The following is a 243912-nucleotide window of genomic DNA, read 5'->3' as shown; positions in this document are numbered from 1 at the left end:
GGGAAGAAGTGCTGTTGCTATTAGGAACGATTATTCATGTATGAAGGATTTACCTGCCCCTTCTTATAGATCCTGCTGCACCGACCACCCATCTTGGGCGTGTGTGCATCTTCGGGGGGGGGAGGAGGAGAGACAAATGACTCACATATGGAAGCAAAGCAACCCCATCCTCTGCGTGTTTACTCAGAAGCCACTCCCACTCTCTTCAATGGCACTTACTCCAAAGGAAAGGTGCATAGGATTGCAGCCACAATAGGGGAAGGCTGGTTTTATTTCCTCAGAAGCCCTGTTGGCTGCCCTCCCTAGTTAAAAGTGACCGCGCGGAGGATTGTAAAATACTGGCTTGGCGTCATGAAGAGCGGGCAGTATAAAAGCAGATAGTGGTCGGATTTTAGAATAAGGTAGTCTCTCAACGTTGGTCTAGGCTTATCAGAATATTTCCCTTCCCATACCTTATGCTATAGACTTCAGCCTTGAGCTGCAAATTTGGAAGAGCAATCGTAAACAGGTCCACTGAGAATCCTACTCAGGTTTATTCCCAGAAGTATTCGGATTAATTGTAAACGGCCTAGAAATGCATCCCTAGCTAGAGTACAGGGCTCACATTGACGTGGGCCAGAGTGAGCAGATACAAAGTAAGGCCAGACTCCTGTACTTTTAATAAGGAAGAGGGAATGCTGGCAGATGCAGTTTGTCATACCGGGGTGAGAATTTTTTCACTTCCTGAAATGCCCTCTTTGTTCTTAGAAAGTATTCAAGAATCCTGAGTCCCTCTGTTTTCTGGTATTTTAGTGTGAACATGGTTATTACTAATTTGGCTGTCATGTAGCCATGGCACTTTTGTTTAGATTGTGTCTATGGGTCCAAATCCTATATTCCCCATGTCAAAGGGCAGCTGGGACCTGTAACCTTCTTTCTTACAAAGTCATGGAACATAGGTTAGTGGCTCTGAAACGATAAGAAAACTGAACCTTTATGCACAGAAGAAATGTATCGCATAAATATCAGTTGTTGGGGACAAACAGGGAAAGGCCATCACTTTCATGCTCTGCTTGTAAGTATCCATAGGTAATTCTTTAGCTCCTACTGGAAACATGATGAACTGTGTACAGCTCTTGGTATCACTGAATGAAGGTATACATTTAAGAAATCTACCTGTGTCCCCACCTGATTAAAATATATTAGTCCTGAGTGCTTGTGGTAACTGCTTCAACTTTCAGAGTGGCACTCTCCCTCTCCCTGTGTGCAGTTGCCAATGTGCACTGTGTTAAGCTCTCTGTGTGCCCCCCAAAGGGGGCAGGATTGTCTGAGTAGTATACATAGAACTGCACATAACCTTCTGATCACTGACAAGGAGCTGGCATGTACACACATTTTAAATGGCTATTATGTGTCCTTGGCAGTTATGTGCCTTTACCGCCAACCTATTGCAATCGGATTTTTAGAAAGAGAGCTGGTACACTTAGGGATCAAACCTGCCTGGAAGCCTACTCTTCCAAACCAGAAGCTACTCTGTTACTCATCTAATAGGGAGTTTCATTCTGCATTCACATGTGCCAGGTCATGACACTGAAAACAGGTTTTAGAGCTGAGCCTTGGCTCAGATTACTAGCTAGGTGCAGCCCTTTGTGTTTCTGACCTTTGGGTTTTAAAAGAACATCATCATCACTATTGGTGGTGTCTGCAGAATGAGAATCTGAAAAAGAAAACCATTGCTTAGCCTGGGACAATACAGTAAATTGCTTTTCTGTTCTACAGATTCAAATGCAAACTAAAAACAGAATAAGTATAATGGTGCTCATTTTACAATTTCCCCTGGATACTTTGCCTAGAGGCAAGAGCCCAGTAATTTGAATTAAATAGTTTTAGAACAGAGTTGTTAATGTTGTCCCCATTAAGTTTTTTTAAATAATTCTGATGCAGCCAGGTTTCCCATACTACTAATACAGCTGTTTCTAGAAGTGAACAATTCCCAGTATTGGAATGCAGTTTAAAGTACTGTGCTTATGAGAGGATTAAACAGACACTGTGGCAATTAAATAAGGTTGAGAAATAGAATATTCTCATTGAATTTTGGCAGTTATTGTATTTTGTTTATATTCTGAGTCTCCAACACTAGAGAGGGAAAAGATGATAAAATTAAAACTCGTTTAAATAGGTTGAAGTCCCTATAAATTGTGTCTCTGTTTTGTCCAACTTCTGTTAAAAATGCAAGTTTTAATGTTAGACATGGCTGTGTCAGGTTGGATGTCTATGAAAAGACAAAAAGGAAATAGAAATGCTGTGATCCTATCTAATTGGTACAGCTGTATTTGTAAACACAGGCCCTATCATACAAATGAGTCAGGCTTAAGTCATAATTAAATCAATGGGGTTCAAAATTAGCTAGATCTAATTTGTCCAAGCATGGGGAGCCCTGTGGCTTAGAGTGGCAAACTGCAGCAATGTTCCCTCTTGTGTGCAAAAATTCTACTTTGTGAGCTACTGGCATTAAAGTTGTGAGCTACTGCATCAATTAGTATGCTCTGGGGTCCTTCCTGAGCGAAGACAGAAATGTGTGAGCTGGAGGCTAAAAATCTGTGAGCTAGCTCATACTAACTCAGTTTAGGGGGACACTGGGCTGCAGTATTGCAGTGCAAGCTGTGCTCACAACCTGAGTTTTATCCCGGGGGAAGCTGGGTTCAGGTAGTCGGCTCAAGGTTGACTCAGACTTCCATCCTTCTGAGGTTGGTAAAATGGGTACCCAGCTTGCTTGGGGGAAAGTGTAGATGACTGGGGAAGGCAATGGCAAACCACCCTGTAAAAAGCTTGCCATGAAAACGTTGTGATGCAACATCACTCCAGAGTCAGAAATGACTGGTGCTTGCACAAAGGACTGCCTTTACCTTTTAAATTTGTCCAAGAGCTCTGTGGAGCAGAGTGGTAAGCTATGGTACTGCAGTCCAAGCTCTTGTCACGAACTGAGTGTGATCCTGGCAGAAGCTTGGTTCAGGTAGCCAGCATAAGGTTGCCTTAGCCTTCCATCCTTCCAAAGTTGGTAAAATGAGTACCCAGCTTGCTGGAGATAAAGTGTAGCTGGCTGGGGAAGGCAATGGCAAACTACCCCATTGAAAGTCTGCCATGAAAACATCATGATGCGACGTCACCCCAGGGAAATGACTGATGCTTGCACAGGAAGGAAAGGAAAGGTCCCCTGTGCAAGCAGCAGTCGTTTCCGACTCTGGGGTGAGGGAACTACCTTTAATTTGTCCAACAGATTTTAACAGAACTTAAGTACAAGTTACATTCAGCTAGATTGCAGTCACTGGACAAGAAAAATGTAGCGTCACTATTTGATAGAGTTGCCCAACATTAGATAGGGCTCATAGATCTAGGATTATAGCTGATCTTTAGACTACATAGACCAGTTCCCCTGCAGTAAGGCGTTACTTGGAAGATGGACACTATGGCATTATACCTTGCTAAGGTTCCTCCCCTTGGATCCAATTCCAAATATCCAGGAATTTTTCAACCTGGAGTTGGCAACCCTACAATTTCACAAACTTTTTAATACTTTGTTAAACATCTAGCTTTCTCATTCCCAAGTAACTAGACTAAGGCTGCGATCACACAGACTAAATAATGCACTTTCAATCCACTTTCAATGCACTTTCCAACTGGATTTTACAGTGTGAACTGGCAAAATCCAGTTGGAAAGTGCACTAAAAGTGGATTGAAAGTGCATTATTTAGAATGTGTGATCAGAGCCAGTTTGGTGTAGTGGTTAAGTGTGCAGACTCTTATCTGGGAGAACCGGGTTTGATTCCCCACTCCTCCACTTACACCTGCTGGAATGGCCTTGGGTCAGCCATAGCTCTGGCAGAGGTTGTCCTTGAAAGGGCAGCTGCTGTGAGAGCCCTCTCCAGCCCCACCCACCTCACAGGGTGTCTGTTGTGGGGGAGGAAGGTAAAGGAGATTGTGAGCCGCTCTGAGACTCTTTGGAGTGGAGGGCGGGATATAAATCCAATATCTTCTTCTTCTTCTTCAAACTGATATAAAGTATTTGACGTTTTAGTGACTATTATGGCTCTCTGCTATTATGTCAAGTATATGTGGGGCTGCCAAGCTCCTGCTGGGAGCAGGAGTTTGGAGCTGGCCAATGGGGGGATCCCCACACCCAAAGAGCTCCATTGGCATGTGATGTGCCCAATGTGATGACATCACCCGGAAGTGATGTCATTGCATTGGGCATGTCGCACTGGGGACACTCTAGCATTTGGGTAAAACCTCCATGGTACCAGCAGCTGCAACTCAAGGTAGGACTTGGCAACCCTAAGTATATAAGTTGTTGCTTGCTTGCTTGCAACAATTCTTTTATTTGCTGAGAAATTCCAGTGCTCCAGGGCATAGTTTCCTTTGTCTCGGAGTAGATACTTGTTTTACTTTACAAATATGCAAGCAGAAAACAGTGGAGGCAAATAGATTCTTTCAACAGACAGCTATCACTAATCTTCATGAGGTCTCCCAAAGACAGCAGCTGCAACTCAAGGCTGCCTTGCATAAGACACAGCTCTCTCATTGTCTATTAATACAAGTTGGCACCAAATGGTTTTGCTTTCCCTTTGTGCTAGGTGATGGGATTTGTCTATTCAAAGTCTGAAAGATACTACATTCCAAAAACTGAAGAGAGATTCTTAACTATCAGAACAACATCTATAAAATGTCAGTTGATCTCCCTGGATTAGTAGCAGGTCATCAGCTTCATAGCATCTTTAGCAGTAGAACAAAGTTTGAGTCCAATGGCACCTTTAAGATCAACAAAGTTTTATTCAAGGTATGCACTTTTGTATGCATGCACACTTCCTCAGATACAATGAAATGGAATGTACCAGTCCATACGTATAAGGCAGAGGCTGAACGTCAAATTAGCATACAACACAATGAAGATGTTTTAACATGCAAATAGGAATAAAAAGCTAAATTTATAAGGGCACCATTGTTTGGATTTAATTCCAGGGGAAAACTGTGAAGCAAATAAATATGTCAAAATTGGAGATAGATGTGTAAATATATCTTCAGTTGTGGAGTGCTAAAATTAACTGAGACCTTGTTGATACACTCTGTTTGCCTCTTCTCAAGCATGGAGGTAACTAATAGCATCTTTTTCTTTTAAGGTGGGGTGATTTGTAGTGCAGTGTTATGTTTCCTCTGTTACCAGACCAAAGAAATGCATTCCAGTATACTAGTATAATATTATTGCATTGCATTACATCACTATTCTAATCTATTCCAAATAAGAAATACACTGAAATAAAGAGGATGTATAGGCTTTCTTGGTTAGAATACAGATGTGAAAACTGAATGAATTTAGCGTAGTGAGATAAGAAACCAGTATCCCTGTTAAGTCCTTGGGAGAAGTTGTTCCAAGTGTTGTGATGAGTTTTAATTCAGCAATTTCCCTTTCCTGTCTGTTCCTGAATTTCCTTTGCAATAAAATGGCTATTTGAGGTCACCCATTGAATGTCCTGGAAGGCTGAAGTGTTCTCCTACAGATTTCTCAGTCTTGTGATTCTTGATGTCAGATTTGTATCCATTTATCCTTTGGCATAGAGTTTGACCTATTTGCCTTGTAGAGAACGATTTATCCTTTGGCGTAGGGTTTGACCTGTTTGCCTTGTAGAGATGAGCATGTGAATAAGTCTGAGATAGTGAAGTGATTGTATTGTCTGGGTGTTCATGGCAGCAATGGTGACTCAGTTTATTACAAGCTCTGGTACCAGTGTCCATGTTCAAAGCGTAGGTGTTGTTTGAGATTGGGAAGCTGTCTGTGTGCAAAAAAAGGTTTGCCTTCCAGTACTGAGTAGAGGTTGTAAGTTGCTGATGATGTATTAAACTGTTTTGAGTTGAGAGTTGTATGTGACCACTAGTGGTGTTCTTTTATTCTCTCTTGTGGGTCTGTCTTGTAACGGGTTTTCTCTGGACACCATTCTGACTTTGTTAATCTGTTTCCTGACTTCATCAAAGGTTTGTTGTAGATCCCTCAGGTGGGGATCTTCAGCTGTAGGACTGGAACAGCTGCAGCAAAGAGGCTGGCTGTATACAATGGACTGTTTGGTATTTTAAGGATGGTAGCTGGAGGCATGTAGGCATGTTTGTCAGTCAGTAGGTTTCCGGTATAAGGTGGTCTCTTATGCATTGAGTATGTTTTTTACATTAGTGTCTAGAAAATGCATTTCTTGCATAGATTGGTTCATTGTCAGGTTGATGTTGGGGTGAAAGTGGAATGCCTGGTGGAATATGTCCAGAGCTTCTTTACCAGGTGTCCATAGAATAAAAATATCATCAAAATAATGCAGGTCTAGGAGTGGTGAGAGTGGGTAGGAATTTAGGAAACATTCTCCATGTTGGCCATAAAGATGTTAACATACTGTAAGGCCATGTGGATGCCCATGGCTACCTTTGATCTGGAGGAAAAAGTTGTTACCATATCTGGAGTAGTTATGGGCAAGAACAAAATGGCACAGTTTGGTGGCAAAATCAGCTGTGTTGTTGTCAGAAACCATATTCCTTATGGTTTGTAATCCATCTTTGTGTGAGATGTTGGTACACAGAGATTCCACATCCATGGTGGTTAAAATAATATTATATGGAAGGTTGTTCCAAGATTGTATTTTCCTCAGAAAATCTGTGATGTTGGAAACATAATTAGGAGTGTTGATGGCAGAGGGTCCACCAGACACTTTCACAGTTATAATGCCTATGCCTGAGACAATGAGGTGTCCTGAGTTCCTGTATTTTAGGTAGGTAATAAAAGGCACCTGGTCGAGATTCCTGTGGTGTATCTGAAAGGATTTGTTCCTGAACGTGCAGGGGTGTACTTTATAATCTTGTTTAGTTCTTTTTTTGTATCCCTGTATGGGGACTTAACACTACACTACAAATCACCCCACCCACCTCAAAGAAAAAGATGCTGTTACCTCCATGCTTGAGAGGTATCAGTTAATTACTTTTAGCACTTTAAAATGAAGGATACATTTACACATCTATCTCTAGTTTTAATATACTTATTTGCTTCACTCGAATTAAATCAAAACAATGGTGGCCTTATAAATTTAGCTTTTTATTCCTGTTTGCAGGATTCCAGTTTGCATGATTATGCTGTATGCTAATTTGATGTTCAACCTCTGCCTTATACGGATGAACTGGTAAATTCCATTTCATTGTATCTGCAGAAGTATGCATGCACATCAAAGCACATACCTTGAATAAAACTTAGTTGGTCTTAAAGGTGCCACTGGACTCCCAAACTTTGTTCTATTGCTTCAGACCAACACAGCTACCCACCTGGATCTAGCAACTTTAGCAGTGATACTCATTCAGTGGTTTGGGAGCCACCTGAGCACCATTCCTTAATGTAGCACTTGCACCATGTTTCTGGAAAGTGGACAAGTCAACTTCTTAGTGTGGCTTGTAACTGCTATGTGGTTCCTATTTTGAAACAGCCACTGCTGGAAGATGGGTGGGCTGCAGGCCCCAAACTAGAGATGGCCTGGAAAATCATTTATATTCACCCTTGGTTTTATATTTAATAGTTATACTTCATATTATTGTATCTTATGTATTTTTTGGGGGGGGTATACAGAACATGTAGTAGTTATGTGACTTTTAGTTTATGGTAATCGCAAATGTGGCTCTCTGGAAGTCATGGAGAATGGATCACTGATCTATAGCATGATATGAACTGAAACACCTCCTAACCATCCCCAAAACAGCTACATTCAACTCAGTGGGCATTTGTGAATTTCCCACATTGTGCTGGAGGTTGGACTAGATTACCCTGGATGTACCCTCCAATTCTGTGATTCAGCAGAGTTTTTTGGTGGAAAAAGCCCAGCAGGAACTGATTTGCATATTAGGACACACCCCAACATCACAATTGTTTCACAGAGCGCTTTTTTTGTAGAAAAAGCCCAGCAGGAACTCATTTGCATAATAGGTCCAAATCAGCCAGAACAGTGTGTTCAAAAAAAGCCCTGTGATTCAGTATTTCTCTATGAAGTCCTGGACAAATAGCCATGCAGGGGTGGCCAATGGTAGCTCTCCAGATGTTTTTTGCCTACAACTCCTATCAGCCCCAGCCATTGGCTATACTGGCTGGGGCTGATGGGAGTTGTAGGCAAAAAACATCTGGAGAGCTACTGTTGGCCACCCCTGGATAGTTGAGTGCCAGTAAACTGATGGTAAGCCCAGAGAAGATGGTGGAGCTGCTGGTCAATAACAAACCCACTTGAGGTTTGAGGAGCCAGCCTATGTTAGAGGGGCTTGCACTCTTGAAGGAACAATTTCATAGTTTGCAGGGTGCTGCTGTATCTGGGCTTGAGGTGGGAGGCTTAGTTCTCCTCCATGGCACATTGGTGCTTTTCATCATATTTGGTTGATAGCCCACATGCAGGCATTTTTTGAAAAGCACTATCTGGCTCCAAGGATCCATGCTCTGATTAATATCCAAGTTGATTTCTGTAATGTGTCTTACTTGGGCTTTTAGAAATGTTTCTATCCTGAAACTTCAGTTGCTCCAAAATGTGTTGTGGCGACTATTGTTGGGACTGGATACCGGGTACACTGTACCACTCCTGTGCTGAAAGATGTGCACTGGCTGCCTGTTTAATTCCAGGCACAATTCCAATTACAAGGGCCTCTTTGAGGAATTTTATGAAATTTTTGGGCCCATTGCCTGCTTCATTAGCCATCATTTTTTTAAAAAATCCGCAATGGTTTTAAGCTCGAGGTTAAAAAAAAAAGGTTTTATACTTACTTTAAAATGAGCTTTCCTTGTTTTCTTGGTGAAAAATTTCTAATAACATCAAAATTAAGTGTTTTGGCAATGTTTGATTCAATATTCAGCCTGGCCAAATCCACAAGATGTTCTTGAGATGTTGTAGCCCTTAAAAATTCTTAATCATCTTAAGTTTGCTAAATTATATCTCTCTGCAGAAGCTACTGTTGCTGGAATTGTTAAAGCAATTGATAAACTGACACAAAATTTGGAAACAGATCACCAAATCTATATTCTGTTCAACAGATCCAATGGATTTAACTGTGCATTTCCAAAATTTGCCTTATGTACTGACAGTAAATGATATATTTAAAAAAAAAAACCCTCACAAAAATCGTGAGAATACATTTTTGATGGATGACATTTCTTTATACCTAAAAAGGGCAAATTTAATCCTGATCAGCTTTGATCATTGCCATGTTGTTTTAAAAAATCCTGAGCCCAAATGTACAAAGAATGAACAAATGAGTGAAAAATGTAACTTAATGTCACCAAAGTAATTAAGGAATATACCTTCAACTTATCTGTCCAGAGTTGCTCTTTAAAGATGTATTTAGATTATACTAATACACCAACCCTTCCACGACATTGTCTGCTTGGCTGGAGAGTGGGGAGTTGCGTAATCTTCTAAGCTAATTGGTACATGCTGCCCCTAGAGGATGATCTTGAGAATACATAAAACTATCCTATGTAGGCCAACAACATAAGATATAAATAGTAGTCTTCATATGTAAACTTTTTATGGGACTCCAGGAAACCCTTGGGTCCCTTCTCTACTTTTTTCTGGTGACCTGAATGGCACATAGTATTCCAATTCAGGCTGCACTACAGATCTACACAGAGGCATTATAGTATCAGCTGTTTTATTTTGAATGCCTTTCCTAATAGTCCTTACAAAAAAATTTGCCTTTTTCACTGCTACAGCACACTGGTTTGACACTTTCATTGAGCGATATATTATGAGCTCAAGACCTTTTCCTTTGTCACTTTTAGCAAGTTTAAACTTCATTAGCCTATACTTGAAGTTGGGATTTTTTGTCCCAGTATGCATCATCTTACACTGACCAACACTGAATTTAACTTGCCAAATTGTCACCCACTGACCAAATTTGTGGATATCTTCCAGGATCTCTTCACAGTTATCCTTGGTTTTCACCATCCTAAATTTTGTGTTATCCACAGACCGGGTCATTATACTGCTAGTTTTAGATCATTTATGAATAGTACTCGCCCCAATAATGATTCTTGTAGGACCCCACTGCTTACTTCTCTCCATTGTGAGAACTGTCCATTTACTCCTACCCTTTGCTTCTTGTCATTTAACAAATTTCTAATCCATAAGAGAATCTGTCCTTTTATATGATGATTGCTAAGCTTATTCAGGAGTCTTTGGTGAGTTAACTATAGATGAAATTTAAAAAAACCATATTAATAGCAATGTTCTCAGCATGAGTGTGGCATAAAGGACCTGGAATGGGCAGAACCAATGAATTTCACTGGGTATAATGTGGGTGTGTATTTTGTATCCCAACTTATGTCACAGGGTTACTAGGATAAAAGTGCCATATACGCCGTCCTGAGCTCTTTGGAGGAGTGGGGTAAAATGCAATAACTAAACTATTACATGTGTTGTGGGCAATGTTCCCTCTAAGCTGCAGTCTTGTGAGCAAAAATTCTACTTTGTGAATTACTGGCATTAAAGTTGTAAGCTACTGCATAAATTAGTGTGCTCTGGGGTCATCCTTCCTGAGCTAGGACAAAAATGTGTGAGCTGGAGGCTAAAAATCTGTGAGCTACTTCATGCTAACTCACCTTAGAAGGAACACTGGTTGTGTCTATGGCAGAAAGACAAAATGTAAATATTCTAAATAAGCATGTTGTTATTAAAAATATACAGTTTAGTGAAGGAAAGGCACATGGGTTGAAGGAAATTTCAGGTGTTTAGGAATTTTACAGAATACTTATTCCTGTTGCAGTTTGTCTAGTAAATCATGTTGCTTTCATGTTTCTAATTCGCTTCCTTCAGTCCTTAGAATTTAAATCCATTCATATATGCATGGATTTGCAAGAGACAACACCTGAACGTACAGAACAGATTAATCTACTTGTATTAGATTGTATAGCTCAATGCCAATGAATTACTAGTTAAATTAACTACTACTAATTTTAAATTGATTGCTAGAGCAGCTCCAAGCATAGTTACACCAGCCAGCAATAAGATTAAAGCTAACTGCCTCCTTGCATTTCTGAGGATACATGCAGAATCAAACCTTTGTACCATGCCCGAATTTGCTTTCCACCCTTATCTTTTTAAGTTTTGTAATTAGGGTTGCCAATCCCCAGGTGGGGGCAGGGGATCCCCCGGTTTGGAGGCCCTCCCCCCGCTTCAGGATCATCAGAAAGTGGGGGGAGGGGAGGGAAATGTCTGCTGAGAACTCATGATTCCCTAAGGAGACTTATTCCAATAAAAATAATAGAGAATTGATCTGCGGGTATCTGGGGCTCTGCGGGCCCTGTTTTTTGAGGTAGAGGCACCAGATTTTCAGTATAGCATCCAGTGGCTCTCTCCAATATATGCCATAAGCTTCAAAAAGATTGGACCAGGGGGTCCAATTCTATGAGTCCCCAAAGAAGGTGCCCCTATCCTCCATTATTTCCTATGGAAGGAAGGCATTTAAAAGGTGTGCTGTCCCTTTAAATGTGATGGCCAGAACTCCCTTTGGAGTTCAATTATGCTTGTCACACCCTTGCTCCTGGCTCCACCCCCAAAGTCCCCAGATATTTCATGAATTGGACTTGGCAACCCTATTTGTAATATCCAGACTTCTGGGGGAGCCCGAATGCCGGCAAAATGTTTAATGTCAATTTGGTTCGTCTTAATAACAGGTATGTCTAAGCTTATTTCTAAGGTAAACGAGCTTACAATGGAGTAATTTCTGTTTATGATTCACTGCTAGCACCATCAGGTATTGGAGAATAGCATTTCGGTTTGGGCATTTGGATGTTTGAATATTAATATTTTGCCTGCAACCCTAAATACACAAATTCGGGAATAAGGCTCATTTCGCCCATTGGGATTTACCTCGAAGTAAATACGCTCAGGATTGGAGTGTTTAGAAAAGAATACAGAAAATGCATATAAAGTAGGGAAAAAATGCAACTGTAGTCTTAGTCTTATTTTATGCACACTTCTTTCGCTATAATTGTCGGCTCTTCAAATGTTCGCTTGGATACTTGGTTAGAGCGGCAAACAGAGCGGGAAAGGGCTACACCCTGCTGGTTGCGCATGCTCCACACATCAACTTGAAGTAAAAACAGGGAGGGTAGATCCTCGATACTCCGTCTCTTAGATCTCGTCGCATCACAATCCCCAGTTCTTCAAATGAAAAGCGGTGTTCTAATGCAGGAAGGAGGGACGAAGCTATGGGGTTGGTTGCAGCTTCAAAGGCAACTTCCGAGCTGTTACCGGTAGTAGCCGTTGTAAAAGCCCTCTTCGAAAGTACTGGGAGTGGCTTGGCTTTCCTGTTCATTCTGGGTCCTAGCGCCCGCATTGTACTTGCTGGGCTTTCTGGGTTATTCCTGGCAGTGATTTCATACGACCTTACTGCTGTCCCTTTGAACTGTAGGCGTGACGGGAAGGTATGAAGAAGGGATCCTCGCGTGTGAGAAGTGACAGGTTTGCTTTAGGAATGATACTGGTAGATGGAGGTGGCTCGGGGTCGGTTTCTTTTGAAGAGTGTAGGTGTTAGAAAGTTCAGCTTTCTGTGATATGGAAGATTAAGTTCAGCAAGGAAGGTTGTCCGGCGATGTGTCCACCCATTTGGAGTTAAAACCTGTGACGTTTTCAACCTCGTCCTGTAACGCTTCTGCTATATAAGTAGGACCAACAAGAGAGAGGGAGAAGCCTGATAATTGATTACTGTTACCTGTTTCTGACAGGGTTTCTTCAGATTTGAAAAAAGGAGCAGAAGTTCTTAAGGTAGTCTCTTTCCTAGCTCATATTCAGAGTGGAAAGCTTTGTCTGTTTAACAGCAGCTTGCTGTGTAACTTTACAGATAAAGGGGGCATGCTATAAGAAACTTAGCTAAGTGGGACAAAGAGCTAAATGTGACCTGGGGTAGTATCGTCATGCCTTACCTTCCAAGTGTTTTGGAATGTTTTGCTTCAGGGCGCATGTTTCATTATCGTTTAGATAATCTCTCTCCTGCAAAATTGCATGATTGTGTTGAGTGGATCTTAGATGCTTATTTCCGATCTCTGTTCATCCAGCCTGTAGAGAATATGCCAGCAAGGATTTCATGTAGTCATTCGTATAGTTTGATCTTCAGCTGCTTTAGTTTCTTTCAGATAGTTGAATAGCCCACCTGACCTAGCAACTAGTCTGAACACAGAAGCAAAGGTAGTACTTGTTTGTTGTGATTGCAAACAGTAAGTGAGATGGTCCTTTAATCACAGTGCCTGGTTGGGTACTGGATGCATAGTATACCCCCCATGGCGTTTATTCTTTATGAAGGTTATATGTTTGTGTTTAGTGCTGCTGAATTATGATGTTGTTTTATTGTTTATTTAATTTAAATTTAATTTGCGATCTATACCCTGCCCTATCCTGCAAGCGGGCTCAGAGCAGCTTACAACATTAAAACATTACAATAACAATAAATGAGGCATATAAAATTAAGCATATCAAAATTAAGCTATCTCATAAATATAATACGTATAAATTAAACCAAAAAGACCATAATTCAGACGATTGGCATAGCCTGAGATCACAATTCAAACAATTGGTACAGCTTCAGAAAATTGGCACAGCTTTGGCACAGCTTCAGATAATTGGCACAGTTTAGGACCATAATCCAGACAATTGGCACAACTTAAACACCTAGATAGTAAGGTGCTGGGGGAAGCAAACATTTCAAAGGATGCTCATTAGATCAGTTAAAAGCCTGGTGGAAGAGCTCCATTTTACAGGTCCTGCGAAATTAGATAAGTCTGGCAGGACCCGGATCTCCAGCGGGAGCTCATTCCACCAGGTAGGGGCCCAGACTGAAAAGGCCCTGGCCCTCATTGTGGCCAGTTGGGCATCCATAGGACCAGGGATCATGAGAAAATGTCGTGTGGATGATCTCAGAGCCCGGGGGGGGGGGGCTAGTATGAGGAGAGGTGGTCCCGAAGATATGCAGGCCCTAGGCCATAGAGGGCCTTAAAGGTAAGGACCAACACCTTGAAACGGATCTGGTACTTGATGGGTAGCTAGTTCAGTTCATACAGAACTGGATGTATCTGTGCCCGTATAGGCCTCGATGCTACTAACCGCGCTGCTGTGTTCTGCACCTGCTGGAGTTTCTAGAGCAGAGTCAAGGGCAGCCCCACATAGAGAGAGTTACAATAGTCTAATCTGGAAGTGACCGTTGCATGAATCACTGTGGCTAAATCATGGGGGCCAAGGCCAACTCTTAGGCCTATCTGAGATGGAAAAAGGCGGCCCTTTCAGTGGCGGCAACCTGGGCTTCCATAGATAGAGAGGCATTTAGGAATACCCCCAAGCTCTTCACCTCTGTTGATGGCATGTGGTATTCTTGGTCTACTGATCTTTGTGATGAGCATTTGATTATTTTTGTGTAGTGCCAAGAAAACCTTTTTTGCTTGTGAGGTGGGGTATAAATACCTTCAGGAGTTTAAAATAATAAGATCTGTTCAGTGATGAACACTGTTTGAACTATTTGTGATGTTAAATAGATGTATGGGGGAGTATGATTTGTTTAGAAGAGGAACACAGTAAAAAAAAGAAAATTAGTTAATTGTCATGTCACATTATTTTATAGCTATGCAGAAACATTTGATTTAAAATGCCGTTAATAGAGCATCCTGTTTAAGTGATGAACAAAATAATTTAGTCATCTGTCAAATAGAAGTTAAATGCATTCAACATTTGATGCCTAACAACTTAAGAACAAAGTCTGAATCCATCTTTTAAGACCAACAAAATTTTATTCTAGGTATATGCTTGCGTGTCTGAATCTGTCTTTATAACTCAATGGTTTTCTAATGTATTACCTTTTTGTTACCTTAAATGTTAACAGCTCCTTCGGTAAACATGCTAGTGGCACTGAGAGCATGTGCCATGAAGCCCACTGGGCCTGTTATTCTGTCTCATCCTAACCTGCTTTTCCAACATTCTTTCGTTTTCTGTTTTATTCTTACAACAACCTTGTGAGGTAGGTTAGTTTGAGAATGTGTGACTGTCCCAAGGTCACGTAGCTAGCTTCCATGGCAGAGTGGGGATGAAATGGGTTTCCCAGTTCCTGGTCCAGTACTCTAACCATTATAGCACAATGGCTACTACACCTTTGCCATTGAGGATCTAATTGAGCAGCACATAATAAATAAGTTCCAGGGAGCTCCAGGGTTCCTACAGTAGAGCTTGAAAACCCAGATTTTGGTAAAGTTTTATTGACTTAAAATAGAATTTTAAAAATCTGAATTAGTCTGCAGGGTTGAAGTGTGTAGTTAATAGCTGAGTGAAAGTTTAGGGTTATAGTTGCTCTACTACTTCATATATGTCTCATGGGTGGCATTAGCATGTCAAACAGCAAACCATTTCTAATTAAAAAACAAAAAAGGAGGAAATGTAGCTATGGAAATGTATGCAGCATTGCAGCTATACCAATAATCTGATCTGACACAAGTTTAATCAGCAGAATGTTCAACTGAGTTCATTTGGGAAATTAATTCTGAATAAATTTGAATAGGATCAGGCTGAAAGTGCAAATGTTATGTTAGTTGTAAAAGGTGATCGCAACATAGTGTTTTCAGCTTCCTCAAGAAATAAACGTATTGTTGGAATGCACATGGTTATAAAAGAATCATTGCAATGTTACAGGTAAAGCAATGTCTGCAATACCAGCATCAGCCTGTGCTCTGTTCTGGCTTAGAATGGTCATGCTTGTTACTTGTGCCATGTACTGTGTCAAACTATCCTGTTCTGATATTACAATCAAGTACATAGGCATAAATGTTCAGGATCGAAATGCTGGGCAGTTTACACCAAATAGCGAAAGTGTTGTTTTTTTCTTGGAGAGAAGTATCTGGTGAAATCATACTTATCTCCGAGGAATAATAATAAAGGGACATGGGATTTTATGTGTGAAAACTGCTCAATATTATGGTACTAAAAAGCATGCCATAAAATGTATTTCCTCCACTGCCCCGTGATCTGGCTTTGTGCATGTCAAGGTGGCAAGCTTGTGATGGAAACATTTAGATTGCCTTCACACTAAGTCTATGTTTTACAGCCTACTTAAGAGCCTATTTAATGCTTTAAAGTACTACTTTTTTCTCAGTCTTATCACCTCTTTGAAAAGCAAATAGTCATTCTTATTGCCGTAAATGTCTTGGATATTTGCTTCACTGGTGTAACTTTGTCTCTGCACCATTTTCCAGCTTTTGCTTCCAGATTTTAAAGTTCCCCGCCGCCAGTTTATTGAATCTTTTTAAAATTTAATTATTTTTGTACCTTGTTCTTCTCCACAGTGAGGGCCCAAAGCAGCTTACATTGTTCTCTTCTCCTTTGTTTTACCCTCACAACGACCCTTTGAGGTTGGTTAGGCTGAGAGAGTGTGACTGTCCCAGGGCCACCCAGTGAACTTCCATTGCATGCAAGTAGGGGTTCAAACTCTATTTATTTAGAATGAATCTGCCTTATTCCAAAGGCTCGGTTTAGATGACTCTGTATATAAAGCAGCCTTCTTCGTTAAAGACTTTATATTTTCCAGTTTAAGCTGATTGAGAGTAATAGATTTTATCTGGAGTAACTCTGCATAAGATTGTCCTGTGAATTTCTAAGGAAGATGGCCCAGGTTAAAGGACAATCTGAGCAAGTATATCAGATACCCTACAAGCAAATAGAGACTATGAAGAATCCCATTCCTTCCCTTCGTTTTTCCTTGCCCTATTCACTTATTCTTCTACCCTTGCTTGCTCCCTGATGTTTTTCTCATACTTCCTCATACTAATCAACCTTAGTTTCTTATACAGAAAGACCACACAGGCTTCAGGTTGCCAACTTCCAGGTGGTGCCTGAAATCTTTGGGAACTGCAACTGATAGCTAGATGACAGAGATTTGGTTGAGTAGAGGAAATGACAGTTTTGAAAGGTGGACCCTAGGGCATCAGATCCCTGCTGAGTATCCTCCCCTCCCTGGGCACCACCCCAAATCTCCAGGGATTTCTGTACATGGAGTTGGCAACCTTGCAATAGGTCATAATCCAGATAGCATTTCTAGGAATGCCAAGGGGAGTTCTTACTTCTTCCCATGTTGAAACATTCTACACTTGTTTTGAACATTTCCATTTTGTAAGGATGGACTGCCTGGAAGAGATTCAGAAGGGCCCTGCAATTGTGTAGAGTTAGTTCTCTGAATTGTGGCTATAGATTTCTGTAAGTCTTTGCCCAGTAGTATTTGGTTCTGTTCTGTGAAGGCAGATTTGGCACTGTTTCAGTGGCTCATTATACATGAGTAAATATGAATGATGATTTTTATTAAGATAATGTGATTACAATAGTCACATAAATGTATGTGTTGTTGATTTTAGTGTGTCCTCAAGATTTATGGAAGCAAGGAAAGTTTGTCTTTTTAGCTGTAAAAGGATATAAATTATGAGGATAATGTTCATTGTCCAGAGAATGTAGACAAAAGGAAAGAGAGCGATTGTCTTGACTTTTCTAATCAATCTTATGACTTCTGAAATTAAATTGAAAGTTTATCTTTGATAATTAAAATAAAATGCAACATTGGCTCAGTTCAGATGTCACATTAAATCGTTCTTTAATCAAACTAACTATGGCTAGCGGATCATCTGAACTTGGACTTTTCACAAACCACCTGCTAGGAAGATCTTCTTCCTCTAGCTCTTATTTCTTGCAGCCAGTGGGAGGGGGAAAATAGTTGTTGTGAGAGTGTTATGTTACTTTGGATAGGGCTGGAAGTGGTGTCATACTATTCTAGGAATTGCTGGAAGTTCTTAAATGGTGTCAAACGTGGCACCCGGGACCAGAACCAGCCGGCCCAGGGCTCTTATCCAGCTCGTGAGCAACTGGTGCAATGGAGGAAAGGCTTGGGAGAGGAGCAGGTGGGCACACATGGTGAAGTGTGTGTTGTTGAAGCTGTCAAGAAATAGAAAGGAAAGGACGAGGGTGGGTTTAAAAACCCCCCCATAAAGGTAGTCCCCCATGCAAGCACCAGTCATTTCCGACTCTGGGGTGACGTCACATCATGACATTTTCATGGCAGACTTTTTACGGGGTGGATCCAAGTAGTCAGCCATGTTGGTCTGAAGTAGTAGAACAAAATAGGAGTCAAGTTGCTCCTTTAAGACCAACTTAATTTTATTCAGAATGTAAGCTTTTGTGTACTCTCTAAGCACACTTCATCAGACGAGGAATCCGGTACTAGTACCGGATTCCTTGTCTGATGAAGTGTGCTTAGAGAGTACACGAAAGCTTACGTTCTGAATAAAACTAAGTTGGTCTTAAAGGTGCAACTTGACTCCTATTTTGTTCTTCTTACGGGGTGGTTTGCCATTGGCTTCCCCAGTCATCTACACTCCCACCACCTCCCGCAAGCTGGGTACTCATTTTACCGACCTCGAAAGGATGGAAGGCTGAGTCAACCTTGAGCTGGCTACCTGAACCCAGTTTCCGCCGGGATCAAACTCAGGTTGTGAGCAGAGCTTGGACTGCAGTACTGCAGCTTACCACTCTGCACCATGGGGCTCTAGGGGTGGGTTAAGGCTGGGTTAAAATAGTGTTGGAGGAATGGCAGCAAAGTTGGTGAAAAAGTAGTTTTATCTCTTCTGCCTCCTCCATCAGCAAGGATCAGCAAAGCCACTACATGGGGAGGGGGAGCTAAGAGGCCAGCACTGCCATACCTACCAGCTTCATGTTTTTTCCAGTGGTGAACCATGAAGGGGGCTGGTGAGAGTGGACACATGGAGTAGCAATTTGCTGATGGGGAGGGAGGAAGAGGAGGACCGGTGTGTAGATTGAGAGACAGGGCAGTCTCTGAGGGGAAAGACATCCTAGCTTCAGAAGTGAGTGGAGGAATGAAGGGGGAAAGGGTCATTGCTGTCATCACTGCACATATGAACAGCTGCAGAACCAGGAGGCAGAGTGAGTTTCGGGGCGTGTGGGTGGTGGTGTCCTCTTCCTCCCAACTCAGACTGTGAGGGGAAAGGGGTTGTGGGAGGACAAAAGGCACCCCCTGGAGATTTTGGAAATGGCATCTCCATCAAACCTTCTCCTCAGCCTTGCCACCCCACTGCATCTATGGGAAATGCGGGAGGAATGAGAACTGGGAGTGGGGGGATCTGGGAGAGCAAGGTTCCGACCCCTCCCTTTCTGATCCAGGACCCTGTCATATGGGTCACCCAGGGCTGGTTGCTTAGCTTGGCTTACCTCACATGGTTGTTGTTAGTGGTGGAGATGTGGAGGGGGTCTCCAGTGTGCCTCAAGATCCTCAGGGGTAGGATAGGAGAAGAGAGGAAACAAAGAATGAGAGGAAGAGGAGACTGGATTTATACTCGGGAGTCTCAGAGCAGCTTACAATCTCCTTTCCCGTCCCCTCCCCACAACAGACACCCTGTGAAGTAGGTGAGGCTGAGTGAGTTCTCCGAGAACTGCCAAGCAACATCCTGGTAGAACTGGCTAGTAGGATGAAAAGACAGCTTTCCCAGTGGCCCTTGCCTCATCTGTCCTGGGGCTGGAGGGTGGGGTTGTTCTACATTGAGCGATACACATCTTAGCCAATGGGAAAGTAGGAGGGTCATCAGCTAGATGGATTGCCTTTCTCACAGACACATGGCTTTTTTGTAGAAAAAGCCCAGCAGGAACTCATTTGCATATTAGATCACATCCCTGTCTTTACCATTGTTTTGCACAGGGTTTTTTCTACCAAATCCCAGCAGGAACTCATTTGCACATTAGGCCACACCCCCTGACACCAAGCCAGCCAGAACTGCGTTCCTGTGCATTGCTCAAAAAAAGACATGATATGATGCTACAATCTTTAAGATAATTTTTCATATTTCATTTTCTCTCTGTTGAATCTTTCTTTTAAAATATATTTTAAAATAGTATTTAAAACAGCACATCTATTCTTCTGAGTCCCCTCTTTATTTATCCTTCTTTTCTTCTTCATTCCTTTGGGTGTGGCTGCCATAGTAACATCAGTACAATTGTACCAGATCCATATGTAGTTCTGTTCTATTTTTTTTTTAAATCTCCTACTTCTATTTGAGATGCCAGCTGAAGAAGTAGTTAGGAGGTAAAATTTAGTTGGCTTCTAATAAGTTTTCACTGTCAAAAAAAGATAGGGTAATTGTGTACGTTCATCTTACAATAACACTAATATTACAGTAATTAAACCACAAGCTGTGTGTTCATCTGATATACACTTGGTTTTTTCCCTTGGCTCTATTCAAATCAATCAGCTTCTCTTTCTGCTTCCCATTAGAAATATGGCCTGATGCATACAATACCAGCTGTGACTGTTCCCAGGTTGCTCCTAGTAATGTTTGATAAAAGCCAATCACGTGGGTGGGACCATATGCATGATTTCTTCCTGCAGCATCACCCTTCACACTATTGTTGATGATATAGGAACTGTCCCTATGGAAACAGACAACTACTTGCTGAATGGTGACTTTAATGTCCTTTTGAGTTGGCTCTCAGCTCTTTTCATTAGGTAACCATGTCCTCCCTCATGATTTTTGTCACTCTAGTCCTAATTTATAAGGTTGTCAGGATGCAGTAGAGTGGGTCACTTCGCACTGGCCTGAGTTCTTCAAAAATAGGAATAAACCCTAATAAATTCCAGAATACTGTTATGAATATCCAACTACAAAGATATGGTCATGAATGTTGATACTTACTTAAATAGATTGTCAGCATTCTGTTTTCCATTGTCCAATTTGTTTATGGCTAGCTCACAAAATTGGTCTGTCAATGATGCTTGTTCAGTTTTTGGATATTAACTGAAACCCAAATCTTGAGGCTCAGTTTTGTAAGTAGTGAAATATTTATTTTCCCACACAGTTGAGAAGTTGGAATGGTTTTTATTTTTCTGTTTAAGGATACAAAAAAATTATTTTGCATCACTGCTAAAAGAGAAGTATTTAGTGTGGCAGAAGCCTTGTACAATAATATAGGGCACAGAGATTTTATGGATAATCATTGCAATTTAAAATAAATATGACAGACTGTTAAGAGGTATCGTGGTGTTCTTAGTTTAATTAGTTGCTGCATCTTTGGAGCGCTGTGTGAAGATTTACCAGTAGTTATTAAAGCTGAACTCCTGAACTTTAGAGCTGATATAACACTGTTAAAATGCTTGTATTTTGAAGCAGGCATGGTAGAAAGACATCTCTGCCCAATAGCAGAGAACCAGACATGGATACTGAGGAAGAGCTGAGAAGGAAACTCCATCGAGCCATGGAAGAAAAACTGGATTTAACTACAAGTCATAATGAAGAAGTAAGTGCTGCATCTTTATGTAAAACTTTTTCATATAATGTGATGTGTATTACTATATGACTTGACCTTTATTTAAAATGTTAATTAGCTACCTTTTTTCCATATGGAGCTTTTTGTTGTTGTTCATTTGATTTTAATACGGTCAACGACCAGCACAAATCAGAAAAAAATTACAGAAGCTAAAAAAGCAAAGCTAAAATACTTACAAAAAATTCAAATATTGCATAAGATAACAGCAGGAAATAGGGTATATAAAATAGCAATTAAAATTTGGCTCCAGAACATAATATGCAAATTTTAGATGCAATTGAAAAGAGCCCTGCACAAGGATCTATAATCTGTGGATTCACTCCCATTAGACACTTCCTAGAGATCTCAAAATTAGAAAGACTGGAATGGCCCACATGGAGCTTAAGGCATCTTACAATATGGATAAATAAAATAAACTAAACAAAATATGTATTTATTTATTTATTGCTCGTATTTATATCCCGTCCTAACAACAATCAAACCCAAACAATAAAACAGTAAGCAAACAACTAAAATTAACAATCATTACCAATTAACAATTTTAAATAATTTAAAACAGTTTTAAATAGTTTAAAACAATTTTTGGTGCTAGTGTTGGTACCATTACATTCAGCGGTGTTGGGCATCTACTTATACTGTAGTTTAACTAAAGGCAAGTCGAAATAGAGCTGTTTTACAGGCCTTGTGGAACTGGGCAAGGTCCCTCAAGGCCCTTACATCTTCTGGGAATTGGTTCCACCAGTGGGGGGCAGCAATTGAGAAGACTCTTTCTCTGGTAGCCTCCAGTCTCGCCTCCTCAGCCCAGGGATTGACAGTAAATACTGTGATCCAGATCTAAGTACCCTCTGGGGAACATGTGGGGAGAGATGGTTCCTAAGGTAGACAGGTCCTCGGCCATATAGGGCTTTAAAGGTAATAACCAGTGCCTTGTAGTGAATCCAGAATACTTTTGGCAGCCAGTGCAGTTCCTGCAGCCTTGGCTGTATGTGCTCCTGTATAGAGAGACTCAATAACAGCCTGGTTGTTGCGTTCTGCACCAACTGCAGTTTCCAGATCTGAGACAAGGGTAGCCCCATGTAGAGGGCATTACAGTAGTCTAGTCTCGAGGTGACTGTTGCATGGATCACGGTTGCTAGGTCGCTGTGCTCCAGGAAGGGGACCAACAGTTGTGCCCTCCTAAGGTGGTAAAAGGCAGATTTCTCAGTGGCTGCTATCTGGGCCTCGATTACCAATGTGGGCTCCAGTAGCACCCCCAAACTTCTGACTTTGGGCGCCGGTACCAGTGGTGCCCCATCGAAAGCTGGTAGAGGGATTTCCCTTCCCAGACCACCACAACTCAAGCAAAGGACCTCTGTCTTCATCAGATTCAGCTTTAGACGACTCAACCTGAGCCACCCTGCCATGGCTTGCAGCGCCAAAAGTTAGAATCAGAATTTAGGACTGCATTTATTCATCTTATTTATTTATGTTATTTATTGTCCTCCTTTCTCACAGGGTCATGGCAGATTACACATAGTGAGCCAGTAGTCCAGTTACAAAAATGCATTTGGTAACTGATGCATTCAGATTTTAAAAGTCTGGAACCACCTGAAAGACCTGAAGCACAGCTTAAGTATTAACATGATGACTTAAGCAAGGGGTGTCGAACTTATTAATTAGAAGGGCTGGATCTGACATAAATGGGACTTTGTGGGACCGGGCCATGCGTGTCATAAAATGTAATGCCAAATAGCAGAGATATAAACTTTATAAATGATACAAGCACAATTAAAGATTTTTTTTTACTTAAAATACAAATATGCTTAAATCTCTTGCAATATTTTGTTTAAAATTGAAAGGGGGAGGAATAGTGGGCTTTGGCAATTCAATTTTAAAAAGAAAACATCAAGAAAAAGCACAAGGATTACAGCAGAAATTAAAAATATAAACTAAAAATATAATGCTCTGAGCCCTGGAAAAAAATGGCTGGACACTGCAAGCTTCTCCCCCTGCCCCCAGGTTTACTCAGATTGGCAATGGCTCTCCAGTGTAATATTTTCTTTGGCTGTGGGTTCCCAGGTAAGAGTACTCATAAGGCACTGGTTCTCAGGTCCATTCAGCAGAGACAAGACGGCTCAAAGCATCAACCTTTTATTTGCAGGGAGACCACACCAGCAAGCAACAACTTCGATTGGCCATACAAACACTGGAAAGTGAAACTACTTGAGCTCCACTCCATTGAAATACATTGCAGCACAGACAAAGCTGCAAATAAAACACAGAATGGATTTTCCATTAAGGTCTCTGGGACCACATAGACTACTTTGGTCCCAGAGACCTTAATGGAAAATCCATTCTGTAATTTCTTTTTAAGCCCAGAAGAGCTTCCTGCTGAACCAGGCAAAGACAAAGCAGAAGGAGCTGGGAACTTTGGCAGCCTCGGAACTTCAAAGGATGTCACTGGAGGGGAAGGAGAAGGAACAGAAGAGCCACGGGCCTGATAAAAGCCTTGAGTGGTCCAGTTGTGTCCTGAAGGACCATAAATTTGACACCTCCACATTAATTGGTACAGAAATTACCTAAATAAGGTAGACAAAGCAATATAGACCACAGTCCTTAATCATTTATAAAGCCATTTTATGTAGAAAAGCCCTCTTGAATAGTTCATTTTCGCATGGCTTGTGGAAAGGCCATTCCACAAGGCAGGAGCCACAACAGAGGAAGCATGTCCCTTGTGGCCTTAACAGGATTGATGCATCCTTTCATGTTCTGCTGAAAAGCAGATATTTTTTTTTGCGATTATGAGAAATTACTATATTAAACCTTTATTTAACCAACCGTACCCCCCATATCCCAGAAACCCTGGCTCTTCTGCTCAGTGATAAGGATCCTAAGATCACTCTAGCAATTTGCAAAATTTATCTCAGTCCTTTTAGCCCTTGCATAAAAAAAAATAAGGAAGAAGGGTCTTCTGCTGCTCAAGATTTGTGAATCAATGAACTTTTGAGGGTGCAAAGGAAAGAGAAAGCATGTGTATAGGCAGTTGTTGATTTTGCACATTTGCAGGTTCACACCTGCGAAGCCACTGATGACTTGAGCCAAGTTGTCATGGCAGATCATAGTGGGGCAGTTCCACAAATAAGAAGAGCCGAGGCCATGGTGAAAGGTTTGTATGTGATAGCCAGTACCTTAAACTAAGCCTGACAAACTACACTTCTGTAGACCTGCATATCTATTGCGTATGTGCACACCAAAGAATGAGGATTGATAACAACTCAAGTATTGGATTCCTTAATGAAGATATAGCTATATTTGCACTGTATAAGCCTTATGCAATCAAAGATTACCTGAACGTGAAGTTTCTCATAACATGAAGTTTTACATAACTGGTTTTCTCATTAATTAGGCTTCTGCAGTATGGAAGTCGAAGCTCTTATACACACCCCTATAGTTTTTTTAAAAAATGTCCAGCCTGATGAAGTTCTAGAGAACTCACATATTGTATTGTGTTTTCTGTTTGATCTTAATAATAATACATGACGTTTGTTTTTGGTTTTGCTATACACCGGCGTTGCTGCCCTATGAAAGAAGACCCCCAGGGTTCAGCAAACCCTCAGAAACAGTATTTGCAATGTGTATGTATGTGGGGAGGATTGCCTTTAATACCTACAAGAAAAGCTCTCTCTCCTAAGCTGTATGTACAAATTCCTTTCACAGCTATCAAAATGCCTAAGTCAGATTGCCAGGTTGCGAGCTGCAGTTGAGAAAGGTGAGGATGTTAGACAAAGGCTTGAATATGAGCTTGCTGTTGCAAGGAAAGAAGCTGGTCTGGAACGGTATTCAGCAGAAGGCAAGTTATGTGAAGCAAGCAAACAAAATGAACAACTTCAAGGTAAGAGTTAAAGCCCATACTACAACTCTAATAGAACAGAGCCTTGGAGTCATGAGTTGATACAGCATTTTGATCTCATCTTTCTTTTGTTCCTTTTATTTGCCCTTTCTCTCCCACTTATGAGTTCACACCCAACATAACTTGCTATTGCTACCCCAAGTTAATAAAACAACAAAGTCTACAATTGCAAGGCTTTAACTGGTCAGTGTAATCTAAAGAGGATACAACTGTTGCATTTCAGGCCCTCCCCAGTCCCTTCACTCATTTTCACCCTTTCCTATCTGCTGTTCCACAAAACTACCATTTCATTTGATAAAACTTCTGATCAAAAGTGCATTTCATTCTCCAGAAAGTTTCTTCATAGCTTGCCTTCTATCTCACTGCTTATAGTCTTACTTGCTTTTCTCAATTTTATTACCTTAGAAAAAAATTCAATGTGATTTCAAGGAGGAAAAAACAAAGCCTGAAAGCAATGTTATTATTATTCTTCATCTTCAAAATCTCTGTTCTTGTTTTTGGAAACAAGATATCACTGGCAAACTCTTTAGAACCACATTTTTTATCTGCCTTTCTGATATGCAACAGCAAAACATCACAAATATTGTAAGGGGTAGAGCATTTATTTGTTTGCAGTATTCAAAGGTAGTTTTGGGCTTCCTGATTTTTAGCATCATCTGTTAGGTTGCTTTTTGTGTTTTTACTGTTCTGTTTTTTATTATGTATTTTATGTATTTATTTCATATTGCACACTTCCCTGAGTCCTGTTTTTACAGGGGAGGGTGGTTCAAAATCCAATTTAGTAAATAATAAATAATAATAACTAATGTCTAGAGTGATGATCAACCTGAAATATAGCTATAAAACATTCTTTTGTTACTTAGGAGCTGTAGATGTTGGATCTGCTCTCAGTGCTGAATCCTGAGTTTGTTGCTTCTCTGGTTTCGTCTAGGTTGTGGCTTAATTAATGCTTTTGCTCTCTAGTTGCTTAGAGACTTCTCCTTTTCTTTCTTTGATTGCCTGGGATTGGTGCTTTAATGTCTGCTTTGTGGTATAGTGAGACCTACTGGCTGAAAGGATCCCCTGTGGACTTTTGTGGCCTTCATCTGTCTTTATATTCTTTAGGAATATGTTTGGACTAAGTTGCTAGATGTATCTTCCCCCCTGTTTATTCTTTGTTTTAATCTCTCTTTGTATTACATATTTTAAAACACTTTGAGCAAAATGCAAGTGTCTGGATCTGGAAAAAGGTTCATTTGTCTCAGTAAGCACCTGGTAGGAATAGCAGAATGTAGTGAAATGAAATGGAATGCTGTATCTGAGAATATCCTAACAGATCTACTTATTTTAAAGATGTATACCCCTCCTCTTGAGCAGCGGATCTTCAGAATGGCTTACAATTAGAAAGAGTCCACAATTCTTTTTGGTCAGGGGTGGCCAAACTGCAGCTCAGGAGCCACATGTGGCTCTTTCAAATATATTGTGTGGCTATCAAAGCTCCCACTGCCCCATCAGTTTCTTTACACCTCTCCCTCCCTCCCTCCATATATTTGTCTTCCTTCCTTCCTTCCTTCCTTCCTTCCTTCCTTCCTTCCTTGCAATCCAAAAAATGTGGCATGTAGCTCCAAGCCTTTCTTCATTTCTTAGAGAAATGTATCCCTCCGTTCTGTTGTTTCTCTGCATTCCTTATGGAGTTATAGTAAGATCAGAAGGAAATCGCCCCTTGAGAAAGCATGCTTCCAAGCTGCGTGCATTGATGTAATCATAGTAACAGATTTAAATATATCTCATTAACATTATGGCAGAAATGCTAAAGGAAATTTCTATCCTTATCCTTCCCATTGTTAGATTAAGATTGTAATATTGGAGGCTGAGGTTTGTTGGGGGCAGGTTGCTTATAAAATTGTGTAAAGCACCATGTTATTGGTAGTGATCTTTATAAATACTGCGTGCATAATCCCAGCTCTCCATTTCTCATATTGCTGTCTTGGATAAAATGTTCACCGTATGTCACTTTTTGATCATTTTACATTGAGAGTTTTCTTTTCCCCCACCTGATTTCTCAAAGTCTGAGCCAACCAGAATCTGCCGACCTTTGTCTGGTGCAGACTAACTATTCTGTGTTCTTGGTTAAAAAAAAATTACTGCATGAGGGAAGAGAGGCTCTGCAGGAGGAATATTTTTGCCTTTGGCTCTCCTCATCACATGGAGATATGCTAATTGCCCACAGAGGTCTCACAACATTTATAGGAGGCAAACATAATAACATAAGAGAAGCCATGTTGGATCAGGCCAATGGCCCATCCAGTCCAACACCCTGTGTCACACAGTGGCCAAAAAAACCAGGTGCCATCAGGAGGTCCATCAGTGGGGCCAGGGCACAAGAAGACCTTCCACTGTGCCCCCCCCCCAAGCACCAAGAATATAGAGCGTCACTGCCCCTGTGATTAAATAAACAAAAACCAAACTCACTCTGCACATTGCAAAATCTTGACACTATGCAATATGGTTGGTGTTTCTGGGTTACTGTAGTGAAGCAGTACAGTAGGGTTAAGGAGACCTTTCTGGACACCTGTTGGGGACTCTTGATAAACTTGGTCCTTTCAGGCCATAAATGACTGATCTAGGCAAGTTGGCTATTGGAAATGTTTATGGGTTTATAATTAGTTCAGGATTGGTTTAGAAGACTGACAGCAGGTTTGGTGCCATATATCTTGTACCACTGTATCAAAACATATCAAATATCCCCCCTCATGTTGCATATTTACTCTATTTTATATAAATGATTCCGCCTTTTACTTTAGCTCATTGTGCTTCCCGCTTGTAAAACAGGAACTTTGTGTGGATTCTTGTGTGTTTTTTAATGGTAATAAATCTATAGTACAAATACAGATTGAAAGAAATCTTCAGTTCCAAGATATCATTGTTCCTTTGCTGTTTTTCTGTTGTATTGTTAGATGGAAGGGAACAGAAATAGCTTCTGCTGGTTTTAATAATGTGTTCACTTTAAGTTCAGTGAGTACATCACCTTGTTTCTCTTCTCAATAGTGACAATTACAGCTTTTCAGCAGAAGCTGAAGGAGACTGAGAGAGCCTTTCATATTTCTCAGCAACACTGGGATGACAAACAGCAAAGACTCGTAAATGATATAGCTGAAAAAGACCTTATTATCAAGTCCTGCAATAGTGAATATGAATTGCTGTTGAAAGAGAGGACAAAACTAGAAAATATGTTGAAGGTATGTCTTTATTCAACTTGTGTAAGTATTAGGCAGAGGGATATTTCTTATATGAAATCATATATTTCATATGGAATTAGTCTCTGTCTTGCTGTAAAACAATTTTGGAACAGGTGTAAAACAGTTAAATAATCAAAACAAGTATCATCTCATCAATATTGTGAATAGTCTTTATTATTCTGAGTAATGTTTGTTACTTCAGTTCTGAAGTCTCCTATGTTACTTCAGTTCTGAAATCTCCCATCCACTTCCCTTCCTCAGAGGCAAGATTTTCCCTCCTTTCTTTTCTTTTCTGACAGAGCAATCCTAGTGGTCTGTTTTCTTCCTTCCTTCCTTAAGACTTTTGACTGATCCACCCTTTGTCTATGATATTTTACTGTTAGCTCAGCTCAGGAACCTGAGGGAAGTATTGGGATTACCCTGTAGTTTAAGTTAAACTACTGAAAACTGCACTTGAGACTTTTTAAAATTCAAAATTAACTTTTTATATAACATAGAGGGGAAGGGTCAGGTGAAATCAGGGATTGAAATTTCTGGAGTAATACAGTATAGGTAACTCTGAGATAAATTCAGTATATGCACAGACATGTGTTCTTATGTTTCAGACTAATTAGAGTTTCTTAAGCTGTTCACAGTTACTTAAATCTTTGAGAGGCTTTTGTCCAGTATTTTCCAAACACCATAGTACACTTTTTTTTTTAGTATTCACTGACTCTTCTCATTTCCAGAAGGCTGGTATACTCTTTCCAATACCCAAACTCCTCTTGAAACACCAGTACTCTTTTTGATTTTTTAACTGACTCTTAAGCTCTCCAAAGGCAGTTTCTAACCACACCAGACCAGGAATCTCTTCACTCTTCAGAGCTATCACCCTGTTTAGACTAGGTAGCTAAATTTCTTCTCTCTGTAGAATACCTATCCCCTTTCATGGCTCAAGTGTAAAAGTCTCCATCTAACTACCCACTTGTCCTTGCTATCTTTTCCCAGTTCTCCTGTCTGCGTTAAACTGGTCTCAGTCAGGACTGAATTCCTTATGAATTCTCCTCCTGCATGCATCTACTTAGCTCATGGTAACTAATCAGATTGCTTGCAGCACCTGTCAATCCAAGCTCTCTGTTTCTGTAAACAATTAACACTTCACAGTCCTTCAACTGTTTGTACAGCACTTTTGAACTTTTGAAAGTGCAGTCCATCACAGTAGTATATCTCAAACACATCAGGATAGTTCAGATGAAACATTAAACTGTGGTTTGGCATTGCAGGAACAAGCCTCAGAACTGCAGATTACTTCTTTCCCTTGCATGACCTCCTCCTTCACTGTTGTAAGGCAAACCATCATTTGTCAAAGCTTCTGAACTCTGTGGCTCTGCAATTCTAACTGGGATAACAAAGTGCAAGTAATAGTTCACCAGTTAGGGTGTAACAGCCAACTGTGATGTGCCTCAAAACAAGGGGGAAAGAGAGGGGTTCACAGCGTGCAAAGGGAAGATGAAGGGGGAATGGGAGGAGGGAGCATGTGAGTCTAAGGCACATTCATTTAATGTGCAGCCCATAATGTGACGTTGCATGTAAAATGAGTGACTGGTTTTTAAAACCTCTGTAACAGTGAAAATGCTATTGCTGTAAGGTACTGCTTCTGTAAGGACTGATTCCACAACTTGGAAGTTGTTTAAGAACAGTTCCATAAATTATGGTGCGACTGTGGTGCTGAGCGGCCCCATGGCGCAGAGTGGTAAAGCAGCAGTACTGCAGTACTGTGGTCTGAACTCTCTGCTCACGACCTGAGTTGGATTCCGGCGGAAGCTGGATTCAGGTAGCCAGCCCAAGGTTGACTCAGCCTTCCATCCTTCCGAGGTCGGTAAAGTGAGTACCTAGCTTGCTGGGGGGAAAGTATAAAAGACTGGGGAAGGCAATGGCAAACCACCCCGTAAAAAGTCTGCAGTGAAAACGTGAAAGCAATGTAACCCCAGAGTCGGAAATGACTGGTGGTTGCACAGGGGACTTTTCCTTTTCCTTTCCTGTGGTGCTATCAATATACATGGTCCTTTATCAGAACAGCTTAATGTGTCTTATAAAACACTCCTCCATTTAAAATATAAGTTGAAGCATTAAAATATTAAGAAGAAAGACTTGGAATAATTTGGTTGATTCCACTGCAAGATTCTTGTTTAGACTTACCCTGAACTGACACACTTTCTGTGCTGCTTCTGCTTCAACACCAGCTTATTGGGGCAAACTATCAAACTTGGACACCATGTAGTGTCTTGATGCACAATGGAAGGCAGTTCTGTGCAGTCAAACTGATCTATCTATAGCCTGCTTCTAGTAAGAGGTACCATGTTGTTTCTTAGCTCTTTTAAATGCATTGGCTTACTTTTGGATCTTTTAGAATGTCTGGATTTAATACTTATTCATCCATATGGTCAATTGGGCAAACTGGCTGATATTTGTGAAGTAAACTAGACCTTGTGAAACAGCCTTGCTGTCCATAAGAAAAACAGGCTATTACTGTCTTCTGCTCAGTAGGTTTAATTTCAGATTTAGACCTGTATCATTTAACTATTTTATTAATAAAAGTTAAAATGTATCCATGTCAAGGACACCTTGGAGCATCAAGAAGAGCAGAAGAAGATAGAGTCAGAGATAAGGGAGGTGGCAGGAGAAGAGTTTAGGTGTCAGGCAGAACGGTGGAAAGCAGAAAGAAGTGAACTTCATTTTTTGTTGCAGGTATTCTTTTCTCTTCTGAGTTAAGCAGTGAAAAATGTAGCCATTGTGTTTATGCTTTATCATTCTAAATAAATGCAGTAATTATTGGATTGGATCCAGTGGTTTATCAGCAGAAGGTACTGCATATTACGATCTTTCTCATGTTCCCCTTATCCCAGTAGCTCTTGTGCCAAGAGACTGGAGGATCCAACCCACTATGTCCATAACTGATTCCAATGTAGCTCTCAAGGATTAAGCAGCACATGTTAATTGAAATCTGACACTTTTTCAGATTTCAGCTGGGTTGTTGATGATGGCTACTATCATTTTCTTGCAAGATCAGGCATCTTTTTTTGCATAATTTTTTTCTACACCTTTTCCAGTTCCCCGTTGTGCACCATATATATAATCCCCCTGCCCCCCCACCCCCACCTTGGATACTATCCAGATTCAGGGACTAATACGACCAACTATTGATTACATTGTCCTGGTTTTTTCAGCTATGTCTTGGCAACTTCTATGGTGAGAATATGAATGCTGATTTTTAAAAAATATTGGTAGTCATTCTTAAGGATGTACTAAAATAGGACAGATGATCATTGGCAGATGCCAGAGTCTCTTGAATAACATGCTGAAAATGCTTCCCTTCTGTTGTGCTCTAGCAATAATAAAATCACATGCTTCAGACTGAAGGCTCGGTTTGGTCCTTTAAATTACTATAGTATGAAAACCTGAGTTATGAGATCTTTGGAGTTCAGTCTTAGAATTTTTGTCCTTAACAGGTCATCAAAAATGAACGCATCTGTAAGCCATTTGAACAGAACAATCCACCTTGGTTTTCCTAGCAGATGCTGCAGTGTAGTCTTCCCCCAGGGTGCCTGTCTGCCTGATGCTTTCTGACTAAAGGAGGAACTGAAGCTTTATAGCAATACAACAGCATCATCTTGTGGCTAGCAGAATACAGTTGTGCTGTCATTTTTAAATTTAATCTGTGAAGAGCCTGGTCAACAGTTTAGTTACGCCCATTTGTACTGTTTGGCTTTAACTGAAATAGTGGGAATAAATAATTTCATTCAGTGTTTTAGCCCCTTATACCTTTCCCCTTTTGAATGGCACCAGATGGTACAGTTATTGATTCTCCTCATTGTGACACCCACTGTGTTCTATTCTATTTAGACTTGATAATGTCTTTCAGTTCAGTTCCTGTTTTGTAGGCTTTTGTGGCTCTTTGAATATGTATTAAACATTTAATATCGGCCTTAAATGAAGCTTCTGTGCTGAATAAAAATATGTTAAGGATATAAAATATACATTCACTAAAACAAAAATCATGTGAGAGATCAATTTTTTTTAAATGCAGTCAACTAATATTTATATGTAACAAAAGCTTTTTGATATATATGTTGGGTTGGAACCTGGAATGGAATGAGCTGAGGGATTTACTGTACACCCCTTCTTGGATAATTTTATCATTAAGTATTTGCTGTGTACCTAATCTATGTGCTGGATCTCATCAAAACAACTTTGCATGTGCAAGAGGTGGTGTTATCTGTTGGAAGCACCTGATGCAATGACCCTGTGTCTCAGATCTCCAGAATCCAGTGACCACAGAGATAGCAGGCAGATAAGCAAACTCTAAACAGCTTCCTGTTTATTCTCTACTGTCACAGTCTCCCTTTCAAGTGCAGATGAACACTTAGGGAAAAGGCATCTGGATCAAGGTGGGTCAGCACCACTGTTACTGTTAGATCTTTCAGCAGTGTTTGACATGGTCAGTTATGATCTAATGACTCACCGCCTTGCCAACATTGGAGTTCAGGGGGTTGTCTTACAGCAGTTTTCCTCCTTTCTCTGTGGTCAAGGACAAAGGGTGGCTCTTGGTGAGCAGACCTCCATGCGTCACCAGCTTGAATGTGGTGAACCACAGGGAGCTGTTCTCTCGCCAGTGATGCTTAACATCCATATGCGCCCCCTTGCCCAGATTGCTCGAGGTTTTGGGCTGGGTTGTCACCAATATGCGGACGACACCCAGCTCTATCTGCTGATAGATAGCCAGTCAGATTCTGCCACAGATCATCTGACTAGGACTCTAGAACCTATGGCTGAATGGTTGCAACAAAGCCAGCTGAAGCTCAATCCCGCTAAGAAAGTGGTCCTGTAACTTAACTGAAGGGGATTGAAGTCAGGCCCATGTCTCCCAACCCTGGACGGTATATCTTTTGTGCTGGCTCAGAAAGTGTAGAGTCTGGTAGTGATACTGGATGCCTCACTTACCATGGAGGCCCAGGTCACAGCAGTTGCGTGATCTGCCTTCTATCATCTTCGTCAGGTCAGGCAGCTGGCACCCTATCTGTCCCCCCAGGATTTAGCTACAGTGATCCATGCAACGGTCACTTCCAGGATTGCTGTAACTCGCTCTACACAGGCTTGCTGTTGGGGGCTGATCCAGAAACTCCAGTTGGTCAAAATGCAGCAGCACGGCTGTTAACTGCATTGTCTTTATGGGCAAGCGTTTGCCTGATGCTGTGGCAATTGTACTGGCTACCAATCAAGTACCGGATCCACTTCAAGGATTTGGTACTGTCGTTTAAAGCCTTACATGGTCTGGGACCAACATACTTGAGGGACCGCCTTTCCCCATATATGCCCAGGAGGTCTTTGTGGTCTCCTACACAACATCTCCTGACCACCCCTGGCCTGAAGGATGTCCGTTTTGCCTCTACCAGGGCCTTCTCAGCTCTGGCCCCTGCCTGGTGGAATCAGCTCCCTATGGAGATCTGGGCCCTACCTGAATTACTATCATTTCATAGTTTCTTCAAGATGGAGCTATTCCACTGGGCCTTTGGTTGAGGCAGCGGGTGTCCTATTCCAGCAACTATTCCATCAGTTGGCCTCCCTTGTTGGGACATCATGCTTTGCAGACTATGGTACTATCCTATTTATTATCACCATTTCGTCTTGGGCCGGAAACTGTTGTGCCCTGTGAAATGTGCCCTTCCCGCCTGATGCACCTTATTTGCTTTTTTTATTCTATTGTTTTGATTTGCTAATTTTATTTTTTACAAAATTTAAATGGTAGGTTTTTTATTGTTATTCAGTTCATGTTGTGCTCTGCCCTGAGCCCCTTATGGGAAAGGGCGGAATATAAGGCTACTAAATAAATAAATAAGACTTCCCTCTTCTCTATCTCCCCCTTTCCTCACCTTCTCTCCTCTTCTATGCTCACAAGATGGGGGATCCAGGATGCTCCTCTCTGCATCCACTTAGCTTAGGAATTCTATACACTATCCTGCACTATCCGGCATGTATTTCTAGAACATACCTGTTAAATAAAAGAACAGAAACTATTAAAATATATATTTCTAGAATAGGTATTATTCTATTTCAAATCGAAACAGTGGCTCTGTATAACTCTGTAAGTTTGCATGCACACGGTCAGGTCTAATATAAGCACTGCTGCTTTAAAGCCTTGTACACTCTGCTAACTAAAGAAGGATCTGGACCACCAGAACCAGTACTCTTCCCAACAATTTCCCTTTTTACGCAGCAGCCTTCTACCTCCCTTCTTCAAGCTGGTCTTGGAGGTCTCAGCAGCCCCCAGGAATGGCACTTGGAGGGGCATTTTGTGCTTCTCCAGGAGAGGGGAGACTGGGAAGTCATGCACAGGATTTCTGTGCACTGAACTTTTAGAGTGGAACCAATCTGATAGGACAAGAGCCCTATGGTGCAGAATGGTAAAACTGCAGTACTGCAGTCCTAAATTCTGCTCACGACCTGAGTTCGATCCCAGCAGAAGTTGGTTCAGGTAGCCAGTTCCAGGTTGACTCAGCCTTCCATCCTTCTGAGGTCAGTAAAATGAGTACCCAGCTTGCTGGGGGGAAAGTGTAGATAACTGGGGAAGGCAATGGCAAACCACCCCATAAAAAGTCTGCCGTGAAAACGTTGTGAAAGCAATGTTGCCCCAGAGTCGGAAACGACTGTTGCTTGCACAGTGGTCTACCTTTACCTTTTAAATCTGATAGGAAAATAACACATTTTGATTAATTGCAAACAATAACATTTTATATACTGAGCATTCTTTAAAAAACGAAGAACCCAGTGTAGAGAATAGCATCACTTCTCCATGTGCCTCAACCAATATCAGCATCATGGCAGCAGATGTCCTAAGATTTCCACTCAAGAGCCAGTGTCCTTTTAAAATAGCTTTTTACCAAAGTGATTAGCCAGGTGGGCTTCTGCTGGGGATGCTGAAGATTGAACACCATGACAGAGATGGTTCAGACAGCATTTGGACAATCTTAAATCAAGACAATACACAGGTGTCTCTTTGATACATTATGAAGCAGACACCTGATGGCAGGCATTGAATATCAGCTTGCCAGCAGTTAATGTAAAATTTGCCATTCAAAAACAGTCTGCAGCAAATTGCAATACAGCCACATTGCAGAAATAAACATATGTAATGTTAAAAGCTGATTGATCATTTAAAAAATTTTATTACTTTGTGTGCAGCGGACATGAGCAACAAGCTTGACCAATATATAAAGGCTTTATTGTGTAAATCCACTTTCTGCATCTAACTTTTGAGCAATTCCCATGCTTTACCCCTGCAGCTTTGGCTGGAGTGAGATAACATCAGCCCAGCTTTACTCATTGTCTGTTTTTAGGAGCACAGTTTTGAAGACCAAATGCCTAACACTTTGATGGTATTTTTGCTAAATGCCCCTTGTGATGGTCTTGTAAGGAGTAAGCTGTTGAAAGACTTAGTATAATCTTTCTGTTTCTCTGAACAGAAGACTGTTTTAGCAAATTGAGTCTCCAGTGAACTGCCGTCTAAATCACTGGATTCGTGTCCTGTTTCTGATGCTAGCTAGCAAGGAGTGGATGGTTAAGCAATTGCTTAACCTTTAGGGTTCACTCATGCAGCTGCATTTTTAATTGTTTTGCAATGAGACCCACATAGATACAGGATGTGCAAAATGTAGAACAAGCCTTGAATATATAGCAGGGGTGGCCAAGGGTAGCTCTCCAGATGTTTTTTGCCTACAACTCCCATCAGCCCCAGCCAGCATGGCCAATGGCTGGGACTGATGGGAACTGTAGGCAAAAAACATCTGGAGAGCTACCCTTGGCCACCCCTGATATATAGAATTGCCAAATTCATGTATATCAGCAGTGGCAACATATGTTCAATTATGCATTCATTGGTAATTCTCACCATAAAGTCTTCAAAATAAAGTTATCCTATATGAAAAAACAGTTGTATAAATCCTTCCTTATCCAATGGTGTTATGGGGTGTCATGTAATCTACATCTTCTGTGGATTCTATACCATGGAGATATTCTAAAAATAATTTTAGTGTAATATAGGTCATCTACCATGTATGGTCTGTTTTTGAAAAAAGCCCCCTGTGGCTGTGGTAAACTTTGGCTTTGATCCTAAGTAGCACATGAAGAGTTGCACTTGAAGCAGCTTTTCTCTTTCCCACTGCAGTCTTCTTGGTTCACCAGTATTGCAGTCCTGTAGGTCAGTATGCCTTCAGGAACAGTGGAAGAGCCTGTGCTATGCTTCATCTTGCAATCAGCATTTGACCTCAAAATCTGAAACCCACGATTAATTTGAAAGGTCTTTAAATTAAATTTGGGATACACAAATGCTAGATATTGTTCAGATGTGGATAATTCAAGCACTAATCCCCAGCACAAACAAAATTTATTCAATCCAAACGAACAAGGACGAGCGTGTGTGTGTGCTTGCCTTGTAGGCAAGACTTGGGCCAGATTTCTGCTTCCCCAGACAATAAGCATCAGCGTCTGGAGAAGATTCATACTCAAGTCTGTTTTAAAGATGGAAGTGGGCATGGCTTGTGTCCAGTGGCTTCACAGCCTTTTTCTTGCCTTCCCCATGCTCTTGCAGCTTTTCCTACATGTTCTCCATTCCCACCTCTCTTTCCTGGTTTCAAAACTGCCATGTTCTGCGCATGATCAAGCCCATACATCCAACTGTACAGGGAGCAAAGAGAGCCAGGCACTGACCTTGGAAAGGCAGTGCCTGGTTGCACCAAGGCTGCACCAAAGACAGATAGTCCATTGCAATCTAATCTACCCAAATAGACTCCTGCACACACCATCCATTAGTAGTAGTGTCAGCATCTAAGTGTAAAATATCCATGAGTCTAATTGCTTCAACTGTACAAAGCCTGCACACAGAATCTGCCCCCTGCCACTTCCTGGCCAAAACCTGAAGTGCTGTGTTTCAAAGCAGAAAATACTGCTGCCTATATAAATCAATACCAAAGTATCAACTATAAGTTTCATAGTCACCGTAACAATTGCTGCATCTTGGGTAGTTCCAAGATAGAGCCTAGATACAGTAGGCTTCTCCCATGATATAACTGGGCCTCCAGAGAGTTGGTTGATTTGTGTAGCAACCCAATAATGTCAGTGCCTTAGCCTCACTTGAGAGGCACCAATTTCCATCAGGCTGAAGTACATATCACTGACCTCATGGGGAGAGGGCAGATATGAAATTTCTAAGTGCCATGGTGACCTGGTGCCTGGGATTTGTCAATTCCCACGTATGGAGATTTGTGATTTATTCCTTAAGCTGATGCTCTTAGATATAAACTGCTACTTATTTTTCTAACTCTCTTCAGTTAGTGTGCGTGCACGTGAAGGTCTTTATATGAAAGCCGAGTGTTTAGAAAACCATGGAGTTGATGTATCCCTTTGTTTTGAACATTTCCGAATATGGAATAAACAGGAGCTAGATATCATTGAGGAACTGGTTACTGCATTGTGATTCTTAGCACAGATAACCTTTGTAATGCAAGTGACAGCTACTTAAATGAAATGGGTATAGTTCTTAGGAGGTCCCCTTTTTAGGCACAGATGGCATGTGGGTGGTTGTGATTTATGCTTTGGCTGGTATTGAAAATGGAGGCTTCCATTATGTTTTGTAACTTGCCTTGATACAGGAGATAAATAAAGGCATATGGATGATGAATTGATGTGCTGTTTATCTGTTGCTCAAGACTTTGTCAAAACTTGAGATTATCTCCTCTTGCAGTGTCTCTTGATATGTCTCGTACCCTAGAAACAGAGATTTTTCTGCCCTTTCTCCAAGGAGTTCAGGGCAATGCCCACCATTCTTTCCTCCTGCATTTTATTCTCACAATCCTGTGAAGTGCGATAGGCTGAGAAAAAATACCCAAGTCACACAATAAGCTTCAGAGTGAAAATTTGAGCCTGGGTCTTCCAAATCATGGTCTAATAGCCTAACCACCTCAATATGCTGTCACTCTACATGAGGCTATGAAACTGGTTAATTTAAGTTATTAACTACTAGCTATGGTTAAACATCCATGATACCATGCTGCATATAAACACAGATGTCCGGGCTTCTGCTCTGGCACCACCCTCACTGCAGCAGTCTGGGATGCCAGCTGTGTCTCTTCAGGGAAGGTTAGGGAACAAAGAAAGGTTATAAAATTAGTGTTTTATTGAGTCAAATAGCCACTGGTGAGGTGAATCCTGGTTTCTTGAACAGTTTTGTATTATGTTTGAACCCAATGCATAGCTAGTAGCACGTATTCATTTTTTACAAAGTCCTATTGGCTACAGCATCCTTGTGTAATAGCTTCTCCCTTATCAAAAATCTGATGCTAAGTCTTGAGTTCTTCTTGTGACCTTAAGACATCCCTGTTTTTCCCAGGCTTTTAATTATTTCTCTCCTCCCTCCTTCACTGATTTTGTTATTTGGGAATTATTGTATGCGCTTTATTATCTCACTGTCTGATACCTTGTTATCTGATGCTGTTAATACTGGTTACTAATATGTTTTTGAAGTTGCCTATGGCTGTTTTAAACATTTTTCTTAAAGCAATTATAGGTTTCTACTCAAGTTCCTAAGTTTTTAGGTCTGTGTGGTGCACTTGCTTGACAGTACATGCTGTTGAACTTGAACTTGTGTTCTTGGGGGGGGGGGAGCTGCAATGGGTGTGATGTATGATTGTAATCCAAAGTTTCCCAATATATGAAGGCCTTGGGCTTTGCTATGGTGCTTGCAACCCTAGTAGTCCTATAATATAGGCCTTGTTTGGAATCAACAAATTCAACTTCCTTTATATATGGCCATTATGGACAAACAGTTTTTGTTCACTTCCAGAAGCACTCTGGTGAGCTGCACTGAACTTTAGCATGATGAAAGACCTACTCTGGTGTTACTTTAATATTGTTCCTTTGCTGGGGTGCGAGGGGAGATGCTATGCTTGCCTGGCAACTGTAGAATGTGCAGTTCACCACCTTAAATCCCAGAGTTGTGAGAGACATAAATAATCTAAATTTGTGGCATAGTCGTTTGGAATTGATGGGAGGGCATTAAATCCTTCTGGCATCTTACCAGAATACTCTCTCAAACTGCTCACAACATCAAATAGATGGCCATAGCATCTGCAGGGGTGGGCGAGTGTGTGACTTCCTGATGCCTCTCTGACCATGAAAAATATGGCATTTTTAAAGTGAGTCACACAATTCCTGCTGGCTTTGGTCTGTTGTAGGGACCAAGCTGTGTGAGATCAGAAAATACTGCTTTGGTATTGAAAAAGATATTTTGTTTCTTAGCGAAAGGCCAGGATGCCCACATTGCTGAATCAGACTGATATGGATGGAATCAGAAGGCCAGTTATTGTTATACAGGCAGACTACTAATGTGTTGTTTTTAATGGATTGTAAATTTTTTTGGCTGTGACCCCACAGTAACCTTTTCTTTAACTGGCGTGTCTGAGATTAAGACAGTGAAGTGGTGCTGTGAGAAATTGGTAGCTTTTTAAGTGCCTTTTTAAATACCCTGATTCTGCAGCTGAATTCTTATCAGGCAAACAAGCTAATTATATATATTTTCTCCCCTCACAGAGGAGCTATATACATCTGTGCTAAAACAAGAGCAACATGTTTGGAAATTAATGAGTGAGAAGGCATTGTATTGGATAGTTAAACTGCAGCAGTGAATACTTGCCCCAAAGAGGTTTTTCTATACTGGTGTAGTATAAAGGTGCATACTGAGCATGCATTGAGACTAATAACTAGTACATTCCATTCTCCAAACTGATTATAGTAAGTTGGTGGTGAGAAAATGAAAATATGAAATCGTTCCTAAGGAAGTCCTGAGCTTAGTTCACTTTTAACAGTAGAATGTCTTCAGATTCTATATGTATCACCCATCCTTGTTGGTGGGTTTGTTTTTTTTAAAATCCAGTTTTGTTTCCCTGGCAGTCCAGTTTTCCAAAGCCACCGTGTGACAGTACAGTGGTAATTTTGGTGATCCATTGACTTCAGTAGACTTATACCGTTTTCGCACACAGCTCACCTCGTAGTCACAATCCTGTTCCCTCCGCAGTGTCTGGTTGGATTTCCCAACATCTGCGCCGAAGTTACAGGAAGTGCTGCAGCTTTTGCGTAGCAAACGTAAACCGCTAAAACCCAGTTTAAGTTTGCTACGCAAAAGCCGCGGCACTTCCTGTAACTCCGGCGCAAATGGTGGGAAATCCGACAGACGCTGCAGAAGGAACAGGATTGTGACTGCGAGGTAAGCTGTGTGCGAAAACGGTTTTAGAAAGATATAACTGTAGGTGGCACTGTAGGAGAATGATTTGCGCACACACAGAAGGCGAAACTAAAACTGCAATTTACATTTGCCGTTGCTTTTGTTAACTGATGCTTCAATGTGATGGGTGGATCTTGTGGACCAGGAACTGTGTGGCAAATTCCAAGGATGCTGTTGATCTGGTGCTTGGAATTTTTTATGGGCTGAACAAGCTGAAACATAATTTTGACAAGTCAGAAGTTCTCTAGGTTAATATAAAGGCAGATCAAGAACTTAAGATATCCCTGTCTTGGTTGGGAGTGTTCACCCCTTGAAAAGCCAGGTTTGCTGCTTGAAAGTGCTGTTTGACACAGTGGTCACCTTAGAAAAGCAGTTGGCTGCTGTGGCTCAGAGGGCATTTGCCCAGCTCCAGTTGTTGTGTCAACAACCTCTGTTCCTGGGTCAGTCAGATCTAGCCACAGTGATCCATGCCTTGGTTACATCAAGACTGAACTATTACATGGTGCTCTACTGGGGCAACCCTTGAAGAGTGTTTGAAGCTACAGCTAATACAGAGTGCTGCAGTCTACTGCTGGTTAGGGTCAGCTATAGTGAGCATGTGATCCTGATACAGCAATTACACTGGTTTTTTAAAAAAATTGTATACATGTTTTTTTTGTATGTGTGTATGTGTGTTTGCATTTAGAAGTCATGTTGACTTCTGGTGACTGATCCCTACTTGGGGCCTGGAGGATATTCAGAGAGGTGGCTGAATAGAGCCTGCCCCATCCTTTCAACTGGGTATTTCAAAGAAATCTCCCATCCAAGTACTAACCAAAGTTGATCCTGCTTAGCTTCCAAGATCTGATGAGATCAGGCTTGCCTGGGCTATCCAGTCCGAGCAGCAATTACACTGGCTATTGATCTGCTCCTGAGCCTAATTCAGGGTGAATGAATGAATGAACTTTATTGCAGTCATAGACCAATATAAAAACTACGACACATCATATAAAACCCTCTTAAAATACCTAAGATAGTATAAAATACCCTCCTAAAAAACATAAAATACTTGAACATTCCCCACCTATACAATCCAAGATAACTAAAATATAATTTAACCGATTTTAAAATTCAAGTCAGTTCCAATTTATATAAATCCTTTAAATCAGAGTATATAAGAACATTTATAAACTAAAATTCCAAGAGGTCATACAAGACATGCAGTTTCTTGTTTCTTAGTATGGAACTTCACAAGATAATGGCAAAATTTGGCTATCTGTCTAGAGATAGTTGGACTTGCATCCACCAAAAGTTGGTTTTGTTCTTTAAAGCCCTATATGGCTTGGGATCTGCACAATGCTGTGCAGAGTATTCACCAGAAACTTCACCAGAAAGGACCATCTTCTCCTATACGTTCCTGCCTGGGAATTAAGATCACAGAGAGATGCCCTCCTTGACTTTCCCACCAATTAAAGATACTCATCTGGTGGGCACACGAGATAGGATCTTTTCTGTAGCAGCCCCAGAATGATGGAACAACCTCCCCAAGGAGGAGTGCTGATTCCGCCCCCATTGTCAGTTTTCAGGAGGCAGTTGAAAATAGTTTTATTTAGGACTGCATTTGATTTAGCTTTTATTATTGGTAATTTGAAGTTTTTACCTTACAACTTTTAAAAGTGGCCTTGATTTAGCAAGGAAGAAAGGCAGCTCATAAAATATAAAACTTAAAAGATATAAAACTTTAGAAAATATAAAACTTAAATATAATACAAATGTAATACATTTAATATAGAATTTAAAAAAATATAAAATTTAAATAAAATGACTCCTCCTCACCCTTTCTTGCACAGAGCATGATGAAGGACCATCAAACTAGCTCTGGCTACCAGTGATTTGTGGATTGAATGTTTGATATGTGAAAGGAAACTTTGGTTGTTGTATGTAATGAGTAACCAGAGGTAGTTTTCAGCTACCATTCCTTCACTGTCCTGTCTGTAGAGCGAAGTGGTAGTCAGTTGAATGCACATCACAAGTTGCATTTGTGCCTGTTTTTATGTAACCACGATTGAATTGGATGTCTGAATGCAACATTATGGTGACGTGCAGTGACATTTTCTTCAGTGACATGTATTGATATTGCTCCAGCAGCAACTTAAAGACTAACAAGATTTCTAGTCTAAAAGTTTTCAAGAGTCAAATTTCCCTTAGTTTCTGATGAAGGGAGCTTTGACTCTCAAGAGCTTACTCTCTCGAAATCTTGTTTGTCTTTAAGCCTCTGCTAGTTTTGAACCTTCTACTGCAGACCAACACCGCTACTCCCCTATGTTCTGATATTGTAGGGTCTGAACTGCTTTAAAACATCAGAAAGCATGTCCCAAAGAGTCACTTTGTTTTGGCATACATGGTAATAACAGTATCATTATTCATCAGGAAAAAAACAATGCTGTGCAGAGTGTTCACCAGAAACTTCAGGATCTGGAACTAGAAAACAGCAATTGCTCTGAAGTGATCAGGCGACAGAACAGCGAGCTTGAATTGAGTGCTGAACGAGAAGCTCGACTTAAAAAAGAACTTGACGTAAGTGCTGTCTTTCCCTGCCCTCTATGGATGCTTTGGTCTTGGTGTGTGATAGCTGCCTACAGTGGAATATGTGTTGTATACCATTTCTTTGCGAGGAAAACAGGGTGGAGAAAAGCCATAGAAATCTTAAATGAACAACCAAATGGTCACAATGGTAGTCCAAAAACTAGAGTCATTTTATGGAACTACCATGTCAGCTACACCTGCTTTTCCAAAATTTCACATATATGTACCTTTATTCAGATGTTTGTGGGTAATGAGGAGCTGAGGTCTCCACATCAGTATAGTTGATTTTTCCACGGGAAAATGTATTTCTCTGGAATGAACTATGAAATAAAGAAAACAGTGTGTAAGCAGCTGTCAGGACAGAAAAAAATGTTGAATTTTATGGCCTAATTTCTAATTACTTCTACTACTTTATATCGTGTGCAATGTAAATGAAACAAAAATGGGATGCAAGAGTAGCTGTGGCCAAAAGCAGCTCTATGAATTGATTTTAAGTTTAGCAGTTTGGTGGATAACTTAAGCAGTGCTCAGGCAAGATATTTTTCACTAAGGAAGATTTGTGCTGTTCCTGTAGTGCCCTCTAGTGGATAACGCAATGAAATTTTGCTAACTTATTTCAAGAGCGTCATGCATTACTTCTTATATTTAAGAACTGTCATCTTGCTTTTCTTGCAAGAAAATCAAAACAGCTTGTGGACCATAAAAGCATGTTTGCATGTGCAATAATAAAGAAAAGTGTGCAATAAAATGCCAGAGAACTTGATACAAAATATTGACTTGATTAAATTGGTAAAAGAGAGCTGTAATAAAAAAAAGGGAAAAGTCTGTGATGCTTTAAAAAAATACTACCAAATTTCCCTTACACTGAAGGTTTTCCCTGCTTTCCACGAAGGTATTTTCATGGATATGTCATGATATTGTTTCTCCACAGGGAAATGCCCAGGGTTCACCAATATACAAAGCAAAAGAAGCCCACTATAGACCTCAGAAAAAAGACACTTCCTTCCCCTTCTTCTGTTTTCATGAGTGCAATCTCTCTATGTGTATGTAATGTTGTTTCATGATATTATATGGGATTTTTGTTTTACCATTTGAATTCTCAAAAGCAGGAACCTCCTTGCTTATGAATGATGGATCCAGCCCCGGCGGATGTTGGCTGTTTTTTTAATTCCTACTGAAATATATGGGTTTAATTGATTTCAGCATGTCTGCCCTGGGGCTAGAGAGTTTGAGAGATTGTGCCTCAAATGCTGGAGTTACTTTAATATTAATAAATATAGGCATAGTAGCATGTAATTAATACATTTTTTTTAATTGTAGCTAAACAGTCACCTTGTGGATGCCATATGGAATCGGTGGAAGTTTACATATTCTTGGGTGCTTTAGCTGACCATTTCCCAACCTAAATATTTCTATGCACCTTGACACATTCAGAATCATTCATTTTATTTGTTTAGATAGTTTATATGCTGCCAGTTTACAGACTTGCTTGAGGCAATTTACAGCTGATAGCCATAGAACCATATCACTGGACTGTGGCATGTGTGCAGGGATACAAGTGGCCCCAGAAATGTGTTTGGCACTGTCTTTGTTTTTTGGGGGAAATGCTGTATGGAAACAGTATTTTAACAATTTATGTGGGAGGAGGAGAAATGGATTTATGTTTTGTGTAAACCAGAATTGGTAGTCTTCAAAACCAACTTCATGTTGCTTTGCAAGAAGTAGACCTTACTGAGCATGACTTTACAATTGTCGTATACTAAGGAGCATGATCCTGTGTGGATGAAAACACCAAGCTTTCTTCAAGAGCAGTCCCCAACTGAGCACATTGCAGTAATCTTTCTGAGGTAGCACTAGATACAGACCATCATGATGAACTGATTTTTAAGGAAATGTATTTTTCATCTTAGGCAGCTACAGTAAGAATAAAGAAACTGGAAGAAAACATTGAAGCAGAAAGAGCCGCGCATCTGGAATCAAAATTTAATTCTGAAATAATTCAGGTGAACCAGGGAATTGAACTGATAAATGTGTGCCAAGTGAGCCTGCAACTGAAGAATTAGGATATGCTTAATAGTTTAAGACATTATGCTGTATTTTAATACATAACAGTATTGTATTGTATCTGTATTGAAGAATATTTGACTGCTGGTTAAAAGATTTGTAAAACAAGCTTTTTTGCAAAATGGGCCTGCCATGGGTATCCAAAGGAGCAAGTTGACTTTGCACTTTTGCTGGCATCCCAGTGCTAATCTAGGCTGCTGCAGCCACCTTGAGTTGTGAATTGACCCAGAATGTCAGTATAAATGTGCTGCAGTAGTTTCTTACCTTAATGTCAATACCCAGACTTTTATGTACAGTTTAGGTATAGAGAATAGACTGCAGGGTCATACACTTCCCCTTACACCCTCCACTCTGCAAAACAAATTTGGGTCCTCTGCTTTTCCCCCCAGTGGAGACTCAAAGCTTACAATATCTTTCTCCCCTCTTTGTTATCACTACATAAACCCTATGATATAGGTTAGACTGAGAGAGAGTGCCTGGCCCCAAATCATCCAATAGGTTCTCTTGCATTGTTGGGATTTGAATATGGGTCCCCCAGATCCTAGTCCAACGCTCTAGCCACATTAGAGCTACTCGCCACACTTTTCTTCCCCTGCTAACCATGATTTGCATTTTTTTTTGCTAACCAAATTTCAAATCTTGGTTAGGTAGAAATACCATTAAAATGGTAATGATGGGTTAACCTTGGTGGAGGAAGTATATGCATAATCATGGTTGAAGGTAAGCAGAATTTCCACTAAAGAGGGTGGTTATTTAGTAGAAGGGATTATGTGATCCTGTACCTGAATTCATGCCTACATTTAACCATGGTTTAGTTAACTGTTTGAGAGAAAATTAATGATTATCAGTAACCCATGTTTGTAACTAACCTAATTATGGTAATGTGTTGGCAAAATTAAGTCTACACCACCTTTCTATGTCAGTGTCCCTTGGTATGTGTAGAATACTGTCTGCATCTCACTGTTACTGCTTTGCCTAGAAATCTAACATGTTAACAATACTCTCAGAACATTGATTGTTGATTAATTATCATTCCTTGCAGTTAAGAATTCGGGACCTGGAAACAGCTTTGCAAGTGGAGAAAGCCAGCCAAATGGAAGCACTTTCTGATTTGGACATTGTCAAAAGCAAGTTCAAAGAAGTGGAAAATGCCTATGAGAGGGAAAAACAAAATGCGCAAGAGAGCTATGAAAATCTCAATTTGTACGTTGTTAATCAGAATCCATATGTCTTTGCTCAATGGGTACTAGAAAACAAAAAAAAACTAGCTCAACTCAGATATTATGTATCATACAGAGCTATACTGATGGCTACACTCTTGCAGCTTGTAAATGTAGTATATGCTGCCTGAATCAATAGTTAACTTTTTTTCTGCCAGTTTCTAAAGCAAGTAAGTAATAATCATGTTTAGATACTTAAAATGTGATTGTGTGATACTTGGGGATTCTTCTTTTTTATTCTTGTAGCAATAGAAGATTTTTTTCCCAGCTTGGTAACAATTTGGCCATTGTAGTATGGTGGGCTAGAATGTGATACTTAAATTGATACTTAAATGTGATACTTAAATATGGAGCAAAGGTCTATCAGTTGCTATTAGCCACAGCGTGTTGTTGGAACTCTCTGTCTGGGGCAGCGATGCTCTGTATTCTTGGTGCTTGGGGGTGGGGGCAACAGTGGGAGGGCTTCTAGTGTCCTGGCCCCACCGATGGACTTCTTGATGGCACCAGGGGGTTTTTTGGCCACTGTGTGACACAGAGTGTTGGACTGGATTAGACTCGTGAGAGTGTTGGACTGGATGGGCCATTGGCCTGATCCAGCATGGCTTCTCTTATGTTCTTATAATTGGAGTAGCTTAGGTGTAAATCCCTGATTGACTGCATCACTTGCTTTCTGTCAGTCAAACTTTCCTCATAAGACTGTCTTGAGGTGACAATGTTAACTTGAGCAGGTGGCAGGACAAGGAAAAAGTATAATATTTAGTCTTATTCATGGTAAGGCATGGAGGATTTAGTAAAAATACAATAAAACAAAAAGATAAGATTTTTAGGGAACTGGCATACCAGTTTTCTCACCAGCAAAACATTGGCAAATTTGATAATTCATTAAAAAATAGTTTAAAATATTGTTAAAAATCAGTAATGTATAAGAGTTTGGTGTAGTGATTGAGAGCACAGACTCCAGTCTGGGAGAGCTGGGTTTGATTTCCCCTTCCTCCACACACACAGTTGCTGCTGTCATCTTGGGTTAGTCACAAGTTCTCTCAGAGCTGTTCTCTTGAGCAATTCTCAAAAGAGCTCTCTCAGCCCTACCTACCTCACAGAGTGTCTGTTGTGGGGAGGGGAAGGGAAAGTAGCTTGTAAACTGCTATGAGTGAAGGATAGGGTATAAATTCAATCTCTTCTTATATAGAGAAAATTGATGATCAAATCAAACATCCTGTATATCCCGGTATGTTATCTTCTAATTCAAAACTTTACTATAGAGATAGTAGAAATAGTTGAGAAATTTTCTTTCAGTGTTCCAATATACTGGTAGAGTAAGGACTGCCTTGCTTTGACATTCAAGTTTGCCACAATTTGAGTGCATATATAAATTTATAATTGGATTTTTGTTTTCTTGCAAGATATTCTGATATGGATGACTTCTGTGGGCGTTAACCCACTGTCTCTTTCAGGTAGTTCTTATGTAATTTAGAATAAAATTTCATTACCATTATACTGCCCTTCTATCCTTTGATGTAATGGCCTTTGTGGTTAATTCGCCAGCCATTTCCACTGTTTTTGTGTCTCCTGATCAGAATTTTCATTGAAAAGGTTCACGTTCCCCTTTGTGTTGAATCTTGTCATTCACTACCTGTCTTCATACTGTTTTTGTTGCAATTAACATTCTCTTGTCTATTAATGGTAACTGACCCCCCCCCCCCAAGGCATTACAGACAAAAATCTGTCATGGAGCAGTTTTTAAAATGGCAGTATTCAGTTTTTGTTATTTTTAAACAGAAGTGTTGAGTCACTGACACAGCTCAACAGATCTGCAGACTGTGGATAAAGATTGGGAAACTAGAGCAGGCTGACATAATGCTCCCCCCCCCCCGCCCCGCTTTCCATGATTTACATCTTCACTGGGGCTAATATGGCTTGAAGTGAGTTTTTCAGCCATGGTTTGGGACCAACTTTATTAGCTCCTAACAATAGCTAGTTGTGATTTGGATGTATTGTTAAATTCATGACAGAGACACTGTGATGCCCCCCTGGCCAAGGGTCCTATCCCCCAGGGATGTACCATGGTGTATTCATTTGGTCACAGATGAGTCACTAGTAAGAGGTGATAAATTTGCCCATTTTATTGATTAGCTTACTCTGCAACCTGGCTGGTGCATTCCTGACTACCTTCATCAGTTTTCACCCAGGTTCTTAGGCCAGCTTTCCCTAATGTGGTCCATCACCTGGTCTTGGTAGCTCCTAGCTCTGGCCATCCTGTCTTCTGGGTATATGCTGGCAGTAGCTAGGCTACCTAGGCCTGGCCAATGATAGTTGTGGTCTCTTGGTCAGGGGGAATCCTCTGTCTCTACCCACTGCAGAGAACTATTCCTATACCTGCCCAGTACCTGCTGTTCTGTTCCTGCTTCTGAGTTGGGCTTTCTCCCAAGGAGACCTTTGTCCTTGAGTAAGGCTTTTCTCCTTTGAGAACTGGTCCTGGTTATCCTTCCTTCTGTCTGCTCCTGCCCATGTCTTCTCCACCTCCCAGGATGCTTCCCTCTGCCCTGTTACAGTGCTGCTGGCATGCTTAAGGGAGTGTCCATGTTCCCTCTCTTCTCCTCCAAGGCTGGGATGCCCTAGGATGTGACAGAAAGGTCACATTGGAAAGAGTGAGTGGTATGAGGAAGCCAATAAGCCTCCACCACAGGTCTAATGATACTTTAGAATTTTTTACTTTCCTCGCTTAGATTCAGGTGGGTTGCCTTGTTGGTCTGAAGCAACAGAGTGAAGTTTGAATCCAGTGACAACTTCAAGACCAACATAGTTTTACTTTGTATATAAGCTTTCTTATGCATGCACACTTCTTCAGATACATTGAAACAAGACTTCCTCAATCATTACATGTAGATAGAGGGAGATAGGAGGATTAGTTGCCAGGAAGGGCTAATTAGAGTCAAGAAGATGCATAAGCAACTGAGCAATAAATATAACTAAGATTGGATTAAAACAGCTGAAAAGACCTGTGAATAGCAGCAAATTAGCATACAGATAATAAGAGTTGACAAACATATGTGAGAATGTTTGAGTTCAGTAGCACCTTAAAGACCAACAAAGTTTAATTCTGAGTATAAGCAAAAACTGAGTGACTTAACATGTGTAATGAGAGAAGAACCTGATATCTCTGTTAAACTCTGGAGGTTCCATTGTCCTGAGTGTTGTAGTAACTTGTAATTTAGCAATCTCCCATTCCAGTCTGTTTCTAAAATTCCTTTGCAATAAAACAGGTATTTTGAGGTCCCCCATTGACTGCTGTGGGATGTTAAAATGTTCTCCAACATGTTTCTCAATTTTGTAATTCTTGATGTCAGATTTGTGTTAATTTCTCTTTTGGTTTAGGGTTTGATTTACTAATCACTGGACTCAAACTTTGTTTTCTTTCTTCACTTAGGTTCAAGTATATTATATACATATATGATTCATATCAATTTGCTATTTGCAGGTGCTGTATTGTGGCAAGTGATGTATTCTGGTGATACTCAGCATGTTCAGTAACTTTAGTTTGGTTAAGCCAAGAAATTTTGGTGTTGTAGAAACTTCTGGATTAAGTGAATAGTGGTACTTCATACAATTTGTATAATTATATTATTTTATGCCAAACCTATAAGAGGTAGTATTTTTAGGACTGTTAGAGAGCTGACATGTGACTATTTCCTTAGGAATTGTTCATATTTTGTTTGAAACAGTGTGTTACGGAAACATACTATGTACAGCAGTTGTCAGCATCTAAAATGTCAAAAAGAATTTTTGCAAATTCTGTTCTCTCCTTTTAGACTGGAAAGGGATTATCTCTCCATAAGTAAGCAGCTAAAGGAAGAGATAGAGGAAAAGAAGAAAGCAATTACAGAGCTCTCACAGAGACTACAGGATAATGAAAAAAGTTGCAAAGAATTACAGGACGAGCTTCTACTGGTAAGGGAATAGCCTTGAGGCATTTTCTTTATTGGTCCAAAAGATGCTATGTGTGCTTGCCAAGAAAAATAAACTTTTTTTTTTGAATCGGACAATTATTGGTACTACCCAATTCTGCTGCTCTTTTTGCCTAGAGTGAGCATATATGGGTGGTGTGTGTGATGGGCGCAGCAGGCAACTTTCATATCAGTGTTTTGTTGTAGGCCATATTCTGGCTATGGTGACCTTTGCTTCCATCTACCAATGTAGTCAGCTTTGTGTATATGATGATATCATCATAAATGCTGGGGTAGAGCCTAGACAGTGGAAGAGTTGACAGCTTGATGAGTGTGATGGGCAACAGTCACATAGTACAGGTTGTATACTGATGGTCGTTTCTACAGTGGAATGGTTACAGCAAAGTATGTATTGTTTTTCCTGCTTGTTGTCCAACTAAAAATGGAATTAAAATTGTTTTTCTATATAAGACAAGTTTTAAACTCCCATTTTTGAGATTTATTTGAAACCTTTTGCTAATAAACCAACTGTGGTCTCTGAAGCTTCTTGTATAGCTATAGTTTGCCTTTCTGTACCTTCAACACAGGGTTGCTATGTGTGTTAAGTGCCATCAAGTCACTTCCAACTATGAATTAATTACCTCTAAACATCCTATTTTTAACAGCCTTGCTCAGGTCTTGCAACTGACAGCCATGGCTTCTTTGAGTCAATCCATCTTTTTTTTTCCTGCTGTCTTCAACTTTTCCTAGCATGTTTGTCTTTTCCAGTGAGTCCCCTAGTCTTATAATCTGATCAGAGTATGATAGCTTCACTTCAGTCATTTTAGCTTTTAGGGAGAGTTCAGGTTTGATTTGATCTAGAACTCATTTACTTGTCTTTTTGGTGGTCCGTGGTATCCATAAAAGTCTCCTCCAACACCATATTTCAAATGGATCACCTTTCTTCCTGTCAGCTCTCTTCATTGTCCAGCTTTCATCATCATACATAATAATGGGGAATACTATAATATGACTTACCTTGATTTTGGTTGCTAGCAACACATTGTTATTCTTAATAATCTTTTCTAGCTCCTTCATGACTCCCCGTTCCAGTCTTAATCTCTGAGTTTTTGGTGGTTGATGGAGGCAAGGAATAAAAAATGTTGCCAAGGAATAGAAAATGTTTAACAATTTCTTCATCGTCAATTTTAAGATTGTATAATTCCTCAGTAATCATTACTTTTGTCCTCTGGATGTTCAGTGGTAATCCTGCTTTGGCACTTTCTGCTTTAACCTTCATCAGTAGTTGTTTCAAGTCTTCACTGTTTTTTGCCAGTAACGTGGTATCATCTGCATATCATAAATTGTTACTGTTCTTTGCTTCAGTTTTCACTCCACCATCTAAATCTAATCCAGTCTATATGATATGTTCAGCATATAGGTTGAACAGACAGGGAGATAAAAGACATCCTTGTCTGTATTATGAGTCAGTCAGGGCTCAGTGAGGACTTCTCAGGAGAAGAAGAGCCATGTGTAGCTAGGTGTGAGTTAGCAGAATCCAGCAAGCAGGAGGACAAACTACAGTCTGATCAGGACTCACAGCCGACAGCTAGTTCTGAGCCACCTATGGTCTTCAGCCCTGAGTCTTTAGGTGAAACTAAGCTGATTGTTCCCAGCCTTCCAGCATCACCCACACCCTTTGAAGTGCCACAGACAGAGGCTGTGAGCAGAACTACAGGAAAGATGGCAGAGTCCTCACCTCCTAGCTCAATGACCAGCTGCTTGAGTAGTTGCAGAATTACTCCTAAGCAGCTCACTGCAAATTGGACCCTTAGGGACAGCCAAAGGAGGCTGTTAGGCATGGAAGAAACAAGTCAATCTGCCACTGACTCTGCAGCCACAGTCTTGGATCCTGCCTTGCCCATGTGACTGTTGGACTGGCTTCTGACTATGGTTTTCAGTTCTGCTTGACTTCTGCTCATGAGTAACCCTTGGGCTGCTTGACTATACCTTTTGGACAACCCTCAGCAATGGCTCTTCTGATTCTGAACGCTTGGTCTGGATTCTTGACTCAGTTTCCCTCACTTGGACTTTAACTGCCCTCCAGAAACCTACCCTTGGCTCTGCCTGACTCAAGACAGTTTGACATCTTTATCAATTGGAAACCATTCTGTTTTTCCTTAGTCTGTCCTTACAACAGCCGCATCTCCAGAGTATAAATTGTGCATCAAAACAATCACATGATGTGGCACAGTTATATATTTTTTAAAAAAACAATAATTACTTTTTAATGATCCACACAGTCAAAAGCTTCGCTGTAATCTATGAAACACAAACTGTTTTTTCCTGAAATTCTCTTTATGTTCCAATAACTACTGTAAATTTGCAATATGATCTCGAGTGCCTGCTTCCTTGTCATCGTTTACCTGGTCAGTGGTCTAGAAGAGTAGTTGGGAGGCTCAGTTGCATTATGTTGGGATGTTTCAAGTGAAGCATTATCCAAAGAAAAAGCAGCTGCTTCTGAATATGAACTCCCTGCGGATGACAAAGTGGTACTTCTTCAGCTCTTCTGAAGTATCTAGTGCACTGGCAAGGACTGGTTCTTTGCTTTGGAAAGAGGGGAGATTTTGCGTTTGTGTAGCCATAGGGATGGGTTACCAAACTTAGACATAGAAGAGTGTATCTGTGACTAAGCTGAGGGTGTTGGGATAAGTACAGTGCTTTGATAGTCAGTCAACTGCAGTTCCTGTTTTTTCCCTTCTTCTTGTTCCATTCAAAACTTTTTGAATTTTATCATCCAGCTTCAGGAAACCCCTCATAACTCCCCACCCCCATAAGGGAGATCACTGACCTATACAAGAGGGTTTTAATAATGGCAGACAAAAACCCAGTCAGACTAATTCAGAAGGTTTAAAGTCTAACAGACTTTTATGCTAGCATAGGTTTTTGTGGACTAGATCTCATTTCACCAGTTGACAAAAGTGTGTCAGTGAAAATTTCTTCTGTCAAAGAAAGAAGCATACAGAACAACACATTGCAGGTTAGACAAGCTGATGAGGAAGAAAGAGGTAAAGCTATTAGTTTGCTGAGAGCCATGTTTGAACTGGCGATTCAAGTGCCATGCAAGGAATGGACAACACATCTGTATTGTTATGGGTTAATAGGTCAGCAAGTTGCCAGTGGTTTGTTTTCTTTCTTTCTTTCTTTCTTTCTTTCTTTCTTTCTTTCTTTCTTTCTTTCTTTCTTTCTTTCTTTCTTTCTTTCTTTCTTTCTTTCTTTCTTTCTTTCTTTCTTTCTTTCTTTCTTTCGTCTTGAAGTATTGTCCCAAACTCTGCAGAAATGTTTCTTTTCTATTTCTCTTTATACTGTAGGTTTGACCTACATACTGCTGTAGTTGCTCTGGGAGTAAAAACTAGGATGGTAGGCCTAGAATATGTAGAGCAGCTAGAACCAGAACCATATCACATGCAGGAGAGATCAAGTAGAAGTCTGCTCATGCATTTGGATTCTTAGTACTAAGGAGGTTTGCAATGTGTTGTGTATGCCATACTGACACAAGAAACATCCTGAAAGGGTATATTAACTGTATGACACTACCTAGGAGCTACATGTTACCTACAGTGACATCCTCTAAGAAAATATATAAGTGCAGTAAATGTTATCACTTTATAAGCAGTATTTCTTTTATCAAAAGGCTCTGAAGCTGCACAACCGTTTTGGGATAGTCCTTTGGTTTCATAAGAGTCTTGCTGCATCAGATTCAGGACAGCAAGAAGGGTAGGGTTATGACACTGGTGGGGGATAGGGGGGTAGGTTTACCAGATCTATGTTGGGAAACTCCTGGAGATTTGGGAATGGAGCCTGAGGAGGACAGGGACCTTAGAGGGGTGCAATGACATAGAGTCCTCTCTCCAAATAACCCATTTTCTCCACGGAAACTGATCTCTGTAGTCTGGAGATGAGCTGTAATTCTGAGGGATCCCAAGAACCTCCTGGAGGCTGGCATCTCTAATAGATGGGTCTGGGAAATCCATGCAAGCAAAGCATGAAGGCCAAAACACTCACTTGCTTTTTGCCCCTCCCCCCCAGCCATTGTTTAACCTATCATACATGAATTTCTTCAGTCCCCTTTTAAAGCCATCTAAGCCACATCTGATGGCAAATTATATGCTAATTAAGCCATGTGGATATGTGACCTTCTTCTGTTTTTCTGTAATTGCATTGTGACTCCTGAAGCCTCAAAGCAGCAAAGGGCCTAGGGTTGCCCATTCTGGGTTAAGAAATTCATGGAGATTTGAGGGAGGAGGACAAGAAGTGGAAGACAGGAAGAGGAGGGATTTTAGGGTATAATGCTGCAGAGTTCCCCTTCCAAAGCAACCATTTTTTCCAGGGGGAACTGATCTCTGTAATTCTGGAAGATCCCTGAGCCCTACATGGAGGTTGACTACAACTAAAAGGACCTCAAACAGACTATGTTTTCCTCCAAGTGCTCTTTTTTTTTTACAAATAACCACAAAAATGTAAATCCAGTTCAAGAAAGACAACTGTGTTAGTTAATAGTAGCAATAAAAAAAACTGGCATAAGGTTTAAGACTAACAGATTTATTGTGGTATAAGCTTTTGTAAATTTCAGGCCCTACTTCCACTATCTGCAAATAAGAGCTGTTTACTTTATGACATGACTTAAACTGATAAAGCTTGCATGTCAACACCAGCTGTAGCACCAAGATGCTTTCTAAATCTTTCAGATCAAGCAGCTCTAGTGCCACCTATTAAAGCTGTACTGTGGCACAGTGTGGTAAGAGATCTCTTCAGCAATTAGGAGAGAGCAATTTAAAAATAAAACCTAGGACTTGGTAATAGAAATTACCTTGAGCCCACTGTAATTGATTCCATCCCCTTAAAGAAGAAAGGGAAAAAACCAGGCCTAGCTACCATTTGTTAAGATCTCTGCTGTAGAGTCGGTTAATTTCTGTTGTATTAATTGCAAGAGGGGCTTTTTGGCCTTGGTGTACTTCTGGAATTTTGGGGGAGGCTAGTGGGCACCACCAGCACCAAATATTTGCTGCAGGGGCAGGCCCAATAACAACATGTTGGGAGGTGCCAAGACAAGCATCATCCTAAAGAGGAGAAGTAGCTGCTTCTGAATGCGAACTTCCTGCAGATACAGAGGTGGGTGGGTGGGTGTGTCCAGATAAACCAAACTTACTTTTCTGGTTACTGGTGGTTGAGTATTAGCAGGGATTTGCTTGAAGAAGAGGCAGCTGAAACATGCCTTCGCCTTCACAAAAATGGCCATGTGTTAACCCTTGTTCTCCAGATGTGTAAATATCCTGAGTCTAACCTGTTTTACTTAGCTTTTTAACATTTTTGTTTTCACCTGACCAAACAACTTCCTGGAAAAGGGCTATGGGGAAAAAAAACCTTTAAAACTAAACAGTAAGGCATGAGAAGATTCATTAGAGTTAATGAACTTCTCTGCTCTGAAAACCATCTGTGTCTCGGAAGTTATGTACTCTTTCCTTTTTTTATCTGCTCAAGCTGATATTAAACCTATCTGTGGTCTCACTCACTGACCATAATTTGAATAATCTCAAAGGAATAGTTACTCTTTAGCTTCTTCTAGACTATTAAGTGTGGAAGCAATTTAAATTCACACATTTTTAAGACCAGAGGGGGACCATTACAATTATCTAGTCTGACCTCCGGTGCACACAGGCTGTGGAATTTATCCTGGTTGGATTAAAGCATATCTTTCAGAGAGATTTCTCATTTCAGTTTAAAACTCCATGTAACACCGAACTGGCTACCTTGTTTCTTAAGAAGTTAGTTGTAATTATCCTCAGTACTAGAAAGTTAGGCCTCTTCTGCTTTATTTTTAACTTTTGCCTTCAGGTACTAGAACACATTTTATACTTTGTTTGCTTCATTAAGGACTGATGTAGAAATAATGTGGCCTGTCCATTAACCGTGATTTTAAAAAATCCAAGTGGGCCATGGGCATGGGCACTTTCCTTGCCTTTCTAGCACAGAGTTCCCTTGTAGGCCTTACCTATGGTTTAGAGTTGTGTTTGTACTATTAATGTGGAGGCTGCAGCTTGGGAACTGAAGACTTCCTGGTTTTACAACAAGCCATAGTTTGTCATTGCATCAAGACCATTCTCATTGTCTTGCACAGTCCCCATTAAGGAACAGACTGTATTACATAAATCTTCACCAGCTCTAAAAATGATACTCTATTCATTTAGTTCACAGTCATCCAGATTACTGCTACATTCAAAAGACTGAGGCTCATGGTATTAAAGGCCCTGCTTAGTGTGTCAACTTGGAAGGAAGACCCAGGAACCTAAAATTAGCTTACTTTGATGCAAGTTTGCCTAGTGTTAGAATCTTTCTGACAAGTCCTATATTGCTTCAAGAATGGTGCTTGACATGTGAGCATCTTGTAGATTGTTTTAAACCATATCACTTTTTTCTTGTGATTGCTCTATGATTTCCGAATCCTCTCATGTAACTGGTTTAGCATTATATTGGAAGTGATGGAGACTCTCAAGAAAGAAGTCAAGTAGCATAGAAGTTCTGTGTAATAGTTGCTGTTTTGGATTGTATCACTTGCAGTTTACCTGAATGATCTCCAGATTGCTGTTTCAGCTAGCAGGGATCAAACTTGGTATTGGCATGATCCCCATCTATCCTCTAGGCATTCGATGTACTGATTCATGCACACTGACACTTGAAAAACCTTCCATCTGGAAGCACTCTAACCCCTCTTCTGATAAGCTTCTTTCCAAAATGTATTTTGGATACATTCCAGTTTATGAATGTATCCTGGATTCTTCCTTTTTGGGTGCATAATGTGATTATTAAAAATTTGTTTTATTTTGTGTTTTCTAAAGGACAGATTCAATCCAGAAACTTTTTAAAGATATGGCTTGTTATCACAGTACTAGCCATTGCCAGCTAAGATTTTATATTACCTTCAGTTTGTCTTGTATTTTTCTTGAAGAACAGAGGTCAAAACTGGACATTGTTGCATCATTATCTAACCACTGAGACAGTATGGATGTTTTAGCAGATGGTTGTTCAACCTCTAGTCCTGCTGAGGTTAGTGTAATGAATGCACCCATTCCACAGAAAGGTCAGTGTGTGTGTGGGGGGGGGAGACACATTGATAATTGTCCTTACTCAGCTCACATTTATTCACTGCAAAGGGTATACACCTCAAGATGTTTGATATGGTACAAGATCAGGTGTTTCAACCTTTAATTAGCACCAGAGTGATTTTTTAAATTTTTATCGAGATACAAAATAAAAGAAAATAGACTAAAGGAAAAAGAGAGAAAAAATCTTGAGATCACAATACAGAGGGTAATTACTGCAGATATTAAGAATGATCCTTGATTAAAAAGTGTAAAAAAAGAAAAAAAAAGTATGACATGGTAGCTACCACAGCAACATAGTGAATATTGATAATAGGCTTGCCAGTTGCTGGGTTCCCAGCGGGGGATCCCCCAGTTTTGCAGGCTTCTTCCTGTCGCCAGCCAGCTGTCTGACAGGGGAAAGCCCCGCCACAACAGCCACCATGTGCCTTTAACCTTGACAGGCTTAGAAGATGCTTGTAATTGTTTGTGTTTTGGAATGTTTGTGTGCCTTTAAATCTCAGCAGCAGGAAAGCAGGGGGTGGGACGAACAGCTGTAGGACCAGTCTGTGAAGCTATGAGAAGCTGTGTTTTGCATATCCTTAAGTAGTCATTTCCATAATAAAATGAAAAGGAAAGAGTTAGCTAGAACCTGGTTATGGGATGGAGGAAAACTCCACCCCCTAGGCTGCTCTCCTTTCCTTTGCCTGTCTGAAGAAGCTGGTTGAAATACAGCAGATGGTAGTTACATTCAGCCACTCCTGTGAGTAAATTGACTCTGCGAGATCACTTGGGCTTGCAAACTGTTTATTTTAGCTGCTTTGTGAGTGTGTATGTGTTCCTTAAAAAACCATGCTTATAAATACTTCTAGAGCCCGACTTGTAGGGATATGACAAATTTCACTTTCATTTAGTGGAAGTGCAGCTGCCAGGGTAGGCAAAAAAAAAAAAGGATGAGGAAATGAAGACTGTATTTAGGGAAACTACACTGCTGTATTTTCATTTATTTGTTTAGGGAATGGAAAAGTCTCCTCGCTCCAACCCCAAACTCCCCAGATATTCCCTGAGTCTGATCTGGCAACCCTAATCGAAAATTATTTTTAAGGAGATAAGAATTCTAATGTTTAAGGAGATAAGAATGATCTTTTACTACTTGGACACCCTGCAGGAACTATTTAGCTTCAATGCTTCAAGGAAATTCCTCAGCAACTTCATTGCAGGAGAGTGATGAACAAATTTTCCGTACTGTCAAGTTGCAATATTTTAACTGAAACCAACTGATAAAATGATGAGGTTTTATTAGTATGAAAACACTTTTGGAAAAAGATTTTCCCCAAAAAATCTGTCAAATCCGCCCAGCATCACAAAAATACAGTCCAATATTATATAACTAAAAAGTCTGAAAATATACTTTATTCCTTTTGACTTTGACATTCTTTGCTGAACCCTCAAAATACAAGCTACACTTAGTAGATTTTTTTTCCCTTCTTGCTGTGATCATGATGTTCTCTGCTTGACTAATTTTTTAGGAATGTGTAGAAAGAGAAAGCTGGAAAAATTATTCTTTGTTTCAGTATGAAAAATTAAAATCTCTCAGTAGAGCTTCAATGCACTATTCGTTTAAAACTCATTTGTTCATGCTGCAGTCATTAGTTTGTAGTTTTCTAGAAGTGACATAAGGAAGTAAGAGCTGAAATCATGCAGTTTGGTTGCTGGTAACTTGTCTGTTCTTGAAAGATTTTTTCCCCCTTGATTTTTTTATTTGCCTGTCATGTGCAAGTAGGTATTTTCTTCTTTCATTCTGAAGTGATACATTTCCATTGCTCATGAAAGTGATTAAAGCTACAATCTTTAATCAACATAAAGACAAGGAAACTGTGATTACAGACTGTAGATTGGGAGCTCTCTTGGGGCCCCTCAAACACTTGTTAGCTTCTGTAAGAAAAACACCCTAACAGCATGTGCCAGGCCTTCTTCCTATTTCTAGCACAGCTACGGGGAAAAAGTGTTAGTGTTGGCTGTGGATTGGTTGGAGCTTGGAATTCCATGTGTGATTTGGGGAAGGGTTACATTGTATAAAAGGTTTTTTTGTGTATGAAGGTCTGTAAGATGTGGAAGCGCTTTAAGATCTGGACTTCAGGGTGTATAGGGTTCTATTGTTGAGTATAGTGAGGTAGCTAGGGCTGGACCTAGGGATCATGATGTCATGAAGAGTGCTTCAGTACTGTGCCATGGAACAGTCGAGTCCATGAAGGACAAAAAGTTCAGTTACAACCTGGATTCAGACCAAAGTCAGAATGGACTATGTGGACCCAAGAAGCAGGCCTCCATAGAGGTGGCAGAGAAAAGTCTAAGGAGAGGTGAACTGATTACAAGTAAGGGTGTGAGATGAAGAAGCAAAGGGGACTGGAATGAGGATGTAGCAAGGCAACAGCCAGGATGACATCCAGATGGATAACAAGGATGGAGGGCAGTAGATTGGGGGCTATGGAGAACAGTAGATTGGGGGATCTGGGACACAGACAAGGCTAGAATCTGACTTTGTCCAGACAAGACCTCAGGACTGACCCAGAAGCATTTATGTACCCAGTCAGAATGAACTCACATGCGGCCAGTGGACTAGAACTATGATGGAACCTGGGAGGGTCCAGTATTGCATCTCCTTCCTCCAGTATATCATCTTGAATGGCTTGACACCTAAGGCAGAGGTGTCAAACTCATTTGTTACGAGGGATAGATCTTACATAAATGCTAATTTATGTTGGGCTGGGCCATATGTGCAATAAAATGCAACACAAGGTACCGGAGATATAAACTTCATAAAGATGATTTCAAATGCTGAATGGCAGTAGCAGATTGGATTGGATTAGATGTTATATGCAGAAGGGTAGATATATCAGCAATGATAATGAAATAATGTGATAATGAAATCACAACTTGGTCTAGGAGGATACAGTTCAGGAGACTAAATGAAAATGTCTAAAGAGTGAGCAGTGACTCACGAAAGCTCATAGCCTACCACAAATTTTGCTAGTCTTTAAGGTGCTACTGGAATCTTACTCTTTCTACTGCTATTAGAAACCTCAGCATTCAAAAGCCAGTGGGGGAACATTTTAACCTTCCAGGACATTCAGTTGCTGACCTAAGAGTAGCAATTCTCTTACAAAGGAATTTCAGAACACATCAAAAAACCTTTTCTGGCATAACAAAGAAATTTCAAAGGGAGATCAGAAAGAAAAAATGCTGAATTGCAACTAATAATGAAACTCAAGACAATGAATCATCTTTCTGTATAAAGACCTTAATAACACACACACACAAACAGTGCATCCTTCTGGACTGAATTGATACCTAAGTTTTTTTCCCTCATCACTCCACATTCTAGCTGAATCTGAAGAAGTGAGCAGTGGCTTGTGAAAGCTCATGCCATGCCACAAATATTGTTAAGGTGCTGGTGGACTCTTGCTCCCTTCCACTAATAAAGATTTCAAGCTATGTCCTCCCCCACCCCGCGCCAAATCTGTTAGAACTGGAAAGGGGCATCTCTCTCCAATCCCCCTTGCTCCCTTCCACTAATAAAGATCGCAAGCCATGTTGCTAGGTTTCTCCCCCCCCCCCTCCATTAGAACTGGAAGGGGGAATCTCTCTTTCTCTGGCACTTTCACTTCTGATCCCTCCCTCCCTCTCTGAAGAAGTGTACTTGCTTATCCCTGGAATAAAACTTCATTGGTCTTAAAGCTGCTACAGGACTCTCTCTCTCTCTCTCTCTGGCTCTTTCCTTCCTTAAGAGCACTCAACCAATCAAGGGAAAGCGGGCTTGGCTTTCTTTCTCTCCTCTGCAAAGCAGGGAGCAGAGAAGAGAGAGCTGGGCAAAAATGAGCTGTGATATAGGAAGCTGACAAGAGCCAGTTGGTCATGGAATGGATAGGAGCCTTGCAGGGACTGGTTCCATCCCACAGGTTGTATGTTTGATGCCCCTGACCAAATGCATGAGTTCATAGACCAGTAAGGTTCCTGGTTTGAACAAATTACTAAATGTTTCTGGAGAGACAGAATAAAACCATTGAATGAAATTTAATGAAGCCCATCTTCTGAGGGTTGATTCTTACTACTGCATATGTTCAATTCAATAAGCACATAACTCATAACTATGGAAAACCATGACAGTGGGACCAGCAATTCTATGAGGTGAGACTGTAGAGAGAAAACGCCACCATAATCACATTTTCGAACAACCAGAGCCATGGAGAAGACTGCTCACTCTCCTCAGGCAGGGCCTGATTCACACTGACTCTTTCCTAGACAAATATAAGTAGTGTGAAAAGGTGGTATAGCTGAGCAGTAGCGATACAAACTGAGGGGAAGCTACAAAGTCTCTGGATGAACACACAGAACTATTAACGCTTAAACTTGCTTTTAACTGCAACTCTAGGCAGATTTGTGTCTTACATCATTTGACTCACTAAATATTTCAAGTCTGTTAAACTGCAGAAGAAATTCAAGCTGCCTCTCTGTGGTGCCACCATGTGGTTTAGGAATAACATAGCTTGTACTGCCAGTCACTATTCTGACATAACACTCAGGAGGCAGTGACTTTTTATTTTCAGTGCAGTGTTTTCCTAAATAATTATGTACTTTGTCTCTGACTGCTCAGGAAGAAAATTCAAATAGGTGCTTCCTCGGGGGTGGGGAGAGTCTCTATAATTACAAACATCTTGTGTTTGAAGCATTAGCTATTTTTTATTGCTTGGTTGGCTCTCCAGAAGTTTCTTATATTGCTCAATGAGATTAAGGTGATTCCTACTATTCTGATAATGAGTTGCTAACAAGTCAATCTTCAAATAACTGTCACAGGTAGCAAATTTATAGTTCTGCATAACATACTAAAATCTGTTTTTGCAAGGTTTCTTTCTGCCTCTTTTCCGTGTATGATGGCTATAGTCATTTGCAGTTGTAACTGGTTTTCCACATATTTTATCATCAGAGGGGACAGGAGTTGGCAACATACACAAAATCTAAGGACCGCCTATGCATTGAGCAAATGGGAATGAGTTCTGGGCTTCAGGCCTACAGAGGGCACCAAACAGCCAAATTCTGTGGTCTGAGTTGCTGCTGTAGTTTCCTTTTAAAATCATTTGATCCTTGCAGCTGTGTTAATAATAATTTTCATAGCACAAGCAGTGTACATGGTGCTTCCCTTATATGCAAAGCTATAGGTCCTTCCCTTATAGATCTTACTTTATGAAGAAGAGCAATAAAGGAATAAGATATGTGAAGGAATGGAAAACAGGGAAGACTATCCATTCATTTTCAGTGAGGAAGGAGATGAAATAGATGGGGAAAGATGGAGCTTTGCTGACAGTTGCAGTTGCGAGAGGCTTAAAATTGGGAGCTTGGAATTTTGCATACTTATCCATCTGGAAGGGTGAGGTGGGTCTCTTTCTGTAGAAGATGTTAATTCAGGTATATGAATTTTTGTCTACGTGCAAGTTGTGTTAATGTGGACTAGATAATAGGTTCCCAGCCTTTTTCAGCCCACAGACATTTCTTGAATTTTGATATAGGGTGATGGGGGCAATCACAAAATGGCTATTGCAGGAGGTAGAACTGACTACAGAATGTCAAGGAAGTAAGGTTATAGATTACTCTGCTAGTAGCCTCAACATTTCAGGTAGATGCTCAATTTAATGCGGGTTGCCTTCTAAAATATTTTTATATTAAATATGCATAAAAGTAAATATGCATATTGAGCTAGCTAAGAAAACTTCATCTGGCAGTATCTGTCCTCATTCTGCAGGTATCTAATGCACACACACAAAAGGAAAAAATCTATTTCATCTATTTCATCTCCTTCCTCACAACCTGCCATGTCCTTTTAGCCAAAGCATGTGTAAATGAAAATGAATGGATAGTCTGGCTATCCCCTTTACATGAGCCTTTCTCTCATGAGCACAACCCTTTTAAACCTGCAGTATTACTTGTGACAGTGACTTGGTGCTGATGGACTGATGAGAGCTACTTGCATATATGTACAGTGAGAGAGCTTTTGGCCAGATTTCAAAAGGAACATAAGAGATTTTTGAAAGAATGAATAAAATCTGATCAGTGATGTTATTGTTAATTTACCACTGAATTATAAAATTGCATTCAAATTGGGACGATTGGGTGACTTCAATAGAAGTTCTAGTTAGGTGCATTAAACATATTAGCCTTGCAGCTCATTCATGTTTAGTCAGAAGGAAGTCGGATTGGGTTTTTTGAATATCACTCTGCTATTTGCACAGGAAAAGTTCTTCCCATAAAACCACTCTTACCATTAAACCATAAACTTAAAAATCAGAAAGTCTTACCTGACACTCCTCCCACTTTCTGAAATAACTAGGCAGGAGTCAGGAAAAATATTGGAGGGTGGCATGGTGCCCATGGGCGGCCCTGGATTGTCCAGTCACAAAGACTGGAGTTCTGTATACTCCCTTCTTTCCAACCACTTTGCTTTAGCTACCAAAATCATTCCATAGTTTAAAAAGCATGATAAGAGAATTCTTTATGTAAGCATTAAACAGGAATGATTTAGTAAACATCTCATTTTCCCATTAATCTGAGTTGTTGCTTCTGTTTACTTTTTTTCTTCTGGAAACAACCAGTTTTTGCTGTCCTCTTTTTTTATATGCCTTTGTATTGTATATGCCTTTTTATATGCCTTTGTATTGTGTTCAGTATGTGTGCCAGTTTGGTGTAGGTGTTAAATGCACTGACTCTAATCTGAGAGAATTGGGTTTGATTCCCCATTCCCCCGTGTGAAGCCAGCTGAGTGACCTTGGCAAGCCACAGTTCTGGCAGAGCTGCTCTCTCAAGAGCAGTTTTCAAGAGCTCTCTCAACCCAACCTGCTTCACAAGGGTGTATGTTGTGTGAAGAGGAATTGAAAGAAGATTGTAAATCACTCTGAGACTCCGAGTGAAGGGCAGTGTATAAATTCAATCTCCTCCTCTTCCTCTTCTTTTTCTCCTCCTCCTCAGCCCCTCTCTCCTCCTCTCCCTCAGATTATTGTTATATCAGAAGTCATCACTGCTGCTGTTTCATTTGGTGACCTTTTTAGCAAAGTGTGTCACTGTCACCTTTCTGCTGGATTGGAACAGGATGTTTCAAAAGCATAACTATCAAGGATTCCAGTTGGGAAATAAATGACTTTTTAAGTGGGTGGCAGGCAAGATGTTTAATGAGCTGCTGAATTTGAAAGTCACTTTGCAACAGAATGAGGATCACCTAGGGAAACTTTATAGTAAAATAAGGATCACTGATAGTGTTTTTATTGAAATAGGTTCCTTTGTTGTGCAGCATTTTCATATGGAGAGCCTATGAGGGCTAGTCAGAATGGGATACAATAGGAATAATGTTGCATTCTGTCTACTCACAGGACCAGATCTACATGTTTTTTGAGGGGGGCAAAATTAAAAAATGACACCCCCTTTTGGGCCATTCTATATTATGGTCCCATAGAATACAATGGACTTCATACCCAATTTGGCGCCCCCCCCCTCCGTCAGCGCATGGGGCAAGCATCCCCCTCTGCCCCCCCCTACTCAGTTTCTGCAGCAATTCGGTTATAAAAGTGGCATACATGGTTTTCAGACTAAATACTCCTATTTGGAACTTGCACCCTGATTGAGGTAAACTGTATTGTTGCAGAGGCAAGATTCTAATTCAAGAAAAGGTAGGCCACCATTAGCAATCAACCATAAAGCAAACTAGTAAAATGTGTCACAGGCACAGAACAAGAAACAGCAACATGCAAAGAGCTCATAACTAAGGATGGGCACAAACTGACCCATGAACTAAAGTTTGTCATGAATTTTGGCCAGTTCGTAGTTCACAAAGCAATGTTCATGGAAAGGCAACCGGCACAAACATTTCACAAACTTTAGTGCTGTTCATGAATGGGTACATTTCCAGAGGGACTATCTCTGCTCAATTTACAAAATTCCAAGACAACAACGGGGGCAGACTTCTCTATACGGAAACACCAATTGGAGCCTTCCAAAAGCTTAACAGGCAGTGCTGACTGCCAATAACAGTTACCATTCTGCTCTATAGGATCAGAAACCTATATATTGTCACGGCTGGGGCCAGGTCAAGCAAAGTCCAGGGGCAGTCCGAGTTCTGTAGCCAGTAAGCAGGAGGGTCCGAGGCACCAAATCCGAATCACTGTACAAGTATCGCAGGTCCGAGGTCCAGAAGCCAAGGTCAGGGAGTCCAGAAGTCACAAGCCAAAGTCAGGGAGTCCAGAAACCAAAGTCAAGCCGGAGTGGATGCTAGAACGGCAGGGAGATGACTAGTTGCTTCCACAAAGCCTCCTTCCAAAGCCTACAGCTATATAGCCCTCTGCTGGCTGTTGCCCATTTGGGCTAATTGCTGGCTCAGAGAGGCAGCCAGGATCCTGTTACAACTCAAGCATCCTTGCTCTTAGAAGGGCCAGAATCCTCTCAAAACTCAGGGCTCAGGGAGCGTCTTGCTTGTGAGCGTGCCGCCCTCCTCCGATCCCTGAGGTCCTGACGGAGGCGGTCACGCACACGCGCCACCCGAGGGTGAGGCAGTGGGGCTGGGATCTTCTCCAGCAGGAGGCAGGGGCACTGGTGCAGGTGGCAGGGGCACAGTTTCTTCTGCAGGCTCAACTTCCTCTGCAGGGTCCCCAGCACCCATGACATATATATGCTCTGACAGTTCCACACTGTTTTGTTTATCATCTGTTTGCAGAGGGGCAGGGAACTTGTTAAAAGCCAACAAACAGAGCACATTCATTTATTCCCTCCTGATTATGAACTCCTCTTCCCTGCTGGGGTGTGGATGTCAGATTCTGACCCACCCCATATCTCTGCTCATGCTGAGTAGAGGGATTTAGCTACTGAGTGTGATGGCTGAGCGAGGACCCATGTTTTATACCCTCTTGATTATGAGCTGGTCTCCCTGCTGGGGTTTGGGGTTTGCCACCCTGTCTCTTCTCACGCTGACCAGTGGAGCTTAGCTACTAGGTGCCTTGGCTGAGTGAGGACCCACGTTTTGATTGTGATTCTTTTGGGGTGTTAGGTGTACTCAGGGTTCATGTCCATGCAAGAGAGATGAGGCCAGATGACAGCCTTCTCTGACAGTATTCCAGGGAATAGGCATCAGTGGTCTCGGGAGACTTGGCGAGGTACTCCCTCACCACCACCTCTGCCAAATCCTCTGCTGCTGGTGACCTCTCAGTTCGCTATTAACAACCAGTTGTGGGGCATCTCCCTGGTTGGGGTCTTTAATGCAGAGGCTTCTCCCTGCTTCTTCTGTCTGCTGTTCCCTCTGGCCAAGTATATTGACCTGTAGCCTCTGCAGAGCTCATGCTTCCATTGCAAGAGTTCTGTATTCAGGAGAGCAATGCTGCCTTTTATCTAGGGATCATACTCTATACAGGCCAGCTTGAACTTCCCACTATTGCAGAGAGGATGCAACCTTGTGGTGATGCCCCCCAGCAACCTCTCTGCCAAGGCCCTGACTCATGGGAAAACAGCTGGTTCCAGTGCAGAGACCAGCGCCCAGTCCAGCCTTTGAATTGGGAATGACTTGCTGCAGGCTGGCCATATGGGTGCACAGCATGTTGGTGGTGTCCTGGAAGGGCTTGAAGACACACAGCACTTGGAAGAGGGTCAGCCAGTTAGTGGAGCTGATGCTGAGCTCCTCTTCTGCTTCACCAAACATGCAAAAATAAGTAGGTGGAGTTCCTCATCCCCCTCCCTCTGCCTCTCATGCAGCTGAATAAGTCTCAAGCAAAGGACCACATCTAGGAGAGCAATGTCTCAGGCAGCCTTGACAGTGCTCCCTAATCTCAAGCATTCTTTGCCACCAGCTGATGGATTAATTGATTGGTTCATTTTATAAACCACCCTCCCCTGAGTACCATTTCAATAAAAGCAATTAAAAACAATACAGGGCAACAGTCGGCTCATCCAGAGGCACCTGATGTCAGTTTATACCCTCCCCATAAAGGGGGGGGGAGGGAAAGGGCAAGAGGTAGAGGCCAGGCTTAGTGGTAAACTGTTGCTGTCTTCAACCATAAGCCTGGTGGAACATCTCTATCTTACAGACTCTGCAGATCTGTACCATGTCCTGCAGGACTCACATGTCACTAGACAGAGAGTTGCACCAGGCTGGGGCCAGGGCCAAAAAGATCCTGGCTCTTTTCTAGGACATCCAGATGTCTTTTGGGTCAGGAATCACCAGGAGATTTTGCTCCCCAGAGCATAATGCTCTTTGGGGGGATATACTGAGAGAGGCAGTCCCAAAAGTACACTGGCCCCTCATGGTCTTGAAGGTTAATACCAAAACCTTGAATTTTACCTGGTACTCAACCTGGAGCTAGTGTAGCTAGCAAAGCCACAGTTGAATATGTGCTCTCACAGGGGGTTCCCGTAAGGCTTGGGCTGCTGCATTCTGGACCAGTTGCAATTTCTGGGTCAGTCTCAAGGTAGGTCAGCATGGAGGACGCTATAGTAATCCAGCCTGGAGGTGACTGATGCATGGATTCCTGTGGTGAGGTTAGGGAGAAATGGGAAGAGCCAGTTGCCTGACTTGGTGCAACTGTAAAAATGCCACCTTGGCAACATTTGTGACACGCTTTCCATTGATAAAGAGGCATCTAAGATGACACTTGGCTCTTGACAGTTTGCACAGGTGTTAAAGGTGCAACTTCAAGAGCCAGAAGATGGCATTCCAACCCTGAATAACCACTACTCAGCCGGAGAACCTCCATTTTTAGTGGATTCAGTTTTAGTTGGCTCTATTTTTACCATCCAACCATGGTCTCCAAATCCTTTACCAAGCTGGATGGGGTGACATCTGGCTGGCGATCTATTAACAGAAATAACTGGGTGTCATCAGTGTACTGATGGCAGCCCCACCCAAAACTCCATGCTAGTTAGGCAAGAAAATGCGTATAGATGTTAAATAATATTGGAGAGAGGATTGCTTAGGCAAACAATGCCTTTGAGGTGCACAGCATCTGTGAGCATGTAGCCATGGACAGTGTTGCCACTGCATACCCACTCCTTCAGGCTGCTCTTATCACACAACAATGATGTTTTGCAACATGTGGTCTGCATCCATCCTCTGCACATGAAGCAGAACCACTTTGTAGCCTGGTGACAAAAACTATCCTCTCCTGGGTTATGAGCCCTGCCCCAACAGACATGGAGAGGCCATGGAGGGGTACACTCTACGTGAGAGCAGTAATGTTGGGATGTGGAAGAAGATGCTTCTTCCTCCTGAATTACTGTTGTCAGAGTCTTCTCCAGAGGGTGTTTGCAACTGTTGGTGGCTTTGGGTAATGTTTTATGCTCCCTGAGATTTTCATTTCTGTATTTATCTGAGCCTAGGAGAAGGGACATATTTCAGTCCAAAGGAAGGTGATAGAGGTCCCAACAGTTGGAATATTTTTTCCCTCTTTTGGAATTTATTTCAGATATGGGGACATTGCTCTGAAATCTATGTGAACTGAAGACTAAGGCTACTCAAAACTGGATATTATCAATCACTGGTTCAGCTTTCTTAAGGTGGTAAAGTCTGGAGTGGCAGGAGAAGAATATTGTTTGCTGAGCCACATTTTTGAACTAGTTTGATTTCTATCTGTAAAGAGCAACTTGCAATTGCATTGTGTTCTTGCACTGTGTTATACTACAAATTGTATTTATTTTGCTGTTTGTGAATTTCTTTGTTACAATGTGTTTTGATACTTTACATATTGTTCCTAATTACATATGTTAAATACCCTAGAGACTTGTTAGGTAAGAGTTTTGTCACTCTGGGTCATCTCTTTTATAATAAAAGTAATGGCAATTCTAAATGAGTGGGTATATGGCAGGGGTGGTCAAACTTGCTTAACGTAAGAGCCACATAGAAGAAATGTCAGATGTTTGAGAGCAGGAAGGAAGGAAAGGAAATAGATGGGGGTAGGGAAGAGGGGGGGAGAGGTGGAAAGAAAGCAACTGTAACTGTAAATGTATTCTCCAAGCCACCGGCTGACTTGACTTGGAGAAGTGATTTAAAGAGATAAATGCCTTCTTCAGGCCAGCTGACGGGGCTGTGGGTTCTTCAAGAGCCACACAATATTTGTGAAAGAGGCACATGTGGCTCCTGAGCTGCAGTTTGACCACTCCTTATATATGGTTTCTGATGTGTGAGCAACACCAGTTCTACATGCTCTTGCACAAAGACACTGCATGAAAGGCAATTATCAGTCACATTTCCACTTTCCTGCAGTTCACATTGCATATGTGATTCACACTGCATATGTGATTGAGCCCCGTGGCACAGAGTGTTAAAGCTGCAGTACTGCAGTACTGCAGTCCTAAGCTCTGTTCATGACCTGAGTTCGATCCCCGGTGGAAGCTGGGTTTTCAGGTAGCTGGCTCGAGGTTGACTCAGCCTTCTATCCTTCCAAAGTCAATAAAATGAGTACCCAGTTTACTGGGGGGGGGTGTGTGGAAGCATAGATGACTGGGGAAGACAATGACAATGGCAAACCATCCCGTAAAAAGTCTGCTGTGAAAACGTTGTGAAAGCAACATCACCCCAGAGTCAGAAACAACTGGTGCGTGCACAGGGGACCTTTCCTTTCCTTTTTCCTGACACCAAGCCAGCTAGAACTGTGTTTCTGTGTGTCCTTCTAAAAAAAGCACTGGTAGTCCTTATATTAGCATAGGTGAGGATACATCTTCCCCAGTGATATTGGTAAATCAATAAAAGTAGAATTGAATAATATTATTTAGTGGTTCCAGGGCACTGGCACTTTTCTTCTGCCAAGCAGTTTAATAATTAGGTATCACCCCACAATTTTAGGATCTCATCTCTGGGATGGCTACATTTTGTAGAGAAATAGCTAGAATATAAAAGCAGTGCTGAGAAATCTTGAAGTTGGAAAAGTCTGGTTTGAAGTCAGAAAAATAAATTGGCTAAATTAGACACAGAGGTTGCAAATGCAGCAAGCATGTGTAAATGCAGAGAAGTAGCATTATCCAAGAACAAACAAAAAATCTGAGCATGTGGCAAATGAAGAATAAATATCTGGTAGAGGGGAAAACACTCTGGGCTGTAGAGCAGCTTGTATAGGTATTTTGTGTGAAAAAAGGCTTTACTACACAGTTTGGGTATCTGTACTCCAAATGCATACACTATATTAAAATATTTATTTTAGTTATGTGAGTTTACTATATTTGCTTCCTCCCAGCATTGTACAATCAATTCAAAGTGATATGGATGCAATGATATTGGATATCATTCTTGTCTGTTTCTATCCAGTAAGAATAACAAGTATCTTAATAATTTTTGGAATATTGATGTTTTAGAAACGAAAACGCTGGCTGAGATATTCCATTGGCACTGGAAATTCTTTGTGAAATATGGTACTAACCATCACACAGGGAAACCTATGTAAATGCTACCAGGGATCAAACACTGAAATGTATATGAATAATATATTAGTAGATATACAGAACATATAATTAAAATTGAAATAGTAGAGCAAATTTATAAAATATTTAAACAGAATGGTGGAGAACACAGCAGAGATTCACATACATTGCTTGTCTTCTAGTCAGTCATGATACACAGTTGGCTCATAATAGAGCTCAATTTTATAGGGAAAAGATGTTTCTTACTCAGTAAAAACACTGTCCTTAAATCTTGGAGGCAGACTTTTTAGCCTTAGAAAGTGCTGGGTAATCAAAAGTTAAGATGGCCATCAGACCCTATACCTAAAAAGGAGAAATGGGAACAATTAACAATTCTCAGATTCCTGTCCAATTAAAACTTCCCTTTCACACTGAAGTATAAATTGAATTTTTCTTAATGTTTTCTCACCTTAGTAGTTGATAAGTGGTTCTAATTCTTTGTGTAGATTACACTGGATCCAAGCAGTGTTCTCTCTAAGCTGAGTTACTGTGAGCTAGAACACAGTTTTTTAGCCTCTGGCTGACGCATTTTTGTGTTAGCTCACGGAAAATGGCCCCAGAGCAAACTAATTTATGCAGTAGCTCACAACTTTAATGCCAGTAGCTCATGGAGTAGAATTTTTACTCAAAAGACTTCACGACTTAGAAGGGAGTATTGAGCCCAAAATTTCTTAGGCAGGGCTTTTTGTGTAGAAAAGGCCCAGCAGGAACTCATTTGCATATTAGACCCCCCCCCCCCGATGTCACTAGTGTTTTACACAAGGCTTTTTTGTAGAAAAAGCCCAACAGGGACTTATTTGCACATTAGGCCACACCCCCTGACACCAAGCAAGCCAGAACTGCATTCCTGTGTGTTCCTGCTCAAAAAAAGCCCTGTTCTTAGGAACAAACTAGGCTCTTCAGTAGAGGAGGGCTTTCATTGCATGCACAAATTGCCCTTAATGAAAGGGACTCTGTAGGAGCAGAGGAAAAGGCATACTCATAGAACCATAGCATTGGGAAGGATCTCCAGAGTCATCTAGTCCAATCCCCTGCACAATGCAAGAATTTCATAAATTCAAGAAATTCATCCCCAGTGATCTCTGCTCCATGCCCAGAAAATGGCAAAAACCTTCAGGATCCCTTGCCAGCAATACTCCCTCTAAGCTGTGGAACTTGTGAGCAAAAATTCTGCTTTGTGAGCTACTGTATAAATTAGTTTGCTCTGGGGGAATTTTTCCTGAGCTAAGACAAAAGTGTGTGAGCTGGAGGCAAAAAACAACTGTGAGCTGTCACACTAACACAGCTTAGAGGGAACAGTGCTTGCCAGTCTGTCCTGGAGAAAATTTTCTGGCTGACACCAAAGTGTCAATCAGTATTTCCCCAGTCAATCAGTATAAGAAGGGGCCACAAGAACTAAGCACTGATGCAACTGCCTGATTCACTGGATCAGATGGCCATCTTATTGCTGTCAGATGGCCATCTAGCCCCTGTTTTTAAAAACCTACAGGGAAGTAAAGCCCACCATCTTCTGAGGAAGTCTGTTCCCCTGAGGAACTGCTCTGTCAGGAAGTTCTTCCTTGTGTTTAGCCAGAACCTCATTTGATTTAATTTCAACCTGTTGGTTCTGGTCTGACTTTCCAGGGCAACAGAAAACAATTCTGCACCATCCTCTATGTGACAACCCTTCAAGTACTTGAAGATGGTGATCATATCACCTCTGAGTCATTTCAACCAATCCTTTCATTCACTTTTTCCACTTGCTTTTTACTGTTATGACTTTCCAGTCCTGTGAGCACTAGATAGGGATGCCAAGCCCAAGCTGAGGGATCCCTTCCTCCCAGGTCCTGTTGCCTGCTGCTTCTGGAAGCAGTGGCAGGTGAAGAGCTAAAAAGAAAAACAAGGCCTTTTCTACTTACAGGTGATTGCTAGGGCTACTTGGAAGTTAATTGGGTTAGCTTTAGGGATTGTTAGAAACTCTATGAATTTCCTGTAAGTAGACAAGACCTTATTTTTCTCTTTAATTTCCTCTCAGGATGTTGACTGCCCCCCTCCCCAACCCTCCAGCTAGCTGCCAGTTACTACCTACTAATCTTACACTGGAAATCAGTTCCCCCAGAGAAAATGTATGCTTTGGAGGATGGATTTCATGGCATTATACCTTGCTGAGGTTCCTCCCTTTCCCAGACACAGCCCTCCCCAAGGCTGCATTCCAGAGTTGGCAACCCTAGTGCAGGATAATCTTGAACTCTGGTGAGGTCAAAACTATTCTTTTCTACCTCTCTTTTTTCCATTGTAAAGTGACCTTTCCTGTGGACAATTAACAGAGAAGGACTTTGCTACATGAGGTTGCATATACTTGATTCTGGAGTGGAGCTTTGGGTGCTACCATAACAAGTGGAGAAACATTATGGTAATCTTTAACATGCCGTAGATAAACTGTTTTATGGAATAGAATTTGTCTCCTTTATTATAAGTGCTCTGGTTAATGCAGCAACTTTGGGGCAGGTTGCTGGTTGATTACATTTGTACCCATGATACCATACAACGGAATGAATTTTACAATGTCCTTTAATATGTCTACTTTTTGCTTTCTTCCCCACTGCTGTCAAATAAAGACCAAGAAACGCCAGGTCTTTCTAACAGAGATGTGCGAGAACAACATGAGAGAACTAGAGTTACTCTTGGACAGCTTTACTGTGTCAAGCCAGCGGACAGCAGGTTAGTTGAAGATATAAAATGACAGATGCATCTGTCAGTGTTCCAAAGTCACTACATTGTGGGAATTCTTCAGATGCCCTCTTGTATTCTCTCTTCTCAACATGCTTTGATTTGATGACATGATAAGAGCAGTTCTCACAGCAGTCAAGTGGCCTTGCTAGCTGGGAGAGGGTGACTGAAGGCGGATCTGCTGTTGTCAGCCCAGAACTTGATTTACAAGTGTTGGGTTCTGTGTGATCGGTCAGGAAAGGGCTCGCTTACTGTGCTTGAAATCCAACAGAGAAAAAAAGTCCTTACAGTATTCCTACAAGGGGAACAGATGTTTTGGGTTGAACTGAGCCAAATTCATAGGCAACCTTCAGCTACTTAAAGGTCATCTATTCAAAAAAAGGTTATGTAGGACACAGAATGCAACACATTATTGCTCTTTATTGAGTGGCTTTGAAGTCAGCTGAGTAGTAATAATTACAGTCATGCTAGCATAAAGTACTACACTGATTGGTGTGTAAAAATGATCTCCCGTATACTCTTTTATTTTCATTGTGCACATAATGATAATATGAAAATGAAGGAATATAATTTAAGAATGGGGGAGGGATACTTTGATGCTAGGCTTTTTCAAGCCTGTAGCATTACATTCTTCTACAAAACAGGTATTGTTTACTCATTGAACTCTGTAGACAGGGGTCATGTGACCATAGGAAAATGGCCAGAAGTGCAATTGGAGGTACAGGATAAAAGCATACAGAAGATCTTTTAAGAAATCAGTGATCTCCTTTGTGTTTTATTTTTCAAAGGCATGCAACACATTCAGTATGTATAAAAATTACTTCTGTTCTTGTAAGTGTTGCTTTAGGTTCTAACCAAGGCTGGACATGGGCAGCTGGTGTGATCTCACTCCATCTTCATACTTTTGGCCCTGTGTAGCTTCTAAATGTACAGAAAGAGCTTGGTTTTATTTTTAAAAATTATATATATATATATATATATATATATATATATATATATATATATAAATGCTATTATATAAATGCTATATATATATAAATGCTATTACCAATTCTCAGGTTATTTCACTGTTAGGAATTCCTTAGGTTTGATTCCCTCTCCCTTTGTTGGAACTTTAACCTGAACTAAAGTGTGTCTTCTCTCCTCCAATTTGATACTCAATAAGGCTACCCTTTCAAGGAGAACAGATGTTTTTGGTTCAGCTGAGCAAACAAGGGCATACAGAGCAACCTGAGTCATACCACTGGGTTATCAAGGTCAATGTTGTTTAGTCTGATTGGCAGTGGTTCTCCAGGGTCTCAGGGTCTCTTTCATATCACTGACTAACTGACCCTCCTTTAAACAACAACAACAAACTGAAGTTACCAGGGATTGAACTTGAGGCCTTCTACATAACAGATGTTCTGAACAGTCATGGGAAATATGCAAAGATAAACTGAATCAGTCTGTCATTCCAGCATTCATGCTGGCCACTGAAAACTCACTTTTTTTCTAGAACTTCTGCCACCAGCTCCAATGATGCTGCACACTTTAGTTTTCCCTTCCATATGAAAATTAAGATAATACTGCAGTTCTTTCACATTAATGCTAACAGAGTTAAGAATTCTCAGAAATCATCACAAGTACATGACAGAAGTCAAGGGGGAAATTCCCTACTTCACTATGCTTCTTCTTTAAATTGCACCTCCCAGGCTGTATTTGGTTAAAAATACCATGAAAATAAATGTAAAATAATTCCATTCTTGGGCCTGTTCAGTGTGATTTCTTTGTAAACTGTTTTTCTGCCATTGAGTGGGACAAATATTTGGGCTCAGTTGTTTGTGGTAGGGTATTTTTTCTCTCCCACCCCCAATCCATGATTGATTTTTGTAGACACTGCTTCTGATGAGGTGACTGTTCTGACACACAGCTTCAGAAAGTGGATTGACTGATGGCTTGCCAAACCATCATTGGAGCTGGTGGCAGAAGTTCTAGAAGACAGCTTTATTTATGAACACAGTGGGGAAAACTGGAATTTGAACTGGGGGAAAAAAGAAGGAAATGGGTCATTGTGACAATACAGCCATGAGTTTAAAATTGTTTCAGTCTAGCCATGAGTTTAAAATTGTTTCAGTCATCAATCTGGTTTCATTTTTCAATTTGGCATGCAAGATAAGAGAAATATTGGGGATTGGTATTCAACTGCTTTAAAATGCATCCAGAAAAAATAGGAAGTCTTGTGTTGCTTGGCGTAATGGAGTAAAAATGTTTTGATACAAAATGCATGGTTGAATTTGAATTAACAAAAGCCTAAATGCAACATACTTCAAAAAGTGCTTGTTCTGTGTGGAGGGTGATCTTTTAAATCTGCATGTAGACTTGTAGTCATTAGATATCTTTTAAATAAAGTCAGAAAGAGACCTCATGATGTGAATGAAAACAAACAGACATTATCATTTTTTCATGCGGTGATCTACAGCCTTGGTGTAAGAATTTTCTTCAGCTTTACTTGGTATTAAAGAATAGATACACCAGTGTGCCTTTGAGAAAACACAGTGGTTGTTCAACATTCTGTATTGTCACTGGAGCCTAACTAATTTAAATATCTCTGTTGCTGTTGGAGAAGTTTTCTGTGTCTCTTCAACTCGAAGGGCTTTGTTTTGATTCTATATTTTTCTTCAGGCACTCACAAGGACAAAGATAAACCTCTGAGCTTCACTCTTGTCCTTGAGACTTTGAGGCATACCTTGACAGATTACCAGAACAAGCTGGAAGATGCATCTAATGAGGTAACACTTGCACTGTTTGCTCCACACACATAGCCTTCGGCCCCCAATACGAGATATTCCTTGCTTGTTACAGAGGTCAAAATACTGAGAAAGTTGAATTGACAGCTTCACAAATAAGAAAAAGAAATAATCTTTTGTCACTGTTCTCCCTCTAAGCCTGCCCTGTGGCCACGGTTCACTTAAGTTTAAGTAACTATTTAGCAATTTGTGTTTTTTAAAAAAGAATATGTATATTGAACTCTTGTGGCTCTCAATTACTTTCTAAGGATATATGTAAGTTTCTGATATTTATAATCTGTTGCTAACTTAAGTCTTCAGCATAAATAAGTAATATTTTTTTTTTTACAAAAAGACCTTAAACTGTGTTCAAAATCCAGCATGGATTGATGTCAGATTCTTAAATGTGTATACACTAGGGGGCGGGGGGGGGTGGTGGTTTACAAGGTAGGAGTCTATTGGATTGAATGGTCATTGCTAAAGGCATTTTTATTCTTTGCTGAAGAAAGATACCTGTGTTTGTTCCTTTTGGAAAGTTATCAGACTTGTAAAACATTTAGTTGGGTTTTAAACTAAATTATATTTTAGTGTGGTGATTGGAACCCACTGTAGAAGAAAAAAGGGGGAAAGTACAAGGTTGAGAGTTTTATTAGATCTTCTAGATTTCTACATGTTTCGCTAATGCTTTATTGGGAATCTTAGATAAAAACTTCTTGGCTCCCACCTTGAATGACTGGATGAAATTACCTATGTAATTATTAAGTAGATACACCTGAATTTACATCCATTTAGTTTTGATTAGCTTTAATGGGAGAAAATATAGTTTAAATCAAAGAATGTCAATTTGGGCTATGAAGTATCTTGCCCATTTACAACTTAGTCAAACTGCTAGGGTGTCTTTGTTTCTAGCTCTCTTGAGGCTTAAAGGTTGCAGTGAGCAATTATTTTATATTAGAAAACAAGAGAGAACATTACTACTGAAAAAAAAATCAACATCAAAACAGAACAGCTTGGTTCAGGGTTTTTTTTTTATATAAATGCTTTATTACCCCAACATTTAAATTTTAAGAAATATTTTGTACATTATTGTAAAATAACTTTTAAAATTTTTGGAACATGCAAAAAATCACTTTAAAAAGTATTTTGTGCCCTTTGATATGATTGGAGGGGCACAAAGTCAATTATATGGGGACAACTATATATTTCTGCGCACAGATGCCACTTTGAGGTCTGTCCCATTGACAATCCATGTGTTTAGTAGCCTGCTGAGGCTGTAAGTCTGAGAGCAGTGCAGTGACTAGGCACGCAGTATCCACTGTGAATTGTTGTTTGGGAGGATGAATGTCACCTGATCTCCAGCACAACTGAAAAGTCAACTCAGCAGGCTTTGGCTGAGGAACGTGTTTTGTTGTGAAAGGATGCCAGAGACAGCAGTGAGGAGACAAAGGGGGTGGCTGTTAAGAAAGCAAAAAGTATGTTCTGTCAGCAAGAAGAATGAACTGTCAAGGAAAAGAAATCGCAAGCAGCGCAGGACCAAATGATGACCTGCCACAAGACTTCCCAGTAGGGCTGCATGTGGCTGACCCTGAAGTTGTCATATGGAGCTAGAGATCCCTGAGTGCCCTCATGATATGCAGATGGCATAGTTCTATGCCCTTCTTTCTTTTCCTTGTTGATAGCCCTGCTGTCTTCTGGTATTCTCTTCCTTTAATGTAATTAATTACTAAACTTTTTAATACTCTGAAAAAACAGAGACTCTGTGGCATATTCATTTTTAACCCCTTTTTATCAAATAGTTTGTTTGACTTGTAAAACTGTGTTTAGTTTTTAAAATCATGTAGATTATCAAAGTAGCTTCTTTCCTTTTACATACTTTGGATGTGTACAATAATGACCTCTTAACTTGTACATTTTTAAAGTGTATCAGGCAAGACTTGGAACCTAGCAGTCTTCTTGAAGCTAGTTTCTGTTACGAGGCTGAAAATATATTTTATGTAGCTAACATTGAGGCTGGCTATAGGGAACACAGTATGGAAAGAAATTATGATGAAATAAGACAGAAAGCACATTAAAGTACACCAAGCATTCTGTTCACAGATACTAATGTGCTGTATTTCACAGTATGGCCATGCTGTGAACTGTACAATTTGACTTCCACCGTAGTTATTCAGTTTCCCATTTTGGGAGGGAGTGTCATTACAGGCCTTCATGACTACACTGATATAGTTTGTGGTAATATTAGATCAATGTTCTGAGATAAAAGGAGTTGCAGAAGTCTTAAGTGGCTAGAGCAAGGATTTTTTTGTTCAGTCTTCATAACTGCCAGTCCTCTCCCACAGACTCTAGAATCCAGCTCCATATATAGCTTTACAGTTTCTCATAAATTCTGTTACCATGTACCTTTGAAAGAACAGACTACTCTTAAGTACGTTTGAATTTGGTATACTATGAATTCCATAAATCAGATCAATGCTAGTAGGGGTTTGCACTCAGCATATATTGAGCCGAATAAATACCTGAAAGATACCTTATTGGTATTTTTTAGATTTTTATTCAGACTACAGAATAGATAATCTGATTCAGCTATCGAAATAGCTGTGCTCAAATAAAAGCTGATATCTGACTTTTGTTTGGGTGCGGCTGTAAGGCATTTAAATTTTACATGCCTTCTGGACTTACCAAGTTGCATCACCATGGTGGCACAACTCGGTGAGTGAACTCAAAAGGCATTTAAAGAGGCTACAGTCTCCTTAAATGCCTTTCCCCCCTCCATTAATTTTAATGAAGAATGGGGGTACCTTCTTTGGGGGCCCATAGAGTTGGACTCCCTGATCCAATTTTTTTAAAACCTGGGGTGAGGGTTTGAAGAGAGACATCAACAGTTATACTACCTCAAAAAACATTCTCCTTAGCCCCAAATACTCCTGGATCGATTATCCATTATACCATGTAGGGACAATCTCCATAGGATATAATGGAGCTGAATAAATTTGGGTTTCCGAAATATTTACCTAAATACCAATACAATATCAGGAATATTGGGGAATACCATTTTTTGGGGGTCTAATAGACCCAAATTGGGTGGGGGGGACTAAAATTTATTTTTGCACTCCCTTAGTTGCCAGGAGGGTATTTTTTGTGCAAACCCAGAGTTATGCATGTAAAGTTATTATAAAAACCCACCTTTTCTGGTGTATTAAACAAACCAGAATTGGGAGGCGGGATTGGTTTGATCACTCTGGCAGACTGAATGTGTGTGTGTGTAATTAGAAGTAAGTCCCACCAAGTTTACCAGGACTTACCCCTAACTAAATGCACCCTGTTTTTCTAATGGCTAACTTATATTATTTCTCTTTCAGAACAGTGTATCAGAATATTTGGGGTTTTTGTTTTTTTGTATTGACATACTCAAAAGGGAGTTTCTAATGGCAAACTATAATGGATGTTATATAATCTCTTGAGAAACCATGCCCTCTATTTAAACTAACAAAACCAGAATGTTGCCTAGATTTATGGCACTTCGCACCTACAACAGCAGTCTGCTTTTTATCACCCTCAAGGTTTTTTCAGCCCTGCTTTGTTCTAACACTAACAAACACAGATCCCTATTTGCAATTCTTTTAATCTGCTAAAAACATTCCCATGATTCTACACTGCCCACTTATATTAAGATTTGCTGCTTCCATGCCCATTTTTTCTGATGAAGTCTACTTAAGAGCATACGAAAGAGCATACATTCTGAATAAAACTTAGTTGCTCTTAAAGATGCACTTGTCTATTGCTTTGTTCTATTGCTTCAGACCAACACCGCTGCCTACTGGGATCTATCTAAATGTGCCAAAGTTTGCAACATTAGTCTCTATGTCATCCTATTGGTAAACTTTCTATTTAATCTGATGTATATTGTGTTTTTGCATAGCAAAAGAAAATGATGATTTTGTCCGAGACGATAATGAAAGAGCTTGATTCTTCCAAACAGCAGCTAAGATCTCAAACACAGGAACTTCAGGTATGAACTAAAGGATTTATTGTATTACATACAGTTAAGAGCAGGGCTGTGGCTCAGTGGCAGGACATCTGCTTTGCATTTGGAAGGTCCCAGTTTCAATCCTGGCATCTCCAGTTAAGGCACTAAGTGGTGTGAAATATCAGTATCTGAGGCCCAAGGCAGCTGCTAGCAGTCAAAAATGGCAATCTTGGTAGATTGGTATTGACCTTGGTAGATCAGTGCTCTGATTCACTATAAGGTAACTTCTTGTGTTCAGTTTTGATAAAATGTTGCTTGTAATCAAGAAACCTTCATTAGGAATGGTATTGAATTCGATAAGTTTATGCCACAGTAAATGCTTTGAGGATGACAATCTATAGCTATGACATTTTATTGGAATATTGTTGTAATGATGTCCTTCAGAATTATCTCAGCAAAACTGTTACTTTAACCATATTGTATGTTCCCTCTATTTGAAATAAAATATTCCAAACATATTGTTTTGGTAGCTTTTCTCTTGTTTTCTGTGTCTGAAAGCTTGAGAGTCATGGAGTAAAAGGACAGGTCCTCTTGTGGATCAAAAACTGGCTGAGTAATAGGAAGCAGAGAGTGAGTATAAATGGGCAGTCTTCGCAGTGGAGGACGGTAAGCAGTGGGGTGCCGCAGGGCTCGGTACTGGGTCCCATGCTCTTTAACTTGTTCATAAATGATTTAGAGTTGGGAGTGAGCAGTGAAGTGGCCAAATTTGCGGATGACACTAAATTGTTCAGGGTGGTGAGAACCAGAGAGGATTGTGAGGAACTCCAAAGGGGTCTGTTGAGGCTGGGTGAGTGGGCGTCAACGTGGCAGATGCGGTTCAATGTGGCCAAGTGCAAAGTAATGCACATTGGGGCCAAGAATCCCAGCTACAAATACAAGTTGATGGGGTGTGAACTGGCAGAGACTGACCAAGAGAGAGATCTTGGGGTTGTGGTAGATAATTCACTGAAAATGTCAAGGCAGTGTGCGTTTGCAATAAAAAAGGCCAACCCCATGCTGGGAATTATTAGGAAGGGAATTGAAAACAAATCAGCCAGTATCATAATGCCCCTGTATAAATCGATGGTGCGGTCTCATTTGGAGTACTGTGTGCAGTTCTGGTCGCCGCACCTCAAAAAGGATATTATAGCATTGGAGAAAGTTCAGAAAAGGGCAACTAGAATGATTAAAGGGCTGGAACACCTTCCTTATGAAGAAAGGTTGAAACGCTTAGGGCTCTTTAGCTTGGAGAAACGTCGACTGAGGGGTGACATGATAGAGGTTTACAAGATAATGCATGGGATGGAGAAAGTAGAGAAAGAAGTACTTTTCTCCCTTTCTCACAATACGAGAACTCGTGGGCATTCGATGAAATTGCTGAGCAGACAGGTTAAAACGGATAAAAGGAAGTACTTCTTCACCCAAAGGGTGATTAACATGTGGAATTCACTGCCACAGGAGGTGGTGGCGGCCACAAGCATGGCCACCTTCAAGAGGGGGTTAGATAAAAATATGGAGCAGAGGTCCATCAGTGGCTATTAGCCACAGTGTGTATGTGTGTGTATATATATATATATATATTTATATATATATATATTTGGCCGCTGTGTGACACAGAATGTTGGACTGGATGGGCCATTGGCCTGATCTAACATGGCTTCTCTTATGTTCTTATGTTCTTATGATCTTCTAAGATATGTTGGGTTTTATGGTCAGTTACTGTTAGATGCTGGAATGAGATATCTTACAATGATATCAAGATATTATTGTAAAGCTGTCAGTCCATAACTTATATAGGTGCTCATCTGTATCCTGTTGATTCCTGATAAGGCTACCATATGCTGCCCCTCTTTGGATGTGATTTTATTCTACAGAACTGGATGGAAATGGTGCTAGCAATGTCTGGAAGACTAAATATCGAGCCCTGTATAGATAGCAGAGATAGGTTAGCAAACCTGGGGGAAACTTCTATTTTTTTAAAAAAATTGCAAAGCTAGGGAAAGTAAATGGGATGATTACCCACTCCAATATGCAGATGCGGCAGAAAGAAACGCAAGAATCTTGGGTGCCATTTGGGATTGCTTATACCAGGGGTGTCAAACTCATTTGTTATGAGGGCCGAATCTGACATAAATGAGACCTTATCAGGCCAGGCCATATTGGGCTCGGCTGGGCCATGTCAGATTGGGCCATGTGTGTACCTATTTAAGAGTAGTAGAAGAGATTTAAACTTAATAAGGACAAAAACAAACATGACTAAAGATTTTTTTAAAAACTTAAAAACATGCTTAAAACATTAACACTCATTGGTCTTAAAGGTACTTTCTTTGTAGCTCTCCCACAGGATCCCAAGGGAGGAGCCTCAGCCAATGGGGAAAATAGAGGTTTTGCTCTGTAGCTCCTGTGCGATTGATCAAGCCTGACAAAGCAAACTGTGATACAGAAGGAAGCGAGAGAGAGGGAGAAGGAAGCAGACAATAGCCAGTTGCTCGGGGGCCTGATAGGAGCCGTCCAGGGGCCTGATTTGGCCCCCGAACTGCATGTTTGACATCCCTGGCTTATACAATCTAAAAGCATGAAAGGAGCTGAAGGTAGGGTGGGGAACGGGGGAGTTACTGAGAGAAGGGTAGACTGCAATGAGGGGGGGGAGTATGAGGAATATAGGTGGAGGTAGGATGTGTGGGTAGATAGAGACACTGGAGTGAGCAGAGGCAGCGGGAAGCTGGAAGGGGAAGATGGTGATATTGGACAAACAGGACCACATTGCTCCCCATCAGCTGAAGTGATTTGGTAGGATGTCTTCCTGTAAGCTACCCCAAAGACATCACTGGCTAGCTAGCAGCAATAATTATCCAATCAGCAGCTTGTGGAACACGGGCTTTCAGGGAACTGGGTCTCACGCTCCTGTGAGTCTTGCAGGTTCCCTGCTTGTTTCATTTAATTATTTTTCTTAATTTCATTTATTTGTAAAAGATGCAGGTTTGGAGCTAGAATCTACAACTAAAGGCCCTTTTTGAAAATTTAGCATATAGGTTAGGTTCTTTGAAAGGAGCCCCGTGATGCAGAGTGGTAAGCTGTAGTATTGCATTCCAAGCTCTGCTCACAACCTGAGTTCGATCTTGGCGGAAGCTGGGTTCAGGTAGCCGGCTCAAGGTGGACTCAGCCTTCCATCTTTCCGAGGTCAGTAAAATGAGTACCCAGGTTGCTGGGGGTAAAGTGTAGATGACTGGGGAAGACAATGGCAAACCACCCCACTTTGAATGGGAGATGCATTGGTGGGTATTCCAATCTCTGCTTAATCACTTGCTTTGAAAACCCTATGGGGTCACTATAAGTCTGCTGCAGCTTGATGGATCACACACACACACACGGGTTGCATAGATGATGTGAGCCCAGTGCCTCAGGGCCAGAGATAGAATAACTTAAAGTTCTCCTATCTGTGTCATGTGGAGTAAACAGAGCCCAAACTTACAGTTTTACTTGTACTTTTAAAAAGACCTTATTAATAGACTCTTAAATTAAGGAATTCCTACCTTTCTTTTTCAGTTGGTGGCTGTGATTTTTGGCAGGCAATTGGGTCTTATCTCCTTAAATGGAGTTTTGAAAAAACTGAGTCAGTTTCGGGAACGCACATAGATAGGCGATCCCTCATCCCTCAGTATTTATTATTCTAATTTTTTGGAAAACAACATATTGCAAATTTTAAAGTAGTATTTATAGACAGATTTTAGCAATAAAACATACTAATAGTTGAAAGCTTTTGGGTTATAAGAAATTTCTCCTTTCTCATTATTTTAGTCTGTGGGCAAATATTATAATTTTTGCTTTGCCATATTTCCAAGATCTTATGTTGATCCTCAAAAGTTATTCTTTATGGTATGAATACTATATGTTGCTTTTGTATGTCATTTTTTCAGGAGGCTGAAGATAAACTTGCTGAGGCCAATAAAGAGTTAAATCATCTGCATGTTAAGTGTGTAGATAGAGATTCTCTAATAGATACTTTAAAAATGGAATTGCAGAATGTATTACACTGCTGGGAGAAGGAGAAAGTGCATGCCGCAGAATCTGAAAATGAAAACCAGAGGCTTACACAGGCTTACCAGGAGGATATGGAGGTATTACCAAAGACACGATGACTGTCAAAAAAGAATCTTTAATCTTAGCTTTTTACATTTACATATATCAGATGGTTATTCTATAGACATAGATCCCCGCCCAATACCATCATTTTAAATGAGTGCTTTTCAATACCCATGTGCAATTAACGTTAGATATTTTAGAAATATCATTCTTCTTGAATAAAAATAAAAACAACTTTAACTGCTTGAACCCATCTGGCATTTTAAATTATGATGCTCTTGAGAAGACCATAGAGGCATAAGTGTATTTAAAGAAACATGCCTAGGGATTTTTTAGCTGCTGCTTAGCTGGGTATAAACATACACATTTGGAATATATCTGCATTTGGAATAGGTTAGCTTTCTAATCCCTTGGCAGTAATTGATATTAACTGTTTCAAATGACAACAAAAAGTGTAATAGACAAGTAGAATCCAAACCATTTTACTACACCTACCAATAAAATAGAATTCATTTCCTCTTCTTGGGATAGCAGCTGATTGTGGTATGTTGGACAATAATTGCTTCATGAAGTGTTATTTTGAAAAGATGTTTTCTACCCAACTGTTTATCTTGTTTTAAAAATATATATTTTGTTTGCATTTGGGGTGGGGTGGGGGTGGCACCCACAATTTTTCTGCCCTAGGTACATCCACTATATTATTCTTTATCTAAATTATGCTGCATATTGAGTTCATTACTCTAACAAATCTGAGCAGGAATGCCAAGTGAGTAAAAAGGAAACATTCTTTCCACCCTTTTTGCAGTCTGGGATTTAAATTGTGTCCATATGAATCAGTTGGAATTGTTCTGCTCATCAGATAGTGATTAAAGTAGAGGAAACTAGAAGCCTGACTATATTGTAAAGTCAGCATGTCTACAATATTGTGGTTGGGTTCTACATGTGTGAATTGATTCTGGGTCCTTGGATTCTTTTTTCCAGGCCAAATGGATGATTACCATGCTTGGTTTATCACAGTCCAAGCAAAAAGGACACCATGGCGACAGATTAAATTAACAAGCGGGGAAGCAAAAGATTGGGGGAAAACACTTTTGTTAATACATTGTTAGTTGTTTCTCATGAGATATTTAAACACAAGAATATGGTTGGAAAAATCACAATAGTAATTCCACTCTTAATGCCTTTATAAGATCTGTTTGGAAATGCATTGCATTGGACTGTATAAAATGCATATTAAATACAGTAGAAGGCTTTTTCGTTGAGTTTTGGATTATCTGTAGCAAGTTTTGGAACAGGACTCCAGTTTTAGGTCTTGGATCTGTTTAAAAAACTGTTTTGAGAGAAACAATGCTGGATGGGCTTTTCCCCTCCTTTGTGAATATCAAAAAGAACTATTAGTCTAGGGGTCCTTAACATAGCATCCATGGGCACCTTCTCTAGCACCCACCAAGAAATTTTAAAAAGTGGGTGGGGTCAAGTGGGGCTTTTGCCTTTGGAGACCTGATTAGCTGTGTAGATTTTTTAGAAGTTGCTTCAGCAGCAGTTGTCACCACATTATAAGGATAGTCATCGTGGAACTGAAGATAAACTGTGTGTATGCTAGAAAATATTTTTACACAGTACATTCATTTTAAAAGGCAATGCTTTTGCCTGAAATGCTGGAAGAGTTACTGTTAGAATTATGCATAACCTCATTCAGTGACATTTTGTGTTTGGCGCCACCTTGTGAGTAGTCATTTTGTGGTTGACATACACTAACTTATGTCAGAATTCCAAAGGTGCCTGAAGGCTCAGCAAGGTTAGTGACCCCTGGTTTAGTCTTCCTAATGAACTCTATAGCCATTTCATTTTCTAGGAGGTACTGACACTGTATGTTATGAACTGAATAAAGTAAAAAGAATTAATGTTTGATGGTAGATAAGAATATAGGTGCAAGGGGGCAGTCCCCCCACTGCTTGTCCAACTGCCTTAGCTTAGTGAGAAGGGAGCTCATTGTCCATGGAGTGGAGGGGAACTGGGTTGGTAAGGCAGCCTTGTCCTTGTCCTCTCTATAGTGCTTGCCCTGTAAACTTAGGAGCAAGAAGCTAACACTTCTTCATTGGTATGAAAGTGGCTATGCAAAACCTACATGCTGCACTTGGACTTCTGGCCTCCCAGATAAGGACAGTGCAGAATTGGCTTCTTTGGCAGCTGCTTCCTGTCCAGATCCCTCCCTCCCCTTGTTTTTGCCTCTCAACTGTGTGCTGATGACAAGCTCTTAAAGGGCCACACCACTGCTGCCTCCTCTTGAGAGAGCAACTTTTCCCCCTTCCCACATCTTCAGGGCTGGGGGGTGGGGGGAGGCTTTGCCCTGCCCCATAATGGATTTCTCTTATACAGATGTATAGCTGGCTCTCCTATGTGATGTGTCTGTATGTATTTATACATGGCACAACATATTTGAAGCATATGCATCTCAGAGCCAAACAAGTCATTACCTTAAATGTGATGCTGCACCTGAAAAAATGGTTACTTCCTTCCCTTCTGTACTGTCTACTAGAACGTAATGTAATGTTTATCTTGGCCCTTATACAGAAATCTAATATGACCTTTTTTGATTTTGCATGAGACAACTGCAGTTACTTTCCCATTAATAGCCAAAATATTTGGCTATGATCCACATAACAATCAAAGGGCTGATCCTGCATTCCTTTTAAACAATCAGCATTCTGACCCTGAACCAAAGATTAAAAAGCAAGGTCCCTAGTTGATAGACTGTCTGCAGGATAAGTCCTTGTGTGTATGTATAATGGGCAATTATTGACTAATGATTTGAGCATAGGTCATATATTCCTTTGAAACACATGCATTATTGTTTACATGACACATTTCATTGGACTCGAGCAATGTTTGCTGTTAACTCTCTCTGTCTCTTCTCTCTCCCCACCCCACCCCTCTTTTAAAATCCCTTCTCATAGGAGAAGCTAACTTTCCTTCATACCTTATATCAGCACTTGGTAGCAGGCTGTGTGCTTCTGAAACAACCAGAAGGCATGCTGGATAAATTCTCCTGGCCAGAGCTTTGCACAGTCTTGCAGGAGAATGTTGATGTCCTGATCTTAGACCTCAACAAGGCTAATGAGAAGGTACTGTCCTCAGGCACCAGCTGCTTCTATTAAATCCAGTGACATTTGTCCACGTTGTAGTATCATTAAAAAGGACTGACATTCATCTTATTTCAAAAAGAATTTGGGTGTTAATAATTCAATACTGTTAATTACGACTTGTCTACAGCTCAGTTTGATGCCATTGCTGTGGGCATGTAAATGTGACTGAAGTCTGTATGAAGTCTCCAAGCTCCAGCTTCTGTGCAGGACTTGCTAATACTACTAGCCAGTGTTAGCCACAGGGACCTAATTAAAAGAAAATAAATTAATCTTACTGATGAAGCTATTCAAAGATCTTAGTCATTTACACTAATAAACCAACTCTTTATCTCAGCATAAAACAGAAACAAAATGCACTGACTCAAGGACAGTCATCTTTAAAACATTTGCTTGTGAATAGGAGGAATTATTTGGAGGAGGAAAAAAAAGGGCTCCAAAGAAATGGCAGTTGCTCTTTGATATTTACATTTGTAAATATAATATGGAGCATAGTTTATAAATACATCATGAATTTTAAAAAAGATAAATATTTTCTTCAAGGGAGTCCCAACAGTAACATTCCATGTCATAAGATTCAGTCTTGTCAACATTAAAGAAAGAAAACTGTGTTTATTATGGAAGAATAGCACCACAGCCCAACTCCTAATGCTTTTTGCACCCTGGTTTGTTGATAGGGTTTGCATTGTATCTTATGGTCAAGTAGCAAGATGCCAGATTTTTGGCTCCACTACCATTTGCTCTTGAAGGACAAGAAGGGAGTAACATTCATGAAAAGCTGGAGCTATTCTTCATCTCAAGTTCAGCAATGCACTGTTTGAAATGAGTTTTTAAAAGATGTAGGTATTATAAATTGGTAGAACATATTGAAACACCTCTGCTTGGAATGAGTCACCATGTATATTGCTGACAGATCACTGATGGACTAGCTCATTAACAGTGCAGTCCAAAACAGAGTACAAGCCCATTGACCCACATAAGCCCCGTGGGAACAATGTAAATGCAGCCATATCTTGGGCTTGATTGAAGCTGGAGTTACTGCCAAATGTAAACCAACTGCAGTTGATCCATAGACTGCAACTATGTTGGGTACAGCTTCCTGAATGGAACTTTACAGCACATTAAAAGTAGGCAGGATGGGAAGGCACTACTGCCATTTTTAAGATAATGGATAGAGAACTGCTTTACTCTCCCATCCACACAGTGCAAGGAATCTTATTTGCCCTTAAACACACTGATAAAAATCCCTGTTACTCCTTCATCTATTTATATGTCTAGATGCAATTATGGAATTAGAGAAGGAACAATATGATTTTCATTTAAGTAGGTGCTGCAGTGAAACTGCTCCCCTCTCTCCTTGAGAGAGCTCTGATTCCCCTCCACATATTCCTGGGCGACTCTTTGTCCATCAGGATCTTTCTGGGGGCCATTTTGGATTGCAGTGGTGGAAATGAGGCAATGGTGGAAATCACCCCCTGTACCTGCTAAAATTCTAGACAGGTTCCAAGTCAATGTATCCAAATTCCTTTTGATATAACATTTTTGTCACAAGTTGTATAATATGTAATAAAATTGTTTTAAATTTTACTTTTAACAAGTACACCATATGCCTACATAGATATATTTTCTTTATCTCATACAAATCTTTTAACTTACACTGCACTTGATTTGCTGAAGCTTCAACTTCTGATTACAGTCCTGAATCTATTGAAATATGCTATAAAATAAAGCAGGCTTGCCAGACTAAACAGTTTAAAACTTTCCTTATATTCTCAACAGATCAGAATAAAGCAAACTTGTAAAGCTCCTTCTTTGAAACAATAGCATAACTTTTTAATGTGAACACTATAACAGGATACTTTAGCCAGTAGGACAATCATGAAGTGCTTGATACTGAAGGCTTTCTGAAATTAGATGGGATGGTAAATCCCAGGTTTCATTGAGCTTTTCAGAGTGCTCACTTGTCAATTATTTCAGAAATCTGATTACTCCTATATTGTCTGCTTCACAAGCTTGGGTGGCTGACATGTGCCAGTTAGTGCTTAATTTTCCTCTATGTTGTGTAAAACAGCCACAAGGTCTTAAAACATGGTTCCAAGTGTCCTGGTTTGAATTAGGGTTCAACATTCCCTTTAAAAAGGAGTTAACCAAAGGACTTTCATGATGTGAATCATACAGGTATCTCACCTTGAATATGTTTGTAAGAACAAGTCAGATGCCATGAAAGCACTTCAGCAGACTCAAGAAGACACGTTTAACAAAGTAGCTGAGCAGATGAAAGCACAAGAAAGCTGTTGGCTGAAGCAGAAGAAAGAATTGGAACAGCAATATTCTGGGCTCCTCAGGGAAGTTCACGCAAGAGCACAGGTACACTATTTCTGCCAGGAAACCATAAACTTCTAAATATATTCTTTAAATATTTAGTATATTATTTCAGTGGATTTGTTTCCAAACCAATTTTAAATTGCTTGGGAATTTCAGTATGCTTAAATAAATGATTTTTTTAACCATTAACTTTTACTTTCTTGTGGAAGTGTATGAATCTGTGTGAAGGCATTCCAGAACGTCTATGACTTAATTGGATTTTGCAGTTGTATTTCCCATTTTAGTTGCCATGTAAAAGTTACCTACGGAGTGCAAACATTGGTTTCTTTGTATTATTACACACAGTACCAGATGCTTTTCCTTCATGATGACTACTCTTCCTATGGTTTTGTAGAATTAAAGTTATTGAAATTCAGTTTATGCTGAACCTTTGTGTCTGGCATAGGTTTCTTGGCAAGTCAGTGGCAGTAATAAAGAGCACTTGAACCAGAGAAATCTCTACACTTCTGAGTGAGACAGCAAAGATGAATTATTCTGATACACAGTGCTTATTTTAGCTAGCAGTGGTGGCAGTGTCTCCCATTATATTTCTTCTGAGATTATGAGCAATGAAAGGCCACTTTGCAGTCCTTGTCTTGAAGTACAAAGGACCAGCTAACATTATCTCTCCATATATGGCTGTGACAAAAATTCATTTATAATCTTCTATTTAACTTGTAGAGTTTATACACTTCAGAAAGTGGATCACTGAAGAAATTCTGTAGATGAGATAGTGTGACATACTTTTCTTCTTGTAGATAAAAGGTTTATAGGTACACTGTGTAGAATCAGCATGGTCTATTATCTTCCCCTTTCCAGTTGGCTGTCACTTAACTCTGCCCTTCTTCTGCCTGTTAGAATTGGCTAGACCATGGTTATTTGGGGGGGGGGGGTTGGGGAGGGAACAATCCTATTAGGAGGTCTACATGTCAGTTTTCTCCAAGCCTTAAACAATTTATCTAAAGCATAATGCAGCTCTGTCTTATCTCTACCTCTTCCATGCCCTGTGCCTTCTCCATTTCATCTTTCTGAGCTGTGATTGAGATACCGATGATGCTCTTTCTTCCTCCTAGTTGTAAGGGGGGAAAAACAAATTTCTGTGTGGGCCTCACCTTTGGATTTGGTAAGGGTCATGAAAAATTGATCTGTCTGATATAGGTTCAAAGGATTTTGAGGGAAGGCGTTGACTCTTCCTTGTTTTGTCTCATTAGAAGTGAGAAATTGCTTGGAGATTCTGAAATTCACATATTTAGACAAAATTTGTAGTCTGACCTCTCTTGTCAACAGCAGCATGCAGGGGGAAGAATTCTGTGTTTGGATGGTTCGTGTCCAAAGCTCCCTATAATGTTTGGAAGGCTTCGAAATATTCTGTTCTAGCCTTCTCCTGATATTCTGTCTTTTAATATATGTTGAATTTTTGATATAGGAAAGCATTCCCACCTTAAATTTTCTTTAAAAAGGTAAAGGTAGTTCCCTGTGCAAGTACCAGTCGTTTTTGACTCTGGGGTGATGTTGCTTTCACAAGATTTTCACAGCAGACTTTTTTATGGAGTGGTTTGCCATTGCCTTCCCCAGTCATCTACACTTTCCCCCCAGCAAGCTGGGTACTCATTTTACTGACCTCGAAAGGATGGAAGGCTGAGTCAACCTGGAGCCGGCTACCTGAACCAGCTTCTGCTGGGATCGAACTCAGGTCGTGAGCAGAGGGCTCCGACTGCAATACTGCAGCTTTACCACTCTGCACCACGGTGCTTACCTTGGTGCTAAAGTGGTTCAGTCTCTAATGTAGGCAATAGGTTAATCTTCTTAAATAAAATGGTGCAGGTTCATAAATTCAATTAAACGCTACTCATAAAGGGAACCTAAAATGTATGTATATATGTATTCTTGAATCTCTTAGAATGTCAGGGCTTTTTTTGAGCAGGAATGCACAGGAATGCAGTTCAGGCTGACTTGGTGTCAGAGGGTGTGGCCCAATATGCAAATAAGTTCCTGCTGGGCTTTTTCTACAAAAAAGCTTTGTAGAATGCTATAAGCTATCTGTATAGAAAGATGAATCTAAAATGTTCAGCTTTACTTCTTACTAAATCTTTTCTTGTTCACCTTATCAACCATTGATTCCATCCGTGTCTACATCATGTGCCCCGCTCTCTCTGAATCCTCCTGTCTTTTTTGTTATACTTTCTGTGCAATATGAGAACCTAGTTTGCATTTCCTAGTAGGCAGGTAGCATATTTGTTATACCCACAATTCCTGCTGATAAAGAACTAACTAATAAAGATGTTACTATGTGACGTGATAAGTATGAGTATAAAACTAAGAGCTACAATTTGTATTTTGTGTTCAAATTGTTACATCCTTGTCTGATGTCAGAGTTCCTTTGAACTCTAGTTTTCCTCCAGATTCCAAATGCATATTGGGAAGGTACATCAATCTTGGTGTGAAATACAAACTGTACTCTAGGGTTCATTAGTACTTCTCAAACTTCTTGAAACAGGACCCAATTCTAAACTTAGTGTTTTGGGACCCACTTGCAAGTAATTCTTTGCTACTTTCCCAGTCCCCATCATAAAGCAAAATAATCTTACATCTGTCAACTCTGAAAAAGTTTATATTTTAGTTTTTATATTTTAATACTTACATGTATTAATAGTTACTGAGGAAAGGACTAATTTCATGTCATTTTGCACATTAGGCAGAGGCAAATTCAGATTTGGTTTCTGCTTCACAGCCTGCTGGCAAGAGTTACAACCCCCTTTTGGATCAAAGTCATAGTTTGAGAACTGCTGATAAAGTGTTTGAGTACTTAAAATTCATTTCTGCTATGCACTCACTGAGACAATGCAATTCTGTCCAGAATTACACCTTTCTAAGCCCACTGACTTTGGTGGACTTAGAAGATTATAACTCTCTTTAGGATTGTACTGTAAGTGGCCTTAGCTCTGTCAATCAGGGAACGGTCTACCTTACAAGGCACATGAAGCATTAAAAGAAAAAATATTTTTAAATACTAACTGTTGCTGTATTGCACGGCTTGCACCTATAGAATCCAGTTAGTGATAATAGATTCAAAGTTCTGTCAAATAAGCAAGAACCTTACCCATGTCCAAGCTAATATGTGGTGATGATTAGATCCATTAAGAAAAGTGACCCGGTTTACAAAGTACAAAGGCAAGGGGATTCTCTAGGTCTAGGGAGTGTTTTCACCTTCCACTTTAAAGAATTGACTTGATTTACTAAGGAGCAGCACTGCTTTCATAAGAACAGGTGAATTAGAGACCATGGTGCATGCAGTGAAATAAAAGTGACCGTTGTAAGTGAGAAAAAGAAAATACCTGAAATAAAGTGGAGTCTTTTGAAGTCTAAGTGTCATTAAGTCTCCAGTTTGCAGTCTTGTCTTTTTGCCAACATAAAGGATAAAGACCCAGCATGAAACAGGATAAAATAGAGTTGTACTCTCCAGGGGAGTGACTAATTTTTTTAACAGATTCTTGAAGTCCACAGAGTGCTGTAACCTGGTAAGCCACCTCTCAAAGCTTCTCCACTCCAGGAAGTCAGGCTGCCAGTCTTTTTAAGGCGGGAACCTTGCTGTTCCTTTCAAGGAATCGTACTTTTAAGGTTCTAAGGAAATATTAGAAACAATGTAGGTATGGGTAGAAAACAATTACAAACCTGTTAAAGAGAAGAAATGCGGTCTACCTTTCTAAACCTATATCACAATAGAAGCAGAATGACCGTACTTCTAAAAACAGTGATCTTGGTGATTTTTCCATTTTAAGAGTTCAAAATTTTTTTAATAAATGCCTGTTCAGATTTAAGAGGAGGTTAGTTGCACTTCCGTATAATTATGATCACTTAATTACTAAGAAAATGAATATGTTCCCTTTTTTTGTAAAAAACACATGAAGGCTTACAAGTAAAACTGATAAAATGGCAATAAAATCCAGTAGAACTGAAGAAATATAAAAATCACCAAGACATAAAAGGAGCAGCCACTAAAATTAAGACACATAAAAGGCAGAGACGAGAAGGGCCAAGAACCATTAATAGTTTTGTTTTATAAACCCTGATTGTATGTTAGCAGGTTCTACACAGGCATTTAAATTAGTAAATAGCACTGCAGCCCTGTGTAGATAATTGAGGCTATATTTTGAAATGGCATCGTGGTACAAGGAATTTTTCAAAATGTATTTACAAAGATTATTAACCTATTTAACCATAGTATTTCTATCTAGTAGAAAATGCTAATATCCAGATGAGATGTTAGTTTTATATTTTATGCACAGTACATAGAAGCATGGAGACACAAATTTTGGTGTTTGCATATCCTTTCCCTATGATTTATATACCTTTTCACTTTATTTTTATTATTTGTTTATACAATCCTGATCATGTTTATCAGAAAATGTTTGCAAAAATTTGCTTTTTAATTATTATTTTTTGTTACACACAACACTTTTCTTCCTTATAAAATGCTTCTTTGAATAAGGCCTGTTCTGGCACAGTTACTGAGAACTACTGCCAAATTATATAGTACTCTGAAGATTGTGACAATTGTTACTTCATTTTGTGTGATTGATTTTTTCCTGGTTTTTTTTTTTTTAATAGTAGCTGTCAGTGCTGAAGAACTAAAAGCAGCTTTTAGGAAAAGGAGCTTAAATTTTAAAGCTCTGATGCAGGTAAACCACATGAATTGTAGAAGGTATAATAAATTCAGTTTCTTTTCCATGGACAACTGATTTATTTGGGATGCTTCTCATGTTACCTTGCTGCAAAAATCACAAACAAATTGGAGTTGTTTGTCATGCCTATGAACTTCGTTAACTTGTCAGGAAGTATGTGCAGTCTTTCTGTCTCCCTTCACTTTCACATGATGCACCAAGATTAGTTAATCATGGCATCCAAATGCATGCGCCCTAACAAGCTTAACTTTTCTCCCCCAGCAATCAGCATTCTGGGTTATTGGAGTAAGAAACAAACATCAGTTTGTTAAAATGCTTGTATTCAGATTCCATGATTGGTTGGAGTTTGGTTAAGATTTCTGGGTTTAGGCTTGATCCAGCACATAAAAGAGATAGGCAGAAGGTATGCACAAACCCAGTAGTTCGCCTAGTTGGTGACTATTATGAATAATCTCTAATTCTCTGGGACATCTGAATTGCAGGCAAGAAGTGCCTTTGCAGAATGTGCAATTGACTTAATCAAATACTTGAGTTGAACATTCATTTAAAATCCTGATTTTTGTTCTAGTTTCTGCTTTCTTTTCTCCTGATCTTCAACCTGAGCCACCCATAAAATTACAATCTGTATCAAAAACAAGTGTTTTCAATAGCGCAACAGTTTTAGTCACATCATCCCTAAGAGCAGGTGGTGATATAAACTACTATATGGTTTGATACTTGCAGGACTTCCTCATTATCCCCTTCTGCTAGGTGTGTAGAGCCACCCTCATAATAAACAACATAGTTCTGCTGGTGTGTTGTCAGTATCAATAAAAACTCTCCTTGGGAAAGACCCTCTGCTCTGAGGTACTACCCAGGAAGGTCTATTCCCATCATACTGTGGACAAAATATTATCAAAATATTACCTCTTGTTCCAGCAGTGTGTAGTGGTTAGGGTGTCAGACAAGGTTCAAATCTTGACACTGTCACATAAACTTGCTGAGTTACCTTGAGCGAGTCACATACTTTCAGCCTAACCCTACTGTGAAAGAGCCAGGGTCAGTGGGCAAAGGGGACCACTTTGAATCCTGTCACACCTGTCATACCTTAGGAGAACCCAAATTAAGCTTGTCAGAAATAAATGATAGCACAGATAGTGTGTTTAAGATCAAAGCAAATAATAACTTTTATTATATACAGATAGGCTGGGAAGGAAATAATATCAGAGGTTTGTAATGTTAAAAACATTGGTAGGCAGAAAATCAAACTAAGAATCCTCAAGAACACTTTCTGTTGGCAGTCTGATGTTACATATAAATATAAATGAACACTCAGTGTTTCCCTCACACTGGATAACACTCTTAAATGTAGAGCTTTTATATAGATGGTGTTAGCTTTTTAATTATCTCCACACACTGTCTCATTCCCTGAGAGAAGACTGACTGAACTTGTATAAGAACTTCCCACCACAGAGCCTTCCCACTAGCAAACTAGGTACCCTCTCGTTTGAAGAGCTATACCCGGAACTCTGACACCCTTGAGGGTCTTTCACACTGACACCTCTTCCACTTGTGCCAAATCCCCTTTAATTGCTAGGATCGCTATCTGATTTCAGGAACATTTTATCCCTCTCACAGTGTGTGTGTTTGTGATCTTTCTTACAACCAGGAGTCTGCCCTCTGGTTCTGGCAGAACACCTCAGCAGAATCTTTAACCTTGCTGTGCCTTGTGACACTCTGTGCCACAACTCTGAGAGTCTTCTCAGAAAGAGCCACTGTTAGCCCCTTCTCACAAATAAACTCTCTACAGACAAGAGCTCCATTCAACAACCAGCTCTGTCTCAGACTGTCCAGTCTGCAGTCTCACTCAGACTTCTCAGTCTGATCTCCACTGGAACTTAACTTGAACTGAGGAGATTTCTCTCCCTGCCTCCTTTAACTTGTTACATTGGTTACCATGGAGGCGGTTAGCCAATCACAGTGAGTGTCTCAGCTGTCACTCACACAAACTGCTTTCCAGTCCATTACACCTACCTTACACAGTATGGAATATTGTAAGCCACTTTGAACCTCCATTTATACTCCACTTTTCTGAAAGCCACAAGTTTTTCAGTCTCTGACTTGGTAAAAGAGTGGAACTTGAAAGGGCAGCTGCTGTGAGAGCCCTCTCAGCCCCACGCACCTCACAAGGTGTTTGTTGTGAGGAAGAAGATATAGGAGATTATAAGCTGCTCTGAGTTTCTGATTCAGAGAGAAGGGCGGGGTTTAAATCTGCAGTCTTCTTCTTCTTCTTCTTCATGCATACTATATCAAGTATCAACAACGATCCCTTTACAATGAAAATCCCTACCAGAACACAGATATCAGCCAGACGTAGAACCAATATAGCACTAGGCAATTACACTGTCAAAAACCATTGCAACAGCAAATTTTCAAATGTACTACGCAGTTTCATGATAATAACTGACTAGAATGCTTAAAAATATATATGACTTTAACTTGCAGCATTCTATTTTACAATTCAGAAAATGTGGCAGAGGGAACAAATTATCTCTAAAAAGCTGTAAGAGAACAAGAAAGATTGTAAGTGTATTTTAAAACAAGTGGATGTGCTTCAGTTGGGCCTAGGCTTCCCAATCTCCTGGTCCCAGAGGGGGATCCCTCGGTTTTACAGACTTCTCCCTACCCCCAGCCATTTGGCCAGCGGGGAGAAGCCCCGCCCCCACAGTCACCATGTACCTCTAGAGCTCCAGCAGGTTTAGAAACCTGCAAACAGGTCCATTTTTAAAATGTGTGCCTTTAAAGTTGAGCAGGAAACAGGAAGCGCTTCATGGGGAAGGGTCAGCAGCAGTTTCGTCAGAGCACAGACCCTCCATTTGTTTTGCTTTCGTTTTCAGAGCAAGTAAAGTTGTGGAGGAACCAGACCCAGTAAGTGTGTGTGTGTATGTGAGAGAGAGGCAAGGGGCAGGGGATTCTCCCAGTTTGGAGGCCCTTCCCCCACTTTAGAAAGCTGTGGGGGGGAGGAAATCTCCACTAAGCACTCTATTATTCCCTATGGAGAATGATTCCCATAGGGAATAATGGGGAATTGATCCATGGGTATCTGGGGCTCTGGGGGGAATGTTTTTTGAGATACAGGCACCACATTTGCAGCATAGCATCTGATGCCTTTCCTCAAAACACCGTCCAAGTTTCAAAAGGATTGGAACAGGGGGGGCGATTCTATGAGCCCCCAAAAAGGTGCCCCATCCTTCATTATTTCTAATGGAAGGAAAGCATTGAAAAGGTGGGCAGTCCCTTTCAATGTGATGGGCAGAACTCCCTTTGGAGTTTAATTGTACTTGTTCCAACCTTGCTCATGACACCACCCCCAATGTCTCCTGGCCCCACCTCCAAAGTCTCCATTATCCCCAAAGTCCCCAGATATTTCTTGAATTGGACTTGGCAACTCTAGTTGGGCCTGTTGTAAAATTTATATATATCCAAGATCTCTCTTGATGTACTTACAAAAAAGGGAGGCCAAATTTATGTATGTACTCAGGCCAGTGTCTTTTAACCAACTTCTACCATCATGACTTCCTAAATGGTGGGGGGGGATGTTTCCTCTGCCTAATTTATCTTTTCCTAGTCTGTTGTGGTCAGATTATGGCTGCTGAGTAAGAGGAGAAAGCACCTTGTTATAACAGCTGAGGATGTACTGTCACCAGGCCTTTTGGGGGGCAGGAACACATAGGAATTCAGTTCCACCTGGCTTGGCATCAGGGGATGTAGCCTAATATGCAAATGAGTTTCTACTGGGCTTTTTCTTTAAAAAGTCTTGTGTGAAACAATGGTGACATCAGGAGGTGTGCTCTAATTTGAAAATGAGTTGCTGTTGGGCTTTTTCTACAAAAAATAGCCCTGACTGTCACAATTCAATATTTCCCTTTATATAGAAAGGCTGAGAGGTATTTAATGACACTGGGCAATCTCAAATGCTTCCTTTCATCCTGTAGCAAGCTTTTCCAAGATTATGATGGGGATGACAATGGAGCACTTAGTGGTATGGAAAGATTAGCTCTAGACTGGTCTGAGCTTGGTGACTGTTTCTCAGAACTGTGAAAAGGTACATGATTGCACTTTATCCGAACTTTGCAATAGCTTAGGTGTCTATGCTCACATGCATTGATCTCTAGCTAGCTAGCCAAGCAGGAGCACCAACCATGTTGTAGTTTGGAAGGAAAATATCTATTTTGCTTTTAAAAAATGATTACACTCTTAGCAACTTGTTTATAGGCCATGAATCATGAGGCATCTTTGATCATTAAATTAGTTAACATACTTTGCTGCTTTTTAACTTCTTATGTATTCATTTTTTGAGTTCCAGGTTTTATGTATGTGAAAATTAAAACAATAAGTGATTGATCAAATAAAACAAAGAGTGTTCTCTTGAAAATACAATTCTGCCTGAGACATAATTAATCTGTGAATATATAAGTAGGGGGTTGATTTACAAAGTAATTAAAAGATCACCTTTAGTCCCCTCTTCCCAGCTGCTGCCTATCTATTTCTGTCTCTCCAGGTTTTCCCTGGTTTACTATTCTCTTTTGCTAAACTAACTTATCCCAACCATGTGGCTTCTGCTATGCAAACCAGCATGATTGTTCTTTCTGAATCATGGTCCTCATTTCCTATGGCTTGTAGATGAGATGATTAAGAATTACTGCACTGTTGACCTGTATTAGCCACTGTACTAACTATTCTGCAGAACTAAGCCCCCCCCCCCCCAAACAAATATTTGGTGCCTAAGTAGCAGGCTAATAATAGAACAGAGCTTTCCAGTGAATAGTTAGGGCCCAATGTATATGTCATCACAGCAAATGGCAGTATTGTCTTGATTTTGCCAGTAGAGACTTGGACAGTGTTTGGCACATGTACAGATAGGCTTCCCAAGCCCCCTGCCCTGCTGGGGGACCTCTGGATTAGCAACCTCCTCCCCCGCTCTCCAAAAATCTGGAAGCGGGGGGTGGGGAAACGGCGCCGTGTCTCTTTCCCTGCCTGCCTCCCTCCCTCGCAGGCTTTAGGCTTCTCCCTTCCTCCGGGTCACAAAGACCCGCCCACTGCCGGCCTGCTATTCGTTCCAGTCCGGCCTCCCTTCGCGAGTTGCATACTGGGACTCATAGTCCTTGCGTCCTCTCCGGCTGCCACAGGCATCTCCTCGGGGAGTCTGGCCGGCAGAGGGGAGGGAGCTCCGCCCCCAGAGGACCATGTGCGTTTCTACCTCGGGAGGCTTCAGTCGCTGATTGAAAGGCTTCCTCTTGGGATGGGGTGTCTGTGTTACTTTGAAGAAGTTGGCAGCAACTCGTGAGTAGAGAGGCCAATCCCCCTTCAGTGTTGCCAGAAATGGGGGGGGGGGAAGTCTGCTGAGTACTTCATTATTCTCTATGTGGAGATCGATTCTCATAGGGTATAATGGGGAATTGATCTGGAGATTTCGGGGGCTCTGGGGGTGCTGTTTTTTGAGGTAGAGGCACCAAATTTTCAGTATAGTTTCTAGTGACTCTTCCCAAAGTATCCTCCAAGTTTCAAAATGATTGGACCATGGGGTCCAATTCTATGAGCCCCAAAAGAAGGTGCCCCTATTCTTCATTATTTCCTATGGAAGGAAGACATTTAAAAAGGTGTGCGATCCCTTTAAATGTGATGGCCAGAACTCCCTTGGAGTTCAATTATGCTTGTCACACCCTTGTTCCTGGCTCCACCCTGATGTCTCCTGGCTCCACCCCCAAAGTCCCCAGATATTTCTTGAAATGGACTTGGCAACCCTATGTACAGAGGTAAAATAAATCCCTACATACAACCTGCTAGAGTTCTGAATTTTGCTCCTAGAGATTTTAAATTTTGGTAGGTTGAATGTTGGCATTTATTTGATCTCTGTACATGTGCCAGGGACTTTGGGTATTGTGCTGGGCCTTTATAGGAGTCAAACATCCTTCAGGAATCATTTTGAGCTCCTTCCCATTTCACAGATCAGGGAATGCTAAACTAAGCAGCAAGGAGTGTCCCAGTCTTTTGAATTGGCTGTATCTGGAGGGTTCACTGCATCAGGAGGGTTTTACTTTCAGGGCCCAAGTCAGTTGCTTTTGCAGATTTTGTACCATCACTGCTAACTAATTCCCAGCCCCTAGTCAGGCCCATATAGAGTGAGATCACACAAGATACTTGACCTGACCTAGCCGCGCCTCTCCTCTGGATTTAATGTGCTCAATCACACACATTTGCCTCCCAAGTCCCATCCATCCTTATTGAATTCTCCTCTTGCACATGTGCGGCCTGTGCCTCTCCTGGCAGCCGGGCTGGGGCTGTGTGATAGTTCTGGCATGCATAAAAGAGCATAAAAGGGATACTGCTGCACCAAATTCCCAATGTGATCCCACCCATAGTCTTTGCATCTCCAGTTTTTTACTTGCTAGCCCTTGTTTGTTTTTCCAGGTTACTTATTTTTGCATAAGTAGCTTTTACCTTCAACGTCAGCTTATATCCTCTATTTGCTTCAGCTTTTACCTCCCATTCCTGCTTTTCATATACTGCTTTCTTAGATTCGTCTGCAGAATGCAGCACAACCTGAGATGCTGCTGTGCTTTTTAAAAGCCTCCTGCCATGTGGATGAAGCCAATGGCATGGATCCTTTATCATGAAACCTTCTCTCAAGATTCTGGATGTGTGATGACTGGATGATAGGAATGCATGATGCTAGGCCTGTTGCACATTGCAGCTGTACTATGGGGTGAACCCTCAGAGAAACACCCATAACTGTACTAAGGCACCAGAATTTTTTTCAGTTATGGTTATCTTGGTTATTGGGAAACTGGGGGGAGAAAATGAAGATTTGAGGGGTATTTTTGAAGACCATTTTGCTTTTATTGTCTTTTGAATCAGCCTCCACAGCGGCTGGGTTTAGAGGGCTAATTAGAGAGTGTAGCAGTACTTTTAGTCATACCAGGACTTGATCCAGGAGGATTCACCCATAGACAAAATTGTTTTAACTTCTGTAGATGTAAACTGGAGTTGGTAGTTCTTGTATATAATTTTTTTTTTCATTGCAGAAATATCAAGAAATGGCAGAAAAAGCCAAAGAGAAATTTGCTGCTGGGGAAAAAGTACAGGAGCAATTGCTCCTTGAAAATTTGCACTTTAAAAACGTGTTGACAAAGACTGAAAAGGAGCATATTGCTTTGCTGGCAGCTTGTGCCTTGTTGTCTGGTGCCTTGTATCCTCTCTATAGTCGGTCCTGTGCCTTATCCACACAAAGGGACTTTCTTCAGGATCAATTCAACGCCTGTGAAGTTTTCAAGCATGAGATTAGGATGTTGGCCAATGCATTGGTTGATACAGAAGAGAAGAAGCACTGTGAGGACAAGGTGCAGAAGAAAAGACATTACAGAGGCCTGATACGTCTCTTCCGTAAAGGTGTCATTGCAGTGCTAGCAGCCAATAGGCTTCAGATGCTAGGCCAGTCATGCAGTTCCCTTTTCTCCTGGGTGGATGGCTTTAGAGAAGGCATTGGAATTTTGGTCTGTATAGGAGACTTGGAGGATGCGCAGAATCTGTCAAGTAAGATAATCAGCAAATGATTGATATGTTTTGTGTCAAACTGCACTTTCAGTACTTAAATAACAATTATATTATGCCAAGGCAATGGGGGGCATCAGCTTCACAATTTGAGGGGAAAATGTTTAAGCTGTTAAGCCAAATCTAGTGCAGTAATTAAAACTACTAAGCCCCAGTGGTGGTATTAAAGGCACAGGGGCACCCATTATTTGAATATTTGGTAAATTGAATCTGAATTACTCTAAGCTAGTATAGACATAACCATGCTTAGGAATTGGGGAATGTGCAGGCATTCCACCCACCTTTCCCCAGTTCACCCTGCCTTCCATAGTTTAACTGATGTAGCATTACATCTGCACTGACATGAACCATGATTAATATAAACTAGATTTCCCTGTATCCACAGTTTGTAAATAATGCCTGTTTAGTTCTATAGTCTGTACAAGTACTCCTGAATTTTTGTTAAATGGTTTAAATAGATGAAATGCAGTATGCAATTATCAAGATTTGTTATATTTTGGGTAGATAAATTGCAGGATGCACTATGATTTTTTGTGTGTAGAATCCATGGAAAAGTTATAAGAATTCTGGGAAATTCCAGCCATAACTTTCTAAAGAGAAAAAGTGGATTCCTAGATATTGAAGGAATAAATGTGAAGATCATTTCAAACCTTGGGTATGTGATGGCCAAATTTCTAACATGCTGAAATGCCTTGTAGTTATGAGCTTGCTGCTCATAGAATACAGGAAGAGCACATTAACTCATTTTGGAATTCTTCCAAATGATGATGGTGACAAACAGAAAATTATTTGCCTTTTGTTACCAGCAAAACAGTTTGTTAACACAGTTCAAAATGTCTTGGAATAATTTTAGGTTTTCTTTTGTTGTAACTGTTGACATAAGTTTCCAAATCTGCTTCATAATGTTCATAATACTGTTTTGAGAAGTATTTTAAAAACCTGCTTCTGTGACATGCTATTGCTTTTTAAAACTTTTTTGTATTATAGGGCAAGAAAAAGAACAAATCTATTCTCTTAAAGCTTTGAACTGGTTTACTAGTCCTGACCTTCTTGCATCAGTCCTGACTTCTATGGTAGAGCTGCAAGAAGTTCTTAGCAAGACAGGTAATGTTTATGAGCCATAGTTTGTGGTTTAGATGTCATTACAAACCATGGTTTTGCTGCAGGAGAAAGCTTGCATGAACTGTCCATGAAGAAAACGGGGAAGGAGTGCTAGAGACTATGGGTTTTCAAGCTTCATTTGTATAATGGCATTCTGTTGTCTGTGGCTGTGTAGGAATCATGCCAGTATTTCCAAACAATTCCTTTTGTTTACATGGTGAGTAGCAAAAATTACTGCTAACAATTAATCTGTAAATTAACCCAAAATTGATCTAGTCAGTGTGTGTGTGTCTGTGTATGTGTTTCAACCTGTGACCATGTAAAGTCTCTTCTGTATTGCTTTGACTTGCAGCTAAGAAAGGTCAGACACTCATGTAGCATCCTGTGGACCTTTCTGGCTTCTAATTATTATGGAAGACAGCAGAAAGCTCCAGTGACTAAACTGAGTATAAGAGAAAGATTTTCCTTTCCATTCCATACTTCCCAGGTACAAGGTCAAACTTCTGCAGTTTCTGAGATTAAGGGCACAAAGCTAGGTGGCCATTTCTGCAAACTGTACTGTCTTGGCTGAAAAAATTGAATTGCTGTTGGTGTTCCTGTTTTAATTCCCTTGAGGTGGAATGGTAGTTTAGAAAAGGGAGGGTGGTTACTACAAGAGAAGATACAGTTGGCTTCAGAAGTGTATAGGATTTTAGAGAAACAATCCAAGCTATCCATGCAGCACTCATTAATCCAGGTCCTGGTAACATGCTGTTGCCTGCAATATAAACTGGGGAAGAAGGCAAACAGCACACGAGGTTATAAATCAATGAAGTTCCAGGCAAACATGTTTCACCATTCAGCAAAGACAACTTGTTGCTGAGAATCTGTTGGGTTGTGCCATGATTGCATGCCCATCACTGAGTAGCATTTCTTGAAAAACACCAAGAACACATAATCTATGCTACTTTTCCACAGAGATCATTCTGACCAGCTGGTCCATTCTGTCAGCCAACTCTCCAGTGGTATCTTTGACACACATCAAGTGGGTGGACATGGTCTTGGTCATGCATTCCTAGGAATATGGCACATCCACAGTTGCCCTGGCATATCGACTGTGCTTTGAAGTTTGAACAGGATGTACTTCTAGTTTGGTTTGTGGACATGTGTGCAACTTGGCATTAGCTAGGCAGTTGATCCCACTGATGGTTATTGTTTCTAATACCTTATGCCAAGGACATTATCCAGGAGCTGGTGTGCCACAACTCCAAAACCATGTTCTGGACTCTAGTATGTTTTTTTATGACTAACAACTTTAAACGTTTTCAGTCAACCTTCGTTTGGTGGGCTGGGAGCTTAAGAACAATGCAACTAGTTCCATGCGTATCAGGCATATTTCTGACATGTTTCTTGAATGCGCAAGTGGAGAGCCAGTTTGGTGTAGTGGTTAAGTGTGCGGACTCTTATCTGGGAGAACCGGGTTTGATTCCCCACTCCTCCACTTGCACCTGCTGAAATGGCCTTGGGTCAGCCATAGCTCTGGCAGAGGTTGTCCTTGAAAGGGCAACTGCTGTGAGAGCCCTCTCCAGCCCCACCCACCTCACAGGGTGTCTGTTGTGGGGGAGGAAGATAAAGGAGATTGTGAGCCGCTCTGAGACTCTTCGGAGTGGAGGGCGGGATATAAATCCAATATCTTCATCTTCTTCTTCTTCTTCTTCTTCATCTCTGTGCCTGACCCCTGTATGTTTGAAGCAATATGAGATAGTATTAGGCTTCTCTGCAAAACAAAATTGTAGTACTTTGGAACCACAACCTTGTATTTATGTTCACATGCAGGTCATATCTTTTTAAAGGCCAAACCTCTAGCAGTATTGCTTAAATGAATTTTGAACAGACAGATTGTGATCAGTTGTTGCTTAAGCAGAGTTTCTAAAACTCAGCATGAACTCTTTAACACTTATGCATTAGTTAGGATTCAGTCCCCCCATCTTGTGCTGTTTCTCTTATTTTAAAAAAACTTGCAGCAAAACAGAGACTATCCTCATGTCGCTAGAGTAATGTTTGCCACTTTTCATTGGCTTTTGCTTCATTTGTTTAATAAAGACTCAGTTGTGCTTTGTACTGTAACTGTATTTGTGTAAGACATTTCTCACACACTCATCACAACATAAATTATTTAGTGCTTTTACTGTAATTCCTTGATAGTCTGTGGCCAGGTACTTAAAGTGTATATATTCTTTTCCCTCTGGTTATAGATACAGCCGAACACAGTACCTTGTGGAATTGCATTGTATTCTCATTTCACCTTTCAAAGCAGCGAATGATTCTAAGCCACACATTTCTTTGTTTTAGTCAAAACCATTATTCATTAAAAATTAACCAGAGGTGATGCTTTGCTTTTAGAAACTGTGTGCTTTCCCCATCCTTGGGATTTTTTTTTATTAGATCTCTCTGGTAGTTCTTTAAAAACAAGATGTACAGTGTAGGACTGAAAAGTATATCTGTGGAATGACAGTACCTTGGTATTCGAGGACAGTAACTCTTTGAATACCAGTAACACCTGATACATTGATAAAATTATCTTGGCAAAAAATTAGGTTAAAACAGAACTAAAAATCACATTTGAAACTATGGAGACTATCAAAATCCACCCAATCTGGCCTCTCCTTCATGCCCTGTGGCTTCCACACCACCTCCACTAGCCTTTCAGCAAACTAGGATGCCACTGCCACCAGGTCTGACACTGCACAAGTTCTCCCTCTTTCCCACTCGCCCAACAAACATCCCAGCCGGAAAGGAAGATGCAGCAGGCTCAAGGTAGCAGGAAGAAGGGAAATCTCAACAGAAACCAGCTGTCAGTGGAGCAGCCCTCACTGCCACCACCTACAACGGGTACAGCCAAGGTCAACATTCCCAGCCCAGCAGAGCATCAAGGAGACAATGACCCAGCAAAAGTTCCTACAGGGACAGGGCCAAGAAGGCAAGGAAGAGGGCCAGCCAGATTGGAGAAGGCAATTTAAAGAGGTGGTACTATGACCGCTAGCCCAAGTGGTGGCCCAGGTGGTGAAGGTGAAGCCAAGAGGTGAGTCTAGGGCTAATTGAAGGATTAGGAGGATGCATATAGGGAGGCTTCAAGACCAGACCTGGGAGAAAAAGGAGAGCCTGACTTCGCTGAAGAAGCAACCTCCTGGGAAAGAAGAGGACAGACTTGGGTGCTATAACCCTTGCTCCTACCCCCTTAACTCCTGTCTGGAGGCTTGGGGAGTCCCAACGAGGTGGGAAATGATATTAGAGGGAAGGGGGGGGGCAATGCTGGCAGGGAGGACCCACACAAGGACTTTGGTTCCTGCTATTCATAGAGAAAAAGTAAAAAACAGAAACAGAAAGAACATGGAGATGCCCAAGCCCCTGGATACACCTGAAGTAGCTCTTTGGATCTCTGCCAATGTAAAGTGAATCCCAGATAGATCATATTTCATATGCAAAGTGTATATATACATAAAATAAAAACTAGCAGACAGTGTTGGTCTTCTTGTTTTGCAGAAAGTATTTTGATTAGTCGCATCCTGAAATAGACATTTACTCTCTTTAGTTTAGATCATTTCTAAACGTTTAGATAATCTTTCAGTTCCAGATGGAAATAATTTTCTAGGCGTATTCCTTTTTGCCTGAAACCTTTTGGTTTTTCTTACCAAAGAGAGAAAGAAAGATGGCATTCTTTTTTTTTAAAAAAAAAAACTTCCTTGATGGCCTTTCTTCTTTAAATTTTCTGAACAAATATTTTAATTCACTCCCACAACAGGAGATCTTGTATTCTCCTGAATATAAATAAGCTCCACCATGGTTGTCATCTTACCCTGATAGTATCGTAAGACAAGTAATGACAGATTAAGACCTGACTTGAAGAGGGAAAACTAAATTACAAGACTTTTATTAAGGCATAAATAAGCCTATTAACCGTTATCAGGAATACCAATTAGTAGAAGGAGCACTGACAATTTTATTTATCAACATTAAACACAATTATTAATTACAGACCTGACGAATCTAGCTGTAAGCAGAACATGTTGGGTGTGCTGGGGCCTTAAGTCCATTATATGAGAAGGATGATTACCAAAATCCTATGGGGAAATAAGTAATTGTAGTTGTAAAATTTTAATTGCCTTGGAATAAGGTAAATTATATTCTCTTGTCTCAGAATATAAATAGTATGGCATTAAGGTACCAAGCCTCAGTAGTTTTAAGCAGCAAATGATTTAGACATCTAAACTGTCAAAAGAAAGGGAAAAGGTTATACATTTTTAACTGTGACTTACTTTCTGCTTTTGATTGTGTGACACATTTCCCAATATTTATAAGTGTTTTTAGTCTACTTACACAACAGATTTTGAGTGTCATGTATTACAACCTGTGGATTAATGAATGAAGAAAAGATGCAGCATTGGAGGACAAGGAAAACTGTGTGTGCAATTTCAGGCATCAAAGTAGAATTGTGTGTGTGTAAATGTGGATTATCTTCCAGCAAAGATAATTGTTGTCTTGAAAGTGCATATTTAACAAACTCTACATTCTGACGGACTCATCGAGTTCAATTGCATGTCTGCTCACATAATGCCTTAGTCTTGGATCCTGTATTTTTCTTCCATTTGTGCATTTTGTCATCCTCTCTGGCACTAGCTGCTCTTTGGCTCATTGAAAGACTCTGACCTTCCATGAACAAAAATGCCTGTTGCTAGAGGAGTGTCCTACACAGTGGAATACTGCCTTTGCAATGGACGACAGCACTGTGCTTAGGAAGCGACGTATAAAATTTGAGTCTTAGTTTCTCTTTTAGCATTCATAATAGGATCACAAAAAGAGTTGGTCTTTCTTAACACCCAAAACTGTTCCATGAAAATATTCTGTACTAAAGATCTAGACTACATAACCCTCCTTGAAGTTTTGTGGGCTTATTCAGCTTCTACTATAGAACAGTTCAGGGAAGATTTCTCACCCACCCACCCTGGAAACTTTTCCTGTAAAGTACCATTGCACTGTGATCTTAGGCTTTTAAAATCAGAAGTAAGGGATGCTGCAAACGTAGCTATTTCCTAGGAAGATTACCTTAGGTTATTCCATGTGGCTTCTTGGCCTGTTGTATATGAGAAAATATCTGGAGCAACCTTTTCCATGTTCTCAGCATTGAATATTATTATAGATAAGCCCAACAATTCCATGCATACTTGATTTATGGATTTTAAAAAATTTTTTCCTCTTCTATAGATCTGAATTCCTGGCTTTCCAGACATTTACTTGTAAGCGCAGCAAGGAATTCTTTTTCAAAACTCATGGACAAACTTCGCATAATGATGGAAGTTGCCATTGCAGACAGCAGCCGGAGCATCACCTATGTGGAGAAAGACTCATTAGTTCAGAGACTGGCTCGGGGGCTACATAAAATAAATGCACACGCCCTTAAAGAAGGCATAAATGACAGAGTCCCTGTTACGGTTCGTATGAATGCGATTAGCATACAGTAGGTATTGTATATACTGAATTTGCTTTCAAATTGTTATTTTTTTCTTTAAATGTAGTCTATATAGCATGCATCAAATTATTAGGCTCTCAGATAAGACAATGGAAAGAGAAGGTAATAAGGTTTAAAAAATAGCTAACTTTTGTATTACTTCTAGCAATTCTTTATCTGATTTCTTAGTTTTCAGCACTCTAGGCAAAGTGCAATCTTCCTTAAAATACCTGTATACATATGATTTTGATTTCAGAAGTACTATAATTATCTCCCAGAGTAATGATGAAAAATACATTAGATCTACTGAAAATATGGTAAATGTTGCCACCCTTTGCCTTTCTTCCTGTCCTCCTGCCCCAACATCCTCTTCTCTCTCTGCTTTTCTGTGAACACGTAGGAGTGGATTTAGAACGCTTCACTTTTGTGTAAGAAACCCAGCAAGGAAACTTCATATTAATTTGCCCAGGCATTAAATGCTATTGATTTATTGCCTAATCAGCGCATTTTATAGCTAACAACATTGTTTCCCTTTTATTGCCAGAAAAGCATAGCATTCTTGCAGAAGCAAATATTTGAATTTACACAAAGGCTGCATACAGCAGAAGTGGAACGGCGGTCATTGCGCTTAGAGCTCACAGAATTCAAACAGAATTTGAATGAGATGAAGAAAGAGGCTGACAAAGCCCAGAGTCTGCAAGAGCAATTAAATGCATTTAAGCAATCTGTAAGTATATTTGATGTAGAAAAAAAAATAGAACTCAGTCTAAAGGAAAGATTTCTTTTGAATCCATTTTGATTCAGTATTCCTTAGAAAATCAAGTAATAAAGTCAATCTGTTATGATGTTCCCCACCACTTTGAATAACTGTGCCTTGTAAATGTTTCCCAGCTATGGATCAGATACATTTTTTAAAAGGAAGACATGTTTCCTTCATTATGTTTTGTTTTTTATATTGCAGCATAATGTCCATTGAATAAATTTAAGATGTTTGATCTTCAGTGCTGATACCCCCTCAGTATTTTAAATTACGTTCTTTGCTGCTGAAACATATTGTGTGTTAACTTCCTCTGTACAGTATAATTTGTGTACACCTGTTTGCTTTCCTTTCCAGCTGCACCACTTTTGATATGTTCTTGAAAAAAGTAAGGGCTTCTTCACACACTGCAAAATTCCTACATGGAAGGCACTTCCAGGTTTGATTTAATGTGAAATTCTAATGTAGATCATCATGTATGATGGCTTTTACAGGTGGGTTTGCATTGCTGGCCAAGCTTTTGTTGTATAAGCAGTTGGAAACTTGGGCCATCCGTGAATTCCTTGCATGTTTATAAGCAGCAGGAGGCTCAGGCAAGTGTCATCTTTGGCATGTTGCAAATTCATGTGTACATGGAAGTGCCTTCTGTATTGGAACTCTATGGTGTGTGAAAAACTCTTTGGCACCTGGTGGTTTACCATTTTGTCAGTGGTCTGAAGAGTCACAATTCAATGCCATCAGAACCACAGCTATCTGCGAAAACGATTTCTCTCTCTTTGCAGCAAATAGTCTCATTTCTAAATGAAAAGTATAGGAGAATTTCTTGGAGGCAGGTGTAAGAAAGGATAAAAATACATGCAGAATATTAATTGCCTTTCCTCCAGTCTGTGTTATGTTTCCCTTTATGTATTCATTTCTGATGAGGCTGACTTTTAAAATTCATTTTTATCTGCAGTCCATACAGGCACATGTGAATGAAATCTCCTGCCAGCAGATGGAGATGGAAAATCATTGGTTTTTTAACTTTACCTTGGACCTTGGCTTTTGTTCCAACTAAACTGTTGTACTGAAATTTTACATTATCCAACCTAGTAATTAGCACTTCCAGCTTCAATTTGTCTTTAGCAACAATAGTGGGGATAGATAAGTTCAGAAGGCTTGCTTCTCATCCCCTGCCCCATTTTATTTATTTATTTTTACATATTGCACACAGTACTTAGGTGTATGGGTCTGGCTTGAACATTAAAACACTCTGATGATACCTCTGTTCAAATTAACTTCTGTTATAAAACTGATTTTCTCACTGGGAGGTACAATCTCTTTGATCACTAGTAGTTTGAATGAGAACCTTTTCCCCCCAGTCAACATATGCTTTAGGTTTTTGAGGAAGATGAGTGAATAAAAGTCATCTGGCATTAGCATTGTTTAATGGTCTTGCCTTAGAAAAGAAAGCCCCTTGGGCAGATATATTGAGTGTTTTTTAAAAACTTTTGCATTAGAATGTTGCATATTGGCAAGTGGGATCCTGAAAGTCAAGTGTATATAAACAATGCTGCAATTCCATGACAGAACACAATTTATTTCCTTTATCAGAAATTGATCACCCACGAGAGGTTTGAAAGTGCATGTGAAGAGCTGAATAATGCATTACTTCGGGAGCAGCAGGCACAGATGCTTTTGAATGAGCAGGCACAACAGCTCCAGGAGTTGCAATATAAACTGGAGTTGCATTCCAGTGAAGAAGCAGACAAAAACCAAACCCTAAGTGAAGCTGTGAAGGTAGGCCAGTATTTCTTCAAAAATAAAGATGCAAGTCTTGCACTGCTGTATAAAGTTATGCACTCTTCAGAACAATGTCTCTTATGGAAAACATTAAACATAAAGGGCAGGTGTAACTTCCTCTTGGAGACTAAGAACAATGTCTCTTATGGAAAACATTAAACATAAAGGGCAGGTGTAACTTCCTCTTAGAGACTAAGAGGATTCAGGGGTCTGCCTTTCAATTGCTTACCTCCTTTCTCCAATAGGGGGGGCAATCATCCCGAAGGCACCCTCTAACATGTTGTGCCCCAAGGGACAGTTCTCTCCCCAATGCTGTTTAACATCTATATGCGCCTCCTTGCCATCAATACGCGGATAACACCCAGCTCCATCTGATGTTGGGTGGCCGGTCCGGCTGCGCCCTGGAAAATCTAGACCTGGCATTGCAGGCCATGGTGAAGTGGCTTAGCAGAGTCGGTTGACATTGAACCCTGTGAAGATGGAGGTCCTGCATCTAAGTCGTGGTGGCCTAGGAAGAGAGATCTTCCTGCCGGCCTTTGATGGGGCACTTTTGGTGCCAGCATCTAGGGTCAAGAGTCTGGGGGTGCTCCTGGACCTTTCATTGACAATGGAGGCCCAGGTAGCAACCATTGCCCAATCAGCATTCTGCCATCTTCGGTGGATAAGGCAGTTGGTTCCATTCATCAGGTGCGGCAACTTGGCAACAGTGATCCATGTGATGGTCACCTCGAGAATAGATTACTGTAACGTCCTCTACATGGGGCTCCCCTTGATTCAAATCCAAAAGCTGCAATTGGTGCAGAACGCAGCAGCCAGGTTGTTATTGGAGCTGCCTGTACGGGTGCATGTTCAACCTGCACTGCAAACACTGCACTGGTTGCTTGTGGCATACCAGGTTCGCTTCAAGGTGCTGGTTTTAACCTTTAAAGCACTATATGGCTTGGGGCCTGCTCACCTTCGAGACTGTCTTTCCCCATATGTACCCCAGTGGGCACTACATTCTGGCTCTCAAAATCTTTTACCAATCTCTGGCCAAAAGAAGTATGGTTGGCCACCACTAGGGCCAGGGCATTTTCTGTGGTGGCCCCCACATGGTGGAATGCCCTTCCAAAAGAAATTAGAGCTCTTCGGGATCTGGTATGGTACCGCAGGGCCTGCAAGACCGAACTCTTTTGGTTTGAATTTAATACCTGAGGCAGGCAACTACTACATTAGGCAACTACAATTTAATACCTGAGGCAGGCAACTACTACTACATTACATCATAGCTCTGAGAGCCCATTTGGTACTATGATAATAACATCTGAGCGCCAACATAACAGTAGTAATAATGTCAGCAATATGTGAGCACCAAAACAATAATAGCAGCAATGGTAAATGACACTTGGATGATCAGCTTATAGTTTTGTAAATCGTTATATTTTTGTTGTATTATATTGTCTTGCTTTTAAGCTGAATTGTTGTTTTAAAACGTTGTTAGCTGCCCTGAGCTCGTAAGGGGAGGGCGGGATACGAATTTGATTAAATAAATAAATAATCAATGCTAGAAGATGATAATAGCTAGTTTGTTCCAGTAATTGGCAAACCAGAGGAACAGAGCCATACTTATCTGCCCCTCAGGGGGAAAAAAACACATGGAGTTAGTGGACAACATCTTAGCACTTGAGCACAGAAGACACACTGAGTTTTCTTTTATTTATAATTTTTATTAATTTTAACTACAAAAAGAAAAAGCAGAAGCAGAAGTACAAAAAACATCAAGAGGGAAGGGGAAATACAGAGTGGGAGATCAGAAACAAAGCTGCAAATATATCAGTTACATTTTTACCTCAAAACAAAATACCTAGTCCTTTCTACCTGCAAGTATTGAGTTTTCCCCTTATGTTCTAACGTCTTCATTTTCCATTGTACACTTTTTACTAAACTATTACTTAAAATACAAGTCTGAACTATTCTTCTTCAGCAAACAGTTATATATATATATATATATATAAATGGATAGGGAAAAAGATCAAATTTAAAATAAAATAAAAAGTGGAGAGATAAGAAAGAAAAATGGTAAACAAGGAGCATATTAGTTTATCGCAATATAAATAATTTCTCCAAACAAACATATTAAGAGCAGGTCTACCAGATTACAAAATAATTGTGTTGTCTGTCTTCTTAAAAATTAATTCAAGTTAACTATTTATTTATCTAGATTTCTTTTCAGAACTTTTCAATCCTTTAGCTCTCATGTCCATATTAATCAGAGAGGAACAAATCTATTATGTCCCAAAGATCTCACTTTGCCTTTTAAAATCACATATCTTGCTGAGAGTTCCATATTATCCAGTTACCTACAGAGAGGGAAAACAATTTAAAATCCCTTCTTCCTGAAAGTTTTCCACATTTTGATTTTTTTTGATGAAATGTGCATCCTTTCTCCTTACTGCAAGCACCCATCTCAGTAAAAATCCCACGCCATTAGATCCTCTCAAAAAAACTTCAAACAGCCTAAACTTCCGGTTCTTCTTAGCAACTGCGCCATAAGGTTCCATTTTAGTTTTCTTCTTTTCATTTCCCAGCGGATCTTTTTCCATTTCCAACTCCACAGACATCACCAAGATCTCTTTGTCACTCTGTCTTTTTTATGGAACATTTCGCTTTGTGATGCCATTTTACTCCACAGAACAACTCAGTCTAATAATCAAAGTTGAAAAGTAACTCAGAGATCCAGTTAGTCTAAACTTCCAAATCTCCACCAGCCATACATGTTGCCATTTCAGTTGCACTCAGATGACAAATACCAGTCTCTTTGGAATATATTTAATTTGTTCAGACCAAATTATAACCAAATAATATCTCTTTATCACTTATTCAATCATAATCAGGGTCGATTTAAGTATCTATATTCAGTCAAATTCAGATTGTTGCAGGCATTCAAAGTTGTTCTTTTTATCTTTTAGGAGCCAGATTCATGGGAAAGTGGGGGGTGGGTGGGAATTCACCTCTTTCCTTTCCTTTGAACTGACCATTTGTTGTTATGTAAAACGACGCATTAGCCGATGGTATGAAAAGCAAACTTACTTGCAGAGTAGAATTGCCGTGTTTGAGATAGGAAAGCAATACATCAAAGGCTTGTTAGCAGCAAGGAAAGCAAGCGGTCGGGTGTTCACCTCTTTCTGCCGTAATGGCGATCAAGGCAGCGGAGCATTTAAGTTCACAAGAAGAGCAGGAACAGCTGCCGCTATATCCCTGTCTTCCTGTAAAAGCCCTATGCCGAAAGGAAACCCGTCCAGGGTCTCCCCTAGAGGTGCCACATCTGTGGCACCTCTCCAACTGCCTGATTCAGGGGGGCTGCAAGAGACAAGCTCCATGGACCCCCGCTAAGCTCAAGGCAACGAAACCCGGAAGTCCCCAACTCGACATACTGGGTTTTCTTGTATCCCTTTTCATTGCCACAGCTTCTTATGACCCCTGAAAAAAGTTGTTGGCATGTTGGAGTTAGGAGGGACAAACTGCCCCTTCCCTCAATGGAACTGCATGTGCAAAACATAAGGAAAATTGTTTCATCTCCTTGAATCCCTGCACATCCATCTCTGCACTCCCATTAGCTCATGGCTGGTACCTCCAGGGGTCAGAAAAACCCACAGCAATGGAAAAGAATGTATAAAACTACACCTTCTAGAAGGGGTAGGATATTGCCCACATTTATCTGGATTGGAAACTATTGAACATAACAGTGTGACTTCTCCACCCCTGTACAAACCTCCCTCAATTGCCAAGGACAGCAAAGAAGCAAAGACCCCCAGGGGATGCAGTAGCTTCAAAGGGCTGGCAGATGCAGGGGTAGAGCTGGGGGATGGTCCATGATGGAGGAGCAGGGCACCTTGGTGGGAAGCAGTGAGGAAGAGTCAGCTCTGGAATCAGTGGTCCAACTGGCTTCAAGGAGCCAGAGAAAATATGCCAACCAGTCCCACCTCATGCCGAGAGTAAGGGAGGGGGTGGGAACAAGGGGTAGTGCTGCATGGTGCTGAGAGGTGGGACTAGGAGCAGCCCCTTCATTGGATATGGAAGGTGGCTATGAGGGACATGAGGGAGGCATGGAGAGGACTGGAGAGTTTGGAGCTGTCACACTGCAGGTAGAGGGACTGAAGTGGGAGGCAGCTGGTGGGCTGGAGAGGAAGAACACTGGCTCTACCCCTACACAAGCTTGGGGCTGCCTGCCAACTGGGAGGAAAGACTCGGATGATTGTCAACCTACTTTCCCTGTATAGTCTGAGGCCCAGCCAGGCCAACTTGCAAGACTCATGCCCTGGAGGGCTCTACAGGTTTGAGTTCTGACCCTGCAGCCCCATAACCCGATAATAACTTGACTGTAACTACCTTGAGTTTCTCCGGTGGCCTAATCAGTGGGTCGATCTGAACTACTGGGGTATAGGCTCCTCCTCCTCATCACAGGGTGAGGTCTTCCAATCGATCCGGGGAGGAGTGGCCTATACCTTCCATCTTCGTCAGTTCATTCCGGCCCTGCAAGAAGCAGGATGGCTCTTCTTTCGCGCACTAAAAGAAAGTGCGTTGGATCCAGACAGAGAAGCTATAGAGAGGTCGGGAGCATAGGGGTTGGTCCCCAACAACACCAGCATGAGGGCAAGATGCCGTGGGCTACTCGTGAGTAGACCCAGATGACGGAGGCGGCAGAGCCCTGCGACGCTCTGTTCCCTCGCTCATGTTACAGGAACAGAGCGGGGAAAACGGCACAGGAGCCAAGGGGTCCTGGAAACTCTGGCACGGTAAGTATCGACGCAGCAGGAAGGGACCCCTCATGGTTGGGGATGCCGGCGGGAGTCCTGGGGAGGCCTTAGGGACCAACACGGCACAGGCCTGACCGAGTGGAGCCCAGAGCTGTGTTGCCTAAGTGCATCGTAGCAGGGAGAGTCCTATTCACACCCTGGGTGCTTCATTAAGCCAGAGGGTGAACAGGCGCCACCAGAGTGCAGAAGCTTTGGTGAACAGCAGGGGGCATTGTGGAAGCAGCCTGCCTTCCATCTTGCGTCCCCTTTCCCGCTCTTTTTTCTTACTGCCTTCTACTTTCACTTTTGTTTTCAGTGAGGCACGGAGGCAACAAAATGGCGGCTAGTTCTAAAGGCAGTTCCCCCAGTGAGTTTGAACTGTCTCTCTTCTCAGGGCCTCAGTCTCTCAGCAGGCACAAGAGACACAGAATCCTGATTTCTCTGGGGACGACGCCAAAGCAAACTTGCTTCAGTGGCTTAAGAATGAGATGTTAAAAGAACTGGGGCAGGACCTCTTGCAGTAGTTGGGCTCTTCTGCTTCTTCAGCCCTGAAGATGAGACAACAGGGAAGGAAAAGGGTCAGAGACCCCAGTCCTAGTGATCTCTTTGAAAGGCAACCTAAGCGCAGAATGGAGCCTGCAGAGAGAGATATTCAGGCAGATAGTGGACAGATATGGGCCGGTATCGGTGGATTTGTTTGCCACAGTGGAGAATTGGCAGCTGGACAGGTTTTTCTCCAAAAGCAGAGATGCAGAGGGGACCGATGCACTCAGCTGACAGGGCTCCTGTATGCCTTCCCACCCACTCAGCTATTGCCCAAGGTGATTCAGAGGATGGTGGATCTAAGGGCAGAGATAGTACTTGTGGCTCCTTTCTGGCCGAGACGAGCATGGTTCCAGGAGCTCCTGAGGCTGTCAGTGCTGCCTCCTTGGCGTCTGCCGGGGAGGGGGGATCTTTTGACTCATGGCAGTGTGTCACATCCCCAGCCAGGATTGTTAAAGTTAACAGTTTGGAGGTTGAGCAGTCTCAGCTCGAAAGCCTAGGATATGCAAAGAAGGTGATGGACACCATGTTAGCGTCTCGTAGAATTTCCACTAACAGGGTGTACAACACCACTTGGAAAGTTTTTTCTTCTTGGTCTGCCCAGAGGGGGTAGGACCCATTGAAGGTGAATGTTCAAGGGGGTTCTAGGTTTTCTACAGGGGGGGGGGGGGGCGGATAAGGGACTGTCCACCAGCACTCTGAGGCGTCAAGTGGCTGCCATTTCCGCTATCCAGGGGGTGTGGAGACATAAAGCGCTATCCTTGCATTCGCATATTAAAAGTACCCCGCATATTTGCAAGGTACTTCACTTCTCAAACCACCCCAGGTGCATAGATTCCCTTCCTAGAAATTAAACATAGAATTGAATGCCTTGTATAGACACCCATTTGAGCCTATGACCTTGTGTGGGGTTAAAGAACTGACGTTGAAGTCCCTTTTTTTGGTTGGGATCACTACAGCACGCAGGATGTTGTAGTTAAGGGCCCTATCGGTGGATAAGGAGCTGTGTGTTTTTCACAATGACAAAGTTGTGTTGAGACCGGCCCGTTCCTTTATTCCGAAAGTCAACTCCGTTTTTCATAGATCGCAGGAGTTAGTGCTTCCAAATCTTTGCCCTAATCCCAGATCTCCTCGTGAGAGGGAGTTGCACTGTTTAGACGTGAAGTGGGCGCTTAGTTATTACATTGAGCGTACGAAAGACTGGAGAAAATCTGATTCAATGTTTGTGTCTTTCAGTAAAGCGTTCCGGGGGCAGAAGGTCTCCACCTTCTCTCTGAGTAGATGGTTGAGGGAATGCATTGAGTTGGCTTATAAGGCCCAAGGTCAGGTTCCTCCAGAGGGGATTACAGCACACTCCTTGAGAGGTGCTGCCACGTCTGCAGTGTATAGGTCTTTTCATTCACTGGAAGTGGTGTGTAAAACCGCGACCTTGAAATCAATACATATCTTTACCAAACACTATAAGGTAGATAAGTGGGCATCAGCAGATGCTGCTTTTGGGAGGCATGTGCTGCAGCATGCACTCTAAATAGGGAAGCTGGTCCTGCCCTGGGATTTACACTTTGATACGTACCAGTAGTTCAGACCAACTCACTGACCAGGCCACTGGAGAATGGAAGATTTGTATCACTTACCGTGAAGCTTCCTCCCTGGTGGACTGGCAGTCGGTCAATCTGACCCGTCCTTGGTGTTAGTGGTTGAGTGGCTTCCTGGGTTTTGGAGATGGATCCTGGAGCTTATTCCCGTACTTGGGGTAAATTACTGTACTGTGTTTTGTTGTTCTACGGTCAATTGTCCTTTCGTATGGTGCAGTTGAGCATAATAAAATTTGTTCTTCTCGTTTTTCATTGAGTATGATTAACGAGGAGGATTGGGGAGTTTATTCCCTGTAGGAAACGACTGACAAGGATGGATGGTATAGGCCACTCCCCCCCACCCCCGGATCAATTGGAAGACCTGACCCTGTGATGATGAGGAGAAGCCTATACCCCAGTAGTTTGGACTAACCCACTGCCAGTCCACCGAGAAGGAAGCTTCACGGTAAGTGATACAAATCTTCCATTCATTGAGAAAAGTGGACTTCAAATAACATTACATAAGCTTGGGTAGAACAAAACAGCAAAAGGGGGAGGGGGGATGGAGGAAGGAGGTACAGAATTCCACAGGTCCCAAATCATCTACACAGGGGTCAGTGAGAAAGTAAACTTCATTAATACCTTAAATTTAGACCAGCTTTGTCAAGTGGTTAAACAACTGTTTCTTCTTATTCTCTTGGCTCCCATGTGCATAGCAGATGTATTCACTTTTTTGGACTATTATCCTATTCACTTTTGGCAGACATATTAAAAAATTAATAACTGATCAGTGGGGCTACACAAGACTTTCAGAGGGCTCTACAAGATTTTTATCTTGCTTCCTCTGTTCCCTTCCTTTTCCTTCTCCTTGTTGGTCCACCTGGCAGTAGCGCCTCTCATCCCTTCCCCACACCCTCCTCTGTTTCTCCACTAGCTGCCACACCTGCCAGTCTGCTCAATAACAACATTGCTTCATTTTCATGTCTAGCTCACCCACCCTTCTGTCCCCATCACTTCTCCAAAGGAATTCACTGGATAGAGAAGGGGAGCTGCCACAGCCTTATCCTCCTCCTGTTTCTGCCATTTCCTCACCTTCTGTCCCACACAGGGGAGCTGGAAGAGGGAGAATCAGCAACAGAGATGCTGCCATATTTTTATCCCCCTGGCTGCCTCATTGCCATCTGTTCCAGGGTGTTGGAGCAGGAGGATACAGCTTGGGAAGGAAGAGAAAGTACTGCTGCTTTATTGCTTGCCCATCCATCTTCTTTCTTTTGGTTTTTCTCATGGCAGTGGTGCCTTCATTCACTTACTTCCCCCCAACCATCCCTCACTGCGTGACCACCTTCTTTCTGCCTGCCCACCACCACCACCTCCTCCCTTTCGATCCCATGAGTGACTACTATATCCACTTACCCTCTCAACCATCACTCACTGCTTGCCCGCCTTCTCTCTGCCTGACCATCACCTCCTTTCTGCCAATCCTATCTGTGACTACCATGTCTATCCACTTACCACCCCCCAACCACCACTCATTGCTCGCCCACCTTCTTTCTGCCTGTCTACCACCTCCCTGTCGATCCGGTCAGTGACTACCATATCTATCCACTTAACCTCCCAATCATCACTCACTGCTTGTTTGCCCCCTCTCTGCCTGCCCACCACCTTCTCCCTGGTCACATACTCCATCAGCAAATATCATCTCTAAAAATTAAGGTAAAGATCTGGAGATTTTGTGTCATGAGATCTCAGTTCCTTTATGTTGGCTATGTAAGTGCAGACAGCATTCCTTTGATTTGACCCTCATCCCTTTTAAAAATATTTTTTCTATCAACCTGGGGATTCCCCCAGATCTACAGAAAAATGTCCCGTCTCTGTACCTGGTCCCAATCACTAGGCTTTTTGATTTGTTTAGGGGACAGGTTCAGAATCTAATGTAATGAAATGGTGATTATTGTGTAGTATGCAGTTTCTCAGTCTTTACTAATTCTCCTTGTTTTTCATTGGAAGATGGACAAACTACTTAGTGTGTATTTAATCAGTGCAGAAATTATATAGACAGTTGCCTCAGCCTCTCATAAAACAGTTAGGTTTTCCTAACTGTTAGCTTTTCCTTGTGCATTATGATTGGTACATGGTGGCACCAACTGCTTCATTGTTAGCTATGAAGAACTCTCTTCCATATATCCGTTTTCTTTTGCCCTGTTAAAGGAGGGAGAAGGAAGCTGGAGTAAGGCCTGTTGTGCAGTCAAGATGCTGCCATTGCCTGCTCCACTTCACTAATAACTCCTTTTTTGTGCAAATGTGACCAAACCTTCAGCTGCTTCTCCATGTGGCAAAGTAATTTGAAAGAACAGTTGCAAAAGTTATCTTCTTACTCAGGTTGAAACTTGGTCCCATCCAACTTTTCTACTATTGGCAGGGCAAATCTCTGTGCATCCTGCTGTTGCAGAATGTGTTAATTAGATCATCCTTAGCTGTACCAATATATCCAAAGACAGTATGATATAGTGATTAGAGTGTCAGACTGGGATCTGGGAGACCGAGGTTCAGATCCTCACTCTGCCATGAATGCTTGCTGGGTAGCCTTGTGCCAATCACATACTCTCAGCCTAACCTACCTCACAGAGTGGTTGTAAAGATAAAAGAGGAGGATAGCAGCCCCTTTGGGTCCCAATTGGGGAGAAAAGTGGGATATAAATGAAGTCGATAAAAACAAAGTGACTTCATATAGTATTCAAGATCTGTATAGAAAATGGGGAAGGGAAAATCATGTGAAATCCTCTGAACTTGGGAAAGGTTGATCTATCTAACATATGACACCTTTTAAACATTATTCAAAGTTCATCTGCCTAAATATTTTATTAACAATACATACAAATGAGAAATTCCCTTATATTCTCTGAACATGCAAAAATCAATTATAAATGTATCTATGATCAGTGGTTTAATTTGGCGCCACTCACTAAGTATGCAACATTATCATTGAATGCCTACACAGACACACGCACACAAAACACAAATTAGGACAGATCAGGTTTTTTTAACGCAAACCATCATACACTCTATCAATATGAGAAAGCCTTGGACTGAACACTTGCATGCAGAAGACTTATTTTTTCAAAATAATTTTGAAGGTTTTGCATTGATTTTAAAGTAGGCTTTAAATTTTCCTGCACAATTAAAAAGAAATGATAATAAAAGCATCAAAGAAAATAACTGACACTTCTACATTGGAGACTTTGACTTGGAATTCATGCAACATACATTAGAAATTAGGCAATATTAGAACCTTCTGTTATTTTAAACCTCCTGTATGAAAACACTGTTGATTAATTTTGCAGCTTTATCAGTTTTGATTATAATCCCACATATTTTTATCTGCCCAGTGGCATATACCACAGAGACTTGCATGCTAGCCAATTATGTTTCAAGGTCAGTCAGAGCTAAGCACTGTTCTTATACTATTGCTTTTATTAGGTGAGACAAGATAGTAGCCCAACCATTTCCCTTAACAAAGAAAAGAGTTTGTGTTTATGGGAACAGAATCTGGACTGTATTACACAGTCAAAAACCTACATGGCAGTTTCAGATGGTAGAAATTAGTTTTTCCTGTGCACAAATACTAAAGACATATTTTGTGTGGGATGTGTGCTCATGTTGTATAAGAAAGCATGTCTAAAAAGAGAAACAGCGGACAAATTGGTAAGGAAAATCACCCAATGTTGTTGAAATAAGTTCTGTAGAAATGAACGTATAATTAAGTTGCAGAATTCACTTCCAGTGGATTTAGTGGTGGCCACAATCATGGATACTTTTATAAGAAGAAATACCCCAAATTCATGGATTGATAGATCTATTGGTGTCTTCTGTCTGTAGTGATTAAAGGGAACCTCCATGTTCAGAAGCAGCAGACTTCAGAATTTCAGTGTTAGAAGATACTATCAAGGGAAGACCTTGGCCTCTATGCCTTTTGTTGGTTTGTGTTATTGTTGGCTGTTATGTGAAACAAGTTGCTGGGCTTCCATTGGTCGGACTCAGCAGGCTCTTCTTAGGTTCTTATGAATTTGAGGGATTATGCCCAGATAATCACTGGACATTTTATTGGCCTTTATAATTTTTGAAGTTCTTTTTAGGTTGTTTTTAAAATAACATAAAAATGTCCTGAGCATATAAAACAATAAACAAATAATATTAAACAGTACATAAAATGATCTAAAATGGAGAAATGCAGTTTTCATAGGATTAACAGCAAAATAAATAAAATTACCAAGATCCTACAGACCAAAGGGGAAACCATTCCTTTCACTTAATATAGGTGCTATTGCTAAAAATCTGAATGTGATCGAGTTATCAATAATCTAACTGGAGCACTGCTTCAGCTTGTGAGGTCCATACTAGTGAAGTTGTCTTCTTTGTATTTGTTGCTGTCTAAGGCAAGCAGTATCACTTCAGCTGGATTAACAGTAATCATGTGTGATAGAATAATAAACACCTAGGGCCAACCCTAGACTGTCTGGTACCCTAGGCAAGACTAACATCTGGTGCCCCCCACCTGCACTGATAACTTCATCAAGTCATATTGGTGGGCACCCAAATTGGTTCCCCCAGAAGGCTGGTACCTTAGGCAATTGCCTTGTTTACCTAGTTGCAGGACGAACACTGTAAACCAAGTATAAGGGGTGAGAGGCAGTCATGTGAGAAGTGGAGGGAAAGAATGTGATTCCTCAATTGCCAACCTAGTGCTTGATAGTCCACAGTTCCTCTCCCTATCCCTGCTACTTGAAAACTTGCTGGTATTAAGGATATATACCATAAACCCTTGGGGTAATATCATTTGGAATTTATTATGGAAGCTTTATTTATTAGAAAAGTTATCGAATTTAAGACTGTTCTATCACGAAATATATATTAGCTACTTAACAGGTTGGGTTCTTCCGGGACCGCCTCTCCCCATATGAGCCTCAGAGAGCACTACGTTCAAGCACTCAAAACCTTCTCATGATCCTCAGTCCAAAAGAAGCTTGGCTGCCTATTACTAGAGCTAGAGCCTTCTCAGTAGCAGCCCCCGCCTTGTAGAACACCCTCCCTGAAAACATCAGGGCCCCATGGGACCTGCCACAGTTCCACAGGGCCTGCAAGACAGAACTGTTCAAACTGGCTTTCAGTGTCTAAGAGGAGACCACCATTGCACAGCATCAACAAATTTAACCAACTCCAGTATAGGTGTAAAGCACCAAACAACTTCCAGTGACATCAATGGATGTAGCACTATACAATAATTATAATATCAGTGCCATCTTGGATTTTTAGGGATTGTAAATTGTATGAAATGATTTTTATTGTATATTTTGTTTTTTAATTTCTATGTTGCTTTTAATTGTTGTTAACCACCCTGAGCCTGTTAGGGGAGGGTGGTATATAAATATGATAAAATAAATTTTAAACGTTACTCTGACATTTTAAAAATAATGATGTTTATTTATCTCTTTTAAAGAGATTTGATGAAAACCAAATATCCAAGTATAATAATTGTGTGTGTATTCACAGTAAATTCATAAAATAAATTTGGGATGTTCACTCATTGAGTCTCATAAGCTTTCCCTTTCTTTCTCCTCTAGAGAAATAGACTAGATTTAGAATGCTCACAGGGATGTTGTTGATTGCCAGTAACTCTGTTGTCACTTTGGCAAGAAGGAGCCATTCTAAACACTGTATCTATTAAATTAAAAGCTGTTCATTAAAGAACATAATGTAGCTGATTATTCATTAGCGTACAAGTTAATAGTAAACTCTGTTAATCAAATTTATCATGTTAAAGCAAGCAAGAGAGAGAAAGATCCCCTCTGAATTGTTTAGAGACTAAATTTCATAATTCATTAATTAGTTAAAGGCTTTAGTTGTTTAAAAGTTTTGTATAATGCATATTCTCAGCAACTAAATAATTTATAGGGACTGAATTTGAAACTGGAATTTCTACCTGCCTTGCTCTTATTAGAAGTCATGCATGTATCTTCATTCACAAAAAAGGCCTTTAAGTGCAACATGCAGACCCCTTTAAAGAGATATTTTTGGCTATCGCTTCTCTCTTATCCAGAAAGATAATGGGTAGGTATCCTGTTTGTGATTGCGTCTGTGCTAACTCTGATAAACTTTGCTCTGAATACTTGGCCAGCACCACAGTATTTCCAGTTTACTGCTGACTACTGCTAGAAAAGTAGTATACCTTCTGTCAGGAGCATGTCCCACAATGGCAGATAACAGCAACATTTTGACATATTGTTTTGCATCTCAGTTTGTGACTTTTGTTTCCCCATCCAAGCTGACATTAGGTTGAGACAAAACTCAAGATGAGCACCACTGAATATCAACTGAAGGTTTTTTTGGACCCGCTCTATGGCAGTGATTGTAGAAATTACCGTCATTGTGCTTGTGTGGAGGGGTCCCTTAAACTCAGATGGTTGTGCAAGCCATTGGTTGGCTGAATAATCTCCCAGATGGACGCCTACTACATTATTTATTTTATTTAAAATATATTTATGCTGCCTTGCCACCCAATCAGGGTCTACAAGGTGGCAAACATTAAAAAAATAAAACATTTGAACAATAAATATTTAAAATTAGAAATACATTAATGAATATAGATTATATCTGCTGCTGTTGCTTCTAAATGCCCGGGACCCCAAGTAAAAAGCTCTCTTCAAGAAAGGTCACACTAGGATCAGACACAATAGTTGTGGTCAACACATTTCCCTCCCCCTCCCAATCAATCTACTGCTGTATGGATGTCAGTAACAGGGAATGATGCTTCTGCATTATGTTTCACTACTCTGTTCTGAGTTTTAATATTTTCTCTGTAAAGTTTGCTTACACAATACCCCTCCTCCACTTCCCATAGCTTAAAACTAAGAACATAGCATTAAATGTAGCTAATGCCAGCTCAAAAAGTCTAGGTGCATTCTGAAGCAGAGTTTATATCCTTCTAAGTCCATTGAAGTCAGTGATCTTAGAAGGGTGTGACCTTCCTTAGGATTGCACTGGAAAGTTCATCTGGTATGAGAAAACTACACCACACATGCAAGTGTCATGGAAGCATCTAACACTTTGTCCTTTTTCACTGCTAGGGCCATCAGCATATCAACTTATGATTTGTTTTATAGGGAGACCATTCGCAGTATTGCAGTATTGCCTATTATAGGGGTGCCAACGATTTTTTTAGCCTGTGGGCACCTTTGTAATTTTGACACACAGCCACAAAATGGCTGCTACAGGAGTAGGGTTGCCAGGTCTGACTCAGAAAATATCTGGAGTCTTTGGGGGTGGATCCAGAAGCAAAGTTGTGACAAGCACAATTGAACTTTTAAGGGAGTTCTGACCATCACATTTAAAGGAATTGTGCTCCTTTTAAATCCCTTCATTGGAAATAATGGAGGATGGGGGCACCTTCGTTTTGGGTTCATAGAATTGGACCCCTGGGTGGTTGTTTTTTAGGACTGATACCAGATGCTCTGTGGAACATTTTTTTAAAAAAAATTAAATTTAATTTATGATTTATACCCCGCTCTATCCCACAAGGTGGGCTCAAGACAGCTTACAACATTAAAACATTGCAGTAACAATAAATAAAACATATCCAATTAAACACAACAAATTTAAAATATCTCATAACATAATATGTAAAATAGAGGGACCTTGCCCAGTTCTGCAAGGCCTGAAGGACCACTCTCTTCCGGTTGGTTTTCAACTGACGCTAAGCCTTGCATCGTAGGGAAATTGAAGAAATACTGTCGCCATTGAAACTATATAACATCTAAGAGTTATTCCAACTGTTTTAATTAGTGAATGTGTAATTTTATAATATGTATGAATTTTAATTGTTTGTTGTGGTTTTATATTGTGAGCTGCCCTGAACCTGCTTCGGCGGAGAGGACAGGATATAAAATAAAGTATAAGTATAACTCCAACAATAATACGGCCAGAAGCCACAATCCAGCAGTTGGTGTGACTTCAGCTGGTTAACACCACTTAGCACAGCTTCAGGTCATTGACACCACTCAGACCCTTGACCAGCTCAAGCACAAGAATAGTAAAGTGCCTCACCTCAAAAAACAGCCCTTCCAAAGCCCGGAATACCCATGAATTGATTTTCCATTATACCCTATAGGGAAAAATCTCTATAGGGTATTTATTTATTTTATTTTATTTATTATTTATTTAGGATTTATATCCCGCCCTTCCCACAAGTGGCTCAGGACGGCTTCCAAAAATTGGTCAACATAAAATTAAACACTTTTAAATATATAGGCAATTAAATATTTAAAACAGTTAAAACCTTAAAACCAATAAACATTCCAGTTACATATAAAACAGATGTCTGGCAAGCTACATTGAGTTCTCATCTTAGCTAGGCGTAGGCTAACCGGAAGAGGGTCGTCTTACAGGCCCTGCGGAACTGAACAAGGTCCCGCAGGGCCCTCACCTCCTCCGGCAGCTGGTTCCACCCTGTAGGGGCCATAACGGAGAAGGCCCTTTCTCTGGTGGATTTCAAGCGGGCTTCTTTTGGCCCAGGGATAGTGAGGAGGTTTTGTGTTCCCGACCTCAGTGCTCTCTGGGGAACATGTGGGGAGAGACGGTCCTTCAGGTAGGCAGGTCCCAGGCCATATAGGGCTTTAAAGGTAATAACCAGCACCTTGTACCGGACTCGGTATATCACTGGAAGCCAGTGCAGGGTCCGAAGACCAGGCCGAATGTGTCCCCACTTTGGGAGACCCAATAACAGCCGGGCCGCGGCATTCTGCACCAGCTGTAATTTCCGAGTTCGGGACAGGGGCAGCTCCATGTAGAGGGCATTGCAGTAGTCCAACCTCGAGGTGACCGTAGCATGGATCACTGTTGCTAGGTCGTCACGCTCCAGGAATGGGGCCAGCTGCCTTGCCCGCCTAAGATGAAAGAACGCGGACTTGGCAGCTGCTGCTATCTGAGCCTCCATCTTTAGGGAAGGCTCCAACAGCACCCCCAAGCTCCTGACCCTGTCCGCCGCTATCAGCGGCGCACCGTCAAAAACTGGCGCCCCGGGCCGCGGCGACCCAAGCAAAGGACCTCTGTCTTCGCCGAATTTAGCTTCAGCCCACTCAGTCTGAGCCACTCAGCCACGGCCTGTAGTGCCCGTTCAAGATTTTCCGGGGCGCAGACCGGCCGGCCGTCCATCAGTAGATAGAGCTGGGTGTCATCAGCACATTGGTGACACCCTAGCCCGTACCTTCGGGCAATCTGGGCAAGAGGCCGCATGTAGATGTTAAATAACATCGGGGAGAGAACCGCCCCTTGGGGCACACCACAATCAAGTGTGCAGCTCCGGGATAGTTCCCCTCCAATTGCGACCCTTTGTCCCCGACCTTCCAGGAAAGAGGAAAGCCACTCTTGTAAGGCCAACCCTTGAATCCCTGCGTCGGCGAGGCGGCACGTCAGTAGCCGATGGTCGACCCTGTCGAACGCAGCCGACAGGTCTAACAGCATCAGCACCACCGAGCCACCCCGATCCAGATGCCGTTGAAGGTATAATGAAGTGCCCAGTGGACAATCATCCCCTCCCCCTGCACACATCAGAGATCTTCTGCCCCATCTGAGGATTGGAAATCCTATGTAGGAGATGGAACAAGGTACAACATGGCTGACGTGGCTTACTTTCAGTCTCACAGTGAAGGTCCTTGTGCAGTCATGACAGATGTTGCCAAAGCAACATTTTTAAAAATCAGCCAATCAGAAGTCTTGCTGGGCATAAGCCCCTGACACTTTCTAATAAAACATTTGGTAGACAACATGCTGTGGACCTCTGGCCTATTAGATCAAATGGAAACAACATTTGGGCTTAACTTCACTGAAGCCTTTCTATAGGGAGGAAAATATCAACCTTTGTTCGTTTTCATGTTCATTTTTATAGGAAGGCTATCCCTCCACTTCCCTCCTTTTTCCCCTTCAATGGGTTTATTTTTGAAGGAACTCACAACACTGTGCAAATTTAATCTGATTCCTTCCTTTACCCAGACACTTGAGATAGCATACAACAGAAACTTACATACCTTACAATAACTTTTATTTCATGCAGAACTTCCTCTTAAATATTAAATGGTATGCAAAGTGTCTAGTGCTGGATTTCAGTGGCAAGCTTTTAAAAATTGTGCATTTTCACCAATTTGTAAAAGGTTTTAAGATACCTGTTTTAGACTATTTGCAGAGATGTTATCAGTTTATGTTACTAGTACCTGGCCAACAAACGAATATTTTTTGTTCTTATTTTATTTGTTAGAGTCATATCCCGCTCTCCCCGCAAGCGGGCTTAAAATGGGTAACAACGAAATCAGAACGATTTACTGCTTTTTACAGATGCTTCTAAGATTTATTTTCAATTAATCTCATTAGAAAGATAGGGTTGTTCTTTGATATTGGAATTCAAGTAGTTCTTGGTTGCTGTCCCATCATTGGACATGGGGCATATCTACTTCTTGGAAATACTGGTTATCTCAGTAGGAGCTATAGCTCAGTGGTAGTGCATATGCTTTGTCTATTGGTATAACTGTTGATGCCATCAATTGTTGCAATTGTTATTACTGTTATCTATTGATGTTTTATTTTTGTTTAATATTTGGGTTGAAGTTTTAGAAGCTGGACTATGTATTCATTATTAGTTGTACCCTGTCCTGAGCCTGCTTGTGGGGTAGGGCAGGTTAGAAGTCCAATGATTGATTGATAGACAGACAGACAGACAGGTTCAGTCTCCATCATCATTGCCTAAAAGCGTCCCTTCTCCAACTGCAGGAGTAGCAGGAAGAAGGACTACTCAATAGAGAGCAGCTGACAGTCAGTATATTGGGCTAGATCAGAGGTGTTGAACTTATTTGTTATGAGGTCCAGATCTGACATAAATGAGACTTTGTGGGGCAGGCCATGAGTATCATAAAATGTAACGCCAGGTAGTGGAGATATAAATAGAGAAACACAATTAAATATATTATTTTTTACTTAAAATGCAAACATGCTTAAAATCCTTGTGATGTTTTGTTTAAAATGGAAAGGTGGGGGAATAGTGGGATTTGACAATGCAATTTTAAAAATCAAATATCAAGAAAAAAGTACAAGGATCACAGCAGAAACTAAAAATATAACCCAAAAACATGAAATGACTGAGCATTGCAGCTTTCCCTCCTGTCCCCAGGTCTACTCAGATTGTCAGTGGCTCTTCAGTGTAATATCCCCTTTGGCTGTGGGTTCCCAGGTTAGAGTACTCACTAGGCACCAGTTCTAAGGTCCTTTCAGCAGAGACATGCTGGCTCAAAGCATCAACTCTTTATTTGCAAGGTCACACAACTACAGCAAGGAACGCCTTCTAACTGGTCATATAAATACTGAAAAGTGAAACTGAGGTCTACGCCATTAAAATACATTGCAATACAAACAAAGTTGCAAGGAAAACATGGAATGGATTTTTCCATGAAGGTCCATTCTGCATATTCTTTGCAGCTTTGCAAGCCCAGAATTGCTTCCTACTTCAGCCTTCAAAGACAAGGAAAGGAGCTAGGAACTTTGGTAGCATTGGAGCTTCAAAGCATGAGGATGGGGGGAGGGGGAAGAGAAAAGAGCCCTGTGGGACTGATTAAAGCCCTAGGTAGGCTGATTCTGGCCGACGGGATGGACATTTGACACCTCTAGGGCTAAATGGTCTGACTCAATACAAGGCAGCTTCAGATGTTCATGTTGCACTTGGTTTCACTTTTCACTACAAGTCTTTTGAATTATTAAATAAAATATTACATTAAAAGTAGTATTTAAAATGTTAATAATTGAAGGAGTAAAATAGGTTCTTTTGATGGCCTTGTGTAGTTTTTTGAGGGTGGAGGGAAATCACATCTTCTAATAGATTTTTAAAAATGTTCCACTGAAGGCTTTAATGGTATTATTGCTTTTTGTAATTATACTAATAAACACTTCTGTCCATGACCTTGGAATTTAAAGTGCAGTGGGAAAGATTTATTGACATGTACGTTGGAAGGAAAAAAATGGGATTATTGCACGAGTATAATGCAAAGGTGTTAAGCACATGTACTTGCATACCATTTATCCTGGTTAGTTTAAAGCTTTAATGTATCTAAGTTTTCATTCAAAAATACAAGAAGGCTTCTTGTTAAATCCACTTTCCTGAGAGATCTTTTGTTATAGCATTGAATCAACTACAAAGCAACTGTGCTACCTTGAGATGAGCAGAGGGAATCAATAGACCTATAAAGTTGCATGCATTTTTTTAATGTTCTAAACCCTATTTTTCCTGGTAGCTTGAATATCAATGCATAAGACTTTGCTCTGACTTCTGATATCCAAGTCCCTTATAGTTAGGATTTTTTATTGTTGTTGTGTTAGACCAGGGAGTTATTCTTATAAGACTTATCTTGTGAGTGTCTTTATTAACCTTAACCGACTTTTCCCATGATCTTTCTTTTTATGTGAAGTTTTTTTAAAAAAACTTACTGTAGTGAAACTTGTACTTAAACAAACACCAAAATAGCTGTTAAAACAGAAATGACATTGGTTGTCTTAGTAATATGAAGCTAGGATTAAACTCTGTGCTAATTCTGTTTGACCTTACTCAAAGAAACACATTGCCATGGTTAAAGAACTAGGTCATGGGATCATGCATTCTCTCACTTCAGCCAGTATGCACACCAAATACCACCTTTACTCTATGTGTCTTACTGGTGATGGAAAGTGCTTCTAAGTCACACAGCCACCTTATGGCAACCCCATAGGGACAAATAGAGATGGAAAATATGTGGTTTGCCACTACTTGTCTAGCAACTTTAGCCCATTCAAGTACTAACGACTGATCCTGCTTAGCTTCCAATTTGACATGAGGACTCTAGCTTGGGTAGTTAAGGTTTATGTCAGTATTGCTCTTAGTCACAGTTTTTTTAGCACTAAAAGTACTATTACTTTTTTTCTGAATGTCTTATTTGGCTGACTCTTCTAAACCTGATGTTCCTGTAGATGTTTTCACATTGTTTTTCTTTTTACAAACTGTATTTTCTTAAGTAATAATTTATAATTGCTTTTTAATTGTAATTTTTGATGTTACCTATGTTCACTAAAGACTTATGTTTACTTGCATTTGTTCATGATCAACATTTTTGTTTGCATTTGCGTTACCTCAACATAAGTAGTTTATGATTAAATTATGAAGACATATTAAATATTCTGGTTCAATATGTATGTCAGATTGTACCATTTGTTTCCATAGGTCAATTCGTGGAAGCTGTCCTATGTTTTTTAAACTTTGGAAATGCCCCTCTCTTCCAATCAGGACCACAGCACAAGGGAAGGAAGTTTAACCCTTCCCCCCCCTAACAGTTTTGCTATCTCAGCCTCTTCAACTCTTGTCCGCAGGGTTGCTACTTATACCATTGCATGAAAGCATATATGCATGTTCTCATATTGTGGCAACAGTTAATTAAAACTTTGAAATAACGTGTGTGTATGAAGGAAAGAATTATACCCATATGCTCCATACCATAGTTCCAGTCTGGGGGAAGGAACACAGCTGTGGTTTCCTGTTTTTTTAAAAATGTAGAAGATTCATTTATAGATCTCATGTCATCATATTTAATTTGACCCTTTGTAAAGATGTTCAGATCAGATAAAATACATTGTATCTTAGGTACTGCTTGTTGTCTCCTTGCCATTACAAGTAAAGATGAGCTTACTGTAATCTTCCATAGAACTACTGAATGCCATATTTCTACCTACTTAAAGAACAAGTTGTTGTGCTAGAGTTAGGGTGGTTTCACATATTAAATCTGAGAGACACTTCTGTTACTCACACAATAGCTTCCTCAGTACCTTTTAAAGGTTGGAGATGTATTTCAGATGTATTTCCACCACATGGAGGAGTGACTCTTGAATGTTCAAAAAGGAATTAATATAATGTTGTAAACATAATGTTGTGAACTGTGGCAGAAACTCTGGCCTTTTGTGAAAAATTCAAAGGCAATAAGTGTTGGGATCTTCTTTTTGAAAATTCATCTCCATCTCTTCTGGAAAATCTTTTGACTCTTTTAAAAGATACAGAAGACAGATGATAGTATTGCATTATTGTTAGTAGTTTTGCACATTGGTAGTAGTGCCGCACTTTAGTAGCTTAATTTGGAAAAAAATTGTCAGACAATGCGTGCAGTGAAAGTGTATTGCAAATGGAGCTTATGTTGGTATGCTCTGAAGTGGAGAGCCATTTCTTGGCATTGAATTGTTTTTAAAATCACCTGTTGTACTTTTTTGCCCCAGCAGAATTCATATAGAAGTCTCAACTTTGTTCTTTTGGGATATTGGTTACCTGCTTGTCAGTCATTAGAGGCCATATTTGGGGACATTTCACATATTTGGGGACATTGCACTTTCTGCAAGAGAAACAAGATCATGGAATCACATTGGGGGCTGCACAGCTAAGTTCTTTGCTCTTCTTAACAGACCAAACCTCAGAAGACAATTACGTTTTGTGTAGCAAATGCAAGGACTTCAATCAAGTTGTCCTTTGTACTATGTATTGGAATAGTCTTCTAGGGTTCCATAGTGGGAACATGGTTTAATTATGAGAATGTGATTTGACTTTAGGCGAAAAGAAATAATGGTGTTTGCAAATGACCATATGACAATTTAAACGTCTGAAGGATCAAAGATCTAAAGGTGAAAAATAATTGGGGTTAGGTTATTAAAATGTATTTTAAAGCTCTTTGCTGTTCAAAATTATGTATACTGGTAATATGTGGGTTTGTGTGGTTTCTTTTTGTTATTCTGATGCTACTCTCCTAATTCAGCTTTAGCTTTCTAACCATTCAGACTTGCCCACTGCAACATTTTAAGATAAACGTGCTATATGAGGCTCTGAAATTTTCTTATTTTTGTAAATATTAAGGCTCAGGGAGCAAAATAAAAGGGGCTATATTGTGGATTAAGTGAAATATCTCAAGGCTGCTCTTTTCTGATAACTGAACCTGAAGTGACCTTTCTCAGACACAATTACAGAGCTGTATGTTTTTCCTTTAATTTCATCAGGGGTTTAATTAGTATACAAATAAAACTTCTCTTATCTTCCTTTCTACCTAATTGGCTTGTCTTCGCTTATATATGAAGCATGTGAAAGTGGGCTGTAATTAGGGTGACCGTGTTAACCTCTTTTTTCTCAAACGTACTCCTGCCTCAAGGCCTCAAGGCCTAAAAAGAGTGCTTTTGGATTATTGCTTTGCAATCACAGTGGTTCTCCCATAGGCTTTCTCATGAGCAGAAGGGCTTTGGGTGCTGCCAGTTCCCACTGCTTAACGGGGATCTTCATTCTTCTCCCCTCTAAATGTTTATTGATTATCTCACTGTTCCACACTCAGCCTCCAACAACTTAATATCAGGTGACAGTCAGGAGAGTTCTCCAAGTAATTAGAGTTGAGCATTGGGGGAACAATTAGGACCAGAGTTATTAAACTTGATTTATCCTATTCTCTCCTGAACAGTTTCTTGGATATCAGAACATCACACTTTTACAATCTACCCTGGTTGAGAAATTAGTGGCTAACCTGCTGCTTATCATTGTTGCCTTGCTGCCTTGAGGCACACCCTCTTGGTTTCAGTCATTCAGCTGGAAATATTAGAGTCCATAAAGTTTATCAGGGGTTTTAATTAGATCAATCTGAAGAAATGGTAAAGGGGGGGGGGGAGAAAGAAACCTTAGTAGCTGAAAATATATTACTTTAAAGTATCCCAGACTGTGGTTCAAACAATTTTAAAGGTTTATCTAACCCACAAAGACCAAGGGGTTTTTTTTAGAAGTGTAGAGAACACTTCCTGTTGAAAGTGTTTGTTAACCCCAGATAATACATGAGGAAGGCCAAACGGAATGTTCAGGGGTTTTTTTGTTGCCTGCAAATTATTCTCCACCTCTTTGACTTGCAGAGATTTCTTATTGTTTTGTTTTCTAAGTTGTGGTGCTGCGCATTCTAGTCAGGTTAATATCTCTTTTAAAAAACCCTGAAAACAAAAATGTCACCTTCTGTTTTTTCATCTGATGCAAAGGCATTAGGTAATGATGTAAGTGGAGTGCATGGATAGAAAATAGCTGTTCTGTTGGCTCCTGAAGTGGACATCACAGCCATTTGGTGGGACTGCCCAGGGCCCAATATTAGTGATGTACTAATCAAGTGAAATGAAGTATGATAACTAGGGGAGAATCAAACAAAATATTTTTAAGTAGAAAGAGCAAAAAAATTGGAAAAGTGGAAGAAATTAAATAATTTAGTTGGGCTTTTTTGGTTGGCATACACTTCAAATGTTTATTGTAAGTGACATTGGGAAGGGTTCCAAACCTAGGTGTTTTGCCCTAGCCAAATAATGAAATGATGACTTACCTACATAGATTAATTCCTTGTGATTGCTTGTGAGCTACTATTGTACACACACCACACTGTAACGCTAACTGGAATTAAGTTCTCTTGATAAATGCTACAGTCAGGACATTTAAAGCACACTTAAGATGTATTGAAGGGAAAAGGCTTCAAGCATGTTCAACCTTCAGTGGATTGCAGTTGCCAGACACTGTCCAAATAAATACCTGAGTCTTTCTGCATGTACATTAGTTGTATACTCCATTAGTTGTATACTCACTGCTTAGCCAGAAGACAGCATTCTATGCATTTTAATACTAATTAAAATGTGGCAACAGGAAGCAGATGATCCAGGTCCTATTTCCACCTTGCCCAGCCTTTTCAGCATTATTTTTTCTGGGTGCACCCCAAGCTCCCTAACTAATTCTAGAAGTCCATATATAAAGATCTGTAAGAACTTTGTGTCAGTCATCCTCTATACAGCTGTTTCAGAGAAATGACATAAGAAGTTCAAAGCTAATTCTGGTATCAAAGGTATATTTTTATAATTCTTGTTTTCATGAATTTGCAAATATGGCACCCTCCCAATGCACGCCTGCCTCTTTTGAAAACAGAGTGACAAATGGCCCTCTGTTCTACAGGTGTTAATACAATCTGAGGTTGTGTGGTATAAATCTCTTGGGCTTCTATTGCACTATTGAATTTCCATTGACATTGGCTAAGTGTGGTTGCTGAGCCTTTCCCAAATTCCTCTGGCGCTTGATGTTTTCAGTTGTCAGATGGATGCTATTAGAAATGCGTTCAGAGTGTTGTGCAAAATTTCTAGCTGCATTGTGAAGGCTATAACTTCTTAATTTGCCAAATAGGAATTTTGTTCTGGAACAGCCTAGTTTAAATCCTTTTGCAATAAACATAGTGACCAAATGTAAACTCTTTTTAAGAGGCGCACTTTTAAAATTTGTTTTTTTAATGTAAGTAAGTCTAAATACATGCAAGTATAAACAAAAATGCAGAAACAGTATATTACCAAAAATCTAATATAGTGCTGGCACTGTGATAGCCCATAACAATTGTGAACTCTTTCTTCAATGGGGAAGGGCAGCTGAAGAGGAGCACTCAAACTGTGAATTAAAAATTGGTCTTAAAAAGTTGAATCCTTTGAAAATATTTCCTTCCAAGAAAAATGAAAGGCGCATATAGGCTTTTGTAGTTTCTATATGAGCCAATGATGTGTAGTGGTTAGCGTGTCAAACTAGGATTTGGAAGACCATGATTTGAGTCTCTGCTGCCATGGAAGCTTGCTACCTGATCTCGGGCCAGTCCCACACACTCAGCCTAACCTCCCCCACAGGTTGTTGAAAGGATAAAATGGAGGAGAGAAGAATGGTGGAAGCTGCTTTAGGTCCCCAATGGGGAGAAATGTGAGGATATAAATGAAGTCAATAAGTAAATGTTGATTCTTTGAGAATTGTGTATATTCTATCAGTATGTACTATTTTTTTTATTTGAAACATTTATGTTGAAGAGAAGCTGGAGCAACTCCCAAGCAACGGAAACCATATAATGTATTTTGGAAATCAGAGAGAGCCATATGATACAATGAAGTATGTTATGTTTGCATGTCAGCAATAGTTGGACACCGATACAGCATATTGAAAGAAGTATGGGGATGTTTCTCTTCTGTTTATATTCGTTTTAAGTCTTTCCTTTCTGAGCCATATTACTCAGTGTCCTTAACTACCATCAGTGGTTTCTTATACTGGGGACTTTTCTTTCAAAATATACTTTATTGAGGTTGTTTTCACTTTTAAAATGGATATTGTCGTGAAACTGTACCATAATTTTGATACACAGCAGTTTTAACAACTTTGACTATTCTTGGCTAAGGATGGGATTTTTGTTTGTTATATAATGCACTGAATGTTTGAACAGGTATGTAGGAACTATTTTTATTAGAAAATGGCCTCAATCTATTTCACAGACCGTCTGTATTCCTCTTTGTTTAATAGCCTATGGCATAAATTGAAGCTAATTATCGGAGCTGACAAGTAACTCTGTTTTCTGTCTGCTCTCAGAGTCTCTCGGAGGCAAAGATGGAGCTGAGAAGAAAAGATCAATCTCTGCGTCAGCTCAATAGACATCTTACCCAGCTGGAGCAGGACAAGCGTCGACTGGAAGAGAGCATCCGCGATGCAGAGAGTGCCCTCCGCATGGCAGCAAAGTGAGCACTGGGGCCTTGGGGAGATCACTTGAAACAGACAAAAGATCAATTCTTACTTTCATGCAAAGGGTTTTAGGCCTGGATAATGCAGCCCTGGAAAACAAAAGTACAGCTGCCTTTCTTTGAAATTTACTGCAAGATCCTCTTGAAGAAAGAAAACTTAGTTCAACATACTAATGGCCCATTTCAGCCATTTAGGGATGGGCTTGTTGTAGCACAAACATATATTTTTATTGTACAGTGATTGAGCCACTTCCCCCCATGCAACTAGTAGCAGTGCAGCGGTCCTAACAAAAGAGCAAAGAGTTTGTAAGAAAGCAGATGTTGGACCAGAGAGCGTATGACAAATCTGCAAGAGCCAGGAAGCAAAATGTAGGTAGCATTTGCACTTTTAAGTCACAACAGTGATGCATAAGCATGGTCACCCATGGAACCAGTACTCATACCAATAAAAAAGAGTCAATGCCACATATTTTTGCAGCAGCAAGAAGTTTCTGATGTTCCTTTGTTTGGTGTGTGCACAAACACACTCTCAAAACGTCCCTTTCACACCACATCCCTCTCAGTGGCAAAAAAAAAAAATCACTTCCACGCTACTACAGAATAGAGTGTATACATAGAAGACATGTTCACAGCACCTTTCACACAGTATAAAGCAAACACCTTCACCTTCTTTTGTTTAGATGAAATAGCCTATGCAGTCCTCCTCAAGGCATAGTACTCTAGATTAGACACTCTAATGTATGACATTATGACTCAGTGCACATGAGACAGCAAGGCAAAAGAGGTTTTTTAAGATGTAGTACAAAGTGGAGCGAAGCCATCACTGGCTTATGCCCATAAACAGAAGCATAACACTGAAGAATATACTAGCAAATAACAGCAGTCAGCACCAGTTGACAGAACAAGAGGATGGTGATGTTGGCAATGGAGTCATGCAGTCTGTTTGTTAATTGCATTTTCATTTGCCTCTTCTTCCAAGGATCTCATGGAGCCATACATGCAATTGTACATGCTCTTTCCCCCAATTCATCCCCTTTGATATGGGTTGGGAGCAGTGGTGATTGGCCCAAAGGTACCAAATTAGATTTATTCAAATCTGTGCTTTGAGTATCAGAGTAGGGCTGGGGAGGCCCGGCATTAAAGCTCCCACTCTTCAGTGATACTCTTGGACAACCTTGGACTGGTTGCTTTCTCTCAGCCTATCTTACACAATAGGTCTGTTGTGAAGATAATACAGACAAGTAGGAGATGGACATAACAGTGCTCTTAAGTTCCTTGGCAAAAGAGTAGGATGAAAATTGTAATGTATTTGTTCATGCAGCAATGTTACTCTTGTATTTTCTGCTTCTATCATTTCTGATTTCTGTAGGTGTCTGTTCAAGCCTCCCCTCAGCCACATGCAAAGTATTCTGAATAGCATAGCATTTCATCAATACCATAACGGCTTGATACCTATGCCACATTGTCCAGCGTGGCATCCTAGGTGGAATTGATATCCACCATCATTAATCAGCTATTTACAAGAAACACCATATGCTTGACCTTCAGTCAGCTCAAAAAGGGGGAGGGAGAATGCTGCTTATGGCAGTCTCTTTATAGTTTCTGAGGTATCCATTTTATGTTTGCAATGAAGTGATTCATAGATGACAAATCTGGACATTTGATAATGCTCATTCTAGTAATTTATGTGATGATTGTAAGCATACCTTCTACTCTCCTTTTTAACAGAGAAAAAGAATTAATGGCTGCTCATATGAGATCAGTGGAAAGCACTCTTCAGAATGTAAGTAACATGCCCAGGTCTCCCTTCTCCATCATATCTGTATTTCAAGAATTGTGTTTTAGAATATTCTTTCCCTTCAAGAATAAAGTTACAAGCAAACAAGTGTGGTTTATGGTTAGACCAGGAGACCCAGCTTCAGTTCCCCTCCTTGCCATGGAAGCTGCTGCATGACCTTGAGCCAGTTACACACTCTCAGGTTGTTGTGACAATGAAGTGATGAAGAGGACAACAATGTAAACTACTTTGGGACCCCACTGGGGAGAAAGCTGGGATATAAACAAAGTAAATAAAACAAAGTAAAGTAAATAAAACAATAAAAAGTAAAAGTATTGTCTTATCTATAATGAGTTGCATTTAAAGATGTTGTTCAACTGGTATGATACCAGTTCCACCATGGCACTTTTGGGAGGAAATGTGCTTATTTTCAGTTCCAGTGTACCTCTACAGATCCCCACTGCTCTCCCTTAAATCCCAAGGAGAGTAGAATTTCAGGGGGGTTAGTGGGCTGCAGCAAGGGGAGGAAAGGCAGGAAAGTTACGTTTTACTGGCTTTACTCTGCTGCCTGTGCTTTAGATCTAGTCTTGTATTAATATTCTATTAAAAGATTGTAATTTTTATTTCAGAAATGTTATAATTGGAAATCACCAAAATATTTGAATATGAAAATATGACAGTGCTTTAATATAACAAATTCTATTTATGTCGCCTTCATTTATGCTTTTGCTAAGGTTATTTTTAATTGATTTTTTGCTTTCCAACTTGAAGTCTAGGTCATTTGATAACAAGGTCATACGTATCAAGAGATAAAAATAGATGTGTTCTGACTCTCAGAGGACTAATTCACATACATGAAGCAGTTGCTTATTTTCTCACATCTTTTTGTTACCAGATAGACTGTCTCAAGTGAATCTCACTTTGAGAGGGTTTCAATCACGTGAGACTGAAATCTTTTGAACTGGCCTCTTCCAGACCTTGTGAAGAAACCATCCATAATATCTAAGTTCCCAAATCAGAGCTGCTGACTTCTGCTCCTTTTGTCACTGTGTCATTCTCAGAAATTCACATGGGGGTCAGATTTTGGACCATGTGGCATTAAGGGGAAAGTTACACTTTTGGATATGGTTAATGTGTGCACCTGCCTATACTGAAAACAATACAACCAGATGAGAAGCTCACTGTTTGCTTTTCTGCAGATCAGACTAATCATCTTCTCTGTCATTGCTTCTGGTTTCTTTGTGTCTGTGTATATATAAAAGTATTGTTGCTCATGCCTTTTCTTTTGTTTGGTGTATAGTATTTTAAATAACTTATCAGAGCACACAGAACTAGGATGTGGATTCTTGTATGAAATAGATAAAAATAAATATTATATTTGGTAGTTGCTTTCTTATGAGCAGTCTAGAAAATCAGGCCAGAAAGGTAACTGCTAGTCTAAAATATTAATGCAGACGATGCTTTTGACTTTTTTATAACAGTGGGAGAGCAATGCCACAGTAATGTAGAAAGACAGAGTTTACTCTTAAGACCTTCCATTGTAGGAACAAGTCTATATTGGCTGTAATAGAGTTTATACATAAGGCTAATTTAACAGCAGTAACAACATACAGACAGGGAAGAATACTGTTAAAATTGAGCTAAGTGCAGCGCTAAGCATTAAAGTAAATTGTGTATACAGCAATTTTATAACCCAGAGATGTTGCTGATATCCCCTAAAGTAAGTAGGAATTCTTTTTTCTTAAACTTGGGCAACTTGGCCTGCGATCTACAGACTCTTGCTACTGATATACTTGCCCAGTAGCCATCTATTAGCATCTACTGATGAACTATCCAACTTGACCTCTATTACCCTGTGTAGCATTGTCATCTTTATTCGTACCTCTTAGCAGTGAGGATGGAGTGAGATGCTTGCAATTAGTTCTTTGTATTTTGTGATATACTTTGAACAGGAAAATGTCTATATTTATTATGTTTATTTGATTTACATCCCGCCCTCCCCGCCGAAGCAGGTTCAGGGTGGCTTACAATGCATCATAGAACAACAATAAAAACAATTTGGTGCTAATTTCCATACAATTTAAGGATGGCATTCAGTGATCTTAAACATTCATTTAGATCTAATATCTCAGCGGTGGTCATCATTTCAGTTAAAAGCTAGCTGAAATAGTATTGTCCTGTAGGCCTAAATGTCTTGTACTCTGTTCCCTCCCCTTTCTCCTACCTTTGAATCCCATTCTTTTAATTGTCTTTAATTTCTTCTTATTCATAAAGTTCACTGTTGTTTTTAATTTCTTCTTATTACTGACTTATAACTGTCCAACCCATCAGTTAAGATCATCTCCCCAAACCCTGTGCTTTATGTCCCCTACCTGCAGACATCAGGAAGATGGTGACGAGACACATTTTTTTTTATTGGTGGTTCTTTGCCTTTGGAATGTCCTCTCCATTGAAGCTCACTTGGGACCCTCCTTTACTCTCCCTTTGGTGGCAGACCAATTTATTTCTCTTTTTAGAATTTTAACTAAGGAGTTTTAGCTGTTTTGTGGTCTGCTTCTGGTGTGAGGTTTGGTTTTTGACCTGTTTTAAAGTGCTCAGTGGTTGTTTGATGTATCTGTTTTGTTTTTAATGGTTGTGTTTTTGGTGGAGGGTTATTTCTTATTTGCTTTTAATGATTGTATTGTATTAATTTGCTTTATTAGCTGCCTCAAGCAGGCCTCTGGAGAGGTAGCCTATACATTTTTGGTTTTGGTTTTGACCTGGAAATGTAACAGAGGTTCTTGGAGGGTAGAGGTTCTCAGAACTGCAGTTATCATCTGCTTATGCTTATCACTATCTGGCTAATAGGGTTGGCTGCCTGGGGACTTGTGTTGTCCAGTTCACTACGTTCTGAACCCATTGCCTGCAGGTTACACTTTATATTAATCACATCAAAAGCAGGCTCCAGTTGCTGAGGAATTTGTTGGGAGGATTGCTTCAGCTGATAGTCTAGGAAAGTTGGAAGTGTTTGCCTCAAGCCACCCCTGTTGAGAAGGCAAGAGGCAATGAGCTTTTATCTTTAGCTATCTCACATAGGTACTCCCCCTTGCTTCTCAGCTGCTTTGGGAGATGAGCTGTCAGTTGCCTTTTGAGTTCTCCACAGACAGAGCCTGGTTCCATATTACACGGCAAGGGTAATGCGTAGCCATGCTTTCAGCAAACTTGACAGTTAGGGTAGCATGTCATCCTATCTTGGCCTTTTTTGTTGTTTCTTTTTAAGGAAAATATCTTTTTTCCCCTTTAGCTTAATACTGGTCTGTGGCTTTACAAATAGTACTTATTTAATATTTATATAAGAAAGTAGATACTTTTATTAATTTGCAATTATATCATCAACGATGAAGAATATATGGCACACAAATGCACATATAGCTGCCCTAGTAAATGCGGAAAAAGAACAGGGACATCTTCACTCCCCTTGTGCAGCATTCCAAGGGACAACTTGATCAAGACCTGACAATAACTGGAATTGGCTCCCTAAGGAGTAAAAAAATGTACATGTTTGCAATATTTTAAAAATCAAGTTGTTTTAAAATTTATTTTATTTTAATTTATTTTATTTTTTTAAATTTACTGTCCACCTTAAGAATCAAGATGGATGACGGTGTGAAGATTTTCACATTACTGTTCTAAACCAGATGTTATTTGCTATTGGCCTGATTAATTGCAGTTAATTGCAGTAAAAAAAAAATCCACAAAATAAGTTATTTTGTCTGTTTTACTCTTTCAGCTATTTCATGACCCCATGACCCCACAGTCTCATCTCCTTTAGTCCCAAATTGTTTTCTTTAACCTAACTTGGTCAGTAGGTAACTTTTAATGTTCAACTTCCTAAAGAAGCATTTTCTAGATCACGCTTTGGCAGCTACTATCTTTTCTTTCACAATATATGAGTGACAATTTTGGATTTTTCATTCTTTAGTGTTCTTTTTTGCATTGGAAGGGGGAATGAAAGAACAATGTACCATTTAAGAACAATGTACCATTGTAATTTATGAGACTTTGCTCCAACTAAGTTGTTTATAGGATGGGGACGGAGGACAGGTGGAGCAAAATTGTCAGAATTTGTTTGCTAGTGATCAGTATGCACTTGGTATTTATTGTTGAATCTTAGTGGTTCTATAGTCTGTAGTAAATGGAGGTTTCCTTTCAATTCTTGGTGCATACATTGTTTAACATATTTTACAAATATATCTCATCTTTTGTTTTGTTTAAGAATTGTATCTCATTTTGCATCTGTTGGGGATGGGAAGGAATGGGGATAAGCATGTAAAATACAACATGGTGATGTCTGTCTTGGTCTTCTGATACATATATGTTGGGAACCACCTTCCTCTAGGTTTGCCAATCCCCAGGTGGGGGCACTGAATACCCCTGTTTGGAGGCCCCGCCCCTGCTTCAGGGTCATCAGAAAATGTGTGGGAGGGAAATGTCTGCTGGGCACTCCATTATTCCCTATGGAGACAGATTCCCATAGGGTATAATAGAGAATTGATCCATGGGTATCGTTGGGGGGGCAGTTTTTTGAAGTAGAGGCACCAAATTTGCAACATAGCATCCAGTGCCTCTCCTCAAAACACTGCCCAATTTTCAAAAAGATTAGAACGGGAGTCCAATTCTGTGAACTCCAATCCTTCATTATTTCATATGGAAGGGAAGGCATTTAAAAGGTGTGCAATCTCTTTAAATGTGATGGCCAGAACTCCCTTTGGAGTTCAATTATGCTTGTCGCAACCTTGCTTCTGGCTCCAACCCCAAAGTCCCCTAGTTCCATTCCCAAAGTCTCCACATATTTCTTGAATTGGACCTGGCAACCCTAGCTTCCTCATGCATGTGTTGGAGGAGAAATAGGCATATAAGCAGCCATTCTGAAATTTCATTTAACCTGCTTTTTTCCCTCAATGAAGACACAGCAGCCTGTATCTGGAAAAAAATAATTTGAGGGCTCCTCTGGTAGACTGAGTACACTTGAGAAAAAACGCTACAAGGCTTATCTGAGTCTAGATAGAGCTAACTTAATAAAGCAGAACTCTTCAGGTACAATTGGGTACCATTACCCAGCTGTGATGGAGCTGACAATAATATAAAATTGTCATTTCTGACTTCATTAGCCACCCCTGCAGTGGTCAGTAAAGCATTCACATTCCTCCTGTTTCCATTTCGTGGCTCAATAATTATTTTTGTAGATATTTATACTTCACATTTCTTCCCAGCGAGACCCAAAGTAGTTTGTATCATTCTCCTCCCAGTTTTACCCGCTGTACCTTTGTGGTGTAGATTAGGAATAGAGAGAGAGAGAGTGATTGACCCAAGGTTATGCAGTGAGCATCAATGGCAGAGTGCAAATTTGAACCTGGGTCTCCCAGAAACTAACCCAGCACTCTAAGCAATATACCATGCTGGCTCAAACAATGAGTGTGCCACAGGCAGTTTGGACAATAACATGGATTTCCCTAGCAAATAACAGTATTTTCCTAAGATAGGGGTTCTTGAACTTTTTCAAGTGGTAGCTGCTTCTTACATTTACTTTTTAGAACCCAATTGCAAAGTAACTGCATGTTACTTAACCCCTCCCCAAACATAAAATGCAAGTATTTCAAATTAATGCTAAAGAAAAATATATTTTATTTTAAATGTTTCTATATTAATAAATATATATAAATAAAATAAAAATATAAAAATAAAATATTAAAAAATATTATTATTATTATTATTATTATTATTATTATTATTATTATTATTATTATTATTATTATATAGCATTATTGGGGAACAATCTATATTTCACAGCCTTTTTGTACATTATAGAAAGGCTACCCTTAGGTGCCTCCTCCCACCTCACCCCGTTCCATCTCCTCCCTCCCAGCCTCATGACCTTTTAAACAGTGTGTCTAGGTGTCCTGATTTCTCCCCATAACACTTTGTATGAATTCTAATGATAAACGATATATTCGGTGCTGGTTCTCTGTAGAAGTCAGTGTGTTATTTATTTGTTTGTTTGTTTGTTTGTTTGTTTGTTTGTTTGTTTATTTATTTATTTATTACGTTCGACTTATATCTCACCCTCTCCACAAGCGGACTCAGGGCAGCTCACAACATCATATCCACACGATTGAACCAATAAAACATATAAAACCATAATTTACATTTTTCAGTTTTTAAAAACATATTACAATTTTTAAAACCATTATATAGTGCTGAATCCATACATTATAGGCAGCATTAAATTTCCAAACAGTGATCACCGGCATTCTGTGTGATGTCCAGTGGCAGCCGTCTTTTCGTCAAGCATCGAAGGCCTGCTTGAACAACTCGGTCTTACAGGCCCTGCGGAACGCAGACAGATCCCGCAGGGCCCGTATGGCTTCTGGAAGAGCATTCCAGAGCTCTGGTGCTGCCACCGAAAAAGCCCTAGATCTTGTCACGCATAACCTGGCTTCTTTTGGTCCGGGGGCAGAGAGCAAGTTTTTTACCCCTGAACGCAGTGCTCTCTGGGGGATATATGGAGAAAGGCAGTCCCGCAGATGTGCAGGTCCCTGACCATAAAGGGCTTTAAAGGTCAATACCAACACCTTGAAACGAACTCGGAACACAACAGGTAGCCAGTGCAGCTCTTTCAGCACTGGCTGAATGTGCTCCCATCGTGGCAGCCTCATTAACAGCCGTGCCGCAGCATTCTGCACTAGCTGTAGTCTCCGGGTTTGCGTCAAGGGTAGCCCCATGTAGAGAGCATTACAGTGATCTATTCTTGAGGTGACTGTAGCATGGATTACCATCTCTAAATCGTTGTGCTCCAGGAAAGGAGCCAGCTGCCGCACCCGCCGAAGATGAAAAAAGGCAGATCTAACAGTGGCTGCTACCTGGGCCTCCATTGTGAGGGAGGACTCAAGGAGCACGCCTAAACTCTTGACCTTAGGGACCGGTGTTAGTGGCACCCCGTCAAGAGTCAGCAGATGGATCTCTCCCCTTGGACCACTCCGTCTTTGTCGGATTCAGTTTCAGCCGACTCAGTCTGAGCCAAGATGCCACGGCTTGTAGAGCCAGGTCTAGATTTTCCGGGGTACAGTCGGACTGGCCACCCATCAATAGATAGAGCTGGGTGTCATCCGCATATTGATGACAACCCAGTCCGTACCTCCTGACAATCTGGGCAAGGGGGCGCATATAGATATTGAATAGCATCAGGGATAGGACCGCTCCCTGTGGCACCCCACAACTAAGAGAGTGCCTCTGGGATGCTTCCTCCCCGATCACCACCCTTTGTCCCCGATCTTGGAGAAAAGAGGTCAGCCACTGTGAGGCAGATCACTGAATCCCCACATCGGCAAGGCGGCTAGTCAGTAGCTGATGGTCAACCGTATCAAAAGCGGCTGACAGGTCTAATAGCAACAGCACCGCTGAGCCGCCCTGATCCAGATGTCGCATGAGGTCCTCTATGAGGGCGACCAGAACTGTCTCCGTCCCGTGACCTGGCCGAAAGCCGGACTGGAATGGATCCAGTGCGGAAGTGTCCTCCAGGAATCCCTGTAGCTGAAGTGCCACTGCGCGCTCTATAACCTTACCCAAAAAGGGAAGGTTCGGCACCGGCCAATAGTTCGCCAATACAGCCAGGTCCGCTGATGGTTTTTTTAAGAGAGGGCGGACCACTGCCTCTTTAAGAGGCGTGGGAAAGATCCCTTCTACTAGGGACCTGTTGACAATACCTTGTAGTGGTTCACGCAGCCACGTCTGGCTCGCTTTTATAAGCCAAGACGGGCACGGGTCCAACCTACATGTCGTAGGGCGCACAGCTACAAGGATCCTGTCGACCTCCTCCAGGCTGAGTGGAGTGAAAGAATCCAGAATTGGACCAAAAGACGCGCTTGGTGCCTCAAGTTCTTCTACTGTATCAATTATAGCGGGTAAGTCGCGTCGGAGCGACGAGACCTTATCTGCGAAAAAACTCGCAAAAGCCTCACAGCCTATTTCCAATTCTCTAATATTTTGTTTGCCCTGCAGCAAATTTGTTAATGACCGAATTATACTAAACAATTGTGCTGGGCGCGAGGTCGGAGATGCAATTCTGGACGCAAAATGGGCCTTCTTTGCGGCCTGAACTGCCATCTCATAGGTCCGCATAAATGACCTATATGATGTTCTCGTAGCTTTGTCACAAGTGTGGCGCCATTGTCTCTCTAGTCGTCTTAATCGCCGTTTCATTGATCACAACTCCGGTGTATACCACGGAGCGGATCGTGATCGAGGATGAAGAGGACGTCGGGGAGCGATTTCGTCGATGGCCGTGGAGAGCTGGTCATTCCAGACCTCCACTAGCTCATCCAGCGAATCGCCAGAGGGCCAGGGATCCCGCATGGCCATTTGAAGCCGCAACGGGTCCATCTGGCTATGCAGGCGAGCTAAAACCTGCTCACCGCCTAAATGGGATAGGGGTGGCATGTTCTCACGAGCCTTCAAGGCCTGGTGGTCAGACCATGGCACTGCCTCAGCAGATATCTGATCCACTACTACTCCCGCCGCAAAGATCAGGTCTAGTCTGTGCCCAGCCTGGTGCATGGGCGCTGTTATATATTGGGAAAGTCCCAGTGCTGCCATGGAAAGCACTAGGTCCGTCGCCCGAGTGGAAGCTGCGTCCTCGGCATGGACATTGAAGTCGCCCAAGACTATAAGTCGAGGGTGCTCTAATGCCCAGCCTGCTACAGCCTCCATCAGGGATGGTAAGGCACTGGCCGGTGCGTTAGGCGGACGGTACACCAGCCAGATTGCCAAACTTTCCCCAGTGTCCCACACCAGGCCTACACACTCCACGCCCTTGATCTCTGGCAGCGGAAGTCTCATGAAGGAGCAATCCTCCCGTATGAAAAAAGCCACTCCTCCCCCCTGCCCGCTAGTCCGGGCCTGGTGAAGGACGGAAAACCCAGGTGGGGCCACTTGGGAGAGAGTGACTGTCTCCTCATCCCGCACCCAGGCCTCCGTCACGCAAGCCAGGTCCATGTCCTGCCTGATAAGAAAATCTTGCAGGACTGAGGTTTTATTATTTATGGACCTGGCATTGCACATTACCAGGGACGGAGGCGAATATTTCCACTTGGCCCTCCTACCTGCTATCCTTGGGTTGGGACACAGGCTGGAAGGGGAGCGAGCTCTCTTGTGTCTCAGACTCCTTCCATTCAAACTTTGCCTGCTCCCACCGCTGTACTTTCCCCTCCCCAGGAGCACTGGAATCCAGGAGCACTGGAATTAAAATCTTTCCATTCATGCATTCTCATGGTACAAAGTTGTGACGCTTTTTCTTTGAGTTGGAAATACAGTGGTTTTCCTCCTTTCTCCGTGGTCAGGGACAAAGGATGGCAATGGCGACCAGACCTCCCTGCGGAATCCACTTGAATGTGGTGTACCTCAGGGAGCCATTCTCTCGCCAATGATGTTTAACATCTACATGCACCCTCTTGCCCAGATTGCTTGAGGTTTTGGACTGGGTTGTCACCAGTATGCAGATGACACCCAGCTCTATCTGTTGATGGATGGCCAATCCAGACACTGCCCTAGACTATCTGACTAGGGCGCTAGAAGCTGTGGCTGGATGGTTGCAACTAAGCCGGCTGAAGCTTAATCCAACTAAGATGGAGGTCCTGTGCTTGAGTCAGGGTGGTGGTGGTTAAGATCGGACATCCAGCTTCCCACCTTCCTTTGGTGCCTGCTCAGAATGTGAAAAGTTTGGGAGTGATACTGGATGCCTCCCTTTCCATGGAGGCCCAGCTTGCAGCAGTTGCGCGATCAGCCTTTTACTATCTTCAGCACTCCAAACAACTAGTGCCCTATCTGACCCCTCAGGACTTAGCTACAGCAATCGATGTGACAGTCACTTCCAAGTTGAACTACTGTAACTCGCTCTACACAGGTTTGCCCTTGGCATTGATCTGGAAATTCCAACTGGTGCAAAATGCGGCAGCACAACTGTTAACTGGATTGCCTGTACAGGCAAGCAGTCAGCCGATGCTTTGCAAATTGTACTGGTTACCTATTGAGTACCAGTCTGGATCCCCTTCAAGGTTTCTAGTGCTGACATTTAAAGCCTTACGCGGCCTGAGACGACATACTTGCCTCTCCTGAGAGGACTGCCTCTCATATGAGCCCCGAGGACTGTTACGATCTGCATATCAACATCTTCTGGCCATCTCTGGCCCAAAGGATGTCTATGTTGCCTTGGCCAGGGCTTTTTCAGCCCCGATCCTGGCCTGGTAGAATCTGCTGTGGACCCTACCAGATTTGTTGCCATTCTGTAGGGCCTGTAAGACGGAGCTGTTCCACTGGGCCTTTGGTTGAGGCAAGCGGGCATCCTCTCCTCTCCTCTCCTCTTATTGTTCAGTCATCTACTGCCTTCCCCACAATGTTTTACCATCTGAATTATTATACTCGGGCCGATAACTGTGTTTAATCTGCAAAATGTGCCCGTTCCACCTGTATTATATTTTTATTGAGTTATGTGATGTTGTTTAGTGCAGAGTATTCATTTTATGGTTATATTTTAATTATTTTTATGCTTGTAGTCTGCCCTGAGCCCATATGGGGGAGGGCAGAATATAAATCTGTTAAAATAAATAAATAAATATAGCATGTAGGTCTGGTATGCACTAGCAGGACAGTGACAGGAATCCAAGGATGTTGTTGTGTGTGCTGTGCCTATTCTTGGCTTTTGTCTATCAATCTGGCACCTGCCATAAGTGAAATAGACCGGTAGACACATATAAAAGAAGTCAACAGGAAAAGAACAAAGATTTTTTAAAAGTTTCTTTAAAGCACTTATTTTTGTTTTTAAAGTCACACAAATCATGGCTCATGACATTTTCTATATTGATAGGTTTGTGGCATATTAAGATTTTGGAGATGTGCTTCTTCCCTTCTAAAAGGGTCCTGGTGCATGTAAAATTGAAATGAAATAAGTTTTACATTCATTATCCATTCAAAGTGATCATTCCCGTGTTTTATGCTGCTGTTTTCCAAATATGTTAAATATCATTTGTGTTTTGTCCCCCCATTAACTTGAATTTCTTGATCTATATTCCTAAAGATCAGTTGTGCAGGACATACAGGTGTTAGCACAGCTGGCTTGCTGATGACATCTCTGTCCATATAGCTGTCTAGTGTGTCATCATTCATACTGTTCGGTGTCATTCTGACCTAGCCAAGCTAAAAATGGTACTCCAGTTCAAGAGGGATTTGAAAAACCTTGACAAACTAAAGATAAGACATTGCAGAATGTCTTATCCATGTGTTTAACTGTTTTCAGCTTAGATGTATCAAAGTAACTAATGCCAGAGCCCAACTGTTTTCATTCTTTGTGAAGTTTGAAGGTTTGGGCTTTTTAAATATAAACGGAAAAAGATAAGAGAATTAAACATTAATATAGGGTCCATATCAGAAAAGTAGACAGTGGCATACCTTAAGGATAAATGAGTTGCTGTTCTATTGGAGAATTTCCTTGGATCCTACCTTCCACCAGCTTTTACAAAGTTTGCTCAGTGAAATGGTAGGATCAACCCCAATGATTATTGTTCTAGATATGGCATATGAGAATAAACACAGGGTAAGAACTAAGGCACTCAGTTAACTGACTTTGTTCCTACTATTCTTAACCAGGACACAACTATTTCCAATTTAGAATGAGCTGTGATTGAAAATTTACATGTTGTTTTCCCCCCAGTTGTTGAAGCCTAAAGGTTATGGATAGAACTAGATTCAGATACTCAATAACAGGTTTACTGGGTGACGTTAGCCATCACAATATTTCCAGCTCAGTTCCAGATCTGTGGAGTAAGGGTAACCATTTCATGCTTCCAGTATTTGTGATTAATAAGGAGCCAAGGGCTGTGGTTTAGTAGTGTGGTATGCCAAAATAATAGCAATGGTACATGTGAGTTTTTCCAGCAGTTTTTGGAAGTGTTTGCTACTTAAATTGATTTTTAAGTGGCTATTTACTGCCTGCAGGCGAATTTGGTGTAGCTGACGGATTTTAATCATAAGTGCTCTGGGACAGGCAGTCACAACAGTTGGGTCATATTTGAAGAACCAAACTGAATGCTTGGTAATCCTCTGGGTGCCATTTTGAGTTTCTATGGCATTTTTAAAACAATTCTTGTGCAATCCTGGCATTCACCTTGGTTTGAAGAATTGTCAGCTTGTAACTGGGGCTGGATCTATTGTACTGAATTTGTGGGCCATGAAGGGCCAGCCTTGGCTACTAGATATAAAGGGATATTACAGTTTCTGTGGACTGATACAAATGCCCAGGAGTAGAATCCATGGTTAACTGTCTAGAACGTTGATTTAGTGGCCTGAAATTAGCAATACACTTTACCCACTGATGTTACTGTTCTGTGTAAGACCATTCTTTGTTATGAACAAATGAATTTGGTTAGTGTTTGATGGACAACATGTCAGAGATTTGGGACCATTTCATACATCTAAAATGGAAATTATTTAGCTGTTGCTTGAATATAAAGCTGATACTTTATGATATAGATGTATAAATATTCAGAGCCTACTCTCCTGCTAAATGGTTTAAAATACTAGGTTTATATGTACAAAACTGTTAATTTCTAGAAGCTCCTGTTCTTGTTCCATCTCAACACGTCTGAGAAACAGTTCTGATAGTTCCCACAAGTAAACTGCCCCGGTAAAATATATAATAGTGCTGGTATTCTTGTCTTATTTTTCTACCTCTGGAAGGAGTAGCAACCTTTTAGAAAATTTACAAAACATAATCCTATCAGTGGGAAAAATTATGTTGGTTATATAAATTTATTCTTGGAGAGTTCGCAACCTGCTTCCTGGATTGTCACTCATAACTTTGCACAATATGACTTTGTTGATTCAGCAGATACCTAATTTGAGGACAGACATTGCTGTTTCAGAATTAATCTTTAGATGCCTGCCCACTAGTGCTTGCTCATTTGAGCATTCTCTCAGCAAGGAAGACATGGACTGACATGAAGTACAGTGAACATAAGCCTGTACTTGCATGTAATTATTCGATGATAAAATGGTTCAAGTTTTTTTCACATACTTCATCAGCTTTTTCTGGAAAGGCCAGACAATCACCTCATTGTTTAGAGTGGAAGCGTTTTTAAAAAATCAGGCCAGTGAAGCTAAAATGTAGAGTTCCAGTCTATTTCAAGATACTTAAAAGTATTTTGATCATGATCTTTGTAAAGAGAGGTCCACTTATTTTACAGAATGTATGCTATCACTACTTTTTATTTATTTATATTTATTTTATTTATTTAATAGGCTTATATTCCGCCTTTTCCCGTAAACGGGCTCAAGGCGGATCACAACATATAAAAATACATATCAAAGTTAAAACACCAATTTAAAACTAACAGTAAAAACAATAAAACGCACCACTGGCAGACAGGGCACAGCATATCAATAGCCAGTTGCACTGTAATAAGCATGATGTCACCACAAGGGAGGCCAAAAGATGGAATAATAGGACACTTGCTGCCTCAACCATAGATCCAGCAGAACAGCTCTGTCTTGCAGGCCCTACGAAATGGCAGTAATTCAGATAGTTTCCTGTGATAGAACCCCACACTGATCCTCTGAAGTTTGAACCACAAGGTTGTTTTGGACATTAGTTGGAACCCCTTTCTGTTATTAGATTGTGGTCCAGTTTTGTAAATACAGGGGTTTTCAATCTGATTCCTCTTCAGCAGCTTCCCCAAACTGAAATTTCATGCTGCACTTTATATACTTTGCTTCAAAAGTAAAATTGTTGGAGTTTAGTATAGGAAGTCCTTCCTCCCAAATGTAAAAGTAATGATTTTAATAACTATGTAAAATCCCTTTGCATATGCAAAATTTCTACAGCAATATATTGAACAAAATTTTTGTTATTGTGATTCCATCTATAATTTATCTGGAAATTACATGAGGGAAAGCTAAATGTCACCTGCATACTGGTAACAACCCAGTCAAAAGAACCAGATGATCTCACCCAGTAATTTCATATAGATGTGTGATAGCAAAGTGATACGTCTTAGTATATGTGTTTTTGTTTGCCTGGATAATCCCAGATACCCTCCATTCACACCAAATGGTCAAAAAAGGGGAGGGATGGTGACTCAGTGGTAGAGCATCTGATTGGTAAGCAGAATGTCCCAGGTTCAATCCTTGGCATCTCCAGCTAAAAAGGGTCTAGGCAAGTAGGCATGAAAAACCTCAGCTTGAGACCCTGGAGAGCCACCACCAGTCTGACTTTGATGAACACAAGACAATACTGACTTTGATGGACCAAGATTCTGATTCAGTATAAGGCAGCTTCATATGTTCTTATGTTCAGAAAAGACTTTCAATAAAATAACAGGACTTTAAGATAAGCTTAGCGCTATTTACCTAGTCATCTATCACATTTTTATTCTGCTCCTCATCCAAGAAGCTCACATTGACCCATGCGGTTCTACATTCCTTGAAGTATCTTCACAACAGCCCTGTGAGGTAGAGAACATGTGACTGGCCCAGTGGGATCTGGAATGTGGGTCTCCCAAATCCTAACTATAATATACTGGCTGTTTTTCAAGTGATTATCCTGTGGTTTTGAAGTGCATTTTAGGCATTTGTGATGTCTGCCGTGTTCAGAGATAGAGATACTGATTTCTTCCATATTCCAGAAAATCTTCTGGGAGCAGACCAGTATTTGCTCAGACTGTGCAATCTGCAAGTTTCCAGTCAAGAATAATTATCATGCCCCTGCCTTTTTGTTTGCCAGCCTACCAACATTTCACAGGTGCGTTCCCTCTTCCCCGATTTGGGGCCCAAAAGTTTGCCTAACCTACATATGCAGGGGTGGCCAACGGTAGCTCTCCAGATGTTTTTTGCCTGCAACACCCATCAGCCCCAGCCAGCATGGCCAATGGCTGGAGCTGATGGGAGTTGTAGGCAAAAAACATCTGGAGAGCTACTGTTGGCCACCCCTGCTATATAGCTTGTGCACAGCTCCAGGGACTGCTATAAACACACACTTCCCTTTCTTTCAGAGTAGTACCACAAGGGCAAATCAGCACTGTGAAAGAGCAGTGCTGCGTAGACAAAAATGTCTGAAGGCAAGGTTTCACTGTAGGTAATTCTGCTCCATACAGGGAAAAAAATATCCAGCACATGGAAAACAAATATCAGTGAGAAGGCAAGGCTAAACTTCTTCTCCGTGATCTACTAGTGTTCCATGTGCAGGTGAAATTTTGTATGGAGCAGTCATGTCAAGCCCCTCCACATGGCATCTGAAGTGGTAGGAGTCAGATGCAGCTTTACTGCTTCATTGCAAACGATGTCATAATGAAATTGCAAGGTTTGTGGTGGTGGGGGATAGTAGTCTATTAATTGTTCTTTTTTCCTTTACTCCTTATGATCTTCAGTATACATCATAGCTGGATATCAGAAAGTAGGTGAAACAAAGTATTGTTCATACAAATGAAAGTCATAATAGATCTTTGTATCTAACATAATTAAGAAGCATTTTACAAATTTACTTGGATCTCTTGGTTTCTAGAGGTTTCCAGATCAGGGAAGGATTGCATTCCTTTCTGATAATATCTGCTACCGTGTATTTAGTGCATTTTAAATATTTACACCCTACTGGATTTCTTGCTGAAACTGAACTTTAGACCATCATGGCAGAGGAACAACCAGGTGGAGATAGGGTTAAAGTACCTTTTGCTGTCTCTTCTGTGTTCAGTGTTATACTTACTTAGGATATACATTGTTTTCCTCCCACTCTCTTGCCTTCTCCGTCTCTCCCTCTGCTCCCTTCCTCCCCTCCCTCTTCAGTATTAGCAATCTGCTTTGGTACTTTGACATCAGGGATTTCCCTGGTGAATTTTGTCACAGAAAAAAGAGAATCATCAATATCGCAGTTAAACTTGACTTTCAAAGCTAATAGTATCTCATTTGGGGGCTCAAATTTAATAAATTTTCTTTGATTTTGGGTGCGTTTTTAAACATCAAACAATGAATTGGCCAGGGTGCAGTAAAATATTTAGATCTATTGACTATGGTTCAGAAGGGTAGAAGGCAAAACACTGGTGGTTTGATGTTGATAAATTCTTAGTACCTTAATCCACATTAATGTTTTCTTTTATCAGTGTATATATTGGCTGCAATGAGAGACAGAAAATGTTAGCATATCTAAACTCTCACAAATCAAGTGAAATATGTATTATTGTGGATATACTTAAGATAACTTGTTTGTATTACGGTGGGCAAGGTTAGCATCTGAACAAAATTACACATGCTGACGAAAGGCCCTGGAGACGATGTTTGTTCCACTGGATTCTCTAACCTGAACCTAGAACAGTCTGTGTAGAAATGTGTGGAGGACATATGCTTGTTATAAAAATTGCATTATAGTGCATAAGTTTGGCAGCCACAGGTATTGACAGGAATTCTTTAGGTCAGCTTGGGAAATAGAAGGCTTCCTATTCCCATACACTATAGCATTGAATTTATATGTATCTCTATCCATAGCTTTGTAATTCTGTAAGACAACACATACATTCAGACATTAAAATGTGTTTGAGTGCATGTGTATAGACACTGAAAGAATATTGAAGCAAGCAAAATAATGAGGACCTTAATCAACACAAATTAAAACTGTTCATAAAGGGAACTATAACATAGAAAGAAGACAGAAATATCAGGATTTAAGCTCTGAAATTTTATAATATTATATTTTATAAATTTTATAATATTATAATATTAGGAGAGTCAGTTTGGTGTAGTGGTTAAGTGTGTGGACTCTTATCTGGGAGAACCGGGTTTGATTCCCCCACTCCTCCACTTGCACCTGCTGAAATGGCCTTGGGTCAGCCATAGCTCTGGCAGAGGTTGTCCTTGAAAGGGCAGCTGCTGTGAGAGCCCTCTCCAGCCCCACCCACCTCACAGGGTGTCTGTTGTGGGGGAGGAAGGTAAAGGAGATTGTGAGCCACTCTGAGACTCTTCGGAGTGGAGGGCGGGATATAAATCCAATATCTTCTTCATCTTCTATTAGCGCATTCTTGTAAAATATCCAGAATATCCAGTCTTGTGTGTGTTTATAGATGTACAGAAACTTCCAGAATCGCCTTTGTGGTGTTAACTTTTGTTTGTTTTTATTCTCCCATTCTAAAACTACAGATTTATTATAAACAATTACTTGTTGATGCAAGAAATAATTTTAATTTGTCAAATGCACACCAACATCATTTGTTGAATACACAGTAATAAACACTTTGGGGCAAGAAGAGCATTAGTAAAACACATAGTACTTAATCCCATATAAAGTAAAATTTGAGAATGTGTAAGCAGAATTCAAATTTGAAGCAATATGCTGTGAATATGTGAGTGGCTTTTGCTTTTGATTAACAAAATAAGTTTGGTTTGATGTGAAACTCATTCAGGTATGAAAACTTCAAAAATTTAGAAGCATGGTCGTACTACCTATTTTTTAGAACCTGTAATGAATAAAGGGATTTCTCACCATGACAGAAGGTGGCAGTACAATACCAACTGCATATTTGTCTTCAGAAACTGTGGGTATCTCTCATTTACAGAGCCGAGTGTTTTGTTTTTGTTTCTTTAAACTATGCCTCTTTGAATATTTTAAATCCAAACTATTTGGGTTTTTGGGGAAAATACCAATTTTCTCTTCAGAGCTATCTTCTTCAGAAGACTTACTGCCAAATTAGATGATAGTTTGGAGTGCTGGAGAAAGGTCTAAGAAGCTGTTCAACCAACTTAAGTTTTTAAAAATACCCTAATAGTCAAATATACCTTAGCAGTTTTTTTAACCTTACTATTTGAAAACTGGGTTTTTAAAGAGTCTTCAAAATAATACCCTGGCCTGAAAATCAAAAGCAGCAGTATTTTAAAAATATTTTGGGTAGTATATGTAGCCATTTTAGAGTACATACATAATTCTATATTCATAAAACTGGCAATTATTGTTATATGCACTGTCATGAACAGGTTTTACATCTTGAGCCTCACATTACTATGTATTTGTAGAATTTTCTGGCACTGCTTGGGCAAGAAAGAAGCCTTTAGTGACTTTCCTTCCCATCTTGTTTCAGTCTAGGGGAAAGGATGCTTTTTCTTCTTAACATTCTCTCCCAGCACTCTGAATTAGAGATTTATTTGCAACGAAAAATCAATTAGTCCTAAATTTATTCATGGATTTCAGGTCCAGCGATCAATGCAAGTCCACTCAGTGGACTCAAGGGGACCCACTTCATCCCAGTTAATGTGTCTGAAGGGGAATTACCATTGATACTGTTTTTTTCCCTTTTAGGTCAGAGATCAGATCTCGCTGTCACGGACTGCGGCAACTAGGAATGACTTCACCCTGCAGCTACCTAAGCTGCACCTGGAGACTTTTGCAATGGAAGGCCTAAAGGGTGGGCCTGAGGTGGTAGCATTCCAGGTTAGAATCCTAAGTAACCTTTCTTTATGCCCCCTCCCCCCGAAATGTTTAAAAACTTGAAGCTATATTAGATATTACTACTGTGTATGGTGTATTGTATTTCAATAAAGAAAGTTTGTATTTTTAAAAAACCCCAAAAGATACCATTAATGGGAAGAACAAAAAGCTTCAATAATGTAGTGGTCAGCAATTAAAAATGTTTGCATTCTAATGAAATTATTTGGCTAAAATAGCCACATCCTAAATAGAAGATTAAGGAAGAGTTAACTGGGAAAAAAGATGCACATACTGTGCTTAATAACAATATTTGTTCATGTAATTTTCTTTTTCCAGTTAGGCTCTGAAAACTATTTTTTCTTAAAATTTGTTTTCAGAGAGCTATCTGGGGGAAGTACAGTCCTAAAAATCAATATGTAAACACTGGGCTGAGAACTGGGTTATGGAGGAGAGCTGGACACAGAGCGGGTGAATGAGGAATCTTTGGTTTCATTTCGTCATAACATGGGGTAAATAAAATGCTAGGGAAAGGTTGTAGGGTCATTGATCTCTTTAGGGGCTTAATAACTGACACCTTCTGGCACTGATTGATGACAGATCCCTCTGACAAGTGAAACAGAGAACAAATATAGTTGTCAAAGTATCCACTTTGGAGAAGAACCCTTGACTGAAAGCCTCAATTTATCTTACTGTTTAAAATGAATGGTACAGCAAATGTGTTTAAATTTTTTTGTAGAAGGATCAAATTTTACAAAATGAAGTATTGCCGCTTGCTTTTAAAAGTTCTTTGACATGTGCCTTCTTACTTTACTAAGATTTTGGTTGTAGTTGGGGAAACGGGTGCAAAAATATTATTTTGGATGTAAGCTTAATGAGGGTGGCTGGGGCAAGGCTATGGGGAAAGATTTCATTGGCATGTTTAGAAAATGCTAAGGAGTTCCTTATGGTTCAGATTATTTTTTTAATTTCTTACCTAGACTCTAGATACATCCCAAAGGGCTTAGCAAGAGCAAACAAACTGTCCATTTAAAAGTGAAAATAAAAAGGACCCTTACTGTTTCAATTATTACAAACCAGTTAGAACTGATAAAAAGCATTTTGTTGTTCCTTCCATATTCTGCCCCCCAAGACTCCCATGCATATACCTGCATGCATTCGTTTTAAAAATAAAGCAGACATGGAAAAGAGGAAGTTAACATCCCAATAAAGTTCTCTGTGATAAGACTGTACTAGTGTCTAAACTGTGGGATATCGCAACATTCCCAAATGTCAGCTGACAGACCTTGAGGAATGACATGGCGGGGGGAAGGGGGGTTGTTTTGTAGCAAGATGGGAAAATTGCTAGAAATTGCAAATTTAAGCTGGATCCATCCCTATTTACTTTATTGGATCATGTCAAAAACCATCTAAGGGCCATAGCTGTTGGTCATAAATTATGTAGGTACCAATTTTTGCAACTCTTGAATTGTTCAAGCAGAGCCACATGCCGCTTTCCAAGTTGTGCAGTGAGACCAAGTAGCCATCTAAATCATCCAGCATGCTGTTGTAAGGACCATATGAGGCCTACAGCCATAAGTATTGCAAAAAAAAAAATTATAGGAAAAGACATGCAATAAGAGTTCTTCAGCTTGTCTGTGGGAACTAATGTCACTGTTTAAACATTATCACATATGCATGTGACAAAGAGGATACTATCAAATGTCATATTGACCATTATTTTTGGCACTACTTGGATGTCAAAATGTGATTGCTGAAAGAAATTTTAGCCTGTCTTATCTGTGAGACCAGTTCCCATGTGTTCCACATTCTGTATTAAAGGTAAAGGTAGTTCCCTGTGGAAGCACCAGTCGTTTTCAACTGGAGTGACGTTGCATCACAGCGTTTTCACGGCAGACTTTTTACGGGGTGGTTTGCCATTGCCTTCCCCAGTCATCTTACTTTCCCCAAGTAAGCTGGGTACTCATTTTACCGACCTCGGAAGGATGGAAGGCTGAGTCAACCTGAGCCAGCTACCTGAAACCAGCTTCTGCTGGGATCGAACTCAGGTCATGAGCAGAGAGTTCAGACTACAGTACTGCAGCTTTACCACTCTGTGCCACAGGGCTCTGTATTAGCATGCATAAAATAATCCCTGTGGATCAATTGTAGCACCCTCCCTGACTCATGGCAACACTCAGAGGAGGCAAGCCAAACGACTTGTTATTGGAACCACTTTCCTGCCTCTTTTGGATGATTGGTTGCCCTTACAGGCCACCTTGATAGTATTGGTGCAATTGGTGCCAAGTTTTTCAGCCTGTTTAACCTGGCCAGCTAACCTGCCAGTTTGGCCCTCCTATGCTTGAATAACCTTGCAACATGTTTTTACCTAATTCAGCATGGGGGAGCAGAAGGAGACAACGTAAAATGAGTAGCCAGAGGAAGAAAAAGAGAGTGGGGCAAGTGAAAGGTTGGTGCTGCAGAAAGACCTGTAGGGATCAGGGATGAAAAAATGATGGAAACAGAGAGGGAAAGAAATGCAAACACAAAGAAATAAACAAAATACTAATAAAACTGGAATACAAATGCTTTTTTGCCGTTAATATAGTGATGTTGCCCCTTGAATGAATACAAATGTAGAAGAGATCAGAATGATGAGAAGAATTATGCATCTCTGATCATTATTAAGACAGTGGCCTGACTCTTTAAAGCAGAGGTGGCCAAACTTGCTTAATGTAGGAGCCACACAGAATAAACATAAACATCTCTCACACATCTCGAGAGCCTCAAGACATGAACATGAGGGGAAGAAAGTGACAGAGAGGAAGGAAGGAAGGAAGGAAGGAAGGAAGGAAGGAAGGAAGGAAGGAAGGAAGGAAGGAAGGAAGAAAATAGAAGATGATGATATTGGATTTATACCCCAATTTACACTCTGAATCTTAGAATCTCAGAGCAGCTTTCAATCTCATTTACCACCACCCCCCCCCCCCCACAACAGGCACCCTGTGAGGTAGGTGTGGCTGAGAGAGCTCTCACAGAAGCTGGCCCAAGACCATTCCAACAGCTGCAAGTGGAGAAGTGGGGAACCAAACCTAGTTCTACCAGATAACAGGGGAACCAAACCTAGTTCTACCAGATAACAGTCTGTGCACTTAACCACTACACCAAACTGGCTCTCTAGATGGTGGAAGGAGAGGTGGAAAGAAAGCAACTTAACTTTAAATGCATTCTCCAAGCTCCCCCCCCCCAGTTGTTTGGCTTGGAGAAGGGAATTAAAGAGAAAAATGCCTCCTCCAGTCTGGCCAGCAGGGTGGCAGGGGCTTCAAGAGCTGCACAATATGTGTGAAAGAGCCACATGTGGCTCTTGAGCCACAGTTTGGCCACCACTGCTCTAGAATGATATAGGAAAATAATTGATTATATTGGGGAAATGGGTGTGACTAGAAATTATGATAACCTCTGTTCAGAATGTTTTATGACAGCAATGGTCACCAGTTTGCATCTAAAATCTGAGTGATTGCTTGAGCATTATCTTTACAAATATAGTAGGAGTGAAAAGTTGTATCAGATAGAACAGGGGTGTTGAATTCATTTGCTTTGAGGGCCAGATCTGACATAAATGAGACCTTGTCAGGCTGAGCAATGTGTGTCATAAAATGTAATGCCAGGTAGCAGAGATATAAACTGTATGACACAAACAATGATTTTTTTAAAAGTTAAAACATGCTTAAAACAGCGCTTGTTGGTCTTAATGGTGCTTTCTTTGTATCTGTCCCATGTGATCCAGGGAACTAGCAAAGGAACCTCTGGTTCTTTCCTTCCTTCCCCAGGGGACCAGGAGGGGGAGGATCCTCAGCCAACAGAAGGAAGAGAGGCTTAGCTCAGTAGCTCTGCTGTGCAATTGGGCAAGCTGTGATGCAGAAGGAAGCAAGAAAGATGGAGAAGGAAGCAAATAACAACTAGTTGCTTGGGGGCCTGATAGGAGCCCTCTGGGGGCCTAATTCGGCTCCGGGGGCACATGTTTGACACCCCTGATAGAAGTATGAAGGATGCAGAAAATGTGTTATTCATATAATTTATTCCAAGTAACCATGAAGAAAATTGGTAGCTTCTGGGGGGCAGAATATTACAAATGCTGTTGACATTATGCCCCTTCTAATACACTGTGCTAGATATTAAGGGCTGAGCACCACTTCTGAAGCTTTTTGGCCTCCTTGAGTGTAACCTGTCAGTTTTTCCACTGACAAAAAGGGAGGGGGGGGACTACTTGACCATCAAAAAGGCTGCACTAAGGTTCATGGTGTCTGTGTGGACAAAAGCCAGATGGGATGGTGGCTGTAATGCGAGGGGTAACACAGAGTGGAAAAGTTAATCCAAATGACTTTTTAAAATGATCATGCTTATATGTACATGCAAAACATTGCATGTGGGACATACCATATTATGATACATATATCATCCTCATAACTTTTCAAATAGATAGTTAGTTTTGATGTGTGGTGTTTAGAACTGAGTTCATGCACCCCTTTGTGGCAGTCTCATTATAGAAGTGACTCATATTGTTTTGAGTAGGTTTGCTTTCCTTCTTGTAAGTAATATAAGTAAATAAGGCTGTTTAATAGGTACAAATAATTACAGTACTATAATTATCATGAAAAAAGACCTACAATAGAATTAAAAAGGGGAAAGTCACAAATAAAAAGGTGTTACTGTTTAAATGAACTTTAGTAGGTCAAGTAAAATTTCTACTGGAACCACAAACTGGATTGGATCCAAGGGTCCCTTTGCAAGGATGGAAGTGCTCTTGTGAAGAAACACACAATATATGCCGATTTCCTCTTGCCACTGCAACCTCTTTGCCATATTTCATTCTGTTCCTAAAGATCTCTGAAATCTCTGGAGTGGCTTGACAAAAGTAGGCTACAGCAATAACTGAGTGCACAGCTAAGTTCCATTCCTTGAGTAGTTCTGTCAAGCGCGCTTATTTCTGTAACATGATGGTTCCTTAGACAAAGAGCAGGTCACCGGCTCGTTACTGCTCCCCCCTTTTTTACAACCATTGGGCAAGTAATAAATCCATCTGGCCCAAGGATGTTTATGCTACAGCCAGGCTGGTACCACTTTCAAGTCTCCTCTCCCACAGGTTCACACAGACAACTCTTATCTTCTGCTCGAGAAGTGTGAGAATGGGAGATGTTTTTAATAGTCCAAATTCCTTAGTAATAAAAGAGATCATGTTTAGCAACCTTTGAACCCGTGACTCAAGTATGCATCTGTAATGTAACCTTTGAAGATATCCTATATAGCAACTGTGTAACTCTGTATATGTCATTACTCCCAAGGCTTGTGTCCTTGGTACAGCTTCTGAGTTTCTAATAATAAAGCAGTTTTGATTTAAAACAAAAGACTGATTATTGAGAAATATCAGCGCTTGACAAGTTCTCTGGTCCAAAACACTGATGCAAATAGGCTTAACATTTAACTGTATCAACATCTCCAACATACTTTAATTCTTCACCAATATGCAGCATATGTTGCCAAATCATCAGTACCTAGTTGCTGTTGAGGCTGTCTTATATAGTTTTCCATCTCTGCAACAGCTTCAAGAATTTTCATCAACTTGCTCTTTTCTCCTGATTTTCGATCGCCAGTATCTAACACACACAGGGTTTTTTCCTACTACTTAATACATTTACAATAAATGCTTTCTTTATTTATTTATCAGGTAATGCTCTGAGTATAAATTGTTTCTGATCTGTGCTTAGTGTGTTATCCTAAGTAACAAGAAGGACCACTTCTCTGCGTACAGTCGGGTGGAATTCTAGCAGGAGCTGCTTTGCATATTAGGCCACACACCCCTGATGTAGCCAGTTCTCCTGGAGCTTACAGTAGGCCCTGTACTAAGAGCCCTGTAAACTCTTGGAGGATTGGCTACACCTGGGGTGTGTGGCCTAATATGCAAAGGAGCTCCTGCTAGAATTCCACCCCTGCATACAGTACAACCCACCAGCTAAGATCTTCCCCTCAAGTCCAGCTTTCTATGCCCCTGCCTTCAGAGGTGAAGTGGGTGGCAACCAGAAACTTTTTAGTAGTTACCCCCTTGCCCGTAAAATGTCCTCTCTCTCAAGGTTCGCCTGACTGGCACCTATCCCTGCTCTTTTATGCATTAGATCAAATATTTCTTTTAACTCGGGCTTTCAGTTAAAGGGTTGATATTTTAATAACATTTTCATAGTCTCCTTTTTAGCCTGAGAACCATTTTGAGGCTCTCTTTAAAGATGCTTATTGTTTTATGCTATTTTTATGACCAGGATGAATTTTTAATTGTCAGCTTTGATGTGCTGTGTTTGTATTATATTTTGTTTTGTAAGCCACCTGAAGCAGGCACTATGCAAAAACAGCAGATGAGTTTTCTAAATAAATACTATAATATATCCATATTTCATAATCTTGAAACTCTAGAACAAAGACATCACATGAGTGAAAAGTCTGTGTCTCACTTTAATTTCATACTCCTAACTATGCTGGTTGATGTACATTATAGATTTAGTTATTGAAACTGATTCAGTGTTTGGAAATTCGTAGGCCTTCATTCATTTTTGGTAAATGCTAACAGTGTGTTCTCTGGATTAAAACAAGAGTGCAGAAATGAGGTTCATTGGATAGTGAAATATATAAGGAAACCTTTTTTAAAAAAGGTCCCTGCTGCTATAAGGTGATTTAGCCAATAATATAAACAATGGTGTGACCCAGTTGCTGCATTTTGAGAAGTGTTCTGTTGAATGTTTACTGTTGTCTGGTTTTGTCCTCTTAATGGCAGAGTAAACACCAAAAGTCTTAATGGCAGAGTAAACACCAGTCTATTACCCATCCCAACGGTGGCAGGTAGTGGGCCTAAGAGGAAATGCTCGTCTCCGTCACTGGTGTTATGCAACGCCAGGTCCATTAATAATAAGACCTCGACCCTTAAGGAGTTTTTGCTCCGGCAGGACGTGGACCTGGCTTGCGTGACCGAGACCTGGGTGCGGGACGGAGAGACAGTAGCTCTCTCCCAGATGACCCCCCCCGGCTACTCGGTCTTTCACCAGTCACGGAGTAACGGGCGGGGGGGAGGAGTGGCATTATTCATACGGGAGGCTTACTCCTTTCGGGCTCTCCCGGTCCCAAAGATCGATGGCATTGAGTGTGTCGGTCTGTGGTGGGATGTTGGAGGGGGGTTGGCGATCTGGCTGGTGTACCGTCCGCCTAACGCACCAGCCAGCGCCTTACCATCACTATTGGAGGCAGTGGCGGGCTGGGCATTGGAGAGCCCAGGGCTTATAGTCCTTGGTGACTTTAATGTCCATGCCGATGACACGGCCTCCACTCAGGCGATGGACCTAGTGTCTTCCATGGCGACACTAGGACTCTCTCAACTTGTCACAACACCCACGCATCAGGCCGGGCACACACTGGACTTGATCTTTGCGTCTGGGATTTTGGTGAACGATATCGCAGATGAAGCGGTCCCATGGTCGGATCACCTAGCCCTTAAGGCCCGTATGGAGATGCCGCCCCAACCCTGTATGGGCGGAGAGCCTATTTTGGCTCGCCCTCGGGGCCTGATGGACCCGGAACGGTTCCAAATGGCCCTAAGGGATCCCTGGCCCACTGGCGATTCCCTCGATGACCTGGTGGAAGTCTGGCAAGATCAGCTATCCGGGGCCATCGACGAAATCGCACCCCGGCGTCCTCTGCGCCCTCGTATGAAGCTGGCTCCATGGTACACCTTGGAGCTACGCCAGCTGAAGCAAGGGCTCAGACGACTAGAGAGGCGGTGGAGGCATACTCGGGACGAAGTGACAAGAACATCCTATAGAACGTTTATGAAGTCATATGAGATGGCAGTCAAGACTGCAAAGAAACAATACTTTGCAGCCAAGATTGCATCTGCAAATTCGCGCCCAGCACAATTATTTAGGGTAATTGGAGACCTTATAACACTGCCACAAGGCAAACCAAACGTTAGAGAATTGGAGATAGGCTGTGAGGCATTTGCGAAATATTTTGCAGATAAAATCTCGTCACTCCGCCAAGACCTACCTATCACATTAGATACAGTAAGTCAGACTGAGGCTCCGCGCCTGTCTTTGGATTTATCGCTGGACCACTTCGACCCACTCAGCCTGGAAGAAGTTGATGGAATTCTCTCCGCTGCTCGCCCAACAACATGCGATCTGGACCCTTGCCCCTCCTGGCTGATTAAATCTTGCCAGAGGGAGCTTAGATGTCCTTTACGGGACATCATAAATAGATCCCTCCTAGAGGGGCGTTTTCCAACGCCGCTGAAAGAGGCCTTGGTCCGCCCCCTCTTGAAAAAACCAACAGCAGACCCGGCCGAATTGGCGAACTACCGACCGGTGTCTAATTTACCATTCCTAGGCAAAATTATCGAGAGGGCAGTGGCGCTGCAGCTACAGAGATTTCTAGATGACGCTTCTGTCCTAGACCCGTGCCAGTCTGGCTTCCGACCGGGCCACGGGACGGAGACGGTCTTGGTCGCCTTGGCAGATGATCTCCAACGGCAACTGGATCGAGGCGGTGTAGCAGTGCTGATGTTATTAGATCTGTCGGCTGCATTTGACACGGTCGACCATCGGCTACTGATCCACCGCCTCGCCGACATTGGGGTTAAGGGGTCTGCTTTACAATGGCTCTCCTCTTTCCTCATGGGTCGGGGACAAAGGGTGGCGATCGGGGGTGAACGATCCCAGAGGCGCACACTAGACTGTGGGGTGCCTCAGGGAGCAGTCCTCTCCCCGATGTTATTTAACATCTATATGCGCCCCCTTGCCCAGATTGCCAGGAGGTTTGGGCTGGGTTGCCATCAATATGCAGATGACACCCAGCTCTATCTGCTAATGGACGGCCGGCCCGCCTCCCCCCCGGAAGACCTGGACCGGGCGTTACAGGCTATTGCAACGTGGCTTAGGCTGAGTGGGCTGAAGTTGAATCCGGCAAAGACAGAGGTTCTCTGTGTGGGTCGCGGCGCTCCAGGGGGGGAAATATCTCTCCCGACCTTCGATGGTGTGCAGCTAAAGGCGGCGCAGCAGGTAAAGAGTCTGGGTGTCTTGCTGGAGCCTTCATTATCAATGGAGGCCCAGATAACAGCAACTGCCAAGTCAGCATTCTTCCATCTGAGGCGGGCAAGGCAGTTGGCCCCTTTTCTGGAGCGTCGGGACCTAGCAACGGTGATCCATGCGACGGTCACCTCACGATTGGACTACTGTAACGCCCTCTACATGGGGCTGCCTCTGTGCCGGACCCGGAAGTTGCAGCTAGTGCAGAACGCGGCGGCCAGGCTACTGCTCGGTCTCCCAAGATGGGAGCACGTACGGCCGGGGCTACGCGAACTGCACTGGTTGCCGATTGTATACCGGGTCCAGTACAAAGTGCTGGTTATCACCTTTAAAGCCCTATATGGCCGAGGACCAGCCTACCTGAAGGACCGTCTCTCCCCGTATGAACCCCAGAGAGCACTGAGGTCAATAGGAAAGAACAGACTGACTACCCCTGGGCCAAGACAAATTAAACTACAGAATACCCGCTCTCGGGCCTTCTCGGCCGCAGCCCCACATCTCTGGAACCAACTCCCAGAGGAGGTGCGGGCCCTGCGGAACCTTGCTCAGTTCCGCAGGGCCTGCAAGACCACCCTTTTTAAATTAGCTTTTATGAATGATTGAAGTATAAATCAACAACGAAGAAAATCCGCCATCAGTACTAATCAGATAGCGTCAATGATAGTATTATACTTGTTTTAGTTAATTGATTTAATGGGTTTTAAGGTTAATTAATGCTTAATTTTAATGTTTATAACGTAACTGTTCATAATGTAACTGTTTTATTGCTTGGTGCACCATTGGTCACCGCACTGTTAGCCGCCCTGAGCCTGCTTCGGCAGGGGAGGGCGGGGTACAAATAAAAATTTATTATTATTATTATTTAAAGTCCTGTATGGTTTTATCTGGATACAGCAGTCACATCTCTCTCTGAATTTGGTTGTGATTGTGTGTGTGCTCTGTTCTCTGTGATCTATAAACAGAAGATGCTGGCTTTCTGAATATGTGCTTTGAAGGAATTGTGGTCTGAGGGAACATGAATCAATGTGGGGATAATGGATTGTTCTTGTGCTTCATTGTTCTTACCTCAGAAGTTGGAGTTGTGTGCATACAGGTGCAGATAGGCTACATACAAATTATCAGCAATTTACAGCCGCTGAAATATTCTGACATTCTTTTGTTTGCAAACTACTCTACAAACGTAAGAGGGGTGTTATTAGTTATATAGTAGTATAGTAGAGTTTTGACATCGTTTCTGAATGATAGAGTATAATCATTATAAATTTATAAAGGGCTTATGTCCTCCATTTATTTTATGTAAATTATGCATCCATGTATGATGTAGTCATGGCTTATCATATTGTATTGTATACAGCAGCAAGAGCCTGCTCTTCTAATCAATTGGGCAAAGATAAATGTAGCTTAATGTTTAGGATCCTGCTACATTTTCTGCTTCTTTCACCAGCACTAGTAGTTCTGTGAAAATAAGCATTCAGGGCCCAAGGGAAAATATCTATCCACAAATACTGAGATAATTATGTTGTTTCTTGTCTGCTCAGAATGTTAAAGCAAATACTGCATCTTACAAAAAATAGTATTGTTTAGAATGCTTTTTGAAGGCAAAAAGGCAGCAGAACTCCTCATTATTTTCCATTCATACTGTAGTTCTGCATATGTTGAGCAGAATATCCAGGTTTTTATCCTCAGCACTTTGGAACAGTATTGGAGGACAGTTAACTGGTTCGCCTGAAGTCTTTTAAATGTGATTTTTCTTATTAAATTGGTATTGTGAGTAGTCTGTGCAGAAACCAGGGTATTCATGATTTGTATATTACTTTTGCATCATGAACCAAACTACAAGAATGTAGCAGCCAAATTGTTAAACAGAGCTTGGCACTAGGGCTGTCAACTCTGGGGTGGGAAATTACTTGAGATTTGAGGTAGGACCTGGGGACAGCAGATTTAGAGTGAGCTCAACAGGGATGTGATGCCACAGAGATCACTGTCCAAAGCTGTCATTTTCTTCAGGGGAATTTAACTCTGTATTCTGGTGATACATTGTAGTTCCTGGAGAACGCCAGGCCCCACCTGGAAGCTGGAAACTCTGTGTGAGGTATAGAAATGTCTTTGCTGCTGTGTTGGTTTTCTGATAGCATGGAATTTTCATGGAAAGAAAGTCAATAGTTGGAATCTACCTTCTCTCTCCTGTCTAAACCCTGCCTGCGCATCCCTCTTGTTGCAGGTTAGACTCAAAGAGTTGGAAGGGACCTCCTGGGCTATCTAGTCCAACTGCCTGCACAATGAGTGGTGATGGACAGAGCCTTCCCAGTGTTCATGTCCAGCTATGCAGCTCCCAACTTGGTAATATATGTCTGTGCCCATGTTTCTCTTCTCTAAGTGTCTAGCACAGACAACATTGTTTGGCTGCGGAAAAAGAGAAATATGAAGTTGCTACTTTGCTTATGCATTTTTCTAAATATGTAATCTGACATTTTAGTATTTAACTACGGTATTCTTATTTAAGCTGGTTTTAAAAATCCACTTTAGATGCTCTTAGCAGGAAAGTGGGATTTAAATATTTAAAACAGTTTTTCTTCCAATGGTTGCGGTGGGGCATTGGACTGCCTCACTTCTGGAATGTTCCCCTCAACTCAAGGTGAGTGAACCAGCTTCAGGGGAGAACAGGAGTCCTATAAAGAATATATAGTTTAAAAAAGAAGGAATGGTGGCACGGACATGCCTTTTTGAACATGTGCCACAGGAGGGGTTAGCCTTCAATCTAGACCCTCTCCTGTTTCTATCCATGGCTCATCCCATGGATCGGAGATGTTCTGTAGCAACAGGCTATAACAAACCCCGAAGATCTTCGTTGGGCCACTGGGAAGCGACCGGAGGAACATCGAAGCTCCCGCCGGCATCGGGGACGGCCTCGACAAGGGCGTGGTAAGGAGGGCTCCGCAGAGTGTCCCATAGGGCCTCCTCCTTCCCCTTTGCTCTCCCGCGTTCGGCAAGAGTGGGAAGCAGCGGACACCTCAAAGCGGTTTCATGTAGCGATGCTGCTGTGCCATCTGCAGACAACTGAGGCCCAGCGTGTGGGCACACTCCTCATAGGAGACCAGGTAAGATCCGCAGCAGCTGGGTGCATGCTTTAGAAGCCCCCACCCACTCTGCTGGTTACAATTTTTCCCCCTTCTCCCTGCCTGGCTGCTCAGCATGGGAGTTGGGGACGAAGCCAGACGGTTTTTTCCTTCCCTTTTCAGGGGAGGGGTTCTATACCCTGGTCAGGCATCGAAGCGGGCGGTTAGCCATCTGTGCAACACGCGGTTCTCACCTCAGGGAGCTTTGGGAGATGGGCAGCGGGGGGAAAGAAGAGATGTGAAAACATGACAGCCATTTTAGATGGGTTGGCCCTATAGCTAGCCTCTCTTCTCTCTTTCACTCTCCTTTCCCCAGCCTCACAGCGACAACATGGCTGAAGGGCATGGGCGAGCTTCGACTGCAGAAGGGTCTGGTAGCGATTTTGAACTGCCTCATTACTCTGGGACCTCAACAGCACAAGGCTCTTCTAAGCTTAACGAGCCTGATTTGTCTGGAGAGGATGCCAAAAGTAATCTGTTACAATGGCTAAAGAGAGAATTGTTAAAAGACAGGAGTTATTCCCAGAACCTCTCTTCTGCTGCCTCAGGGCTCAAGAAAAGAAAGAGGGAAAGTGTCTCCTCTCAATCAAAAAAGAGCAAACTGGATTTAGAGGTGGAATCACCGATAGCCAGTTCCCTAGAGGATGATGTTTCCTGTTCCTCCAGTCAGACGGGGAGGAGGGAGAACTTTCTGAGGAGGAAGAAGCACCCACGGTCTGTTCTAGGGTCTTTGCCTTCAAATATTATTCAAAACTTTTACCCAAGGTTCTCAGGGAACTGGACTTTGAAGCAATCCCAAGGAAAAAAGAGTAATTGGACCCTGATCTCCCATTCGGCTCTGGGAAGATGATGCCTAAGGTTGGGGTTTCCCAGATAGGGGTTCCGCTCCCTTCTCCTTTCTTCAGTATCATCAGAGCAGAGTGGGAGCACCCAGCTTAACCAAAGACCAACCCATGAATCTTTTCAAAACTGTATGGTCTGATTCTGGAGGCAACCAAGTGTTTGAAGCTGCCAACGGTAGATGATCCAGTAAACAGCTTGCTTTCTAGCTCTGTGCTGCCTATGAATGCCGACGGTCATCCCAAGGATGCCTGTGACAGACGGATGGAGCGAGCACTCGGAGCACTCAAAGCTTCTGCCTGGTCACTGTGAGCTTCTACACCAGCATCTTTATTTGCCAAGGCAATGCATTCCTGGGCTTCCAATTTAGCCGCAGCAGACAGTGGAGCGCCCAAAGAATTAAAAAATGAACTTAAGAAAATAACCCTGGGCTCAGCTTTCATTGCTGATGTAACCCCAGATGCCTTTCAGCTCTCAGCTAGGGCGATGGCATGTAGCGTGGTGACCCGTCGGAACCTATGGCTACGCACTTGGTAGGCAGACGCAGCGGCACACACCAAGGTGGCGGCAGTTCCTTTTAAAGGGGCAAAGCTGTTTGGAGACAAATTAGAACGTTTCCTCATTGAATACCAGGACAAGAAAAAGGTGTTACCATCCAAGGAAAAGGATAACAAGCAAAAGAGACGCTTTTAATCCTTTCGAGACTCAAAAAGCCCAGTCATTCTTCTAATTCCAAATCCTTCAAAGGAAAATGGCAGCCTAGGGGCAGAGACTTTAAATCTTTCTCCGGCAAGTCAGATTCCGGGTCGAAGGGGAACTCCAGAAAAGGGGGGTCCCAATGACTGCCAAAGACTCTCAGAGTGATGGGATCAGAAGGCGGTTGCTGCATTTCACACATGTTTGGACACACTCAGTGCAAGATCAGTGGGTGTTAGAGACAGTGGCCAAAGGATACGCAATAGAGCTAGACAGACTTCCGCCACCCAGGTTCCACAGTGTTCCGAAGAAATCCGATCCCCTTGCACATCAGCAGATGTTGACAGCGATAAAACACCTACTGGGCACTGGGGCAACAGAGAAGGTGCCCTCACCCCAATGGGGGATGGGGGTATATTCCATTCTGTATCTGGTGCCAAAAAAAGAATGGGGATATTCAGGCCATCCTGGACCTCAAATGGCTGAACAGGTTTGTTCGGTCAAAAAAATTCAGGATGGAAACCTTACATTCTGTTCTTCCAACTATACAGTCATGGGAGTTTTTCACTTAGATAGATCTCTCCGAAGCTTATTTGCATGTTCCTACCAGGGACATTCACAGACGGTTCCTGAGGTTTGTGTACGACCAGAGACATTACCAGTACAGAGTTCTTCCTTTCGGGCTGAAATCCTCCCATCGAGTATTGACGAAGATCCTGGTAGCCTTAGTGGCTCACCTATGACTACAGAGGGTTCAGCTATATCCATACCTGGACGACAACCAGGTGAGAGCTCAAACATATCAACAGGCCTTCAACATGACATAATTGACTGTGGAGACCTTGCAGAAACACAGGTTGGTTTTGATTCTGGAGAAGAGCAACCTGATTCCGGTGCAATGGATTGTGCATCTGGGGGTCCAAATAGACCCCATTCGGGACAAAGTTTTTCTCTCAACAGACAGACAGGAAAGGTTTCAATGGGTTTTGCATGAGATACTGTCAACACGGGAGGTGCAAGTGATGCATCTGGCACCACTGTTGGGCATGCTGGTGTCCTGCCAGGATGTGCTACACTGGGCCAGGTTCCATGCATGGCCATTGCAACAATTCCTCTGACCTTTTCAACATCTCATAGCTCGCAAGGCTTAGAAGCTAGTGGAGTTACCGACAGGTGTCAGGGAGCAGCTGTAGCGGTGGTTAAACCTGGCTTGGTTTCAAGATGGAATAGACATCTGAGAACCACAGAGAGTCGTTGTGACAACAGATGCCAGCCTGTTTGGCTGGGGAGCTCATGTGCCGGGGCAGATGATGCAAGGTGTATGGTCAAGCAAGGAAGCTCGATGGAGCATCAATTTCTTGCAGCTCCGAGCAATTTGTCTAGGTCTGACCAGCCTCCTCACAGTGGTGTCAGGCCACTATGTGCTAGTCAAGACGTACAATGTGACTGCAAAGTTGTATGTGAATCAGCAGGGAGGCATCAGGGTGGAATCCCTGTGCATGGAAGCTGTGTTGCTACTGACATGGGCAGAGTCCCGTCTGAGTTCCATCAAGGCTGTACATGTACCAGGCAAGGACAACGTCCTGGCAGACTGGTTGAGCCAACAGATGGTGGATCAAGCAGAGTGGATGTTGGACAGGACGGTGTTCCGGCAACTCTCTGCCAGATTCAGAAAGATAGAGATGGACCTGTTTGTGACAGCACAGAACGGTCAGGTGCTGAGGTTTCTGGCAAGGAGAAGAGAGTCAAACGCGGAAGGGACAGACGCTCTAAGTTACAATTGGCCGTCAGGACTTCTGTATGCCTTTCCTCCCATCCAACTGATTCCCAGGGTTATACAGAAGGTCTTAGACCAGAGAGCAGAGTTAGTTCTGTTAGCCTCCTACTGGCCACAGAGGGGATGGTTTCAGGACCTCCTGAGGTTGTCAATGGAGGCGCCCTGGCGCCTTACAGTAATGGAGACTCTACTGCGGCAGGGATCGATGTGTCACCCCAGTTGGGGCTGTGGCAACTGCTTGGAGAGTGAGCGAGCACAATTAGCTACCCTGGGGTATTCTCAGCAAGTTATTGCCGCTATGCTAGCATCTAGAAAGGGATCGACTAACAGGTTATATAACAATACCTGGAAAGTTTATTCTAAGTGGTGCGGGGAAAGGATTTGGGACCCATTGAAGGTACCTGTTCGAAGGCTGCTCCTCTTCTTACAGGAGGGGCTGGACAAGGGTCTGTCTACTAGCACTCTGCGTAGACAAGTAGCCACGATCTCCGCAGTCCAGGGAGCTAGGAGAGGGGGACCCTGACATATCCCCATTTTAAGCATTTTCTGAAGGGTACGGCTCTGCTCAGTCCTCCAGTACTACACAGGTTACCCACGTGGAGATTAAACACAGTGTTAAAAGCGCTAATTCATTCCCCGTTTGAGCCTATGGCTACGTGTAGTTTGAAGGACTTGACGTTCAAAACCCTGTTTTTGGTGGTGATCACCATGGCAAGTTGAGTATCAGAATTAAGGGCCTTATCAGTTGATAAGGAATTGTGCATTTTCCATACAGACAGAGTGGTCTTATGACCTGATCCAGCCTTCGTCCCGAAGGTTAATTCGATTTTTCATAGGTCCCAGGAGCTGGTTCTGCCCTCTTTTTGTACCAGTCCTCAGAGGGGTAAGGAGAGGGAGTGGCATCGTTTAGATGTGAAGAGGACGCTGAGTTTCTATGCGGAGAGAACTAAGAGGTTCAGAAAATCAGATTCCCTCTTTGTTTCATTTAATCCGGCTTCTTTGGATAAACCAGTGTCTCCTTCCACTATCAGCAGGTGGTTGCGAGAATGCATTGCAGGAGTGTACAGAGCTCAGGGGCTGGTGCCTCCAGAGGGGGTTACTGCCCATTCCTTGCGGGGAGCGGCCACTTCAGCAGCGTACAGAGGTTTTCCATCCCTAGAAGCGGTCTGCAGGGCGGCCACATGGCGTTCCATCTACACATTTACAAAACATAAGGTGGACAAGTGGGCTTTAGCTGAAGCGTCCTTTGGGCGTAAGGTGTTGCAGAAGGTACTGAGTTAAGGGAAGCCAGTTTTTTTTCTCCCTCCCTAAGGGCCTACTGCTGTTGCATGTCCCTATGGTGATGGACCCTCCCACTCCTGGAACCACCGGAGAACAGAAGATTTGAAAAACTTACCATGAAGCTTCCTTCTCAATGATTCCGAAGTGGGACGGTCCAACCCGCCCAGAGGTGAGAGGCTTCCTCAATTACTTGTTGATGTTGCTATGTTGATGGGCCTGATCATTACTGTCATTCTGAATCTATGCAGTACTGTGTGATATATATTGGTCCGGATATGTTGGATTTCAATAAACCTTGAGTGTGTGTTTTCAAATATATTCAAGGTTTGTTGGTGTGAGTTATTTGTGAAGTTTTTTTTACAGAATCTCGCAGGGTGGGGGAGTCATGGCTTGGTGACCCTGGGAATAGGCTACTGCCCCCCAGTGGATTGAAGAACTACTGACCCTGTTGAAGAGGATGAGGAGCCTAATCCCTATGGTGATAGACTGTCCCACTCCAGAACCACCGAGAAGGAAGCTTCATGGTAAGCTCTTCCAATCTTCCGATTAAAGCCTCACTTTCAGAGGCAATATCCAGCTTTCATTATTCTGCTAGGCTCTCAAACAGCATTGAGTGTCATTCACCTTTTTTACTCCACTCCAGTGCATCCCCTGTTTCCCTTCTTTCTTTCCAAAATACCATCTTAATTATCTCTTCCAGGTCAACTGTTACCTTATCTTTACTTCTCCTGCTCCCATGCATGTAGTCTCCCATGCATTTTTTCATTTTCACACAAACAGCTCTATTTATCTTTGATTCTTTTTCCCCCCACCCAAAGACGAGTCTTTTATGCCAGTTGGGAACTAAACTAGGACTAAAGTCTATGGATTTTAGGAGACACATAAGACCAACTTCTGTAGACTGGATCCTAATGATGAAGAGCTTACATACAGGCCTTTCACACTTAATGTGAAAAATTGATGACTGTGAACACTTAACATGGGCTTGTGTTTTGTGCTCTTTCAAATTTTGTAAATGACCAAAGCTCCAGTGAATTTAAACTGTAATACGATTACTGGAAGTAATCTGTCATTTATCTCCAAATGTTTGTTTCTAATAGTTGTAGGGGTGGGAAAGATCATGTGTGGTGACTTTACCACTTTATTTTCACACGAGGAATACTTTTTGTAAAATAGTTCCCTTGGGAGAGAAAAGAAACCCCCCTCTTCAGAAGATACCACATTGGTAAAAATATTTGCTTCCAAGTGTTTTTCATTTGAGTTTTTTAATTGGGGAGGTGATTTAATTCAAACTGCTGCTCAGTTGGAAAAGGCTCCCCTGAAAACTTAAACCACCTTAAAGACAAATGAATGAGTTTTTCATAAAAACTTTAATCCCCAAAATATATTTTGCCCAAATCTTATTTCAGGCAGTCCATTCTGACAGAAAGAGCTGTGTCTCAGATTTGTTACCACATTTCTGAATGACTTGGATTTATGAGCTGCACTTCCTAAAATCTGGTTTTTAAGATGTCCTAATTGTGCAGTTTTATCATTAAAAACAGCTTATTCTCCCAATGGCTACCTTTCACAATGGCTTTCTTGGGTTTTTACCCTTGTAGGTAGTTTTGAAGGTCATAAAACTATGTGAAACATTACACCATATGAATGCTAGATTTTTGTAATGTAATTGTCAGCTTTTAGGGATGTAAAGGATATCATTTGATGAGTTGCTTAGGTGAAGGCCTGGAAAAGGAAGGGTTATCTACAACTTGAGTGAGTTTATTATGGCTTAGTGATTTGCTGATTGATTTCATTTGCTGTCAGTTAAGGCTCTCTTAATGTCAAGTTTTTTGCATAATGCATTGAAATAAAGACTGATGAAGTTCTTCAGAGTGATCTCGCTTACATAAACTGACCCTGATTTGCCCTGTTCTGCATGACAATTTAAGTGACAGCAGTTAAAAGAAAATACAGCAATGAATATGCAACTGTAGTATTAAGGAAAATGCCGTGTAAACGCTTCAGAATATAAAACTGTGCATAAGGAACAGGCTAGTCTGCTAATTCCACAAATCTCTTGTATTGAGGAAATAGGCCATTGTTGTGTCCCAAGTGATATACTAAATAAAAATTCAAAGGGAAAAAAAGTTGAGGGAATTAAAAGCTAACCTAAATTCCTGAGTTCTGCTAAATGTTTGCCCTGTTAGAGAGGTGTAGATTTTTGGAAGTGCATGAATTTCAAACCTTATGATGTCCTTGGAGAGTTTCCTTTTGCTTTCATGCTCTCCTAGTGCTTAAATAGGTGGCACATGTTGTTTCTGGTCTACAGAACTGATTGCTGGGGTAATGGAAATAAATTGCTGAAGATAGAAGATTGAAGTTCCAGCACTACTTATTAGCAGTTTGTTGCACAGTTTGTTACTTTTGGGGTTCAAGGAGGGGAGGGATGAACTCATTTTAAGCATGGCACTACTTATGACATTGTTGCAAAAGGCAAAGTGAAGTGAAGCTAACTAACAAAGCAGTACAAATATAGGACAGTTGGGCTCATGACCTGAAGGAACATCAAGGATTGAGCTTGAGAATGGATCCTGAGGTTTATTGTTTCTTGCCCTGTCCCTCACTTGATGAATTGGGAAATAGTTATTTGAACACAGAATCTCCCTGACCATGTGAAATATGGTTCTGTATTATAGTATAATAAATGCAAAATCCTAATTCATTCAACATCTTTGATCCATAGTAAGGGGTTAAGGAAAGGAAAACCTAAGCATAAATACCTCTTGCACTTTCTGATGGTGGGTCTCTTGTAGGTTGATTGTGGTCCATCAAACCAAGAATTGACACCATGTTTTGAAGTTGGTTTATTGACCACAGTCTTAATTAATAGTTTCACATGATGTCCTTATAGTCCTAACTTGTTCCCCAGTTTTGACTTTGCACACATTCTAGCTACAGGGACACCTGGTTGAGAGCAAAGATGAAGAAAACTAGCATTTGTCCAGGATCTGAATAATTGCTTGTAAAGTAAAACCTGGTTTTCACAAAGTAGCCACAGTTTAAAAATAATCCTTGATTTTGCTGTATGTGTGAATCTAGCCATTAACTGTGAGCAAATAAAAACAAGAGCTCAATAGGGATGGGCACAATCAAAGAATTTTGATTGTGCACAATTTTGATGCATGCTTAAAATAGCTGATTTCTGGTTCATTCCATATTGGTTCAAGTACTCGCGCTATGCACAACTCATAAAAAAGCAACTTGTTTTTTGGGTGGTTCATCTTTGTTGTTATTGATGGGGGATCCTCCTCTTGCTCTGCAGTGTGCCTGGCATAATGATGTCACCTGGAAGTGATGTTATCACGCTGGGCACATTTTAGCTCTCCCAAACCAAATAACAGAACCACCAAATCAGACAAGCCAACAAACCACAAAATGAAATGAACCACCATTTTCGCATTCCATGCCCATCCCTAGAGCTCAGTTCAGACACCATATCAAAAACTGGCTTGTGCAAACCATAGTTTAAAACCCATACTATGGTTTGAGTTTCCAAACATATATGCAGAATATGGCTTGGATTCCACAGATCACTTCCCTTGACCAAAAATGGGAGGAGTTAGAGCTCTGTAGCAGGAATAGAAAATGGCAAAAATTACCTCTGTCCCATCTATAAAAATCCTCCAGGATTTCAATATTCTATTTTACTATTATAATTCTCTAGTCCAGGGGTGTCAAACATGCGGCCTGGGGGCTCCTATCAGGCTTCAGAGGGCTCCTATCAGGCCCTCGAGCAACTGGCTGTCATTTCCTTCCTTCTCCCTCTCTCTTACTTCCTTCTGCATAACACTTTGCTTTGCAAGGCTTGCTCAATTGCACAGGAGCTACAGAGCAAAACCTCTATTTCTCCATTGACTGAGCTTCCTTCCGTGGGGAGGAAGGGGGAGGGCTGAGCTGGTTTTTCCAGGGTCTCTCAATTGCACAGCAGAGCTACTGAGCCATGTTGGATCAGGCCAATGGTCCATCTAGTCCAACACTCTGTGTCACACAGTGGCAAACCCCCCCAGAAACTCAAGTGCCATCAGGAGGTTCACAAGTGGGTCTAGAAGCCCTTCCACTCTGTCCCCCCCCCAGCACCAAGAATACAGAGCATCATTGCCCCAGACAGTTCTAGTAATATATTGTGGCTAATAGCCACTGATGGACCTCAGCTCCATATTTTTATCCAATCCCCTCTTGAAGCTGGCTATGTTTGTAGCCGCCACCACCTCCTGTGGCAGTGAATTCCACATGTTAATCACTCTTTGGGTGAAGAAGTACTTCCTTTTATCTGTGGATAAATGGATAGTAGTTTAGGGGCTTGGTAAATGACTTAAGGTTTTGTTTTGTTTCAATGGCATGTAAATATTCTCATTAGGAAGAATAGGGGAGGGGTCAACAGCTGGAAGATCCTCTGCTCTCTGTGCAACAGTAGGAGACAGTGAGATAGATTAACAATTTGTTTGCCTTACTCTGAACTTCAGTAATCCAGCACTATAATACAATTGTCCTATGTCATGACTCGGGGACAACCTTTGGTGGAGTAATCTTAAGTGACAACTGAACATCATTAATTGAAGATCTAGGGCTTGGTAAACTGGAAGAAATTCTGCTATCAAACCATTTGAGGACTTCTTACCACATACTGTTTGTGCCTTCCATCACATTTCCAGGTTTGGTCCTTCCCTGGTGAAATCCATGCCATGTTAATGGCAAAACAGTTACAAATGAGAATACACCGAATATTAAAAAAATAATAATTAAAAATCATATTTTCCCCTCTGTGTGTGCCCATTTTTTTCCTTTTCAGTCCAGTTTGGCCTAGTCAAAAGGGAAGAGGATGACTGTGTCCAAATTGACCAATTAAGTTAATTACTGTGGTCTGTCCCTAATCATTTTTCTATTTCTGTTTGTTTGTGGTCACAGTGGCTGTTTCAGTTTACCCACATAATTTCTACAGGAACATTTCATGTTTTATTTTATGAACCTCACACAATTCAATTGGCCTTTTTAATTGGCTTTGTGTGTTTTCCAATAGAGGCTGATCTAGTACAATATATTCTACTTTGTCTCCTCTGGAAACTACCGTATTTTTTGCACCATAAGACTCACTTTTTGCCCAAAAAAATGTGGAGGGAAAAGTGTGTGCGTCTTAAGGAGCGAATACTGCAAAAAATTCACACAAATGCCTCTAAATTCACACAAACAGCTCTAAAAACTAGGTGCGTCTTATGCTCAGGTGCGTCTTATGGAGCGAAAAATACGGTATATTCTTTGTCATGCTGTAAGGAAATCAGGCTGTTGGCTAACTCACTTACTGACTTTTTCCTCCTCTTGTATTCAGACCATCCCCAAATTTTATTTTTGGTTCTCCGACTCCCCCATTATTACCACAACATCCTGCAACTCAATAATAAATTCATTGTTGTTCACATTGCCTCGCTTGTGTCAGGCCTTGTTTTCTTGTCTTTGGAAGTGGCAGATCTGATATAAGAGATTGTCCCACTAGATGCTGCTTGCATCAATTGTAGTGTAAACATAGGAATTTACTTACTGCATTGAGAAGCACCCTGTTTTCAGCAGTGACCATCCAGCTACATAATAGTTATATAATAATATATGACAGATTTAAGCACTGAAATCTTTTTTTTAAGGTAGTATAAATGTTCATATAGATTACCAGGGGATCTGTTCATTAGCACTTATAAGGAACTCGGGGACAACCTTTGGTGAAGTAATCTTAAGTGACAACTGAACATCATTAATTGAAGGGGTATATGTTGAAGGAAGGTTCCCAAAAGGATAAATACTTTGATTTTTTTGTTAAAGAGACTTTTGATTCCTTTTACCCTTGTGTAAACTGCTTAATGGAAGATCTCAGTGTCCACTACGACCACTGCCTATGTGTCAGTATACATATAATTTTCAACATGGCCAAATTTGTGGATTCTTAAGGCCAGAGAGTGTAACCGTGAATAGACAAGACAAATCTTTCTACAAACCTGAGAAAAGTCCCATCTGAAATCTGGAAAAAAACACATAGGGGAGGTTACAACCCCTCAAAATTTTAGAAGCAGCACACATACCTTTAAGAAACAAATATCCTCTGCAGCAGCCATTGTGGGGTTGCTAGACAACCACAGCAATATTGCCAGCCTTCAAACCTTGGTTTCTGTCAGTAAAAGGAAGGACTCATCAACAGCCAATTGGAGGCCTACTGCTTACTACTATTCAACAGCAGCCATCACATGAAAGGCAGTATGATGAAGCAGTTAGTATTTCAGACTGGGATCTTGATAGTGTTTTCAGGTCTCCTGCTACTGCAGGAGGCTTCTTGCTGTCACCCTTCATTGCCATCTACTGCTTGAGCAGCTGCAGGAGAAATCTTTTCAAAGCTGGCATTGTGCACAGCATGCCAGCACTGATGGCGAAAACCTGGAAGTGGTGTTACATTGTGTCATGATCCTGTGCCTAGTGAGACCTGCAGGCTCCAGAGAAGCCTGCCTATGAGTTACTGGGGAAAGCCTACATTTCCCAGGATCCCCTTTGTCCCTCTGCTTGGGTGGCAAAGGTTTGGAGGAAAATTAGCCCAGAGATGGGTGGGACCTGGGAGGAGAGCATAAAAAGGGCCAAGCACAGACAGGATGTGTTCTTTCATGAAGTGGCTGCAGACAGAGAGGTTCTCTGTCTAGAGAGGTTGCAGACAGAGAAAGACTGTTCTCTGGAACAGGCAGTAGGAAGATTCCTCACCAAAGGGAACTGTGGTGAATTTGGTATTAGAATAGGGACTGTATAGCTAAACGTGGCAGGGCTTTTGTTTATTTGCAACAGCCTTTATTGTTTCATATTCACTTTAGCACTAAATCTTTATCACCCATTTATTGTTTTGGAGTGCTAACAATAAACTTATTTTTGTTGTTATACTGCCTGGCTTCTCACATCTTCTTGGTCACAGTTAATAGGTATTTATTAATAAGGGAGACAAGAATGGTTGGGTGCTCTGGGCCCTCCCATACAGACCCCTACCAGAGTGGTGACAGTAGAAGGCCCTCTGAGGCCTCTGCCATGTGTCACATTGCTCTAGGAACCCCTGGTTTTACCATAGAGTTTTTGGATATTCCTAGAGTGATATGAGAACAGCAAGGAGAAATAAGGAGGCCTTCCTGGAGGAACAATGTCAAGCAATAGAAGAAAATAATAGAATGGGGAGGACAAGAGATCTATTCAAGAAAATCGGAGAAATCAAGGAAACGTTTTGTGCGAAGATGGCCATGATAAAGGACAAAAACGGTAGGGACCTAACAGAAGCAGAAGAGATCAGGAAGAGGTGGCAAGAATACACAGAAGAATTATACAAGAAGGATCTTAATGTCCTGGACAACCATGACAGTGAAATCGCTGACCTTGAGCCAGACATCCTGGAGTGTGAAGTCAAATGGGCCTTAGAAAGCATTACTAACAACAAAGTGAGCGGAGATGACAGTATCCCAGTTGAGCTATTCAAAGTCCTAAAAGATGATGCTGTTAAAGTGATGCACACATTATGTCAACAAATTTGGAAAACGCAACAGTGGCCACAGGATTGGAAAAGATCAGTTTATATCCCAATCCCAAAGAAGGGTAATGCCAAAGAATGTTCCAACTACCGTACCATTGCACTCATTTCATATGCCAGCAAGATCATGTTAAAGATCCTACAAGCTAGGCTTCAGCAGTATGTAGATCGGGAACTACCAGAAGTTCAAGTTGGATTTCAGAGAGGTAGAGGAACTAGAGATCAAATTGCCAACATTCAATGGATTATAGAGAAAGCACGGGAGTATCAGAAAAATGTCTATTTTTTTTCATTGACTATGCTAAAGCCTTTGATTGTGTGTATCACAACAAACTGTGGCAAGTCCTTAAAGAGATGGGAGTACCAGACCACCTCACATGTCTCCTGAGAAACCTGTATAAGGGTCAAGAAGCAGCTGTCAGAACGGGATATGGAACAACTGATTGGTTTAGAATAGGAAAAGGAGTTCGACAGGGACGTATATTGTCACCCTCCTTATTTAATTTATATGCAGAGTATATCATGTGGAATGCTGACCTGGATGAAGCAGAAGCCGGAACTAAGAAGAAGAAGAAGATGATATTGGATTTATATCCCGCCCTCCACTCCGAAGAGTCTCAGAGCGGCTCACAATCTCCTTTACCTTCCTCCCCCACAACAAACACCCTGTGAGGTGGGTGGGGCTGGAGAGGGCTCTCACAGCAGCTGCCCTTTCAAGGACAACCTCTGCCAGAGCTATGGCTGACCCAAGGCCATTCCAGCAGGTGCAAGTGGAGGAGTGGGGAATCAAACCTGGTTCTCCCAGATAAGAGTCCAGACACTTAACCACTACACCAAACTGGCTCTCCTAAGATTAGGAGATTGCCGGGAAAGATTGCCGGGAAAAACATCAACAACCCCAGATATGCAGATGACACTACTCTAATGGCAGAAAGTGAGCAGGACCTAAAGAACCTCTTGTTGAGGGTGAAAGAGGAGAGCACAAAAGTAGGCTTGAAACTCAACATCAAAAAAACTAAGATCATGGCATCTGGCCCCATCACACCTTGGCAAATAAAAGGGGAAGACATGGAAGTAGTAGCTTACTTAACTTTTCTGGGATCCAAGATCACTGCAGATGGTGACTGTAGCCATGAAATTAAAAGACCTTTGTTCCTTGGGAGGGCAGCTATGGTGAACCTGGGCAGTATAATAAAAAGTAGAGACATCACCCTGCCAACAAAAGTCCGTATAGTTAAAGCAATGGTATTTCCTGTAGTAATGTATGGCTGTGAGAGCTGGACCATAAGGAAGGCCGAGCTCAGAAGAATAGATGCTTTTGAGATGTGTTGCTGGAGAAGAATCTTGAGAGTCCCTTGGACTGCAAGAAGATCAAATCAGTCAGTCCTAAGGGAAATCAACCCAGACTGTTCCCTGGAAGGTCAGATGCTGACGCTCAAATACTTTGGTCACCAAATGAGAAGGGAGCATTCACTGGAGAAGATCCTGATGCTAGGAAAGACAGAAGGCAAAAGAAGAAGAGGACAGCAAAAGATGAGATGACTGGACAGTGTTACTGACGTAACAAACACAAATTTGAGCAAACTTCGGAGGATGGTGGAAGACAGGAGGCCTGGCGTGACTTTGTCCATGGCTCAACTGTGCCATGTCAGACTCAACTGTGCGACTGAACATCAAAGAGTGATATAACATAATGACATACACAATGCTGGTACCCCCTCTGCCCCCAAAGCTTCCACCAGTTGCTGGACACAGCCTAGCAACCATAGTTATTGGAGACACAGGTTCAGTTCCTCATTGCACATGAAAGCTTACTGGGTGATCTTGAGCCAGTCACACACTCCCAGCCCTAAGTTACCTCACATGATAGTTAAGATAAAATGGAAGACAGGAGAATGATGTAAGCTACTTCGGTCCCCATTGGGGAGCAAGGTAGCATATAAATGAAGTTAATTATAGCTGAAGGTTGGTGGTGGGGTGCAGAAAAAGGTAGGTTGGCTGATGAGTGGGAAGTGGTGAAAGAAGAAGGAAAGGGAAGATATGGGCACTGCCAAGAAGAAGAAATAGGGGGAAGGGGATACAGGGGAAAATTAGATGCCTTCTGCAGGTTCTTGCAAGTCCTCAATTGTTAATTTAAAATACTGTTCTTTGGGCAGTTAATAATAAATAAATATCATCCTAAGGTGACTTTCAGTAGAAATCCTTTCATCTGCTGTCAGTTTCAACACTCCCTAGTTATCTTTTTTCCATAGGAAATCATGCCGTTTCTATTTGCTGCAAGTTGAGCATTTTATTGAGAGCTTTGGTACCTTGGGAGGAAGAAGAAGAAAACATAACTGATACTGAAACTAAGAGGGCAGAGTTGGGCCCAAAGGTCCCACAGCTGTGAAATTTTGGAGAGGAGGGAAAAATAGAACAGAGTTACCTTTCTTTGCAGTGTCTTTAAATTCCATATGCTATGTTTAAATGAAACCCAGCACAAGATCCATAGAGAGGAGATCATTAATGCAAGTAACAAACAACTGTAAAAGAAATGTTCTGCTGAATGTGTTCTCCCACATGGCCTCTTGTGATGCCTGAGAACACTTTACAGCCTCTTCTGTAGCTGCCATAAGGCATCTTGTGCAGAAGAAACCTTGGTGGGATTTTAGAAGGGTCTTAAAGTAGCTCACTCAGCACAACCCTCTCTGTCCCTATACTCCTAGATAAAATGATTTGTAGAGCTTTTTTGTGGCTGTGGCTCCCTTAATCTATTCTAATCTACACCAGCTCTGTATATCTTTCCCACTGCGTTAAGTCTGTGCGCAAATTGCAACTACTCGAAGTGTGACTACATGCATTATTTTTTTTAAGTTACAGTATGCCACTGGGATTATAAATTGAAATAGGACATTAAAAATTGGTGTGCTAACCACACTTTGTTCACTTCTGTGTTTGATGGGGAGTACCACACACAACAACCCTCCTCCAATCCAAATTAACAAGATAATTGTAATGCTGCCTATGACTAAAATTAAACAGTGGTTCTACAGAACCTCTAGTATAGATTCAGAGCACCACTCTTAATTTGCTTGATATATCCACAGCCTTTGCCTATGTCACTTTTTGGGCCAAACTTCATACTGAGAATAAAATATGTAATCCCTCCAGATTTTTACCCTAGTAGTTTGCTACACTAAAGTTAGACTCTTATTCTTTTGAAGTACATTTATTATTCCCTCTCTTGTTTCTTTTCATCTCTTTGTGTACATTGCCCTTAGGTAAATTTATTACCTACTAACATTCTTTTTAGTTCAGAAATTTCCTGAAGGCTGAAAGCCTAAAAGGCAAATATTAATTTGGAATTTTTCCTTGTTTCTTACATAAAAAGAAGCAAAACCTATGCTTTGTGAAGTAGTTTTTAAATTTTTGGATCTGGTCTTTGATTCTCTCCCCCCCCCCACCCCCGTTATCTATTTATTGGTCTTCTTACAAAATTATAGTATGTGTGTTGATTTGCTCTGAGGTTTTATACTTAACTTTTTTTAGCAGATAAAACCGTCTATAGATGGAAGATTATCCTAGTTGCAATACATTGCCAAGTAGAGACTAGATCTTTGAAATTTGTTGAGACCAGTATTTCTTGCTGTTATTTTGAAGGCCAATGTTACAACTTAGGGTGGGATTGCAAGTGAAAGTTGCTGCAGCATCCTCTCGGCTTTCAAAAAGCTGGCACTGTGCACCCCGGGCTGCCAAAAGCAGGCACTGTTTGAGGCACATCATAGCAATCAGACGGTGCACCCTGCCAGGAGAGGCATGGATCGCACATGTACCAGAGGAGTATTCACAATGCTCCTTCATGTGTGCAGCGCATGCATGGCACACCCCAGCTGTTTAGACAGCTGGAAATGCACTGGGGAGCTGTGCTAAGAAGTTTGTTACTGGGAAGTTCCCAGTGGCTATTTTGTTCCTGTCCCAGCCTGTCCTTCAACAAATAAGGATCAGCAGGCTGCAGGGGGCAGATCTGTGCATGTGAATACATACATTAAACCCAGGGGTGGCTATTGTGGGGCTAAACTCATATCTGATCACACCCATAATGGAGGATTTAGAAAAAAGCATTCTTAAGCCATTTCAACATGGGGTATTTGTCCAGAGTCCTGTACTGTTGGGGAGTGGATTTTCCCCTATGCTTCTCTATACCATTGTGTTAAATTCATACACCTCCTGTATTACCCAAATCTACTTTGCTGCAAAGTTTCACAAAGCCTGCATAGCCTTCATGGATGGGAAAGTTTGGGTTTTCCCAGTCCCACCCACACAGCAACCATTGTTCTGATCTCTTTTTGTCTTTTTAAAATTGAAAAATGAATATTGTTCTGTTGATACAATATCATAACAATCGGTGTATTATTTTCTGTGAATGGCTAGCTTTCATTTTTTAAAAAGTATTTTTTTCCTTTTATTGCAGAAAAATGCCTTTCCTCTTGCATCTCCACAACAAAAGTGGTAAGAGACTTACCATTTCCTGGGGAAAGCTGGGAGTTCACAACAAATAATACAGATTGTTGTAACATTATATTGCCATAACAATATTCATTTGCTGATTTTTTTAAAAATCAAAGCCTTGGTGCTATGATTGGCTGGTTGGCTGCTGCAGAAGGAATGTTGGAGAAATTATAAGGAATCAACAACAGCAGCAGCAATGAGGAAACTACACAACTCTGTCCCCATATGAAAAGGGACTTAGTTATTTTAAAACCAGTCTGCTTAAAAGCTGTCAAAAACATGACTTTTAATTATAGATGCAAATATGCATCTAGAAACACACCCACAAATTTTGAGTTCATAAAAACTACAGATGGGCACTTTATCCATCTGGGGTAATGGTCTTGTTTCAGCTGTTCTGGTTGATACAATTTCTTAATGGGGAAGTACTGCTAAAGTTCCTGAAATGCATAAATCTTTACTCGTTTTTGTAAAGTTGGATTATTCTGTTTTCAAGAGGTTACTTTTAAGTGATTGTTGAGAAAATCTCTGGTGTGATATAGCAAAGAATATTAGCTATAATTCCTCAGGGATGAATGAAAGTATAATCAACACATTTAGACACCTTAACAGAAAATCAGTTAGAAGAAGAAGAAGAATTGCAGATTTATACCCCGCCCTTCTCCCTGAATTAGAGACTCAGAGCAGCTTACAATCTCCCATATCTTCTCCCCCCACAACAGACACCTTGTGAGGTGGGTGGGGCTGAGAGGGCTCTCACAGCAGCTGCCCTTTTAAGGACAACCTCTGTCAGAGCTATGGCTAACCCAAGGCCATTCCAGCAGGTGCAAGTGAAGGAGTGGGGAATCAAACACAGTTCTCCCAGATAAGAGTCCACACACTTAACCACTACACCAAACTGGCTCTCAAGTTAGAAACTTGTACACTCAGATCTATAGATTTCTTAAAATGTTCCACTGAAGTTGTTTTCAACTTGATATTATTTGGAGTGACCTTTTTATTTAATTTATTTAATATGAAGGATGTTTTCTCTTCATTTCATCCTCTTAATTGTCATGCTATCGCAAAATGTCACAGTTTTCCATTCCTGGGGTGCAAATTGTGAAGTCTTTCACATGCAACGATGAGACAAATGCCTGGAAAGTGGGTTTGTTAGCCAAGAATCATATAATCATGGAACGGACCTCCAGGGTCATCTAGTCCAACTCCCCGCACAATGCAGGAAATTCACAAATACCTCCACACACATACACCCAGTGATCCCTTCTCCATGCCCAGTAGATGGCAAAAAACCTCCAGGATCCCTTGTCAAACTGGCCTGGAGAAAATTGCTTTCTGACTCCAAACTGGCAATCAGCATTTCCCTGGGCATGTAAGAAGGGGCCACGAGATCTAAGCAATGATGCAATCTTTCCCATGATTTATCTAAATTCACAGAATCAGCATTGCTGTCAGATGGCCATCTAGCCTCTGTTTAAACCTCCAAAGGAGAGCCCACCACCTCGCGAGGAAGCCTGTTCCACTGAGAAACCACCCTGACTCTCAGGAACTTCTTCCTAATGTTTAGCCAAAAACACTTTTGATTTCAACCTGTTGGTTGTGGTCCAACCTTCTGGGGCAATAGGAAACAACTCCACACTCTGTATTACAGCCCCTCAAGTACGTGAAGATGGTTATCATATCACCTCTCAGTCGTCTCTCCTGGCTAAACATGTTGAGCTCCTTTAGCCTTTTCTCATGAAACTTGGTCTCCAAACCCCTCACCATCTTTGTTGCCCAACTCTGGACATGTTCCAGCTTGTCTATATTCTTCTTAAATTGCGCTGCTCAAGAGAACAGAACTAGGTATTTTATCAGCATTACCAAATCCTGGAGACAGAAGAGATGGCTGTTCTCTGTTTATGAGTTTCCTTGAAGCTGCTTCCAGGATGATTTCTTCAGCTCCTGCTGTACTTTATAATTTGCAACCAGTTAACTGCTATTGTTCTGAAAATCAGCTTTAGTACATGAGGTGTTTTTCAAACTGGCAATTCCCTGGGAGATCAGTGTGCTGCTGCCATACTACTATCACTATAAGGCCAGAATGGCCAAACGTGTCACCAGATGTTTGAGAGCCACAAGACATAAACATCAGATGTTTGAGGGAAGGAAAGAAGGAAGGCAAATAGATGGGGGAAGGGAGGTGGAAAGAAAGCAACCTTAACTTTAAATGCATTCTTCAAGCTGCTGGCTGGCTTAGCTTGGAGAATGCTTTAAATGATTTAAAGAGATAAATGACTTCTCCAAGCTGGCCAACAAAGCAGTGGGGGCTTCAAGAGCCACACAATATGTGTGAAAGAGCCACAGTTTGGCCACTCCAGCTGTAAGGTATTTGGATAGGAATATGTAGCACATAACAGAAAGGCAGAAGGTTAAAAGAAAGGGGGGGAGGTCACTGGGACTCTTACTTCTTCCTTAAATTTGGTTACTCCTGAGTAATTTGTTGCTGTTCTAAAATTGGCAGCCTTTTGCTTGTTTTAGATTTTATTAACTTACATCCTGTATTTCAATTTAAAATGGCTTTTTAATGCTTAAAATTAAAATTCTTTGGCCTTCAGAATTGCTGTGGCTAGGTTTCCTGCCCCATTGACATTCTTACAATACTCCTCAGTCTGGAAGGGGATTTCGGTTTTAAAATAAATTTGCCATATGAGTCTGTCTGGGCTGTAAAATCTGCTTGCCATATAATGTTCAGAAATCCTTAGACCTGACTGTCTCCTAATAAAGAATAGCATAACTTGTGTGTTGATTTTTTTTCTTTGTAATGATAGGTGATTAGTTTCTAGTGCTTGATTGTTGATCCTGCAAGTTCAGTAAGAAATCACGTTGTAAGTGTATCCTATGATTCCTTTGTCTTTTTTTAAAAAAAAAATCAGCCTAATTTCCCCTGTGAAATATGTCATAGCTCAAGAAAATTGCAAGTGGTTTTCTGCTCATGCCATGAGCAGTTCACATCTTTCTGACTGCACACTCCGGTGACACACACCCCAATCAATCCTAAAAGCCTGGAGCCTATCAAATGGCTAGGGATGTAGGTCAGTGATTTGCATCTAACAGGGAAATCACACACACACACACTGAATGTGTGTAGAAGTGCCTTCCTGTCATGCCAGGACCTTGCTGGATCCCACTTAATGTAATTTTAAAACAAGATAATCCTTTATTCAAACTTTATTCAATCAACCCTGTGTTCAAAAGCTGTATGTTATGCATTAAAGATACTTCCCAAGGAAAGTGGATTTTTTTTTAAGAATAAGAAAATGTTTTTGTATGCATTTTGTTTATTTCTTTAGAATATTTTTATGGTGCCTCTCTGGGAACCTGCCCCAAAGTGGTTTACAAAATAATAATAAAAATAAAACATTACATGATATTAATTAAAATCCAGCTTTAAAAAAAAGAGCATAGCAAAATATGTCATGTTTTCAGACTGAAATAGTTTTTAAAAATCAATCACTTAATTAAAAGCCTGGGTAAATAGAAAGATTTTGACCTGGCGGCATTGAAAAAAAAGCAACATAGATGTTAGGTGAGTCTCAAAGGGGAAGTATATTCCGCAAGTAGGTGCCACTACTGAAAAGCCCTGTCTCTGATTGCTACCTGCCATCTCTGAAGGCTGGGGCACAGACAGCAGAGCTGTAAAGTGGATCTTAACTGGCAGCTTGGACTGTGTAGGAAGGGGAGATCCTTCAAGTACTCTGGCCCCAACATATTGAGGGCTTTAAAGGTAAGAACCTGCACTTTGAATTATGCCCAGATGGGCACCCAGTGCAGATCTTTGTATCCCCATTCCTCGCTCTTTAAGCCTGGCTGCTGCATTTTGGTTGAGTTGAATTTTTCAGACCATTTTGAAATGCAGCCCTATGTAAAGCATGTTACAGTAATCTAACCTGAATGTAATCAAAGCATGGATCACTGCGGCGAGATCATGCTTTCTGAGGAATGGCCATGGCATATGAGCTGAAGCTGATCTTGTTGTACTGTTGTTGTACGCCTGTGGACTATGTTTGTACGCTGTTTCAGAATTGGTACTCTCTTGCCGGCTCAAGGTTGACTCAGCCTTCCATCCTTCTGAGGTCAGTAAAATTAGTACCCAGCTTGCTGGGGGGAAAGTGTAAATGACTGGGGAAGGCAATGGCAAACCACCCTGTAAAAAGTCTGCGGTGAAAACATTGTGAAAGCAACATCACCCCAGAGTCAGAAATGACTGGTGCTTGCACAGGGAACCTTTCCTTTCCTGTCCTCTGAGCAGAAGGGAAAAGTTGGAAGGGTGGACAGTGAATGAACATGGTATGGTTTGTGAATCTCGACTGTCCCTATGTGAATATATCCAAAATACTTGAATCAATAAAGAAGTACCAATATGTTCCTAAAGTACCTTTGACATCTCCACATTTTTTAGATAAATTAAGTATTCCATTCGGTATTGCTTAGTGAACTCCTAGGTATAGAAATGTCCTGAAGTGTGACCTTATCAGTTATCTATTCTTTGGAAACATCCCAATGAGATCCTGCCTAGGAAAAGTGTTCAGAAAACATGGTGCACTGATTATTTATCAGTATATATAAGTGTTGAATGATCTTCACTGCCTTTTGGATTGTTTCCAATCAAATTTTAAGAAAAAGTGTGGACTGTATTATACATTTTTTGTGTGTTTGAAAAGGGGAGCAAATTATCATGGACAGAGCACAGCAAAGATAGCGAACCTCTTTTTATGTTACCTTTAAAGGAATGCAGTCATTCCTTCCAGTCATACGTACATATCTTAAAATTTATAAGCATGGAATGTTGAAAGGATCATACACATTTTGTTTTTGAAAATGTCATCAGTGCAATGAATTTCAGGAAGGGACTCTGCATTCATGCACCTTCTCTCTGAGATAGATATAGCTATCTTCCAGCATCTTATGTTCACATGGCCTCCTATGCCACTATGACTCCAAAAAGGGCAGTCTCCTCCTCCCCCCCTCCAAATGTATGATGGAGGACATTCCTCAGGCTCACACTCATTCAACTCAGTGGCCCCTACTTGTGGAATATACTTCCCCTTTGAGACTCACCTAACATCTATGTTGCTTTTTTTTCAATGCCGCCAGGTCAATTTTGCACTAGTAAGGTCAGTGCAACACAACCCATGTGTTGTATCTTTACAGGCAACAGTTTAAAAGCTTGGTTAACTTGTGCAGTAACATTCAGACATGGCTCTTTAACCCTGGTATCTGTGTTTGTGCTTTTCTCCCCAATGAGCAAGAGCTGGCATGCTCAAGTGACAGGGGAGACCTCTTGGGGCATGTGGGATCTAGCAACTTGTTATCCCATGGTTCTCATGACCTCAGCCAGCAGGCTGGGGTGGGCAGGAGATCATCAACTTGCCAGTGGGGCAGTCAATGTCCAGGATCCAGTTCCCCATGCTGGGCTGTCCCCATGCTTTTTAACAGCTGTAACCAATAAAGTTGTGGCCAATTTATTCCAAGCCAGTTTGTACTTGGAATTCAAACCTGGGTCATAAAGGAGATTAATAGAGCACAGGGAATGAAAGAGATTAATAGAGCACAGGGAATAAGGAGACCCCCTTTGCTGACCTCCCCACACCCTCCCCTAGGTGTTGGGGCCACAAGCAGCTACACAGAGGATTGGTGTACTATTATAGTACATTAATGTACTATTTATTTATTTTTAAATGAATTTCCAAAAGATTAAACTGTTAGACACCCAGCTTTCTTTTCCAAATAGGGCAGCTACATAGTGAGAAAGCCTTGTAGACTCCAATCTATACAAGTAAAGCGTTCTATTTTCCTCCTAATCAGAGATCTTGATTTTTCTTAATCACTCCACAGGATACTTTATGCTGAGTCAGCAATAAATCGGTTCTTGGCAGCACACTAATAAATACAGGAGACTACTGGAAATATCATCTTTCCACTGAGATTTAAATATGAGGCTCAGAACACTTGATACATGAAAATTCCATGGTTCCTTTAGGGGAAAGAAGGAAATGTTACCCCAAAGAACCTGTCCAAATTAAAATGTATGTAGTCTTGTCTAAATGTCGCTGGGGAGGTTAAACTGGATTGCAGCAGGATTCGTAATGACTACAGTTTTTTATTATTACATAATAATCTAGCCATTTGTTCTTGTCTACTTTCTGATATTTGCATACTGAAATGGATGGGTGTTTTCCTCCTCCCCCTATTTTTTTCTTAAAAGAGCAAAGGTTGCCTTGCTGTAACTTGAGAAAGAAAAGAAAATATTGTGGAGTAGGTGATGGGAGTGATTCCCCCCCCCCCCCCAAGATTGTGTAGATAACTTTTTGCAGTGCTTGAATGACATCCCACATGAAATGTCAAGATGCTTTCCTTTTTATAGGCATGAGCTTTTTTCACAAGTAACAAATCTCTTCACATTTCTCTAAATTAAAAAGCTACATGGGCTATAATGTATGTTCAACTAAATGGCTCTTTCCTAGGCATTAGCAAGTGATGCATTTCATGCTAAAAGACATTATTAGTTCCATGCAAAAACACAGTGACGTTTAATAACATACCAGTTGCAGTGGGCAAAATTCACTGACGAGCATGGTAGCAACAGAACCCACTTTCATTTCAGCTTCCACAACAGTATCAGAGTTGTGCCCATTTTATGCTTCCCCTCAAATCCAGATGTGGGCAGCAAGTGGTGCCCAAGACAATGGCTGGGATGAGTTGTGAGGATGAGGGCTGTAGTGGGAGCCTCATGTTTGAATACACAGATGAAAACAGATGCTTATTCATGGGGAGTTTGTGTGTAAAGAAACCCAAGTAGCAAAGAAGTGGTTTTCCTATACATTTCTCTTTTGCAAAGTCAGGAGCAAAAGCAACTTTTTATTAATTCGGCTTGAGGAGCGGAAAGTTTGAATCAGATGGGTGATATTGCTTCAACCGCTTCTTTACTAGTACTCTTCACTTACTTTCACCCTTGGTCAGGGTGATGATCTCTATCAAAATGATATTGTTCCTACTGTTGCCTGCAGATGAGCTTTGCTCTCAGAATTTTATTGAAGGTTGAAAAACATGTTTGAGAATCACCTGTGACTGGATTTGGTGGATCAGGACCTGCTATCTGAAACAGATTGTTCCTGGTTACCACTCATTATTCTAAAATAGAAACTGTTTTGTTGCATAAAAATCTGAAGATGCTAAAGAGGGCATCATGTATTGTTTTAATCCTTATTTATTTAATAAAGGAGTATTTTTTTTTATCAAGCTTAATGCCATTCTTACATTTGGAAAAATCAGTACAGGTCACTTCAAAGGAAAACTAGAACCTATAAAATGTGATTAACCAGTTGTAAAGAAGTCCAATAATCTCAACTGTGTTATACTATTTAGGTCAGATATCAAGTTACCAGCACTGCCAAATCATTTATACTCTCCTGTGCAGTTAACTTTATTATCAGTCTGATCAATATTACACGGCTGGGACATTCCTCCACTATATACCTGAACAGAATTATTTTCCCAGCTATATTGTAATCGGATTATTTACTTTCAGAGGTCTGTAACTTTCTTTAGTTTCATGCCAAATTAAATCTAATTCTTTTTAAAGGTGAGTTGGGAGAATTAGCAACTCCATTCATTTCAAAAATGTTCGTACTTACTTTAACTTCTCTGATAACATAGAGTGAAATTAGCTCAGGGAAGTGTTTAAATAGAGTCCAGAAGTGCTGTTTACAAACCAAAACACATTTTCAAATACTGTGTTTGGGAGGGTGAGCCTTTAATACTCATCACTTACACTGTTGGCAGAAGTGCTCAGTGTAGTTTATTTTAAGAAGTCAGTATTGAGGGACTGTTTCTATCTTTGGATACTATTGTAGAGAGTAGTATACACTGGAAACATGATTTGGCATTGGCAAAGATGTACAGATTTAAAGAGAACATTTTATTGGTAACCCTATTCTTTTTTCTTTTCTGTTAAGGCTATGATGGTAAGTTTTATGGACGTCTATCAGCTAGCAGGCTCCAGACTTACCACACTAGAAAGAGAAATAGCATCCCATCAGCATCATATTGCAGCTTTGAAATCAGAACTCCAAAATGCTTGTCTTCGTGAAAATGAAAGCTTGCACTCAGTAAGTGTCTGCTTTAATTTTTCAATTTATTGTATTTTTGGAATTTTTATCCTGTCACATGGCTGTCTGCAGACCCCTCAGTTTGCTCATGATAACTGGGGTGTTAATGCCAATGGAGTATTTGTATTTATTATGTAGAAGTTATCAGTAATTTGTTTTTACATTTCAGAGCAGTAGTGCAATCCAATTACTGCCTCAAAGGTATTATAATCAATATAGATCAGGAGGAAAAATTAAAGTTTGTCATTCTGTCTTGTAGTAAAAATGTATGCAGGACTGTTAATGCCAAAAACATAGTTTCATAATTTGTTTGTGTTCAGCAGTGAAGCCCCATTTGGATTTTCGAATTGTGTTTTTAAAAAAACACTTATGCTCTTCAGAGTGCTGTGTCTTTCATTAAAAATTTCTTCTTTCACGAGCACAAGAATGTGTTTCATCTCATGAAAGAGAAGGAAGCAATTTCTGGTGATTCCTTCCCACTGCAGATTTCTCTCCCCACCTACAATGCTAACTTTACAGGTTTAGGGGACTGCTGAAAGTAAGACGCCAGAAAGATCCTTTATGCAAGAGAAGCTCTGCTTGCAGTTCTTCATAGGATCCAACCTCATGCTTAATCAAATTGATAATTAGAACATGTCAACAGATATGTAAGTCATGCTTACTTAGATATATTATCAAGATGGGTAGCCATGTTAGTCTGTGTATAGCAGTAGAAGAATAAGAGTCCAGTGGCACCTTAAAGACTAAGAAAATTTGTGGTAGGGTGTGAGCTTTGTGATCTTCAGAAAAAGTGATCAGTGACTCACGAAAGCTCATATCCTTCCACAAATTTTGTCAAACTTTTAAGTGCTACTGGACTCTTACTGTTCTCTACTATTAGATGTACTATATTATTTGTTTAAAAGGCATGATATGATTTCTGCCTTAAAAGCATAAGGCAGATAGATCACTTGGCATTTCCATGCAATTCAATTAAATTGGAGTGAGATAATATGGTTAACTGCATTTCTGAATTGTTGAAGATCTTCCAATGAAGGCTTTAAAGCAATTCTCTCTTTGAAATCCTCTATAAGTTTTCCAAAAGTTCAGCCCGCTAAGCAATTCAGTAGCTTGAATTAATTCAGTTTCCTTTGTTTAAATTCTTTAGTATCTTAGAAACTTTTTCTGTTGTTCTGATATAGGAGTGTTGATAACATAAACTAGATTTTTCAGAAACATTTCACTGCTGTATTTGTCTTAAACTGCAGTACTTGGGATAAGACAATTCAGTCAAATTGATTTCAAACAGCATGAGCATCCCTATAATAGACTTGTTTAGGATTGCAAGAAAACTGGCACAAGTGTTTAGGATCAGAAGTCTTAATCAACTTAAATTCTAGGATATTGCTTTAGCTAGAATCTGCAGAGTTTTTTTAAAAAAAATCTATTTGGTCTTCTTGCTTGGTTTATGTATGAGCAGTTCCTTTGACGTTTTTTGTTGCTGCTGTTGTACAAGTCAAGATGACCATTTTTTCTCCCCAAAGGGACACAAAGTGACTTTTAAAAAACAAAAAACAAAAATGGTATATATCAATAAAATAGCAAGATAACAGACTATTTGACTTTTCTTTTTTGGCATTGCCATTCAGCCCACACCTCTGACCACTTCCAAGCTTAATGAGTAGCCAAACAGGAAGGAAAGAACAAATCCTTTGTAAGATGGTACAGCTCAGAAAGATGTTCCACATTTCCCCTCCCTCTCCTTTTAACAATGAATTGGGTATCCTACTAAGCATACACACTAAACCATAGAACTGTTACTCTTTGGCCATAGAGAGCACTGAGAAACTCTTTAAAGTATTGAGTTGTGGTTTACTCTGCTAAGGAAAAGGCGTGATTAAACATAACCATTTCCTGCAAACTAGTCAAATCTGTGTAAGAACGAAGTGAGAAGTTTTTACTAGTACAGCTAAATTTTGGGGTGTAACAGGAAATGTCATGGTATCCAGCATGTCTTATTGACATACAATAAATTACATGTGATTAAGTTTGTGTGATTATGTATAACATATCTTGTAATACATGTGGTGTGTTAAACCTGTATTTCTTCCTCAAAATATACTGATCACCAGGGCTTTTTTTGTAGCAGGATCTCCTTTGCATATTAGGCTACACACCCCAATGTAGCCAATCCCCCAAGAGCTTACAGTAGACCTGTAATAAAAGTCTTGTAACCTCTTGGAGGATTGGCTACATGAGGGGTGTGGCCTAATATGCAAAGGAGTTCCTGCTACAAAAAAAGCCCTGCTGATCGCAACACCTTGTTTTCTGATGAGAAGGTATATTTTATTTCATTGCCATTTCACACATTTGAGAGGATTTTCACTAGCATTTGGGAGCATGTACTGTACTTGATACAAACACAGCTCTCCATAGTAATAGCAGAAGTCAGAAACAGCAATTTTTCCAGTGTTCAACCCTTTAGCAAAAAATTTTGGAACACAAAGTTCAGACTACATGTGATAAAAGACACAATTATCTAAGCCTGAATTGAACTCTGTACATTCACATCAACAGCGTCCATATTATTATTACTTTGTCTTGACTTTGGCTCAGTGACATTAGCACAGTGTGTGCACAGTCCATGTGGCCATTATTTTTGAGAATTCTTGGAGAATAGCAGAGGTGCCAGAAGATTGGAGGTGGGCGAATATTGTCCCCATCTTTAAGAAGCAGAAAAAGGAGGATCCGGGTAACTACCATCCCATCAGCTTGACGACTATACCTGGAAAAGTTTTAGAACAAATCATCAAACAGTCAGTCCTGGAACATTTAGAAAGGATGGCTGTGATTACAAAGAGCCAGCATGGGTTTCTCAAGAACAAGTCATGTCAGACTAACCTGATCTCTTTTTTTGAGAAAGTTACTACCTTGTTGGATCAGGGGAATGCTGTAGATATAGTTTATCTTGATTTCAGTTAGGCTTTTGATAAGGTTCCACATACTATCCTTGTTGACAATTTGGTAAAATGTGGTTTGGATCCTTTAACCATCAGGTTGATCTGTAAATGGTTGACAGATTGCACCCAAAGAGTGCTTGTGAATGGTTCCTCATTCTCTCAGAGAGGAGTGACAAGTGGAGTGCCTCAAGGACCTGTCCTTGGGCCTGTTTTGTTCAACATCTTTATAAATGATCTAGATGAAGGAATAGGGGGAATGCTTATTAAATTTGCAGACTAAATTAGGAGGGGTTGCAAATACAGTAGAAGAGAGAGACAGGATCCAGAATGATCTTGACAGGCTGGAAAACTGGGCTTAAACCAATAAAATGAATTTTAGCAGGGATAAATGTAAAGTTCTGCATTTAGGTAAGAAAAATCCCAGGCATGGTTATAGGATAGGGGAGACTTGTTTGGGCAGTAGTATGTGTGAAAAGGATCTAGAAGTCTTAGTGAACCATACACTGAAAATTAGTCAACAGTGTGAAGCAGTGGCTAAAAAAGGCAAATGCAATATTGGGCTGTATTAACAGAAGTATAGTGTCCACATCATGTGAAGTGAAGTGATGGTATCACTTTATTTATTTTATTTTATTTATTTATTTTATTCGATTTATATCCCGCCCTACCCCACCGAGGCGGGCTCAGGGCAGCTTTACTCTGCTCTGGTAAGACCTCACCTGGAGTACTGCATTCAGTTTTGGGTGCCACATTTTAAGAAGGATATAGACAAGCTGGAACATGTCCAGAGGAGGGCAACAAAGATGGTGAGGGGTCTGGAGACCAAGTCCTACGAAGAAAGGTTGAAGGAGCTGGCATGTTTAGCTGGAGAGGAGGTGGCAGAGAGGTGATATGATCACCCACTTCAAGTACACAAAGGGCTGTCATATAGAGGATGATGCAGAATTGTTTTCTGTGGCCCATGTAGGTAGGACCAGAACCAACGGGTTGAAGTTGAATCAAAAGAGTTTTTAGCTCAACATTAGGAAGACTGTTAGACTGTTCCTCAGTGGAACAGGCTTCCTCAGGAGATGGTGGGCTTTCCTTCTTTGGAGGTTTTTAAACAGAGGCTGGATGGCCATCTGACAGCAAAGCAGATCCTGTAAATTTAGGGGGAGGGGTATTTGTGAGTTTCCTGCATTGTGCAGAGGGTTGGACTAGATGATCCTACAGGTCCCTTCCAACTCTTTGATTCTATATGTTTTCCCTCTAGGTTTTGTGCCATAGTCGGTATATTTCAGTTTCTGAAAATCTAACTAGCACTTGGATCAGCCAACATGTAGTATGGCTGTTCCTTCCCTCTCAAAGCAGGAAAACCCTGCTTTTGGTGCTAGAGGATAGGGCTGCTGTAAGTACTGAGTAGTTTTAGTTGTAAACATCTGGAAGTGCTGAAGGCCAAAGGAAAAGGCTGAACAGTGAAGTCAGTGTGCATGCAGTATGAAGAATGTCCAGTTGGCTGCAACAGAATTGTTTGAGTTTATTGCATATCAGGAGGAATTCCCAGCAATTACACAGCCTTTTGGAATCTAGATTGTATGAGGAAATAAAAGGAAATGGACAAAAAAAGAACTGGGAAAAGGAATGTGTAAGAGAACCTGAGGAGCAAGGGATCACAAGTTGAAGAGGAGATGGAAATTTGCTGGGGTCAGGAGTACAGCTTCAGATGAAGGGGAAAAAAGAGTAATGAACCTCCAGAGAGGACAGCTACAAGTGAGATAACAGCTGGAGAAAGAGTCAGACTGTCATTCTACCACTGGAAATGCCAGGAGTTGTTGCTTTTGGAAGAATGTCTTAATTGATACTGTAATCCAACCAACATTTCTGTTAATACTTTTATGTAGTATTGTGTGTGATATTTCATTTGTTTCAATAGCGCATCATTGTGATGAAATACCACATGCTGAAACAGTGTGTGCAATTGAGATGACATAATTCAGAAGACTTTTCAACAAATGAAACAGAGACTTGAAAAATAGTATGTTTGAAATAAACAAGGTGTTAAGAAGCAGCAAGAGTATTTTAAGCATAATAAAGGCATAATTGCAGTATAATTACTTATTGCTGCACAAGGAACTGGGCACGTTTCCCAGGTAGTTGTTCTTGGGATATCTTATTTTCCTAGTACTCAAATTGCAATATTGCATTGCTGGTAAATATCTCATGGTGTGTATATGTATGTATGTGTGTGTGTGTGTGTGTGTGTATATATATATATATATATATATATATATGTATGTATGTATGACTGCTGTATGAAGTATGCTTATATGAACATCATGCTGGTTGATGAGCACCACTCTCCTCATGCCAGTGCTTTTTCATGAACATCATTTCACAAATCATGAATTACAAACTTGAATTGTTATGTACCATTGAAGTGTGGCAACACTAATCTAGTCCAGTTACTTTGATCTTTGAAGCCTGTATGCACTCCCTTGAGAACAACCATTTCCTTACTTTCTAAAAACAGAAGAAATAGCATTGAAGATCAGGCTACTCCTCACAGCAAGCGCCTCCCTTCTATTGCATGATAGTGGGATATAACATTACTGGCATTGTGTTAGGGCTCTTTCAAATATGGTCCTAAGCAGTTTCAGCATAGAATCTGACAACAGACTGAAACTTCATTGCCAGGTAATGTGATCACCTGTTCACAGTAAGCTGTTTTAATGTGTGCATTCTTCTGCGTACTAGTCGATTGAAAGTTGCTTATTCAAGAAGGCGGCTCCTTATTTGTGTTGCTGCCAAGGTCTTGCTCCTGCATGTCAAGATTTAAATCTTGTTCAGGAGATTGTCTTCCTTGTCTGGGCGGTCTTCTCTGCTACTAGAGGAAACACAAAATTTAAGCAAACGATACAAGCAAACGACCCTGCTTTCATAGGGAGGGTTGGATATAAATAGAACAAAATAAAATAAATAAATAAAGTTTGATTCAGGATTTTATTGAATGTTTTCCCTTTGGGTTGTAGAGGTATGTTTTATTCCTGTCTCCATGCTGTTCCTGAGAGTGCAGTGAATGAGTGTAGCAGCGAAATCTCTGGATGGTTAGATCCATACCAGTAAGTCTGTTCAGGGTGCATTTTTAGTCCACAATCCATGAGGTTGTGGTTGGCTATTTAAAACAGCAGCCAACACATACAATTTAGTTGCCCCTGATGTGTCAGTTACATAATTGATCCATCTAGTGAACAGTACTAAAATTATTTGAACACTTTGTTTGTATAGCAGCTGAGAACTGCAAGCAATGTTCCTGTCTTATCTGTTCAACTAAAGACACCCCCCCACCCCAAAAAAACCCCTTTTGGTTTGGGCTGTGATGGTGTGTAAGATGGTATGGGCAGGCTGACTGTCAAGGAGAAATGGTGATGGCCTTTGGATCCAAGCCAATGGCAATAAAATATGAGAACCATATAAGTCAGGAAGCACTAGTTGGAGCAAGGTGTAAAAAAAATTCAGAGTAATCTGACAATATATTTGTTCTCCCTTTTGGGGACAAAGAATATTTCTCTTTCTATATAGAAGTTTATATATATTCAATATATGCTAGGTATGTGAACTTTTACCTTGTCAAGCTTTTGTAACATATTTGAAAATTATAGTAATTTGATTAAAACATTGCCCATAAGGCAAAGGGGTGAGTTAATAGAATCCATATGCAATTAAAATGCAGAACTAAATGTAATCAGACCCCAGTGACTAGGGCCTTCATAATGGTAGTCTTATAATAGCCACTGAGGTTGAAAGTTTATGTTCGAGTTACCAAACGCAGCAATGCCACAGCACATGACCAAGACAATATTTCAAGCTTTTTAAAAAAATGCCACATAGTGAACTGAGAACAAGCATTAATAAACTTCCAGATTCTTAGGGGTTGAGGACAGTCTTCCCTTGACAGGCAGTGAGGTTGTACAATACCTGTGTATGCTGCTTAAACAATAGCACACAACAGCAGCAGTACTCTTATATAAAAATAGAAAACAAGGGTCCTGCTATGAGAATGTCAGAATAATTAATTCATGAGTTTATTTTATATTGTCTGAAAGTCATAGACACAGCACTGTGTACCAACAGGGTTTAAATCCCCCTCCCCCAAATTAAAAAAGCCCTTATTTTCTCTGGATAGTTTTAATAGTCAACATCCTGTGTTGGAATTCTCTAATCATCACCAGCACAATTTACAATCGGAACATGCAGAGAGCCAGTTCAGACCAGCTCATCTGTTGATCTTGGCAAGGTTCCTTATTCTCACTGCGCGCAGCTGCCACTGGAGAGATGGGGAGTCTGCAGAGAGCTGAAGGAGGGTGGGATGCAAAGATGGTCAAGGTATGAACGTGTAGGCCTGCTTCATTTCAACAGTTGTGCAGTACTTTTTAAAACTTTCCTTTTTACTGCCTCTTTTTTTAAAAAAAGAAACCTGAAATTAAATGAGGACCTCTCATGAGCCACTGCGCTCCAGGCATAAGAAATTGTAATGTCTGGCTTCCAGAAACTGTCCCGTCAAAATGTGCTTCTGATTAGGTGGCTTAATTACAGCTGTGAAAACAATGTTGATTTAGGCCTCAAGATTCCAGTGCATGTCAACCGTTATTAGCTAGCCTTGGACTGAAGCCACCATTTTAAAACTCTGCACTGTGGAAGTCACACACTGTCTGACAACTTTTTATAAAGGTGGAAAGGTTGCCAGAAGCAAGACACTTATGCAAAATATTTTTCATTGTGCAAATTTCAAATGTGACACAATTGATAGAGATGAAGTGGATGGGTCCTGTTGGACTTGACCAAGTCCAAATTCCTAAGTTTTCCCGGTGAAAATCCCCATTTTAATATAGTTTTTATAAAGTTTGACTGACATAATGCTTAATTTTAATTCCTTTAATTCAGTTTTAGTCCAAATCCAGCATGTTGGTTTAACCACACAGTTTTATTGCATCTAAATTTTCCTGACAGTTTCATTTGCTGTCGGGAAATAAAATTGCCATTTTTGCAACATGGGAAATAATGGCTAGTTTCAAATCCAATATGTTTGAAACTTCCTTTTGCCTCAAGCAGGTTAAGGCACACACTTAACTTACTTTTTGGAGGGTAGGGGGAGAAAGCTCATTAAATAGCTTTAATATTTTAATATAAATAACTCTTTTCTTAGTGAGAACTTATTACCAGACTCACATATTTACACCTGCAGAAAAGTGAAGTTTGGCTAGCAACACTGTTTCCAATATGTAAACTTTTTCTGTGCAGTTTCAGTGAAACTCCTCTCTTTGTAGATAGATCCAAGCAAGCAGCCGTGTTGGTCTGAAGCAGTTGAACAAAGCAGGTGTCAAGTTTCACCTTTAAGACCAACCAATTTTTATTTAGAATGTAAGCTTTCATATGCTCTTAAGCACACTTCATCTGATGAGGAATCCAGCACAGTGAGCAAAGCCATACATAGCTGAGCAGAGCCATACGTAGCTGGTAGGCAGTGTACCATGTTGCATTCTGGGCCACTGCCTACCAGCTATGTATGGCTCTGCTCAGCTATGTATGGCTTTGGTCACTGTGCTGGATTCCTCATCTGATGAAGTGTGCTTAAGAGCACATGAAAGCTTACGTTCTAAATAAAAATAGTTTGGTCTTAAAGGTGAACTTGACTCCTGCTTTGTTCCTCTCTTTGTGACTGTAATGTAGTAGTTGAGGAAGAACAAACTCCTTTGTTACTGAGATTATCAAGAATATTTTGGGGAGGAGGTTGATAAGAGGGAAGAGGAAAATATTTTGCAAAGTGTTAAAAGGAGCTGAAAACAGGTTTGGTTTCAAATGTGAAGTCATGATAGGTGAACAGGGATTGTAGAGGACAGTAGAAATCCATATTTATTACACAAGGCTCTTTGAAGACCCATCATTTCTGAAAGGACTGAAACTTACTTTGAAAATAACCATGGTTGCCTATCAAATGAGCAGAACTCTTTACCCAGTTTTTGTCTTGAGGATGCATCATGCACTTTGGTGACTCTTGTAGCCAGTTTGGTGTAGTGGTTAAGTGTGCAGACTCTTATGTGGAAGAACCGGGTTTGATTCCCCACTGCTCCACTTGCACCTGCTGGAATGGCCTTGGGTCAGCCATAGCTCTCGTAGTTGTCCTTGGAAGGGCAGCTGCTGCAAGAGCTCTCTCAGCCCCACCCACCTCACAGGGTGTCTGTTGTGGGGGGAGGTAAAGGAGATTATGACTGCTCTGAGACTCTGATATTCAGAGTATAGGGCAGGATATAAATCAAATATCATCATCATCATCATCATCATCATCTTCTCCTTCTGCTTCTTCCTCTTTTTCTTCTCCTTTTTCTTCTTCTTCTGGCTCATAATTGTGTTTTGGGCACAGCTTGAGAGCCTTGCAGCAATTTTTATTTAGTATTCCAATCTAGAGCATCCCAATGCCAGGATATACCTCCAGCTGTTATTTCGTAACAGCCATTAATAATAAGCTGTTAATATGTTAGCCCTTGTTAGATAAACCTCGCCCTTGCAATTATATTAGCTGGTTTTGAGATGTGTATAATTTTATTTTCTTTCATTGTGCTTGATCTGACAGCTCTCACAGTAAAGTGTGTGCATGCATAGGTCCATCTGTTAAATAATCCTGTGTGGCTGTTTATATTTTTGTTACCATGGCTCACAGAATGCCCAAATCCATGTGTGATGCTGCTTACCAGATACAATCTAATTATCAAAAGTTGTTGGCAAATAGTAGGCATGTAGGAAATGATTAGAAGTATCACACAGATAGGTTAGCCTGAATTTCCTCATCTGTTTTAGTACTGTGCTATCCATGTAACAGTAATATGAGTACTGCTGCTGTGACTGTTACTAGAACAGTGACAAGACACCCTGCTAGATTTATGCATTTCCCCTGCAGTCACCAAGCTGTGCAAACATAGTTCATTTCTTTATTTACAATATTTACATCCTACCTAATTTTCTTGGACTTAAGGCAGCTTTACAATGCAACAGCAAGTTGCAAGGACATAAATGTCCATTATTGTAGAAAAAGCACCCAAATTTAAAAACATGCATCTAAATCTGGAAAAAAATTCTCTCATCTAAATGCTCTTTGAAACAGAAATGTTTCCCCCAGTTAGGCCACGGCAGAGGACTAGACCTATGACACAGAAGAGCGGCAACCTAGCTGTTGGTGTATGGACAGTCCTGAGAGTGGGCACCACATTGAAACGATTGTCTGAGGCACATAACTGACACTTTGTGATATTATTTCCAGTTAATGTAATGACATTCTGGGTCTGAGGAAGTTTGGAAACGCTGACCAGATCTGGAAGCAGCATCACCCATCATTGTCAAACCTTGGGAGAGACTTCACTACAGCTTTGGGTAGAATTGGAATGTTTTCCATATGCAGGGCATTGAAATTTAGTTCTTTGAATATACAAGATCAACAGACACACTCCTTGCTGACTGTCGCGTTATTGTTCCCTGTAGTGATTATGATGTGAATAACGACACAGAAACATTTAACTTTGATATGATAAAAACATTTTATTATAGTTCTACACAGTTGGAATTTCTTCATTGTGTTGGCTCTTTACAACTGTGGTTTCTCCATCTATACCAGGCTAGACAATTGGCTCCCTACCTGTTCCACCAAGACCTAGCCATAGTAATCCATACAACGGTCACCTGCAGACTGGACTACTCTAACTGACTCTATTCAGGGCTGTCCTTGAGGCTGACCTGGAAATTCCTGCTGGTCCAGAACATGGTGGTGTGGGTCCTTATGGGGATACTGATCAGAGCACATATTCAAGCTGTGCTCCATGAGCTGCACTGAATTCCAGATCAGGTTCAAGGATATGGTATTGACCTTCAAAGCCCTAATCCAGAGGTCCCCAACCACTGATCCATGGACTGATTCCGGTCAGTGAACTGATAGCAACTGATCCTCACTGCCCCTTTCGCCCACCCAGGACCTGGAAAGAGGTGGTGTAGTCTCACTCCAAAGATGCCTCCTCTTGCAGGGGAGCCAGCCTCAGAGCAAGGCTTCCCCTTTCGCCTACCCAGGACCTGATCCACAGGGGTCTTTAAATGGAAGGGGGAGGCAGATCAACTGCTTCTACCCCTCGCCACCTAGCAGGGAGGCAACAGAAGCATCCTCAGGCTCCCCCCCAATTTACAGACCCTCATGGGAGGCAGAGACAGGGTCACAGGTGGGGGGCAGCTTGGGGCGGCAAAACCCCCAGCACTGCCCCCGCCTTAACGGTCCCTGGAAAAATTGATTTCCAGAAAACCAGTCCCTGGTATCAAAAAGGTTGGGAAACACTGCTCTAAACAATCAGGGACCAATGTATCTGTGGGACTGCCACTCCTGGACTGTCGCAAAAGGGCACTTCACTTAGCTAATAGCATCCTGCTGATGATCCTCGGCCCAGAGGCTCTCCATCGATCCTCTCCATCGATCCATCTTTTCAGCCCTTGCCCAAGGCTGGTGAAATGCTCTGTCCAATGAGACCCAGGCTCTGCAAGACTTGAAACAAATCTGCAAGGCTTATAAGACAGAACTGTTCCATCAGGCACATGGTCAAAGATGAGCGGCAGCTCCCCACCATGAACCAATTCCTGATCTGTCCTATTGTGCCACATGGTGAGGAACAGTTAACACTGTGATTCTTAATTTTAATCTAAGTTGTATTTTAACTGTCAATTTTAAATGCTGTGACCCACACTGAGCCTTATTGAGTAGGGGAGGGTGGGCTATAAGTCTGATTTAATTAAATAAATAAACCATGCTTTCATACAAGGTCTGAGTGGAGCCAGTGTGTTAAATTTAGAGGGTCTGTTCCTCTTGCACAGGATTCTGTTCTGTATGAAAGAAGTTCAACAGACCCAGGCCAACACATATACAATGTGCAACTAACACATACTAAGGCTGTGCAGGAATGGATCTCTAGCATTTGGAGTTTGGTGTTATTGTGATAGAGAAACTAAATAGGATTGCAATAAGGCAATTCTGAGTGAGTTACTTCAGCACCAGATTCTCCACATATCAACTTTAGTCTGAGAGCTCCTGTATATAAATATGATGAGATATAGTACTTTCTTGCCAGTGTGTTTTTAATATTAAAAAAATAAGACTATAAAAACTGATGAAGAATGTCTCATGGTTGTTTGTGTCAGCCACAGTACTGACAAAATGCATGACCATGTACCAGTTCTTTTAGTTTTCTGTTATCTCTTTGCAGTGTCCATTGTATCTTCTTTCCAGTTCACTATTACCCCATTTGTCTCCAGATGACAGTGTCTAACACATCACTACAGAAAGATCCAACAATACTGCCTACACTGCAGTAAGAATAAAAGGTCTGTGAGAAGTGAAAAAACCATTGTGCTGGAAACTGGATCAGGCTGTTTAACCCAATATAGAAAGTTTTCTTTTAAAGTAAGAATAGAGCTATGGTTGTAATTATACTGGCTTTGCTGAGCAGAAGAAAAGAACTATTCTTTGCAAAGGCAGATAAATTTACTTCTTTCCAGAGTCACGGACTTATACTTAGGTGTTTCCTCCTCCTCTTTGAAGAAGCTATTTCAAGACAGAAAGCTAGAAGCATCCATTAAACTGTGGGTTAACCACAGAAGTTTCTGGGGTTATGCATCAGTTGGGAAAATTTTGGAAGGGAATAAAGCCTAGATAAGCTCAGAAAGACTGGTTCATAAACTCAAGTGACATCTGAATTCAGGGAATACATATGGCCTTTTCATTCTACTGCTACTTTGATTCTTATTTCCTACATTTAATTCTTATTTCCTACATCTCAATACAGAAAGAAAATTTAAATAAATGTAATTGCAAACTCTCCATTTTGTTCATTCTTCTGTTTCTGGATAGCTTTAGTATGATGTACAAATGTATGTGGACCACTTCAGGGACTGTATCAAATATATGTCAACCACATGTTTCAATCATGTTTAAAGCATATGTGTATGCAGTGAACATGCTGGCAGGAACAATACATGGGTAAGGCTCCTATGCATGTTCTTGGGTGCATCAAATCATTTAATGTGGAAATGTGACGACTTGTCTTTGTATAAAAATCTGAATAAATACTGAACTAATTCAGATGTTTCAACCAGTTAGTCATTTATGGGAAAAACTTGTTACTGATGCTGGGCCTTATCTGAATATCCTCTAACATGTGAGTATCCTCAGAGAGCCAGATGGGTGTAGTAATTAAGTGCATGGACTTTTATCTGGGAGAACCACTCCTCTACATGCATTTGCTGGTGTGACCTTGAGTCATTCACAAGTTCTTGCAGAGCTGTTCCTCTCATGAGCAGTTTTTATCAGCTCTCTCTCAGCTCCACCTACCTCATAGGATGTCTGTTATTGGGAGGGGAAGGGAAAGGAGAGTGTAAGTCCTTTGGGTAGTGAAGGGCAGGGTATAAATCCAATGTCTTCTCTTCTCTTCATTGCACTGCTCATAAAAGCAGATCAGTTGCATAAGCAGTTTTTTTCTCTTACAAATGGGCTAGTGGGTACATACACTGAGAAAGATACAAGTTCTGATAAAATGTAGCATTCATCACAGATGTTGAAGATACCAGAGAAGCACTGAAACTGTATAACTCAGTCTTCATGCTTCTCAAAATTCAAGGCAGGTATATACTCCAGTTTTTAGGGGCATTGTCAGTTCATAACCCCAACAGAGAAATTGTTAATGACCATACACTCAGAAATAATTCCAGTCCCAGAAGTAAACATTAGATGGAATTATCTCATTCCCAGCTAAATATTTCAGTATTGGCAGCCAGATACCTACAAAGGTGGTGTTTGTATCATCACAAGAGTGAGGGTTTAGTCCATCTGCAAACTTTCCCATCACGAATTATGTCCATAGTTTATTGAATCATTGTTCTAAAGTTGGTGTTTCCTTGGCTTTCCATTAGGAAGCAATGGCTAACCTTGCCGCCACCGGTAACACAGAAATCATAAACTTCTTACACTTACACAGGGAGAAGTTTGAGCAAACACCCACTACACCAAACTGGCTCTCTTTTGAGATGAACAGCTTTGTATACAGCAAAGATGTTATGCCTTCCTGCCTCTCTTTGTACAATGCCTTGTGACAAATACATTGTGGCATAAGCTTTCATGAACTAGAGCCTATTTCATTAAATACAGTTTATTAGATGCTGCTTTTCAGCTTCATGATTTTTAAAAATATTTCTCCTATAGTAGAATAGTCTAGTCATACAAACAGCCAATTTTTAATATTCTTGTATCAGGTTTCTGAATCCAGAGCCAAGGACAAAGACTAACCTCTTTAGCTTTGCAGCGCAGATGTGGCTTTGATTCAGCTGCATGGCCTCTGCTGGAGATAGAAGTGTTCTCAGAACTGCCTTGGTGCCCTTCCCATGTGCACTGAAAGCAGAAGAATGGCATCACAAGTGGCACTTATGGATCTGACAAAAGAGTATTGAGTAAATGACCAGTTCCTAAACTCAGGTGTTTGTGATAACTCAGGAGTGGGAAAGTCACAGGCCATGACATTGTTTTGTCATACTTCACCTGTTCCAGTGTGACCTCTTATGGGCCCAATCCTATCAAGCCCCACTGACAACACAATGCAAGAGTCATTACTGAAGATCACCTTCAGATACAAGCTGTGGGCAGAAATGCCAAAGCTTTGTATACAGCAAAGATGCCATGCCTTCCTGCCTCTCTTTGTACAATGCTGAGCAGCAGGATATGAGCTCACTTAGTTGTGGAGAGGATTCCTCCATGACTCTAGCCTTCATGTTTTTCACCGCTGTGGTACACTTCACATGCTTGGCCTGTGTCTGTTGTTCTCAGCTCTTTTTGATTTGCTACCTTGTGTCTCAGCCTTGATACTAGTGAGGTTATAATTCTGGTTCCACTTCCCGCTATATAATTGTCATATTGCTTTCTGTCATCTTTCACTTCATTTGATACCAGGTATGGAAAATCTAAGTCCAATCTTCATTTCCTAAAATAGGATAATGGACAACCTGCCTGGCCACTTCTTTAAGCTGCCATAGAAGGTCTTTATTATTTTCTTTTTCTAAAGGGTGCCATGATTGCTAATACTGAGTTTTTACCTCGCTGGGTGGAGTCTGAAAAGTGCTATTAAGGTTGCCAATCCCCTGGCTGGGCATGTGCCAAACATGGTGTGGTGACATCACGTGGAAGTGACTTCATTGCACCAACATTGGGGGCAAAACTCTGGTAAATTTGGCCTCAAACCATAGAGTCTTTCCCAGTAAACCAGAGCCAGAGTGTGGGAGTAGATGGGGTAGGCAGGCACCTTGGGCTCCACCCCACATGAGGGGCGCTGTTCGGCACCCCTCCCTCCCCTGAGCAGAGCTGGGGCCGACGCTTGCATAGGGTGCTCCTTGCAAGGACTGTGTATGCAAGTGTCATAGCTCTCCCCGACCTTGATCAGGCTTCCTGCAACGTGGGAAGCCTGAGCAGGGCTGGGGCCAGCATTTGTGTAGCATGCACCTTACAGGGAGCGTGGTATGCAAGCACACTGTTTTAGCGGTGCCCAGCCACTTTTGGGTTGAAAGTGGCTGAGGGGCGCCTTCCCATCGCGCTCATCAGTGCAATGGGAAGGCACTGCTTGGCTGCTTTCAACCCCAAAGTGGCTGGGTACCGCTAAAACAGTGCACTCTTTGGAGACTTCCAAGGAAGCCTCTGAAGAGTGTACTGCAAGGGAAAGTGGAGACATGGCAGCACTGTTGTGTGCCACCCATTGCTCCCTTGTCCTCCGTTTGCCAAGCCTGTACAATGATGTCACTTTTGGTGATGTCATCATGTTGCACATGTGCACTTTGCACAAGCACAATGATTTTTCCCAAGGGAGCTGGAGGATGCACGGTGCAGGGTCTGCCTTGAGCAGCAAAACCTGCGCTGGGGCTGACCAGAGTGTAAGTGATGTGATGATGTCACTTGCATGCAGCAGATTCTCCCAGGAATACCAGAAGATCCCCATGCTGTGAAGAAAGTAGGGCCTGGTAAGCTCTACCCACAAAAAAAGTTAGAGCTAAGATTTCTCTTTCTGGAATCATTCTCTCTTAAGGGACATGTGCATCTTTCATAGTAACACTGAAACAGCAACTGCAGATCCAAGCCCCACTCTTTGTGTATGCAAAGGTCAAATAAAGCTGTTGTAGGCTCTGACCCTTTCACTGCTCACTGGACATTTGAATTGTCCTCATTTACACAATTTGGTGGTACAGTCATATTTTGTTTTTTGGAGCACTACCTATTTTTCCTTGTCTTGCCAACCACACCCCTTTGCACCCCTTTTAATTTTTTCTCTTGAATCTTCATATTTGACATTTAGATCAACGTGATGGTGGTGGAATTGATTTGTTTTAAAATGTTGGTTCACTTAGAGTGTAATTGGTATGCAGAAACATTGATTACCACTTGTTTAGTGGCATTCAGGTTGTACTCCCAGCTTCAGGAAAAAGATATTCCAAAGTTTGGACCAATCTATAAAACTGAATGGGTATGGTTCTTGCTGAACTAATTATGAGTATTTCATTTAGGTCAGCCAAAAATAGTAGAAGCTGTTACCCAAAACCACCCACATGGGAGTTGTCTATAACCAATAAGCTTGGTTTCTTGTTCAGTAAGCTAGTTTTGAACCTTGTATGCATGTTAGACTTCACTTGAAACTGAGCCTAAATTATAACCTTTCCCCTTCTTGGTTGTTCAAATATATTTTTCTTAACAGTATCCTCAAAATAAATTCTTTTTTTTCTGCCTTATGTATGATTTTAAACACCTTGCAGGCAATTGATATTAATGTTGTACTATTTGCACTAGGAAGGGGTGGTTGTCTAGACCAAAAGTCTTTCTATGTGTATAAAATCTGAATCAAACTGAAAGGTTTCTTTTTTCCTTTTTTTTTTGCAGAAAGCTTTTATGTTTGACAGCATTCTCAAGTGTACTGTATTGAGTTAAAATTATGATTCCCTCCCAACCCAGCCTTGAATGAAATCTCTTTCCACTAAACAGTTCTTGCTGTTAACCTTCAGAGTATTTCATATAGGACAAATTAATATTTTTTTCATTGTTTCTCATTTCTTGATTAACTTTTATAAAGCAGCAGCTGACTGACTATAGCACTATCTCAGAGTAAAATCCATTTTGGTTTTGGTATCCAGTGAAATGATTGCTTGCTAGATTAAAGACAGGTAAACAACATTCTGAATTTGCACAAAACATCTAATCTGTGAACAACTACTTGGGGGGTATCTGAGATCCCACCAGGTGGCTTCTTTGCAAACACAAGATTGCCATTTCTTCAAGAAGTGTTACCTCTCTATAACAACTTTTTATCAAGGGTGTAGTATAACAACTATGGTTCTCTGATGCAAAATAAGTGCTAAACGTTTCCTGCTTGAGCAGTGAAAGAATCTCTTGTGTTCTTGGGAACATTTAGGATTATGGCACGTGTAGTATGTAATCTTGCAGAAAACCAGTATTTGCAACCCCACAGCCTCACTTACTGTAGAACAGCTTCACTGACTAACAGGAGAGTGTTCAAAATTAGCTGTGGCTTGCAGTTTGTATCTGGAGTCTCAAAGCTCCTTACAAGTCTTTCAGCCTCAGTATTTTTGTTCCCCTTTATGAAAAGAAGAGCATAGCTGTTGCCATCTTTGTGGAAGCTCTGGAAAGAACCTGTGGCTTAGACAGTTTTCCCCTTTCAAAATAGAGGAGCCATTTCTCTCCCCATAGGAGACAAAAATATACACACACGTTCTGATTGGCTGGCTCAAAGCCGGTGCTAATCAATCTGCCCAGGGTTAGGGGTTTTGTTAAAATGCCTAGAATATAGAGGCACTTTTTTCTCCAGTATCTTTGTTTGCATCCTTTTAAATTCAATACTTCATCCTAATCCAACTGCCACAGGTGTATGGTTTGCCTTTTTAATCGCTTCCATAGTGTGTGGAACTATTTGCTTTTATCTATGGACTGCTATGGTTCCATAATGAATAGAAATAGATACCTACATCCAGTTAACCCTGTTAAAATGGGGAGTTGTCTAGATGTTACAAAATAGCAAGTAAATTGCTGTTGTGCTATCTAGTTCAAAAACCAGAAAATTAAATCTTGTTTCTGATGCCCTCAAAAGATGCAATTAATTCATGTTTTTGATAATGCACTTTTATGTATACTCACTTTTTATTTAAAATACTGCATACTATTTGACAGTGTAATAGCATTAATCATCTAAATGTCTAATGATTTTTCTGGTGTAGGAAAGCTGAATCATAAAGATAACTTAATTGAGTCTATTCTTTTATTCTCTGTATCATAAAACATTACTGTTAGAAATAATGACTTTAAAACTTTTTAAAAGCTTTCCGTCTAATATATTTTTACAAATAACCATAGATTTCACTGTCTGGATATATTTTAATTTTCCTGCTTCTGCCAATCATATCTGGGTTCTCCACATTCTTTAAAATAAAATGAACATGAGAATAATGGGGTTTTTGCTGAATCCTGCACAGTTTAGCAAAAACGGGATGACTAAATCATAGTCGCACCTCTTTTGAGCAAACTGGCAAGAAGGAGAAGGTAGTTAAGCATCTTGCTGTGCGTGAGCAGTTAGAGGGCAGGCAGGCACTGTGCACCTTGACCACCTATTATGAAGCTTTTTGCTGCATTGTCAAGTGAAAGCAAGTTAATTGGGTGAAGCTGTAGAGCATGTTAGGGGCATGGTAAAGGGATGCTGTCTGACAGCTGAATGTCAGCAAAAGCTACTCGAGTGTGGCTGAGAGACAGAGACCTGTCACAAAGTTCACGCAGGCTGCAGCACAGTTAGGGAGCTGAAATGCGGCTCAGTCTCACTTTCTCCCTCATTGCATTCAAGCACCTTTAAGATTTCACACTGGATGTGTCAACCCTTGTTCTCTAAGCTGTTTTCTCCTAACCCTTCTGAATTCAAATGATTGGACAAAAAGATGCTAATGTTTGGCAAAGTGAATGTAAATATAGTCTCTCACTCACTCACTGTGCTCCTCCCCCACCCCTTTCTTCCAGAGCATAGATCTGCATCAGGCTCCAGGACTCTGACAAAATTAGGCTGCTGGAAACACAGTAGATAGACGCACCATCCCTATAAAGGAGTTCTAAGTCTGGCAATTTAAACTGTTGACTAACCAGTGCAGGGGCACTTTTTCTGTAAGGCTATTCAAGAGAGAACCTATCACAGAGGTTGCAAAATTGCCTTTTTACTTCTTTGTTACTAACTCAACTGAAGGCAGCAATTGGAAGAAAGCAGCTATGTATAAAACTAAATATTTAGAAGCAGTGGGAAACTATGCTCATTAGAATTAGCCTGACTGTTGAGGCCAGTTTTAGTTTGATCATAAATGGATATGAGAGAAACAGAATAGTTAGTCCACAGGGAAAGAAAGAAAGCCATGTGGGCAGTCTCATTGTCTTCACTGCTAAAGTTTTAGTGCAAACAGTAAACACTTACTGCATTACACTAGGAGAGCAAATATATGCCAGATATGCATAACAATCGATAGTTGGAATCTTGGAATTTTCAAGATTGGGTGCCTCTAGACCAGTGAGACTGGATAGCTGCTGGTTTCTGAAGAGGCCCAGGGTACTCATGAAGTCCCATCTATAGTGAGATCCTGATATGTACTAACAGTGTTCTGGATTGCAGTGGGTGTTCCTGCTCCAGAGAACTGCAGAAATCTCTTATGGCCCCGGTAAACTATAAAGAAGGATAGAAGAAAGAGGGGCATTTGATCTCATAGGATTAACTTTCTCATCCCACTTACCTGTGGGATCTTTTACTGTTCTTCAGGGCCTGTAAAAGGTGGATTCCTGCTATAAACGTCCTTTTACATCAAACAAAAAGAAATAAAGCATGGGGGGAGGAGACAACAGGTAGTCTTAGCAGATTGAGTGTGTTAATAGTGCTTTTTAAAAGTCTATTGAATTTAGTTGCCAATGAATCCAAAGGGGTCCAGAGCTGCTTTATGTAGCCTCCAAGGGCTTTGTCAGTAGAACAATTTGCCAGCTGTAAGATGACCCTTTGTTCTTCCCTGCCTGAGAACTTCCACCCAGAGAAAGGCAGAACCTCCATTACTAAGCACACTTGCCCTTTCTCTTGTGTCCTTCCAGTCTTTTCATTTCCTTTGGCCGTCTCTGCTTTTTTCTTCCTTCCTTGCTGCCCTCAGTCCTGCATGTACAATGGTGGACAATCTGCATTGGATGGGATTGGTTACATGCCTGGGGTTGCAAATCTAGGAATAGGTAAGCATGAGACAGAGGGCTGACTGACAAATCTTTGAATAGGTAAGCATGAGACAGAGGGCAGAACAGACTGAGGGTACCATAATTGATGGAGGAGAAGATATCTGCTATACTCATTGTAGCCCCACTGTATCATTGAGGATGATTATGTCTGCTATGCAGTGGAGTTCTGTACACTGAATAATTGCTGATTGTTATTATGTGCCCATGTGTGCAATTTCAAGACATGTTTCTCTGAGGGTATGGTTCACAGAATACATACATTAAACTAATGTAGTTCTTCACATGTGCACAGTTTTCTTATGTTCCCTCCACCCCCGAAAACACTTTATTCAGGAGGGGTTTCCCCCCCACCACCTGCAATATGGTCACATATATATTGTTCATTAAAATATAAATCCAGACCTTTTTGTCTCAAGCTGTTAATTCCAAAGAGTATATAAAATTCTATCACTGAATGATGGGATAGGAGGAAATGTGGGTAATAATTATTGTTTCCAGATTATTGCAAAATCTCTTGCTTTCATAAAGCTCAAAAGGCATAGAAGAAAATTTAAAAGTAATGAAAAAACCACATAGAAACTGTTGGGTTGCTTAATATTTTTCTTGGCCTAAATTATGTGGGTTGGCAGATATTTGCATTGTTGTGTCTGTCAACAAGAGTTTTTGTGTGGGGTCCAGGTAAAGCGGTCCTAAGTAGTCATAACAGTGAAAAATGCATAGTGCCTGCTGCAAAAGTTTAATCTCTACATAACAATTTAATCCTAAATCGTTGGCATACAAAATGATTTATAAGAGAGAAACTTTTTTTTTGCTGCTGCTGCTGCTGCTGTTGTTGTCTCTTGGCCTGGAAATTTCATTATTTCTCATTATATTATGGAGATTTCCAGTAAAAGAATTTTCTGTATTAAGAGTCAAGAATGCCAGTGGATAGTAAGCAAGCTAGACGTTCGGTATGGATTCTAACAGTCCATGGGCACTCAGTCTTCAGAGTGAGAAGCTGCTCATACATTGCTGTTTTATCAGCCTCCAGATGAGACCTGGAGATCTCCAGAATTACAACTGATATCCAAAGATCAGTTCCTCTCAAGGAAATGGCTGCTTTGGAAGATAGTAGCTTTATACCCTACTGAGGTCTCCCCTTCCGTCCCCAAACTCCACTCTGAAATCTCTAAAAAATTCCCAACCTGGAATTGGCAACCATACTCACAAAATGGCTCCATATTGGCTCTTTAAATCACATGATCACTACTGACTAAATTTTCAGTATACCATTGGACCACTGTCCTGAGTAACATTGTAATGCTGCACTGTTCAGACCAGTAGTTTCTTCTGTTTCTAAGATATCCTGGTATAATATTTTGGAAGTCCTGTGAGAGCCCTTGGTTTAAGATCCCCAGAGCTTGATGGTGCTTATGTTGAATTTCCACTCACCCTTTGTCTTAATACTTATTCATTTACTCACATTGTTCCTTGTTAAAGTGAATTTAATGAAATTCAAGACATGATACAGCATGTGTGATCCAGTTACAATGTTAGACCCACTAATACCACTCCAGATTACTGCCCAGTCTGTACTGCCATTCTCTGAATATTCATCTTGTAACTTCTAGTTTCAGCAGCCTTATCTTTTTAAAATTCTTGTCACTTATGAAATATGGTTCTAGTTAAGATTTTCCTTTAGAATGCTTTTTCATATTTTAAACTGTTTTGGATATTGTTTCAAAGCATATATTGATATTACGAGTGAAGTGCTGAAAGATAAGGACAAATTATATTTTCAGTATATATTGTGAAGTGCATTGTGCTTTAAATTTTGGTTTTATTTTATTGATGTAACACTTTTAGAGGAATCATTTACAATTTATAGCATAAATAAAATTGTCTGAGTAGAGGAATAATTTGCTCAGGGGTCTTAAATAAATCACTTCTTTTAAAAGAATCCCAACACATCTTTACAGTTCAGACTATCATTGATGCTGCAGCCCATCTAATTTAAGTGTAATAATTCTGTTGTTTGCCACATAGATATGAGGTTGAAATGTGGAGAAAACAATCCAGTTCATAGAAGGCACATTTGGGATGTGTTTAGTTAAAAGATTTTGACCCAATCTCACCACAGCAACATCCATGGTTTACAATATCTTCCCACACACATACACCAAGAGATGGTGGGCTGATAATTCAGAATGCTCTTTCCAGTCCCCAAGCTATTCCTGCCCCTGCTGCATTTACATCATAGAAAGCTCTATAATCTTAAAAGCTATATAAGAAAACAGTTTACGTTATTCTTGAGTGTTTTTCTCCAGATTTGTTTTAAATATATATTTAGGTTCAAACTAATAGCATCAAGAGTATTTCCTTTGCAAGGCTAGGTAGTAATCCAGTTTCCATTCTGGCAGTTAGATATTACTCTATGCTAGTTTCTTGTGAGGTGTGGAGTGGGCCTGAGAACTGAAGCAGACCTGACCCCCACCACTATCACCTCCACCAAACAACTGAAGTCTTTTCCTGTAACACTCTATTGACTAGCTGCCAATCATTAAGTTTCATACTTTTTTGTGCAACTCTCCAAGGAAACCTGATTTCTTATCTCCTTACTTGGGATTTTGCAGTTGTTTTCTTGAAACGAAAAAAAAAAAAAAAGGATAGGTCTTGTGGGGGAAAAAAATGTGAGCAACATAAATGATTTTTAACCAGAATGACAAGCATAATAATTTGGGGGGGGGGAGAGGAAGAGTAGAGTGCTAACAAATATGTAAACTTAGCTGTCCTTTGTAAGTGTTTTGTTCACTGCATTTATTTAAGCAAGAAGTTTCTCGTTAAAATGACCCAATTTATCTTCCCTCTTCAGCGCAATTTAAAATAAAGCATGTATTTTTTAAACACAGGATCATATTTCTTGGTTTGAACTAAGCTAGTAAAAACTAACTTGCTCTTTTTTTATGATATCCAGTGTAAATATACAAATAATTAAAATGCTGTGTGTCATATAAAAGGTTTGTAAAAACCAGGAAAGAACATTGTTATTAATGAATACAATTAAATTTTATTATTACCCAGGCCAATAATACACTGGATACAATGCAGCTAAAAATCTAGTAGTACTTGAAGATATGTGTTCTCTTCATAATCCAAACTCTTTGTAAAGCTGAGTGTACTACTGCTTTTTAAATATCTCTTTGGGGTAACCATTTGAACTTGCTACCATATTGGTGGGTCTTAAAGGTCTATCAGAAGCCTTGATGATTGCAGCCGGCTACAAGATAGCTTGTGGTGTATCAGGAAATCAAAGAGCCAACATCAAAGAAAACTGCTGAACTATGTGTTAGATGCAGTCATTGATTTTTTTTCCCCCTCTCCCAGTAGCAGTAATGGGAACGGGGTGGGGGGAGACTCTCAAAAAAACCTGAAGCACACAGTAGCAGAATTCCAAATATTCCCCTGTAGCAACTTTTTTTTTCTTTTTTCCTTACGTAATCCCATATTTGGTGTACTTAAAATTCACCAAATGCAAGGAATGAGCTCTTCTGTGGCATGTGGACCCCAGTAGGTACAGTAGCATGCGTTTCTGTAGCAAATAGCATTTTAGATAACGTTTTATTTGATAGCTGTTGCTGGATATTTGTTAAGTAGCTCTGTATTGTTTGTTTAACTGCCCTTACTGATTTCCTCACTAGTTTTATCAATAGAACACATTATTACTATATATCACTGTAACCCAAACACTAGATTTCTGGATATTGCTAAACAAAAATTAGAATTTCATAAAATCTTTTAGATAGTGTATTCAGCTACCTCATGATCCACAACTATGGGTGCATTCACACACACTAAATAGCACACTTTACAACTGGATTTTTACTGTGTAAAAATGGCAAAATCCACTTGCAAACAGTTACCATGTGGAAGCACCGAATGACATGGACTCAGTTTTATTGGTTCTATAAATAATTGGGAAAGTGGATGCATCAAACAATAGTAAATTCTGCATTATCACATTTGATTCTGGGGAAGGACAGTTTCCAGCTATAATTGATATCTTGCACACTGAGAATGGGAACAACTACTTAATTAAAATTGGAGGTCAGAGATAAGCATTTTTTTTCTAATAATAATTAAGCTTTTAATGAGGACTTATGCTTTTCAATATGATTTCTAGTTTTTACTCTATAGTGTGAGATTACTAAATCATGCAATCAGACTTGTTGAGTTGAGTGTAAAATTGGTATATTTAGTTCTTATTTTCATACATGAAGGATAGTCAAAAATATATCATTAGAAGTATCCAAGGGGGGGGGGAAGTATTTATAGAAATTGCTACTAGCTCAAATTCAGCAGACAGGTAAGCATGCCTTGCTTAAATTTATTGAAACCAATTGAGGCTTAAGCCTGCTCACTTGCAGAGTGCTAGCATTTCTGAAACTACAGTTATTTTTATTTGTTTTTTAATTGATCCTTGGTATATTTGATCCTTGGCACATTTTGAGAGTGTTTTTTTCTCTCCTTCTTAGGATTCACGGAACAGTATAAACATTCCTGCAGCTTCAAGACCAGCATCCCAGTTTGACCAGGGTGGCATCTCAGGTTTTTTGCCACTGAAGGCTGAATCTGATTATGATGCATCCTTCCCCATGGTACACAATAGACCCAGTTCTCAGGCTTCTTCATCTTACTCCTCTGTCCTAAATATTACAGCCAGCACCAAATGAACAATGCAAAATGGATGTTAAGTTTTGGTGTGTGTGTGTGTTTAAGTGGTAAAAAAACCTAATTAAATCCTATTTGATTGGGATGCCTTTTGACTTTGAATTGTGGCTCAGTTTCTGCATTTTTGTGACATTAATTTTGCATTTATTCAGTCTGGTGGGTGTAAGTGGGGGTGGGTCTGTACATATGTTCCCTTGGTTCATACTTTCAGCATAGTGAAATAGTCCATTTTTTAAAAAAATAAGTTTTATTTATCATGGAAACTCATTTTTATGTAATATATTTTTAAATGTTAAAGAATGACACATTTTGGGTAATTTTCCCTCAGACTTTAAAAAAAATCAATAAGCCATTTTGGTCTCTATCTATCAAAGTTGTTTCATACTTGTCTATTTTAAAGCAGGGCTGCAATACTTTAATAGGATTGAGAGAGCTATTTGAAATGTATGCCAATGATTCCTGTCATTTCATGGCAGCCCTGCCATGGTTCACTGAGCCCCCTCTTCTCTCTTGTCAGCTCAACTGAAGACAAGCATTTAGTTGCAAACTTTAAGCAGGTTGTGCAAAACAGAAATGATGTGACTGCTTCTCCTCCTGCACAATAATGTCACTCCTGGTCAATGTGAGAAGGTCAGGTTGCTCCTTGTAAAGCTACATGATACCACTTGCCCATTTGAACAAGTTAAGTGCCGAATCTGGTCTCTGCAGGCGCCACACATTCATCTTTTTAGCAAAAGGCAGTGTTTGATAAGAAAAGTAGAAACAATTGTGCAGGGAGGATTTTTACATGATACATTTATGTACTTTTATAAGGGCAGTTCCCAAACCAGCATTGCAGGTAATATATTTAGCTTGAGCAGCAAGGCTTTAAAGTAATGGCTGTTTTGACCTTCAAAATAGGCTCCTCTTTTTGTGTGTGCGTGTTGGTAGGACCCAAGAGTGACGCCCATCTTTGATGCTGACAGAATTTAAAGCAAGGCCATTGCCCTGCATTTTCTGCCTTGTAGCACACAAAAGTAAAATTGTATGTCAGGCCGAGATGTCGGGGAGCTGACAAGATGCCCCAGTGACATTTCAGCTGGAAAGAGCAAGTGTCTTGCAACCAAGTGGTCAAATATCAAATAATAGGTCAAGCAGGAAGGAGCTGAGTTCTAACCACAAAGAGGTTTCTGGTAACTTACTTGACAAGCTTTTGGGCGCTTTGTGGCTTGACAAAGTGATGTTCTGTTGGGTATCGCTAGACAGACTGTTCTTTATCGCCTTCAGAAGATCAGACATTGACATTGATTAAACTCTTTAACCCTTAAAGGTTAAATCTTAGCCAGTATGTGTCATTGTGAGTAAAGAACAAAAGAAAATTTGTAATATATACCATTTGTTATGGTATTAATCACCCCAACTCCCTAGTGCCATTAACATTTGATGTGTGATGTAGTTTTTGACAGGGATATTGAATGCAAAATCTATATGTTAGATTGCTTCTCATTATGGATCAGGGATACATTAGAAAAATAACATTGTGCTTTGTAGAATTTGTAATTTCTTGTGCTTTGATAACAGCAGTGTTTGATTCCAAGGATCCTGACTACTAACATTTATCTTTGCTCTCCTTGCCCTAGAAGGTAAAATTTGCATATGTAATACATGTGTCATTATAAGTAAAATCATGCAGATTTCTAAGATATGTACTTGAAAACCACTTCATGGAACTTTAAAAAATTTCAAGTATTTTTTGTATTTAGTTTCTAAAAGTGCTTTCACATGTGCAATAGCAACTGTATATACTCTCAAATGAACAAGTAGTAAAAGAAATTCAGCTGTTTTCATTATAGGGTTTCTCTGGATTATCTAAGAGAAAATTTTGGGATAAAAAGTTTCTGTTTCTCTCATATTAATGACTGCTAAGAAAAAGATTAATAATATCACTAATTCTAAACATGGAGCAGTTATGTTATTCACTTGCCTGACTGGTTTTGTTCTTGTTGTCCTAAAGAAACTGAATGAAAACTGTAAATGCCCCTATTAAGGTTTTCATACCCTCTGGTCAGAATTTTATCTTTACTGTACCATGTATTGGCAATATCATTCCTTATGACTGACTGAGAGCCAATATGGTGTAGTGGTTAAGAGCATGGACTCTAATCTGGAGTGACCTTGGGTCAGTCTTAACTCTCTCAGAGCTGTTCTGCTCAAGAGCAGTTCTCTCAGCCCCACATACCTCACAGGGTGTCTGTTGTGGGAAAGGGAAAAGAGGTTGTAAGCAGCTCTGATACTTCGAGTGAAGGACGGGGTATAAATCCAGTCTCCCTCCTCCTCTTCTTCTTCTTTCAATAAGTCACAGTTTATCATTTAAACTGTGGGGATGCACTACAGTGACTGCCACATTGCTACCTCTGAGGAATAATAATATTGATTTGTTTGTCCTGCTCATCAAGAACAAGTAGAAAATTGTAAATGATGAATACGAATCACCTTTTTCATAGGTAGATCAGTTTAATACTTTTTAGAATTGTAGAATACGGCACAAACTCAACACTGATGTACTTAAAAGGTGAATTTGGAGATCTGGCTATCCTGGCATGATATCATGATAAGATTTCTGATTGACACATAAACAAAACGGTTAGGTTTTTATTTGTGAAAAATTATTTACCTTGTTTTTAAGTTCTAAGTGATAAGAATTCAGAATCCTGAAAGACTGTCCTAACTTCTTTACAACAAATTTAGCAACTTTATGCATCCACTGGAAATTTTTGAATATTGTTTTTTTCATATTTCTAGCACATCTAACCGTGCTATCTTCTTAGAAACCCCTCCCCCCCCCCCAATGCTGTATATGAATGTCACTTTTATGGACTGAGAAAATGACTTACCAGGTTCCCTTTAACAATTGAACACAAAGGTAAGATGAACATTTAATTCATTGTTAGACATCATGTCTTTCCTTTGCTTGCCATGCAGATTGATAACCTACACTCGCCTTCCATATCAGCATATTCATTTCTGTAGAACTTGGTTGACTTGAGCAAGGTTTAGATGTTATGCCAAACATTGGTGTGGTGCTATGAAAATTTACCTTGGATAAGCTTTGAGTCTGCTCTATATTATTGTTCTTAAGTGTCATGAACTGATTGGTATCTTTCTGACTCCATCCAATTATAGTTTAGTACTATCTCCATATAGGTAGGCTATGATTTATAAGGATTGCAAACCAGGCACAAACTGTAGCTTGCCAGGTGCAAAATAGCTTGCCAATTAAGTTATTTTTGGCCAAATGTCAGGAATTCCTAATTAGCTAAATTAGCTTGTGCACTTTAAGGGAGAGGGAGTGCATAAGCCTCAGGTTCTTGCACCAAGTCATTGCACCAAGTCATTGCTTGGACTATCTCAACCATTCCTGTGTTGAAACAGCTAATTTCTGTCTTTCTTCATCCTTCAGTTTTGGTAGTAAACTGCTAGGCTGGACACCAACTGCTGTATGTAAATGGAAATGCTAGAAGGTGATCTCAAGAGGATTAGTGAGAGCCCATAATGTAATGTGTAGAGGATGACCAAAGCAATCCAGGTTCAAACCCACATCTTGGGCCAGTCATTCCATGATGTCATGGATAGAGGATGAGTATCTCTAGTGTGCACAGAAGCAGACAAATACACATTCACTCCTGGGCACATTCTGTGGGGGCACTGAAGCACATGTCAGAGTTGGGTATGTTTCCATGACATGATGAATCAATTAGATGCCTGGAAACCTTCCATGGAAGTGCTTCGCTGGTGAAGCCACCAGAATTTTCCAGTGGCTATTTAATCTGCTTGGGAGTCATTTTATCACAAGATGAAGACAATTGGGGCATGGGAGCCAGATGTGCACATGCGATCAGACTAATTTTCTAGGTCTTGTGTCTGCAGGTGTTGATGCTTTCTCTTTCTTTCCTTGCAATTTATTTGCTTTAACCAATAATCAGGTTTATATATGTCATTTCCAGTGCTGGTAAGGAACTGGAACTATTTCACTGGCCAGCCCCTTAAATACTAGAATAAATGACATTGTCATCTTTTTCACTGTGTTGGTTCATTATTACATCCCACATATTGCACTGGGTAACCTTGTGTGGTGTTCCCCTAGAGGGCGGTGTTTTCTTCGTAGAGCATCTGCTTGGCACCCCCAATTGATAGGATCAGGTAACAGATTACATGAAAATGCTTTACCTGACACCTCGGAGAGCCACTGTCAGTCTGCATAGACAATTTTGCCCTTGACAGACCAATGGTCTGACAGTATAATGTAGCCCACTGTATTATATGTCATTTGACAATCATACAGTAGTCATTAGGAATATCACTAAATATAAAGTGTGGTGATGTTGAGTTGTAATTTAGATAAAAATATTTACTCAATCTTTCATGGGAAGGAAGATTTTTCAGAATATTTTTTGTTCTGTGACAGTAATATAGGTTGCATATTCCATCATCCAAAATAAAAACATGTGCAAGATAAAGTGGAATAGATTTAGAACCACCTTCTAACGATGAACAGTCAAGAAACGTCTTTGGTGGTGATAATGCTTTCCTTTTACAACTTATTCACTCTCATTTACTTTTTCCTTCTGTGATCCATCTGCCATCCTCGCATTGGATAGAAATCCTAATAGTTTACCTCTGAGAATGTGTTGGTTTAAAGTGGAAGATAGTAACTATTTTTAAATAAGACAATATTTTTTCAGAAAGCCAAAAATTCTCTGATTCAGCCTTGTATTTTTCTTTTTTTCTGCTTTGAATAATTATTTTCTCATATGACATGACTGAAACACATAATAAACTGTAAAAAGTGATCGGCATCATTTTTTTTATTTATTCAGATTCTACATATGATCAAAGATGTTTGCATTATTCAGCCATGCCATTTCTCTGGCAGAATGGTATTTCCATTTGCGTAAGCGGGAGATGTGACTTCCACCTATTCTATCCTTCCATTATATACCCTGCTTTGGCCCTCATGCTGTTCCTGCGTATTAACTGATCCTCAAAAAAACATTTTGGATGGCCCAGTGGGTAACAGCAGGAAGGCGAGATCTGGATGGTTGGAGACACATTAGTACTTATTCATAAGATAAAGAAAATTGTTACAGATAGTTTCTAAAAATAGGAATATTGGTATGAGCCACAAAAATGGTACTCCTAGAGGTCAACTACACATTACCTTTCTCCCTTTGTTTACATTCATTTCCCGACACTCCTCATGGCCACTCAGCAGCTGTGGAGAACTGTTTCTAGAAGAAGGTGAGCCCAAATGGACTTGGAATGGTACCGCAGGGGGGGCAGCCTTCCAAGCAGTTTTTTAGAACCACAGTGTCCCATGTGGACCAGCAAAATCAGCAAAATAACTTCTCCTGGTGCATTTTTTGTACAGAAAAAATGCCATTCGGGAAGGGGGAGAGATAGGAGACCTAACCACAGCTGCTGTGTGGCTGTGCAAACAAGTGAAGAAAGGTAATTGGTAAATTGACCACTTAGATTTGCCTTCCATGTTTGCTATTACCATGGGTTATGTGCATGGATTTATGAATATAGAAGTCCTCTGTCACATGCCGCAGCTGTCTCACATTGTTTAATACCCTGTGTCAAGGAAACACTGGTTCCATAAAGCATTCAATAGATGACACAGGTTCTGATCACCACTCAGAAGTTTTGTGAGTGCCTTGGGTTAGTCACAGCCTGATCAACTTTACTGGCTTATTGAAAGGAAAAAAATTGTGAGTGGGGAACCCCAAGATTCTTACAGGATGGATGTGATAAAATTCTTCTGCTTACTGTTTGCTAATAAAATATCTAACATTGTTTAAGCACCCTATGTTTTGGGGTCTTATACAGAATATATTTTTCTCTTGTGAATCAGTTCGAGACATTCTACTCATTCACAGCTTTTCTGACACAGGCTGTCAGCTCCCACCAACTACAGGCCTTCCTGGTCAGTGCATTGTTGGAGGCAGCACTAGTGCACTTCCCCACATGGAGCTGAACCAAGAAATTCTCACGTGAATTGGTGCTTTTGTCAGAACCAACTTCCCATGTACACAAGAAAAGTTTTGTTACTGCACTCTGTCTTATAAGGTATTGTAGGAGTTTGTGAGTAGAGTTCATTTTTTATGTTTGGTCGCTCTACTGAGGCTCAGTGATGGGTGAGTTTTCTACATAAATAAATAAACTCCGAGAAGTGCATAGCAAATTTAGAAGTCCAAGTGAATACAGGAATGAGTTCCTGTAGTTTTTCTGAGCGTGCCTTAGGACATGCCTGCAGCTTTTCATCTTGTTTTTCTTATAGAAAACAACCTCTCTCTCTCTCTCTCTCCCTCCCTCCCTCCCCCCCCCCTCTCTCTCTCTCTTTATCTAAGTTCTGAGATGATTAAACAATGACTGAGAAGGGTTGCAAAAGCATGTTATATAAAATTGGGTGACAAATATTTTAAGGGCTTTTAAATGTACACTCAGTTGTGGATTGAATACATGCCACAAAGAGAAGACTGCGTAAATATAGACACCATGTTGTGAATTTAAACAGTGGATTCCTGTAATGTTCAAAGGCATTCAAAAATCTTTATTGGTCTTAATACTAGGGTTCTTCTTGCTCTTGTAGGGTGATGCCATTTCATCTATATTGGTTGGCAGGTGTCAGTGCTGCAAAACTATCCCATCTGCTCCAAAAGGAATAAGTGTGATAGTTGTATCCAACATGGTGTCTTGATTTTCCAGACAAGACTCTGATTGTGTCCGAACACATGCGTTGGGCATCAGTGATTCAATGCTTTTTTGGATAAGTTCATTTTTGCATTATAGTAGTATAATCAACAATAAAATCATATTTACATATTTCCAAAAGCATGAGGCCACTTTATTGGGGGGGGGTAGTATAGAAAAGGCAAATGTTTTCCAAAGGCTATATTACATTTTTAAAAAATCTGGAAACTATAGATTTGATTTGTATTGTGCATTATTTGCCTTAAATAAATGCTTTTTAGCCAGCACTGTTGATTCTGCCATGGTGTTTCCTCCGTATTTATGCAATTTGGGGGGGGGGGGGGGGGGAGGGTTGAGCTTATATATTTGACTTATTGGTTACACAAGGAAAGGTAGGGAGATCAATGGACATTACTATTGGGATATTAGATTTGTTGGTATTCCAAACAAATTACTTAAAACCTAAGGGAGAACACCCTGACTGATCTGGTTTTAGATTGTCACTAAGAGTAAATTTTAAAAGGAAGTGATGAATAAGACCTTTCAAGAAAAGCCTAGTCTGATCTGTTTGCCATAAATTAAGATCAAAAGCTGCCACTTTGCTACATAAGTAAAGTTAAATGACCAAGTTAGCAGATCTAATTTTGTAAAAACGAATTTGTAGGCATTTTCCTCCAACAGTCCCCTGTGAGGACAAGTTCCGTTCCAAGCTGAGAAAGAATAAAGGTTCATGAGCCATGCAATGCCACTCTCTATAAAGGAAATGAGTCCTCTTCTTCTTCTATGAGAAGGCCCAGCCAAATCCAAAGCATGCTTCTGTTTCAACCAAAGTGTTTCTCTCTCACGTACACACACAGCAGGACTCCCTGAAGGGTACAGATTAAAAAGCTGGGGTTATTTGAAAAAGTGTCTGAAGTCTTCCTCCTAGCCAGAAAGAATTGCACTATAAAGATACATAATTTGAAAGGGGAGGAGTTTCTCCATTTGGTGCTGAATTCGTCCCCCCCCAAAAGAATATTCTTTTTAACTGAAATGGCTCCCACCACTATCTTGAAACTGCAAGAACCTCTGCTATAAAGTTCACCAAGTAGTTACAAGTCACTATATGAACTATTATAATATAAACTTATTTCTTTTGAGATACTTCCAGTCATTTTGTACGTCAAAAGAGAAAGGTGCTTCAAATCCAATTAGGAGAAAGTGGTTTCATAAACAAACTGCAATGGATCAGCACTGGGAGGTCAAAAGGCTAGTTTAGGATGGATTTTCTTTTGTAAAATAAGAAGCTGAGCCTATCTGGTCTCTAAGGTGCTTCTGGGCTCAAATCTAACATGTTCTTTAGGAATCCTGGGGTGGAATTTTTTGAACATTTTGCTGCTTTGCACCCTTGTACCATTTTAGTCTTCTGTTCCATTTTTATTATTTTTTCTGTCCACCTTCCTTTTATTTCCCAAGTACATATACTGTTGAATGCCTGCACTGCAGTGAATACCAATTCACTTTTCTTCACTAGTTTATTTATTGAATTTAATTTTGCAAAATGTATTGCCCACCTTTCTGCCTTCATAAGGGGCATTGGTGTAGTTAAATTTAAAACATACATAATAAAATCATACCTTAAAAAAAATACTGAAAACCAGAGCTAAAATGCACATAAAGATAAAAACAACAATTAAAACACTGAGCAGGAAAAAGGAATCACTGAAACAAAAACATCCTCATCTACTGATGGAAAATGGCAACAGAAGGGGCAGACGAATCTCCTTGGGGAGAGAGTTCCAAAGTTTTGGTGCCATGATGAAGAAGGCAATCCCCTAGGTTACCAAAGGTGGAGCACTCAAAGTAGGTCATCTTCTGATAACCATAGTGGTCAAGTAGATTCATAAGATGAGTATGGGTATGTTTTGGGTATGTTGGGTATGTTGGTCCCAAGCCATATAGGGCTTTAAAAGTTAACACCAACACCTTGAACTGTGACTGGAATATGATAGGGAGCCATTGTATGCAGGCCAAGGTTGAAGTGATTTGATTACTATGACCCACTCTAGTCAACATCCTGACATTCTATACAAAATGAACTTTCTGAATATTTTTCAAGGGCAGCCCCACATGCAGCACATTTCAGTATCACAGTGGCTAGATCCAGGAATAAAGTTAGAATCCAAGTATTGATTCAGATCAACACAGCTACCCGCCTAGATCCAGGAAAGGCACTTAAAGTGGTAAAAGGTACTCTTGGCCACAGTTGCTGCCTGCTTATCCAGCAATAGGCCTGGGTCCAACAGCACCCCTCCCCCCAATTACAGACTAATCCCTTCAAGGGGAGTGCAACCCCATCCAATATGGGTAGCATCTTAAATCCCAGGTCAGACCTTCCTTCACCAGAGTGTGGATTCTAATCTGGGAGAACTAGATTTGATTCCCCACTCCTCCAAATACACTTGCTGATGTGACTTTGGGTCAGCCACAAGTTCTCTCAGAGCTGTTCGGCTCAAGAGCAGTTATGGGAGAGCTCTCTCAGCCTCACCTACCTCACAGGGTGTCTCAGAAGAAACCGCTCTGAGACTCCTTCAGGTAGTGAAGGGCAGGGCATAAACATAATCTTTTCTTCTTCAGTGCAGTTCCAACTTGTTGTGATTAAGGTCCAGGCTCATGGTTTCTACAGCCTCCCTGCAATTAGGTGGAAAGGATCCAAACAATCCACTTCAGGAAAGCTTGAAGTTGTCCAGCCACAACTTGTTCAGTCACCTTGTTCAAGAATGGAACATTTGAGATTGGTCAATAGTTACTGAGATCTCCTGGATCCAGGATAGGCTTTTTTTAGAAGTAGATACACCACACCATTTCAAGGCTTGTGAGACCACCCTCTCTCTCAAGGAAACATTAACTACCTTTCAAACCCATTCACCTGCTCCCTCCCCTGAAGATTTAAGCAACCAGGAAGGGCAAAGGTAATACACCTTCACTGCCATAGAATATACTTTAAAATGAGCTTTTACCTGTGTCCTATCAGAGGGCAAGTCTTCTTCCACAGTCATTCTGTCTCTCTTGGTCTCTTAACACTTGAGAGTGATCATGCCAGCTGTCTAGATCACTTTATTCCAGAGGCCAACTAGGGCATTGGCAGAAGGATCAATCTTAGCAACAGGAAAATCCCCTAGAGCCATCAGAAGACCATTCAGATCCATTTAGCTCCAGGGACAGATCATTTTAGTAAATCCTGAATCTCTGCAGAGTTTCTCTGTACGTTTGAGCCTGAGCAAATCATGATCTAACCATGACAAAGGAATCATCATCAATCCTCACATTACATTCATCCCACTCAGAACAAAATACCAGATTGAGCATGTGACCTGCACAATGTATAGGATCAGTTATTTCCTGAGAGAGGGCTATAGTTATCAAGACAGCTTTGGCATGAAGTCCCCCAGCACAGCCAGTCTAGACCACCTCTATCAGTTCAGGCAGGGAGACTATTAGGCAGTGGATTGGGCAAAACACCAACAGAATCCCAGTCCTATATCTCAATCCCACCATTAGATACACAGCCTGAAATCCTGTCCTGGATGGGGCATTGCGCCAGAGGAACAGAGTCCTTATAGACTATAGGTCTGCCAACTCCCTATCTGCCAGACCTATGCTGTTGTATCACCAAGTAGCCCAGGGGATGCAGTTGTAACCTGTACAACCTTGAGGACTCCATTTTATTTTCACCATAACTCAGTGGGAAGATGTTAATTGAAGACAGACTGGCCCAAGAATACCCAAATAGTCTCATGGGTGAGCAGAAGTATGAATTAAGAATTCTTTCAAAATCCACCATTTTGTCCAGTATTCTTCTCCAGCTGTTGGCTGCATTCAGAAGAAACCTTTTAATATTATTTAGATATATAGGATGTCCTCATCTCAACACTTGTATTAGGTTGGCATGTTAATAGGCTAGAAGAGTGCTATTCAATCTGGATGTCCAGAGTGAAATCTGCATTTAGGTCCAAGTCCTGTGCCTTATCCAGTAGCCCCACACTGATTTTAAGAACAAAATTCCTAACAAAATTAGCTATTTACACTGAAGATTCTAGATTTGTTACATTCCTAACAAAATTAGCTATTTACACTGAAGATTCTAGATTTGTTAAAGCCATTATTTACTTAGTAATTTCACATCTCTAAAGATAAATACAGATTCCTGATGTTGATGCTGAAGGATGGATGGTTACAAAGGAGTTCCTTGCACTTCTCTATTGTTACCAAATAAGATTAATAGAGTAAGGCTCTTCTGGACCACAAGGGATATCCATGAGTCCCACTGTGGATGCTACAGCAGAACTAGGAAATGGAGGGATACGTTCCAGTTTCTTGTGGCATTCCCCCATCTTCTCCAGCTCTCAGCATTCTACAACACAGACTTGATTTACAAAAATGGTACAGTCAGAGGGGTCAGGTGAATCCTATGTAAAAGCAATGTGCAATTTGCCATGAGATATATCTAGCTTTATCTCCTTTCATTGATAAAATCAAAGAAGTTTAAAAGCAGGTGGGATTTTTTAAGGTCAGTTGCCATTGGCTTAATGGAATCTTTTCTCATTTGCTAGCAAGTGCCTACATAGCTAAGTGATGCACAAAAGTAAGGTAATGTAGCACAAGGATAAAAGTGGAATTTATAGAAAGTGCTGATGTTTGGAAAATGAAAGGACTGATAATAGCAATTAATGATTGTGAAATCTGCTACTTTTGTTCAGAAAGACATTAAAACCATGTTTAAAAGGAGAAAAAGATTAAAATACTTATTGATTAACCTGTGGGGAAAAGGTAAAGTGTAAAAGCAAAGCATTGACCAGTATGTATTATATTAATTAACCCATTCTCATCACTGAGAATAAACAAGAACAGATAACCTGTATCTGCAGATACCTGAATTGATTCCAGATTGATTGGTCTAAGGAAGTCTAATACCTTGTATGGTGGCCCCATCCAATTTCCTCAGAGGTAAGATTTTCCCTCTGTTTTTCTTTTCCTTTACTGACTGACTTGCCCAATTAATGTGTTTTCTTCTTTGCTGAAAAATTCTGGCTGCCCTGCCATGTCACAGTACAATATTTTTGCTGTTGGCACAGCCCAGGAACCTGAGGGAAGTATCAGGAGCCAGCTTTAACTTGAACAACTTAAATGGCACTTGAGGCACTTTGAAATTCAAAAGTAACAAAATATTTTATTTAACATTGAGGGGAAAGGTCAGATGAAATCGGGGTTTGAAAATTCTGAAGTAAAACCAGTACATGCACAGACTTTAGTTCTTATGTTTCAGGTTAATGAGAGTTTCTTTAGCTATTCACAGTTACTTAAATGTTTATGTTGAGAGGCTTTTGTTCTAGTGTTTTCCCAAACCTCTATTGCACGTTCTTGAGTATTCTCAGCTAACTCTGAAATCAGACTGTCAGTAGTACACAACTCAGTCAAGGCAGAAATCTGACTGTCTCCTCAGCATCCAGTTCAGAAGTCTTTTTCTGCTCAGCTGATACTAACCAATCAGATCTCTTGGAGTAGCCTGTCACTCAAGGCTCTGTTTCTGTGAAGAATTAACCCTTCACAGTCCTTTACCTGTTTGTATAGCACTTTGAAGCTTTTAAAAGTGCAGTCCGTCACTCTTGAGAAAAATTCTTTGCATAGCTGGACAAAGTAAAAGTAACTCCACTTTTGGCCCACATTTTAAAAAGTCATCAATTCATGTCACCTACCATCAATGGCAAGGAGGAAGTAGATTGTTTAAAAAGTCCATGTTTCCAATTACTAGAGAGTTTTACCAAAGTCTGAACATTTTAAAATTGATAGTATCAATTTAGTAGAGAATGCTGTGGTCAGAATGTTGACTGGAGTGCATTGTAGAGATCATATCACTCTACTTTTGTTCCATTTACGCTGACTTTTAATTTGCTTCTGGGCTTAATTCAAAGTGCTTGTATTGATCTTTAAAGTCCAGTATGGCCTTCTCCCATACGAACCTACCCATACACTGTCATCTTCAGGGGTCCTACTTTGGTTGCCCTCTCCATCTGAAGCTAGAACGGTGGCAACCTAAGAAAGGACCTTCTCAGTCATGGCACCAAAACTTTGGAGCTTTCTTCCCGGCGAAATGAGTTTGTCTCTCTCTGTTGGTGCCATACTGTTTTGTTTTGTCTAGCATATCCCAAATAATGGTTACTAGCCCTCCTTCTTGTATTATTTGTGTTTTTAAAGAAATTATTTTGTAATTTTAACTGTATTTTTAATTGTTCAAATGTTTCAATGTTTTTATGTGCACCCTGATCAGATGGAAAGGCATCATAAAATATTCCAACTAAAATCATTAATTAATAATGCCGTTAAAATATTTAAAAGAGTAGTTGAATAAGTGTTCCCAGTCTCCTGCTGGGGGTGGGTCCCCCCCCCAGTTTTGAGGCCTCCAACCCATCACCACAGAACTGGCCAGTGGGGGAGACCTGCCCCCGAAGAGCACCAGCACACAGTGATGTGCCTGGTGCAATGATGTCACCCAGAAGTGATGTTATCATGCTGAGCATGTTGCAGGGGGGAAGCTCCAGCATTTGGAAAAAAAACCTCTATGATAACTGGGTGATATGATCCCCTGCCAACTGCCAGGTAAGACCTGGCAACCCTAACTTGAATGGCTAAATTTAAACCTCTGTCTTCAGGAGCAGTATATCTCTGATAAGATGCTGATGGCAAACAATCATGAAAACAGTTTCTTTCATGCACTTCTTACCTCAAAACCATGTTTGAGATGGTACTGTAGAAAAAATGAATAATTTGTGTGAAATAGAGCTGAATGTCATCTGTACTAATTCCGTTTGTTTACACAGTATCTTCTATATGAGCCAATAGCCCCTAGCACTTTAGCAAACCATCTTTATTCAAAGTAATGTTGTGATCCACATGTCCATCACTGCACTGTGCAAGAACTTGGGCCACTGGAGTTTGTTTAAAATGACCTTCCATGACAGCTGTTGGCATTGACTGGAATCGAAAGGAGGTAAAGTTCACTCTAAGAACATTATTAGAAATGTTAACTAAGTATGGAGATCTTGTGTGTTCCAGTTTAATTAATTTGTACCATGGTGCTGTTTTTGATTTTAATATTAAGGTACGATCTAGTCGGGCATCAGAGTCAAATATCCATTTTCTAAGATGGGATTTGTCAGTTGTGGGACCCAAGAGGTCATTAGGGTTAAGGTATCTTGAACGTATGCTATTAATAAACTCAAGGCACTGAGGATCTTTAGCTAACAAAAAATTGAAAGACTGATGACTAAGGGAATTAGATCTTGAGTTTTCACCCCTTTTCCAATATCTAATGATTATTAAGTGCGCCCAAGCCATAAGAGAAGGGATACCTTCTCTTCTAGATCCCTGGCTGTGTGAAGATTTGCCACATGTAGCCTTCTTGCCTCAGTAAGTTTGGATTGAGAAAAAGGAGGCAGGGGAGGGGGAAGGCTTCTGGGGAGCTGATGAGTGGAGCTTGGATTCACCCTACCCTTATTATCAAAGTTGCAAACCACAGTAAAATTAACTTCTTGCATTCCTCTCACATTTTCTGACAGTTGCTGCTTTTCTCATTCCTATAGTCTCTTGTCTTTTTCCCCCCTTTGTGTTTCCTTCCAAAGTCATCATTACGATTGTTCAATTGATTTCTGCATTGGATCACCCAGACAATGGCAACACTGCACAGTGGGAGGCCAAAAGGTGCTGTTCGGCTTGTGTTCTGCAAACCATTCAGGATTCCCTGCTGTTTGTTTTCACACAACACTCAAGTTCTCCTTTATATAGTACAGACTTTAGAGAATGGTTGCTGATCGCTATAAGCAAAGCTGCACCAGTGGAGAAATCATTATAGTGAAGCTTTGTGTACCCAATCTATACTCTGTGGAATAGCAAAGGAGTTGACCACACTTTCCTCCTCTCCCCTCCCCTCCACACTTAGCACTCACTGCTCAGTAACATGTCGGAATACACCAGAGGCAGAAGGTTCGTAAAGAATGTGCTCAGGATGACATTTTCTGTTGCATCCATTCACAGAGTTAGCATTTCCATCTCTGAATAAGACAGCCAGCATTTATTTGGGAATTTCAAAAGGAGATTTACACTTCGCATCTGAACTGATTCACTTCCAATAGATACTATTTACCTTGTTTTTCAAAATATCACTCACCAACAATGCCAAAGAAATTTAGTTCCATTATTATAGTCTCAAAACTCTCTGGTGAAACAGGAACAAGTTAATGTCCTTATTGGACAGAAAGGGAAAAGATTCAGAATCCAGTAATTCATGTAGGATAATGCATGGCAGGTATAAAAATATTCCTTAAAAAATGCAAAATCCCAAGACACAATCTCCTCAGCATTATATCTATACCTTGAAAGATAAAACAAAGTGGTATAATATAAGCAAATAAATATTGCAGGCAAAATCAATAGCTTTATTATGTATTGTGAATGTCCAAAACAACAGACCTTATGACATATTGCTGTATGGAAAATGACACAAGGTTTCTTTACACGGCAGTACACATGAGAGCAAATAATCATTCTGATGTATCATTTTTACAACACGATGAGTGAGAGAAAGCCTAAACATTTTGCAGGTTAAAGGGATTATGTAAATTGTTACTAACAGTAAATTCCTCATACGTTTAACTTTTAAGCCAGTTATAGAAAGAAAAATTTAAAATGATGACAGTACACAATGTAGGCATGTAACAATGAATGGCTTTGGACATTCTAGTAAGTGGAAGGAAAGGAAGCACCTTTTCTTTTCTTTTTTTTTAAAAGCAACTATCTAGCCCTCAAGGCTGCAGGGCAAAGCTTAGAAAGGTATGGATTCTCCAACATCTCAGCTTTACTGATTCCCAAAAGTATGGAAGTAACCAGTGGCTTTGAGATGCTTTAGTGCTAAAGTTTCTAAGCAAAAGTACTGAGCACAGAGAAGGTTAGCTGAGGTGGTTTTGCTTTGGAATTTAGGTTTGCGAACTGCAAGTTAAGGAATTTCTGGAGATTTGGGGGTGAGGTTTGGGGAAGGAGATCCTCAGGGATGTGATACCATAGAGCCCACCCTCCATTTTCTCCAGGGAAACTAGCTGGGATGCCAGTTCATAGATGTAGCTACCCAGCCAATCTGACAGGATTCACAGCTCTACTGACTTTCTGAATGATGGGAAATTGGCTGAGCCCTTTGAAAAAAAGTTTTATATGTTTGTTGACACAATGCTCGCATTCCTTGGGTCACTTTATACTTTATGTAACTGCTCTTTTGATGAGCCCATGTGTTTGTGAATACCTGTGCACATATGTTGTACAGAAGGATGAGCACAAACCAAGAAAATGTGTTTCGTATTGGTTTGTGGTTCGTGGAGTATGTGGTTCATGAACCATAGACCATCACAAACTTCTTGATGAATTGATTTGTTTTATGAGATTTGTGATGTGGCAGAATGCCCCTCCCCAGCATGCTAGATATACCAGTCTCACAGCAGAGTTCAAGCTGACTCTCCTCTATCTGTTGTCTAAGTTTGGTGAGAATTGGATTTACGGGGTCTGAGTTACAGCCCCCCAAATAAGGTGCCCCAGGAAAGTGCTCTCTAAGGAAATGACAGGCACGAGCTCAGGAATGTATAGAATGGATTCTGTGCACCAAATAAGACCTTTGACTGACTCTTCTCTACCTGCCCTCCAAGTTTAGTGAGGGCTGGATTTCCATGGTCCAAGTTACAGCCCTCCAAAATGGTGCCTTATCCTCCATTGTTACTAATAGAGGGGGGAAACAACTAAAAATGCAAGAGCAATAGAAACCCAACAGAACAGAATCAAATTCCTACAGAATCTGTGGAGTAGAAACTAAAGATCTGGGGCATTTTTACAAGCCAAGCAGAACCAGTGCCACTGTGACATTCAAATCCAACAGGACTAAGGTCAAGATAGAAAAGTACATTTAGCAAAATGTCAGACACAGGTTCAACATAACATAAAAACATAAGAGAAGCCAATGGCCCATCCAGTCCAACACTCTGTGTCACACAGTGGCCAAAATTTTTTTTATAATCACCCTTTGGGTGAAGAAGTACTTCCTTTTATCCGTTTTAACCTGACTGCTCAGCAATTTCATCTAATGCCCACAAGTTCTTGTATTGTGAGAAAGGGAGAAAAGTACTTCTTTCTCTGCTTTCTCCATCCCGTGCATTGTCTTGTAAACTTCTATAATGTCACCCCGCAGGCGACATTTCTCCAAGCTAAAGAACCCCAAGCGTTTTAACCTTTCTTCATAGGGAAAGTGTTCCAACCCTTTAATCATTCTAGTTGCCCTTTTCTGGACTTTTTCCAATGCTATAATATCCTTTTTGAGGTGCGGTGACGGGAATTGCACACAGTATTCCAAATGAGACCGCACCATCGATTTATACAGGGGCATTATGATACTGGCTGATTTGTTTTCAATTCCCTTCCTAATAATTCCCAGCATGGCGTTGGCCTTTTTTATTGCAATCACACACTGTCTTGACATTTTCAGTGAGTTATCTACCACGACCCCAAGATCTCTCTCTTGGTCAGTCTCTGCCAGTTCACACCCCATCAACTTGAATTTGTAGCTGGGATTCTTGGCCCCAATGTGCATTACTTTGCACTTGGCCACATTGAACCACATCTGCCACGTTGACGCCCAATCACCCAGCCTCAACAGATCCCTTTGGGATGCCTCACAATCCTCTCTGGTTCTCACCACCCTGAACAATTTAGTGTCATCTGCAAACTTGGCCACTTAACTGCTCACTCCCAACTCCAAATCATTTATGTACAAGTTAAAGAGCATGGGACCCAGTACCGAGCCTTGCGGCATCCCACTACTTACCGTCCGCCACTGCGAAGACTGCCCATTTACACTCACTCTCTGCTTCCTATTAATTAGCCAGTTTTTGATCCACAAGAGGACCTGTCCTTTTACTCCATGAAAAATTGTATAGAATGGACCCCCTGCAATCTGCACACACTAAATGCACATGGAACCTCACCCTGCCATCCGCTTCTTTACAACCTCTCCAAGTTGGGAGTGGATTACATTTCTGGGGCCCCAGTTATGGACCCACAAAAGTCTCAGTGCTCTCTGGAAAAGATAGTTGGAGTTACAGGAATATATGGAATAGCTCTGGAACAAACCAGTGACACCAGATTCACAGGGAGATCACCCTTCAGCCAGAGTGGAAGTAAGGCAAGCATCCCCACTATGCTCACAGCCCCACCCACCCCCAAGTCTCCAAAGGCAGGTTCTGAAGGACAGAAAGGTAGACAGACCCAGTGTTTCAACAGGCGCTCCCCAAAGTTACCCCATGACAGCTTGGCAGCACTCCAGCCCCACTAGACCAATGAAGATAAGAGTTTTCACTATGATTAGTGATGTCATAAAGAAAGTCAGACATCTGACAGGGGCTCCCCAAAGTTACCGCACAACAGCTTGGTGGGCACCCCAGTCTCACCAGACCAGTGGAAGTCAGTTTTCCCATTTAAAGTGATCATGAGGTAGGTGCTGTGCTATGAGGTAGATGCTGTTTCATGAGGTAGGTTTTCGGTGAGGGAACCTACCCCCACCTGGCCATTGTCCAATTCAAGTGCCAAGGGCTCAACTCAGAGGCTGCAAGCCAGATCATCCAGAGAAGAGTAGGAATGGGAGGACATGCAGGGGGACCCCAAGAGGCCTGGATCTAACCTCATGGGGTCCAGAGAGGCGTAGTCCAGCAAGCTGTGATATCCACCTGTGACCTCTGTGCCAAGGCCCTAACCCATAAAAGAACAGGTGCCCTCTTGGGGCCCAGCTCTAATGTAGAGGCCAGCACCCAGTCCTTGAATCAGGGGGATGATTTATTCCAGGCTGGTCATATGGGTGCAAAGCATGTCAGTGGTGTCCTGGAAGGACTTGAGGATATGCACCATTTGGAAGAGCATCAGCCAGTCATTGGAGCTGATGTTGAGCTCTTCTTACCCATGCAGGATGGTCATGAAGATTACATCCTGATATCTATTGCAGTCATAGAGGAGATATCATTCTGCTCCATCAAATGTGCAATCATGGCATAGCTGGAGTTCATCTCCTTCCCTCTGCCTTTCTTGAAGGAGACAGGGACACTTGATGCAGTACAAGAAGTGGGTGGCCAGGTGCCAGCAGTTCTCAAACAGGACCACATTTCAAATGCAGCATCATCCCAGATAGCCCTGACACTGCTCCCCAGCACCAGAGTATCCTGTGCCATTTAAAGTGATCATGAGGTAGGTACTGTGTTACGACAGATGATGTGCAGCCTTCACTGCTGCCAGCATGCTGATACCAAACAAAATAAACAATGACAACACAATATATCCAGAAATCTAAAAAAACAACTGTGTCAAAAATACAAGATACAATTTGCAAATTTTACAAATATATTGTGCAATAGCATCCAAAAATTTCAAAAATATGAATCACATAGAGAGCATAAAGTCCCAGACACAAATACAATTCTCAAGGATGACTCTGGAAAAATCACCGGCTTAAATCGCGTTCCGCTGCATTTTCAGTTTCTTCACAATCCAACTGACAAAGGTCCTCAGACCGGCTTCTCTTAAACACCGTCGATAATGCAGCGGAACGCGTTTTAAGCCGGTGATTGCGTGAAGGCAAGATTTTCTCCTTCGGAAGCCAACATCAGTGGAAGGGCTCCGCTTGGAATTTACTTCTGAGTAGTAATACTCCTTATAGACTTTTTTGGAATTTTCCAGAGTTATCCTTGAGAACTGTATTTGTGTCTGGGACTTTAAGCTCTCTATATGATCCTTATTTTTGGATGCTATTGCACAATATATTATATAGATTTTTGTAAAATTTGTAAATTGTATCTTGTATTTTTGACACAGTTGTTTTTTAGATTTCAGCGTGCTGATACTGGCATCCATGATCAGGCAGCCATGGATAATGTTGCCACCACCTCCCTCAGGCTACTCTGTATCATGGCAGTAATGTTTTGCACTGTGTGGTCTGCATCCATCCCATGTGCATGTAGCAGAACCACTTTGTAGCCTGGTGGCAGGATTGTCCACTCTTGAGGGCTAGGTGATGTGCCCTGACAATCCAGACAGACAGATCCTCTGGTTGTCACCAGTGGGCATTGACAAAGAAGTAGCTGTGCTGCTGGCTGCTCCAGAGGTCTACTGTGAAGTGCACAGTTCTGCCTTGCATTCTGGAGAGCTCAGCCTTCACCATCACCACTGTGGAGTGGTGCGTGGTGGAAAAGACTTGACAGCTCATGGTCCTCTGTGAGGGAACAGGATACCAGAGAACCAGGCATTGCAGCAGGTGGCAAAAAAGCTGCATCCTCCATGAGGGAGAAGAGTTGGCCATCCATAGCAATCATCTCACTGACGAGGTGAGTGACTTTCCTGGGCCCTCCACATAGCTCTTCTGCATGGCACTGTCAGTATCCCTGGGGAGGGACAGCTCCTTTTTTTGTACTTGGCAGGGAGGGGCTACAAGGAACAGCAACAGGGAGTTGTGTAAAAGTGGAGGATCCTCCCCCCCATCACTGCTACAGTTCTCTCCAAAGAGTGTTAGCAACTGCTGGTCTCTGGGCAGTGCTAACAACTCTTTTGCCTCTGTGGAGAGCCCAAGGAACAGATCAGGGAAAGAAGACTCAGAGACTCCTGGTAATGGCCTGCTAGAGGTGGGCTCTAATGGGTTGGCAGGATGGGTTTGGTGCCCAAGGACAGAGGCCTGCGGTACAGGGGGGTTGAGGATATCTTTCTCCCCCCATGACAAGCATCCTTTGCACCCAAATTGCACCTTCAAATCTCTCTCTCTCCTTCTCTTTCTCCCTCTCTCTCAATTAAACTTAACTATCGTTCTGAACACTGCTTAATAATGTGTTCTTAGTAATTCTGTTGTAACAATCTGAAAACCTGACATTGAGAAGTCTATCTATTTGTATATTTATCAGAAACTTTAAAAGTTCTGCTCACATTGCAGTAGAATAAAGAAATGTTCCAGTTTGACATGGTATTATTACCCACATAAGAAGATAAACGCATATTCATCTCTCACTGCACAGTAGAATTGTCTTACACTGATAAACAACTCTATTGTTACTCATTAGGAAACCATAGAAAATCTATTTGAGTTATTAATTTTTTTTAAAAAAATCATCAAATAGAATCATTTTTCAAGTGAGTGAGTGAACTTTATATAGGTATTTGACAAATGGTAAACAAATATCTCCTTATCTTCTATCAGTTCACTGTTTGTAATCCTCATATTCCTTTTCCCATTAAGGTAATAACTGGTTGTCTTATTTTCCGTTTCTACAAAGAAAACTACAGGTGACCTACAGATTCCCAAAAGGCAAGACAGTAATTAGTGGCTTTGAGATGCTTTACTACTAAAGTTTCTAAGCAAAAGTACTGGAAGAGAGCAAGATTAGGCTGAGGTGGTTTTGAAGAAGATGAAGAAGAAGATATTGGATTTATATCCCGCCCTCCACTCCAAATCTCAGAGTTTCAGAGTGGCTCACAATCTTCTTTACCTTCCTCCCCCACCACAGACATCCTGAGAGAACTTTCACAGAAACTGCCCTTTTCAAGGACAACTTTGAGTCCTATGGCTAACCCAAGGCCATTTCAGCAGCTGCAAGTGGAGGAGTGGGGAATCAAGCCCGGTTCTCCCAGGTGAGAGTCCATGCACTTAACCACTACACCAAACTAGCTCTGTTTGCTTTGAAATAGGACTACCAAGTGTGTGTTGGGAAATTCCTGGAGATTTCAGGGTGGAGAGTGGGAACGGTGGAGTGTGGGGAGGGAGTACTTCATGATGTGATGCCATAGAGTCCACCCTCCTTTTTCTCCAGGGTAGTTACAGTCTGGCAACCTAGGAAGATTTGAGCTTGGGAACAAGCACTCTGGCATCATGTTAGTGTGCAAAGTCACTTCTGGTGAAAAACTGGAAGTGATGTCATGATATTGGAGGGGATGGTCCAGCATGTACCTTCTCCAATATATTGATTAGCCAATATTCAGTCTTGAGCTCATCTCATTAAGAAAAATACTTCTCCCTTCTTGGCAGGAATTTTCTACTCTATGTCTAATTTGATCTAAGCCAACTAGCTAATATTAGCATACATTAACTTCAGCTTAACTCTTTCAAGGATGACATTTGCAAAAACAATATATACCTATCCAGGGGTGGAATTCTAGCAGGAGCTTCTTTGCATAGTAGGCCACACACCCCTGATGTAGCCAATCCTCCAAGAGCTTACAAAAAAGAGCACTGTAAGCTCTTGGAGGATTGACTACATCAGGGGCTTGTGGCCTAATATGCAAAGGAGCTGCTGCTAGAATTCCATCCCTGCCTGTTCCAGTAATTGCATGAGTGTGTTGTGAACACTTAAAAGGCTTTTGTGAGCCCAAATAACTATCTTACAGAAAAGGCTGTACACTGTTGTCTCTCTATGAGTCAATGCTCTGACCTTACCTCTTTCCAGTCAGGGGGTTTGATAACTCCTTCACAACTCTGTATTCAGAGAAAGTGTGCCCCCCAAATTTGATTCCTGCTCAAACACTTTAGAATGTTGGCTTATCTCAGGGTGGGGAGGTTTCACATAAGGGGCTGACAAGGACATCCTGTTTTAATTAAGAGAAAAAGTATGCTTTGGTTATAGAAAATATTGCTGATCAAAGTCAACATTCCCTAGTGGTTATAGTAGCATAGTACTTAGAATAGAGCACATCTAGGATCTGGAAAGCCCAGGACAAGGACAAGTAGCACAGTTCTTAATGCTGACTAAACTGAGGCTACCATACCTAGATCACATTATTAGAACACACGCTCAAGAAATGAGATTGGAATGACAGGAGCAAATGTGGGTGGGATATGCAAAACCTGACACTTCTCAGGCCAAATTGAATGAACAATAATTATTCTTCAGATTGTAGAGAGGACATATACTCTTCATCCTTCATGTGTCTCACACCTATTATGGATTGGCCACACTAAGCTGCAACATAGAAAAGTACATTTTAACCTGCAGATGTTTTGTTTTTTTTCTGATTATTCTCCACAAATGACCAGAATATAGTTCCATCAGTAATAAGAGAGTGCCGAAGGACTGCCCCATTAAGAAAATTTAAACTCAAAACTTTGCATTTAGAAACACAGAGGAGGTGCTTAAGAGCATATCCTTTGGCTGAAAGGATCTGTTTAAAACACAGCAGAGTAATGTCAGATGAAACCGGACCTTGAACTGTGGCTTTCTTCCCAGTAGAATTTTCCCCCTAACTCAGCAATTCTATATCTTTCTCTCCAGAACACATTTGCTTTCCAAGCCGAACCTGAAGGAGGGGTTTGCACTGCAATCCTTGACAGAGTTACACCTTTCTAAATTCATTTAAATCAGTGGGCTTTAAAAGGTATAAACTTTGTTTAGGATTGCACTGCTAACCAATTTTCGCTTGAGAATTCAGTTGTTTTTTATTTAAATATTTTCTTCTAATCTCATGCTTCCTCTCTAACTTGGCAGAGCAGTGGAAAGAAAAACATTGTCCTTCTATGACATTGTTTACAGCCTTGTCAGGCAGAGGAATTTGGTTACCTTTTTCTAAGCGGTGTATGCTGGGGTTGTTTTTTAATCTTCTGGTCATTTACTTAGGGGTTTTCATTTTAACAGCATGACATGACTGACCATGGTGAGAAACCACAGAAGAATAAAAATCAGGATGAAATATGGAGGTTGAACCAGTGCAGCTATTTAATACTTTTTAAAAATGTTGTTTTCTTAGCTTGCTGCAGCAGACATTTGCTACAAGTGATACATCCTGCCGCATTAAGGAACATGTAATCCCAAAACTAGAAGAGTCATCATTTCTTTAATGACAGGTTCATGGGTATTAAGGGAACATTTCCCCCCATTTTCTAGACCACTGTAATAGGGGGAGGCAGCATTCAGTATTTTAAAATGAAGTGGCTTTATGAAAACATTGAATGGGAAGAATACACTTTAGCGAACCCTGAAACTGGGAGGCCCAGTGATCTCTTTCCCACACTGTGTTTTGAAGGCGAGTGAAGAACTTTAAATTTTTGAATGCATTCCTAGGTTAATATGATTGAGACTTTATGTTGTTCTTCCATTTAATAATGGTTCTTTGGCAGCAGCTTTAATTGACTTTATGGTCTTAATTGTGATTTTAGTTTTGATTTTATCCAAACTGATTTGACACTTGTAAAAATATTACAGAACAATAAACAAGAGATAACCAGTTTCCTCAGGTCACTAACAGCACTACTTGCCAAATCAAAAATTCTGAAGCAATAATATAATTATTAAAATGTGACTATAATTACCACACAAAAATGCCAGTAACCATGATAGAAATGAATCATATATATTACATATATGTATATTTAAAACCAGCATTTATTCAGTCAGAAGTAACCTTACTTTCATGGGACTTTGTTCTGAATTTGTGTATTTAGGATTAAATCTCAGAGTAATAATTTACATATGAAACAGAAATCTGATATTGAAAATATAAAGATTATGCAGGCATGGAACTATGGAAAAATCCACCCATCAGTGTAGGGACTTTCCCAAACCCTTCTATGATCTACCAATATACATGTAAGTTTGGGAGACCAGAGGTATCCACCCCCTCTGCCTGCCACCACTCAGATTAATTCAGAACTCTATGGTAAAAC

General features: G+C 40.8%; 1 protein-coding gene across 2 annotated transcripts; it reads left to right on the top strand.

The window, feature by feature from the left end:
* Positions 1-11565: 11565 nt before the first annotated feature.
* On the top strand, positions 11566-221257 carry CCDC171 (coiled-coil domain containing 171). 2 transcript variants are annotated; one of them, XM_060237258.1, is made up of 25 exons: positions 11566-11701; positions 21215-21344; positions 25071-25245; positions 28291-28481; positions 31080-31208; positions 43201-43347; positions 45267-45359; positions 46463-46623; positions 50450-50588; positions 73773-73875; positions 76546-76652; positions 80569-80658; positions 84573-84773; positions 87696-87863; positions 90060-90248; positions 101992-102499; positions 103505-103621; positions 108860-109086; positions 109648-109830; positions 111454-111639; positions 137016-137161; positions 138893-138947; positions 157300-157431; positions 194295-194447; positions 219236-221257. In XM_060237258.1, exons 1-25 carry the CDS (start codon positions 11667-11669, stop codon positions 219431-219433), a joined length of 3963 nt encoding a protein of 1320 aa, XP_060093241.1. In that variant the 5' UTR covers positions 11566-11666; the 3' UTR covers positions 219434-221257. The 2 variants fall into 2 exon arrangements, with proteins under 2 accessions (XP_060093241.1, XP_060093242.1); XM_060237259.1 differs by lacking the exons at positions 11566-11701; positions 31080-31208 and adding an exon at positions 12437-12454.
* Positions 221258-243912: the final 22655 nt, after the last annotated feature.

This window comes from Heteronotia binoei, chromosome 4 (assembly GCF_032191835.1).
Source record: "Heteronotia binoei isolate CCM8104 ecotype False Entrance Well chromosome 4, APGP_CSIRO_Hbin_v1, whole genome shotgun sequence".
In the NCBI taxonomy this organism is placed as follows: Eukaryota; Metazoa; Chordata; class Lepidosauria; order Squamata; family Gekkonidae; genus Heteronotia; species Heteronotia binoei.
This window is presented reverse-complemented; position numbering and strand designations above follow the sequence as displayed.

What these genes read in the sequence shown, in the direction of transcription:
- CCDC171 (XM_060237258.1), top strand. Translation starts at nt 11,667, where the DNA reads ATGTTTAATGTCAATTTGGTTCGTCTTAATAACAG. An exon ending in AGAAGTTCTTAGCAAGACAG is followed by an intron (nt 103,622 to 108,859) that starts GTAATGTTTATG and finishes CCTCTTCTATAG; the next exon opens with ATCTGAATTCCTGGCTTTCC. An exon ending in CTGAGGTGGTAGCATTCCAG is followed by an intron (nt 157,432 to 194,294) that starts GTTAGAATCCTA and finishes TTTTCTGTTAAG; the next exon opens with GCTATGATGGTAAGTTTTAT.